Consider the following 254,052-nt stretch of genomic DNA (forward strand, 5'->3'; position numbering starts at 1 on the left):
CGAGCGGTAAATGATGTGGTAGAGGACTGGCCAGCGGTAGTCCCCAACCCAAACACGCTTTTGACTAATGTTCCGCCAGAAGCAAGTTACTTTTCAGTGATTGATTTGTGTTCGGCTTTCTTCAGCATTCCTCTGGCCGACTAGTGTCAGTATCTGTTTGCATTTACTTAGAGGTGCTCAGTATACCTATACCAGAATGCCGCAAGGGTTTAAACATTCACCACACGTTTTTAATCAGGTGTTGAAGGCAGACCTAGAGGGCATACCATTGGAAAGTACATTGTTACAGTATGTGGATGACCTGTTGATTTGCTCCCACAGTAAGGAACAGTGTGAGCAGGACACTATAACTCTGTTAGAGAAGCTGGCGCACGGAGGACATAAAGTATCCAAAAGGAAACTGCAATTTTGCACGCAGCAAGTGGAATACTTAGGCAAGGTAATATCCAAGGGAGTGAAGGCGATAGCACCAGATCAGATTGAGGCAATAACTAAGGCCCCAAAACCCCAGACTGTAGGGCAGATGATGACATCTTTGGGAATGGCAGGGTACAGCTCAGATTGGATAGGAGAATATGCTGAGATTGTGGCACCTTTGAGAAAGATAATGAAAGAAGCAGGACATACAAATTTGAAGAACGGCTTACAGTGGAATGAAGAGGCGGAGATAGCTTTCAATACTATTAAGCAGGAATTGCAGTCAGCACCAGCATTAGCTTTGCCTGACTACGAGAAGGTTTTTCATTTGTATGTATCCAACCGACAGGAGGGTTATGTCACAGCGGTTCTAACACAAGAGACAGGCACAGGAAAAGCAAAGCAGCTGATAGCATACTATAGTACGAGACTAGATGAGGTGGCTCAGGGGTATCCACCCTGTTATCAGGGATTGGCGGTGCTGTACTATGCATATGGAAAGGCATCATCTGTAACCCTGGGCTATCCTGTGACTCTGTACACACACCACAAAGTAGCAGAATTGCTGGAAAGAGGGAAATTTGTGCTGACGCCAGCCAGGATAGCAGCGTATCAGATACTATTGACATTTCCAGACATAACTATACAGAGATGCACTACCAATAATAGCCGATTTTGTCCCTTTGGGCTATGAAGGAGAACCCCATGATTGTGTAGGGAAGACAATGGCATTTGCCAAATTGAGAGCAGATTTACGGTCAGAACCACTAGAGGATGCAGATAAAAAGGTTCTGTTTGTAGATGGCTCTTGTTATAGGGATTATGATGGAAATCATGCAGGGTTCTCAGTAGTGCAGCAGGATCAGTCGAGCTATAAGATTATTAGGATGGAGTCCTGTCCCCAACCGTGTTCCGCCCAACTAGCAGAAATCAAAGCCCTGACAGCTGCGTGTGAAATGATGGAAGGTGAGAAAGTAGACATCTATACTGATTCAGCATATGCTCACAGTGTATGCCATTTGTTTGGGGCAGTGTGGAAGCAGAGAAGTTTTTAAAAAAGTAGTGGAGATCCCATACAACATTGTCAGCAAATTCTAGACTTAATAAAAGCCATGATGAAACCTAAAGCATTGGCTATAGTAAAATGCCAGGCACATAAAAAGGGAAATGATGTAATAACAAAGGGAAATCAAGCTGCGGACGAGGCAGCCAGAAAAGCGTCTGGGTGTACATCAGCTGTCATTGCCCCCCAGGTAAGCCTAACTCCAGAACCTGAAGTAGAGGCCCTAATTGAAATACAAGGTAAGGCAACTTTGGCAGAACAGACAATGTGGAGACGAAGGGGGGCCAAGCAGAACCCGGAAGGCTTGTGGAGCATGGAAGACGGTTTGTTGGTAGCACCCACCCCTCTACTGACGATTCTGATTTCAGAAGCGCATGGGATTGACCATTGTGCAAGGGGGGAAGTGATAAAGAAAATAAAGGAGGATGGTTTTTGGTCACCTTATTTACAGGCTTCAGTGGACTTTGTCTTGTCACAGTGCGAGGTATGCGCACAGAATAATGTTCGGAAGGGAATTACAACCCCAATAGGTCACATTCCTGTACCTGAAGGACCATTTAAACATCTAGTGATCGATTACATAGACATGATAAAGACAGTGAGAGGGAAAAGATACATGCTGGTAGTAATTGATCGATCTAGCAGATGGGTGGAGGCGGTACCTTCAAGAGATCAAGGGGCAAAGACAGTGGTAAAATTTCTGACAAATGAAGTGATCCCAAGGTTTGGAATACCTACAGAAGTTAGCTCAGACAATGGTTCAGCTTTTATCCAGAAAGTGGTCAAACTGGTACTACAGGCGTTGAGGATAAAGCAAAGATTTGGATGTGTATACCACCCTCAGTCGCAGGGCATGGTAGGGAGAATTAATGGGACCCTGAAAGCTAAACTAAACAAAATTTGTGCAGACACTAAACTTAATTGGGTCGATGCTTTACCGTTAGCATTGATGAGTTACCGCATGCAAACTAATCGAATGACATGCCTGACACCGCATGAGATGCTAACTGGGAGGCCCATGCCAGTGCCCCAGTGGAGAGGGCCGTATAAAGGACCTAGTTTGGAACAATTGGAAATAGAATTGAAACAATACATGCAGCAGCTAACTATGATACATAGGTCTATTTATGCACAGGAAAAACAGAAAGAGCTGGAGACCGTACAAGGGGAAGGACCGATTAAACCAGGAGACCAGGTTTACGTGCGAGTTTTTCGGAGAAAGTGGAACGAGCCAAGAAGGGAAGAACCCTTTACGGTGACCAAGGCATCACCCACCGCAGTTCAGGTAGAAGGACGCTCCATCTGGTACCATCTGAACCACTGCACGAGCGCAGTCCCGCAAGGACAATCAGGTGAGGTGTCCGAGGTAAGTGATGCGGAAGAGCAGTTAGCAGGAGACAGACAGGGGGAACAAGAAGCTGACACTGCACCTCAGGAGTTTGATCAATTGGTAAGGGAAATTTTCGATTCTGAGGATGGGGCTGAAGACCCTCCGGATGTGGTGGTGGATAGTAGGGCTTCTTCAGATAATGGGGATGAGCTGGGAACGACCAGTCGTGCCCCTGGGGACAAAACACCCACATACTCCAGTGCAGACTTGGGAACCATTAGTGTGGCAGATTTGGAATGGGACTGGTAAGTCCCCACAGAACCTACAGAAAAGAAGTAAGAGGAGCACAACACTTACCTCCTCACCATGGTTACAGACACGTACTAATCAGTGGTATCAATGGGCAGCTTACACGGCAGGAATGATGAAGAGACAGAATTGTTACCTGTGCTCAAGGGGAAGCCCCACTCAGCATGTAGTTCCCATGCCTTATAACTCCTCCACCTGCACACGGTGGCGAAGAGAGCACAGGGAACAATGCGAACGACGGTGTCCAGGTCCGGTTAGGGCTTGTGTCATGAGGATTTGCGTTAAAGCAGATCCCTGCTATCAAAACTGTATGAACAACGCACCAATGTGCCCCTATTGGTGTATGCTATATCAGGCGTCCTCGCAGTTTGATCAAAGCAAGCTTGCCTATCACTGTAATTACAGCAGACCCTGGGCTATAAACAAAAGAAGCCAGACACCTACACTGCAACAGCTTATAATGCAGGACCATCTGAATTATGAATGTTTCATGCAGGTGGGCACTCACCCAGTTGGCCACTTCTGAGGCAACTGCACTCAGACGTGGGATGTAACCCCAGGTAAAAGACACTTGACGGGTTCCCCTCCTCCTGAGGGTGCAATGGACTCTCAGACTATCCCATTAGCAGGCACTTGGTGGCTGTGTGGACAGGAAGGAGGTCTGAGATCTACGCTCCCCCTCAATTGGGCAGGAACATGTACGCGTGTCATGCTGCTTCAGGAAGTTATAATGTCCCCTGAAGTACAGTCCAACACTGACATCCCTGAGCAGCAGACGCTGCTACGGCGGAAGAGAAAATATGAACCTGACCCGACAATCCGGATTGATAGCATAGGACAGCCGAGAGGTATACCTAACGAATTCAAGGCACGGAATGAGATTGCTGCGGGCTGGGAAGCTATCATACCTATGATAGGCGTAAGCAAACATGTTGAATGGATAAACTATATATACTACAATCAACAGAGATTCATCAACTACACCAATGATGCACTGGATGCCTTAGGGCAACAGCTGGATGCAACTAGCAGGGTGGCGTAGCAAAACAGACAGGTACTGGATTGGCTTTTGGCAGAAAAAGGGGGTGTGTGTGTAATGTTTGGAGAACAATGCTGCACTTTCATACCGAACAATACTAGCCCAGAAGGGTCTTTCACCAGAGCAATGAATAAATTAAAGAATCTGCGGACGGAGGTCAAACAGAATGCAGGATTTGAACATCAGTTCTTTGACTGGTTAGAAAGTAGACTCGGAGGATGGGGAGCAGGGCTGACTAAAATGGCAATAACTGTCAGTATTGTATTGTTGAGCTATGCGCTTGTGCTGTGCTGTTTTCTTCCTTGTCTCAAGTCTCTTGTAGTGCATGCTGCAACCAAACAATTTCCGATGTTCGTGGCAATTACTGAAGCAAGCTTAGAAAGAAACACCGAAAATGTATCGTTACAGCCTACAACACCTGCAGGATGAACAAGAGCAAAACGACAGTGTGGGAGTAGATTGTAAGGGCTTCTGAGTTTTTTTTCCCTGTCTCAGGTACAAAGGGACAGGTTTTTGGCTCAGCGGCCCAGGGTAACAGGGAGAGAATACTTTGAGGTCTTGGCGCAGAAAATTATAGTTTAACCCGAGATTTGGGAATAAGTGCTTGAGTTTATTGGGGCTTTTGTGCGCGGACTCTTAGTCTTCTTTTTCGGTGTGAGGTCTCAAAGGGGGGATATATTGGAGTATAAAAGTTGCATTGTTTGCTGTGTAACCAAAACTATGTAGTCTGAGTTTGCTATTTGCTATGCATGTATCCAATTGAATGTAGAAGACAATGGTGTGTTAATGAGAGGTAGCTAAGAGATGTAGATTAGAACATGATTAAGTCAATGGGTAGAAACAATAGTGGCGGATGTACTTGTGATACGCAACTATAGACCGATTGGATATGCTAATACAACTAAACCAGGAGATTGCTATAAAAAATGCTATGTACAAGGATCGGTGGGCAATCAGCGACTAGCTCAATGACTGTCTCAGCTTTGATTTGCAAATTAAAGTTTAACCCTTCTTGAAGAATCTTCTGCATCTCCTGGTCGTTTGTGGGGCACGAGAAACCACGACAGTAGGTGACCCAAACTGGACACAATTCTTGAAATTAAGCCTCGCCAACATCTTATACAATTTCAACATAACATCCCAACTCCTGTACTCAATATATTAATTTATGAAGGCTAATGTGCCAAAAACTTTTTTTATAACCCCATCTATTCCCAGATTCCTCTGTCCAACTGCTCATTTTGTCAGATCTACCCTGGTTGGTCCTCACAAAGTGCAATACCTCACACTTCTCAGCATTAAGTTCCATCTGCCATTCTTCAGCCCATTTTACCATCTGGTCCAGATCTTGCTGCAAGCTTTGATAGTCTTCTTCGCTGTCCATGACACCCCCAATCTTGGTGTCATCTACAAATTTGCTGATCCAGTTCGCCGCATTATCATCCAGATCCTTGATATATTTGACAAACAACAATAGACCCAGCACTGATCCCTCTGGCACACCACTAGTCACAGGCCTCCTCCATTCATAGAGGCAACCATCCACTGCCACTCTCTGGCTTTTTCCGTGAAGCCAATGCCTAACTCTATTTACTACCTCATCTTGAATGACAAAGGACTCTACCTTCTTGACCAATCTCCCATGTTGGAATTTATCAAAAGCCTTTCTAAAGACCATGTAGACAACATCAATTGCCTTGCCTTCATCAACTTTCCTGGTAACTTCCTCGAAAAACTGTATAAGTTTGGTTAGACATAACTTACCGTGCACAACGCCATGCTGACTATCCCGAATCAGTCCCTGTCTATCCAATTACCTATATATCCGGTCTCTTAGAATACCTTCCAGTAGCTTTCCCACTACTGATGTCAGGTTCACTGGATTATAATTTCTTGTCCTATTCTGAGAGCCTTTCTCAAATAACGGAACAACATTAGCTATCCTCCTATCCTCTGGCATCTTACTCCTGGCTAACAATGTTTTAAATAACTCTGTTAAGGCCCTTGCAATTTCTACACTAGCCTCCCAGAGGGCCTGAGGGAATACCTCAGGATTTATCCACCCTAATTGCCTCAAGATAGCAAGAACCTTCTGCAACCTGTCTAGGGTCCATGACCCTGGTGCTGCAGTGCCTCACATCAATAGACTGTGTCCATTCCCTCAGTAAATACAAATCTCCCCCATCTCTTCTGGCTCCACGCATCGATTACCACTCTGATCTTCCAGATGACCAATTTTGTCTCTTGCTTTTTTTTGCTCTTAATACATCTGTGGAAGCCCTTAGGATCCTCCTTCACCTTGTCTGCAAGACCAACCTCGTGTCTTCTTTTAGCCCTCCTGATTTCTTTCTTTAGTATTCTCTTGCATTTCTTAAGTATGCAAGAGAACACCAAAGTATCTCATTTGCTCCTGCCTGCCTATACCTGCTATGCACCTCTTCTTTTTCTTAACCAGGGCCTTGATATCTCTCAAAAACCAAAGTTCTCTAAACCTGCTATCACTGCCTTTCATTCTGACAGGCACATACAAACTCTGTACTCTCAAAAGCTCACTTTTGAAGGCCTCCTGCTTACTAAGTACACATTTGTCAGAAAACAACCTGTCCCAATCCACACTTGTAAGATACTTTCTGATACCATTGAAATTGGCCTTTCCCCAATTAAGAATCTCACACAAGCACCGGATCTATCGATATTCATAATGGCATTAAGATCATAGATGTAAAGTGTTCCCCTACTCAAACTTCTGTCACTTGCCCTGACTCATTCCCTAAAAGGAGATCTAGTATCACACTCGCTTTAGTTGGATCTTCTATGTACTGATTAAGGGAACGTTACTGAACACACTTGACAAACACTTTTACAGTATGGGAAACCCAGTCAATATCTGGAAAGTTAAAATCACCTACTACGACAACCTTATGTTTTTCGCAACAGTCTGCGATATGACTGAGATTGAAAAAAAGGAGTGCTCGTGGGCTTTTGGCATTTTTCCAGCAGCCCAGTGGAATAAGGAGACACAGGAGAGGTAACTCATAGGACCTTGAGTGAGATTTTAAAAAAGAGCATTCACAGGCTTTCAGCATATTCCACTGGCTCAATCAAAGAGCAATTCATTAGCAAGGACCAATAAAAATAAGTCAGGGACAAGAAGAGCAGCCATTATGAGAATGGACTGGTGGGGCAGTTTTAGCTCATCGGGCTTGTAAACTTCTTCTTCATTCTTCATCTGTTAGTACAGTTAGGGAGGATGGCTCCATGGGCTGTGTTGTGTCCTTTGTGGGGAAATTCTGGGAGACTTTCAGCCTTCCGGATAACCACACCTGCACTAGGTGCACCGAGCTGCAGCTCCTCAGAGAACAGGTTAAGAAACTGGAGCTGCAGCTCATACGGGAAACTGAGGAGGTGACAGATAGGAGCTAAAGGGAGGTAGTCAGCCCTACATTATAGGAGGCAGGTACTGGGGTAGCCATCAGAAGAGAGAAAGGAAATGGGCAGCCAGTGTAGAGTATCCCTGTGGCCTTTCCTCTCAATAATAAGCATACGATTTTGGATACTGTTGGGAGAGTGCCCTACCAAGGGGAAGCTGCAGCAACCGTGTCTCTGGCACTATGGCCAGAAAGGTAAGGGGAAAGACGAGGACTACGGTAGTGATAGGGAATTCCATAATTAGAGGAGCACACACGAGATTCTGTGAACATGATAGAGACACACAGATTTTAACCACGCGAACCTTAAGTCAGCGCTCCCCAAATTCCATCAGTATGTGGACTTTGCAACGAGGGGGGAGAACGCATTGGACCTGGTTTACACAAACATTCCCGACGTGTACCGGGCAGAGCCCCGCCCCCACCTCGGTTACTCAGACCACATCTCTGTTATGCTAATCCCAGCATCCAGACCGCTCGTCAGGTGCTCCAGACCAGTTCAGAAGCAGGTGAAAACCTGGCCAGCAGGAGCCATCTCTGCTCTTCAAGACTGCTTTGAGCACACTGACTGGCACATGTTCAGGGAGGCTGCAACCGATGGTGACTCTACCAACTTAGAGGAGTACACAGCATCAGTGACCAGCTACATCAGCAAGTGCATTGATGATGTTACTCTGTCCAAGACCATCACTACACGTGCCAACCAGAAGCCATGGATTACCGCAGAGGTGCGTGCGCTGCTGAGGTCCCACGACTCCGCCTTCAGAGCAGGCGATAAGGCAGCTCTAACAACAGCAAGGGCCAAACTGTCCCGAGCCATCAGAGGGGCAAAGCGTGCACACGCCCAGCGAATCCACAGCCACTTCCAAGACAGCGGTGACATGCGGCGCATGTGGAAGGGCATCCAGGACATCACCAATTACAAGACAACATCACCTGACTGTGCAGGTGATGCCTCCCTCCCAAATGCGCTGAATAACTTCTACGCCCGGTTTGAGGCGGAACATGACGTGGCGGCGAGGAAGTCCACCCATCCTGCGAATGACCAGGTGCTGTGTCTCACCGTGGCCGATGTGAGAAGAACCCTGTGCAGGGTCAACCCACGGAAGGCTGCTGGACCAGACAACATCCTTGGTAGAGTGCTCAGAGGATGTGCAGACCAGCTAGCAGATGTTCTCACTGATATCTTAAACATCTCCCTGAGCAGCGCCACCATTCCAACGTGCTTCAAGGCCGCCACCATCATCCCCGTACCGAAGAAGTCTTCAGTGTCCTGCCTAAATGACTACCATTCCGTTGCACATCCATCATCATGAAGTGTTTCGAGAGGCTCGTCATGAGGCATATCAAGACCCTGCTGCCCCCCTCACTGGACCCCCTGCAGTTTGCGTACTGTCCCAACCGCTCAACAGATGACGCCATTGCCACCACCCTCCACCTGGCCCTAACCCACCTGGACAAAAAAGACACATATGTTCGGATGCTGTTCATAGACTTTAGTTCAGCATTCAACACAATCATCCCTCAGAAACTGCTTGGAAAGCTGAGCCTATTGGGCCTGAACACCTCCCTCTGCAACTGGATCCTAGACTTCCTGACTGGGAGATCTCAGTCAGTCCGGATCGGGAGCAGCATCTCCAACACCATCACACTGAGCACAAGGGCCCCCAGGGCTGTGTGCTCAGTCCACTGCTGTTCACTCTGCTGACCCATGACTGTGCTGCAACACACAGCTCGAACCACATCATCAAGTTCGTCAATGACACCACCGTGGTGGGTCTCATCAGCAAGAACGACGAGTCAGCTTACAGAGAGGAGGTGCAGCGGCTAACGGACTGGTGCAGAGCCAACAACCTGTCTCTTAATGTGAACAAAACAAAAGAGATGGTTGTTGACTTCAGGAGGGCACGGAGCAACGACTCTCCGCAAAACATTGACGGCTCCTCGGTAGAGCTCGTTAAGAGCACCAAATTTCTTGGTGTTCACCTACGGAGAATCTTGCCTGGTCCCTCAACACCAGCTCCATAGCAAAGAAAGCCCAGCAGCGTCTCTACTTTCTGCAAAGGCTGAGGAAAGTCCATCTCCCACCCCCCATCCTCATCACATTCTACAGGGGTTGTATTGAGAGCGTCCTGAGCAACTGCATCACTGCCTGGTTCGAAAATTGTATCACCTTGGATCACAAGACCCTGCAGCGGATAGTGAGGTCAGCTGAGAAGATCATCGGGGTCTCTCTTCCCGCCATCACGGACATTTACACTACCCGCTGCATCCGCAAAGGAAACAGCATTATGAAGGACCCCATGCACCCGTCATACAATCTCTTCTCCCTCCTGCTGTCTGGGAAAAGGCTCTGAAGCATTTGGGCTCTCATGACCAGACTATGTAACAGTTTCTTCCCCCAAGCCATCAGATTCCTCAATACCTGTCAGAAACGAGCCACGCTCCCGAATAATGGCTTCAAGACAAATTCAAGGAAACAAAGTTTATTAACAGTTCTGCAGAGCTGGGTGCCTTCAGAGAAGGGAACCCTGAACCTTACAGGGCAGCAGGTTTTATCCTTCTTCCTTACCCCTCCCCTCCCTGACTCGGGAGGTACATAGTCTTATCCCATTCCATATTTGGAGTTGTTTTTTTACACATTTCTATAAAACAATAGTCCATATCTCAGGACTTCAATGATTCCACAAACAGTTAATCTTGTCAGGGCTTCTGCATTCATAATTAAATCACATTTGTTTACTGACTTTAACCCAGACATAATTAAATCACATTTGTCCTCTGACTTTAACCCAGACATAATTAAATCACATTTGTTTTCTGACTTTAACCCCGACCTCTTTCAGAAACGCACATCTTAATTTACTTCGAATCTCATAATTCCACCCTTTTTCTTTTTAAGATGTGCGTAGCAGCTAGCATTTCTCCTCTTTCCAGGGGGCCCACCGTCCTTCCTCCCCCCCCCCGTGGAGGGTCAACTTTCTTCTTTAATAGCATTAGTTTTAGCTCGTTTGTCCCATGTTGGGATATCGCTACTGCCAGGAGCTGGAATATACTGCGCCTGATCAGTGTTCGTATACAAGGAATCAAACACGGCAAAAGTAAGAGAATCATTAGACCCCCGCCTGCTACTAGGAGAGCGGTGCACCACCAACTACCTCCCAGTAGCCCGTCTAGCCAACTCATGTTCCCCAGGGATCTCCAGGTTTGTACTGGCACGTGGGCCAGTTTCTGAATTTTGTCGGATATTTTTAACACGGCCTTTCCACTGTCGTCTATCTTAAGGCAACAGTTTGTAAGATTGAACTTCCCACATACCCCGCCTTCAGAGGCCAATAGGTAATCCACAGCCAGCCTGTTCTGGTATATTGCTGTTCGCATCTGGCTCTGCTGTTTTGCCAACAGCTCCAATGCCAGTGCCGTTTGATTGGTTATCACTTCCACCACCGCCTGCAGTCTAATAATTCGGTTTAACATATAGATCGGTGTACGATATCCCCATGACCCATCCTGGGCCCAGGTTGCTGGTCCATAGTATTTAATGATGCGAGCTGGTGGCCATTTATCACCCCACTCGCCCATCTTTATCTCCTTGAGTAGCCCTTATTATAGACTTGGTAATAAGGTTTACTATTCTCCCAACATTCTTCTCTCTTACTTAGATCATAGCATTGATCATTCACATGCGAGTGGGACACAAATGATCCTGGGAACACCCTCTGCCCCACTCGTACCACGGTTCTGCACTCGTCACATTTCCCTTCAATTTCCCCGACATATAGAATCAAATATGTTACAGTCCACATAGAGTTCATTTTTGCTGCCTTTTTAGCTTCACCACCAACGGTTCTTCACCGGGAACACAGGTCCACTCAGTGCGGCTTTCGGGCTTCACCGGTCCTTTTACCCTGGATGCGTGTGTCCACCCTTTTTCTTTTGTCCGTACAGCCGCCTCTGTTGTTAGCAGGACCTGGAAAGGGCCTTCCCACTGTGGCTGTAACTTCTCTGGCTTCCAGGTCCTTACCAGAACCCAATCTCCAGGCACGATCTGATGTAAAGCAAAGTCGAGCGGCGGAGTCTCGGCCAAGAGACCCTTTTTCCGCAGTTCTGCAAAGGAACGGGACAAGGCCAGTAAATTGTTCTTTACAAATAAATCACCCCCCTGTAGTGTGGGATACCCCTCTATTTTATTCCAATATGGCAGTCCAAAGAGCATCTCATAAGGAGATACTCCTATGTCCTTCCGGGACGCTGTACGTATTCTCAGGAGAACGATCGGCAAACACTTGGTCCATGTCAACTTGGTTAGCTGTGCCTTCAGGGTGCTGTTCATTCGCTCTACTCTTCCTGAACTCTGGGGATGCCACGGGGTATGGTACTTCCATTCGATATCAAGTGCATCGCAAATTAACTGGTGCGTCTTGGAGGCGAAGTGTGTCCCCCGGTCAGAGTCTATGGACCCCACGATTCCATATCTGGGGATTATGTTCTCAAGTAGTATTCGAGCTACTGTGGGCGCATCTTTCTTAGTAGTTGGGTATGCCTCCAACCAGCGTGTAAAGTGATCCACAATTACCAATAAGTATTTCCATCTCTGCACTTGGGGCAGCTCGGTGAAGTCGATTTGGATCCTATGGAAGGGTCTCATGGCCAGGGGTTGGCCGCCTCTTGGGATGGATCGCATCACTTTCTTGTTTATTCACTGACATACACTCTTCCAAAAGTCCATCTGCGACCAGTCCTTCTGTTACCGGTTGCAGGTCTTTCCTCCCTTCCATTGAAATAGGGTACTGTTTTCTCCGTACTGGCGAACTGTTAGGTAATAGCGAGATTTGCAAGGGGGGGGGACATTCAAACCCCCCCCCCCCCCCCCGGTTCCCTTCCTGGTACCATACCTCCGGGCTTATTTTCCTATCGTCTTCTTCCCTGAGGGCAAACAGCTGTACCATTATCTTCCCGTTCCTGGGCACAGTCCCGATGCCTAGCCTGACTTGCAGATCCCGCCCGAGCAGGTTGAATCTCGCAGAGGGTAACAAAAGTAGGTCCTGTCCCGTTACCCTATCCTCATGTTCAATTTTCACGTTTTCTATAACAGGTACTTGTATTATTTTGCCTCCAATACCGGATACTCCCATCAATTTTGCTCCAGTCTGGGTCCCTGATGGTATCTCTATTATACTCGATCTTTCAGCTCCTGAGTCGACCATGAAGGTTGTGTCACACCCTTGGGGACCTAATTTCAAGTTTACCAGGGGTTCCTGCCGATGATCTTTTTTCCCAAGGGTTAGAACCCCCGACCCCCCTAGTACTCTTCTTCCATCATGGCGAACGAGCGCACTTCCCGTCGGTATCTGGGGCACTCGCGGCTGAAGTGTCCCTCTCCATTGCAATGAAAACATCTTAAAGCCTTCCTTAGCCCTCCTCCTTGCTCCTGGCTACTACCTCGATCCAACCATGGTCCCCGTCTCTCTCTACTATCTGCGGTTACTTGTCGCACTGTCTGGACCATTATCCTGGCTGCTTTCTTCTGCTTCTCTTCATCCCTTCTTACAAACACTTTCTGTGCCTCCCTAAGTAGTTCACTCAAGGGTTTAGTATTCCAGTCTTCTAGTTTTTCCAGTTTTTTCCTAATGTCCGGCCAGGCTTTGGACACAAGCTCTACTCGAATTAGTTGTTGTCCCACCTCTGTCTCTGGGTCTACTCCTGCGTATTGTTGCATATTTTTCCGAATCCTATCCAGGAAATCTGACGGGGTTTCATCGGGGTTCTGGTGACTTCCAAAGGCCTTAGTGAAGTTGTATCCCTTTGGCACAGCCTGTCGTATCCCTTTTATCATGTATTCGCATACATATCGCATATTCCTCCTTCCGTCCTCCGATTGCTTATCCCATTGTGGGTCTACTAATGGGAATTTTTGTTCACCTGGTCCATCCTGGGGCTTCTCCCTTTCCCAGACTACTATCGCAGCTTGTCTTATCATTTGCCTTTCTTGTGCGGAGAATAGGGTCCCCATTATTGAGTACATTTCATCCCAGGTGTAGGTATTTGGTCCCAGGAATTGGTCCAATTGTTCCGCAAGGCCCATAGGATCTTCTAACAGATTTTTCATCTCTTTCTTAAAGGTCCGTACCTCTGTACTCATCAGGGGAACATTTACGTAACCTGTTCCCCCTTGTTCCCCTCCTATTGGGACTTCTCGGAGGAGACACATTTTTGTTTCTTCGCCCTCTTTCTTCATCTCTTGGTTTTCTTTCCTTTTCCTCTCCGCCCTAGTCTCTCTTTTGTTTTCTTGGTCAGATTTTTGCCCTACCTCCTCTACTTCGTCATCACCTTGCTCGGTGCCGACTCTCCTCCCTACTGCCGCCATATTATCTTCTCCCTCTGCTCCCATAACGGGTGCCGCTGGAGGCGCCGGAGGTATGCATGGAGGCGGTAAATTATCCAATACCTCCCACTTATTTCTTCTTTTATCTTCCTCTGCTCTGGTTTCCATCTTAAAGCTTTTCGTGGTCGCTCAGGGGCCGGGCATCCAGCAAAAAGCATAATCGATTTCTTCTTGTTTTATGTTAGGTTTTGAGTTTACATATATATTTAGAGCCTGTTCGACCCAATCTTCATTGGATCCAAGTCTCGGCCACCAAACGGCTGTCCCTTGGATTGGTTGGCGGGACCACAATTCACAGTACTGTATCATCCTTTCCTTTGATTTTCCTTTGAACCTCCCACTTCCCCAGTCGTCAAACATGCGACCTAAGGGACTATCAGGAGGGACCCCGGGGTATTTTTCAGCGCTTTCTCTAGGTGTTCCCTTTTGTTTTCTCCCCTTTGATCCTGCTCCCCCCATTTTCGAGGACTTGCCCGGTTCCAATCCACCCGTACTTAGACAACCTTTGCCTTGTCTATCCCATACAGGAATTTAATTTGGTCGCAGCCTAGCTTAGGGGCTGCTCCTTTCCAATTCCGGAAACCTTTTTCGAGGACTTAAGCGGTTCCCCTTCCACCCGTACTTAGACAACCTTTGCCTTGTCTATCCCATACAGGAATTTAATTTGGTCGCAGCCTACCTTAGGGCTGCTCCTTTCCAATTCCGGAACCTTTTGTCCCCGCGATCGCCCAGTAAGACCAAAGTCATCCTACCTGGGTCCTGTGCACAGAAATTACTCGATCGCTCACTGTCTCAACTGCCTCGACAACCCCTCTTTGTTTCCTTGAGTCCACCGGATATCACTCGCTCAAGCCGCGCGGGGCGACGAGCAAGGAATCAGGGACTGCCGAACTCGGCAGGGTGCACCTTCTCCGATGTCCTTCCTTGCCCCCCTCACGGCTGGAGTGTGGATCCCGGACGAGCACCCCAAGTTGTCAGAAACGAGCCACGCTCCCGAATAATGGCTTCAAGACAAATTCAAGGAAACAAAGTTTATTAACAGTTCTGCAGAGCTGGGTGCCTTCAGAGAAGGGAACCCTGAACCTTACAGGGCAGCAGGTTTTATCCTTCTTCCTTACCCCTCCCCTCCCTGACTCGGGAGGTACATAGTCTTATCCCATTCCATATTTGGAGTTGTTTTTTTACACATTTCTGTAAAACAATAGTCCATATCTCAGGACTTCAATGATTCCACAAACAGTTAATCTTGTCAGGGCTTCTGCATTCATAATTAAATCACATTTGTTTACTGACTTAACCCAGACATAATTAAATCACGTTTGTCCTCTGACTTTAACCCAGACATAATTAAATCACATTTGTTTTCTGACTTTAACCCCGACCTCTTTCAGAAACGCACATCTTAATTTACTTCGAATCTCACAATACCCGAAGCCTGGACTGACACCTTGCCCTATTGTCCTGTTTATTATTTATTGCAATGCCGGTACTTTTTTTTGTGCACTTTATGCAGTCCAGTGTAGGTCTGTAGTCTAGTGTAGCTTTCTCTGTGTTTTTTTTATTACGTAGTTCAGTCTAGTTTTTGTACTGTGTCATGTAACACCATGGTCCTGAAAAACGTTGTCTCATTTTTACTATGTACTGTACCAGCAGTTATGGTCGAAATGACAATAAAAGTTGACTTGAATTGACTTGAGATGGTATGTTGTCTCCCAGGTGCCTAGGTCAGGGATATATTGGATTGGGGTGACTGCGTTCTAAGGGGGGGGGGGGATGTGTGAGCAGCCAGAAGCCTTGGTACATATTGGCAAATTGGCACCAATGACATAGGTAGGGAAAGGGGGAACCCCCGAAAGAAGAATTTAGCGAGCGAGGTATTGAGGGTAAGATTAGGATGATTTGGCAGATGAATGCCTGGCTGAGGAACTGGTGCAGGGGACAGGGTTTCTGATTTCTGGACCTCTTATGGGGAAGGTATGACCTGCACAAAATGGGCGGATTATACCTGAACCCGAGGGGGACTAATACCCTTGTGGACAGGTTTTCTAGTGCTGTTGGGGAGGGTTTAAACCAATTTGGCAGGGGGATGGGAAACTGAGTGATAGAGCTGAGTGTGAGTGAATTGGTATACAAGCAGAAGCAATGTGCAGTGAGATTATCAGGAAGGACGGACAAAAGATAGGGCAAAACTGCTGTCCGTGGGATGAGTTGCACTGTAGCAGGGGATAAAATCGAACAGGGAGATGAAAACAGGGCTGAAGGTGTTATATTTGAATGCACACCCGTGCATGGAATAAGATATAGATGATCTTCGAGTGCAGTTAGAGATTGGCAGGTATGATGGGGTATCTAGGACCAGAGGGCACAACCTCATAGCAGAGGGGTGTCCATTTTGATTGGAGATGAGAAGGAATTTCTTTAGCCAGAGGGTTGAGAATCTGTGGAATTTGTTGCCACAGGTGGCTTTGGAGTTCAAGTCATTGAGTGTATTTAAGGCAGAGGTTGGCAATTCTTGATAATCAGGGTATAAAAGGTTATAGGGAGAAGGCAGGAGACTGGCATTGTGAGGGAAATGGATCAGCCATGATCAAATGGCAGAGCAGACTCGAAGGGGAAAATGGCCCATCTCTGCTCCTATTATCTTCTGGTCTTATATGACTCTATTGAAACTCACAACCCAATGCAGTGGTAGGAGGTCAGAATCTGCAGTGCTTCAGAGAAAACTCTCATATCACCTTCCAAGTTGAAGTGCATCTTTCTTTACTTAACTGCTATTTTATACCCAGTGTTACGAATGTGCCACAACTCTGAGGGGCCGAAGGGTACAAAGTAGCCCCCTCCTTTTTGAGAATCGCAAGATCGCTATTAATTCAGGTCAGAGGACCCAGGAAATGAGAGAGAGACGTTTGGAATGTGTCCTGGCCTCCGCGATACAAAGCCACGGATAACGGCCATTGTCTCTTGGAGACAGAATTGTGCATTGAGTACTGTACTATTCATTGAAGCCCCTCAGGGGACGACCAGAGTGGGCTGGTTGAGGGATTGCATCATCCCAACCTGATTGACATCTGAGACCCCGTGAGTAAGGATAAAAGAGGGTCTGGGGAACAACCCCTTCAGACGCACCAGGAGAAACGCTAGAAATCCCGTGACAGCGTTTAATAGCGACAGCCGGTGGGGCTCGCGTGCGTCCTTTCCCTTTGCCTGGGATTGGCGGCCTTACCATGGAAGGCAGTTTAGCTAAAGGAGGGACCACCACCAATGAAATTTCGAAGGATTGACATCATAAAAAGGAAAAACTGGCAAGTTTAAAAAAAAATCCCTCTCTTGACTGCAACCAAAAGCTGCAGCCTGAATGAACTAAAGTGACTTTTATATTTCCATCGGACAATACATTATCCCCTAGACAACGATAGAGCTTATTTCTTATTGATTAGTATTATACCCGCACTTTTAGAGTTAGTATTGACAACATATATTATCTGTATATTTGCATTGATATTATTTTTGTGTATTTTTACCAATAGATACTGTTAAAAATAGTACCATCAGACTTCAACGGACCTCCCTATCTTTGCTGGTAAGTGACCCAGCTACGGGGTTCATAACACCAGTACCTTAAATTCCCGATATGGTTTTTAAAAAGAAGGAAATCAGAAACAAATGACTTGCTTCTTGACCAGCTGAGTTTTCTCTGAACAGCTTTTTATTAGTTTCACTGATATTACCACATCAAAGTCTCTTCTGAATTAACTCACAGCAATTTGGCAAAGTTTCAAGTGTCTTTGTTTATTCTGAGCACATGCCAAATGCAGACTATCTTAATATGCGGAGTATCCATCAATAAAAGCTGAAGTCTAGATGGATGTGTCCACTCAGAAGATCTAAAGGGCCTTTGATCATATTTCTGTTGGTTTGTTCCTTCTGCCATTTAATGGAATTGCCCTTTTTGTATTCCTTCCTTTTATGTTCAAAATAAATATTAATGTTAAAACATAACTCAAATTCAAAATATTTTGAAATTGAGTATTTCTGCTAAATCATTTGGTAATCATTCAATAACTAAATTTTGAAACCAGGCTCAAGAACAGCTTTACCTCCCCAAGCAACCCTCCCCACCATTTTCAAAAGATGGTGCCTCACAAAGGCATTAAGAGCCTTAACCATCTGGAACGTGTCTTCTCGTTACTACTATCAGGGAGGAGGTACAGGGGCTTGAAGATCTGCACTCAACGTTTCAGGAATAACTTCTTCCTTTGTGTTATCAGATTTCTGAACACTACCTTTCTATTCCCCTTTTGCACTATGTATTTATTTTATGATAACATACAGTACATTTTGTGTTTTGCTCTGTACTGCTGTTATAAAACAACATTTCACACTATGCAGTATGTCAGTGATATTAAACTTGTTTCTTATTCTACCCAACTGTTACAAGATTATGGAATGGTTCCCTAATATAAAAAGGATGGACTCTTGACCTCACACCTACCATGTTATGATCCTGCATTTTATTGTCTACCTGCAGTGCACTTTCTCTATAACTGTTACACTTTATTCTGCTGTTACCTCTTCCTGCCTCAATGCACTGTGTAATGATTTGATCTGTATGAACAGTGTACACGGCAAGCTTTTCACCATACCTTGGTACATATGACAATAATAAACCGTTTCCAATTCCAAAATGAAATACTTTGTAATTCATGGGTGTCAGTCATTGCCTTTGGTCTCCGTGCCTGTACCCTCAATTACAAGGTCACGTCAGCACATCAAATAGGCTAATGCCCAATGCAACAAGGGCAGAATGCATATATAAATTAGGAGCAGGAATAGACCCCTCACATTATTAAGCCTGCTACATTACTTGTTAATGTCATGACTGATCCACAAGAGTGTAAGCTATAGGAACAGACTAGGCCATGGAAATGTCATGGAATAATTTCTGAATTCTCTCCCAATGTAATTAGCTACACTTCTCGCAGTCTCATTAAACTAGACAACATAATTAAAGACCCCACCCACCCCAGACATTTACGCTTCTCCCCTCCCATTTGGCAGAAGATACAGAAGCCTTAAAGCATGTACTTACTATGCTCAAGGACAGCTTCTATTGCACTATAAGACTATGGACAATACCCGAGTACAATAAGATGAACTCTTGACCTCTCAGTCTACCTTGTTACAGCCTTGCACCTTATTGTCTACCTGCACTGTGTTCTCTCTATTACTGTAATGCTTTATTCTGCATTCTGTTATTACATTTCCCTTGTACTACCATAATGCACTGATGTGATTAAAATAATCTGTATGTATGGCATTCAAAACAAAGTTTTTCACTGTATCTCAGTACATGTGACAATAATAAACCAATTCATTTAACCTCAACTTCACGTTTTCACCTTCTGAGGTAATCTTTTACACTTTGTCAAACGCTGGCTTAAAAGTATTCAAAGACTCTGCTTCTATCTCTCCTTAGGGAAGAAAGTTCTAAAGACTCAAAACTCTTGGGAGATGAAAGCCTACCTCATTTGTCGCACCAGATTCCAGCATCTGCAGTCTCTCATGTTTTCACCTCATCCCTGTCTTAATTGGTTTATCCTGTCTCTAGAATGTTCCATAGGAAGAAATTTTCTCTTCATATCACTTTGTCAAGATCCCATTTTTGATTGTAATTACCATGTTTTATGCTGGGAAGTCAAAATTGAACTATAAACTCAGTGATTGATCTACTTTTGTTTATGTAATACCCCTGGTTTAAGACCATGCTCTTATTGTATTAATACAGTAACATTTTACTTTCTGCAAATTTTCTCAAAATGCAATGTGTTCCTTTAATTACATTATACAAAAGAGTGATTCAATTGATTAATAAGTTAGGCTTGTTGAATTAGCCAATGGGATTTGTCTTGTTAACTTTGGCCAATAAGATGTCCTGAAACATTCTAGAATGAATGGGGGTAGTCATTTTCCAGAGGAAGAGGGAGAGAGATAGACAAATGGAGATGGACGGCATTCATGAGTGAAAAATATGGTGAAATGCTCTCAGAATCTATTTGGAAGGATAGATGCTGCTGTCAGAAAATCCTCATGTAGACAATTATCTCATGGAGACTATACAAATAACTTTTAATTATCTGGTTATCACATGACCTTCAATGCCTTGTTCTTGGATGTTTTGCTTGGACTGTGTCTTCAGGCAGAATTGTTTGGCACTGTGAGTTAACAAAGTGAAGTAAACCAGATTGACTACACGTCAATGAGCTCCAATGATGATGAGTACAATATAACTAATATATGTGTAATGGGCCCTTTTTCTTTATTTTGTTTGTTATAGTTTACAATATTATGTCAAAACAATTTCAATTTAAGTCTACACTAGTGTGAGTTAAAATATTGCTTCCTAGTGAGTGGTAAATTTGCATTGGTGTGTCAATATTCATTCAAGTGGTAGTTTCATTTTCCCTTAAAGGAAACTTCAGGCTGTTATGTTTTGTTTGCCTGAATCATATTTACCCTAGATGTGTTTATTTATTGGAGATGGCCTTTTCATTGTGATTCCCATGCATTCTCAAATTATACTGCTGTTGGCTTGTATAAGCTAACACATTAGGAGCCTGCAGTGAGAAAGCTGCATTCTGGGAGGCTTAGCTTTGATGGATGTTTCCATGATTTAAATGCTGAATTAATGCTGTATTATGGCTGTATAATGATTGGATAGCTTATTTATTTGTATTCAAGCTATTGTTATTAAGTGTGTCATAATTAAGGTATTGTACTGTGATATGGATGCTGCTGAAGGTGACAATTTTCAGTTAAAGCTCTCTGTTCTGAGGAATGAAGGAAAAACTGACTAATGTAATTTTAAAAATCTGCTAAGTCCTTTAGCTGTTAATCTAAATTCTGCGCTTGCTTCTGCTGTCACATCACCGGTTGATAAATGCCACAGCGTACCTACTGAGATCCAAGGTTATTGTAGGCTGAGAATGTTCTCTGGAGTCCAGCCCACGCCAAATGGAGTATGAGCCTTGGGCTAAGCAGACATCTCACTTACCAGATGAATGGCAATTTTCGGACAATATAAGGAAGCAGAGACTGGTAGATAGTTTAAAGGGTCCTGCCACTGACTGTGATTTTCCTAAAGGCAAAAATACCCTTTAGCTAAAGCAGGCTCTGTAAAATGCTTTGTGCACTACTTGAAGTTCAGCTGATCATATGGAAGGAGAGGAAGGAGAGAAGCTGTCGACCTACCTTTGCAGGTTAGGTAAACCACTGCTTTGTTTGTGCCACAAAGGGCCATTCAATTGTGAGAGAAACTGCTTGAAAGTGGAGCAAGTTGTAAAGGGTGCACGGTCACAAGATTGTTGTACGTATTCAAATGGCCCACAAAATGCGTGATCCACTACCTTTTACTGAGCCTCTTGGAAGCTGAAGAGGAGAAAAATGTGACTGACGAGTGAAATATTTCCAAAAGCAGAACAAAGTCTTCAGTTGTAGCCTCTGTTGCTAAAGTGACCCCTGATGCCACAGATATAGAGCTTTTGAGAAAGGAGGTGAAAAGCATGAGAGCTGAGAGGACTCAGCTGATGTCTGCTAACGTTGTAAGTAAAGGTGAAATGTCCACTTGAAAACCCAACCCACCTGTGAAAATCACAAAGCAGAGGAGTGTTGCTGTAAAGGGTTTCCTGACTGTGGATAAGGCTGGTATTTTCTGTTCCAAATGTGGAGAAGATGGACATTTTAAGCAAGATTGTGAAGGACCGGAAGACCTTTTGAAAAGTAAACCAGTGGTTAATTAAACAGAAAAGTAGATGAGAACCTACAGAGAGACCCAGTAAAGGAATGGCCCGGCATCCTGGAGAAGTATGTTCCAATCAGTGTATCAAGAGAAATACTAAAGTGTAAAACATTATTCCTGAAGGTTTAGTGGGGCCAAGTTCTGATGTTACCATACAGATTGAAGGCATTCATCTTAGATCCTTTCACAACAGATATTTGATGCATTTACCATTGAGTCCTATCAGTGCTCTTGAGATTTGAGGGCTTAGTACTGATGATTACCCATATGATGGCTATTTGTCATTGAAACTGAGTTTTTAGAAGCAGATATTGGAGTAGCTGAGAATATTGATACACTAGTGTCGGTCTGCCAAAATCCAGTTGTAAAAGGTAAAGCTTCCATTCTTGTGGGAACAAACACTTCCATTGTGAGAAGGCTCATGGGAGCATGTAACGTGTTCAGAGCCACTTTTGAGAATGTGCAAGTTGATGAGCATAAAGGAGGAACTGTGGGGTGTACTCAGTGTAACCCAGTCACTTTATGACCTGGCGGAGTAGCTAGAGTGATGGGAACACCCAATTTTCAGGAGTGCCCAGCACCCTGGCTATTCTTGTGAATGCTCCTGACGATCAGGAAGAAGAGTCACTCTTAGCAGCAGGAGCACTGGTGAGTCCTGAACTGCAGAAATCTTTGGCTGTCTCCTCTAACTGGATAACAGTGATTGTCAGGAACACATCAGGAAGAGATGTCACCCTCAATCGTGGCATGCAGATTGCACATCTCGTTCCTAAGGCAGTAATTTCTAGTATTCCAGTGAAGAAAAAGGAAGAGAAACTGTCTTCTGAATCAAAAATTTTACGTCAAAGTTATTCAACTTTGACTCAGCAATACCAGAAAAATTTTAAAAGAGACTAACTCGTAAGATGTTGGAAGGCGAAGGGGTCTCTTCCACTGATGAATCTGATGTTGGTTGATCCGTGAATACTTACCACACGATCAGAGTGGCAGAACATGCCTTTCCGAGAGTGGCCGTGCCGGTTAGCACCAGTGCAGGCCGAACGATGTTAGGCGGCAGCTGCTGAAACTGGAATTATCACTGAGTCAGAGTTCCTAAGCGTCGTCTGTAGTTGTTGTGAGGAGAAAAATAATGGGAAAATAAAGATGTGTGATAATGATAGAACACTGAACGGATGCACAATCCCAGACCAATATACAGTTCCATGGATCAAGGATGCTCTGGTCTGCTTAAGTGGAAGCAATGGTTCAGCATTGTGACACTCTGGGGAGGGGGGGGGGTTCGATGTGGTCAACAGCCCACCCCTACATTTCTAATGACCAGTACTGTTTATTGTTCTTGTGTTTAAAATGCTTTTGTGGGATTATGGTGGGAAGTTCCAGTTCATTTATTGTTACATTTTAGCAGGTTATACAGTTATTTGCTTGTGTATTTGTGGATCACCCCAACTGTAACCGGGGTGGGTGATGGTCACCTCCCACATCGCTGTGAGACCAGTTGGGTTCACTCTCCAGGTCATGCTGCCTGGTCTGTTTTGTGTTTATCACAATAAAACGGTTGTTGAGTTAAAAAGCTTCCTCGTCTGTCATTATGGACCAAATGCTTGCCACAGTATGTTGTATCTAAGAAGTGGGTAGTATTGGATACCAAGGAGTGAATCTGATAAAGATTCATATTCCTCTTGGATTATTTTTCAGTTTGAAAGGATGCCTCGGGGCCTAGCGGGAGACTGGCTCCTTTCCGGCATATCATGGAGCAGACTGTTGGAGATGTGAAGTACTTGTTGACTTGGATGATCTCATAGGTGTTTGGGTTAACACTGGAGGAGTCGGAGACGAGACTAATGAAGGTGTTGGACTGCCTGAAACCTGAAGGTTTAAAAATGTGTAAAGTGCCAGTTGTGTAAAATGTTGGTCAACTACTTAGGACACCAATTGGACTGGAGCCAATGTCCTAGGGGGAGCGTTTGCTACTGCTGTTCAGGAGGCAGGGGGATGGGAACAAGTGCAGAGAGACAGAGGGGTGTAAAATAAGGGTAGAAGCAAAAAGTAGTAAGCTGAAAAGTAAAAGTGGCAGGCAGGCAAATCCAGGGCAAAAAGCGAAAAGAGCCACTTTTCAACATTATTGTATAAGGGCTAAGAATGTTGTAAAAACAAGCCTGAAGGCTTTGTGTGTCAATGCGAGGAGCATTCGTAACAAGGTGGATGAATTGAATGTGCAGATAGTTATTAATATGATATAGTTGGGATCACAGAGACATGGCTCCAGGGTGACCAAGGATGGGAGCTCAACATCCAGGGATATTCAATTTTCAGGAGGGATAGACGAGCAAGAAAAGGAGGTGGGGTAGCATTGCTGGTTAGAGAGAAGATTAATGTAATAGAAAGGAAGGACATTAGTCTGGAGGATGTGGAATCGATATGGGTAGAGCTGTATAACACTAAGGAGCAGAAAACGCTGATGGGAGTTGTGTACAGGCCACCTAACAGTAGCAGTGAGGTTGGGGATGGCATTAAACTGGAAATTAGAAATGCGTGCAATAAAGGAACAGTAGTTATAATGGGTGACTTCAATCTACATATAGACTGGGTGAACCAAATTGGTAAGGGTGCTGAGGAAGAGGATTTCTTGGAATGTATGCGGGATGGTTTTCTGAACCAACATGTCGAGGAACCAACTAGAGAGCAGGCCATTCTAGATTGGGTATTGAGCAATGAGGAAGGGTTAGTTAGCAATCTTGTCGTGCGAGGCCCATTGGGTAAGAGTGACCATAATATTGTGGAATTCTTCATTAAGATGGAGAGTGACATAGTTAATTCAGAAACAAAGGTTCTGAACTTAAAGAAGGGTAACTTTGAAGGTATGAGACGTGAATTAGCTAAGATAGACTGGCAAATGATACTTAAAGGGTTGACGGTGGATATGCAATGGCGAGCATTGGATCGCATGGATGAACTACAACAATTGTTCATCCCAGTTTGGCAAAAGAATCAACCAGGGAAGGTAGTGCACCCGTGGCTGACAAGGGAAATTAGGGATAGTATCAAGTCCAAAGAAGAAACATATAAATTAACCAGAAAAAGTGGCACACCTGAGGACTGGGAGAAATTCACAGTCCAGCAGAGGAGGACAAAGGGCTTAATTAGGAAAGGGAAAAAAGATTGAGAGAAAGCTGGCAGGGAACATAAAAACTGACTGTAAAAGCTTTTATAGATATGTGAAAAGAAAAAGATTGGTCAAGACAAATGTAGGTCCTTTACAGTCAGAAACAGGTGAATTGATCATAGGGAACAAAGACATGGCAGACCAATTGAATAACTACTTTGGTTCTGTCTTCACTAAGGAGGACATAAATAATCTTCTGGAAATAGTAGGGGACCGAGGGTGTAGTGAGATGGAAGAACTGAGGGAAATACATGTTAGTAGGGAAGTGGTGTTAGGCAAATTGAAGGGATTAAAGGCAGATAAATCCCCAGGGCCAGATGGTCTGCATTCCAGAGTGCTTAAGGAAGTAGCCCAAGAAATAGTGGATGCATTAGTGATAATTTTTCAAAACTCCTTAGATTCTGGATTAGTTCCTGAGGATTGGAGGGTGGCTAATGTAGCCCCACTTTTTAAAAAAGAAGGGAGAGAAAAACTGGAGAATTATAGACCGGTTAGTCTGACATCGGCGGTGGGGAAAATGCTAGAGTCGGTTATCAAAGATGTGATAACAGCACATTTGGAAAGAGGTGAAATCATCGGACAAAGTCAGCATGGATTTGTGAAAGGAAAATCATGTCTGACAAATCTTATAGAATTTTTTGAAGATGTAACTAGTAGAGTGGATAGGGGAGAGCCAGTGGATGTGGTATATTTAGATTTTCAAAAGGCTTTTGACAAGGTCCCACACAGGAGATTAGTGTGCAAATTTAAAGCACATGGTATTGGGGTTATGGTATTGATGTGGATAGAGAATTGGTTGGCAGACAGGAAGCAAAGAGTGGGAGTAAACGGGACCTTTTTAGAATGGTAGGCAGTGACTAGTGGGATACCGCAAGGCTCCGTGCTGGGACCCCAGTTGTTTACAATATATATTAATGATTTAGACAAGGGAATTAAATGCAGCATCTCCAAGTTTGCGGATGACACGAAGCTGGGCGGTGGTGTTAGCTGTGAGGAGGATGCAGGGTGACTTGGATAGGTCAGCTGAGTGGGCAAATTCATAGCAGTTGCAATTTAATGTGGATAAATGTGAGGTTATCCACTTTGGTGGCAAGAATAGGAAAACAGATTATTATCTGAACGGTGGCCGATTAGGAAAAGGGGAGATGCAACGAGACCTGGGTGTCATTGTACACCAGTCATTGAAGGTGGGCATGCAGGTACAGCAGGCGGTGAAAAAGGCAAATGGTATGTTGGCATTTATAGCAAAAGGATTTGAGTACAGGAGCAGGGAATTTCTACTGCAGTTGTACAAGGCCTTGGTGAGACCGCACCTAGAGTATCGTGTGCAGTTTTGATCCCCTAATCTGAGGAAAGACATTCTTACCATAGAGGGAGTACAGAGAAGGTTCACCAGATTGATTGCTGGGATGGCAGGACTTTCATATGAAGAAAGACTGGATCGACTAGGCTTATACTCACTGGAATTTAGAAGATTGAGGGGGGGATCTTATCGAAACGTATAAAATTCTAAAGGGATTGGACAGGCTAGATGCAGGAAGATTGTTTCTGATGTTGGGGAAGTCCAGAACGAGGGGTCACAGTTTAAGGATAAAGGGGAAGCCTTTTAGGACTGAGATGAGGAAAAACTTCTTCACACAGAGAGTAGTGAATCTGTGGAATTCTCTGCCACAGGAAACAGTTGAGGCCGGTTCATTGGCTATATTTAAGAGGACGTTAGATATGGCCCTTGTGGGTAAAGGGATCAGGGGGTATGGAGAGAAAACGGGTACAGGGTTCTGAATTGAATGATCAGCCATGATCATACTGAATAGCGGTGCAGGCTCGAAGGGCCGAATGGCCTACTCCTGCACCTATTTTCTATGTTTCTATGACACGTAGTCTCTCAGAATAGAGTGGATAGAGATCTGTCTAAGATAGTCAAGTAACTACTTGGCCAAGACCCAGGACTGTGAGTGCTCTACACTCATTCCTCAGATTCTGGATACTACAGAAGATTTGTGAAGAACTACTCCGGTGTGAGACACCCTTTGAATCAACTGTTGTGTGGTTATCTTCCCTTGAAGAAGAAAGCGAAAGCCAAAGGGAGAAGAAGCCAAGACTTATCTTAACCTGTCTTTCTCTCAGAGAAAAATGGGATGCAAAGTGTGAAGAGATATTTCAAACACTTAGAGATGCTAACTAAAGCATCCATGCTTGCCTTTGCAAACTCCCATTTGCTGGATGTCTTGCACACAGACACGAACCGCAAAAGGTTAGGCAGTGTTTTATATCAAGACCAAGGTAAAGGTCTGAGACCTCTTGCTTTCACTCGCTGTTGTTTCAGCTTAAAATTAAAATATTAAAGAATAACTCTTAAAACAGGAGAAGGTCTGCAGATGCTGGAAATCCAAAACAACATGCACACAGTTCTGGCGGAACTCAGCAGGTCAGGAAATGAATAAGCAGTCGATGTTTCAAGCTGAAACCCTTCTTCAGGACTGGAAAGTAAGGGGGAAGATGCCAGAATAACTCTGATACCTCCATCAATATTTTATTTGCCTGTTTTTGGGTTTATTAAAGATGGTTTTTAAAAAAAGGTCATTCAACTTGGCATTAGTACAGGTGGTCAGTATATACTGTGTCTATCAGCTTGACTGAAGTAGGTAGAGAGAATAAAATCAGAGTGATGGAAGGGATAATAAATATTTCGAGTGAGTCTTAGGGACAGGTTCAGCTTTCTGCCAAAGATTGCCATGGACTGAATTCCTGCCAGGAAAAAGGCTCTCAAAGAGGGATATCAAATAGCGATAGTGTTTGCATATAATTCGAGAAGTGATATTAACAATCAACCTTTAATGTGTTGGAGTTAATCACTGGCAGCAATCCAGAAAGTTTCTATTCAGAATGCTACAATGTCCAATAGAGAAAGGAAAAATTAATCAGGAGGGAATAGGAGTATAAATCATTCATTTTCACTTCAGTGGCACCTGCATCTACAAAAGCCAAAATAAGGATTTGTCGAAACAGTAAGTCAGAACGTATAACATTGGACAGTACAGCACAGGAACAAACCTTCAGACCACAATATTGTGCTGAACCAATTCAATTAGGAACCAAATGGCCAACTAAAATAATCCGTTCTGCCTACACAAGGTCCACATCCTTTCAATTTCTTCACATTTATGTGCCTGCCTAACATTTCTGAATATCCCTAATATATTTGCCTCTACCATTGAATTGACTTTATTACTTATATCCTTCACATACATGAGGAATAAAAATCTTTGTTAAGTTTCTGTTTCAATGTGTAATTTGTAGTAACTTGTTATAAATAGTATGTACAACAGGATCATGGGCACCACATCCTTGCATCTCTTTTGAACCTACCCCCTCTCAACTTAAATGCATGCCACCTGGTATTAGACTTTTCAACCCTGGGGAAAAGATTCTGCCCATCGATGCTATAATCTCATGAACACTAGTCAGATCTCCCCTCAACTCCCAACACTCCAGAAAAAACAACCCAAGTTTGTCCAACAACTTGTTATAGCACATATCCTATAATCCAGGTGGCATACTGGTGTAACTCTCGCTTCGGCAAGTGGCTTAATATAGGGGGCGATAGCTCCCGGCCTGGCCAAACTTGAGAAATCCCATTTGGGTGGATGCTGTGCGATATGTCCCCTGTTACAATTCAGTACCCTGAAATAACAAACAGTGCACGATATGCAATTAAACGATTAAGTTTTATAATTCTTACTTTGACTATATGGTTAGTAAAGAAAATGAGATAAAAGAAAAAGGGCCCAATGTTATGACACAGTCTATTGCGCCATGTTGGAGCTCACTGATAAGTCAATCATCTACCATCAACCTCTGATCGTCGCTGCCCTTCAAACCCTCACTCCAAGTCCACTATGTCCGGTGATCTACCAACTCTCTCCATTTGTTTCTTCTCTCCTCATCCATCCCCGGCAAAAGAACACAAAAATCTTTCTTTCAGACTCCCAAGAAAGAACAGCAGCATTCCACACCCCATTATCTCTAGTCGTAACCCAAACATTGCTGCAACAGAGAAACCATTACGTTATCAGTGAAACCTTACAACATGTTACACTGGTAAACCTCTAATGCACCCTCTCCAAAGCCGTGACATCATTCCTATAATGGGGCAACTAGAACTGTATGCAATACTCCAGATACAGCCTACCCAGAGTTTTATAAAGCTGCAACATAACTTCCTTTTGAACTCGATGTCTCAACTAATAAAAGCAAACATGCCATGCCTTCTTAACCACTCTGTCAATTTGTATAGGCGCTTGCAGGGAACCATGAACTTGGACCTTAAGATCCCTCTTCTTATCAACACTGTTAAGTTTCTTGCCCTTAACAGTGTACAGTCTCTTCAAGCATACCATGTGTCTTCTAAACCTCCCTGTCAACCTGTGTAGACACAAGGAGCTATGAACCCTGGACGCCAAGATCGCTCTGCTCCTCAACACTGTTAAGGGTCATGTGCTTAACAGTGTACTGTCTCTTTACGTTTGACTAGGTTAAACTCCATCTGCCATTTCTCTGCCTGTACTATATAGATCTATTTATTTTTCGAGCAATGACTACACTTAGCACTATGTATGGACTGATAACTTACCTATGCGCATTGATCTGTTGTCTATGCATGCATGCTGATCTGCCCTCTCACTGTAATGTGAATGCACCAGTTAAAGCCATCTTCTGCATGTGTGCTTTTATTTAATTGATATGTTGTTGCACAGACACAACAAATTGGCATCGAGTATGAATCTGAATGTTAAAGAATATCACCAACTGCAAGTTGTGGGATGTCACAGTGAGAGGAAAGAGTTAAACAGTATGAAGAAGGCTGTCATGGACGGACACGTGAGTAACTGCACGTTACACAGTGAAAGATATACAACTAGCAAAGTTAAAGTGAAAATAACATGGCGATGGCCTTGGTCGGGAAAGTCCTCATTAACACTGAGGACTGGAATCGTATATCAAGTCAGTTGAACTGTATTGATTCACAAACTACATGGACGAGGAAAAGAAAGTATCCACTTAATGGGTGCTAAAAAGTACAGTCTTATACACGATTTAGTAACATCTGAAAAACCAGCAAGCAAGACATTCAATGAAATTGTTACCTTTTTTACAAAATCACTTGAGTCCTGAACCATTGATGATAGCTGAGAGATCTAGATTTTTTTAAAAGGAACTGGTCAAAGGTTGAAAGTATTTCTGAAGAACTGTGCAAACTTTACAAGTACTGTGACTTCAGAGATAGACTTCCTGATGCATTACTGGACAGGCTTGTATGTAGTATGCATTGTCAAAGCACTCAAAAGAGGTCAGAAAGAGACCTCGCCTTAGAACAGGCATTGACCATTGCAATTTTAGAGACTGCAGACCTACAGAAAGTTTAGAATGTGAAATGCACAAATATCCCTGAAAGGTAAAAAGAATCTAAAAATGTTATTAATGTGGCAAATCCTCCCATGATGCTAATGACTGTAGATTCAAACAAAGTTTGCAGGAAGAGTTACAGACAAGATAACAAGACAAGGCAGCCAAAAAGCACAACCAAAGAGAAAAACCACACCGAGTGAAAAGTTTCAAACACGAAACTAAGCAAATGTATAAAGTAGCTGAATATGAAACAGAATCAGACAACAGAGTCTAGCAAAAGATGAGTTGTCGTGCCTGGAACTGCATAGTATTACTGAAGCAGATAAAAAAAAATCACATGGATCACAATGGACATCTGGTGTAAAACTGAAAATGGAGCTGGATACAGGGTCAGCTTTGTCAGACTATTTTCTAAGCTATCATTACAGAAGACTTTAGTGATGCTAAAGACCTACATGGGTGGAAAAACTGTTTCCTAAAGGCATATTGAAAGTAATTGTGACATATGGAGGCCAAACACAGCAGTTAGAGCTTTATGTTGAAAACTGGAGGGCCAGAAATTTTTGGATGTGAATAGTTAAGAAAAATCCAACTAGACTGGCACGCTGTCAAAACTTTCAATGTGTTGTCAACAGATAACTGCAGCCCAAATGGTAGCACTAACCAGACTGTCACAGCTGCTTAAAGCTAATGAGAAGCTGTTTGAGAAGGGTATTGCTAAACTCATGAAGGCCTGAATTGAACTGGATGAAGCAGAAACATTAAGATTCCATAAAGTGCAGTGGATGCTGAACCACAGTGCTTGGAGGCATCTGGCATTCTCTCCAAGGTTGTGGAGTGATTGAGCCATGCCCATTGTCCCAGTGATCAAGAAAGGGAAGCCCAGAGCCATTGGCATATGCGGGGATTTCAAAGAGAGCATCAGCCCAGAGCTGTGTATTGTGCAGTATTCCCTGCCATGGATAGAAGTCAATTTTGCTTCTTTTGCAGGTGAGGAGAGGTTTTCATAGATTGACTTGTCACAAGCCTGTCTGCATGTGGAGATTGAGGAGTCAAACAGAAAGTTCTTCATGATCAACATCCACAAGGGACTGTTCCAGTATAATCATCTCGTCTTTAACATTGCATCAGCTCCAGCATTTTAGCAAAGGACATGGACCAAGTGCTCCATGGTGTTACCTTGATGACATCATCATGACAGGCAAGAATGATGAAGAACACCTCCAGAACCTTGGTAAAGTACTTACCAGGTTGAGTGACTATGGTCTGCATACAAAGAGAGAAATGTAAGTTTTTATTTTTTTTTCTTTTTTTTGTAATTTATTTTTTTATTGAAGTTCATCAAACAAACATTTCCATAAGATGTATTTCAGACATTGTACATATATATCATAAAATCTCCACAAAGTATTTATCTGGGGTATACACTTATAGAAAAGAGTGGAAAGAAAAAAACAAGCAAAAGGAAAGAACTATGTACAAGTAGGGAGTGATCTTTTTTTTTTACAACAGATTCATTGATTTGTGAGAATAAAATCAGGCCTATGAGGCATTATGTAGTTAAACTATTTTTCCCAGTATGAATCAAATTGTTCCAGCTTATGGTTAACAGATGCTGTTATCTTCTCCATTTTGTAAATGTCCATTGTAATTTCCATCCATGTATATCAAGTTGGGCTCTCCTGTGATAACCATTTCCTAGTAAGAGTTTTTACCAGCCACCAACAGTATATTCATTAAATATTTATCTCTTTTCAACCATTCTTGAGGTATATATCCAAAATATATGGTCTTACTCTCCAAGGGTATTTCACATTTAAAGATGTCTTGTAGGGCATTGTGTATCCCCCTCCAATAGGTTTTGATAACAGGACAGTCCCAAAAAATATGATAATGATTTGCATTTTGATTTCCACAATTTCTCCAGCAAACAGGGAGGTTACTATCATAATGGGATTTCTGAGAGGGTGTAATAAAATATCTTTTCAGGTTTTTCCATCCAAACTCCCTCCATTTCTGTGAATTGGTACACTTCCATTGATATTTCCATATTGTTGTTCATTCTTCCTCAGATATAATTATCCCTCCTTCCTCCTCCCATTTTGTTTTAACGTATGAAGTCGAATTTGTCTTAAGATTTGACAACCCTTAATACATGCTTGAAATGATTCTACTACCATTATCTGAATTATATGCTTTTCTAAAGAGCTCTATCAAGCATGTATTTCCCTTGGTTACATTTTTAAGCATTTTATTAACATATTGTTGCATTTGTAAATACCGATAAAAATCTTGTTTTCCTAATAAGTGTTTTTCTTTAAGCATTTCAAAACTGAACAGTGTTCCTTCTTTCATTATGTTGCAAAGAACTGTTATTCCTTTAGCTGTCCAGTTCTTAAACCTAGCATCCAATTTATTTGGTGTAAAATCCGAGTCATATGTACACCATTTAAGAATTGCAATATCTCTCTCTAGATTATATTCTTTTATAGTAGTTTTCCATATTTTAAGAGTCAATTTCACCCATGGGTTATCAATAGTATTTATGTACCTTTGCAGGTTGTTATCAGCCAAAATTGCTTGTATGGGGATGGGAAGTACCCGCTCCTCAATGTTTTTCCATTGAGCGTCATATGATGGGTTGCAACAACATATCACAGCTCTCAGCTGTGCTGCAAAATAATAATCTCTAAGAGAAGGCAAGCCCCATCCCCCCTTATCCTTTGCTAATTGCAAAGTTTTGAGACGAACTCTAGGCCTTTTACCCTGCCAAATATACCTTGATAGCATCTTGTTCCATTCATTGAATTGATTTTGATTAATCTCTATTGGTAGGGTCTGAAAGAGATATAACAGTCTGGGCAGTATATTCATTTTAATAGACTCAATCCTTGAACTGAGACTGAAAAAAGGAATCAGGCTCCATCTTGCCACATCTTCCTTAATTTTTTTATATAAAGGCTGATAATTACATTCTGATAATTTTGCCAAATCTTTTGGCATAATGATGCCCAAATATTTGAAAGACTCTGTGTGCCATGCCCAGGGGTATCAACTTTCAATTTCTCTTGGTGGGCTATAGTAATATGAAAGTAATTGGGCTTTAGCTATGTTGATCTTCTATCCTGATAATTGACCATATTGTTCAAAGGATTGCATCAATTTAGGTAAAGAGTATGTTGGTTGCCCTGGATAGATCAAAATATCATCCGCATAACAAGCCAATTTATGCTCTGTCCCTTTAATAGTAATTCCCCTGATATCTTCATTTTGTCTGATGTATTGAGCTAATGGTTCCAGATATAAAGCGAAGAGTAGTGGTGACCATGCAGAACCCTGTCTTGTGCCCCTTTCTAGGGTAAGACTATTTGATAAATCTCCATTGATTTTAATCCTAGCAGTAGGATTGTCATATAGTGTCTGTATAGTTTTAATAATTGTGTCTTGGAAACCAAATCTATGTAAAACTCTGTAAAGAAAATTCCAATTAACCAAATCAAATGCTTTTTCAGCATCCACGCTTATCACTATTGCTTCGATTTTATTTTTTTGTATATGATCCATAATGTGAAGTGTCCTTCGTATATTGTCTTGAGTCTGGCGTTGCTGTATAAAACTTGTCTGATCACTACACATCAGTATGGGTAAAAACTCCTCTAATTGTTTGGCCATGATGGAGGTAAGTAACCTATAATCTACATTAAGAACGGATATTGGTCTAAATGACCCGCATTCCATTTTATCCTTGCCTTCTTTCGGTATAGCTGAGATTATTGCTTCCTTCCAACTGGGTGGCATTTGTGCCTTTTTTTAGAGCCCAGTTCACTGTGGGGAGTAAAACAGGAATTAATTCATTTTAAAATTCTTTGTACCACTCTGCCGTATACCCATCTGATCCTGGTGACTTGCTTAATTTAAGCCTACTAATTGCAGCTTTTAATTCAACTTCAGTTATGTCAGCAGTCATCCTTCTATTTTGTTCTTCGCTTAAAGTGGGTAACTCTAGAGAATTCAAGAAGGTGTCAATTTGTGTTATGCTTTCCCCTGGAACTTTGGAATATAGCGTTTTGTAAAACACTTCAAAAGCTTCTTGAATTTCACTTAACTTATTTTTTATCACTTTCGTCCCTAATTCTATGAATTGCATTTTCTGCTATCTTTTTTTTTTCAATTTCCATGCCAGTATTTTCATAGATTTCGATCCACTTTCATAATGTCTCTGTTTCAGAAACATTAAATTTTTCCTGATTTCTTGCATAGCCAAATTATTTATTTCATTCCTAATTCTTTTAATTTCCCTTACTGTATCCTGTGCCAAATTCAATTTGTGTTTATTCTCTAGTTCCTTCAGCCTATTTTGTAATTCCTCTAATGTTTTATTCCTTATTTTTTTCTTATATGAAGATATCGCTATAATTTTCCGTCTTAAGACCGCCTTCAGAGTATCCCATAAAATGGGAGGTGAAACCTCTCCATTATCATTAAATTCTAAGTAGAGACCAATTTCTTTTTAAATTTGTTCCTTAAAGTACAGATCATTGAGTAGACTTGAATTTAGTTTCCAAATAGTATTCCTTGGTTGTAGGTCAAAATCAACAGATAAATATATAGGTGCATGGTCATTTACATCTATTGTCCCAATTCCACAGGTGTTTATTTTGTCTTTGTCTTTTCCAAATGTTATGAAATAGTCTATTCTTGTATATACAGAATGTGGAGCGGAATAATGAGTGTAATCCCTTCTGTCAGGGAAAAGGTCCCTCCATATATCAATTAAATCAACATCCTCAAAAAGTGTATTAACTTTCTTATGTAAAGATTTTGTTTCATAGGTTTTTCTATTGGAAGAGTCTAAATTTGGTTGTAATTGTAAATTTAAGTCTCCCCCACATATCAGGAGACCTTCTGTTTCCGTTACCATAATATCAGTAATTTTCTGAAAGAAACCAATATCACTTCCCGGAGGTGCTTATATATTCAATAGAGTAACTGAATTTCCATCTATATTCCCCCTTACCAGAATATATCTGCCCTCTTTATCTTCTATTTTGAATACTTTTTCAAACGCTAGCTTACTTGAGATAAGAATAGCAACTCCTCTCCTATGTCCTGATTTATATGAGGAGAAAAACAGATTAGTGAAGCCCATTCTCTTTAGTTTTTTATGCTCATTATCACTTAAATGAGTTTCCTGTAAATATACTACATGGGCTTGTTCTTTTTTCATTCTGGATAAAATTCTCTTTATGTTTGATTGGATTTAATAGCCCATTGACATTAAAAGAAATGAATTTTACCTTGTCCTTAGCCATCTGTATTTATCCGTCAATGTATCATTGAAATTAGAATAAAACTTAATCGATCTACTCCCTGAACAAATAAGAACCAAGAAACTCAAATAATAACAAAAATGGCAACGAATGTGTGATTCCAAGGCTGAGGTCTCTAGTAAATGACCCTGCGTTGAGCTAGAGGAAATGTCTAGCTGTGGGGGATAACCCCTCCTATTTGTGAGTTGAGGGCCCCCATTGCAGTATTCATAAAAGTCAGTGAACAAATCCATTACACAGAAAAGATTTCCCTGTATACTGTGTGTGTATATATATATATATATATATATATATATATATATATATTTATATATATACACACACACACATATATGCATATGTATATATATATATATATATATATATATATTCTCATTTTGGTGGGGAAAAAGGAGTAAGTGAGCAAATAAAGAATAACAACTAAGTAATATAAAATCCACATTATAATAAGTATTTCTCAAGATAGGTATATCACCGTGTACTTTTGCTTCTGTTTAGCTTCTCAACATTTTTAAAGTTAGCCAAACCTTATGGCTCTTCTGAAGGGGGTGAGGACTGTCTTTGGGAAACTCCCGGTCTCTTCCTGATATATTTCTCTCGGCCTCCTCCCATCTCCTGCCTTCTCGTTTCTCGCACTATTTCCCAAGCGGAGCGGGACAATTCCTCAGCCAGGCTTTCTTTCGTTTTGGTCATGCTGACGGACAATCCTCTGGCCTTCATGTCTGTAGTCGCCTCTTCCACTGTCTGGTACAACTGCGTCCCGTTGTCATAAAACACTCGAAGTTTAGCAGGGTATGGGGTTTGAAATCTAATCTTATTTTGCTTTAATACTCGCTTTACTTCGGAGTATTCTTTGCGTTTTTGGAGGACCATGGGGGGGGGGTAATCTTGGATGAAATATATTAATTTATCCTCTAAAAACACTCTCTTCTTACCCCAGGCCCTTCGTAGAATCTCCACCTTGGTGCTGTACTGAAGGAATTTAATTATAATTGAGCGTGGCTTTCTATCCTGGGTAAGTTTTGGGACTAACGCGCGGTGCACTCTTTTGACTTCCAGCTCCATAGCCGGGGGAAGATCCAGAGCGTCCCGCAGTAACTTTCCAACAAACTCCGTCATAGACGGGCCCTCCGCTCCTTCGGGAACGTTGTAGATTCTGATATTTTTCCGCTGTGATCTTCCCTCCAGTTCAAGTAGTTTACCTTCTTGGTGATGTATCATTTTTATTGTCTTGCTCAGTATCCGTTCCACGTTTTGAACGCGATCTTCCACCTTCTCAATACGAGTCTCTGCAACCGCTATTTTTTGATTAACGCTGGCGAGTTCTGCCTTAATATCACGGAGCTGCTGCTTTATATCTTTCTGAACCTCCATTATTTCTTTCAGGATTTCGAAGACATTCGCCACTTTGACTGAACGAGGCCCAGCAGCCGCCTTGCTAGCACGCGGTCGGGTCAGAGAGCCACTCGCTACACTCCTCTCGGACGCAGGCTCCACAGTGTCGCTTTTTTTATTTCCATTTCTTCTCCCCATTCTTGCCCCTCTTTTCAGTTCAAATATTTTTCGAAAAATATTATATTTGACAGGTTAATGGGGCTTAATACGCGTTTTTCCGGAGGAGCTAGTGACTTAGGCTGCCATTCTTGATGATGACGTCACCAGAAACTGAAATGTAAGTTTTTCAAGAATAAAATCTCATATTGTGGACATGTCGTGCTTGACAATGACTTGCGTAAGTTGCGAGAAGACTGAGGCAGTGCTACAGGCACTCGAACCAGAAAATGTGTCACAACTCAGGTCATACTTGTGCCTGGTAAACTACTACCACCAGTTTCTCCCAAACATTACCACAGTGTTGCATGCATTGCTGCAGACAGGAGCAAAGAGGGAGTGGTCAGAAAGATATGAAAGAGCATTCAAGGAAACAAAGAGACTAATAACATCAGATGACCTGCTCACCTATTATAACCCACCTCTGACCATCAGAGTGGCATGCGACGCTCCCCCTTATGGCATTGGAGCATTTTGTCACACATTATGAAAGATGGATCTGAATGTCCAATAGCATTTGCTTCAAGGTCGCTGACAAGCACAGAACACAACTACACGCAGATCAATGGAGCTGCCCTTAGTGTAGTATGGGGAGTTCCAGCCCTACCTCTATAGACAACATTTATGCCAGTGACAGATCACCAGCCCCTTGTGGCCATTTTCAATCCCAGGAAGGGAATCCCAGTGATGTCTGCTACCTGGTTACCACATTGGGCAATGCCGTCAGTTTGTCATGTCTTCCATGGTTGGCAACTGAAGAAGAAAGTCTTCATACTGTGACCCAGCAGAAGTGCTTCACACAGCATTGGTGGAACAGTCGCCGGTAACAAATTCAGAAATACAAGGGGGAACAAGGAATGACCTAACATTGTCAAAAGTGTATGAAATCACCACATAAGGATGGCCAGCTCATGGTAATCCTGTGGTTCCAGAGTTCTCAGTGACGTGAGACCAACTGTCGGTATGTCAAAGAACACTGTGTGGTTCTTGTGTTGTGGTTCCCTCTAAACGGCATACCAGAGTGTTAGAGAATCTGCATGAAGAACACTTGGGTACAGTTAAGATGAAGTGTCTTGCCCACAGCTTTGCATGGTGGCTGGGAATAGATGGGCAGGTTGAAGACTTGACCAAAAGCTGTTCGGGATGCCAAAAAGTTCAATATGCGCCCCCACAAGCACCATTACACCTGCAGGAATGGCCATCGTCACCAAGGGAAAGGGTACATTATATTGACTTTGCTGGGCCATTTGTGGACTCCATGTTTCTGATTGCTGTGGATGCTCATTCGAAGTGGCCTGAGGTTATACCAATGAAGTCAACTACTTCAGAAAAGACTGTCTCCGCTCTGAGGACTATCTTCACCAGAAACAGCTTACCTGAACAAATTGTGAGTGACAATGGAGCCCAATGTATGTCAGAAGAGTTCGGACTACTCCTGAAGAAAAATGGTATCAGATGTTTAAAATCGGCTCCTCACCACCCAGCAATGAATGGGTTAGCTGAAAGGTTTATCCAAATATTCAATGTCCATCAAAGCAATGGGTAAGGAGGACATTTCTCTTCAGCATGAAGTGGACAACTTCCTTGTGTGTATCGGAACTCTGTTCATGGGATGACAAATCAAACACCTGCAGTGCTGTTCATGAGCGGGAATAAACAGTTCAACTAGTTGCCAAGTGAATCAGCATGGAGCTCTGAGGTTGTCGTAGTATATGATTACAGAGAAGACGAGTAGATACCCAGTAGGATTTCTACAATAAATAGACAACTGATGTACACAGCGGATGTTGGACATCTTACAGGGAGATGTCATGTGGACCAGATACTGAATGCTCAACTGAAGAACACACCTGAGTCAACTGCGTCCAACAAGACAAACACACTACAGCCACAGGACTTGCCTCTCAGTGATGGTCATGTCACTGACAGCAACGTGCCACCAGCAACTGAGAGTGTTGTCCTTGACAAGACACCTGCTAAACATGATTCCACTCCACAGGTCTAGAGGCTCTATCCTGAAAGAAACAGAGTGCCACCCAAAGGAATGATTCTTTAGTATAGTGAAGTTAGTTGTGGACTTGAAAGAATGTTTATTTGAATATGGTTTATGAAAGAGAAATTGAATGTTGTTGTACTTGTTCAGTTTTATGTTGCATTAATCTAAAGGGGGAGGAAGTGTAATGTGTGGATCTATTTCTTCTAGAGCAATGACTCCCCTTAGCAATACGTATGGACTGATAACCTGCCTGTGCACATTGATCAATTGTCTACATATGCGTATTGAACCACCCTCCCTCACTGCAACGTGAATACACCAGTTAATGCCATCTGCCACATGCATGTTTTTACTTAATTGATATGTAGTTGCACAGAAACAACACCCATATCTGCAAATGATATATATCCTGCTGTATTTTTGCCGGTCTTCTACGCCAACAACACCACCACCACCAATCTTCATATCAATTGCAAACTTACATGTCATAGAGGTCCCAGTACAGGTCTGTGTGGAACACCACTAATTACATACCTGGGCTAGAGTAAGTCCCTTGGGCAAATTGCAGCCAAAAAGCCACAGACATTCCTTCTAATTGAAAATACTGTCATATCTAGATTCTACAGTACAGTATATACTGTAAGGATTAGCATATCAGAATCAGTCTTACTATTACAGACATGTTTTACAGAAGTAGTAAAATGCAAAGTCACAATTATTATAAACTACAAAATAAACCAATAGGTTAAAGAAAAGGAATAACAAGATGGTGTTCATGGACCATCTATGATGGTGGAGGGGAAGAAGCTGTTCCTGAGTCATTGAGTTTGGGCCTTCAGGCTCCTGTACCTCCTCCCTGATGGGAATGAGCTGAGGGCATGTCTCAGATGGTGAGGGTCTTTAGTGTAGGTGGATGCTTGTTGGCCATTGTGGATCCAGGCGATGGAATGACCATCCATGTTTCTGTGCTGTATGACCCTCTGACTCCATACCTATTTAAGCATCGGGGAGCCTGGCGATTTCCGTGTGATAGAGTGAATCCCAAGCTTCCTAACAGATATACATTGCATTTTTGCTTGCTACAACTGTTACATATTTGTTGCTCTTCCACAGTACCAATGAAACATGGAACAGTACCAGTAGAACAGTACCATACAGGCACAGACCCTTTGGCTCGTAATGTCTGTTGTAAAGCAGTTGAAATGGTTCATCTGCCTGCACATGGTCTATATTCCCTGCCTGTTCTTCAGTCTGTCAAAATGCCTCTTTCTTCTCTGTTTCCACCACTTACCCTGGCACTTGCCACTCTGGTTTAAAAAAAAAACTTGCCACATAAATTCTTTTTGAACTTTCCTCTTTTCACCTTAATGCTATGCTTTTATATTTTCAGCCTGGGGTGGGGGGGAAGATTTTGATTATCTATCTACAATGCTCATTTTTATATACTTCAATTGGAATCAGAATCAGAATTATTTTCACTGGTATATGTTATGAAATTTGTTAACTTAGCATCAGCAGTTTAATGCAATACATAATATACAAGAATAAAAATAATAATAAGTAAATCAATTACAGTGTAGGCCTCCGTTAATCTCGATAGACCATGGATTTGCACCTTGGAAAGTTTCCAGAGCGCAAGCCTGGGCAGGGTTTTTTTTAATGGAAGTCAGGCAGTTGCCCAAGATGCAAGTCTCCCCTCTCCACGCCACCAATGTTGTCCAAGGGAAGGGCACTAGGACCCATGCAGCTTTGCACCGGTGACGTCGCAGAGCAATGTGTGGTTAAGTGCTTTGCTCAAGGACACACACGCAGCCTCAGTCAAGGCTCAAACTAGCAACCTTCAGATCACTAGATGAACGTCTTAACTACTTGGCCATGTATATTGAATTGATTAAAAATCATGCAAAAACAGAAATAATATATACGGTATTTAAAAAGGTGAGGTCGTGTTCAAGGGTTCAAAGTCCAATTAGGAATCAGATGGCAAAGGGGAGGAAGCTGTTCCTGAATCACTGAGTGTGTGCCTTCAGGTTTCTGTACCTCCTACCTGATGGTAACAGTGAGAAAAGGGCATTTTCTAGGTGCTGAATTTGTTGACATACCAAATCTCTTCAAGCTCCTAATGAAGTATAGTCGCTGTCTTGCCTTCTTTCTAACTGCATTGATTTGTTGGGACAAGGTTAAATCCACACAGATCTTGACACCCAGGAACTTGAAACTGATCACTCTCTCTACTTCTGATTTCTCTATGAGGATTGGTATGTGTTCCTTCGTCTTGCCCTTCCTGAAGTCCACAATCAGCTCTTTCATCTTACTAATGTTGAGTTCCAGGTTGTTGCTGCGACACCACTCCACTAGTTGGCATATCTCGCTCCTGTATGCCCTCTTATCTGCATCTGAGATTCTACCAACAATGTCATTGGCAAATTTATAGATGGTATTTGAGCTTTGCCTAGCCACACAGATATGGGTATAGAGAGAGTAGAGCAGTGGGCTAAGCACACACCCCTGAGGTGCACCAGTGTTGTCAGCGAGGAGAACGTGCTATCACCAACCTGCACAGATTGTGGTCTTCTAGACAAGATCCAAATGCAGAGGGAGGTACAGAGGCTCAGGTTCTGTAACTGCTCTATCAGGATTGTGGGAATGATGGTATTAAGTGCTGAGCTATAGTTGATGAACATCATCCAGACATGGGTGTTTGTGTTGTCCAGGTGGTCTAATGCCGTGTGGCGAGCCATTGAGATTGCATCTGCCATTCACCTATTGCAATGGATCCAGGTCCTTACTGAGGCAGGAGTTCAGTCTAGTCATAACCAACCTCTCAAAGCATTTCATCACTGTCGATGTGAGTGCGATGGTCAATAAGGCAGCTCAAGTTATTCTTCTTGGGCACTGGTGTAATTGTTGCCTTTTTGAAGCAAGTGGGAGTTTCTCCTCAGCCTTCACCACTCTAGAGAAAATGACGCAAAGTTGTCCAGCCAATGCCAAGCATCATCCTGGTGAATGCATTCTGCACCCTCTCCGAAGTATTTATATCCTAACTGTAATGCAGTTACCAGCACTGCACCCCATACTCCAAATATGATCTGCCACATTAAAAACTGTTATCCAGCTGCCATTTTACCCACTGAGTCTATGCACAATTGAGTTCAAAGTAACTATATTATTAAGTACATGTATGTCACCATATACAACCCTGAAATTCATTTTCTTGTGGGCATATTCAATAAATCCATAATAAAATAGAAACCATAATAGAATCAATGAAAGACCACACCAATGTGGACATTCAATCAGTGTGCAAAAGACAACAAACTGTGCTAGTACATAAATAAAGTAAATAAATATCAAGATCATTAGATGAAGAGTCCCTGAGTCCATAGGTTGTGGGATCATCTCAGTGATGGGCAAGCGAAGTTGAGTGAGGTTATCCCTTTTGGTTCAGGAACCTGATGATTGATGGGTAATAACTGTTTCTCAATCTGGTGAAGTGAGTCCAGAGCCTTCTTCCTGATAGCAGCAGTGAGAAGAGAGCATGACCCGGGAAGTGGGGGTCACTGGTGATGGATGCTGCTTTCCTGCAACTGTGTAGATGTGCTCAATGGTGGGGAGAGCTTTACTCATGATGGACTGGGCCCTATCCTCCACTTTTTGTATGAATTTTCTGTTCAAGTGCATTGGTGTTTCCATACCAGGCTGTGATGCAACCAGTCAATATACTCTCCACTGCACATCTATAGAGGTTTGTCAGAAGTTTGTCATGCTAAATCTACACAAACTACTGAAGAAGGAGAGGCACTTCCTTTCTTTTTCCATAATTGCACCTACGGGCCGAGACCAATACAGGTTCTTCAAAATAATAGCACTGAGTAATTTAAACTTGTTTACCTTCTCCACCTCTGATCCTCAGATGAGTACTGACTTATTGACCTCTGGTTTCCTCCTCCTGAAATCAATAATCAGCTCCTTGGTCTTGCTGACAGTGAGTAAGAGGTTGTTATGGCACTTCTCAGTCTAAATTTCCATCTCCCTCTAATATGCTGATTCATTACCACTTTTGTTTCGGCCTACGATGGCAAACTTGAATATGGCATTGGGGCTGTGAAGTCAAAAGTGTAAAGTGCATAGAACAGGGGACTAAGCACAGTCTTATGGTTCACCTGTGCTGATGGACATTGTGGAGGTGACATTTTTGTCAACGCAGGTGACTGGGATTTGCAAGTGAGGAAATCGAGGATCCAAATGCACACAGGGAACTGAGGCCAAGGTCTTGAAGCTTATTGATTAGTTTTGAGGGGATGATGGTATTGAATGCTGAGCTGTAGTCGATAAAGGGGATCCTGATGTATACACCTTTGTTATCCAACTGTTCCAGGGTTGAGTGAAGAGCCAATGAATGGTAATTGCTGTGGATCTGTTGTCCAGGAACAACAAGTTCAATGGAGAAAAGTGGCTGATAGAAACTCAACTAAATGGGTAGTTTGCAATCTTTTTAAAACATTGAGTTAACTTAAATGGTTGTAAATGTTTTTAAGTGCTTTCATTTTTAACTTGTTCCATGCTTTTTCATGGTTTTTAAAATAATTTAACCTGTGTAGCCTACCAAGTTTTTTGATGTCAGGAAGCAGTGCAAGTAGTCACCAAAGAAAGACAGAAATGCTGCCCCAGGTTCTCCTACTTTAGTCTCGATACACTCACAAATGAGTGTCCAGCTTTTGCTCCGACTCCATCTGCAAGGTTGCAGATGATATCACCGATGGTGGGCATCATCTCAAATTATGATATCAGAGTACAGGGAGGAGATGGAGAGCTTAATAGCATGGTGTTATGACAACAATCTTTCTCTGAATGTCAACTAAACAGAAGAGCAGGTCATTCACTTCAGAAAGATGCTGGGGCGGGGGGGATGGGAAGTTGTGCACAGTAGCTGAGGTTTTAAGCAGATAGAGAACATAGAACAGTACAGCACAGTACAGATACTTCCGCCCAGTATGTTGTGCTGACCTTTTAATCCACCCCACGGTCAATCTAACCCTTCTCAGATGCACAGCTCTCCATTCTTCTTTCATCTTTATTTTGTCTAAGACTCTTAAATGCCCCTAATGTACCTGCCTCTACAACCAGCCCTGACAGTGTGTTCCGCACACCACCAATCTCTGCCTCTGACATTCCCGCCTGTACTTACACACCTCTATCCGTCACCTTTCATCTTCCTTTGCTCCAATGAACAATGAAATAACCATGGTGGGTTTTTATAATTACGATTATAATCAAGTCATGGAGAAACACAGGCCCTTTGGCCCACAAGTCTGTGCTGACCATCAGCACTCTAATCCCATTTTATCCTCCCATCATCTCTCTCCAGATTCTACCTCTCATACACACGCTGGGAATCATTTATACTGGCTAATTAACCAAACAACCCTCAAATCTTTGGGATATGGAAGAAAGCTAAAGATATCTATGCGGTTACAGGGAGAACATGAAAAATCCACAGAACCTGCGCTGGAGTGTAGGATTGGATTCTGGTCTTGGGCATTGTGAGTCACGAGCTGTGCCACAGCTGCCTGAATTCTCCATGGAAGGTATCTCTTGTCCTTTTCTTGTTTGGGCCACATGTGACTTCAGACCCAGTAATATTGTTCATGTTTAGCTTCCTCTTCAGCTCAGGGACAATGAGGGATGGACAATAAATGTAGGCATTCTCCAGGACATCCACAACCTGTGAGTGAATAAGTCTTTTAAAAAAATTCTCAATTTTCCTTCAATCCTTTTACGATTGCTAACGTCTCTAAAAGAGAGAGTAGGAGACAATCCCAGGATTCTGAAACCATAAGACTCCACCCTGAATTTGGTATTCAGCAGGGTGAGATGGCCCAGCTTTTACCCTGTTCAAAAACCCCTTAGATGCTGTGGTGAGCTAAACCTGGATGGATCTTTCACTCACTCTCTCCACACATGGCTGTACATTTTTCCTCCTGTTGTTTTTAACTGCTGACTTTAAAATGATTATTATTCTGATAACTTTGGTCTGAAGTCGGGTTTATTGTCATGTACAAAAGTACGGTGAGGTACAGGTACAATGGAAACTTCCTTGCAGCAGTATCACAGGCACATAGGGACTGACAGCACAGAACATAAATTATACCATACTCTGAAATAAAGATGAAAGCAAGACATTAGCAAAACAAACTCACAGTTAAAGACAAGTCCATGGTAGTGCAAGAGGCAGTCGCTAGTGTTCCATTGCTGAGGTAGGACTAGGGTTAGGCAGGTCAGTTCAAGAATCAGAATTGGGTTTATTATCACTGACTTGTATGACATAAAGTTTATTGTTTTGCAGCAGCAGTACAGTGCTAAGATATAAACTTACTATAAATTTCAAAGCAATGGAATATAGAACATTAAAACAAAGTACAGACCCTTCAGCCCACAATGTTGTGCCTACTCTAAGATCAATCTAACCCTCCCCTCCCAAATAGCCCTACATTTTTCTATCTACCATGTGCCTAAGGGTTTCTTAATTGCCTCTAATGTATGTGCCTTTACCACCACTCATGCCATGCACCCTCACAGTGTTTAAAAAAAACTTGCCTTTGACCACCTTGGCCCCATACTTTCTTCCAATAGCCTTAAAATTACGCCCTCTTGAATTAGCTATTTTGTTCCTGGGTAAAAAGGCACTGGCTGTCCATTCAATTAATGCTTCTTATCATCTCATTCACCTTTATCAAGTTACTTCTCATCCTGCTTCAGTCCAAAGAGAAAAGCCCTCAATCACTCTATCCTGATAAGACATCCTATCTAACCCAAGCAGCATCCTTCTAAATCGACCCAAACCGTCCCTGAACCTTCCACATCCTTCCTATAATGAGTTGACTAGAACTGAACATACAATTCCAAGTGTGGTCTAATCAGGTTTACAGAGCTGCAACATTACCTTGCGGCTTTCAAACTCAATGCTCCAACTAATGAAGGCCAAAATAAACCTCCTTAAGCACTCTGTCCACTTGCATGGCAACTTTGAGGGATCTATGGACGTGGACTCCAATATCCCTCTATTCTTTTCAGGCGCCTTGGGCTGAAACACCAAGCACAAGCAATATTCTGACCCCGTGAATGTCACTCAACACGCTGAGTACTTCCAGTGTTTGCAACACCTGGAGATTTTTACTACTGCAGTCCTGGCAAAGGACTGGTGACCATGAGAGTGGCGAAGATATAGGGCACAAAGGGAAAGTCAAACTACCCTGTTGTAAAATAATTCTGCATTTATTTAATGTGACCACTTTTCATTAAAAACATATTTAGCTGATTTTAGAGACTGTTTAAAATGATTTTACAAGAACAGTTCAAGGAATGAGAAGCATTTGATGAATTTAAGCCTGTACTCACTGGAGTTTAGAAGATTGAGGGGTGGATCTCATTGAAACCTTTTTGAAAGCCCTAGATCAGGGGTTCCCAACCTGAGGTTCATGGATCCCTTGTTTAATGGTATTGGTCCTTGAAAGAATGGTTGGGAACACCTGGATAGAGTGGATTTTGAGAGGATGTTACCCATAGTGGGAGAGTTTAGAACCAGAGGGCACAGGCTCAGAATAGAAGGACATCTCTTTAGAGATAAGAAGAAATTTCTTTAGCCAAAGGGTGATTAATCTGAGGCCCACTGAGTCCCCGAGGAGAGCCACCGAAGTGACCCGCACCTTGGTCATCTCTGAAGGTGAAACACAAGTGTTTCCAAAGAGTGGACAGTCGCAAGGCTGCAGAACCAGATGGCATCTCAGGGCGGGTACTCAGAGTGTGCACAGCACAACTGGCAGCTGTGTTTACAGACTTTTTTAATCTCTCCCTCTCCCAGTGTAGAGCACCCTCCTGCTTCAAAACATCCACCATTGTTCCGGTACCTAAAAAGACCAAGGAAACATGTCTGAACGACTGGTGTCCTGTCACACTCACCTCAATAAGCATATGCTTTGACAGGCTGGTCAAAGACTATATCTGCAGCATGTTGCCACCCACACTGAACCCCCTACAATTTGCCTACTGACACAACCGATCGACAGATGACGCAATAGCCACAGCTCTACACATTGTCCTTAGACATCTGGAGAAGAAGGATTCTTATGTGAGAATGCTGTTCTTGGACTACAGTTCAGCATTCAACACCATAATTCCCTCCAAGCTCGACAAGAACCTCAGAAACCTCGGCCTTCAGCCTGCCTTGTGTAGCTGGATCCTGGACTTCCTGTCAGAACACCAGCAGGTGGTAAGAGTGGGCTCCCTCACCTCTGCCCCTCTGACCCTCAACACAGGTACCCCTCAGGGCTGTGTCCTAAGCCCCCTCCTTTACTCTTTGTATTCCCATGACTGTGTCTCCACCCACAGCTCCAATCTGCTAATTAAATTTGCTGATGACACTACACTGATTGGCCTAATCTCAAATAACAATGAGTCAGCCTAGAGAAATCACAGTGGTGTCAAGGAAACAACCTCTCCCTCAATGTCGCAAAAACAAAGGAGCTGGTTTTGAACTACAGGGGAATGGAGACAGGCTAACCACTATTGACATCAATGGATCTGGGGCTGAGAGAGTGAACAGCTTTAAGTTCCTCAGCATAAACATCCCCGAGGATTTCATGTGGTTTGTACATCCTGGCTGTGTGGTGAAAAAGACACAACAGTGCCTCTTCCACCTCAGACGGTTGAAGAAGTTTGGTATAAGCCCCCAAATCCTAAGAACTTTCTACAGAGGCACAATTGAGAGCATCCTGACTGGCTGCATCACTGCCTGGTATGGGAACTGTACTTCGCTCAATCGCAGGACTCTGCAGAGAGTGGTGCGGACAGCCCAACACATCTGTAGATGCGAACTTCCCACTATTCAGGACATTTAACAAAAACTGGTGTGTTGTTGTTCGTCTTTCGGAGTCGAAGACGACCACGACTTCTATCAGGTGGAGGGTTTGAGACTGTGGGTCTGGAGGGGTGACTGGTGAGGCCAATCCGGGCCCTGAAAGCTCGCCCACATGTGGGACACATGAGGATAGGTGCTGCAGCGGAAGTGGAGGTAGTTCGAGCCTTGCGCACGGCGCGTTTCCTCTGAGCCTCTGCGGTGCGTCTGATTTCTGCTGCATACGCTCCTTTAGTGGTCCTGCACCACCAGCTTGGGCGGTCCAGAGCAAACGATTCTCAGCTACTGGGATTGATGTTGAGGTCTTTGAGGGACACTTTGAGGCAGTCTTTGAAACATTCCTTCTGTCCTCCAACTGAGCGCTAGCCCTGGCTCAGCTCTCCATACAGCAGCTGTTTTGGTAGTCGACTGTCAGACATCCTGACGACATGGCCAGCCCATCTGGCTTGGGCTTTCTGTAGGAGGGTGTAGACGCTGTGGGTGCTAGCCCACTCCAGGACTTCTGTGTCTGGGACTTTGTCCTGCCATCGTACATGGAGAAGTCTGCGGGGGCAGCTCAAGTGGAAGTGGTTGAGCTGTTTAGTGTGTCTGCTGTAGACAGTCCAGGTCTCGCTGGCATTGAGGAGGGTGGTGAGAACCACTGCTCGGTAGACCTTCAGCTTGGTGGTAAGGCTGAGTCCTCTCCGCTCCCATACATTCTCACGGAGTCTCCCAAAGGCGGCACTGGCTTTGGCAAATCTCTTGGTGATCTCTGCATCTATGTTCACCGATTGTGATAGAGTACTGCCCAGATAAGTAAAGCTGTTGACTGCCAGTAGCTTCTGCCCCTTTACTGTGATGTGTGGTTCCTGGTAGGGCTTTCTGGGTGCAGGCTGGTACATAACTTCGGTCTTTTTGGTGCTGATTATAATTCCAAAGTTGTCACAGGCTCGTGAGAAGCAGTCCATTTTTCGCTGCATCTTCTGCTGTGCTGGTATTGAGGGCACAATCATTAGCGAATAAGAGGTCTCTGACGACAGTCTCCTTTACCTTTGTAACAGCCTGTAGATGCCGGAGGTTGAATAGCCCACCGCCAGTCCTGTATCTGACGTGTATACCATCCTGACAATCGTCAATCTGACCAAGGCATTTGATACGGTCAGCAGAGATGGCTTATGGAAGATAATGGAGAAGTTTGGCTGCCCTAGCAGGTTCATCACGATTGTTCGGCAGTTCCACGATGGCATGATGGTGAAAGTTTTGGATGATGGTGACGAGTCAGAAGCTTTCCCAGTGACGAACGGTGTGAAGCAAGGATGTGTTCTCGCCCCTACACTGTTTAGCATGGTCTTCTCTGCTACGCTGAATGATGCCTTCCGTGACAGATGTGTAAAAAGGAACTAAAGGATCATTGGGGACCCGAGTCACCCCAACCACAAACCGTTCCAGCTGTTACCATACAGGAAAGAGTACTGCAGCATAAAAGCCAGGACAACAGGCTCTAGGACAGCTTTTTCCACCAGGCCATCAGACTGAATACTTTAGCTTCTTCTCAAATTTCAGGGCAATTTGGATCATATAATGATCAGTTACCCCCAGGGGTTCCTTTACATTAAGTTCTCTAATCAATTCCAGTTCTTTGCACCACACCCCTATCCTGAATAGCTGGTTCCTCGAGCGGGCTCAAAAATGAACTGCTCTAAGAAGTCATCTCATCGGGATTCCAGAAAATCCCCTACTAGTACCAACCTGATTTTCTACCTGCATATTGAAGTCACCCGTTCCTGTTGTAGCATTGCCTGTTTGGCATGCATTTTCTAACACATTATAATTTGTAGCCCACATCGTTACTGTCATTTGGTAGGGGGGGGGTCCGTATACAGCTCCCTTCAGGGTCTTTCTACCCTTGCAGTTCCTTAGCTCTATCCACAATTCAAAGCTTTCTGACCCTATGTCACCTCTTTCTAATGATTTGGTTGCATTTTTATCAACAGAGACATGCCACCTCCTTTGCCCACCTGTCTGTCCTTTTGATACAATGTGTATCCTTGGACAGTAAGCTCCCAGCTATACTCTTCTTTGAGCCATGATACAGCAATGCCTACAACATGCCAATCTGTAACTGCGCTACAAGTTCATCTGCTTTATTCCGTATACTATGCACATTCAGAAAAAAACGCCTTCAGTCTTGTATTCACCCTTTTCAATTTTTGGCCCCTATTACATTGAAACTCGTCTTTTTGTCTGCAATTTTGTCATCATTAGCCTCTCCTTGTTAGGAGTCTCATTACAGATTGTATTTGTTTGTAAACCAACTACCTCATCCTCAGCACTATCATTTTAGTTTCCATGCCTGTCAAATTAGTTTAAACCCTCCCGAAAAACCCCAGTAAACCTGTCTGCAAGGATATTGGAACCCCTAGGGTTCAGGTGTAACCCACCCTTTTTGTACTGGTCATAGCTTCCCCAGAAGAGATCTCAAAGATCCATAAATCTGAGCCGCTGCCTGCGCATTCACCTGCCAAATCAACCCATTTTTACCCTCACTGGCACATGGCACAGGCAGAGTTTACTACCCTGGAGGCCCTGTTTTTCAGCTTTCTACCTAGCTCCCTAAAATCTCTCTTCAGGATCTCCTCACCTTGTCTACCTATGTCACTGGTGCCAATATACGCCGAGAATTCTGGCTTATCACCCACCCCACTGAAATGCCACGGACCCGATCTGAGACATTCCTGACCCAGGCACCAGAGAGGAAACATACTGTTATGTCTGTGCACAACTACACGTCAATTAAATAAAAGCACACACATGGTAGATGGCTTTAACTGGCGTATTCACATTGCAGTGAGAGAGAGCAAGTCGCATATATAGACAACATCGCACACGCAGACAACAGATCAACATGTAGTGCCAAGAGGGATCATTGCTCTGAAAGAAATAGATCCATACATTACACTTCCTCCCTTTAAGATTAATACAACATAAAACTGTATATATAGAAAAAATTCAATTTCCCTTTCATAAACCCATATTCCAAACAAACATGCTTTCACAATAACAGTCCATAACAAATTTCACGGTTCTAAAGGTTCAGTCTTTTGGGTGGCAGTCTGTTTCTTTCAGGATAGCACCGCTGTACTTCTGGAGTGGCATCAGGTTTTGGCATCAGAATGTTATCATTAACATTCTCGACGTGCCTCTGGACCTGTAGAGAAATGCCCTCCTTGTCCATCACTTTAATGGACTTCTTGAAGGTCTGGATAAACCTTTCAGCTAACCTATTCGTTGCTGGGTGGTGAGGAACTGACTTGAAATGTCTGATGCCATTTTTCTTCATGAACAGTTGGGATTCTTCTGACATGTATTGTGGTCCGTTGTCACTCACAATTTTTCCTGGTAAGCTGTTTCTGGCAAAAATCGTCTTTAGAGCAGAGACAGTCTTTGCTGAGGTGGTTGACGTCTTTGGTATAACCTCCAGCCACTACGAATGAGCATCCACAGCAATCAGGAACATTGAGTCCATGTAACAGTGCCTGTGGGGGTGCAATTTGAACATTTTGGCATTCTAAAGAGCTTTGGGCCAAGTCTTCAATCTGTTTATCTATTCCCAACAACCACGTAACTCCAGGCGAGACTCTTCATCTTAACTGTATCCAGATGTCCTTCATGCAGATTTTCTAACTCTGGTGCACACCTGAGAGGGAGCCACAACACAAGATCCACACATTAGCATTCTTTGACACACCAGTCTTGTCTCACTGAGAATGTTGGAAATATAGGGTACCATGAGCTGGCCATCCTTGCATGGTGATGTCATAGACAATGTCGGGTCATTCCTTGCTTCTTTTTGTATTTTAGAATTTGTTACTGGCAACTGCACCACCAAGGCAATGTGGAACACTTCTACTGGGTCACAGTATGAAGACTTCTCTTCTTCAGTTGCCAATAGTGGAACACATGTCAAGCCATCAGCATTGCTGTGTTGTTTGGTACCCTTGAACTCTATGCCGTAAGCGTTGGTTCCTAGGAATAGTGCCAAGTATGACCTGAGTTGTGACACATTTTCTGGTTTGGGTGCCTGTATCACTGCTTTAGTCTTCTCCAGTAACTAACGTAAGCAATGCTTGTCAATGACATGTCCACAATGCGAGATGTCTTTCTTGGAAAAACTCATATTTTTCTCTCTTTATGCACAGACCATACAAACTCAGCCTGGTAAGTACTTTATCAAGGCTCTGAAGTACTCTTCATCATTCTTGCTAGTCACAATGATGTCAGCATGGTTACATTATGTTCCTGCAGCACTTGGTCCATTGCTCTTTGCCAAACTGCTGGGGCTGATGTGATGCCAAAGACGAAATGATTATAGAACCACAGAACATTACAGCACAGAAACAGTCCCTTGTGAGTGTTGATTGTGAAGGACCTCCTGCTTGACTCTTCAATCTCCATTTGCAGATAGGCATGTGACAAGTCAGTCTATGAAAACCTCTGTCAAAGATGCAAAAATGTCTTCTATTCATAGCAGGGGAAACTGTACAGTGCGCAGCAGAGCGTTGATGTTCACTTTGAAGTCTCCGCATATATGAACAGCTCTGGCCTTCTCTTTCTTGATCACCGGGACAGTGGGCATTGCCCCATCACTCCACTCAACCTTGGAGAGAATTCCAGACGCCTCCAAGCTCTGCAGTTCAGCATCCACTTAAGGCCGTAGTGCATAAGGCTCTGGATGCACTTTATGGAATCTTGGTGTTGCTGCTTCATCCAGTTCAATTCTAGTCTTCATGCCTTTGAGTTTACCAATACCCTTCTCAATAGCATTATGCAGCTGTGACAGTCTCTGGTTAGTGCAGTTGCCTGTGGATGAGCATTGAGAGCTTTGATTGTGTGTCAGTTTAGTTGGATTTTTCTGAACTATTCATGTCCACAAAGTGCTGGCCCTCCAATTTTCAACACATAAAGTTTTAACTGCTGTGTTTGACCTCCATACATCACACTTACTTTCAGTTTGCCTTTGGGAGACAGTTTTCCACCTGTGTAGGTCTTCAGCATCACTGAGGGAGAGAGAGAGAACAGTGTGCATGCGCAGACAACAGATCAATATGTAGTGCTGAGGTGGGTGGGAGGGAAGGTAGACATTGCTCTAAGAGAAATAAATCCATACATAACACATACCATCTGGGTGTCTCTGCTCCTCTAACTATGTGATGTCCTATCAACACTGCAGCCATCTTCACTTCACTGTCCTTCTGAGCCACAGCACCAGACTCAGTGACAAAAACCGGTCACCGTGGCTTCCCCCACCCCGCCCAGTAGTCGTCACTCTCAACAGTATCTATTTATTATTGAGGGCAATAGCAACAAGTCTACTCTGTACTAGCTATGCATTTCCCTTCCTTCTCCTGGCAGTCACCCAGTTACCTGTCTTCTGCAATCTAGGGGTAACTACCTTCCTGTAACTCCTGTCTATCATCTCCTGATTCTCTCATATGAGTCAAAGGTCATCAACCTGCAGCTCCAGTTCCTTAATATGTTCTCTCAGGAACTGCAGCTCACAGCACTTGCTACAAATATGTTTATCTGGTGGACCTCCAGTCTCCCAGACTTTCCACATACTGGTTCTCATTCCCCTGCCAACTCTTCCCAACAGCTCTAGCAAACCTGCCTGCAAGGACATAGCTCCTTCTTGGGTTCAGGTGCACCGATCCTTTTTGTGCTGTTCATACCTTCCCCAGAAGAATTCCCAATTATCTAGAAATCTGAAACCCTGCCCCTGTACCACTTCCTCAGCCACTCATTCATCTGCATCATCATTCTATTCTTGCCCTGACTAGCACATGGCACTAGGATTAATCCAGGGATTACTACCTTGGAGATCCTGTTCTTCAGCATTTTTCCCTAACTCCCTATACTCACTGCACAGGATTCTTCCCCCTTTCTGCCCTTGAGAAAATGGTGTGAATTGCATTCCTGAACCACTGCCGTCCTTGGGGAGGGAGTTCCAGGATCCTGTCCCAGGAGCAGTGATATATTCCAAGTCAGGGTGGTATGTTGCTTGGCAGGCAGCTTCCATCTTGTGCTTCTGCTGTCCTTGTCCTTCCAGCTTGTAGAGGTGGTGGATTTGGAAGCTGCTGTCTTAGATGTTTTGGTGAGTTGCTGCAACGCTGTCTGGAGCTAGTATAAACTGCTGCTCCCATGTGTCATTGGTGGAGTGATGAATGGGAGGCTGGTGTTCCCTGGATGTTGTTGAGCTTCTTGTGTTGAAGCTGTGCTCATCCAGACGGGTGGAGAGTGTCACATCACACTCATTTGTTGAACTTTCCACTGTTCAATCTAAATGTATTGATGTAATTAAATGATCTCTATGGATGGAGTGCAAAACCCTCTTCACTGTACCTTGGTACATGTGACAATAATAAACCAATCAAACAATTTAGCTGATGGACAGGCTGTGGGGAGTTAGGAGGTGAGTGATTCGCTACAAGATTCCATAAGACATGGAAGCAGAATAAGGCCATTTGACCCATCAAGTCTGCTCCAACATTTGATCACAGCTGACTTATTTTCCCTCTCAATCCTGCTCTCCAGCCTCTGGCTAAAGTAATTCCTCCTTACCTCTGCTCCAATGGAACAGCTTTGTATTCTGGGGCTGTGGCCTTTCTCCCATTATTGGAAATATCTTCTCCATATTCACCCAATCTAAGCCTTCCAATATTTGAAAGGTTTCTATGAGATCCTCACTCATTCTTCTAAACTCCAATGAGTACAGGCTCAAAGCCATTAAATGCTCATGTTAACCCTTTCACTTCTAGGTGAAAGGGGTCTGGACGTAAAAGGGGAGAGTGAGGTAGGTGGGACATCCTGCATTTCATCAGTCATTACAATTATAATTAGCTCTCCAGCCAGTCAAGGTATAGTTTTTCCTATGTTTCATCATTATTTTTGTTTTCAATGATGTTTTCAGGATTACGAGGAAAAAATACAGTTAACTCGTTGGTCACTGCAGTTACTAAAAAGGACGTGATCATGGTTTGAAACAGAAGAGGTGCAAGTGAAGGTCAAGCAATATTAGTAGTCAAACCTGCGCTCAGTGAAGCAGACGTTGACTAAATGGAAATCCACTGGAGCAGCCAGTTAATTATGGATCTTCCTGTTCTCATTACTGTGGAACCTCAAAAAATTATTAGCTTTACTGTATTTGTTACTAGTACATCAAAACAGTAAAATGTGTCATTTGCTGTGAGAATGTGCTGGGAGAATACAGTCACAAATTCAGTTTAGTCTCACACCACTAAAACAAACCCTTTGGCCCAACTAGCTCCACCAGAGCTAGTCCCTATTGCCTCACTCCTCTGTTTCATGCAAAATCACCCCTTAACTGCAGAGTCCATGACAAGGCTCTTTACCTTCAGCACATTCATGGTATGAACAATAATTGACTCGATTACTGGGGATGTTTTCTACAGAGAACTAACCCAGGAGAAAATGCCATTTCCTAGATATTAACATATTAAATGAGTTGTCCTGAACTCAACACATATATGCAATCACAAAGAAGGCACATCAGCATCAATACTTTCTTAGGAGGCTCGGCATGTCACCAAACACTCTACCAAACTTCTGCAGATATATCATTGAAAGTATCCTGATTTGTTGCATCATTGTCTGGAATGGCAATCCGAATGAGGAGGAATGGAAGAAGCTGCAGAGAGTAGTGTACTATGCTCAATACATCAAATGCACATCCTTCTCCACTGAAGTATCGACCTGAGCACTGCTTCAAGGTGGTAACATCCATCAAAAACCAGGTCATGCCAACTTTTTGCAGCTACCAACTGGTAGGAAGTTACAGGAGTCTGAAGTCCCACACTACTGAGTTCAAAACAGCTATTTCCGTTCAACCATTTTGTTCTTGTACCAACCAACACAACTCTAATCAGAACCCAGAACTTCAGCAAATTGCTTAATTTTGATCATTAAAAATCGGTTGGCATTAGATTTGTGGAATTTATTGGTAAGTTGTAAAAACAATGGTATGGGATTATTACTGTCACATGTGCCATGATACAGTGAAAAGCTTGTCTTGCACACTGCTTATACAGATCTATTCCTTACACAGTATATTGAGTTAGAATAAGATAAAACAGTAACAATGCAGAGTAAAAGTATAGAAGCTATCAAAAAAGGAGTGCAGGAAAATGATAAAATGAAAGATAATAACGAGGTAGATTGTGAGGCCAAGAGTCCATCTTATCATACAAGAGGTCCATTCAAGAGTTTGGTAAGTGAGATTTGAGCTGTCCTTGATTCATGTGAGACTTTTGAATTTTACAGCAATTTTCAAAATCCAAAGGACTTCATAGCCAATTAAATACTTGGATCTCTTTTGTAAATGTAGCCGCAGCAAGATTTCACAAGTGACTGTTATTAACAAGATGAGTGTGGGTTCAGGTATAAATTATTGCCCAGCACACCAAAGAGGATATCAAAGTAGAATCATGGAATCTATTACATCCACAATAGTGCCATGGATTTATCCAAACATTAAATTCACAAGGCAATGGGAAAAGTGGTAAAGAATGGAATCTGCTGTAACAACTCCTGTGAAGCAGCAACCGTGGAGGCAGAGGATAGTCAGGTTAAAGCCCTGCATCAGGACTGAGAGCATAGAGGGAAGAGAGCTAGTATACAACGTTGCCACAGGCAGCTTTGGAGGACAAGTTTATATGTGCATTTAAGGCAGAGGTTGATAGATTCTTCATTAGTCAGGGCAGGAAGAGACACAGGGCACAAGCAGGAGATTGGAGCTGAGAGAAAAAATTGGATTGGCTATGATGAAATAGTGGAGCAGACTTGATGAACCAAATGGTCTAAATCTGCTCCTATATCTTATGGTTTTATAAAGAGATGAGACAGAGGAGTGAGGGAAGGGCTGGTTGGTGATAGGCAGATTCAGATGGGGGGGGTGGTGGTAAAGGAAAGGTATGGAGTTGGGAGACAAGCTGATGGTGATAGGTAAGAGAAATAAGAGACACTTGGAGGGAGGTGAAAGCAGGCTGGAAGGTGATGTGAAAATACAAGAGGCTGTGGGTGCTAATTCAGGCTTAAAAAGTCAAAGTAAAATTATCAATGTACACTCTTTGACCACTTTATTAGGTACTTCCTGTACCTAATGAACTGGCCACTGAGAAAATGTTCATGCTCCTCTGTTGCTGGAGCACATCCACATCAAGGTTCAGCTTAAGTAGCACTTACATTCACGGTGATGAAGTGCCTTCCGAGGTTGGTGATGAAATATGAACCCTTGTCTGAGAAGCGACTTGGAGCCACTCCAATGTGCTTACCATCACAGCATGTCAACAGTTAATGCCATTTCATTGGCTCGTCACTCAACCCTGGAACATCTGGACAGCGAAGATCTATACATCAAGATGCTCTTCGTTGACTACAGCTCGGCATTCAATGCTATCATCTCTTCAAAGCTAACTTTCAACTACTTGGCCTCAATGCCTCCTTCTGTAACTAGATCCTTGCATTCCTCACTTGCAGACCTGAGTCTGTTCACATTGGCAACATCTCCTCGATGATTTCCATCAGGACAGGTGCCTTGCAAAGCTGTGTGCTTAGTCCCCCTCCTCTACTCACTTTACACATATGACAATGAGGCTAAATATAGCTCCAATGCAATATACAGGTTTGCAGACAACATCGCTGTCATTGGCTGAATCAAAGGTGGTGATGAATCTGGTGGAGGGAGGTTAAAATAAATCCAACTGCATGATGCCACAACAACCTCTCGTTCAAAGTCAGCAAGACAAGGAGCTGATTATTTTCTTCAGGAGGAAACCAGAGGTCCATGAGCCAGTCCTTATTGGGATCAGAAGGTGGTCAGTAACTTTAAATTCCTCTTGGTTTTCATTTCAGAGATTCTGTCCCGGGTCCAACACATAAATGCCACTACAAAGAAAGCACAAGAGCACCTCTACTTCCTTAGAAATTTGCAAAGATTTGGCATGACATCTGAAACTTTGACAAGCATCTATAGATGTGTGGTGGAGAGTTACACATCTATATGACTGGTTGCATCATGGCCTGGTACAGTAAAGTCTACAAAAAGTAGTGGATATGGCCCAATCCTTCACAGGTGATGCACTCCCCACTACTGAGCACATCTATGTCATAGGAAAAACAGAAAACCTACAGCACAATATAGGAATTTCAGCCAACAATGCTGTGCTGAACATGTACTTACTTTAAAAATTGCCTAGGGTTACCCATAGCCCTCTATTTTTCTAACTCCATGTACCTGTCTAAGAGTCCCTTAAAAGACCCTATTGTATCCACCTCCATCACTGTCACCAGCAGTCCATTCCACGCATTCACACTCTGCGTAAAAAACTTACCCCTGACGTCTCCTCTGTACCTCCTTCCAAGCACCTTAAAATTGTGTCCTCTCATATTAGCCATTTCAGCCCTGGGAAAAAGCCTCTGACTATCCACACAATCTTATACACCTCTTTCAGGCCACTTCTCATCCTCTATCGCTCCAAGGAGAAAAGGCCAAATTCACGCAAACTATTCTCATAAGGCATGCTCCCCAATCCAGGCAACATCCTTGTAAATCTCCTCTGCACCCTTTCTATAGTTTCCACATCCTTCCTGTAGTGAGGTGACCAGAACCGAGCACAGTACTCCAAGTGGGGTCAAACCAGGGTTCTAAAGAGCTGTAACATTACCTCTCAGCTTGAACTCAATCCCATGATTGATGAAGGCCAACTCACCATTTGCCTTCTTAACCACACAGTCCACCTGCGCAGCAGCTTTGAGTGACCAATGGAGATGGAGTTGGACCCCAAGATCCCTTTGATCCTCCACACTGCCAAGAGTCTTACCATTAATACTATATTCTGCCATCATATATGACCTACCAAAATGAACCATCTCACACTTCTCAGCCTAGTTTTGCATCCTATCAATGTCCTGAATATAGCCCGGCAGCCCTCCACACTATCCACAACACCCCCAACCTTTGTATCATCAGCAAATTTACTAACCCATCCCTCCACTTCCTCAGCCAGGTCACTTATAAAAATCACAAAGAGAAGGGGTCCTAGAACAGATCCCTGAGGCACACCATTGGTCACCAACTTCCATGCAAAAAATGACACATCTACAACTGCTCTTTGCCTTCTGTGGGCAAGCCAATTCTGGATCCACAAAGCAAGGTCCCCTTGGATCCCATGCGTCCTTACTTTCTCAATAAGCCTTGCATGGGGTACCTTATCAAATGCCTTGCTGAAATCCACATACACTACAACTACGGCTCTACCTTCAATGTGTTTAGTCACATCCTCAAACAATTCAATCAGGCTCATAAAACACAACCTGTCTTTCACAAAGTTATGCTGACTACTCCTAATCATATTATGCCTCTCCAAATGTTCATAAATCCTGCCTCTCAGGATCTTCTCCATCAATTTACCAACCATTGAAGTAAGACTCACTGGTCTATAATTCCCTGGGCTATCTCTACTCCTTTTCTTGAATAAGGGAACATCTACAATCCTCCGGAACCTCTCCTGTTCCCATTGATGATCATTGCCAGAGGCTCAGTGATCTCTTTCCCTAGTTTGCCACAGTAGCCTGGGGTACATCTCGTCCAGTTCTGGTGACTTATTCAATGACGCTTTCCAAAAGCTCCTGCACATCCTCTTTCTTAATGTCTACATGCTTAAGCTTTTCAGTCCAGTGTAAGTCATCCCTACAATTGCCAAGGTCCATTTCTGTAGTGAATACTGAAGCAAAGTATTCATTAAGTACCTCTGCTACCTCCTCCAGTTCCATACACACTTTTCCACTGTCACACTTGATTGGTCCTATTCTTTCACATCTTATCCTCTTGCTCTTCATACTTGTAGAATGCTTTGGGGTATTCCTTAATCCTGTGCGCCAAGGCCTTCTCATGGCCCCTTCTCACTCTCCTAATTTCTTTCTTAAGCTCCTACCTGCTCACCTTGTAATTTTCCAGGTCTCTATCATACTTAAGTTTTTTTGAACCTTCCATCAGCTTTTCTCTCTTCTTGACTAGATTTGCAACAGCCTTTGTACACCATAGTTCCTGTACCCTACCATCCTTTCCGTCTCATTGGAACATACCTTTGCAGAACACCATGCAAATATCCCCTGAACATTTCCCTGAGAACATCTGCTTCCAATTTATACTTCCAAGTTCCTGCCTGATAGCTTCATATTTCCCCTTAGTCCAATTAAACGTTTTCCTAACTTGTCTGCTCCTACCCCTCTCCAATGCTATGGTAGAGGAGATAGAATTGTGATCACTATCTCCAAAATGCTCTCCCACTGAGAGACCTGACACCTGGCCAGGTTCATTTCCCCAATACCAGATCAAGTACAGTCTCTTCTCTTGTAGGCTTATCTACATATTGTGTCAGAAAACCTTCCTGAACATACCTAACAAACTCCACTCCATCTAAACCCCTTGCTCAAAGGAGATGCCATTCAATATTTGGGAAATTAAAATCTCCCATCACAACAACCCTGTTCTTATTGCACCGTTCCAGAATCTGTCTCCCTATCTGCTCCTCGATGTCTCTGTTACTATTGGATGGCCTATAAAAAGAACACCCAGTAGAGTTATTAACCCCTTCCTGCTACTTCCACCTACAAAGAATCAGTAGACAATCCCTCCATGACTTCCTCCTTTTCTGCAGCTGTGACACTATCTCTGATCAGCAGTGCCACACCCCCATCTCTTTTGCCCACCTCCCTGTCCATTCTGAAACATCTAAAGCCTGGCACTCTAAGTAGCCATTCCTTCTCCTGTGCCATCCAAGTCTCTGTGTTGGCCACGTCATAGATCCAAGGAAAGTAGCATCCATCAAGGACCCCTACCATCCAGGCTATGCTCTTCTCACTGTTGCCTTCAAGAAGGTGGTACAGAAGCCTCAGAACCCACACCACCAGGTTCAGGACCAGTTATTAGCCCACAAACATCAGGTTTTGAACCAGAGAGGATAACTTCACTCGCCCCATCACTGAACAGTTCCCACAACCCATTGGCTCACTTTCAAGGACTCTTCATCTCATGTTCTTGACATTTATTGCTTATATATTTGTAATTTCATTTTTTCCTTTGTATTTGCAGTTTTTTTTGCACATTGTTTGTTGTCCATCCTGTTGGGTGCAGTTGTTCCTTGATTCTATTGTTTCTCATTTATTGTGGTTGTCCACGAGAAAATGAATCTGTGTTGCATATGGTGACACATTTATACTTCGATAATGAATTTACTTGAACTCAAGTATTGTGCATTGAGAAATGCTCTTGTGCAAAATGCTATTGTGTTATGTAATTGAGTTACTGTTGCCTTCCCAGTAGCTTGAATCAATCTGACCATTCTTCTCTGACCTATCTCATTAATGAGATATTTTTGCCCACAGAACTGCCACTCAGTGGACATCTTTTGGGTGTTTTCCCCCCCATTATTCTCTGTAGAGACTATTGCATGTGAAAAATGCAGGCGATTAGCAGTTTCTGAGATACTCATACCGCTCATCTGGTTCCAACAATCATTCCACGGTCAAAGTCACTTAAATCACATTTCTTCCCCATTCTGTTTGGTCTGAATAACTGAACCTCTTGACCGTATCTGCAAACTGACACGATTAGTTGATTAGAGACATATTTGCATTAATATGCAGGTGTACCTAATAAAATGGCCATTGAGTGTATGTTACTATATCTTACCGTGAAGATTCATTCTCTTTCAGGCATTTACAAAATAAAGAAATACAATAGAATTTATTAAAAACTATAAATGAACAAAGGCTGACAAACAACCAATTAGCAAAATACATACAATTATACAAACAAAACAGTACTGAGAACACAAGTTGCAAAGAGTCCTTGGAAGTGAGTCTGTAGGATTCAGTTCAGTTGTGGTGGGTGAAAGTATACATGCTATTCAGGAACCTGATGTTTATAGGGAAATAACTGTTCCTGAACCTGGTGGTGTGGGACCTAAGGCTTCTGGATCGTAGTAGCGAGAAGAGAGCATGGCATGAATGGGGGGGATTCCCTGTTGACGGACACTGCTTTCATTTGACAGTGTTATATCTGAATGTGCTGAATGGTGGGGAGGCTTTGTCTGCAATGTTTTAGTCTATACCCACCACTTTCTGTAGACTTGCCTGTTCCTGGGCATTGCTGTTTCCATACCAGATTGTGATGCTACCAGTTAGGATACTCTCCCATGTGCTGTCAAAGATTTTGCTGACATGCTGAATCTACACAAACTGAAAATAGAGGTGCTGCTGTGTCTTCTCTGTGATGGCATTTACATGCTGGTCCAATGATTCTCTGATATGATAACGTCAAAGAACTTAAAGCTACTGATGCTCTTCACCTCCATTCTCCTGATGAGGATGGAAAGATGTTGTTTATGAGTTAAAGTTATCAGAATACAAAACAGCCAGAAGCAAACATTTTTGTATGGGTTATGTTTTATTCTATTTACAGACATTACCTATAAATATAATACATCATTTCTTGAAAAGACATTTGTTTTCATTTAAGTTTGTTACACATTAAATAACACATTGAATTTGAAAAGTTCCATTATAATGTAGCTAGCTGGATCCACTTCACGTAACACCCTGTGGCTGTGGAAAAAGACAAACTTTCAATTGAATTAAACCAACTGAGAGAAAAATCAAAGTAGATACTTGCTCCATTATTCAGCTTGTTGTAAACCTGAGATAGTGAGAATCGCGTCAGGAGGTAAAAAGGGGGCAAAAATCCAAGACATCAAGCAATATTTAATTTTATACTTCAAAAGATTGAACACAAAACAATTGATTTGGAAATTTGTTGTAGCAGTGAATTGTTAGTTCGTGCAATTAATGCATACCCACCCCCCACCACAAACGATACCCGAGTGATCAACACCTTTTGGTTCAGTCACCAAGGACATGAGGCTGACAAATTAAGCCAAAGATGCAAATGCCCCCACCTTTCAGATGTGCTGGAATAGGTGACAGCGTTTTTAAACAAAGCATTTACTAACAGATGCCCCACCTTGTACCCAATGCTCACATTTAAAAAAAATAGGTCCAACTATAAGCAGAGGTGAATGATAAATATATTCAAACCCATATTACATACAGAGAATACAGAGTGCCTTTTATTGTGAAAGACTTAAAAAATAATTTTGAGTCTGTTTTAAGCTCTGTTCCCCTTCCCAATTACCCCTCATCCAATCCCTCATCTGTACTGTACAATTTCTCAATATTAGTTCTGAATTTAAGGTGCAAAGTAGAACTGCAGGATATCTCAAACATAGCTACAAAAGAGAATGACCATTATGATTCCATCTGAGATTCATGACTATCAGACATTGTTGATGATGATCAGGGCTGGAGTGGTGTTCTGCTGGCTGGTTTCACACTGCACACTCTGATCAGCCAGTTTGGCAAAGACCCGGGGAGTGCCGAGGTTGTAGACCCCGGCGTGGATGAAACAAGCCTTCAGTGGAACTGTGTGGACCTCCTGCCCTTTCAGCTGAAATTTGTACTGAGTCTGCCCAAGCCACGTGAAAGAACCGTGAACCTCCAGCATTTCCGGGCTGCAAGAAAGGAGAAAAATATACTGATAAAAGACAGGCCTTCTCTTCTCCTTTAGGGTAAGTCTTTCTGACACAGATTAGAATAGCAGCACTGTGTCAGAAATGAAGGAAAGCACTAGAGAATAAAGAACTAGAGGGCACAGGTTTAAGTTGAGAGAGGAGAAATTTAAAAGGAACCTGAGGGGCAACTTTTTGGCCAGAGAGTGGTCAATATATGGAATGTACCGACACGTGGTAGAGGCAGGTACATTAATATTACTAGACAGCTACAGGATTTGAGTCAAACATGAGTAAATGGGACCAGCTTAGATGGGAATCTTGGGTGGCATGGACCAGTTGGGCAGAAGGGCCCATTTCTGTGTTGTATGACCATGATACTGATTGTTGACTGATGACAGCTGCTCCAATGATTCTATTGGCAGTGGTGCTAATTTTCCCCTTCCCAATGCGACCAGATCTGGCAGGGGTCTGAAAACAGCACACACTGAGCAGTCAAACAAATTGAACACAGTCTGTTACTCAGCACCAGCGACCTGGGCTCGGTCTTGACCTCCGATGTTATTAGGTGAAGTTTTCACATTCTCTCAGCCATCATCTGGTGCTCTGATTCTCACATCTCAGTAACGTGTGAGCTGCTGTCAAAATTTGTCACTGCAAACTGACCCTACTGTAAATGTCAACATCTGGGAGCAGTAGATAGAAATAGGAGAGGATAAAGTGGAATTTGTATAGGATTAGTGCAAATGGGTGCCTAATGGCCAGCATGTGCTTAGTGAGCCAAATGGCCCACTGAGCCCAACCTGTAATAGGCTGCAGAGCCAGAGATTGGTCAGCTGTAATTGAGAACCTACCACAGAAATACAGGTATACCTATTCAACAAGGGTAAAATGTCTTTAGTAAATGAGGGGAAAGTTTAAAAGGGTATGTGAGACAAGTTTTCTTTAAAAAAAAAAGTAGCCTGGAATGCGTTGCCAAAGATGGTGGTGGACGCCAATACAATATAGGCATTTAAGAGGCTCTTCGATAGACAGATATGCAGAGGATGGAGGAATGTGGCCACTATATAGGCAGAAGGTATTAGTTTGCTCAGATTTAGATTTATCACGTGTACATTGAAACATACAATGTAATGTCATGTGTTAACAACTAAGGATGTGCCCATAAGTTCTGCCATATATTCCTGCGCCAACATAGCATGCTCACAATGCTCAGTATTGAAAGTGGAGCATTTAATTTTCAGCATAAGTGACTGAAGGACCTGCTCCTCTATTGCACTGTTCTATGTTCAACACGAGGTTGTACTTCACATCAAAATGTCTGATTGTTACCGTGCATGTGAAGAGTGCAACAGCACAGACCATAGATGACCAAGATATTGCTTACAGCAACTCCTGGATTCCCATGTGAAACAGTGGATGGGAAGAACCCAGGACTGGGTCTTTTGACAATGACAGTGTGCACTGCAAGCATACCATCATGACACTGATCAGTTCCAGGAAGCTGCGTCTTAAGCTTTACCCTTACTGTGGGGTACATGCATGGTCCCCCAGTAGAAAATGAACTTCAGAGGTAGTTAATAATTATCAACAATTAAGACTAAAAAGAAATGAAAGTTGATTAGCAGTGGTGATATCCACTGAGGATAAAGTACAATGAAGCTGGGCAAAGGGTAGAACAAAATCTGAATTTATGCACCAGCTCTAGAGTCTTGAATGGTCAATGAACTGAATTCAAGCTGTCAAATTGAAGAGGTTTTGTAGTTAGTCAGCCATTGACAACGTCATGCATTAAAGGGCTTGAAGAACAAACCTAGGAAAATAGGAAAATTTCACCTGCTGTTAGATGAGTGCAGAGAATAACAGTGTTTAAGTTATTTATATTAAAATATTTGAAATATTTAGGAACACAAGTTCAACATTGAAAGAGGGAGAACAACTGAGTGAGAAGGAAGCAGGGGAGAACCAAAAACAAGAGGGAAGCCAGACAAAAAGCAGGGAGGCAGGCTCAAAGAACTTGAAAGTGGGTAGTAGGAAAGGACGATGGTCCCAAGTATCAGTGAAATCTTCGGGTGTGGGCCAGTGGTGCCAAGGTAAAAGATTAAACAAGATCTCACTAAATAGCAGTAATAAATAGCCATTACACCTCCCTATTTATATTCTGATTCAAGGAAGGTGTGTTTAGTAGCCACAGGGTGGGTGGAGGAAAGGAACCACTAGTAATGGGAGAGTGGGGGCAATAGCAGGTAAGGCAGAAGACAAAGGTGATATTTATATTGTGTTCAATCTTGAAACAGTCCTAAAGGCAACAAAGTAATTTTGAAGTGCCATCAGTGCTGTACTATCATGGGTATGGTACTTATGCTCATGAACTGGAAGCCCTCACAAGTAGTTTGTGACCAAACAATTACCTATAAATATTGATTGGAGTGAAAATATTGGTCAGAGTACCAAGGATAACAGTCTTGTCTTTGAAATGGTGCACTTACCCTCACGAATGGACAAGGGGCTTGACTAAACATCTCCTTTCAGTCACAGCCAGTGCAGCATTCTCGCAGTTTGCTCAAGCTAATGGTGTGGCACTGGAATGCATGACCTGGCTTGAAAAGTGCCTGCCCACTTAGCCATGTGATAAATTTAGTAAACTGGATGGAAAAGTAGATTCAGACCAGTGTATCCTACTAACCCTGAGAATAAGCAGGAAAAACTAGCAAAATATAAATTTAAAAAGTTGAGAAGCTTCATACAAGTTCTTCACGTTATGAATGGGCTCCTAGATAGAAACCTTGGGATAATAGAACTTAGAACAGTACAGGCTCTTCAGCCCACAATGTTTTGCCAACCTTTTAACTTACTCCAAGATCAATCTACCTCTTCTGATAGCCCTCTATTTTTCTTTTCTTAAATGTCTCTAATGTGTCTGCATCACCACCACTCCTGGCAGCATGTGCCATGTACTCACTGCTCTAAAGCAAAACCTACTTCTGATGTCCCCCTATACTTCCCTCCAATCACCTTAAAATTATGCTCTCTTGTATTAGCCATGTCCACCCTGGGATTATAATTATAATTATATCAATATGAATATAATTACAAAGTGGACAACAATGCAGGGCACATTTCCAAACTGTTATTAGTGAACTGAGTTTACAAACAAAATTCTGGATATGTTATTGCTCCAGCCTTACTTTCAAATTCCTGCTGTCAAAGTCTGAATTATATTCACATGCTTTGAATCATTAGTCCTAAATATCTCCAATGTGGCATCTAACTAGATATCAACGTGGAAAAACGTCAAGCCTCTCTTGGCCAAATAAATGTGTTTGTAGAGTGTGACCTTACCTTGTGGCCTTGTGCCGTAGATCAACGATAATGTCCACTTCAATCTGACAGCAGTTGAAAAGAACAAGGGTAACTGGTACTAAACACAAACTGTGGAACAGGGAGAAAAAAACATTCTTAACAAGAGTTAGGCAAATCCCTGTGCACAAATAATTGAATTTAAATATGCACAAATATTAAGCTAAAAGTTGTGTAAGTACAAAAACTATTTCCACCTGAGCATCAAAAACACAGGGAAGAAAATGAACAGAATATTTCTTTTAACATCTAATAATACAATTTTTTTGCATTATCGTTCAGTTCATGAATGATCACATAAACCAACAAAAACTCTTGTGGTTTTACCTTTAATATTTTATTTTCTTTATGGTCCATTCCAATATTATTTTCCTTCACAAACTTGCTTTTCAGCTCAAACTGTTACCCCATTTTGATAAATTTGACTTAGCTCATAACCTGGAAAAAGATACCGACAATCTACTCTGATGTCCTTCTTATGGAAAAAAGCTTGCAAGCATACACCATATCGATTCCCCTCAATTTTGTATACTCCGAAAAGACCTCAATCTCATTCTCCTGTGCTTTAGGGAATAAAGTCCTGACCTATTGAACCTCTCCATGTAACTTAGGTCCTCAAGTCTTGTCAACATCAATGGAAGTTTTCTGTATTGTCAAGTTATTGTTCCTGTAGGGAGATGACCAGAACTGCATACAACATTGTACAACTTCAACATAACATCCCAACCCCTGTGCTCAATGCCCTGATTTATGAAGGAATTGTCAAGGAGTTATGGATCTTATTCCCAGGTCCTTTTATTCTACTGCACTCCATAATACCATACCATTAACAGTGCAAGTCTTATCCCTGGTTTGCTCTCCCAAGGGAGAATACTCACACTTGTCTCCATTAAATTCTATCTGCCATTTTTCAGCCCATTTACCCAGTTGGTCCAAATCACTTTGCAAGCTTTGATAGCCTTACCTACTGTGCACTACACCCCCAGAATCTTGTGATGTTATCAACAAGTTTGCTGATCCAGTTTGTCATTTTACCCAAATCATTAATATAGGTGACGAACAACACTGATCTGCAGCACAGCACAGGCCTCTAATCAATGACAACCATTTGCTTTCATTTTCTGGCTTCTCCTGCTAAGCAAACATTGAATCCAATTACTACTTCACTCTGAGATCAAGATATCCTCACCTTGCCCTCACTAACCTTCCTCAGAAACGCCATAAAAACTAAGATTAGTTACATATGACCTGCCACACACAAAGCCAGGTTGGCTATCCCTATTCAGGCCATCTATCCAAATACTTAAATATGCTGTCCTTTATAATACCTTCCAATAATTTACCCTATAATCTCTCAGCTTTTCATTAGAGCCTTTCTTAAACAACAGAACAATGGAACTTTATAAACTTGCTTCTGGAATAAAGGTTAAAGTTTGGATGTTTTTTACCCACATAACTTTGAATTAAGTCTCAATGATTTACAAACCTCTTTCGATGGAATGAATGGTCATAGCATTCAGGGTAGTGAAGGCTGATCTTAATGAGATGTGAAAGCTGTTCCAGGCTTGGTCGTGCAGGCAACTGTGGCTGCTCTGGCCGTATGAATTTCAACAGAACCATTTCCTGTGCTTCCTGGAACATACAAGATAAAAATACACATTCCATACAGCCTCTACACCATAAAAGTGGAAGAATACTTCACTCATATTCACACTTTTAAGGTGCTTCAGTCTGCACCTATTCCACTTTAATAAAAAGTATCATACAAAAAGTGAATATGCTTTTTTGCCCTCCTGATTTGCTTCTTCAGTGTCTTCTTGTATATCTTATACTCAAGTACCTCATTTGCTCCGTTCTGTTTACAGCTCTGTACCTCCTCCTTTTTCTTAACCAGGGCCTCAATCTCTCTTGAAATTCAAGGTTCTCTAAACCATTATTCTTGCATTTTATTCTGACAGGATCATACAAAATTTCACTTTGAAGGCTTCCCACTTACCAAGTATACCATTGGCAGAAAACAACCTTTCCCAATCCACACCTGCCAGATCCTTTCTGACACCGTCAAAATTGGTCTTTCTCTAATTTAGAATATCAACTGAGGACTAGGCGCATCCTTTTCCATAATTATCCTGAAAATAATAGCATTATGATCACTAGATGCAAAGCATTCCCCTACACGAACTTCTGTCACCTGCCCTATCGCATTCCCTAATACGGGATGTAGGATTATACATCCTCTGCAGTTGGGATGTGTAACTATTAAGGAAACTTTCCGGAACATATTTGATAAACTCAATCCCATCCAGCCTTTTTACAGTAAGGGAGTCCCAGTCAATATGAGTAAAGTTAAAATCACCTATCACAACCTTGCGTTTCTTGCAACAGATGTCTCAACAAATTTACTCCTCCGGCATTGGGTATTCAATAACAATCAGTTTATTGTGGTCATCCCTTCCTTATTTCTTAGTTCCACCCATATAGCCTCAGTTGATGAGCTCTCCAGTCTGTCCTGAGCACTGCCATGATAAAGCTGGCAGGGAATATAAAAACTGACTGTAAAAGCTTTTATAGATACGTGAAAAGAAAAAGATTGGTCAAGACAAATGTAGGTCCTTTACAGTCAGAAACAGGTGAATTGATCATAGGGAACAAAGACATGGCAGACCAATTGAATAACTACTTTGGTTCTGTCTTCACTAAGGAGGACACAAATAATCTTCCGGAAATAGTAGGGGACCGAGGGTCTAGTGAGATGGAGGAACTGAGGGAAATACATGTTAGTAGAGAAGTGGTGTTGGGTAAATTGAAGGGATTAAAGGCAGATAAATCCCCAGGGCCAGATGGTCTGCATTCCAGAGTGCTTAAGGAAGTAGCCCAAGAAATAGTGGATGCATTAGTGATAATTTTTCAGAACTCCTTAGATTCTGGATTAGTTCCTGAGGATTGGAGGGTGGTAATGTAACCCCACTTTTTTTTTTAAAAAAAAGGAGGGAGAGAGAAACCGGGGAATTATAGACTGGTTAGTCTGACATCGGTGGTGGGGAAAATGCTAGAGTCAGTTATCAAAGATGTGATAACAGCACATTTGGAAAGAGGTGAAATCATCGGACAAAGTCAGCATGGATTTGTGAAAGGAAAATCATGTCTGACGAATCTTATAGAATTTTTTGAAGATGTAACTAGTAGAGTGGAATGGGGAGAGCCAGTGGATGTGGTATATTTAGATTTTCAAAAAGCTTTTGACAAGGTCCCACACAGGAGATTAGTGTGAAAACTTAAAGCACACGGTATTGGGGGTATGGTATTGATGTGGATAGAGAATTGGTTGGCAGACAGGAAGCAAACAGTGGAAGTAAACGGGACCTTTTCAGAATGGCAGGCAGTGACTAGTGGGGTACCGCAAGGCTCAGTGCTGGGACCCCAGTTGTTATACAATATATATTAATGATTTAGACGAGGGAATTAAATGCAGCATCTTCAAGTTTGCGGATGACACGAAGCTGGGCGGCGGTGTTAGCTGTGAGGAGGATGCTAAGAGGATGCAGGGTGAACTGGATAGGTTAGGTGAGTGGGCAAATTCATGGCAGATGCAATTTAATGTGGATAAATGTGAGGTTATCCACTTTGGTTGCAAGAACAGAAAAACAGATTATTATCTGAACGGTGGCCGATTAGGAAAAGGGGAGATGCAACGAGACCTGGGTGTCATTGTACATCAGTCATTGAAGGTGGGCATGCAGGTACAGCAGGCGGTGAAAAAGGCAAATGGTATGTTGGCATTCATAGCAAAAGGATTTGAGTATAGGAGCAGGGAGGTTTTACTGCAGTTGTACAAGGCCTTGGTGAGACCACACCTAGAATATTGTGTGCAGTTTTGGTCCCCTAATCTGAGGAAAGACATTCTTGCCATGGAGGGAGTAGAGGAGATTCACCAGAATGATTCCTGGGATGGCAGGACTTTCATATGAAGAAAGACTGGATCGACTAGGGTTATACTCACTGGAATTTAGAAGATTGAGGGGGGATCTTATTGAAACGTATAAAATTCTAAAGGGATTGGACAGGCTAGATGCAGGAAGATTGTTTCTGATGTTGGGGAAGTCCAGAACGAGGGGTCACAGTTTAAGGATAAAAGGGAAGCCTTTTAGGACAGAGATGAGGAAAAACTTCTTTACACAGAGAGTGGTGAATCTGTGGAATTCTCTGCCACAGGGAACAGTTGAGGCCGGTTCATTGGCTATATTTAAGAGGAAGTCAGATATGGCCCTTGTGGCTAAAGGGATCGGGGGTATGGAGAGAAAGCAGGTACAGGGTTCTGAGTTGGATGATCAGCCATGATCATACTGAATGGCGGTGCAGGCTCGAAGGGCCGAATGGCCTACTCCTGCACCTATTTTCTATGTTTCTATAATTTCCCTTCACTAGTGATACCAACCTCTCCCCCACCCCCCCTTGATCCTTCCCCCTCTATCAAGTCTAAAACAATGGAACCCAGGAACATTGAGCTGCCAGTCCTGCCCCTCCTGTAACCATGTCTCACTTATGGCTTCAATGTCATAATTCCACATGCTGATGTACGCCTCAAGCTCTCTACCTTTCCTACGATACTCCTTGCATTGAAATAAACACAGCTCAGAATATTAGTCCCACCATGCTCAGCCTTTTGTTTCCTGACTGTATGTAGGCTTAACATTTTCCCCCACAGACACTGTAGTATCTGCTCCGGTGCTCTGGTTTCCATCCCCTACAACTTCTATTTCAAACACCCCTCTGCCCCCAGTGCAGCACCAGCAAACATTCCCCAAGGACACGAGTCCCCCTCCAGTTCAGGTGAAAAATGCCCTGCCTGTACAACAGGTTCCACCTTCCCTGGAAGAGAGCCTAATGATCCAAAAATCTGAAGCCCTCCCTCCTGCACCATCTCCTTTGCCACATGGTAAACTGCATTATTTTCCTGTTCTTGGCCTCACTAGCACATGGCATGGATCTCAATCCTGAGATCATAACCCTGGAGGTCCTGTCCTCTAACTTAGCACCTAACTCCCTGAACTCACTTTGCAGAACCTCATCACACACGTCATTGGTACTGATGTGAACCTGATCTCTGGTTGCTCACCCACCCATTCAAGAAAGCTGTGGACTCAATCAGAGATATCCCTGACTCTGGCATCCAGGAGTAACAAACTATCTTGGAATCTTGATCCCATCCACAGAACCTCCTTTCTAGTCCCCATCACAACAGCTTGCCTATTCTCCCCCCTTCTTTTATAAGCCACAGAAACAGACTCAGTGCCAGAGACTTAACTGCAGTAACTTTCTTCTACCAGGTCATGCCTCCCTGTAGCACCTACTATTGAGGGGAATGGCCACAGCAGTACTACACTGGCTGACCATCTCTTTTCCCCCTCTTGACAATCACCCAGTTACTTGTCATGTACCTTGGGCATAACGACTTCCCTGTACATCCTGTTGATCAGCCCCTCAGCCACCTGAATGATTCAGAGTTCATCCAGGTTCAGCTTCAATTCCTTAACACAGGCTGAAAAAAAATGGCAGATGGATGCACTTCTTGCAGGTGTCGTCATCTGGGACACTGGAGGTCTTCTTGACATCCCACATCCTACAAAAGGAGCATTCCACTATCCTATCTGACATCCCCACTGCTCTACTGTGCAATAACAAAGAGAAATTAAACAAAGCCTCTATAAGCCAAAGGCTCAACGCTCCACTCTAACAATGCAATGGCCACTTAAACCTAACATTTTTATTGACACTTAAGTGCCATATTATGCACAATCCAACATCTCCAAGGGAACTGTGGTGTGCAAAATATTCAGACTGTTCCCGCTCACTTCTTTTGAAATCTCTCCTCTTACAAATGCAATTTGCTAATCTGCTGGGATCATTCCGGAATCCAAGGACATGGTTAAAAAAAAATCACAGCCAATGCACCCTCAATCTCTGCAGCCACTTCTTTAACAACTTCATGATGAGATCATCCTGTCCAGAGGACTTGTTAGCCTTCAGTTTGCCTGGAATCTTTTCATTTTCACCTATCATTAAAAGCATAATCTTCTATCAAGATGAAAAACTTCTCCAAAATCTCTTCCTGTTCATTTGTTCATATTAATACTTAAGTTTCATCTTCCAAGGGACCAAATTTAGCTACTCTCTTCCTTTTTGTACCCTTGAAGGGTTCTAAGTAAATTAGCAAGAAGTACAAAAACTATTTTCTATACTTTATTAATAATTTGATGGATTTTAAACATGTTTGCCAATATTTTGCTTTACCACTGATCTTCATAAGTCTCTCAATGATACAGTCATAACTTAGTCATCCAGTACAGAAATATGCACTTCAACCCAACTGGTGCATGCTGACCAAGACATCCCATTCCAGGTGGTTCCACTTACAGTTTTGGCTTCATAACCTTCCAAACCTTTGCTAGCCACATACCTGTCCAAGTATCTTTTAGAAGTTGTTATTGTACCTACTTATCCAGTTCCTCTCACAGTTCACACCATCTTTCGTTTAAAGTTACTATTAAATATTGCACTCAAGAGTATAATCCACAAGCTCAGGCTTAAGCTCATAACCTTAAACACATGCTCTATAGTTACTGATTCTCAAAACCTGGGAAGAAGACTGAGCATTCATCCTATCAACATCCCACATGATTTCATATATCTCTCTCTCAGTCTCCTGTCCTCATCTAGTTAAACATGAAGGGTCTTGTTTGTTAGTTATCATCTACCGTCTCTCACACACTTGTCACAGTCTCACACCCTTTACACGCTCTCATTCTTTGAAGACCTGGTAATCTTCCATTTGTTAAACTCAGACAATGGGAATATCCCAACCAATTTGTACACCAATTCTTAATTACCTCATTGCCCCTTAATTGCCAGTGAACCCCATCATTACCACAGGAATTGCAGTAATTCGAGGAGTCACCTTGCACCACTTTGGGATGAGCAAAGGCAGCTCATTCAATAGACAGTAGGAGCAGGAGTAGGCCATTCGGCCCTTCTAGCCAGCACCACCATTCACTGTGATCATGGCTGATCATACACAATTAGTACCCCGTTCCTGCCCTCTCCCCATATCCCTTGACCCCGCTATCTATAAGAGCTCTATCTAACTCTCTCTTGAATGCATCTAGAGACTTGGCCTCCACTGCCTTCTGGGGCAGAGCATTCCATATATCCACCACTCTATGGGTGAAAAAGTTTTTCTGCATTTCTGTTCTAAATGGCCTACCCCTTATTCTTAAACTGTGGCCTCTAGTTCTGGACTCACCCATCAGCGGGAACATGCTTCCTGCCTCCAGCATGTCCAATCCCTTAATAATCTTATATGTTTCAATCAGATCCCCTCTCATCCTTCTAAATTCCAGTGTATACAAGCCCAGTCGCTCCAATCTTTCAACATATGACAGTCCCGCCATTCCAGGAATTAACCTTGTGAACCTACACTGCACTCCCTCAATAGCAAGAATGTCCTTCCTCAGATTTGGAGACCAAAACTGCACACAATACTCCAGGTGGGGTCTCACCAGGGCCCTGTACAGCTGCAGAAGGACATCTTTACTCCTATACTCAATTCCTCTTGTTATAAAGGCCAGCATGCCATTAGTTTTCTTCACTGCCTGCTGTATCTGCATGCTTGCTTTCATTGACTGATGTACAAGAACACCTAGATCTCATTGTATTTCCCCTTTTCCTAACTCACATTTATCCACATTAAACTGCATCTGCCATACATTTGCCCACTCACCCAACCTGTCCAAGTCACTCTGCATTCTCATAACATCCTCCTGACATTTCACACTGCCACCCAGCTTTGTGTCATCAGCAAATTTGCTAATGTTACTTTTAATTCCTTCATCTAAATCATTAATGTATATTGTAAACAGCTGCGGTCCCAGCACCGAACCTTGCGGTACCCCACTGGTCACAGCCTGCCATTCCGAAAGGGACCCGTTAATCACTACTCTGTTTCCTGTCAGCCAGCCAATTTTCAATCCATGTCAGTACTCTGCCCCCAATACCATGTGTCCTAATTTTGCCCACTAATCTCCTATGTGGGACTTTATCAAAAGCTTTCTGGAAGACCAGGTACACTACATCCACTGGCTCTCCCTTGTCCATTTTCATAGTTACATCCTCAAAAAACTCCAGAAGATTAGTCAAGCATGATTTTCCCTTCATAAATCCATGCTGACTTGGACTGATCCTTCTACTGCTATCCAAATGTGTCATAATTTCATCTTTTATAATTGACTCCAGCATCTTTCCCACCTCTGACGTCAGGCTAACCGGTCTATAATTCCCTGTTTTCTCTCACCCTCCTTTCTTGAAAAGTGGGACAACATTAGCCACTCTCCAGTCAGCAGGAACTGTTCCTGAATCTATAGAACATTGGAAAATGATTACCAATGCATCCACGATTTCTAGAGCCACCTCTTTAAGTACCCTGGGATGCAGACCATCAGGTCCCGGGGACTTATCAGCCTTCAGACTCAACAGTCTATCCAACACCGTTTCTTGCCTAATATAAATTTCCTTCAGTTCATCCTTTACCCTAGTTCCTTTGGCCACTATTACATCAGGGAGATTGTTTGTGTCTTCCCTAGCGAAGACAGATCCAACTTGTTCAACTCGTCTGCCATTTCCTTGTTCCCCATAATAAATACACCCGTTTCTGTCTTCAATGGCCCAATTTTGGTCTTAACTATTTTTTTGCTATTCACATACCTAAAGAAGCTTTTACTATCCTCCTTTATATTCTTGGCTAGGTTACCTTCGTACCTCATTTTTTCTTGGCGTATTGCCATTTTTGTTATCTTCTGTTGCTCTTTAAAAGCTTCCCAGTCCTCCGGTTTCCCGCTCAACTTTGCTATGTTATACTTCTCTGTTATTTTTATACTGCCCTTTACTTCCCTCGTCAGCCACTGCCGCCCCTTACTCCCCTTAGGATCTTTCTTCCTCTTTGGAATGAACCGATGCTGCATCTTCTGCATTATTCCCAGAAATTCATTTTAAATTGTTTGAGCAACACTCAAACAATTTAAAATATAAAATTAGAAAATATTGACACTAGCGTTTAAGTTGAAATACATTTACGGTAAATTAGACCCCCCCCCCCATACCATGGAGATGTTCCTTATTTTGGCGCCATTGGCAAGAACTGATCCAACTTACAGCCTGTAATAAACTGATACAGTTTTCAAAAACTCTCAAAACAGAGCAGTGGGTCTACCTGTACTTGAGGTAAAGAACAGGCTTCTTTCCCAATTGACTGGAGAGCAACATGAAGCTGGCCTTCCAAAATAAGTTGTTTATTATCCTCCACAACATAAGCCTGTAACGAAAAATTTAAAAAAAATTTACACAATGGCATTAGAATCTTACTCCCTCCCTGCAATTATACAGTGCCAGAGGACATTATACCATTAAACACTAATGTCAACTGAGAATGGGTCAGGAATACATCACCTGAATCAAACCTTTGCTTTCTATTATATACCATTTGTCCAACAGTAAAGACCCAGTCATTGCCACAGGAAACTGACTGCTTTGCAGTTAAGATTTTTTAAGTCTAGTCACTGTTGCAGTGCAGTGTTTCTAGAAGCCTAACTGAACACGACAATCTGCCACAAAAATACAATATTGACCAGATATTTTATGTTAATGTTTTAGTGAAACAAAATGGTACGCTAACTTCCCTGGTATTCTTCAAGAATTAAGAAATCTTTTATATCCACTTCAGGAGGAAGATTGCCTTTTATTTAACATCTAATCCAAAAGAGAGCAGTTGAGTGCTTAGAGTTTCCCCTCACTGCTGCACTTCAATGCTGACCCAAAATTTTGTGCTCACCTCTGGGATTTGAACTCACAACTTACCGACTCAGGAGTGAACCCTCGCTTGTCAAGTTATCAATTAATCACAATCACCACAAACACCCCTTGGGCTTGAAAGAATGAAGAAAATTTCATGTTTAAAATAATTATCAAGCAAAATATAACACGGCTATGTAAGGAGATATCAAGGAAGCTGAACTCAAGCTTGTTTAAAGTATTACATTAAAGAATCTAAGAAATGCTGCAAATACTGGAAATCTTGCGCAATACACAAAATGCTGGAGGAACTCAGCAAGTCAGGCAGCTTCTATGAAGGGGAGTAAACAGCTGACATTTCAGCTAAAATCCTTCTTCAGGACAGAAATCAGAACGCTGATGAAAGGTCTTGGCCCAAGGTGTCGTCTGTTTACTCTTTTCCATAGATGCTGCCTGGCCTGCTGAGTTCCTCCAGCATTTTGTGTATGTTGCTTTGGATTTCCAGCATCTGCAGATTTTCGCATGACAGGAATCATAGATGCCACCTGATTTGCCAGGTGAAAGTGAAATAGAGCTCAACCAGGGTTGAGGGAAGAAATTCCAAAGAGACAAAGTTGGACAGAATAACAGAATATCAGGGTACAAGGAACTAGGATTTGGGAGAAAATGGGTATAGCTTAGAATAGACTTCAGAGAGGAGGGACAGGCTGAACTTTGGAAGGATTTAAAAAAAAACCCGGGATGAGAACTTTAAAAAAAAATACATGGCTGCTTAATGCAAGGTTGAACACAAGGTTTGCCAATGACCTGCCCATTTCAAGCAAGAGCCTAGAACATATTGGTTGCAAGGTATACTGTTGGAAGGACAAATTACCTGTGTGGGATAAAGGTCACATGAGGAACCATCGTACCATTGGCCTAAGAGGTAATATTATGATAACATACAAGAATCGGAGAGCTTGATAGTATGGATGCAGAGAAGATGTTTGACATCAAAAGGGCCTCAAACTTTGAATCAGTTCTGCTGAAAGGTCATTGAACCTGAAATGTTGGTTACATTTTTCTCTAAACTGGCTGCACAATTCCTACACTTTATTTTTCTTTCAGATTTCCAACATCTGTGGATATTTGCTTTTCATTCCAGAGTAGCATCTACTATGAGCAACAGATCAAGGTTAACCAACTTCGTGCAACACACACAAAATATTGGAGGAATTGTGCAGATCAGGCAGTATCAATGGAGGGGAATAAACAGTGTGTTCGGGCCAAAACTCCATCAGGAATTGATCAGTCCCAATGAAGGATCTCAGCCTGAAAAGTCAACTGTTCGCTCCCCTCCAGATGCCACTCAATTTGCTGAGAATCCCCCACCATTTGTTGTATGTTGCTCAAAATTTTCAGCATCTGCAGAATCTTGTGTTTGTAACAGCGTTGTTACTGTTTTTTTAAATTAATGTCATGAACCTAACGGGTAGTTATTACATTAGCCTGCATCAGGGTTGACCACTGAAGTAGGATACTTCTACAGCCTGAGCTTCTATCCAGTTCTGCATGATACTTGATATATTACAATACAAGCAGTTTTTGATAAGCAGACAGGCAAGATTGCTAGCTTCCACACCTCTATCCATCTGCCAAAACATTATGCACACTTCTGTATCTATTTCAACGCTCTCAAGCTTAACATCACATACCTATAAGATTTCAGCTTAACTATAGCTCCAACACTGATATTTTAACTCCAATACCAACCCTCATTCCTTCTTTATTCATTACTATGAACATCAAAAACATCTGACTCATGTAATTGTACCAATTCAAATTCTGATTCTAATATTCAAATTTTTCCATCTATTCCAATCTCCACCTACTGCCAACCAGCTCTTTCCAATTCTGCATTTCTCATATTCTCACCTGGTATTCCCACTTGCCTTTCATCCAACAGACGTCAAACATCTTAGCCGTATCATCAGTTATCTTTCAAAACTCAACTTGAATTATAAATCTTCTTTAGTTTGTTTCTAATCAACTGCCTCAATATCCATTTATCTTATTTTGGAATATTTTTCTACACTGGAGTTGCTGCTGTAATGGTAAATAATTGCAGAGAATTTAACTATGATAATGGGACAGAAGAATGAAAATTCCAATGTGGGAAGGCTGAGGTAATGGGAGACACAAGAAATGATGAATTATTGGGATATCAGGAAGGTAAGTGTCAGCTGCAACAAAACAATCCATATAGAATCTTCTATAGTAAAATATCAATCACCAGGTTCTCAACGAAGGTCTTGGCTGGAAACATATGCTTGTAGCTCACATGCACTACCTGACTTAAAGCATTTCCAGCAGTTTACTTTTAATGAAAGCAGTAATCAAGCCATTGAGTTCCCCAAATTGAATGGATCTTCAGATCAATGGGAAGATGATGTTGTATTAAGGAACCGCTCACATATCAGCAGGAATTACTAAACCTCTGAAGTCATTCTCTCAATTTTCGTCATTGTTTTGTATCTTATTGTGGCATGCTTGTGGCATAATTGAAGGTTGAAGAAAAACATCATAAAGTCACTGTAATTTAGAAAGCGAACTAAGTATATTAAGTTTCCTCTAAGTTATAATCATCAATATTTGCAAATGTACAACTCTTCAGCACAAATGTTAATTATACCAACCTTCCATAATATTATAATGTTCAGGTCTACTTCATTACACTTTTGCACTAATTTCATAACGTTGCCAGATTTTGGTCTCCCAGCTCCCATTGTTGCCTGCAATGCAGTCTTTCGAGACTGTCCAGTGCTGCAACTTTGAAAGAAGAAGTCAGCACAGGGAGTGGTGGAACTGATTATCTTTAAAAAAAACACAAAATGGAAATAACTCAGTGATGCAATCCAAACAAAAGTGTTATCACAAACTCACAAGCATCATAACACCCAAAAATAAAACTACAGAAGTTTATAACATCCCATGAGAGGCACAAAATGAAGTAAAATCTCTTGCTAAATATAAATGAAAATATAAACAGCGCTGGAATAACTAAAAAATAGACATGTGCAGAAGTGTGCATCACTGAAGAAGCCAGATTAAAACTAACAGCCTCTTTATTCCCAGGTCCACAGTAACAGATGCACAGAGGTCAGCTGATAAGGAGCTAACAATTTAATGAACTTGAAAATACACCTTTGAAATGAAAATTGTTTTATTTAGGAAGAGCTACATTTATCTTCATAGTATACTACTCAATTATATGAAAAATGCCACACCTTGTGAATAATTGATCAAATCAGCAACAAATGATGGTATTTTATGAGTTGCTGAGCTTCTAAGAGTTCAAGGTCAACATGTTCCTGTAAGGGCAAAAGTTAGGGGTAATAATTACAGAGAAACTCTTGATTTTGATGGATATTGAGGGATGTATAGAGTGAAAATGGATAGGGAACTAATGATGAGAGGCCCATCAATTGTAGGGGCATAAAAATGAAATTAGGAAGGTTAGATAGATCACACACAAAAAAACCACTAGCAGACAATGTTCAGATAAATCTGAAATCATCTCTTAGTATGTTAAGGGCAAAATGTGGAGCTCATTAGGGACATCATAGGTATTCTGTACCTGGAGCCAGAAAGTATAGGTGAGGTTGAATACATTTCACTGCTGTTCACAGAGCAAACTGTGCTTGTAGCTGGAGACCTCAGTTAACAAGTGTGGGTAGGTGCCTTGTGTGGGCCTCCTAGTTCAATGGCTAGGTGGGCTTGAAGGTGGATGAATTCCCAGGATCAGATGATATCTGCTATGGGAGGCAGGGGAAGAGATTGCTGGAGTACAGGGCAGAGATTTTTAAATCTTTGCTGAACATAAGCAAGGTTCCAGGTGACTGGAGGATGGCAAATGTGGTCTCTCTTTTCAAGAAAGGCAGCAGGGGAAAAAGCCTGTAACTACAGACCAGTGATAGGGAATGTAATTGGAAAAAACAGGGAGAAGCTTGTTCACTTGGAAAGGCAGGGTGACAAACAAAAGGAGCTGGAAGAATTCAATTAGTCAGGCAGCATCTATGGAAGGAAATGGATCAATGATGTTTCAGGTTGAGAGACTTCAGCTGGACAACCAAAGGTCTTGATGCAAAACATTCACTATCCATTTCCTTTCACAGATGCTGCCTTAACCACTGAGTTCTTGCAGCTCCTTTGAGTGTTGCTCAAACCGTCCAGCATCTGCAATTTTTTTTCATTAACCAGAGAAGGCCAATATGCCTTTGTCAAGGGCAGACTCAATCACAATTTGAATGAATATTTTTGAACTGGTAACAAATTGCATTGCAGCAACACAATAAATATGGTTTATGGTTTATACAAGTTTTAGAGTGACTTGACAAAATCCCACATGGTTCACTGTATCTAAAACTGGATATTAGTAGCAAGATCAAGCTTAGTATGTGGGACGCTTTTTAAAAGTGAAATTTTGAGAGTACAGAGTTTGCATGTTCCAGTCAAAATAAAAGGCCGGGATAACAGGTTTAGGGAATCTTGATTTTCAAAAGACAGAGGCCCTGTTTAAGAAAAATGGAGGTACACAGACAAGAAAGAGCAAATGAAGTACTCTAAGTATAAGAAATTAAAAAGAACAGAAAAGGAGAGTGAAGTGCAGTGAAAACATGGATTTGAAAGCAAGTTTGAGAGATTCAAAATTGCTAAAATTGATGTGTTGATCAGCAAGATGGAAAGAAGAGCGTGCATTTATCGGAATATGCTGAAGGAACTCAGCAAGTTGAGCAGGAAGAAACTTGATGACTGTTTGAAACCCTGCAGGGTTTCAAGATTGACAAGTTGCAGAAAATGAGATTCTATCAAACGTTAACAATCATTTCCCTCCCACAGACAAGCAGAACTCGTCCTGTAGATCGTTGCACTTGAAAAGTGAGGATGGGAAGATTAAAGAGATAGGCGAGAACATTGTGTCGAAATTGCAATCAGAAGAGAGCCAAGTTGCTGCTTGAGTCATGAATAGAAAATTAAAGATGATCATGGTCCATCTGACATGGCCTGAAAAATCAACCTATTTTGTCTTAAAATGTTAGCCATTCAATATAAACAAACCCTGTAGCTATATCAAGACCTATCAGAATGGCCAAATAATGTTCAATTGCTGCTTAACATCCCAAGATTCGTTGAAAGTAACACTCATGAACTGACAGAGCTAAAGCTACTCACCTGCTCATTTCCCAAAACGATATCTGCAAATATATACCTTCCTTCTGTACATGAGGTAGCTATGGAAGCAAAAACATTGTCATGATTGCCTTTCATTTTGTGATTACAAATGCAGTCACATCAAGACATGAGAAAAATCACTGTAATGAGCTCACCTTCTGAATGCTGACATCTTGTTGCCCTAAAACATAGTTTTGCCCTCTCCCGATTGCTGAGCTTTGCACCTGTAATTTAATAATCAATGCTATTTACATTGTTTGACTAGCCACGCTTTGTCACAGTGCTCATTTTACTCTGTAGTTTATTCTAACTGAATAAAGACACACAACGGAAAAATGCATATTTTTAAAACAGTATTAGAGAAGTTACAAGGTCTAATTTACCCAACACAGTAAGCTGACCTCACCCATGTGCTTACCATGGAAGGTTAGCAGAAAAACTTTTTATGAAATGGGTGTTACCTCAGTGGCTATTTAACTTTCCAACCCCGACGACTTTGTGTTGTGGGAATAGAGTGCAGCAGTCGGGGAAAACCATGCAGTCATAAGGAGAACATGAAAACTCTGCAAAGCCAGCACCTCAGGTTAGGATTCAAGTCGTCACTGGAGCTGTGAGACAGCAACTCTACGAGCCACACCACCTTCCTGCTCATCTACCACCTTATGCCACTCAATCGTGAATACTACCAACAGGATTCTGCTCAGCCTCCTCTGCTTAAAAAAAAAACCCAGCCTGTCTCTCAGTTAAAACCCTCAAACTCCATACACCATCCTGGTGAAGTTCCCCGCACCCTTTCCAGTGAGATGTCATCCTTCCTAGAGGGTGACTACCAAAAGTGTACACAGCTCTGGCCTCACTGTTGTTCCACCATAACCTCCCTGTTCTCATATTCTGTGCCATGACTATCGGAGGCAAGTATTTCATTATGCCTTAGAACACAGAACAGTACAGCACAGGAACAGGTCCTTCAGCCCACAAATGTTCAATTCAACTAATCTCTTTGCCTACACAGTGTCATATCCTTCCATCTACTGCACATTCATGTGCCTGTCTAAGGGCCTCCAAAACACTCCTAGCATAATTGCCTCCACCACCACATCAGACAGCGCATTCCAGGCCTCCACCAACTGATCTGTGCTGTCACCTTCAGAATGCTGGAACAAACTCAGAGGTCCTTCTACTGGTGGGGTGAACATTTTTCAGTGTGTCCCCAAAATTGGCAATAAGCTTCTAAAAGATTATCTCACATGCCATGGTAATTTTGAGCAGAAATTATTGATTAATGAATTTGTAACAATAATTATGGACTTTAAGGAAAAAGGATGAGTTATAGGGTATTCATTGTTTTAACATTAAAAGTATAAGTGATTGAAATAAATGAAGCATTTTAGAAAACCTTTTTGAAAATTATTAATATGAAGTTTTAAAAATTAAAAATAATCATTTCTAAATAGTATTGCTCACAGTCATAAACACAAAGTCATACCCACTACAGTCATAAACACAAAGTCTTCAGCTGCTGGAAATCCAAAGAAACAGAAGGCTAGGCAACATCTACAGAAAAGAGTAAGCAGTCGACATTTCGGGCTAAGACAATTCATCAGACTGCATTCATATCCAGGTTGTTAATGAATGTAGCAAAGAGCAAGCTTCCCAACAGTAGTCCCTTTCCTACACTACAGACCACAAGCCACCAGTCACAAAAATAACTCTCCACCATCATCATGCCTCTCATCAGCAAGCTAATTTTAAATCCACTTTCGCAGATCCAAATGGGCCCTAACCTTTCAGGCCAGTTTTCCATGTAGGACCTGGGTGAAGCCCATTGCACAAAGCCACGTGAATAAATTTTGTTATCTTTAAATCTTTAATCCAATTGGTCAGGCAGGATCCTCCATTAAGCTAACTGATTATTCCTTGTTCTTTCAGCTGCAGTTGATCCAGACTAGAACTTTCTCCAATAGCTTCACTTCCTCTGACATTAGACTTACAGGTCTGTCATATCCTGAAACTTTTACTTCAATAAGGTACCATTTTTTCTATCCTCCAATCATTTGCACTTTGTCTTTGGCCAGAGAGGCTGAGAAAATAGGAGCAGGAGTGGGCCGTGGGTCCTTCGAGTTTGCTCCAGTTTACCCCCACGTTGCAAAGATGACCAGATTAGGGTTATTTAGTTGTAGGCATGCTATGATGGTGCCAGAAGTGTGGCAATACTTGTGAGTTGTCCCCAGCACAATCCTTCCTGATCTGACTTGACACAAACATCACTATGTTTGATGTACATATGACAAGGCTAATCTTCCTTCCAATATGATGGCTGATTTGTCTTGGCCTTAACATGTCTCCTGTGTCACTATCTCCACATTCCTTGATCTATCAAATACATATCCACCTCCACTTAAAATGATTCCGCCTCCACCACCTGATTTACCACCCTATGTGAGAAGAAATTTCTCCATATCAGCCTTAAATAACTAGTTATTTTAAAAAAGATTTTTTTTAAAAAGCAGGACCAAAACTGGACACAATGGCCTCAATAGCAATGTGTCCAATTGTAACAAACCCACCCTGTTTTTAAACTTCAAATTTGCAACAATGGCCAAAATGCCATTCACCTTAACTTCTTGTATAGCCTGTCTGACCATTAGCCATGGGAGCAGAACTAGGTGACTTGGCTCATCAAGTCGGCTCTACCATTCCATCATGGCTGATTTATTATCTCTCTCAACCCAATTCGCCTGCCTTCTCACAGTAACCTTTGATATCCTGATTAATCAAGAACCAATCAACATCCGTCTTAAATATACCCAATGATGTGGCCTGCACAGCTGCCCATGGCAATGAATTCCACCATATTCACCATGGTCTGGTTTTAGAAAATTTCCCTCTTCTCTAAGTTCTAAATGGACGTATCTCAATTCTGAATCTGTGCCCTTTGGTCCTGGACTCTCCCAATATAGGAAACATCCTCTCCACATCTACTTTATCTAGGTCTTTCAATATTCAATGGGTTTCAATGAGATCCCACTTCATACTTCTAAACACCAGCAAGTATAGGCCCAGTGCCATCAAACAGTTCACATACATTAACCCTTTCATTCCTCTGATCATCCTTGTGAACCTCCACTAGACCCTCTACAATACCAGTACATTGTTTCTTAGATAAGGGGCCCAAAACTGCTCATGATACTCCGTGTGGTCTGAGCTAAGCCTTACAAGGCCTCAACATTAAAACCTGTCTGCTAGCCTTGTGATTCATACACTAGAACACCAAGATCCCTCAAGTACTTCACTCACTTGCAGTCTTTCCCATTTAGATAATAATCTGCCTTTTGGGTTTCTCTTACCAAAGTGCACAACCTCACATGTCACCCATGTTAAACATCATTTGCCAGTCTTTTGACCACTCAGACAATCTGAATACCAATACAGAATCACAACAGCTTTACCACAAAATATTTTTACTTCCACCAACTGTTATGTAATCAGCAAATCTGGATGTTGCATATCTTTTTTTTGCCACAATATGTTTATTTGCATTTTAATACCATGAAATACAGTTTTTACCTTCCTATACTTTCTTATATTATTCAGAAAATACATAAGTTGCTGTATTAACACAACAAACAACACACACAAAAAAACACGAAAAAGTGCTTCTCCTATTTCAACAAGTGGTAATCTATATATTAAAAATGCGTAAAATTTAACAGGTATTTATAATTCAATAAATTTTCTACAAATTTTGGAAGCTGCATTGTTTACAGAAGGTAATACTCTTTTAATCTTCTGTTAAGTCCAAATCCTTGACATAGTTAATGAAAGGTCTCCATATATTCTCAAATATCTGCTGTTTAGACCTTAACATATAGGTTATCCTTTCCAATGGGAGACTTGATAACATCTGCCTTATCCATTGAGTAGTGCTTGGTCTATGAGTACTTTTCCATAATAGTGCAATACATTTTTTAGCATGAAGTAAGCTGAGATCTACAAATGTTGGTTCATTTTTACTGTAATTATGTTTCTGTAGGTACAAACCCAACAGAAAGAGCTCAGGGTCCAGTGAAACTTGTTTTGAAATAATTTTCTCAATTGTAGCTCGTACCTCTTCCCAAAATGCTCCAATCTCTCTACATTGCCATATACAATGAAACAATGTACCTCTAGCTTCTGTACATTTTGTGCATATGTCTGATATGTTTTTGTTGCATCGGTTTAATTCCACTGGTGTGACATATGTCAACATTAACCATTTGTACTGTATCAATTTAAGGCAAGTGTTAATATGTTGACTTGGTACGAGCATTGGTACAAGCTGTTTTCCACTCTTCATCCGAAATTTTAAGCTGCAAATTTTCCTCCCAAGTTTTCAATTTGTATTGTGAATTTTCAGACGAGCAAGATACCAGCAAATTATAAAATTCCGAAATGATACCCTTTCTCAAACTGTCCTTTATCATAATTTTTTCCAAGTGTAAATGTAGGGGTCTGATAAGTGTGTTGTTTTGGTTTACCTAACAAAACCTCTTAGCTGGAGGTATTTGTAGAAATGTTTACTACTGAGGTTAAAGGTACACCTCAGCTCCTCAAAAGACATCATAATGTCTGAGTCTGCTAAATAAAGGTTTTGAATCATTTGAAGTCCCTTGGATTTCCATTCTTTAAATGTCGCATCTGCTCTTCCTGGTACAAAGAACTGATTGCCCCATATTGGACTATATTGTGATAATACATATGGTTCCTTTAATTTTTTTTTACATCATACCATACCTTTATCATGTGCTTTACAATTGGATTTTTAGTTTGCTTCTGTAATTTTTTTAACTGTATCTGAGTATATATATATATATATATGTATAAAGGAAGAGGTAATTTTAGACCGTGAGATTCCGTTTCTAACCAATGAGGAGAATCATTTGTTGAAAAATAGAACATAATGGTTCTCAGCTGTACAGCCCAATAATACCACATGACGTTTGGACATTTTAGACCCCCTCGATCAAATGGCAAATACAATAAAGATAAACAAAGTCTTGCTCTCCTATTGTTCCATATAAATCTCAAAAATATCCTTTTGATTTTTGAGAACAGGTCTAAAGGTGGTGGCAAAGGAATATTTTGGAATAAATAGAGTAGCTTTGGTAGTATATTCATTTTTAGAATGTTGATTCTCCCAATTGTAGATATTGGTAGAGCCACCCATCTTTCAATTGACTTATTAATATCTATCATTAAGGGGTCATAATTAGCATTAACAATATGTTCTAACCTAGGCAGAATCTCTGCTCCCAAATACTTAAACTGTTGTACAACATTAAATTGGATTACCTCTGAAATTGGATCCCTTCTTTCATTAGCGTTGAGCAGTAATATAGAGGATTTAGTATTATTCACTTTGTATCCTGAAATCCCACCAAATGATTTAATTAGCTGTAGCAAGGTTGGGATCGATTTATTTAAATTGGATATAAATAAAATTATATCATCAGTATACAAGGCAATTTTGTGTTCTATCTGTCCTGTTGTTATTCCACAGAACTGTGGGTGTATTGCTATTGCTAGAGGTTCAATTGCCATTGTAAATAAGGGCGAGAGTGGACAACCTTGTCGGCAACCTTTACTGATTGTTATTGGTTTTGAAATGTTTCTATTTGTTAAGATTTCTGCTGTAGAATTTTTGTATATTACCTGAACCCATTTTATGAAGTTACTTCCACATCCAAATCTTTCTAAGACATTGAAAAGATAAGGCCATTCAACCCTATCAAAGGCCTTTTCCGCATCCAATGATAGGAAGTGCTGTATCTGATGCTTCTTTGTTATTGTGAATAATATTCAATACCCTTCTTACATTATGGAAACCTTGCCTTCCCATTATAAATCCATTTTGATCTCTACTTATGATATTAGGCAGTAAGTTTTGTAGACATTTTGCTAAAAGTTTACAGATTATCTTAAGATCACAATTTAACAAACTGATGGGTCTCATGTTCTCACACCTGTTTGGAGGTTTACCTGGTTTTGGCAGTAAGGTAATCAAAGCATTATTCATAGAGGGTAGAATGCCTCTAGAAACATTTCCAAAAGTGGAATTAGCAATTTATTCTTGAATTTTTTTTTATACAGATCAATTGGAAGGCCATCTGGTCCTGCCCTTTCTCCTGATTTCAAATGATCAATGGCGTGCCAACTTCTTTGTTGATGTCTAATCCCAGATCTTCTTTATATTCCTTTGAGATATGTGGTATAGGTAGCTCTTCCAAAAACCTATTTAGGGTTTGCAAACTGATTTCATTTTTTGTATTATATAATTCTTCATAGTAGCCTCTAAAAACATCATTAATTTCTGTGGGATCCACAACTTCGTGCCCCTTGAATATGATGGTTGTAATTGATGTTTTTATTTCTAATTGTTTGATCTGCCATGCTAATAATTTGCCTCATTTGTTCATAAAATGATAGCTTTAGTCTAAGAAGACTAGAAGCAGTCCTAAATGCAGACATCTTCTCATATTCAGCTTTCAAAACTAGTTATTCTTTTTCCAATTGTGGGTTTCTGTTTTCAAAGACTTTTTCCTGGAGAGTCTTTATTTTGTATTCCAAATGTACTCTCTCCTCATGCACCTTTTTTGATTTTGAGCCTGTATAACTGATAATATGCCTTCTAAGAAAAGCTTTAAATGCCTCCCACTTTGTACATGCAGATGTTTGTGTAGTATTAATTTCAAAGAACTCATCTGTTTCCCCAAATATTTTACAAATTCTTCATCTTTTAACCATTTGTGTTGAAAGTGCCATCTAGAAGAATCTTTTGACAGCTTTTTATTCTTGGCAACAGGGTGCATGATCTGAGATCACAATATTGTTATAGTAGCAGTTCTGAATTTTGGTCCGTAATCCTGAGGAAATTAAGAAATAATCTATTCGAGAATACGTCTGTAATATACTAGAGTAACAAGAGCAGGTTTTGATATTTTATTTCAATTCTCTCTATAATTTAATTCTTTGATAAAGTGATGAATAACTGTTCTACACCCGTTATGTGTTTGATCTATCCCTGTGGCCCTATCCATACTGGGGTTCAATGTGCAGTTAAAATCTCCTGCTATTATGTATTGCACTGCAAATGTTGATAAATTAAGAAACAGGTCTCCAAAAAAACTAGGGTTATCTATATTGGGGCCATACAAGTTTACTAAGTTTAAGTTTTCAGTTAGTAGAGAACCTTGGATTATTAAATATATTCCCTTTCTATTTTTAATTACATTTTTCACTTAGAATGGGACTGTTTTATGAATAAGAATCATAACTCCTCTAGCCCTAGATGACAGTGATGCTGTGTATACACTACCCTGCCACCTCCTTTTAATTTTTATACTGTCCTCATCTAAGAGATGAGTTTCTTGTAGAAATACAATTTTGGAAATCATATCGTTTAACTTGTTCATGACTTGTTTAACTTTTGTAAGCTGCTGCAGACCTCTGCAGTTCCAAGAAACAAAATTAAGATTTACACCTTGAGACATTTCCAACAAAAAAGAATAGATTACCTTGCAATATAAGAATACATATAAAGAGAAGCCTAACAAACCTAAATGATTGAACCCACACCCAATACAACGAACATTAACATATCTTTAATACAGTGAGCAATTATGGACCTAAAACTGATCTCTGTGGTACTCCATCAGTTATGGCCTTCCAACTATTTTATGAGACTATCCAGTTTTTAATCCATGCTAACACACCTCCAATATCTTGAGCTCTTAACTGATAGACGAGTCTCTTATGAGATACTTTGACAAATGTCTTTTGGAAATCTAAATACACAACATCATCATGTTTCTTTCTACCAATTCTCTCAATTACTTCCTCAAATAAGGACATTTACCAAACATGATAAACTTCTAGAAAATGCTGTTGACAAGGTTTAAATATAAAGGTGATTCGCACATTATGGACAGTGGTACTTTCCAAGAAAACTATCCTCGAAGTTCTGCACATTGAAGCTTGTCATCTGCGCATGAGTTATTTGAAAATATAAATGTTTACTTCTGTTTACAGTTTTATTCTCCTAAATTCTGAAATCAAATTTTACTTCCGAAGGATTTTTTTCTCAAATTCTCATCTATTCTACCAAATGAAGAATCTCCACCTGAAATGCAGAACTGGCCATTTCACTCCATGGACACTGCCTGCCCACTGAGTACCTCAAGCAGTTTATTTTTACTTTAGATTCGTCCACCTACAGTCTGTGTCTCAAATCTACTGCCCACCTACACCAAGGGCAATTCACAGCGGCAAGCCACCGACCTGAATATCTACAGCATGTGGGAGAAAACCAGGGAACCTCAGGGAATCCCACACTGTCACTTCAAATATGCAAACCCTACACAAGAGATCAGAACTTAAACTCTCACACTATGGCATCACAGCTCTGCAAACTTCACTACTAGAATAATACAAAAACATCAAAAATAAAACAATTATACAAATAGGTAAAAATTACAAACCTTTATCTTCAGCTGGATTTATACATTTCTGTAGTTTCCAATGCTTGCTACAGCTCGACACCTGAATTATGTGGAATTCCCTTACACCTGCTTCACTCTGAAAGATTAAGCACCAATGTTAACATGATACTTACACTGTTTTTAAAATAAATGCCTATTGTTCACACCAGAAAATATGTAGATTTTTAGAACGGGGGTATATTTTCCACTTGCTTACTTTTCTCCCTTCAGGGACTATGTCTCAGAATTTCTCCCATTCCAGTATTTGGCCCATAAACCATTCTCGATTTAAATGCTCTTGTAAACTGATCAGTTTGAAATTACATGTTAATATTTTCACAGTGTGTAGATCAAGTTCTAAACCATTGTACCCAAAAACCACCGAAATTTTCAGTCCAGCTTGACATTTGTTCCCTCTCAAAAATTAAAACACAAACATGTAATCACAATTTTCTTTAAACTGCATTCGATGAGAAGACCAAACTCATCAGTTTACAGGAGAAATATTCAGCTTCTCTCCTTCCACTTGTTAATCTGCTTAAAGGTCACTTTTCTGGTGTGCTAAGACTGAACCCATTTTTTTTGCAGAGACTTTCCATAGCACTTTGGGCAAGGGGAATGCTTTCTGTCTGCTCTGTTTCCTTTGTGGTATGTTACAAAGGATGATTAACAATTTTAAACTATGGACAAATCTGACTAATTTTTCTGTGTCTGGATTCCCAACTCTATGCGTTAATGCATCCTTTATTCCTCAAGTTAATCAAATTGTAATATAAAGACAAAAGCACAATTTTAAGTTTTTAATATGTGAATACAGCTCCATGTCAGTGGATTCCAATTAATTGGACCGATACATTTTGGTCCAGTTAAGCGGCTGTCCTAATTAGTTGAAGTTTCGTAGAAATGGTTAAAAGTTATAAAAAGGATAAACTACCTTTTTACTGAGTAACAAATTATGTACTTAATGAAATACAGAGTAAATTAGAACACTATCAAAACAGCACTATAAAACTGAATATCAGTTCCTAATAGTTTTTGACTAAGGAATTCATTCAGTGCACGTTTATATGCTCTTTTGAATGAATAAGATGTAAATGAACAAAATTAGCACAGATACCTGGTGCAGATAGTGTTTCGCATAACACAGATTTTATAATTTTTAGACAGAATTTAGGATTTGATTTTCAATGAGTGAGTGAGTGGGCCAGTGAAGGAGTGGAGATTTGATGCTTTGACTCGAGAGGCTTCGACGAGAAGAGGCGGAGGACAAGCTTGTTCTCAGTTAGTCTTTACAATGCCTCCTGAGATGGTGATGTGCCTCTCCTGTGAGATGTGGCAGTCTTGGGGGAACTCCCCTCTCCTGCAGAGTCACATCTGCCAGAAGTGCTTGCGGCTGGAGAATCTGGAAGACCGTGTGAGGAATCTGGAGCAGCAGCTGGATGACCTTCAACTCATAAGGGAGAATGAGGCGGTCATAGACGAGAGCTACAGGGAGGTAGTCACACCTAGGCTGCCGGAAGCAGGTCGTTGGGTGACAGTCTGAGGGGGGAAAGCGAAGGAGAGTAGACAGGTAGTGCAGAGCACCCCTGTAGCCATTCCCCTGAATAATAAGTTTACCATCCTGGATACTGTTGGTGAAGACGACCGACCAGGTGTGAGCCACGGTGGCAGAGCCTCTGGCACTGAGTTTGACCCTGTGGTGCAGAAGGATGGGACGGAGAAGAGGAGAGCTGTCATCATTGGAGACTCTATAGTCAGGGGAGCAGACAGAAAATTTTGTGGACATGAGAAGGAAACCCACATGGTTTGTTGCCTCCCGGGTGCCAGGGTCCGGGATGTCTCTGACCGGATGCATGACATCCTGGTACGAGAGGGAAAGCAACCAGAAGTCGTGATGCATGTTGGGACCAACAACATCGGCAGGAAGAGGGATGAGGTCCTGAAGTGTGAGTTTCGGGAACTAGGCAGAAGGCTAAAGAACAGGACCTCAAGGGTGGCATTCTCAGGATTGCTGCCAGTACTACATGAAAGTGGTGGTAAGAATTGGAGGAGATGGCAGTTAAATGCGTGGCTGAGGAGTTGGTGCAGGGGACAGGGTTTTAGATTTTTGGACCATTGGGATCTCTTCTGTTGAAGGTGGGACCTGTACAGATTGGATGGGTTGCACCTGAACTCGAGGGGGAGCAATATCCTTGCTGGTAGGTTTGCTATCATGGGACCGGAGCGATAGAGCAGTGAAAGAAGTGCATGGAGTAAAGCCAGATCTAACATATAGAGAGGCTTTGAGGAAAGAGAAGCAGAATAAAGGGTGTAAAGGTAGTAAGGTAGAAGGGCTAAAGTGTGTGTAATTCAATGCAAGAAGCATCAGGAACAAAGGTGATGAACTGACAGCTTGGATACATACATGGAATTATGATGTAGTGGCCATTACTGAGACTTGGCTGGCACCAGGGCAGGAATGGGTTCTCAATATTCCTGGATTTCAGTGCTTTAAAAGGGATAGAGAGGGGGGGAAGGGGAGGAGGGGTGGCATTACTGGTCAGGGATACTATTACAGCTGCAGAAAGGGTGGGTAATGTAGCAGGATCCTCTTTTGAGTCAGTATCGGTGGAAGTCAGGAACAGGAAGGGAGCAGTTACTCTACTGGGGATATTCTATAGGCCCCCTGGTAGCAGCAGAGATACTGAGGAGCAGATTGGGAGGCAGATTTTGGAAAGGTGCAAAAAATAACAGGGTTGTTATCATGGTTGACTTTAACTTCCCTAATATTGATTGGCACTTGATTAGTTCCAAGGGTTTAGATGGGGCAGAATTTGTTAAGTGTGTCCAGGATGGATTCCTGTCACAGTATGTTGACAGGCCAAATGGGGGAATGCCATACTAAATCTAGTATTAGGTAATGAACCGGGTCAGGTCACAGATCTGTCAGTGGGTGAGCATCTGGAGGACAGTGATCACCACTCCCTGACCTTTAGCATTATCATGGAAAAGGATTGAATCAGAGAGAACAGGAAAATTTGTAATTGGGGAAGGGCAAATTATGAGGCCATAAAGCTAGAACTTGCGGGTGTGAATTGGGATGATGTTTTTGCAGGGAAATGTACTATGGACATGTGGTGGATGTTTAGGGATATCTTGCAGGATGTTAGGGATAAATTCGTCCCGGTGAGGAAGATAAAGAATGGTAGGGTGAAGGAACCATGGGTGACTAGTGAAGTGGAAAATCTAGTCAGGTGGAAGAAGGCAGCATACACGAAGTTTAGGAAGCAAGGATCAGATGGGTCTATTGAGGAATATAGGGTAGCAAGAAAGGAGCTTAAGAAGGGGCTGAGAAGAGCAAGAAGGGGGCATGAGAAGGCCTTGGTGAGAATGGTAAAGGAAAACCCCAAAGCATTCTTCAATTAAGTGAAGAACAAAAGGATGACAGGAATGAAGGTAGGACCAATTAGAGATAAAATTGGAAAGATGTGCCTGGAGGCTGTGGAAGTGAGCGAGGTCCTCAATGAATACTTCTCTTCGGTATTCACCACTGAGAGGGAATTTGATGATGGTGAGGACAATATGAGTAAGGTTAATGTTCTGGAGCATGTTGATATTAAGACAGAGGAGATGTTGGAGTTGTTAAAATACATTAGGACGGAATATTTCCCAGGCTGCTCCACGAGGCAAGGGAAGAGATTGCTGAGCCTCTGGCTAGGATCTTTATGTCCTCATTGTCCACGGGAATGGTACCGGAAGATTGGAGGGAGGCAAATATTGTCCCCTTGTTCAAAAAAGGTAGTAGGGATAGTCCAGGCAATTATAGACCAGTGAGCCTTACGTCTGTGGTGGGAAAGCTGTTGGAAAAGATTCTTAGAGATAGGATCTATGGGCATTTAGAGAATCATGGTCTGATCAGGGACAGTCAGCATGGCTTTGTGAAGGGCAGATCGTACCTAACAAGCCTGATAGAGTTCTTTGAGGTGGTGACCAGGCATATAGATGAGGGTAGTGCAGCGGATGTGATCTACATGGATTTTAGTAAGGCATTTGACAAGGTTCCACACGGTAGGCTTATTCAGAAAGTCAGAAGGCATGGGATCCAGGGAAGTTTGGCCAGGTGGATTCAGAATTGGCTGCCTACAGAAGGCAGAGGATTGTGGTGGAGGGAGTACATTCAGATTGGAGGGTTGTGACTAGTGGTTTCCCATAATGATCTGTTCTGGGACCTCTACTTTTCGTGATTTTTATTAACAACCTGGATGTGGGGGTAGAAGGGTGAGTTGGCAGGTTTGCAGATGACACAAAGGTGTTGTAAATAGTGTAGAGGATTGTCGAAGATTGCAGAGAGACGTTGATAGGATGCAGAAGTGGGTTGAGAAGTGGCAGATGGAGTTCAACCTGGAGAAGTGTAAGGTGGTACACTTTGGAAGAACAAACTCCAAGGCAGAGTACAAAGTAAATGGCAGGATACTTGGTAGTGTGGAGGAGCAGAGGGATCTGGGGGTACATGTCCACAGATCCCTGAAAGTTGCCTCACAGGTAGATAGGGTAGTTAAGAAAGCTTATGGGGTGTTAGCTTTCATAAGTCGAGCGATAGAGTTTAAGAGACACGATGTAATGATGCAGCTCTATAAAACTCTAGTTAGGCCACACTTGGAGTACTGTGTCCAGTTCTGGTCGCCTCACTATAGGAAGGATGTGGAAGCATTGGAAAAGGGTACAGAGGAGATTTACCAGGATGCTGCCTGGTTTAGAGAGTATGGATTATGATCAGAGATTAAGGGAGCTAGGGCTTTACTCTTTGGAGAGGAGGAGGATAAGAGGAGTCATGATAGAGGTGTACAAGATATTAAGAGGAATAGACAGAGTGGACAGCCAGCGCCTCTTCCCCAGGGCACCACTGCTCAGCACAAGAGGACATGGCTTTAAGGTAAGGGGAGGGAAGTTCAAGGGGGATATTAGAGGAAGGTTTTTCCACTCAGAGAGTGGTTGGTGCGTGGAATGCACTGCCTGAGTCAGTGGTGGAGGCAGATACACTAGTGAAGTTTAAGAGACTACTAGACAGGTATATGGAGGAATTTAAGGTGGGGGGGGTTATATGGGAGGCAGGGATTGAGGGTCGGCACAACATTGTGGGCCGAAGGGCCTGTAATGTGCTGTACTGTTCTATGTTCTATGTAATACACCACTGGCAGTAGGAAAACAATGTTAAGGTTTTCTGAAGCAAAGTTCATTCAACTTGTCAAATTATCATTGAAATAATTGCTATAAATCCTGACAACCACAATGGAAGTTAAGTCTGAGCTAAGTTGATTGGGATGTTAAACATAAAACAGCACGATATTTATTTTGTGTTTTACACACTTGAAACAGAGCTTCAATTCTTTCTTTGGAAGGCAGCTTATTTTGATATTGATTTTTTCCGGTATCCATGAAAACTGCAAGTAATAAATTAACCAAATTTCTTCATCCATTGACAGTTATGTTCAAAATCTCAGTGCATATTTAATGAAAACTCACTGTATTAATATTGGCAACATCCAGAAACACTAGGAGATTATCAATGTCGCTCTTTGCTTCAGCATCAAGGGCATTACTTCTGCATGCCATAGCTCTCACACTTAGAGAACGGCTTGTGCATATTATCGCTGTGTGTCTCAGCACTCGGTGGCTGTGGGCAGAAAGGCAGAAGTTTCACAATGAAATTTCATTTGAAGATGCATTGTACACAATACTTTTACCTTTTGGTCAGTGTGTGGCATACTGCACAGAAACAGCCCACACAGTACAAATCATCTGTACTATTATTTAGTTCTGCATCTTTCACTTCTCAATATCCCTAAAGATTTATCTGAAAAGTTTTGCTTAAGAGTAATCAGCTCTATTCCTCAATGAAGTAGAGAAATCAAAGTGCCAATTCTACATTCACTCATCCAGCAATCCTTAAATTTATTCTGCAATTACTTCCAACTGCATAGATTCTGCTACTCAAAGTTAGAAATTTTGATTCAGGACATCTTGTTTTTAATTCCCTTCACAGCTTCACCACCCCCCACCATCTCGTATGTACAATCAGCCAGCTCTAACCCTCAACACCTATAAAGCATTTCCCAAATCTTGCCTAATCTCTTGCTTTCCCGCCCATCTGTCTTTATGAGTCTAGAGGCCGAAGCCTTTTGATCATGGTTTTTAATCTGCCTGGAACACTTACTATGACAACAAGTCTTGCTTTGGTGCTTTGCACTTTTTACTTGTACACAAAGATACTGCCACATTCAAGGACCTGAGGGGAATGAGAGCTTGAAGGCAAAGTGACATTTTACAAAGCTGGCAGTTTTGATCATAATTTGCAATGCAGAAAAATGTGGTCAGTCAGCATTCTGTTACAAATAAGGATGAGGAAGCAGCTGACTGATTCAAGCCTGTGTTAGGTAGAAGCTAGGGTTTCTTGGTTTCAGAGCGGCAGTGTAAAAATCACAAACACCTAATACGTATAATTAAACTTTTTCAATTACATATTCTCAGTCTGGCTCATTTCCCACTCTGTTGCAGTTCACTTGCCCTCAACCTGCACCCCAACTACCGCATACTTCTCTCCATAAACAAGAATATCAAAAAAAACAGCAAGTGAGTTAAATAAAAGTGAGTTATGTATTTCACAGCATGTTCTGTCTTTGCACTGTACTGTTGCCACAAAACAACAATTTTTTTTACGTTATACGAGTGTGATAATAATCCTAATTCTAACAATCTATCTCTTGGCCTTACACCTCACTGTCTGTAGCAGAATGCAATACATCCTACATTCTGTAATTGCTTTTCCCTTGTACTACCCCTGTGTACTGATGTGATAAAATTATGTGTGGATGGCATACAAGTTTTTAAACTGTACTGCTTGTACAGCAATTTTGAAATTCTTAAATTTGCTTTCAGATCCATGTTTTCACTGCTGCCTTCATCTAATCATTTCGAGCTCTATAGTTACTCCTCCAGTACATCTTACCCTCTCTCCTCCTCATTGACTTCTGACTCCTCGCTTTCTAATGCTGATGAAGGGCCTCAGTCTGACTATTCATTCCCCTTCATGGATGAGGCATAACTTGGTGAGTTCCTTCAGCATTTTATGAGTTACTGAAAATGCAATTGCCTCTCCAAACCCACTTACTCTCAAAACAATTTAAAACCCAAGCTCTTCAAGTTATCTGTCTCAATTTCTTTACATGGCTCAGGGTCAATCTTTTGCTGCTTGTTCTTCTGCAATTTTAAAAGGTGCTATGGTGGGTGCTAAATGTGGTGGAGAATGGAGAATCAATGAATTATTTCTGCTGGACAGAGACCAGCATCAAGGACATCCAGTACATGTAGAAAAGCACAGCCACAAAAACAGTTACTTTCCCCAACCAGAAAAGCTGATCAACACCTCCACCCACTAACCCGCCACCTTATCATTTCCTGTCAAAGTCACTTATGTACAGACACATCATTTTGTGGACATACAGTGGTGCCAGAAAGTCTGTGAACCCTTTAGAATTTTCTCTATTTCTGCATAAATATGACCTACAATGTGATCAGTTCTTCACACAAGACCTAAAACTAGATAAAGAGAATCCAATTAAATAAGCAATACAAAAAGCATTATACTTGTTCATTTATTGAGAAAAATGATCCAATATTACATGCATTTGTTGGAAAAAATTATGAGCCTTTGCTTTCAGTTACTGGTGTAACCTTGTACAGCATTAACTTCAACCAAACTTTTCTGGTAACTGTTCATCAGTCCTGCACGAGGTTGGAGGAATATTAGGCCATTCCTTCCTACAAAACTGCTTCAACTCTGGGATGCTGGTAGGTTTCCTCACATGAACTGCTTGCTTCAGGTTCTTCCACATTTCGATAGGATTAAGATCAGGACTTTGACTCGGCCATTCCAAAGTGTGCAATTTCTTCTGCTTTAACTATTCTTTGGTAGACTGACTTGTATGCTTAGTGTTGTTGTCTTGGTGTACAACCCACTTTCCCGAGCTTCAGACCATAGATACCCTGACATTTTCCTGTACAATTTGCTGGTACAATTCAGAACTCAGTTTCATCAATGATGGCAAGCTGTCCTAGTCCATCAGCCCCAACCTATCCTCTCTCTCCTCCCTTACTCTGCAGTTTAGCGGGCAAGTTACCCAACTCCCCTTTCATTAAGAAATAAAGGCACAGACATTGCCTAAACGGGGAGAAAATTTAAAAAAAGAGGTTTCAGAGGACTTGAAGCCCTCATGCAGGATTCCCTAAAGATTAACTTGCAGGTTGAGTTGTTGGTAAGGAAGGTAATTGCAATGTTAACATTAATTTCAAGAGTATTAGAATGTAAGAGTAGGGATGAAGATGCCAGACGATAGTGAATCTGGAATTCTGCTCCTGTCTTACACACACTCATTTATCATTTACCTCTGACAAGCAGTAATTCACGGAACAACAACACACACAAAATACTGGTGGAACACAGCAGGCCAGTTTCGGCTTGAAACGTCGACAGCGCTTCTCCCTATAGATGCTGCCTGGCCTGCTGTGTTCCACCAGCATTTTGTGTGTGTTGTTGTTTGAATTTCCAGCATCTGCAGATTTCCTCGTATTTGCTCTAGTAATTCAGAGTCCAGTTACCCTCCCAGCATGTCCTTTGCATTCTCTTACCTAGACAAGACTGCATATCAGACTATTTTAATTAGTTCCTGGACAATATTCAAGCCTCAGCCAGTATTTCCCACATTCTGCATACTCATAAGACTCTGACCAAGGGGCAAAGAAAAGAAATGCCAACAGAAAAGAATGTTCATCAATAATTTCTAATAGCCAACCTCTGCAATTTGTTCGAATTGGCCTGTTGTAATCCATCTGCAATGATGACTCATATTTTCCTCTGTCCAGATGCCAAACTCTTCCAATATTGTTTCACTTCAGGTCTCTAGCAACTGCTGTGTTCTGTATCTTAATTGTCACATTTTCCTTCTCCAAACTTCTCTCAATTTATTCCTTCACACAGACCAGCTTTGATACACAGGTATTCATCACGCTCTCTGGAACCATTAGTTCCCACTCTTCTAATAGGAACTAGTGATTATTTGTGTCGTACAAGTAATGCAAATCTACATTAATTTGTTGATGTAATTTCTATTTACCATGCTTGAAATCTACTGCTGTTGCAAAAGGTTAATTTTCATTCCATTCATAACCTGAATATGTATGCCTCTGGCAATAAACTTTAACTGCCTGTATAGTCCAGTCACAGCATAAAAAATTTCCATTATAGGTCATGGAGCCTGTCAGAACCAAGAATAAATTGGACCATGTTTCATTTATATTATGAACATAACTAATCTGTGTCACCAAGGAATTTGGCAAAGCCACTGAATTTTGAAGTTTGATGTACAGATCACAGATACCTTAGGTGTTTTATTAATGAAAAGCAATTGCTCCAGAATGCTAATTTCACAAGTGATGAAACTATGGAATGATGGTATCAAGAGCAGTGCTCATTCAGAACAAGAACAAAAACTAATGCAGTTCTCAACCAAATATGTTGACCATCCCTTTGCCCAATACTGTCAGCTCATTCAGCAGTTTTTGTTTTCTAGATTACAGTGCTTGAAATCTTGTGTCACTAGGACAGAAATTATTTGATAATCTGACACATCTGTTGGAATTATTTGAGGCTAGATTAATGAGTTGGTGGATGTTAATTGATTTGGATTTTCAGGTCTTTGACAAGATGCCACACACAAGGTTGCTAAACAAGGTAAGAGCCCATGGCATTGGAAGCAAGACAGTGGCATGGACAGAAGCCTGGCTGACTGGCAGAAAGGGGAGAGTGGGGATAAAGGGGTCTTGTTAAATAAAGCTAGATTCTACAAGGATCTGTGTTGGGACAACTTTTCACTTTATACACTCAGATGAAGGAAATGATAGCACTGTGGCCAATAAAAACACAAAATGCTGGCAGAACTCAGCAGGCCAGACAGCATCTATGGAAGGAGGTAGTGATAACGTTTCGGGCCGAAACCCTTCATCAGGAGTGAAGTAACATGGGATGGTCGAGGGGGGATAAGAAGTGGGGGGAGGGATAAAGTAGAGAGCTAGGAAGTGATAGGCTGGAGGGAAATGGGCTAGGGGGAAGGTGGAGAATTATGGGAAATAAAAGAGAAAGAAGGCTAGGGCTGGGGGGGGATTATAGTGAGGGGGGAAAAAAGAGAGAGAAAGAGAACCAGACTAAAATAATAGATAGGGATGGGGGAAAAGGGTGTCAACGGAGGTCTGTGAGTTGGATGTTCATGCCGGCAGGTAGGAGGCTGCCTAGGCTCTAAGCACTGTGGCCAAGTTTGCAGACAATACCAAGATAGGCAATGGAACAGGTAGAGTCACAAAGGTAGGGTGCCTGCAGAAGCATATGACAGGTTGGTAGAATGAGCAGAGGAATGGCAGATGGAATACAGCATAGGGAAGGGTGGTATTATGCACTTTGGTAGAAAGAGTATAGGGATAGACTATTGTCTAACTGAGGAGAATTTAGAAATATGAGGTGCAAAGAGACCTGGGAGTCCTAGCTTAGGATTCCCTCAACACTAGCTTGCAGGTTGAGTCAGCATTAAAGGCGGTAAAGACAGCAAAAGCAGCAAATGTAATGTTACCATTATTTTGATGGGACTAAAGTCAGAACGACAACACAGAAACAGACCCTATTGTCCATCTAGACCATGCCGAACTACAGTTCTGTTTAGTCCCTTCAAATTTTACATGGAGCATAGCCCTCCATACCCCTCCCATCTATGTACTTATCCAAATATCACTTAAATGTTGAAATCAAACCTGCATTCACCAGTTCTGCTTGCCTTTTATTCTAAAAGGAACATACACACTCTGACCTTAAATTTTACTTCTGAAGGTCTCCAGAGTTCTCGGTATGCCTTTGCCTGCCCCAACCCATAATTAGAATCTTAATCCGAAGACCAGACCTATGCTTCTTCAAATCATCTTGAAACCAATAAAAGGATGTACTGTTGATGCTTCATTAGGCACGGATCAGATTCCATTTGGAATACCGTGGGCTTTGTATTAAGATATGCTGACCTGGAGACGATCCTGATGAGGTTCACAAGAATGATTGTAGGAGTGAAAGAACTAATGTATGAAGAGAATTTGATGACTTTTGGGCTTGTACTTGTTCATGATGTGGTGGGGGGGGGGGAAGAGAAGGTAGTGGAACACTTACAAGACTGCTTTGAGTCGGTGGATTAGTTGATATTCAGTGATTCATCTTTGGATCTGAATGAATACACTACAGTTGCCACTGAATGAAAATTGGAAGTATAAATAGAGTGGACAAGAGGATATTTCCATATTGAATATCTAAGATAGCACTGAAAAGTGGCAACTTTTTGTGTTCATCTCCGTTTAGGACTAACACAGCTGAAATTCACAGTCACAGTCAGTAAGCAACATTGTTTTAAGACATTTTAAAAATCTATCAATCCTGAAAAAAAAAATCGACAGACTCCAGAAAACAGACTCAGGTCACAAGTGCAGTTCTACTTTAAGAAAACATAAGTGGGGAAGGCGTACTGGTCTAAAGACACGACTGAAACGCAGAAGCCTTGGACCCCAAGGCCACTACGCCTGACTATCCTGTTGGCTAGTTGCTGGAAAATACAACTGAAGAACTCAGAGCAAAATCGCAGTACCAGAGGGACATTAGGGATTGCTGTACACTTTGCTTGCCTCTGCTATTTTGCACATAGCATGGCAGCCTGAGGGCTTCACCATTCTCTACAAAGACAGCTCAGTTGAGTCTTCTGAAGGTAGAGGAAAAGTAGCATGCTTCATGATTAACTCATTGTGGTGCACAAATGTGATGGTTGTGTCATTTTGCTCACTCAACCTGGAATACTGAGCAGTCAAGTGTCATCCATTTTATCTACTGAGGAAGTTTTCTGCCATCATCCTGGTAGCGATGTACAATACACCTCAGGCCAACATCCAGCAGCACTGGAGGAGCTGAGGACCATGATCAGAGTAATGAAACAGCACACCATGATGTGCTGTCTCTCTACCACTGCGAGAGATTTCAACCAGCTCAGCTTCAAGAAGTCTCTGAATAATTACCACCAATATATCACCAGTAGAACCAGAGGAGCCAACACACCTGATCATTGTTATCCCACCATCAAGAAACTTTGGTAAGTCCAATCATTTGCTGTACTCCTACTCCCAGCAAAAAGGCAGAAACTAAAGACCACAGCACCAGTGGTGAGGACCAAGGTATGGTGAAGGGAGGCAAGAGGAGCACTTACAGGACTGCTTTGAGTCAATGGACTGGTTAATATTCAGGAATTTATCTTCGGAAAAGGACAGGCCACAGTTGTCACCAACTTCATCAAGACCTGAGTGGATGAGCACTCAGTACCTTTGAGAACATACTGGATAAACCCCAACCAAAAACTGTGGATGAACTAGAAGATTTGGAGTCTGCTGAGGGCTAGAACTGTGACCTTCAAACTCAGTGATTCATAACTATAGAAGTAGTAGGTTACGACATACAGAAGACTATTTTAAGAGCAAAAAAAACCCCAGTTCTGATTGAAGTTAGAGATGGAATCAGATGCTAGTCAGCTCTGGCAGGGTTTGCAGGCCATTACTTCCTACAAAGTGAAACCTAACATCATGAATGACTGTGATGCTTCATTCCTAGATGAGCTAAGCGCCTTTTATACACGTTTTGAAAGAGAATAAAAAAGCTACCATGTGCATAACCCTCCAACACCTGGTGACCTGATAATCTGTCATGGAGGCCAATGTCAGAACAGCTTTCATGAGAATGAACCATTGCAAGGCTTCAGATAGTGTACCTGGTAGAGCACCGTAAACCTGCAAAAACCAACTGGCTAGACTCTTTAATCTTTCACTGGTGCCATGCCGGAAATTTCCACCTGCTTCAAAAGGATGACAATCACACCAGTGCCCAAGAAGAAGAGTGTGATCTGCCTCATTAACTACTAGTTACACTCACATCTACTATGAAGTGCTTTGAGAGGTTGGTCATGGTTAGAATTAACTTCTGCCTAAGCAAGGATCTGAGCCCAATGCAATTTGCCTATTGCCACAAAAGGTCTACAGCAAATAAAATCTCACTGGCTCTCCACCTGATCTTGGATCACTTGGACAAAAGCAATACCTGTGACAGGTTGCTGTTCATTGATTACAGCTCAGTGTCAACACCATCACACCCTCAGTACTTATCAATGAGCTCCAAAACGTGGGCCTCTATACCTCCCTCTGCTACTGGATTCTTTACTTCATCACCAGGAGACCGAAGTCAGTGCAGATCAGAAATAACATCTCCTTGCTGACAATCCACAATGGTATACCCAAGGATGTGTGCTTAGCCCTCGGCTCTACTGTCTACACCCACAACTGTATGGCTAGACACAGCTTAAAGGCGTCTTTAAATTTGTACGACGACACAACTATTGTTGGCAGAATTTCAGAAGGTGATGAGAAGGTATCCAGGAGTGAGACATATCAGCTGGTTGAGTGGTGTCACAACAACAATCTTGCACTCAACATCATTAAGACCAAGGAACTGATTGAAGGGGAAGTTGAGGGGGAAAAGACAAAGAAGCACAAGATGCTGCAAAACGCAAGGCTATGGGATGTATCGCTCATGTTAAATAGCCTTTACACATTAATGAAAGGCACACAGATAAAAAAGATATAACCTGTAGGAAAGCACACATCTACAGGATCACATGAAAAACAGAAGAAATGAAACATTAGTTTCTGGTTAATCAATTAGAAGTTTATCTTTAAAACTGGAAAAGAACTTTGAAATAAGTTTAAAATATACTTATATGATACTTAACATTGTAAATATAAACTTTTTAAACTACCAGTTCCAACAGATTTATGTGAAATATGTTTCACTGGTAGAAAAAAAGACGGAAACTCACCTCAGTTTTGAATGTGGTTTTGTACTTTCATAGTAAAATAAAAAGTTTATTTCATGTACTCCTTCATCATCGGGTCCACGCAACCACATGGGCAGCTGCACAGAAGCCCCCGGTAACAGTACAGTGTCAGGAAGAGGCACATCAATTACCCACTGTGGATTTCCAGAGTCTACTCCAAAGTCTACTGGGGAAACTGAAGACGTGATGGCTGAGGATATGCCCGCACAGTCAGTTATAACAGTCTTGTAAGCGCTACAGTTTTCCGAACCAGTTGGACTTGATGGCGTTAATGCTGCAGTTTTACACCCAAAGGAAAAGAAGTCTGGGTCTTTGCATACAACTTTCAATCCAGTAAGTGGGCACTGGCTTACATTCACAAACTCCACGTAAGTTTTTCTCAATTCACCACAAAGCAATCCAGTGGGAAAGTTAATGAAAAATACCTGCCAGCACAAAAAAGGTAATATAAATCAATGATATACATTCCAAGATGCACAAATATCACAGCACTTATCAGCTTAAATCAAAGATAAGGGCATTCTCTCTTTTCCCACACCTAACAGACAGACTATACAGAAGTCTGAAAGTACCATCAGGCTCAAAGGCACTATCTATCCTGCTGTTAGAAGACTTTTGAACAGTTCCCTCATACAGTAATGTGGACTCTTGACCGCTCAGTCTACATCAGCATGACCTTGAACCTTACTGTCAACACTTCACTTATAACACCTTAATTCTGAATTTATTGCTTTTCCCTGTACTGTTGTAATGAAATTATCAATATAGATGGCATTCAAAAAAGATCTTCACTGCACCTTAGTACATATGATAATATTAAATCAATTTACAAAGAAACTTCAAAGCTCGTTAGATGAAGGAAATCAAAAAGTAGAGTCAACAACCCCACAGAGAAGCAGCCAGCACATCTGAACTGCTCAGAACTTCTATTTTGTTTTTACAAGGCATTAGATCTTTCTCACCTTCATCTAAGTCTGTCAGATGTAATGCTGTAGTTGCCCCATAATGTGTGTTATTACAGGTAAGAACGACATTGATAATCCCATATTTGCTGAGCTACAGATTTTAAAAATACTCTGCTGCAGTATTTCATAGATGCATGCTTTAAAGTTTAACGTCCTTTCTTCTGCAGTTTATGGCAACAATAAACTGCAACACATCACACTGAAAGCTCCAATTGCCATTTTTCAATTCAAAGTGTATCATATTGTGGCAGCGGAGATTTGGAGGACACAGCACAAATTAACTTCAGTCTTTTGAATCTGTCTTTTCTTTCTCTCAATACTGGCAAGTAAAACAAATGTCAAAATGTATAGTTCAATTTTCAAAATCATAAAAGAACTGGATGAAAATAATTGCAATTATTCAGCAACTCAAAATATTTGTTTGACAATGTCTTTGAAAGGTTGGACAATCCATTTTTTTTACTGCTTCATGGGGTCAGCAGTAACAGGCATTTTCCTGACTTTTCATGGTTAGTCAAATCAGATGTTAATAGACTAGAGTTCATCCTTTTGAAGACAAGCCCCATGTTTTTCCATTTAGCTGTTCCAGCTAATTTATTAAATCTTCCTGATGTACAGTATTCCAAGCCCACTTTATAGCAGCACTTAACTAACAACTCTGTAACATGTCTTCAGAGAAAGCACTGAGCTGGAGTGATCTGTGAGCAACAGGCAGCAGAAGGCCTAGATTCCCCAATGGCCTCTGGTCACCAAAGAGCTAAAGTTCAAAGGAATTATACAGAAAGAATTATTTCAGAACAATGAGAGGGGATCTTATAGAAACATACAAAATTTTGAAAGAGATAGATAAGATAGAAGTAGGGAAGTTGTTTCCATTGGTAGGTGAAACTAGAACTAGGGGACACTGCCTCAAGATTCAGGGGATAAGATTTAGGACAGAGATGAGGAGAAACAGTTTTTCCTAGGGAGTGGTGAATCTGTGGAATTTTCTGCCTAGGGAAGCTATTGAGGCTTCTTCACTAAATATATTTAAGATACAGTTAGATGGGTTTTTACATAGTAGGGGAACTAAGGGTTATGGGGAAAAGATGGAGCTGAGTTTATGGACAGATCAGCCATGATCTTGTTGAGTGACGGGGCAAGCTCGATGGGCCGGATGGCCTACTCCCGCTCCTATTTCTTAAGTTCTTATTAAGGAAACTAAAATTTAATTTTACTTGATATATACACTGAAATAAAGCCATTTACCTTTTCAGTTCAGGATGGTGATTCCAACTGAATGAATGGCAGCGTATTATATATGCCAACTATAGTTGAAATGCAGCCAGGTCCATCCTGTCTGCCAATCAGGGTATTTGTCCTAGCACTGATGTACACACCTCTTCCAATCAAGACAATTTGATAATTTTAACTCCTCAAATCCATAGAGCAGATTCTACCTCAACAGGATATTTGTATTTTATAATATTAGCTCAACACCCAGTCAATCAACACATTACTCACTTCCTGTTTACATTCAACTCTCTACGAGCTCCTCCAAATGTCAATTTCCTCTCCATATAATCTAGTGCAAGTTGTTTTTATTTTACCTTTCTACTTTATCATTGACAACCACTACATTTTTAATGTTCTATATCAACAGTTGTAACACCACAGCATTGAAACTTGAACTACCATATTATAAATAAAATATAGTTTTAAAAATGAAATTAGCCATACTCAGAAGTACCGCAAATCATAAACATTTGTCCTGACAAAGAGTTTCAGCCCGAAACGTTCACTGTTTATTCTACTCTACAGGTGCTGCTTGGCTTGCTGAGTTCCTCCAACAGTTTCTGTGTTGCTTAGAAGTGCAGCAGCCTATCCAGAACTTTAGCATTTAAATTCAAATTTGAATGCTTAAAAACATAAACAAGAGCTGAAGAGGACCAATAAGGTCACTCAAGCCTGCCCTACAATTTTTGAATATCATTGCTGATCCAATCGTAGCTTCATTAGTACTTTTTTGCTCTCTCTACACCAATCCATTTCCTTGCTGTTTATATACGTGCCAAATTCCATCCATTAATGCACCACTTTTGTAAAAATGTCTAATATTTTCCACTTGGAGCTGATCAATATCGCATTAAATTCAGAAATCATGTAAAGTATATAATTTTAAGATGATAATAAAAGGAACAAACTAAAATTCTGAAAGTTGACTCCTGGTTCAAGCTTTCATTCCCTTCACACATTGTGCCACCATGTAGCAGCTCCATGAGAACTGATTTCAAAGGAGCAAATACCATTCAAACACACTACAGACTTATCAGATAGACCATTGCCACTGCTGTATACAGAATAAAGTGGCATGAACCTTGTCCCAGATCCTTAATTAATGGAAAACTAAAAATGTTTTAAGATTACAAATTTTCCACTTCAAGGCAGATTATAATTCCACATTCAAGTTGCAAACACAAATATGAAGAAAAGTCTTTCAATTCTGGAGAGTGCAAAGTTGATAATCAGTGTTAAAATTATACATAGACCTGTACCTCTAACAAAGGCATTGCCTCCGTGATGATGGGATCTAACCGCTGATCTGATCCATACTTCACAGAAGTTTTCTCTTCTTTAGTGTTATTGAGTCTCGGTCCCTGGATTTCCAGATTTTGGCGACCTCTTACTGATAACCCATGAGGAACTTTACCTGAAACATTTTTATAAGGAAAATGAGTTTGGATGCTTAGAAAAAAAAGGCCACATCAACATTCCGTAAAATAGGAATTATTTCTATACGAATGGTAAATATTTTAGAACAGTATAACATAGTTGGTGACTATTGGGACCATTGCATCTTTAACGAAGTCCAATGAGTGCGACATTCTGCTTTTGTGCTACAGCCTTGCAGCTATTTGTTTTTCTTTCAACTATTTTCAGGAGCAGGACAGTGGAGCCAATTGGAGAGTTATTTCAAATAGCTGCTATAACGATAACTAGCCTTTCTGCATGACAATGTACATTTCTTAAATTACTCATTAAAAATTAGTAATTTTACATAGTTACACTGTAAATTTCACATTTTACATCATATAAGAGTGATTAACAAACTTGATTCTAAGTGCACAGATGGAAGCTGTGAAATTGTATATCGATTTGTACAGATATAGAGAAAGCAGGGCAATGGGGCAGTTTGTATAACTTCAGAGAGTTGAATAGAGTGGTACTTTTCCGAGGCATAACTTAAGATCACATTGTGGCAAGATTTTAAATGGTGCTTCTGGAAACATTATAAACTGAGTGCAAGTATTTCCCCAAAGCTATGAGAAAACTGTATTTACTGGAAAAAGTTATTTATTTTCTCTCCTTCCCAGTTCTGACAATGGACTTTTAGCATGACATTATAACTCTTCCACCGTATATATTGCCTGACCTGAGTGCTTCTTGGATTTACAACATAGGCAGTTTATAATTGACTTTCACTTCAAGCTGGTTATGGTTAAATCAATTGAAAATGACAAAGATCTTGGTACATTTAACCTTTAGAAAACAAAGCAGGAGTTCAGTGGGGCAGGGGGATTATTCATCTGGAAAGTTCTTTCCAAGCATGGACACAATGACCATTTCAGTTCTAAATGGCTCCAGAGGGCTAAAATAAATTGGTTGAGAAATTAAACTGACAAACTAGCACACTACTGATTAAGGGCCAGTTTTTGTGAAAGCAAAAGTCAGCCTTAAAATAGCACGGGGGGGGGGGGGCCTGGGGAGAGATGGTCAGTTAATGGTTTGGGACTGGAAATGTCTGATCTCCATTTCCCTCCTGAGATGTTTAACCCACTAAGTTCCTCCAGCAGTTTGGTGTTGCTCTATATATTTCAGCATCTGCAGTCTCTTGGTTCTTTAATATAACCATTACTTATTTGGAAATTTGGATCCATAATTATAGTTGACTTTCTGCAATCGTCTTCAACGTGTTGAAGAATAAATCTTATTTCTAGCAACCAAATAGCACAACAGCCCCCACTGTCCCCCCATATATTACAAGGACATCATTCAGTGACTTAGCTGCTAATATTAGAAAAATATTGGGTGAGGCTAAAATAGCAGTCAATTTTCACACATGTAAATTGAGCAAAACTGCATCACAAAAACATAACCGATCCCTGCATAGCACAATCTGCTTGCTTTCCGCATGCACTCCCCAACTGACCTTCAGTCCAGCTTAGCCCATGGTAATACTCCAGTTGATCTGTTGAACTGGATTGTTGGAGGTTATGAGTTGTTTGCGACTTGATTCCAGATTTTGACAAGTAAGGGCTGCTGACATTGAGGCAATTGGCTGCAGGAACAGGTTAAACAGGGGGAATTGGCACAGTCTTCACTAAAGCAAAATTGAAATAAAATGCTCAAAACATTGAACAACTCAGGAATTAAAAAGAAAAGGGGACTAATATTTCCAAAATCTTCAAAGTTCTCCCCCAACCCAATCTGGCAGAAATTGCCCAGCAATTTCTCCAATTTACATGACCAGCATCTGCAGAATCTTGTTTTACAAGTCTAAGTATTCAAATTATTGTCCTTGGTTTTATCATGTTTGTCATTGACCTTGTCTATTCTACTTTGCATACATTATTTGATTCTTTAAATAATATTTTGCAATGTATTTCTAATATTCATTGCAAATACAGAAACAGACAAATAGGTCATCTCACCTGCTGCCTGCGGTCCAGGACCAGAGTCCATTCCATCGTGTTTAGCAGCTGGCAGCACTGTGCTGAGATTGTAAACAATTCCGAGAATGTGCAGCTCTCCTGTCTGGCAAGGAAGTAGCTTTAGTCTTGCCTAAAGAAAAGGCAGAAATTACTTCAATACTAATGATATGTAGTGTTAAATTCCATTCAGTAACAATCATAAAATTCCTTGGATTGTTTTTGTTACTTTCAGGAAGTACAAGCTATGGATGTTTCAATCAGAAGACCCTGTGGCATTGTTCCCTGAGGAAAGGGAAACTGTCAGCCTCTTAACCAAATACCATCCCATAAGTTATCACACTAGATCACTCATTCAACCGATTGCTTTGTGCAACCTGATGACAATGCCTTCTTTGTTAACAAGTTAATTGTGCCAAAGTTACTTGTATCACAAGAACTGGGAGTGTGTGGACTCAGAATTTCCCCCATTGGTGGAAGTAATCCCCATACCTAAAGCAAGTGCCCAAAACATTATCACTGAAACCCAAAATTTTCAGAGACTTCAATTAGTATCAGCAATACCCACTAAATATAATGTCAAGTAATAGATGTTGAATCAAAGCTCAGGAAACATTTCATTACACAGGATTATTTCAAAGTGCACCTGAGCCAAAGAGCATCACAGAAGTCACCTGATAACCATTCATCTAGTTAAATGAGGTAACAGAATGTGGAGAATATGCACTTCAAGATCTGCTCTCAAAGTGCAGCACTCAACAGTGATGCAGCTAATGGAGCTTCAGCCTCACAATGCTAGAGACCAAGGTCCAAACACGATTTCCAGTACTGCGTGGAGTTTGCATGTTCTCTTTGTGACTGTGCATGTCTTCTCCAGGTGTTCTGGTTTCTTCCCACATTGCAAAGGCTCAGAGCCTGGCTGGTTAATTGGCCACTATAAATTTAGCCAGTGTGCAGGCGAGAGGAATAACTTGGAAAGAGATGATGAAAATGTGGGAATAATAAAACAAAATATGATTAATGTAGGCTAATAGTACAAACTCAGTGGGCAACATAGCACATAGTAAAAAAATTCAACCATGCTCTCAATATCCACTTTGGTTGCAAGAACAGGAAAACAGATTATCTGAACGGTGCCGATTAGGAAATGCAACGAGACCTGGGTGTCATTGTACACCAGTCATTGAAGGTGGGCATGTAGGTACAACAGGCAGTGAAAAAGGCAAATGGTATGTTGGCATTCATAGCAAAAGGATTTGAGTACAGGAGCAGGGAGGTTCTACTGCAGTTGTACAAGGCCTTGGTGAGACCGCACCTAGAGTATCGTGTGCAGTTTTGGTCCCCTAATCTGAGGAAAGACATTCTTGCCATAGAGGGAGTACAGAGAAGGTTCACCAGATTGATTCCTGGGATGGCAGGACTTTCATATGAAGAAAGACTGGATCGACTAGGCTTATACTCACTGGAATTTAGAAGATTGAAGGGGGATCTTATTGAAACGTATAAAATTCTAAAGCGATTGGACAGGCTAGATGCAGGAAGTTTGTTTCCGATGTTGGGGAAGTCCAGAACGAGGGGTCACAGTTTAAGGATAAAAGGGAAGCCTTTTAGGACAGAGATGAGGAAAAACTTCTTTACACAGAGAGTGGTGAATCTGTGGAATTCTCTGCTACAGGGAACAGTTGAGGCCGGTTCATTGGCTATATTTAAGAGGAAGTCAGATATGGCCCTTGTGGCTAAAGGGTTCGGGGGTATGGAGCGAAAGCAGGTACAGGGTTCTGAGTTGGATGATCAGCCATGATCATACTGAATGGCGGTGCAGGCTCGAAGGGCCGAATGGCCTACTCCTGCACCTATTTTCTATGTTTCTATTTGAATGTGTTCTTTTGTTGTTGTTTCATATGGCAAGTGTTTTTTTCCTCTTCACATTAATTGTTTTTTGTCAAACCACTCCTTCAGCTTCTGGTCTCATCGACGGATCACGGCAAAGCAGTCTTCAGCATTTTGACTTCTGATTCTATTTGCAGCTGTCCAGTTTTTTCTGATACTGTGGTAAAACCTGGGAGGAGCGAGGTGGGGGCATGTTGGTGTGCTAGTACTGGCGCCATTCAGTGTGTCCGTCATAAGAGTTGAGGTTTTTCAATTTGTAGAAATGTTTTCGGGATTTGAGTCAGATAGTTGGAGGAGTACTTTCGATGAGCTTACAAAACTGGAAAGTTGTTGGGTATATTTTGGACACGCTTGTAGAATTTTGCTGAAGCTACTGTTCCACAGATCTCAGGGGGCACTATTCTGCTCATTAAGACGTACAAAAATGCTTTTTGTATGTCTTGATTTGACCACAGCATCTGCAGTGTACTTTGTGTTTACTATTGTTGGGAGCCATTGGCCAGCTGTGATTTTAGGGCTCCTGAGATTATTCTCATGGAAGTATGGAGCTGTGTATTGATGATGTTTGTGTGAGCACTTCTAACTAGCTCCCATTTCTTTCAAACATTATTTTCACAAACCTTAAATAATGGTGCAAAAGTTCTGGCAGAACCAAGCCAAAACTAAATTGATTTCATCTTGAACAATGAACAATAGTATTTGTTAACCTGAAAGTGAATTTTGTTCATTACTACCCCAACTACTGAATTGTGTTTCATTGTCCAATACAAATTCAAAATTGGCTCCAAATGATTGGACACAGCTTAATACATCGCAGGCACACCTTCACGTACAGTACTGTACAGAAATCATAGGCATATGTAAAATAATCTGTAATGCGAAAATGATTTCAAAAATAATGAAAAGTTTCTAAATATCAAAATTTACTATAAAGAGCAGTAAACAGTAAAACAAATTAAATCAAATCAATATTTGATGTGAGCACCCTTTGCCTTTAAAACTGCAACAATTTCTCTTTTCAGAAAATTGGCTGGCAGGTTGTTTCAAGCACCTTTGAGAACTTGTCACAGTTCTTGTGGAGATTTTAACCACCTCACTTGCTTCTGTCTCTTCAGGTAGTCCAAGACTGCCTCAATGATGTTGAGATCACAGTTTTGTGGAGGCCAGACCATCTAAACCCATATAAAATATCTAGGGTGTCTAAATATTGGCATAGTACTGTATGTACATGAGGCACTGCCTCAAGACAGCAAAATCTAACTCTACCAATCATTCTGTCTTCTAACAGCTACCATCAGGCAGGAGGTATAGTAACTTAAAGTCCCACACCATCAGGTTCAAGAACAACTACTTGCCTTCAATCACTTGTTTTTTGAACTAACCCTCATCACTAACTGTCAAGCAACAGGCCAACCTCCTTCAAGTACAATGGACTGTTTCTTTAGCTCTAATTGTGTCCTCTCATTTTATTTGTCAATAATTATGTTACTTGCATGTAATTGTGTCCTCTCATTTTATTTGTCAATAATTATGTTACTTGCATGATGGAATTGATTGCTTTGTGGCCAAGTTTGCCGACAATATGAAGATGGAGGGGCAGGAAGTGTTGAAGAAGCAGGGAATCTGCAGGACTTAGATTAGGAAAATGGGCAAAGAAGTGGCAGAAAGAATACAGTGTAGGGAAGTATATGGTCATGCACTTTGGTAGATCAAATAAAGGTGTAGACTATTTTCTAAACAGGGAGAAAAATTCAGAAATCTAAGGCACAAAGTGATGTGGGAGTCTTTGTGCAGGATTCGCTAAAGGTTAACTTGCAGGTGCAGTCTGTGGTAAGGAAGGCAAAGACAATGTTATCAATCATTTTGGAGATTAGAATATAAAAGGATGTAATGTTGAGGCTCTTTAAGGCAGTACAAACTTGGAAAATTGAACAGTTTTGGGTCCCATACCCAAGCAAAGATGTACTGGCATTATAGAGGGTCCAGAGGAGGGTCATGAGAAAGATCCAGGGAATAAAGGGGTTAACACACAAGGACCATTTGATAGCTCTGGGTCTGTACTCACCGGAGTTTAGAAGAATCTCATTGAAACCTATTGAAAATTGAAAGGCCTAGATAGAATGGATGTGGAGAGAATGTTTCCTATAGTGGGGGAGTCTAGGACCAGAGGGCACAGCCTCAGAATCAAGGGACTTCCATTTAGAACAGAGATAAGGCAGAATTTCTTCAGAGGGTAGTGAATTGTGGAATTGTCGCGGACAAGTCACAAAAGTGGAGTTTCCTAAGTTCTTGATTAATCAAAGGTTATGGGGGAAAAGCAGGAGAATGGGCTTGAGAAGGATAATAGATCAACCCTGACAGAATGGCAGAGCAAACTCAATAGGCTGAATGGCCTAATTCAACTCCTGTCTTATCATCTTTATGCTTAACAACCTATGCTTTTCTCATTAAGGCCGTCTCTGATGCTATGTGCCTGTAATGCTGATGCAGGCAAGTTTTTCCACTGACTCGTGCATACATGTACTTATGCATATAACAATAAACATGACTTGATCATTTTGAAATCCAGTTCTGTACAGATGCCTGAAATATGTGAAGGTGATAAATATTGTGTAACCGTGACTAGTAACTTCAGTGTCAAGCTCAGATTCTCTTCCTGGCTTATGTTGAGTGAGTCAATCTCAGCCTATTTCTTCCCCCCCCAATTCAATTATTGGGATGTAGGCATCCTGGGACATTTCAGAGGGCACTGTGGAGTCAACCATATGGGTGGTCAAAGATGTTTTTTTTCTTCTAGAAGAGCACTGTTTTATTTTTACAACAACCAAAGATTACTAGTGAATATTTTGAATAAGAGTATGGGATCAGAGTCCACAGCTGCCATTGTGAGATTCAATCTCAAGCCTCTGGAGTGTTACAGCCCGGGTCTCTAGGTTAGTGATCAAGTCATTTAATTGTTGAACCACCATTGTTCCCTTTAACAGCAGCAGATATACCACAATCAATTTGTGTGTGTGAGAGATCAGGACATGGGTTTCATTATGCATTCTCTTCCCTTAATGGAGCCGCCTCTAAGGGAAGAGGAGGAAAAAGAAAGGGGATTATTTTTGCCAGGATAAATTTATTGCAGAGAAAGTATAAATACTCACCACTTTGGTTTCTTCACCACTTATTTGAAATTCATTTATTACTTCCGTGACAATGCTCTGAGATGCCTGAAATCATGAAAACCACGTTTTATTTAAATGGTATGTTATTTTCCAACTAATGCTCCGAAGGGTGAATTAGTTGATTTATACAGTTATGAAGAGTTAGCTCTATGTAAAATTACTTTCCATTTCTTGTATTCAACAGCTGGAGCTACCTAGGTCAAGCACTAGCTGTAGTGATAAATATTTCAAGTCAATGCCCTTTGATCAGAACAGTTCAGCATTTTTAATACTAACTGTATTTCAGGTCAGAATCAGATTTGACATCACTAATGTACACGTAGAGGTCACTTTATTAGGTAAGTCTTGTACCTATTAAAGGGGCAACTGAGTATACGTTCATGGTTTTCTGCTGCATAGGCCAACTACTATATGGTTTGACGTGCAGTGCGTTCTTTTGCACACCACTGTTGTAATACATTTGAGTTAGTTGCCTTTCTGCCAGCACGAACTATCTGGTCATTCTCCTCTGACCTCTATCATTAACAAGGTATTCCTCCTCTCTTCTCCCCCCCCCCCCCCCCCCCACAGAACTGTTACTCACAGGACTTTTTTTGTTTGTTTTTCAGACCATTCTCTGCAAACTCCAGAGATTTGTGTGTGAAAATCAGCAGCTTCTGAGATACTCAAAAGACCTATCTGGCACCAAGAAACATTCTATGGTGAAAGTACCTCAGTGCAAATTTTTTCCTATTCTAATTGTTTGGGCCGAACAACAACTGAACTTCTGCATGCTTTTATGTATTGAGATGCTGCCACATGATTGGCTGATTAGACATAACTAATAAAGGTGTAATTAGATGTACCTAATAAAGTGGCCACTGAGTGTACACAGTTGGTCTCCTTATCCGCAAGGGATTGGTTCCAGGACCCCTCGCAGAAACCAAAATTCACGGATGCTCAAGTCCCTTATTCAACCTGTCTCAATGCAGTGGATCTTAGGACCCAGCGGAACCCAAGATCTTATTTAACCTGTCTCAGTGCGGTGGACATTAGGACCCAGCAGCAGAGAACTGAATCCGCAGTGTTTCTGTTCACAAAAATAATCACGATGACGACTGAAAATAAAGTGGAAATAATAAAGCGATCGGAAAGAGGTGAAACGCCATTGGTCATTAGAAAAGTGTTAGGTCACGTCGGTCAACAATCGGAACAATTTTAAAGGATAAAGTGAGAAAGGCTCTGCCCCGATGAAAGCTACAATTATTACTAAGAAACACAGAGGTTTAATTATTGGGTTTTGGGGGGGGGGGGGTGGGGTTGGGCTTTTGATCCTCCACATCAACCAGCCATGGTGGAGAGAGTATTCGATAGCGATCTATCACTAGATCGAACTCGGGAACATCCCGAGCCCAGCGCTGAAACATGCGTTAAGTGTTTTATATGCATAGAAAGTTAAAATATATACTATAAACGAATGCAAATGTTTGACTGACACTAAATAATACCGGATGTACCTGTTCCAACTTACTTAGTAAGAGAACTTGCGATTTTTTCCGATCCTGATCCACGATAACCCACGCACGTCCTCCCGTATACTTTAAATCATCTCTAGATTACTTATAATACCTAATACAATGTAAATGCTATGTAAAATAGTTGTTACACTGTATTGTTTAGGGAATAATGACAAGAAAAAAAGTCTGTCCATGCTCGAACAGCAAGTGCTGGAATAGCACTTCCGGGTTTTCACGATTCGCGGTTGGTTGAATTCGTGGATAAGGAGGGCCAACTGTATACCATGAAATGTGTTATTTTGTGGTTGCAGTATAATGCAAAAAATAAAATTGCTGTAAATTACAAAAATAGTGCAAAATATAATGAGGGGGACAGAGGGGGAAGAAGCTATTTCTGAATGGTTGAGTTTGGGTTGCATGAGTGAAGTTTAGAGCATCTGTGGTGACTTGCATTTGGTTATTTTTATTCTGACTTAGTTGCTACTTATCTGTAATCCCAGACCCAAAATGTTTCGCTTCTACAGATCCTACCAGACCTGCTGAATTTTGAGTATTTCCTGGATTTATAGCAGATTTGTTTCTATTTATAATTTCTCTTATGCCGTTAAACCATGTCAATAGTGAAGAATGTGCAGAATATATTTCCATAGAATAGAAGGAAACTTTGGCAGTTCAAGCTGTGGCAAAAGAGATGAAATAAATTGGCTGAAACACATTAAACCTGTCACTTTGGTATGTAGACAATGAATTAAACAATTAAAGAGTGGAATAGTCATTGAAAGTTGGCAATGAAAATCGTTAGTTTTCAAGCTCGTCCAATAATTACAGAACATTGTATCAATTAGCTCAAAAACAGAATTATTTCAAAAACACATCATTACCTTTGGATGCAAATCTTTCTCATTGCTGATCGACTCTCTTGTATCTTCCTCTGAATCTTTAGTAAAGTCTCTAAAGTTAAATTTCCACAACAACGACAGATCACTCAACAACAGAGGGACCTTCAAAGGATTTTTGAACACTACTTCAACTGTAACTGGTTCTAGAAACAATAACAGAAAGATAGTAAGAATGACAAAACACTACAGTGTGTCACACTGGACTAACCTCCAAAATCACTTCAGCAGGATGCAAAAAACAGGCTATTTTAAAGGGAAATAATAAATTCTAAGTAACATTACACAAAAGTAGCAACAAAAGTTTACAGTAATTTAAGAAAGCAATAAAAGTTTAAAACCTTAACCCAAAGTTAGCATATAAGTAGATAAGGTGATGAATGAGGCATAATTGGAGCACAACTATAAAAACTTAAGACAAGATTAAAACTATTGATTGAAAGACAGTAGTAAGCAGCAAATCAGAGAGATTAATAATTTAAAGCTTACATTAATTGGCTAAGAGTTTTACAGTCAGTATACTAGCAGTTTCCTTCGAGGACTAATTATGTGAACAGACTTACCTTCTACCACAGCCACAGGAAGACGCAAGTTGTCAGTCTGGCTGTTGAGACAATACTGAGTGTGCTGAAAATTCTGAGGGATTATTCCTTTGTTCACCACAGTTACAACCCGCTCCTCAAGCTCTTTCCATTGCTGGGAAGCTTCACGTTCATATTCCTGGTCCAAGCTGACATGGGTGGCTGCTTGCTTTTCTCCTAACGGGAAGTGAAACAAAATGTTATATATAATTATCAGCACCTGTTAAATAGACTTGTTGGCCTAAGTCATCCATACCAACCATGATGCCTACTTGAGCTAGTCCCATTTGCCTCGAAAAACCTCTTAACCTTTCCTATCCATGAACTAGTCCATATGCCTGCCTCTAATTATTCCTCTGGCAGCTCAATGCACAAATCCATCACACTGTATGGAAAACATGTCACAATATTCTGAAGTGTGTTGTCACCAACAACTTGTATAGCTATAACATAACATTTCAGCTTTTGTACTCAAGAATTAGGACATCCAACAAAGGCAAGTGTGTCATACGCCTTCTTCACCACCTTATCTACCTGTATCACCATTTTCATGGGAAAAAGTACAGCACTCCCCATACTAGATTCTTTTGCCTGCAGATCCTGGCTTGTCCTTCATGACTTTCTTAAATAAAGGTACAACATAATACACCCTCTGGTCCTCCAGCACTTCACCCGGCTAAGGAAAATACAAACATCTGTCAGGGCCCCAGCAATTTCTTCCTTCGCTTCTCACTATCTTGGAGTACAGTTAGTCAGGTTTCAGTGATTTAGTCACCTTTATGCATCTCAAAATCACCTCTTTTGTAATGTTGATCTGTTTCTGGACATCTGCTCTGAGTTCCAGTTTCTATAACTTTCTCCATGGCAAATATAGGTGAGGCATTTAAAACGTTGTCCTTATCCCAAGGCCTACATTCAAGCAAGTACATTGTCTCTCAAAAGACCTATTCACTCCCTAGTTACCATCTAGCCTATCTCCACTATTCTTTTTGAACACTGGGGCAAAATTAGCTGTGTACTTTTACAGCCTTAGCCAAAATGCTGAGTATGCACAGAAATGAAATATAACCCACTGATTCTCACAGCTACCTGGACTATACCTCTTCCCACCCTGTCACTTGCAAAAATATAACTTCCTTCTCTCAGTTTCTTTATCTTCACCACATCCACTCTCAGGATGAGGGTTTTCATTCCAGAACTAATGAGATGTCCTCCTCCAAAGAAAGGGACTTTCCTTCCTCCACCATCAACTCTGCCCTCCCCCACATCTCTTCCATTTCTCACACGTCTGCCCTCACCCCATCCTCCCAACAGCCCACCAGGAACAGGGTTCCTCTCGTCCTGATCTACCACCCCAGTAGCCTCCGCGGCCAACACATAATTCTCTGCAAATTCTGCCATTAACAAAGGGATCCCACCACCGAGCATACATTTCCCAAACTCCCCCAACTTTCCACAGGAATCACTCCCCACGCAACTCCCTTGCCTTTTCATCAATCCCCACTGATCTCCCTCCTGGTACTTATCCTTGCAAGCGGAACAAGTGCCACACCTGCCCATACACCTCCTCCCTATCATTCAGTCCCAAACAGTCCTTCCAGGTGAGGCAACACTTCACCAGAGTCTGTTGGCGTCATCTACAGTATCCAGCGCTCCCAGTATGGCCTCCTGTATATTGGGGAGACCCAAAATAGATTTGGAGATCACTTTGCCAAGCACCTACGCTCCATCCACCAGAAAAGGTGCGATCTCCCATTGGCCACCCACTTCAATTCTACTTCCCATTCTGACATGTCAGTTCATGGCCGCCCCTACTGCTGCAATGAGGCCACACTCAGGTTGGAGGAGCAATACCTTATATTCCATGTGGGTAGCCTCAAACTTGACAGCATGAACACAGATTTCTCAAACTTCCTGAAATTGCCCCCACCATTCTCCATTCCCATTTCCCTCTCTCAGCCTATCTCCTCACCTGCCCATCACCTCCGTGTGGTGGTCCTCCCCCTTTTCTTCCATGGGTTTCTATCCTCACCTTTCAGAATCCCCCTTCTCCTGCCCCTTATCTCTTTCACCCATCAGCTTCCCAGCTCTCACTTTACCCCTCTCCCAGTTTCACCCATTACCTACCATCTTCCTCCCCCCCACTCTAACTTCTCATCTTTCTGCCCCAGTCCTGATGAAGGGTCTTAAGCTCTAAATGTTAACTGTTTACTCTTTTCCATAGATGAACTCTGGCCTGGTGAGTCCCTCCAGCATTTGTGTGCAGCTTGGATTTCCAGCATCTGCAGATTTTCACATAATTGAAATATTATCTGGTCTCTCACTTTATCTATCCTGGTGATTTAATAGGACTTGATATTTCAATCTAATAGTTTTGGAAGATATAAGCAGAATATATGCAAAAGATCTACAAAGTAAAAAAAAATCAATCTAGATTTCATATTAATAGCCACTTCATGAACAGGCATGTTAAACCCAGATAGATGAATTGATTTTAAGCACAAATTGAGCAATATCTGCTCTCCACAAAAATGGAATTACATTTAAAACCTTTGATTCTCTCATTGTTAAGCTTACTACCCAAAAATTGCAAAGACCTTGCGATTTAATACATTAAACAGGTAGAACAGCAATTTGAAAATTTTCAAAAGATAAACTTCATAATCGTTAAATTGTCTTAAAAAGCCTGACTGGTACACTTCTTTCAGAGAAGGAACCCATCTCTTCTTCCTCAGCCTGGCTTACATACCGCCAATCTTACTTCAAACTTACTTACAATCAAACTTAAGGCAACAACAGATGTGCAAAAATACCTTCATTGCCCACATCCAACCAGTAAACTAAAACTCTGCTGGAATGCTCTTTTTAAATATAATCAGCAGACTTCAAAACAAAAACAACCAACCTTCTGAAGGGCGCCTGTCGTGTCCAAAAAACACCCGTGTTGCTGAGCTCTTAATGTAGGGCAAGGGAAGTTGGGGTAATGGTCCTTCTGGTGAGAACTGACTCACATTCTAAAATAGGAAAAGATTGATTTCTTTAGTTACTAATATTTTAAATTATTACAATTTCAGCAATATTCAAATAGATCTTCACTCCTTGATCCCAACCCTAGGTTATCAATTTTATCCTTTGTTTCTTAATTTGCAACAGTGGCTAATTTTATTGGGAGTTGAAGAGCTCTGCATTGATCTAACCTATTTTACCCTACACTGATTCACAAATGAATAAACAAAAAGAATTCTGGATCAATAGTTCTTAAACATTCAAAATTAGGAATCGTGTGTGCTCATTGTCCATGGGGGAGGGGAGAAAGGATGAGGACAAAGGGACATAGAGGCACGTCCATAGATTCTTGAAAGTTAGTAAGAAAGTGCACATGGCACTCTCGGCTTCACTGATTGCTGAATAGCATTTTTTTTTAAAAAAAGAGCTGCAACATCATGTTCCAACTTTATGAAACATTGCTTACACCATCCCTGGACTACTGCGTGCAGTTCGAGTGACCACATTATAGAAAAGACGTATTAGCACTGGAGGCAGTGCAGATGAGACTTAATAGCATGTTGCCTGAATTGGAACATAATAAAGAGACTGGACAGGCTGAGTCCTGGAGTGGAGGTGGCTCATCTGACAGAGGTACAAAATTCTGAGAGGGACTAAGAGGACAGATAGTTTAAAAAAATCTTTTTACCATGGTATTATTGTCCAAAATGAGAAAGCATTGGTTTAAGGTTGGATGTAGGGATTTTAGAGGGGATCCGTGGGGGAAATTTCTCCACACAATAACACGTGGAAGTTAAGAGGTGGAGGAGGCAGCAGTACATTTAAGAAACATCTATACAATTAACTGAACCACCAAAGCATAAAAGGCTGTGGACCTTGTGTAGACAGATACAACAGGCAGCAGAGAATAGATAATCATAGCATTTTTCTCAGCATGGAAATGCAAAACACTACACAGCACAGGTTTAGGGTGAGGAATGGGAGCATTTCAAGATTTGTTGTAAGGCAAGCTTTGTTACACAGTGATAGTTTCTGGAGTGGACTGCTAAGAGAGGTGGTTGACTTTGCTGACATTAGCATGACCAATGTTTAAGAGGCATGTTGACAAATACAGGAACAGACAGAACAGTAGGATACAACCATGTGCAGGCAGATCCAATGAGTTTACATTGGAATCATAGTCAGCACAGACACAGTGAGCTGAAGGGCCTGTTCCTGTGCTCTACTATTCTACTGTAAGAAGGGAATTCATTGAAACATTTAAGATTCTGAGGGGCCCCCACCAAATGGATCCAAGTTTCTATCCTTTTGTGGATGTATCTAGAATTAGGGGAGGTCACGGTTTAAAAACAAGGGTTCCCCATCTGAGACAGAGATAGGGCAAAAGAGCTTTCTGAGGGCTGAAATCCTTTAAAATGCAGTGGAAGTCTGAATATTTTTAAGAGAAAAGTAATCAGATTGTTGATGAGAAAGGGTTTGAGAGGTTACTGAAGTTAAGTGGAAATAGGTAATTTAGATTGCAGTCAAATCAGTCAGGATCCAGTTGAGGAGTGGAGCAGGCTTGTGCACTAGAGGCTTGCTTCTGCTGCCTAGTGTTCAAGTGCTCTAGTGTTCAACCCAAATGAAAGGATTAAGCACTCCTTGTGATTTCACTTCACATTTGAATTAGAAATATGCTTGGAACAGCAAGAGTTTTAATACAACTATAAACATATTTCCATTTCAGCAACGTCGACACTGAACTAACAAACTTGGATGTCAGAGAGATTGATAACTTTGGAAATGAACACTCCTTGAACACACATGGAGGGTCCACCCTGCTGCTCATCGCCACTCCAAATTCTTTCCTTCCAAAACTCTGTTCACTTTCCAACTAAACAATTCACCTATTCAGAAGACTCAGTCACCTAGTCAGTGATTCAGGAAAAATCCTCCATTAGAAAATGTAAAAATAAGTTCAGTTCCTGAAAGATAACTGTTGACTTAAGTTACGAACTTCAGCCTCACCTTTCTTGACATGAACTGCACCTTGTATGCCACTGTACAAGCTTATCATAAACCTTAATGAGGAACATGGCTGTGCAAATAACCCAGCTGGGTCTTTCTTTTTCCATGCTAAACACTGCAAGGAGTTCCATCAAGATTTAACAATTTGCTGGAAGAACTCAGCAAGTCAATCAGCATCTGTGCAAGGGAAGGAACTGTCAATCTTTCAGATCAAAACTCTGCATCTGAGCCCTACAGTCCTGATGTAGGGTTTCCAACTTGAAGACTCAACAATTCCTTTTCTCACTGATGCTGACTGATTCACTGAGTTCTTCCAGAAGATTGATTGTTATTCCAGATCCAAGCATCTGAAGTCAGGTCTGCATCAAGACGTAGCTTGGATGGAGGCCAAGATGTATCCAATTTGAAAAAAATCTATACCCATATCCATCTTATTTGAAAGTAAAATGTCACAGAAACAAAAGAATCCATACAGTGGAACAGAAGTTAAAATGAACCAAAACTGCAATCTCTAAACGTGTACAGGGGATAAAAGCAGTTGTTATTTTACAGAACTAGACACATAGAACAGTATGACACAGCCACAATACAGTGCTGACCTTGTTAACTGATGCCAAACTAATATCTTGTGCCTGCACACGAACCATATTTCATCATTTTCTGTATATTCATGAGCCTATCTAAGAACTTCTTAAATGCTATTGTATCTGTCTCCACCACTAATAGTGGCAGTTGATCCCAGGCACCCCCTACTGTGTACAAAATAAATTGTTCCACACACCTCTTTTGAACCTCACCCCTCTCACCTTAAATGCACATCCTTTAATATGAATCATTTCAACCCTGGGAAAAGGATTCCAGCTGTCTATGCCTTTGATATTCTTAAAAAAATTCTATTAGGTTACCAATAAACTACTGCTGTTCCAGAGAAAAGAACACTTCCTCTAACCCAGGCAACATTGAGGGAAATTTCTTCTGCACCCTCTCCCTCTAATGGGTTAACCAAAACCACATACAATACTAACCAGAGATCCATAAAGCAGCAGCACAACTTCCTGACTAATCTTAGAGTCAGAGAGTGACACTGCATGAATGCAGTCATTTCATCTGAATGAGTCCCAATGACCCTGCTGCCTAACCAGCTAGTCCCAATTTCCTGTATTCAGCCCATATTCCTTTAAGTCCCACCCCAACATAAACTTATCCAAATACTTCTTCAGTGATATTATCGTACCTGCTTCAACCACTTTGTCTGGAGGCTCATTCCATATACTCACCACCCTGATGGAAAAAGCTGCCCCTAAGATCCATTTAAATACTTCCCCTCCCATCCTCAACTGTCACTCCCTAGCTTTGGACTACCCTACTCTGAGAAAAAACCATTACCATCTGCCTTGATCTCAATACATAAAGTAATGTCAAATAACTTGCTTCGCATATTGCAGGAAGACCTAATTCACAAACAGTGATATTTGTGCATTTAGTCTTTGTTTCAGTGCAGTGAAGGAGCAGGGAGAATGGAAGACTAGTGGTGCACAGAGAACCAGGGATGAAAATTCAGTGAGGCAGGAATCAAAACAGACAAGATACTGGAAAAAGAGGCCCACGGCTATATACTACATTCAGGTTTATGTATTTCTTCTTATCACTGGCAACTACAATTAAAACTAAGGAAAGGCAGAGGAAAAGTTCCAAATACAGAATAAGCCAACGACTCGATTTGCTTTATTAAAAAAAATATATTGATGAATACTTTCTTGGGGTTTACAATTTGTGAATCAAAATACAAAGTACAGGTACCTGTAAAGTTGCTTCCCTTTAAGGTTAATGTACAGAGCAAAAACAGTTATTGCAGCCTCAGTAATTACTATGATAGCAGTAGAATTACTTCCATTAACATTTGAAGTAATCCTCATCTTCAACATCAAACACTGCTTTAGAATTTTAAAAGGATTACATCTGTTATTTTCTGCCACTGAAGTTAACCAACACTAGGATTCATTACTTCCTGATTTCTCTTACCTTATAAACATAAAGGTACTCCCGAAGGAAAGCCTCCTGCTGAGCTGCTGTCTGCTTGCTGTCATTGATCAGAATATGCCTAAAGGCTGACACTGCATTGTCCAGCTGCCTCAGAGTGAAAGACTGACGACCAATCGTGAAGTTGATATGATCCTCTGCCAGACTCCATCCTTTTCCTTTGTAAACTTGCATAGCTTGACTGTAGCACCGCAAGGCATGCTTTCGCTGTAATGAAAACAATCCAGAGATTTGTAGGACTGAGAAAGCAGTGACAATCAAAGACTTCAGATTTCATTACAGCAAGGATTTTAGTTAATCATTTAAAAGAACCCATACTGACTGAGGAAGGCGCATGGGTCCTATACTTTTTATGCTGAATGCACTGATGAGCCCTTTAGTCCAACTCATTCATGCTGACCAAGATGTCTATCTAACCTCATCCAATATCCCTCTAAGCTTTTCCTATCCATGTCCCTGTCCAAATCCCTTTTACAGGTTTTCATTAGACCCTCAAACACTTCCTCTGGCAGCTCATTCCATATATCCATCTGCCTTTGCATTAAGTTGCCATTCAGATCTCTTTTAAATCATTTCTCTTTCGCCTTATAAACTGCTTTGCATATTTTAATTCTTTTCCCTGGGAAAAGACTGTGCATCCACATTATACCCCTCATACTCAGTCACTTTTTTCACTCTAAGGCTTGCCCAGCCTCTCCTCTCTTCTACAGCAATTTCCTGGTTACCCAAGTACATTTAAAAAGTTAACGTCTGTCCCAAGCCTTATAGGCGTATCAGGCCAGTGCTTATGCCAGTTTCCGTGGAGTGAAGTGACTGAGATTCCTCCCCGGATAGGACGCCAGCCTATTACGAGGTTAACCCCCAGCATTTTGCTGGTACTCATTTTCAGCTGGGTGGACTGGAGCAATGTGTGATTAAGTGCCTTGCTCAAGAACACAACACACTGCCTTGGCTGGGGCTCGGACTCATGACCTTCAGATCACTAGCTCAATGCCTTAACCACTTGGCCATACAACCAAGTACAAATAGATTGTTAGATGGATGGGAGGGATCACTGACAATTCTAAAGCCACTAAGTATGCAGCATTCATGATAAATATCTCTGATAGGTGGAAGAGAGACCCTGACGATCTTCTCAGCAGCCCTCACAATCCTTTGTAGGATCTTTTGGTCAGATGCCCAGCAGTTCCGACAGCAGATGGTGATATTGCTGATCAGGGTACTCGCAATGTTATGTCTGTAAAAATAGGTTACAATGGATGCAGGGTGGGGGTTGCAGAAGGTGAGGGAGCCTCTTTTACCTCAATCTCCTCAGGAAGCCTCTGCTGTGCTTTCTTGAATAAAGAAGTGGTGTGAGGGACTGGGGAGATCGTCCATTAGGCATACTCCCGGAAACTTAGTGCTCCCAACTCTGTTCATGGAGGAAGCGTTTATGTGCAGTGAGAAGTGGTCACCCTGCACCTTCCTGAAGTCCACAATCATCTCTTTAATTTTGTCCATATTGTGACTCAAGTTGCTGTGCTCACACCATTCTACCAGCTGTTATACCTCCACTCTGTACATCATCTTGTCATCATTGTTGATGAGGCCAACCACTGCTGTCATCTGCGAACTCGATGACTTGGTCGGCACTGGATCCAGCAGTGCTGTCATGTGTCAGCTGCATGATGAAAATAGAGATGTTGCTGCCAAAACTGACTAACTGTAGTCTTTCTGTTAAGAAGACCAAGATCCAATTACAGAGAGAGGTGTTGAGACCCAACAGAGACAGCTTACGCACCAGCTTTTGAGGGATGATTGTATTACGACACTTAGCTGAAGCTGATCAATCATATCCTGGTGGATGAGGCATCATTTTCCAGTTGGGACAGGACAGAGTGGAAGGTAGAGGGGGCTATGGCACCAGTGGAACAATTTGACTGATAAGCAAACTGGAAAAGGTCCAATGTAGCAGGAAGATAGGATTTAATGTGAGCCATAACCAGCCTTTCAAAGTACTTTATTATTGATTAGGTCACTACTACTGAACAATAGTCATTAAAGCTATTGTTGCATCCTGGGGCACTGAAATGATGGTGGCTGCCTTGAATAGTCTGGGGACCCTTCCAGATAGATATTGAAGATGTCTGGACCATGCAGTCCCTCAGCACCTGACCAGGTGGAGGGGGTCCTTCCTTGCTGGCACACTGCTCTGTGCGTGAAAGAAATTCAGCCCATCGGGAAAGAGGCTTCACTGTCGTTGATACTGTTATGCTCTGAATGCCCTGCTACATGTGTCTCGTGTCTCTGGTGTCACAAAGACGGCTATATATTCTCTCTTAATAATCCTGTTTTGCCTTTCTGATGGTGCGGGAAAGCATATCTCTTACTGACCCAAGAGCAGTTTTATTTCTTGACTCTGAATGCAGCATCCTGATGTCTCAGCAGTGCCCAGACCTCTACTGTCAACCGCAGCTTTTGATTTGCTCTCACAGAGATGTACTTAATAATAATGATGCCCTCAATGCACTTCTCTATATAGAGAATCACAGATGCCACATATTCATTGATGTTAATGTGATTGTCAAAAGTAGCTGGCTCCTTCAGCGTGTTAAGTGGAGGAAACTGGACCTACTGGAGATTGTGCACGCAGTCACAGCAAGAACTTACAAACTCCTTAAGGGCAGGAGCAGGAATTGAACCACTAAGCACTATGCTACTGTGACATAGTACAGTGACACTTGTGCAGATGGATCACAGTGACTACAAACCCAGCTTCACTGGTAGTTCCTCCTTGGATCCATTCCAGAGGGAGCCGTAAATTTACTTTGTCCCTCTCTGACTCTGTTCTCCTTATTATAAAGATGGGGGGAAAAAACTTGTGTTATACTTGTATGTTTCAGACTTCATCAAGCACCTCCAAAGTGGGTTTCCACTTGCAGTTTAGAAACCTGTGGTTTAATTCCCTGCAGTGAGCAGATTGTTCAAAGAGAAAAGTGCTATAACCTACTCTGGATCCAGAGTAACCTGCTCTGCCATTTACTGTGGATGTGCTGCTACATTTTCCCTTTATAACCCTAATTCCTTTGGTGCCTGAAAAGTTCTACCGAACCACAATAACTGAACATCAAAAGCTCTATTGAAACAGAACTCCAAAATTCAGACCCCTCCCTCAATAAAAGAAATGTCTATTTTAAACACCAACAATCCCATTCTGGGATTAATCTAACAATTTGAAAGAACCAGCCCCAAGAGTTATGTGAACAATCTGAACAGAACAAAATTTTATACTCGAAATTTAGATAAGTAATATCAAATTTATAATGGTCAAAGGCTTCTCTACAAACTACATTCATCCTTAATTTGTATCTTGTAAGCAATCAGGAAAATGGTAAAGAAAATAAGTCTGAGACCTATACTCCAACAATTCACCTGGATCATAATTTAAACAGTCTACCAAAAATTCAACCAACTCAAAACCTGAAAACTGAAGAACTTGAGCAAGACAAAGGGCTGACAGAGCATAGACAAAGCAGATTTAACTTAATGCATTGACATATTAGTTTTCTCAAAAGGTCTGTTAATTGCACATTTCAATGGCATGTTTACCTGATCTGCTTTTCCAAACCGATGTCCAGCCAGAATCATATGAAAAGCAAACTTCCGCACCATCGGAGATCGCATGTTGATAAAACAGTGAGCAGCTTGTTCTAGTAATATCGCACTTCGAAGGTCAGAATCCTATATTTACAAAAGACATTGGAGCCCCATATCACTGCAAAAATTTAATACCACTGCTCAAAGTCAAATTAATATATTCAAGAACTGTCCTCAATATCATCTAGATAGGCAGTCCAGAATATGACAGGGGCAATTCAGGCTATGACAGGACTCATTTTCTGAGAAGTACTGGTAACCTAAACTGTTTTGAAGATGGAAATGTGTGGGGGAGAATTGCAAAAACATCCATGATGAGAGAAGAAGCGTGTGTGGGAAAAGTGGGTGCCAGCCAGACTCACTGACTGAGTGAGCGGGTCAATCCACTCAGTATCCTCAGCTATCTAAAATAGGATTGCAAAAATTTCTTTGTGCTGAATCAAAATCCAAACCCTTAAGTTGACAATATGGCTTTGACCCCCGTGAATTCAAGCAACTACTGGGTCAGTTAAATACAAATATTTAAATATAATAAAGATGATACAATGACAGATGTTAAAATTAGGGCTAAAATAATACGGACAGCCTTCGTGGACACCCAATTATTGAGTCAAAGGAATTCCTGTGAAAGCCGGAAAAATGGGAGGTTGATAATCGACACAGTTTACCAAATCAGGGCTGTATTTCTCCATGACTCCAACAAAAAGAAAGCACTTGGGCACAGTTTATACTTCTGCAGCCAATTGAAGTTTGAATCTTAATTACCCTTGCAAAGTTGTACTCTAAAACACTTAGTGGTCATTAGTTGGAAAGGCCCAAGATTACTGAACACACTAGTGATATGAACTTCTTGTGTTGCTTCAGATACTAGCAGGAACACAATCCCCACCTGTGAAGGTACAGTGTTCAATTAGTTTTCCTAAGAAATAAAACATTAGATATTTTCATGTGAACATCAGATAAAAATCTTCAATCACTGCAATTGCTTCATTGCTTATGTTAGAATTCAAGTGCATGATTCTGAAGCAGTACCAATTAAGTTCAAAGTACATTTTAAATATCAAAGAATGCATATTATATACAACTTTGATATTCGTCTCCTCAGAGGCAGACACAAAATAAAGAAACCCAATAAAACCCATTAAAAAAGACTGTCAAACCAATGTGCAGGAAAAAAAAACAAATCATGCAAATAACTGAAATTCACGAAAGTGAGACCACAGCCATGAAGCCAGTCATCACTGCAGCCGGTCCAAGAGCTTATTAGTTGCAGGCCATGCAGAGTGAGTAAACCCTGCAGAAAAGCAAGTTGAACACCAGCACGTTCCTTGCCGGTGGCCCAGACACCCTGACCTTTTCAATCTGACCCATGCTTAAATCATAGGCTTTACGTCATTACTCACTCTCAGACCTGGGCTCAGCTACATCGATACTCTCTCAGACCCAGGCCCCGCCACCTCGATTTGGCGCATACCTGGCCTTTCCAATTTGGCTTGGTGCTTAAATTAAACTTTGGGTCTTTCCTCACCCTTGGGCCCAGGCCCTGCGACCTCAACTCTGCCTCGCCTCAGTTCTGCCACATAGAGACCCCTCTAGCAATGGCTAAACATAGGCTCATTCCATGTTCTTGGGCCCGGGTCCCACCGCTTCCACTGGGTCCATACAAGCCACGCTGCAACCATCCTGCACATCTTCAAGACTTCTGTTCACATCACAAAAATGCCAGGTCGTACAGGCAGTTCAAAAGCTCAACTCTGAAAGGGAAATTACTGGCTATTGATTGCAGTGAATGTTTACCAGAAAAGGTGTGATTAATAAAATTGTTAGTAGTTGTATTTGTTATGGACAAGTAGTCACTGTGCTTCACCAGTGCCATCTGTTGTCTATTATGATATACTGGAATATACAACTACATCATTCTCCATTCATTGTACATCCTGCCCTGGTTTAACTTCTCAAAATGCATTGTTCAACACTTGAATTGAAACTCCATCTGCCATGTTTGCCCACTTTCACAGTTGATATATCCTGTTTAATCTTATACCTCACTATCCATACCAGTAACTGTCATCTGCTAACTCCCAGCATATCCCTTAAGCAGTGCCATGTTCTCCATGATCAAAAATGCAACTCCTCCTCCTCTCTTACCTCCACCTCTATCACCAGTGCCCCACAACATTGAGCCTCTCCACCCGTCCGCTCTCTTTGTGTAACAGCTATAATACCTTCCCACGCCCTGAGTTCAGCTCCTTCACCTGTCAGGCTTCATGCATCAAAATTAATGCATTTAGCCTATCAGGCCTTCCTCACTCTCTGTCCTGCCTGCTGGACTTACTTTCTCATCTTGGGTCCCATTTCCCTGCCAGACTAGTTGAAACCCACCCAAAGAGCACTAGCAAAACTTCCCACCAGGACATTAGGTACCCTCCAGTTCAAACACAATTCTTTCGTGCAGGTAATCTGCCCCAGAAGTAAAATAAACCAAATGAAATAAAACAATACCATTTTGAGATTTTAGATGACCTTGAACTTCCAAACTAAGTTATTACACAATGGTTGAATGAAGAATAAAATTTACTCATCCAATAACCCAAGTACTTATTACACATTTTATTTGTTGAAATCAAGGCAACTTTGACAAGTGTTAAATACAATGGAAAAAGTGTGCTCACTTTCATAATTCTAATAGAAATCTCAAGCGAATTTTTAGCAAGTATGTCACCAGCATGGTGCCCATGACCTAATATTCAAAGAACAATTTTGTATCAGATCTGAGAAAAATTCATATTATGACAAAATTGGAAACTGTCGGAAGGAATTTGACATTTCCTACCTCACTAGTCATCCGAATAAGAAGTGTTGCAGCTTCTGAATATTTGGCTTGGCTTTTTAAGATTTCAGCACTCAATAATGTACATCGCTCAGCAAGTACCAAGTTCCTATGAAAAATTTAAGTACCAAGTTAGATTTGATCAATTCAGTCACTGCATTTATACTGACTCCAACACAAGCAATTCCATCCATCCCATTTTTACACTTATTTTATCTGCAGTCTGACAAATTGCACTCTCTCACCTGCCCACCAACCCCCAATGATTATTTTCCAACCTCCAATAAGGGGAATTTACAGCAGTCAATAAACTTAGCAGGTCTCTGGGGTGAGAGGAAACCACCACAGAAACAAAACCCCACAGTCACAGAAATGCTGTGAAAGTTTCATATAAAGACCCATAAGAAAAATTAACTCTTCCTCCTCCACACATACTGCACCACCTTTCTAACCATTCCCAGCATTCTGTGTTCTATTTCAACAGATATTCCACTTCTCTGAATGTCATTGCTCTTGTGTTTTGCAATTCTGTTCCAAAAAATCTTTGTATGACTATTTGAGACTAGAAATAGGGGTATAGCATCTAGATTGAGGAGAATAAAGTTAGGACAGAGATGAGAAACTTCATTTGCCCCATAGAGTAGCCAATCTGTGGAATTCTCTGCCCAAAGCAGCAGTAGGGACTACCTCATTAAATATATTTAAGACACAGATTCTCGAATGGCAGAGGGAGAATCTACGGGGAAAAACAGGCAGGTGGAACTGAGTCTATAGTTGTATAGATCTACTATGATCTTATTGAATGGCAGAGCAGGCTCAATGGGCCAGATGAACTACTCCTGCTCCTAGTTCTTATGTTCTTAAGTACTTAGATGAGTAGACACCAATACTGACTTCTAATCTGGTATTAGTTTGTATAATTTCAGAACATCTAATGCAAGATACTGAAATTGATTAGAAAATCGCAGTAATCTCACTTCATTACATGTCAATTCCCAATTGCGTTGAAGAATGACATACTTGCACAGGTCCTTGTATGTTTGAATTGCTGTTTCCATATAATGGGTGGGATATTGCCGCTGTGCTCCAGGTTGAAGAAAAACCGAGGCTGCTGCCATTTCCTTTCACGTTAAGATTTTAAAAAGAAATGTTACTTTCACATTACAACAACATTCAACACTTCAAATTCAAAATACTTATATGTTCGGATTTAAAAGAAAACAAATATGCACCAAAGTGCCAAAAAAACTTAAAAATTTTAAGTAACCCATGCATCAATGTTAAATTAATCATTCTGACTCACAGTACTAAGATGAAAATCTCATTTAAATATGGACTTGTGCAGCAATTAACATTAATCACTAATCAATATTTAAACACTATTCAGTTTTTTCTCAGAGGCAAAGTTAAAGATGATCAGATACCAGTTCAATGCAGTATAGTTTTTTAAAGAATATTAATTTGAATAAAATGAACCACATCATGGAAGATGTGGATGCTTTATTTCCATCTTGAAACCAACTTCCAAAGAACCAATGAATTAACACTGCATGTCACTTAGATCTTCACAGCTTCCACTCTTCAAAATGTCCTTCAATTTCTCCCAATTTCCCTTCAAATATCTCTCATTCCCACTGCTGTCACACCACAATCTTTTTTAGGCTAACCAGATCATTATCCACTGTTCTGAAGGTGTAATGATCTTAAACATTAACTTTTTCACCACAAACGCTGCTTGGCTTTTTAACACCATCTGTTTTTAACTGCACTGGGCCAAATCTTGCTGGCTGAAACATAGCCATTCCAGAACCTCAAAACACAGAGTCCAATATGTGCTAGAGGCCAAGTGCTCCATTGCTGGACCGGGGACTTAGTACCAGACAGGCCAGATACGCCACTTTTAGGACCTTAATATTTTTAATTACTGTAATGCTTTAAGTTAAAAATTTTAATCTTTTTTTCAGTATCTCTGACAATCAAGAGATATCTCACAACTTAAAAGTCCCCTGACAGCTAGCATCTTTCAAAGACTCACGGTGTACCACCTTAAGAGCCACAGTAATACAGCATGGAAATAGATGCTTTTGCCTTGTCTATGTGGATCTAAATGCCTTCTAGGTTCCTTATGAGGTGGTGGGGGAATCTCAGGATTTCAAACCCAAGAACTGCTCAATCCTAGGAGCCAATTAGGTCAGAAAAACTAGGCTGGAAGAGATAATAGACACCCTAAAAAACGAAGTCAGGCTCATCCAAACATTGATTGTGTGGATAGTCAGAGGCTTTTTCCCTAGGGATGAAATAGCTAACACAAGAGGGCACAGTTTTAAGGTGCTTGGAAGTAGGTACAGAGGAGATGTCAGAGATAAGTTTTAAAAAAAAACACACACACACAAGTGGGGAGTTTCTGGAATAGACTGCCGGAAACTATGGTGGAGACAGATATGATAGGGTCTTTTAGTATCTGGATAGGTACATGGAGCTAAAAAAAAAAAAAGAGGGCTCTGGGTAGCGCTAGGTAATTTCTAAAGTACGTATGTGTTTGGCACAGCATTGTGGGCCGAAGGGCCTGCATTGTACTGTAAGTTTTCTATGTTTCTACTTACTATCAATATTCACAAATAATGGACAAAGTAAAATACCAGAAACTCTTTAGATCTATACTAAAAAACCCCAAGTACACATTGACAATGGGAACTAGATTGACATACATGAAGTACTTTCAGTTAACAAATCACAGAGCAAATTGGATTAAGAATTTTACCTTGACAGATGGCTCACAAAAACAACTTTAAAGGGCTAGGTGGAAAAGACTTTTCAGTTGATCAGAACTCATGAACATACATTAATTCTGCACCATCAATAGATTCACTCTGTTCAGAATACCAAACAGGTTTTATAATTAAAACAGTTTTAGAACAATCAGAAAGTCTGTGTAGATTGAGTTAACATTGCTTCAAGATGAAGATGTTAATTCTGTTTTTATTTCAGACTTCCAGCATTTGTAGTTTTCTTTTGCTGTGCTACTATATGCACATTGTTTTCCTCACCAAAAATTTTCTTGTTCATCTAGTAGTAAATCTATAGCTCCATTGTAAAATAACGCACTCTCTTTACTCTGGAGCAAAGGCCCACCATCCTTCCTATGGTCACTAACACATGGCTTCATTGGCTGAATAGAAGATTTTTGCAGGCCCAGATGTTAATTCTAGCTGGACAGATAAAAGCAGATTAATGACAGATTGCAAAGAGGAACTCGATAGGCACCAGGAGGTAAAATGGCGGGGACATGAAACAAAAAGTAATTGTGAATAATCTAATTGCTTACTAAGAGCACTAACCCAAATGGACAGAATAACCCACCTCCTCGACTCCTTTCAAAATGTCATTTGAAGCAAATTTGAATGAAATGCAAAATATTTAAATGAGGAAGTGGCAAATCATCATATCCAAATTTCTATCCAAACAAGTTTTATAATACTGATTCTGACAGTCTTTTTGCAGTCTCTTCAAGGAAACTTTCATTTGACTGAAATTCAAACTGAAGCAGACACTAACAATATACTGTCCCTGCCATCACATCAGTAACTAATGGAACATTTTACCTCATTATCAAGCTTCATGAGCAATAATGTCTTAAAAGGTGGAATTTAACCCATGTTGACCAAAGCATTAAAGTGAACCATTGTTCACAATCGTATTTAGGTATAGTAGTTTTTTCTTGACTTATGGTGCAAGCAGGGAAATGATGACAAATGAGAAAATATGACATTTTAAAAATAACACACACAAAATGCTGGTGGAACGCAGCAGGCCAAGCAGCATCTACAGGAAGAAGTACAGTTGACGTTTCAGGACGAGACCCTTACGTCGACTGTACTTCTTCCTATAGATGCTGCCTGGCCTGCTGCGTTCCACCAGCATTTTCTGTGTGTTGCTTTAATTTCCAGCATCTGCAGATTTCCTCATCTTTGCATCTTAAAAATATAGACTAGTAATTAAAATGAATGTAAAAAATTATTGTTAAAGATATTCTGGTAATATGAGTTTTAAAAGGATAAAATAAAAGCACACGGTATTGGGGGTATGGCATTGATGTGGATAGAGAATTGGTTGGCAGACAGGAAGCAAAGAGTGGGAGTAAATGGGACCTTTTCAGAATGGCAGACAGTGACTAGTGGGGTACCGCAAGGCTCAGTGCTGGGACCCCAGTTGCTTACAATATATATTAATGATTTAGACAAGGAAATTAAATGCAGCATCTCCAAGTTTGTGGATGACACGAAGCTGGGCGGCAGTGTTAGCTATGAGGAGGATGCTATGAGGAGGATGCTAAGAGGATGCAGGGTGACCTGGATAGGTTAGGTGAGTGGGCAAATTCATGGCAGATGCAATTTAATGTGGATAAATGTGAGGTTATCCACTTTGGTTGCAAGAACAGGAAAATAGATTATTATCTGAACGGTGGCCAATTAGGAAAAGGGGAGGTGCAACGAGACTTGTGTGTCATTGTACACCAGTCATTGAAGGTGGGCATGCAGGTACAGCAGGCGGTGAAAAAGGCAAATGGTATGTCGGCATTCATAGCACAAAGATTTGAGTACAGGAGCAGGGAGGTTCTAATGCAGTTGTACAAGGCCTTGGTGAGACCGCATCTAGAGTATTGTGTGCAGTTTTGGTCCCCTAATCTGAGGAAAGACATTCTTGCCATAGAGGGAGTACAGAGAAGGTTCACCAGATTGATTCCTGGGATGGCAGGACTTTCATATGAAGAAAGACTGGATCAACTAGGCTTATACTCACAGGAATTTAGAAGATTGAGGGGGGATCTTATTGAAACATATAAAATTCTAAAGGGATTGGACAGGCTAGATGCAGGACGATTGTTTCCGATGTTGCGGAAGTCCAGAACCAGGGGTCACAGTTTAAGGATAAAGGGGAAGCCTTTTAGGACCGAGATGAGGTAAAACTTCTTCACACAGAGAGTGGTGAATCTGTGGAATTCTCTGCCACAGGAAACAGTTGAGGCCGGTTCATTGGCTATATTTAAGAGGAAGTCAGATATGGCCCTTGTGGCTAAAGGGATCAGGGGGTATGGAGAGAAAGCAGGTACAGGGTTCTGAGTTGGATGATCAGCCATGATCATACTGAATGGCAGTGCAGGCTCTAAGGGCCGAATGGCCTACTCCTGCACCTTTTTTCTATGTTTCTATGCAGAAAATTTTGGAACCCTTTTATATTATCACTTGCAACTCATTTTGTAATTAGAATAAGCACTAACCAATGCCCCTGCTGCATAAAGCATTGCCTGGTCATTCAGAAAATCTTTCTTTGCGGTGTGGTAACAGTTGTAGGCCAGGTCATAATGTTGAACCAAGAAACAGAGATCTGCCATTTTTCTTATTTGCAGCTCTGGAGCTTCTGGTGGATACCTGAAAAATGTCAAAGCAGAGAAAAACATCAGACCAAAGTAACGCACGCAGAAATCTAAAACTCACTCCCCTTATTCTAAGTTACCCAATATTCAGGCACACACCAATTTACATTGATCTGCAAAATCAGGTTTATTATCATTGACATATTCCATTAAATTTACTGTCTTGCAGCAGCAGTACAGCACAACATATAAATTACTGCAACTTCAAAAATAAATGAATGCAAAAAAATACATTTACAAATTGAAAGGATTCCTTACACAGCTGTTGAAAATATGAGCTCATTTCCCTTTTAGTTAATCCACATCCTTTGATCTGCAGATTCTTATACCTCACCGGCAGCTTTGTATTTCAGTATTCAGGTGCACTTAAAACACTTAAGGATTGTAATAAATTATTTTGTCCTCAAAAGCAAGATTATGTTTAAATTAATGGTTTCCCATGTTTAACCTGACCTAGGTTAGTGGAAAACCTTTTTACTTAGAAGTTACCTCTAACTTGCTATACCCAGTTTATCTTTTAAAGATGTTTATTCCCTCTTACACCTCAGTGCAGTTTCCCCAAAACTTAAAGCTAAAATTACAACCCTTGTATTTATTCTTGTTTTGAAAGCTCTTACCATTGAATATTTTCTCCTCCCATATGCCAGATGTATTTCAACAACACTCTTTTATCTATTATTAATTATTGCTAACTATTGTTATTATTGCATAGCCTTAAGGATTTGCATTCTTTTTCAAAGCAAATCAAGAGAACTTTACCAAAAGTACAGAAAAATCGACTTACAACAGACTGGAAGCATTTTTTAATTCATTTAGAGTTTTCTCTGGCACTTTACTGCCACTGAACCATTTCTTAGTTGCGGTGAACAAAGAACGACTGAGCCCTTTTCTAGACACCAGCTGCAGGAATAAAAGTATGTGTAATATTAGCTAAGTTTGTAACTTCAAAACAACTATTGCAAGTGTCTAAAAAAAAGTTACAACAAAGGTATTACATAACAAATGGAAGTAAACATACACTTTAAATATGCTCCTGAGCTAATTATTAAAACAAATTTGCAGCTCTCAACTGCTACTTGAAGCTACTCAAGACTGATTTAGCAGGGACTCAAGTCACAAGACCAATAAGATAGAGGAACAGAATTAGGCCATTTGACCCATCCAGCCTGTTCTGCCATTCAATTATAGTCCATTCTCCCACCTCTCCCCATAACCCTCAACTCCCTTATCAATCAAGAACCTTCAATTACTACCCGAAATACACTTCATTATTTTCCCTCCACAACTCAGTGGCAATGGATTCCACAGATTCACCACCCTCTGCTTAAAGGGATCTCCATTTTAAAGGGATGCCCCCTTAATGTCAAATCAATACCCTGAGATCTCTTTGCTTAATGGAATCCTCTCTCCACATACACTCTATCCAAGCCTTTCAGCCCTTAATTCTTCACCAGCACAGGTCTTAAATAAGTTTTAGATAAATGATAAGCCAATAATGACAAAATTTATTAATTAAACTATTATATTGATTTAAAAATGGTGATCCATTGGAATGAGACAAAAGCTTTGCAAAGATAAATATTCATCTTGCATTGGCCTCTACTGAGATTTACATTATTCTCCTGAATACATTCAATTTCAGCTTGTTCTAGCAGAATTCTAGACAAAAAATATTTAAGATTAAGCTTCAAATGAGTTTAAAGGTACAGAAACAGGTTCAAATCTTTTATTCCCCCCCTCCAAAGATGAAACTGTTCAAAAAAAGTTTATTTACTATATTCAATCCCCCCCCCCCCCACCACCACTCCAACCTCACTGGCTTCCTTTCACTTATTTAACGAGACCAGTGATTTCCAAAGGGCGCCATTACATGTTCCAAGGGGGGAGTTAGGGGAAAAAATCGTCGGGGGAGGGGGTAGGCGTTACAAGATTCTTGGGGGTGGGGGAGGTGGTGAGTGGCACCCTAACTTGAGGCACCAGACTTGACAACTGTGTCATCTCGCTGTCGTCATCAACATCCAATAGGCATTCCCAGCTTGTGTTTTTTTTTGTTTTAATTTAGTCCCATTAATGATGGATAAATACATACAAAGTGACCTCTAAGTCTGAAGGCGGTGAAGCCTTGAATTCGCATCCTGACAAGAACAGAAACTACAGAAAGTGTTGCTCATTTGTAATACTGTGCTGTCCAATGAAGCCATCAAGATTGCAGGAACACTTTGGTAAAAGACACCCTGAAACAGCTACTTATGGGTACTATTCAGTTCCAGAAGATGAAAGGAGCATTTGAAAAGTGTTGCATTTGAGTAATTTGCCAAAACTAAAAATGACCTTGATAGTCGTCTCATTCTTACAACATTGTCAAAATGATAGTCAAGTGTGGAGAATCTCATACAGTTGGTGAAAAATTAACGTCTATTGTATCACAATTGTTCACCACTGTTCTCAAAATGGATACCAGTATTTTAAAATCAATTCCTCTGAGTAGTAACTCTGTGGCTCCTCACACTGATGAAATGTGAAGACTGAGTATCAACTGTGCAGAGCTACAAAAAACAGAAGTTGAGAAACAATTGGATGAGTTGTCTGCACGAGACAATGAGACATTGCTAATGGCATATACACGGTTTATCAAAAATGGAAAAGTTTATGAAGAGATTCTCTTTTGCAAAAAGAGAAAAATAAATATCAGAGAATCAATCTATGATGAGATCAAAATATGAGGACTAAAGTATTCCAATTAGAAACATGATTCCTTGTGGAATGCAGGATGCCATGATGGTTTAGTGGCATTTATGAAAAAAGAAATTCCAAGTCTGTTTGCAATCCATTCTGTAATTCATCATCAACATCTCACAGCTAAAATCCTCAGCCAGTAACTTTTTTCAAGCATGACTCTTGTAATATCTGCTGTCAACAAAATTAAAACTCATTCATTAAATTGCAGAATATTTCACCAGTTATGCCAAGGTAACGATGAAGAGCTTGAACTTTTGCTTCTTCGTACCAAATGTGTTGGCTGCTTAAAGCGTTTCTTCGATCTTTTTGACACACAGTGGTTGAATTTTTGCTCAAAGTCGACAAGAGCTTGGGAAACAAGATTGAACTGTATAACAATCAGCCTATCTATGTGACAAAATGAAAATTCTAAATATGAAACTGCAGGATGAGAACTTTAATCCAGGCAAAAAGTGCAGTATCCACTTTTATTGGAAATATATAAACAAAAAATTGGGAGAATTTTTCTCAGTTTCCCTGCACTCTTTCACAGACAGTGATTTGCAGAATACTGTTTAAACCTACAGTCACCATAGAAGGGTTTTCAAAATCAATTCAAGGATTTGTATGATCTGGAAATTCCGGATTGGGTAACTAATCCATTTTTTTCAAGGTGGCAGAACAGGAAGCGAGCTTGCAAGAAGAAATTATTGAAATTCACAGAATGATGAGGAAGCAAAAATGCTTTTCAAAAATGTTGGCTTTTGTGGTATGTGACTACACTGCCATACAATCCTTCCTGGTCTTTGGAGAAGAGCCAGCTGTCTTCATTGCAATTCCATCCTCCTACCTTTTAAAAGAGGCTTCAGTGCAGTGAACCACATACTCACAAATAAACAGAAACCGCTTGGACGTTGTTATGTTTGGGGACTTAAGGCTTTTGCTGTCACAACTTGAAGCAGGTATTTCAACTCTTGCTAAAAACAATCAAGCTCAAGGATCACATTGATACTGAAGCTGCTGTACAGTGCACAGGTATCATGTAAGCTAGGTTTAAAGACAAATAAAAATTTAAGGCAGAATCATTTTTCTCATGTTAGCATAAAGAAGAGAGGTTTTTACATTATGGGGATACAGGGAAGTATACTGCGCCTTGGAGAAGCATTGGCAGGTACGAAGGTGCTCTGAGGGGGTGATGGCAAGTATGACAAGTATGAACATACTTAATGGGTATGGGGGGGGGTAAAAAAGGTTGAGAAACACTGAACGGGACCTTTAAATGTATTTATAGTTACTGCAATACAGTGGCATGTCACATGAGAATTGTTAATTTTTTTTAACGCATTTTTTCAGAGTACAGACATCTTTGGCAAAGGGAGCATGTTTTGGCCATCACTAATTATTAAAGGTGATGGTGAGTCACCTTCCTGTCCTTACAGGGTTTGGATTTCCTTGATGCTTTGGGGTAGGGTCTAACAAGATAAACAAGAGTCTATCAGTCAGAACCCAATCTGCTAAATAACAAATATCTCATTCAGGGATAGCTCTTTTCTGCTTGCTACAAGTAACAGAGGTTAAAGGTTATCCAAAATTTTCAACCCATAAAAAAAGTGATCTAAGAATAAACTGAAAATGAACTATACAAACCCATTCATGATAACGGGATGTTGTCAAATGATTTTACAGTTGGTAAATTAGTCTTTTGTTGTCTTGTTGTCACGTGTATTGAGGTACAGTGAGAAGCTTGTTGTCGGGCATATTGTCCATGCAGATTAATTAATTTCAACAGTGCATTGAGGTAGTACAAGATGAGACAGTATCAGAATGTAGGATAAACTGCTATAGTTACAAAGAAAGTGCAGTGCAGACAATAATGTTCAAGGTCAAAACAAGGTGGATTGTGAGGGCATGTACATCTATCGTACCATTCAATAGTCATAGGAAAGAAGCTGCCCTTGAGCTCGGTAGAATGTGCTTTCAGTTTTTATATTTTCTACCAAATGGGAGGGGGAAGAGAAGAATATCTAGACTGGGTGGGATCTTATTATATTGGCTGCAATACCAAGGCAGCAAGAAGTGTAGGCAGAGTTCATGGAGGGGAAGCTAGTTTCCATGATGTGCTGAGCTGTGCCCACAACTCTCTTGCAGTTACAGACAGAGCCACTGTCTTATCAAGCCATGCAAAATCAGAATCACATTTATTATCAGTCTTACATGAAGTGAAATTTGTTGTTTTGCAGCAGCAGTTCAGCACAAAGACACGATACAGGAGCAGAAGTAGGCCATTCAGCCCAGAGTCTGCTCCGCCATTCAATCATGGACCAATCCAAATCTTCCAGTCATCCCCACTCCCCTGCCTTCTCCCCATAACCTTTGACGTGCTGGCTAATCAAGAATCTATCTCTGCCTTAAATGCACCAAATGACTTGGCCTCCATAGCTGCTCGTGGCAACAAATTCCACAGATCAACCACCCTCTGACTAAAGTAATGCCTCTGCATTTCTGTTCTAAATGGACATCCTTCAATACTGAAGTCATGCCCTCTTGTCCTAGACTCCCCTACCATGGGAAATAACTTTGCCATATCTAACTGTTCAAGCCTTTTAACATTCGGAATGTTTCTATGAGATCTCCCCTCATTCTCCTGAACTCCAGAGAATACAGCCCAAGAGCTGTCAGACGTCCCTCATACGGTATCCCTTTCATTCCTGGAATCACTCTCGTAAATCTTCTCTGAACCGTCTCCAATTTCAGTACACTACATCTACTGCATCTCCTTGTCCACCCTGCTTGTAATTTCCTCAAAAAAAAAGAAAAAAATTGCAGTAGCTTTGTCAGACAGGATTTTCTTTTCAGGAAACCATGCTGGCTTTTACCTATAAATTACTAGATAAATAAACAGTGCAAAAGAAAAATAATGAGGTGGCATTCATGGACATTTTGAAATCTGATGGCGGAGGGGAAAAGCAACTTCTGAAACACTGAATGTGGGCCTTTATGCTCCAGTATCTCCTACCCGATGGTAGTAATGAATAGGGGGCACATCACAGATTTTGAGGGTCCTCTGTGACGGATGACGTGACTTCTTAAAGATGCTCTCAATGATTGGGTAGGTTGAGCCTGTGATGGTGCTGGCCAAGTCTAAAACCTAAAAATTAGAGCTGGTGATGGGCTTGCATCAATCTATTGGGCCTAGGACAGATCCTCTAAGATGATGACACTCAAGAACTTGAAGCTGCCCACCTTTTCCACAGTTGACCACTTAGAAGAATGATATGTGTCTTGAAATTCCCTTCTTTACGTCCACAATGATGTTGCTGAAACTGACTGCAAGCTCGTTCTTGCAACATCACTCAATCAGCTGATCCATCTCACCCCTGTATACCAACTCATTGCCATCTAAGATTTTGCCAATAATGGTGTTTTGAGGATTTTCAATTGTGTTTGATGTGTGCTTAGCCAAAAAGAGTGCAGAGAGTGTACAGCAGTGGGTTAATCTTGGATCTTTGAGATGAGCCTAAGTTGATTGTCAACAAAAGGGTGTTATCACCAATCCATGCTGACTGTGGTCTCCTGACGAGGAAGTCCTGATCGGATGCTTTCTGAGGATCATATGTAAAAACTGGTGAGGGTCAAAGGGGCTATGCCACATTTCTTTAGTCCCCAAAGAAAATTGAGGCACTAGTGAAATTTTTTTGCTGTGGCATTGACATAGTCATGGAACACTCCAGCACAGAAACAGGCCCTTCAGTCCATCTAGTACATGCCAAACTTGGTTGGACCAGAATGGACTACTGATGTTCACTTCTGGGAAACTGATATTGTTGGGGTTGAGAGTTTCAAGTTTGTTGTGCATTTGTTAGTAAGAAATTGACTGCCAACATCTGCACAGAAAGTTCCCAATAAACATCTCACCAGAAACAACTACATCCCTGCCAGTGGAGAACTCTTCCCTTATTCTCAAGAGTGCTAGCCTAGATTGTCTACTTGTGTGACGTGGGACTTGAAACTAAATACTTCTAATGTTGAACCACATATTGTTTTGTTACTGGTCAGAGAAAGCCAACAGTACTTAATGTGAAAACCGGTAACAGGAAATCATACCTTTTTCTGAAAAACAAAATAGACAAACATTTAGAAAAAAGTACACATTATTAGATTAGAGATTTAGAGCTGAATTGACAAAATAGTAATACTGATCAACCATAGATATTACAAAAGTAGCTACAAAAAAATAACAGAAGCAGATGTCAAAATTTTCCCTCACCAACAGAGCTTCAAAATCAGGCACCACAGATATCCTAGAAAATTTAGGAGAACCTGAGGGGCAAGGGAAGTGTGAAGTTGTACAGAAATGACTGAAGTATTTGTAAGGAGGAAACTTCTCAATAGTTCATAAACCTTAGTAGTAGAGTTTCAGCAAACACTTAAATTGAGGGGATAGTGCCAAACATTCTCATAGAACTGTGGCTGCATCTTGTAACTGAACACTTCTCAAGCTGATATTGTTAACTTCTTCACTGTCACTAACCTTCCTAGATGTGGCGAGGATTCTTATTCCGGGATGGTTTTAGAGGTTTGTCCAGAGAAAGAATAATCATTTTCCAATACCAATGAAACAGTGAGCATATCAGGGCAGAAACACATTTAAATAAGCTTACAACACATTTCACAGAAAAGCTGTAAGATCAGACCGCTCCACAATGATGAACTAGATCATGTTTTCTTTGGGCTCAACAAGCTTTTAAAACATTAGTAGAAGCAACAATTAGCTGTGAATTAGACAAATACCTTTGGTTTGAATATCAGTGGGCAATTCACAAAATATTTACCAGGGAGGCAAATAACATCAACAGAAACAGAAAATTATGAAAAGAATTCACAACTCACTTTTGTCCGTACTTTCTGTTTTTGTTTCCAATTTTTAGCATCTAGTTTTTTTATTTTCTTTAAATGAAGGTGCAGGTCAGCCATAAGCTTACTGAATAGCAGGAGAGACAAGGGCCTGAATGCTGTAGATTCCGATTCAGGTCAACCATGTTTAAATTTCACCATCCCTTCAAACAAATTCCTTGAATTGGATCTTATTATTTCTGGCTTGTCTCAAAGACGTGAGTATGAGGAAATAGCTCATCTTGGGAACCTAGTGTTTTTTGCTCCACCAAGTGAGCAAAGAACACCACTGCAAGACCTTTAATAGTGGATTTACAGCATTAAAACAAAAGGGACTCTTGACATGTGTACAATTACTAATTAAAAAGCAAACAGCTAAAAAGTGTTTTATTTTCTTCTCAGACATTATATCACTACTCATAAGTGAGGAATTGCAGTTTTAAGCAAACCAGTCATAAGCCCAAAAGGCAGACTCAAATCAATTCATTACCCAGACATTCAACTTATTCTGGTCACAGAGCAAACTGTAAATATTGGAATCTGGAGCAAAACAGCTTTTTTGTTGCTCCTGTGATATATTCAATGTTTCATTGGTATTGAAAATTGTTTCTCTAGACAAACCTCTAAAACCAATCAGGAATAAGAACTCTTGTCAGACCAAGGAAGTTCTGAGTAACTCAATGGGTCAAGCAGTTTCTGTAAGGGAGAATGGAACTGTCTATGCATTGTCTTGTTCTTCCTACTTTGTTACACTCAGTTAAAAATTCTGGGCTGGATTATGAACTAGATTCCAAACATTAAAAGGAGACTGCTATAAATTCAGTGCATTATAATTTGATGGTATCAGCAAATTAGTCAACCACATCCAAAAGTACAGATCTCTCAGCCATATGTACAATAAAGTCAGAGATTTCTTGTGAATTGTGTTTATATAATATGGCAGCTTCACTGGCACATATCAAGTTTTAATGACAAAGCAACAAACAAACTCGGATCCATTTTGAGCGAGATTTAAATAATATAATGCAAATATTACTAACGCAAATCAAAAATATTCTATAACCACAAAGGCAGATCTGATAGATAACTGCCTGCTCCATTTTATGAAATATGTCATGCTTTTCAGAAGTGATCTTATGCACATTCAAGTAAAAGACTTGCATTTTTCGTCCTACCATAAGAAAGAGGAATAAGTTCTTGCTCTAAGCAAGAACAAAAAAAACCCACCAGGGATGGTATATGTGGATTACCAAGGGAAACACACTTTTCTTTGTCCCAATTTCCATTGTTAGGTTTTCAAATCAATACTTGTCTCAAAAATTAGCAAGCAATGAAATCAGTAAAAATTTATAGCATTTAGGAAGCAATTTACATTACTATCATAAACACAAGATTCCACAGATGCTGGAAATCTACATGTGTGGCCACACATTTTAATTCCACGTCCCATTCCCATTCTGATGTCTATCTACTGTCAAGATGAAGCCACAATTAGGTTGGAGGAACAACACCTTATATTCCGTCTAGGTAGCCTCCAATTTGATGGCATGAACATTGATTTCTCTAACTTCCGTTAATGCTCCCCTCCTCTTCTTACCCCATTCCTTATTTATTATTTTCCCTCTTTTTTTCTTTCCTCTCTTTTTTCTCTCTGTCCCTTTTACAATCACTCCTTGCCTGCTGTCCATCCTGGTGCTCCCCTCCCCCTTTCTTTCTCCCAAGGCCTCCCGTCCCATGATCCTTTCCCTTCTCCAGCTGTGTATCCCTTTTGCCAATCAACTTTCCAGCTCTTGGCTTCATCCCTCCCTCTCCTGTCTTCTCCCATCATTTCGGATCTCTCCTCCCCCTCCCACTTTCAAATCTCTTACTATCGCTCCTTTCAGTTAGTCCTGACGAAGGGTCTCGGCCCGAAACGTTGACAGTGCTTCATCCTATAGATGCTGCCTGGCCTGCTGCGTTCCACCAGCATTTTGCGCATGTTGCTTGAATTTCCAGTTTCTGCAGATTTCCTCATGTAAAGGTATAATAAAGATAGCCACAGGAATCAGTAGGTTTATAAAAACTGTTGGTCGACTGTCTGTCTCCAGCGATGGAGACAAAAATCAAGAAAGGGGAGAGAAATATCAGAAATGGATCAAGTAAATTAAAGGACAGGGTGAAAGCTGGAGGCAAAATTGATTAAATTGAAAAGCTCATCATGGGTACATGAAGCAGTACCAATACAGTCTTCAAAGTAGCAGAAAGAGTTGGGGAGCATTATCAAGGACAGCTTGGAACATGGACTGATTCGTCTAGCCAATGAAAAGCTGGGCATATTACTGGAAGGGGATACACAATGCCCTACAAGACATCTTTAAATGTGAAATACCCTTGGAGAGTAAGACCATATATTTTGGATATATACCTCAAGAATGGTTGAAAAGAGATAAGTATTTAATGAATATACTGTTGGTGGCTGGTAAAAAGACTCTTACTGGGAAATGGTTATCACAGGAGAGCCCAACTTTAAATACATGGATGGAAATTACAATGGACATTTACAAAATGGAGAAGTTAACAGCATCTGTTAATCATCAGCTGGAACAATTTGATTCATACTGGGAAAAATGGTTTAACTACATAATGCCTCATAGGCCTGATTTTATTCTCACAAATCAATGAATCTGTTGTAAAAAAAAAATCACTCCCTACTTGTACATAGTTCTTTCCTTTTGCTTGTTTTTTCTTTCCACTCTTTTCTATAAGTGTATACCCCAGATAAATACTTTGTGGAGATTTTGTGATATATATGATTATATGATATATATGTACAATGTCTGAAATACATCTTATGGAAATGTTTGTTTGATGAACTTCAATAAAAAAAATTACAAGAGAAAAAAAAGCTGGGCAGAGCTGGGTCCCATGGCAACACCTTGAGTTTGGAAAAAGTGGGATGGCCCAAAAGATAATCTGTTGAGTGTGAGGACCAGTTCCACCAGATGGAGGTGGTGGAGGAACTAGTTGAGTGTTGTCAGGAAAGAAGTGGAGAGCTTCAAGACCTTCTCGATGGGGAATGGGGGGATGGGAAAGCATAGGAACTGAACATCCATAGTGAAAATAACGAGATCAGGGCCAGGGAATTGAAAGTTGTTGAGGAGATCGAGAGCATGTGATGTGCCATGGATATAGATGGGAAGGGATTGAGTTAAAGAGGATAAAATAAAATTGAGGTATGTGGACCTGAGTTTGTTCAGTGGGACAGGAGCAGGCAAAAAACAATGGGGCTATGCAGACAGTCAGGTTTGTGGATCTTGGGGAGGAAGTAGAAACGAGAAGTGCAGGGTAAGGGAACATTGAGATTAGTGGCTATGGACAGGAGGATCTCCAGAACTGAGGAGATTACTGACGGCATTGGAGACAACTGCATTAGATGGGCCTGAGTGGGATCCCTCCGAAGGTCAAGTAAAAGGAGGCATCAGAGTTACTACCTGACCTCAGCAAGATAGAGCATCAGACTGAACTCTACAAGAGCACCTGCTTTGTCTGCGTATTTGAGGGTGAGGTTGGGATTGGTACAGAGAGAATGAAGTGTAGTGCCCCACGATAAAAAGTGGAGAGACAAGTGCTGAAACTGAGCTGGTTGCCTTGTTGGCAACTAAAGAAAAGATCCAGAACCAGCAGAAATCTAGAGTGGTGTGTCCAAGAAGAGGACAAGGTTTGGAGATGGAAGGAGGGATTATTGGTGTGGGGTGGGAAATTTTTGCCAAAGAAGTGTGCTTGAAGACAGAGCCAATGGCTGAACTGCTCAGTGTTGGGGCAAGCATGGAACTCACTGAGGAGTGTGCAAAGGAGGACAAAGGCAAGGTCCTCGCTGAGAACAACACTCCACCTCAGAGAGGGGAAGGTCAAAGCAAATGGGCTTGGGTAGTTGTAGTGAAGCCCAGCAGCTCAGTGGCAGTGACAAAGGTGTCAAACTGGAGGTGGAAACAGCCAAGGTTGGGGCTGCAGCCAGAGCGAGGCACCACATACTTTACTGTCTGCAGGCATCCAGGGTCATTGGAACTGGAGTTTGCCTTCGTGATATCTGCAGAGGATTCCACTCAAATAAAGGTCCAAGTGAGAGGTTGCAGGGGCTGTAGTCCCAGGGCTGTCAAAACAAGAGTTGGAGACTGCAGGATCCACAACTGAATCATCCAATTGAGTTGATGTCCGAATGGGAGGCAATAGGGGCTGTAGTCTGGAGCTGGACAATTGTCGATTCCTCCTGGATGGGAGGAAGAACCACCGTTGTTGAAGGAGTACATCCAGTGAAGGATGAAATGTTGAAGAGATCCATGACAGTGAAGAGTGAGGTTCAGGGCAGCGGCAGAGACTGAGACAAGGCCTGCAGGTATCGCTGCATGGCAGAGCAGGTGGCATGTAGAATAGAGGGAGAAGAGGCGAGAGAAGCTGTTGATTAGACTCACCCTCGGTAAGTCCAAACTGGGAGACCTGAAAACTGAGCTGGAAGCCATGTTGAACAAGATGATGATAAACACGTTTCCAGGAAGGATATGTGGTAGCCTGACTGGGTGAGCACATGATCGAAAAGTCGATAGGCAGCAGAGATCACAGAGGGGGAGCAGTGAGGGAGGGTCTCACTGAGCTCCTGAAGAGAAGATTTAAACTTCTTCAGGGTAGGCACACCTCAAAGAGACTTTGCAGTGGAGCAGCAAATCATAAACAAGATTATTTTAACATCATTGTGAACAGACATCTATGTTGCACGAATTCAAGTGACTTCATTGAGTAAATGATTGAGAGCAACTAAGTTGTTCCTCCATAAAAAGATTTGTTCAAAGCTGAAGTTAGAAGTGACTAAACAAGTGATATCAAATTGATAACTTCTTAAAAGTAATAGTAACAAGTCCATAATCACACAAAGATGGGTGAAAGAAAATACTGACCATTGTTAACCCTTGAAAAAGGCAGACCAGGCAATGAAAGAGGATTTTTTTTTTGACACTACCATTCAACAGAATTGATATTACACTGCAGAATGATACAACACTGAAATACGTCCTTTAGCCCAACTGGTCCATGCTGGCCAAGATGCTATTCCAAGCTCATCCCATTTTCAGTGTTTGGCTCAATCTTCAAAACTTTTCCTATTAATGTATCTGCCCAAGTACCTTTTACAAATTGTTATTGTACTTACCTTAATCACTTCCTCTGACAGTTTATTCCATATACAGTTTTCCTGATCTAAGTTTAATTATATTTATACTTCTACTGGCAGAGACAAACAATGAGCTTTGTTAATTATTCATTCACAAAATGTGGGAGCTGCAGGTGAGGCTTGCAGTTTTTGCCTACTCCCAGTTGTCCTTGTACAGGGGCTGCAGCTGAAAATTAATCACAGTGTGTGGAGTGGCAAAAAGGGCAGACTGGGTAAGGACAGCTGATTTCCCTCTACAAGGGTCATTAATGAAACAAGCAGGATTTAATGACTATCCACTAATGTTTGATGTTATCAACATCAGTTTTATGTATGCTAAATTTACCTACATGAATTCAAACTCCTCAACTCCCACAGTTGAATTCAATTTAAGGTGACTGCTGGATTTTATTCGTTTAAGATTGGGGCACCACAGTAGCTTAACAGCTAGTGCAATGGTGTTACAGCTCAGGGCACTCTGGAGTTCAGAGTTCAATTCTGCACCGTTCCATATGGAGTCTCTGTATGTCTTCCCGATGGACTGCGTGGGTTTTCCCTGGGTGCTCTGGTTTCCTCCCACAGACTAAAGATGTACCAGGTAAGTTAACCGGTCATTGTAAATTGTCCCCTGATTAGATTTGGGTTAATTGGGTTCTCCCGGGTTGCTGGTATGGCTCAAAAGGCCAGAAGGGCCTCCTCCACGCTGTAACACAAAATAAATAAAATTCAGATATATACTATTTCCATATGAACCTTTATCTACTTTTCTTTCTTGTGCACCTTGACTGTGTAATCACAGCATTTTTATTTTCCTTTATATATTACCTCTCAAATGCACAAAGTCATCTAATACTTCTGAAGCATGGTCAGAATGGTGATGTTATAATCTTCGAAATGCAAATACTTAGTTTCTTATACAGTAGCAGCACGAGTTTTATGTACAAAATATATAAAACAATAGCCACACCTGATCATTCAGTTGTCGGATAGTCTTTTCGATGTGTGGCAGTAATCCACGGAATGTAAACTCCTGAATGAACTGTCGAATTCGATCATGGTCAGTCAGTGTTAAACTTAATCCACGAGCATTAGAGCTGTTTTGTTTCACTGTGGAATTGACTGCATCCACAGATTTTGCTTGATTGGAACCAAGTTCCCTCAACTTCATACTTCCCTGAAGTGAGTGAGATTTGAAATTGTTTGGCATTCCAGCTGTTAAAATGGGCACAGAGGGAGAAAGAAAATCAGTCCAGTGCTGAAATATTTCCTCTTAATCTTCACAAAGAATTTTACACAAAACAACAAAAATTGAGGGACTGGAGGGGTGTCATACTATTACAACTCTATACCATTATCAAATCAGAAACAGCCCAAGGCTCTTCACAGAAGCACTACAAAAAAAGATAATTACTCCATGATCAAGGCTCAATAAGAAAGAAAGGCTTTCGAGGACTATCTTGGGGGGAGGGGGGCAGGAGCAGAAGATGATGCAAAATACTTAAATCAAGGGCACCCATGGGGAGAGAACTAGGCTAAACTTTTCAGGTAAATTACTTTTCATTTGAAATGGATTGAGATAAAAAGATCATACAAATGAAATGTTAATTCCATTTTTGAGATCCACTTGAACAGTTAACCGTTTCTCCTTTCAAAGGCTCATTAAGTTGATGGGAGCTTCTGGTATTTTCTGTACTTCAGATGAAAGATCATGATCTGAAACAAACCGCTTCTTTCCAAAGATGCTGTCTAACCTGCTGAATATTCCCAACAACGACAGCATTTTGCATTTGGCTGCTCTCATTAACACAAAGGTTAAAAGATAACACATTGAACTAGAGAACCACACAACAAAGCACAAAGCAAACCCCACTGAAACAAATGATGGATATCTCCTTCTTGAAGCTGGGTTGCAGACACAGCCAGAGGCATAACACTCCCCACCATCGAGGACATCTTCAAAAGCTGATAGCTCAAGAAGGTGGCATCCATCATTAATGACAATCATCATCACCACCCAGGACATGCCTTCATTACCAGCACTGGGAAAGAAATACAGAAGCCTAACAGCACACACTCAATGATTCAGAAATTGCTTCATCTCCTCTGCCATTAGATTTCAAAACAGCCCATGAACATTACCCAGTTACTGGCTTGTCTTTTGCACTATTTCATAATTTATAATATTTGTCTTACATTGTACTATTGCCACAAAACAACAAATTTCACATTGAAAATAATAAACCTGAATGTGATGCCCTAAATTTTTTTACATTTTTTCAACTTGAGTTCAGTGACACCCATTCTCACTGCTCTCCTCTGATCTCTGCTGCTCTTCACCCCTTCACCATTTTTACAAGCTTTCTCACCTCTCTCCAGTATTGACTCAAAATAATGATTGTCCATTTCCCTCCAAACATTATGCCTGACTTGATGAGCTTCTCTAGCAGCATTGTGCTGCTCTAGATTTCCAGCATATGCACTTTCTTCTCTCTCGCTCTTTATCTTAACTCAAGTTGCTGTAATTGTTCACTGAAGCAGTTATTTATAGCATACTGTAAAGTGCTATATAATTGTGGATGAGACCAAGGCGAGTGATGACAGTATTAGTCTGGAGTTACTTATGGGGCAAAATCTTTTGTCATCAACTGTATAAAGCGCTTTGAATGTAAGGTACTCCTGAATGTCTCCAATGATTTTTTTTGATCATACACAATTACTGCAATCCAGTTATTAGTTATCCTGTGCAATGAAATGATTAAACTATTCAGGTTATTGTTTGGAAAGTAGCTATTCCCACCTTCAGTCCCAATATTTTGTTGCTTCCTTGATCTTTTAAATCAAGAAACATCACTAGGACAGGTGGAGAAACAGCAGATAGAATTCAATCCAAGCAAGTATGAGGCGCTAAACTCTGGAAGGTCTAAAATAAGCAGAAAGTATACAAGTTAGTGGCAAGACCTTCAGAAGCATTGATATACAGAGTGGTCTTTGAATCCAAGTCCATAGCTTCCTTAAAATGGCCATGCAAATAAAAGTGTTAAAAGTGGCATATGGCATGTTTGCCTTCAGTGATGAGGGTATTGAGTATAAAAATCAGGAAATCATATTGCAGCAATTTAATACTTTGGTTAGGCCACACTCAGCATATTGTATGCAATTTTGTTTGCCTATTACAGGAAGGATGTGAAGGTTTTGCAAACGGTGCAAATTCTCTTTATATATAAAATTAAAAACACTACTGGGGGTTAGAGGAAACAGATACAATAGTAAAGTTCAAGAGGCTTTTACATGGACACATGAATATGCAGGAAATAGGGAAGGTGGAGGCAGAGGCGGCGAGAGCATGGATCGTGTGCAGAAGAAAGGAATTAGTTTAATCCAGCATCACACTTGGCCCAGATGTTGTGGGCAAAAAGCATGTTGCTGTGCCGTACTGATCTGTGTCCACTCAGGAAATACAAGCCATTGCCTACCCCACAACAGGTCTCAATAAAACTATTGATAATCCTGAATGCATAAATTGTACCTGTTTACTGCTACCTCAAGGTAGTTTCTTCAACTTCCCCTCACCAATTTTGATTTAGTAAATTTTGTACATATTCCAGTCCTGAAATACATTCCAAAAACATATTCAAACACTAATATTGCAAATCCATACCCAATTTGATTGAAAATAGTTGCAGTATGGTGTTGCACTTCAAAATGCCAAGATCTGTTGGTAGTATCCCAAACGGTTTTGGTTTAAACTGTCAATCGGAAGGATAACCTCACTGCCTTCTGTACAAGACAGGCAAACTTCCTGTATTGTACTGCACTCTTCAGCTCATACCTTGTGTATCTGCATGCTTCCACTTCCCCATATTTCTCCCACATGGTTGTCCCAAGATCTTCAGCCTCCTCTCTATGGCAAGATTTCTACCAATCTGCTAACTGAAACTCCAAATAATATAAAAGCCACACTAGCATACTATCACCTCCTTCTGACAGGAACATCTGCCTCGCTGTCTACTCTACCATCTAGTTTGGCAAACTTGAAACGTTTGTGGGTTTCAGTCAGACCAGAAACTCTTTCACACTAAACACAGTAGTCTTAATCAATCAATAAACCAATCCCACTACTTATATTCTGGGCTTTTGGTTAGATCTGCTCCAAATACAATTAATGTTGTAAAACAGAATTTTGTTACAACTTAAAATTTGGAGTTTTTTATGGTTGCTTGTAAATTTCATTGTGCTAATCAAATGTTATTCTTGTCAAACAGTAGCTTCAAAGTTAATAATAAACACAAGATATTTTATAGTAGGGAAATGTTGAGCAGCACACAAAATACTGGAGGAATTCAGCAAATCAAACAAAATCTATGGAGGGGATTACACAGTCAACAATTGGGGTCAAGACCCTTCATCATGAGTCCTGATGAGGGGGTCTCAGCACGAAAAATTGACTGCTTATTTCCCTCCATTGATGCTTGCTGAGTTCTTATGGTATTTTGTGTATAACTTCTCTGGTATAACTTACCATCAATCGAATTGTCCATCCCATCTAGGTCCACTCCAGTCATGCTTTCCTTACTCTTGCTGGCAAGCGGAACAAAACCATCACAGATTTCCTTCAATAAAGACCAATTCAAATATTAAATAAAACTATTGGCTATCATTTTAAAACCTGGGTGTAATCTAAATACAACAATATATCAAAAGACTATCCAATTGTTTAGAAATCTCAACAATTCACATTTAACACACTTCAATTCTTAAACCAAGCACAAGACCATTCCTTACTACTTGGTCAAAAGCACAAATGATTAGTCATTTACTATACTTAATTTCTCTTGCTTAAAAAGATATAAATATGCCATAAGCACTTAATTAATAGTAAAATATTTAGGATAGTTAGAATTCAAAAGGAATGCGCACCTGGTTTTGCAAGTTGCTTCGATTCAAATACTGACTCCAAGGGTCAGGGATTTGTTCATCTGCTCCACTTGATGGCATTCGAGAGTTAAACTTCAGCAAATAGCATCCTTGTGTTCCATATCTCTGCTTCATTTCTTCATAAACCGATTCAGCTCTGAAGGATCAGTTAGAAATGAGAAATAATAAACTTCAACCTCTACAGTGGATTTTAATTGTTATTTTTCAAATATGTATCCAATAGCTTGCTCTAACTGCACTTAGTCACCAAGGAAAAATCTAATATACAATGACAAAAACTAGTTATAACTTAAATATCTATTTTCAATTAGATATTATAAGGGAAATGCAAATGAACTAGTAAGCCGTTGGCATAATTTTCCTCTCAATATTTTACATCAGTGACTTCAATTCCGCTGGTCATAAATACTCAAATATTCAATTTTACAGGTTCTAGGATACTCACATGCTGAAGGTAATAAATCACAATGTTTTGTATGTTGACAGTGAGAGCACAGAATGATACAAGTTGGTTCCCAAAAAGTTCTCTTTTGAGGCTAGCTGTTTCCAATAAGTACTTGCATTTTCTACAACGTTCATACAAGTTAGTCAGAGTTACAGAGCACAGAAAAAGGCCCTTCAGCCTAACTCATTTATTCCGATTGAAGTGCCACATAAGCTGAACCCATTTGTCTGCATTTGGCCCAATCAGTCTAAGCACTTCTTATCCACATATCCGTAAATGCCACATTAACACGCAAGGGTCTTTCCACTACCAGTATCTGTGGAGCAGACATGATAGGCTGAATGGCTAAATTCTACTTCTGTGTCTTATGGTCTTTACATTCAATCTCTCAAACTGTAACACTTCACACTTTGGTTAAACTCACATGTGATTTTTCTGCTCATATCTGCTATATCTATTCCTTTTTTAAATTCTTATCACTAATTTTTATTGCAACACCAACAAATTACATTCAGTACAACCAGTTGCCGATTACATTTTGACTGTTTAACCCAGCCACCCCTCAACCCTCATCCCCACCCGTCTCCCCTCCACCAACCAACTGAATAGTAGTGCATACACAGACAGAGCATTCCTATTTTAACAGAAGATCTTTTAAGTTAGATATCAAATTTGTCCACACTAAGATTGTGTTTGGTCGGGCATCATTTACTCTTACTGATGATAATTCCAGGTAAGAAATGTCCAAAAAGCTCTGAAGCCAGTGAGTACTTGAAATATCATGAGGAGGTTTCCAACGCTGGACTACAATCTTCTTAGTTGCAGTCAGGCCTGCCAACCAGATTTTGCGTGTTTTTTTTCCATAACGGGAAGGTGGGAATCATCATTTAGAAGATGTACAGCGGGATCCATTGGTAATTGTACCCCCTTTAGTTCTTTAAGAGTGCTGATAACCTTCCCCCACAAACCAAAAACCGCTGGACATTCCCATACAACATGTATAAAAGAGCCATCAGTTCCGTGGGGGCAAAAACTGAACAATATGGGTCAGGAATCAGTCCCATTTGATGTCTAATCCTCAGTGTTAGATATACTCTATGACAAAATTTCAAGTGTATATACCGATGATTTAGGTTTTTTGAAGCACCGGCAGCATTATCCCAAATCGCATCCCAGTCTAAGTCTTGTCCCAATTCAGATATGTCCCTATCCCAGGCTTTCCTTCCTGATGTGGGCATATATTTTTGGGAGTTTAATTTATCATAGATATATGACACTATCTGTCTTGAAGTACTCTGTATCCAACTTAAGATGGGATGGTCCATAAATATGACCCTCAGGGAACTCCGTAGGCTTTACAAGCTGATCTTACTCTAAACTATAAGAGAGTGCTTATCAATATTAAATCGTGATACCAGTTCTTGGAGGGTGGTACTTGTCCCATTAATATCTTGAAGAGATACTCTTAATATCTTGAAGAGTAATATCTTTATCCTCCCAAGTTCTGTTAGTGAATGGTTCCCCCCAGATAGAAAATGATTATTGTTCCATAATGGAGATGATTTGCACCATATGCTTTTAAATTTTAGCAATTTTGCTATATCTATTTCTATATATCTATATCTATTGATATCTAATTCTATATATGTATCTGCACAAGTTCAATTGACCACTGCCCTGCTTATTGTGAATTCAAACAGCCAAGTCACCATGGATATACTCATCTGCTGAATGAGCCTTCCATGTAGATATCGTCAAATACCTTAGTAAAATCAACACAGACAACATCCACAACTATCTTCAATCACTTTCATAGACACATCGAAAAACTCATCGAGTTAGTAAGACGTGACTGGCATCACACAAGGTCATGGTGACTGCCATCTAATTTACGAAACTGGAAAAAAGACCAAGCACCCTCCTTTTCTACACTCCTCATGATTTTATATATTATAAGGTTTCCAACAGTCTGGGGAAAACAACCCTTGGCTATTCATTCTCTCCTTATAACTCAAGCTGCCCAGTTCTGACAAAATCTCAATGAATCTTTTCTGCACCTTTTCCAGGTTAATCACATGCCTACTCCAGCTAGGCAATCAGAAACACAAGTATGGTTTTAACATCAGAATCAGGTTTATAAATCACCGTTTTATTTGACATGAAATTTGTTGCGTATGGCAGAAGAGTGCAAAGACAAAATGACTATAAATGACATAATAAATAATAGCACAAGGAATAATGAGGTACGCTGATACAGCTGTAACATGATGTCCAATTTTGTAATCAATGTCCTGACCAATGAAGCCAAGCATGCTAAATGCTTTCTTCACCTCTTTGTTCAGAAAATGGAAGGGAATTTAGTTGGGGATTTGATTACTAATTTAGTTAGCTCAGCACAATCCTGTGGGCCAAAAGGCCAGTGCTCTACCACTCTATATATTTGTACATATTCTGTCACTTTCAGGGATCTATATAATTATACCCCAAGTCTCTAAATTGTCAGAACTTAATAGCACAGTGCAAAATTAATCATAATCTTAAATACCTTAATTAGATAAGAAAATGCATTGTTCATAAAATGTTTGATTAAAGCACTGACGCTGTTTAAACTAGGCAGAGCTGGTCATGTAATAGAAATATATGTCTTAATATAATTGATTTAATGTATATAAAGTGTTCAAATTAGGCTACCATTTATTGATTTAGTCATTACTCAAATTTTTCTACCATGTATTGAGAAAGTAAAGAGGTATGGGATCCAAGGGGACATTGCTTTACGGATCCAGAACTGGCTTGCCCACAGAAGGCAAAGAGTGGTTGTAGACGAGTCACCAGTGGGGTGCCTCAGGGATCTGTTCTGGGACGCTTACTCTTCCTAATTTTTATAAATGACCTGGATGAGGAAGTGGAGAGATGGGTTAGTAAGTTTGCTGATGACGCAAAGGTTGGAGATATTGTAGATAGTGTGGAGGGCTGTCTGAGGTTACAGTTGGACATTGATTGGATGTAAAACTGAGCTGAGAAGTGGTAGATGGAGTTCAACCCAGGTAAGTGTGAAGTGGTTCATTTTGGTAGGTCAAATATAATGGCAGAATATAGTATTAATGGTAAGACTCTTGGCAGTGTGGAGGATCAGAGGGATCTTGGGCTCCGAGTCCATAGGACGCTCAAAGCAGCTGCACAGGATGACTCTGTGGTTAAGAAGGCATATGGTGCATTGGCCTTCATCAATCATGGAATTGAATTTAGGAGCTGAGAGGTAATATTGCAGCTATATAGCACCCTGGTCAGACCCCACTTGGAGTACCGTGCTCAGTTCTGGTCGCCTCACTACATGAAGAATGTGGAAGCCACAGAAAGGGTGCAGAGGAGATTTACAAGGATATTGCCTGGATTAGGGAGCATGCCTTATGAGAATAGGTTGAGTGAATACAGCCTTTTCTCCTTGGAGCAACGGAGGATGAGAGGTGACCTGATAGAGGTGTGTAAGATGATGAGAGGCACTGATTGTGTGGATAGTCAGAGGCATTTTCCCAGGCCACAAGAGGACACAGGTTTAAGGTGCTGGGGAGTAGGTACAGAGGAGATGTCAGGGGTAGGTTTTTTTACTCAGAGTGGTGAGTGCACGGAATGGGCTGCCAGCAATGGTGGTGGAGGCGGATACGATAGGGTCTTTTAAGAAGCTTTTAGATAGGTACATGGAGCTTAGTAAAATAGTGGGCTATAGGTAAGCCTAGTAATTTCTAAGATAGAGACATATTCGGCACAACTTTGTGGGCCGAAGGGCCTGTATTACGCTGTAGGTTTTCTATGCTTCTATGTAATGGAAACAGCTGATCCCATCCACTGCCACCAAAATTACAGTTTCAAGCACTGCTTGTTTCTACCTCTTATCAAAGATCCACAAACCTGGATGAACAGGTAGGCCATTGTCTCTGCCTGGACCTGCCCCAATAAACTTGTGTCTGCATACCTCAAATCCATTCTATCCCCCTTGGTTCAGCCCCTTCCCACCCACATCCGTGGCACTTCACATGCTCTCGATCTCAATCCCTTTTAATTCCCTGGCCCTGACTGCCACATTTTCACCATGGATGTCTAGTCCCTATAAACTTCTATCCCCCCTCCCCCATCAAGGCGGCATTAAAGCTCACTGCTTCTTTCCCAATCAATCCATCTCCACCACCACCCTTCATCTGACAGAACTGGTCCTCTTTCAGCTCCTCCCACCTTCTCAAAAACCAAGAGGTAGCCATGGGCACCCACGGGCATACATATGGGACCCAGCTCCTCTTGCCTTTTCGTTGGCCATGCAGAACATTCCATGTTCGAAGCCTTTCCTGGTAAAGCTCACCAAATCTTCCTGCACTGCACTAACCAACACATTGGTACTGCTTCATGCACCCAGGCTGAGCTCAAATTCATCAACTTTGCCTCCTGCCCTTAAATTCACATGACCAATTCTGACACCTTTCTCCTCTTTCTCAATCTTTGCTTCCATCTCTGTGACAAACTGTGTACCATCATCTTTTATAAACCTACCAATTCCCACAGATATCTTGACTAAACTTCCTTTGTCTCTGTTGCATCTGTACCCAAGATGAGGCTTTCCTTTCCAAAACATCAGAAATGTCCACCTTCTTCAAGAATGTAGATTCTCTTCCTTTACCAGTGACGCTGCTGTCACCTGAATCTCCTCAACTTCCTCGACATCCCAGCTAACCCTACCTTCCCACTGCCTTAAAAGGAATTAATTCTACTTTTCCACACCTACCACCCATGAGCCACTGCATGCTACACATCTCTGCAACAAGTCACCTTTAACTAAATCCTACCACCAAATACATCTTTACCCCTCCCTCCTCCACTCTCCATTTTCCACAAGGAATACTCCATGATTCCTTTGTTTATTCATTCCTCCCCACTAATCTCCTTCTAAGTACAGACACATACAAGCGATGGAAATGCTACACCTGCCCATTCACTTCCTTCACCTCCATTCAGGGCCAATAATCCTTCCAGGTGTGGTAACACTTCACTTGTCAATCTGTTGGGGTCATCTGCTGTATCTGGTACTCCCCATGTAGCCTTCTCTACATCGGTAAGACCAGACATAAATTGGGGGAAAATGCTTTGTTGAGCACCCCTCTCTATTCATCAAAAGAAAATTTTCTGGTGCCCAACCATTTTAGTTCTTATCCCCATTCCATCATGTGGGTCCACATCCTCCTTTTTTACCATAATGAGGCCACTTTCAGAGTGGAGGAGCAATATCTCATTCCTTCTGTAGCCTCCAAACTGATGACATGAAGTACTCATCCAGATAATTTCCTTCCCCTCTTCTTCTATTCCCCATTCTGGCCTCTTACCTCTTCTCATCTATCACCTCCCTGCAGTGCCCCTTCTCCTTCCCTTCCTCCCGTGGTCCACTCTCCACTTTCTGTAATACAGAAAGGATGTGGAAACTTTGGAAAGAGTGAAGAGATTCACCAAGATGCTGCTTAGATTAGAAGATATAGATAGATAGATAGATACTTTATTCATCCCCATGGGGAAATTCAACTTTTTTTCCAATGTCCCATACACTTGTTGTAGCAAAACTAATTACATACAATACTTAACTCAGTAAAAAAAAATATGATATGCATCTAAATCACTATCTCAAAAAGCATTAATAATAGCTTTTAAAAAGTTCTTAAGTCCTGGCGGTAGAATTGTAAAGCCTAATGGCATTGGGGAGTATTGACCTCTTCATCCTGTCTGAGGAGCATTGCATCGATAGTAACCTGTCGCTGAAACTGCTTCTCTATGAAAACTTGGGTTATTTCCTCTGGATCATCAGAGGCTAAGGGAAGAACTGATAGACAGGCATCCCTTTAGAACAGAGATGAGAAGGAATTTCTTTAGCCAGAGGGTAGTGAATAGGTGGAATTCATTGCCTCAGGTGGCTGTGGAGGCCAAGTCATTGGATTATAAATTAGCCATGATAGAAAGGCAAAGCAGGCTCAATGGGTCAAATGACCTAATTCTGCTCCTTTGTCTTATGGTCTTATTTGTTGTGTAAGTAATACCTCAGTAATATTTTATGTGTACAGTTTGATTAGGCATTCTTTGTTGCTCACATAATTCATTATGGGTTATATGCACAAACAGCACATGTGATTATGCCACCACATCAAATACATGCACCTCACTAAAAGAAAAATTAAACTAAGACAGGTTATCCCCAGCTCTCCTGTGGTTATCTAACAATTAATTTCTGGAGTTACAAAATATAACAATAAGTTTATAAAATAAGGCATTGATAGACTTTGACTGTCAACCCTTTCTCCCAGGGTAGAAGTACAAAACAACTTGCATCCAAGGTGAGAAAGAGAAAGCCAGAATAAAAAGGTGGGGAAGAAATGGAGTACAAGCTGATAGGTGATTGGTGAGCTGAGGTGAAGTAGGAGGGAAAAGGCAGATAGAAAGGGGAGTGAAGAATGGGAACAAGATGAGAGGCTGGGAGGTGATAGGTAGAAAAGGCAAAGGGTTGAATTCTTTATTCTGGCTTATGCCCTCAGTTTCCAGTCCTGATGGAAAGTCTTGACGTGAAGCTTCAACTGTTCATTTACTCTCCATAGACAATGCCTGACCTGTTAAGTTCCTCAAACATTTTGTGTTGTTCCAGATCAAGGATGGTCAGTCTTTGGAATCCTTTATGTGAAGATTTAGATAAGGACAAGCTTCTATCAGCATTATCCTCCTATTATCTTCTTCACATGCTTGTCCAGTCTCCCCTTATTTGCATGGAGTTTGTTGCCTCCTATTCTTCCAACCAAAATGTGCTGTGTTAGTAAACTCCATATTCCTGTCATTTTTCCTTTTCACTTTTCTACCTAATCTCTTGGAGATTTCATTTTGCACTCATTATTGGCAATATCAACTTATCAAATCTTTCCTTGTTCTAAGAAAAAAACAGCTCCCTCTTTTTTTGTGCAGTTGATGCATTTTTTGTATCATACTGAACTCTTCACTACATCCTCTCCAATGATTCCATATCCTTTTTATAATATGGTGACCAAATGTGTGGTCTACAGAGTCAATGCAAACTTTAATGCAAGTTACTTTTCAAATTCCAATCTTCAAAATAATCTCAAGGATTTGCTTTGCTTTTCATTGTGCCTTACTTGTGTGATTTGTTATTTCTTCTCCAGGATCTTTGTTCCCCTAGATCTATTTTTTAAATAAGTTACCCCCTTATTGTTTCAATCAAAATATACAATTTCATGTGTTGGAACACCAGGTGCAATTAATTCCCAATTCAATATTTATTGAAATCTGCCTCCAGGACTCAGTCTTATTATCACTAATTTAGAAACTGTGTTTGAATGCAGAGGGTAAAGTACTTATGTAAATTATAGTTACAGCATCTTTATAAGCGCAAAGATTTTCCGTTTTTCTGTAATATTAGAAATGTAGAAATAGGCATACGTGGTGCAATGTCTCTTTCTTCATTTGATCAGAAAATTGAAAAAAATTTAAGTCAGCATCCTTCTCATCACTCACAATATAAAACGTGAAGAAAAAGATTTTAATGCAGAAACACAGCAAGGCACCTGGGTTTTTAAGTATGGCACACTTTTTAACATTCTGCTAGTACTACGCAGTATTTCTCTTCTTCTGCTTTCACATCCCCCTTCGCCCCATCATTACCACCAATGAAGGGCAATGACTGTCATTATAGAAACCTTATTCAATGTGCAAAACCATTCTGCATTTGCTGAAGTTAACTGGCTGAGGTCAGTAATGCGAAACACCTATCTATTCTGGTGAGAAACACTGTTCAAAATTCTTTGACTACAAAAATGGGGAAGGACAGAGCCAGACACCATCTTGCAAGTGCATTGGGCCTTTTATAAAGGAGACATAACACACCGGAGCTGCTGGAATGTGGAGCAACAAACATAACCCACTGGAGGAACTCAGTGGGTCAGGCTGCATCTATGAAGGGAAACAGTCAAAGTTAATGGAAAACCTATTAAAGTTCTTTTAGATTCCGGCAGCTCACTGTCATTTATTATAAAAAGTCATGTCCCTGCCTTTGATGTTGACTACAGTCACCAAAAACCTGTCCAATGTATCCATGGTGACTGGAAGTGCAGGCCACAGGTGGAACTCACAATTGAGCTGGATGACAAGTATCTGATGAAAGTAGGGGCGCTGGAGAAACTAAAAGTTGACATGATTCTGGGGAGAGATTGAGTTAGAGGAAAGGAAATAGCCAATCACATTCATCCATTAATCCAGGAGTAGATAGTGCTGTTTCATATGTTGCCATGACGCATGCTAAAACTAAAAACCAAAACCAAAAGGCGTTTGCTGACTTTCCTCAGCTGTTCCAGCAGACACCAGGGCTTATAAAGGTCCTGAAATATTCCATCAGGATCAGACCTGACCAGGGTTGAGTGTGCCAACACTGCTACAGAGCACCAGAATAACTTGTGGGGGCCCTGAAAGATGAGATTCTGACCATGCTGGAGCTGGGTGTCAGCCGTTAAATAGTGAGTGAGTGGAGCATTACTATCATTATTGTCCCCAAGGAGCAGTGGACAAGCAAACTATATTACTACACTGGACCTTTGTAAAGGCTACTGGCAGGTTCCCCTGGATGACCAATCAAAACCCTTCACTGCCTTCCACATGGCCGAGTCTAGTTCAGTTCACTGTGACAGCCTTTGGTTTTCACGGTGCACCAGCAACCTTCCAGCGGTTGAAGGACTGAGTACACCAGGGCCCTGCGGACTGCAGTGCAGTATAGCTAGGTGATGTGGTTGCCTACAGCCAGACGTGGTCAGAGCACTTGGACCATCTGTAGAGGATCCTTGGGAATATTCATACCGCCAGTCTCACCCTCAATCTACAAAAATATGAGTGGGCAAAAAGGGAGACCAGATACTTTTGACTACCAGCTGGGACACAGAGGTTTGAGCACAAATGGACAAAGTGGAAGCGATCCAGAGTCTTCAACCTCACACCAAGGAGGAAGTGAAGTTATTTCTGGGTCTGGTAGGGTGGTATCACAGGTTCATTCTCCAATTCACCACTCTGGCAACACCTCTCTAATCTTAATGGGAAAGCCTGTAAGCAACTCAAGGGTGTGTCAAAATGCTTTAAACCCTTAAAGACATGTTCTTCACCCATCCTTCAGAGTCCAAACTTTGGCAAACAGTTCCTTGTCCAGGTGGATGAACAGTGATGGCACAAGGAGAACCGGGAGAAAAAACTCTGTCCTTTACCTGACCCAAAAATCCCTCCTAAGGGAATTCAGGCTTTCCATCATTGGAAAGGAGTGTCTGGCCATTAAGTGGGCCCTTGACAGCATCTAGTACTAACTCCTTAGCAAGGAGTTTGATCTCTACACAGACCACTGACTAGATTCAAACAATGAAGAACCATAATGCCAGAGTGACACAGTGTCTTTTATAAAGCACTTTATTATAAAGCAGGAAAGGAAACCTGTCTTGGCTGCTGAGCATCATCACCAAAGGAGAGGAGGGTAGTAATGTGATGGACAGCACTCGTACACACACACAAACATTGCCTTGTCATTCTACTGTTGCTGCAATGAGTGTCAGCACTTTAATGTCTTCCCCGATGTATTCTCATAATGGATCCTAAACCAGGCTGATGCACTGAGGGTGGCTTTATGGTGCCTTTTCCTCCATACACAGTGGAATATTCCATTTCTTTAGTAATGGAGATGTGTAATTGTGTATATGCTGTTTGCATACTGTAATTAAGCTCTTAGGTTAACTGTGGATAATTAAAGATGGTATGTCCTGGTGCCTAATAAATGGGACTCTGCTCTCAGTAAGAGAGAGAGACAGACAGACTGCCAGGAGGTCACACTGGACAAAAATAGAATGGAGGTGTTATTGTGTTATCTGGTAGATACCTTTGTAAATCTTGGCAATTTTCTTTTCACTATTTTTGCAAGTTTGAGTTTTGATGCAACTGATAACCCTTACAATAAAGTGGAAAGTGACTCCACCCATTTTTTTCTTTAATCAAAACCAACATATCTAACACCAAAATTTTCTAATTCCCTCTATAGGTGCTGCCAGATCGGCTGCTCAATAGCCTCAGCCCAAATATCTGATAGATTAACTTCATCTGTACATTGCATGTCCAGTACAGCCAATTACACACGCACCAAGCTCTAAATAAAGTACCGGTAGTTGAATTCAAACTGATTGAGCATTTCCTCTGAATTTGAGCACATAATCTTTGATTTGAAGTCTGCAGACAATGTTCACCATTTCTGCGAAGCTCTATCTAAGATCAAGTAATTAAAAAGCTTACCGTTCTTCTTCTCCTTCACTGAGATCATGCAGTAAAACGTAGTATTTCAATGTATTTGGAATAAACCACTTTGGATACGAGTAATCACTGCTGTGCTGAATACGATGTTGCTCTTGTGATAACTTCAAAAACTGTTCTACCGGATCAGAATCCCTTGATGAGACCACTAACATACCTGAAGGTACACTTAAGGAAAATACAATTCAAACCCAATTTCTAATTTAAATTTCAAAAGTGCCTTTGGTGGACATCTCAGACCAAAATACAAAAATAGTATTGGATAATACTGATCTGATAATTCAATAATAGACTTTTTTCTTTAGTAAACACATCTTCGGTTTACTAAGAAGTGAAGTTCACAATAAAGTTCAAATTCAGGGTTAATTCATAGCAGACATGGGACAGTCCCGTTCTCTCCACAGTTTGAGAGTCCTGCTGATAGGGAGTAAATACACAATTCAACCAAGACAAAGAAGCCACTTAATATGGCAATCAGTGAATACTGGGGTCATACAGAAAAGTGGTGCTGAGATAAATTATCAAGGTTGATCTTACTCCATGGTAGAAATGGCATAAAAGAGCAAATGGTTTACTCCTGCTTTTTCAAAAAGAAAAAACAAAGGCAGTATTAATCTGATTCACAGCAGAGATCCCATTACCAAAGGGGTTTGGTGTCAAATATGATTTCACAGTATTTTCTATCAAATGCAAAAGATCCATTCTGGATTATACTTCATACCAAACCTCCAAGCATCCCCTCAGGTGGGTACAAAACATTCTTTGATAATGTTTCTCAGAAGTAAGGGAGTTCACAATATCGTCCTCTCCAATATTTATCCATAAACTAATATCCCCAATTAGAGCATATTATCTATAATTCCATCACCATTTGTACAAGCTTCTTAAAGATTAGCTTTCATTTGTCACGAGCACTGAAACATTGAAACAGAGTGAAATGCATCATTTGCATCAATGACCAGTCTTGTCGATCAAGCTTTTCTTTTATGGAAAACAAAGGGAATAACATGTTTTCATGATTTATTCATGGATGATTGTTTTATGTCTTTTGAACAGTTGTCTAATAAATATAATTTGCCTAGATCACACTTTTTCAGATTTTACAGATTAGAAACTTTCTGAATGCTACTTTAGTTACCTTTCCAATATCGCATCAAATTGAAGTTACAGAAAAAAAATTAAGTTTAAATCCATATCAGAGTTTAATAGCATTTATTTATGATTTAATTATGAAAATACGCTTAGGTATTTCTTTTTTTTTAAACTTTTTTATTGAGTTTTCAAATAATTACAAAAAGAAGACAAAAAATATACCCTTCCCCCCCTCCCCCCTAACATCCCTATAGAAAAAAAAAAGAAAGAAAGAGTGGCTGGATATCAGAAGATCCCCACATGCTCCACGGAGTTCGTAATAACTTTAGTATATATATTTATTTCTTTCCCTAAATAACCAATTATTTTATCTTCAGAGCACCTATATATTTAATCCTGTCTTTTGTAAATAAGGGCGCCAAATTTACAAAAATGTTTCATATTTATCTCTTAAATTATAAGTGATTTTTTCAAGTGGAATACAGCTGGAAATTTCATTCTTCCAACGATCTATACTTAAGTATGCATCCGATTTCCAAGTAACTGCAAGAGCCTTTTTGGCTACTGCCAGTGCAATTTTTATGAATTCTTTCTGATATTTAATTAATTTGGGTTTCGATTTTATCCCTTCAATATCGCCTAATAAAAATAATATTGGATTATGTGGAAGTTGTGTTCCAATAATTTGTTCCAATAAAACTCTTAAATTTATCCAAAAAGGTTGAACTTTAGAACAAGACCAAGTAGAATGTAAAAAAGTACCGATTTCTTGGTTACATCGGAAACACTGATCAGATAAATTTGGATTTAATTTATTTATTTTTTGTGGTGTAATATATAATTGATGTAAAAAATTATATTGCACTAATCTTAACCGGACATTTATTGTATTTGTCATACTATCAAGACATAGTCTTCACCAATTTGTTTCTTCAATTTTAATATTCAAGTCACTTCCCCATTTTTGTCTTGACTTATGGACTCCTTGTTTAATTGCCTGTTTTTTTGAATCAAGCTATACATACAAGAAATAAATTTTTTAGTTTTTCCTTTTTGAATTAAAGTTTCTATTTCATTAGATTTCGGCAATAACATTGTTTGACCTAATTTTTCTCTTAAATAAGCCCTTAATTGGAAGTAACAAAAAAGTGTTGTTTGATACTTCATATTTATTCTTTAATTGATCAAATGACATTAATATACCTCCTTCAAAACAATCTCCTATATATCTAATCCCTTTTTGAAACCAATTATATAATAGTTGATTATCCATTGTAAAAGGCATAAGTCTATTTTGAATTAAAGATCTCTTTGCTAATAAAGATTTCTTTCTCTCATCATCAACATTTATCTTATTCCATAAGTCAATCAAATGTTTTAATATAGGAGATTCTTTCTTTTCCCGTGTCCATTTAGATTCCCATTTATATATAAAATCTTCTGGTGTATTTTCTCCTATTTTATCTAGTTCTATTCTAATCCATGCCGGTCTATCTTTCTCAAAAAAAGATGCAATAAATCTAAGTTGATTTGCTTTATAATAATTCTTAAAATTTGGAAGTTGTAACCCTCCTAGATCAAATTTCCATGTCAATTTTTCCAACGATATTCTTGACATCTTACCTTTCCAAAGAAACTTCCTCACATATTTATTTAACTCTTGAAAAAACTTCTGGGGTAATTGTATTGGTAGTAATTGAAATAAGTATTGTAGTCTAGGGAATATATTCATTTTTACGGTATTTACCTACTAATGTTATTGGTAATATCATCCATTTATCAAGATCTTCTTGAATTTTTTTCAATAATGGTAAGTAATTTAATTTATATAAGTTCTTTATATCATTATCAACTCTTATACCTAAATATTTTATACCGTTTGTCGGCCATCTAAATTGAGTTATTAATCGACATTGACTATAATCTCCTTTAGTAAGAGGTAAAATTTCACTTTTATCCCAATTTATTTTGTAACCTGATATTTTCCCATATTCTTCTAATCTATAGGATAATTTACGCAACGAGTGCAATGGGTTTGTTAAATAAAGCAGAACATCATCAGCAAATAAGTTAATCTTGTATTCTTCCTGATTAACTCTGAAACCCTTAATATCTGGGTCCATTCTAATTAATTCAGCTAATGGTTCTATCGCCAACACAAATAAAGCAGGTGATAATGGACAACCTTGCCTAGTTGACCTTGTTAACTGAAATGGTGTTGAAATTTGACCATTTGTCACTACTTTAGCTTTGGGATTAATATTTAAGGTTTTAATCCATTTTATAAAAGATACCCCTAATCCATATTTTTCCAATACCTTAAATAAAAAATCCCATTCCAATCTATCAAATGCTTTTTCTGCATCTAAAGCAACTGCCACACTCATTTCCTCCCTTTTTTGAGCCAAATGAATTATACTAAATAACCGAGTTACATTATCTGCAGATTGTCTATTTTTAATAAATCCTGTTTGATGCATATGTATTAACTTTGGTAAGCATTTAGATAGTCTATTAGATAAGATTTTTGCTATTATTTTATAATCAGTGTTTAACAAAGAAATAGGTCTATATGATGTTGGCTTTAAAAGATCTCTATCTTTTTTTGGCAATACTATTAAAATAGCTGTCAAAAAAGATTCTGGAAGTTTATGCGTTCTTTCCGCTTGATGTATTAACTCCATAAAAGGAGGAATTAATAAATCTTTAAACTTTTTATAAAATTCAGGCAGAAAACCATCTTCTCCTGGAGATTTATTACTTTGAAATGATCCTAGAGCTTCTTCAACCTCTTTTAATGTAAAATGCATATCTAATCCCTTCTGTTCTTCCGTATTTAATTTTGGAAGAGTTATTTGTGATAAAAACCTTTCTATCTTGACATTATCATTTTGTGATTCTGATTTATACAATTCAGAATAAAAACTCTTGAAAGTTTCATTAATTTCTAAAGGTTTATAAGTAATTTTATTTACTCTTGTTCGAATTGCATTTATCATTTTAGAAGTCTGGTCTGTTTTTAACTGCCATGCAAGGACCTTATGTGATCTTTCACCTAGTTCATAATATCTCTGTTTAGTTCTCATAACTGCTTTTTCTGTTCGATATGTCTGAAGTGTATTATATTGTAACTTCTTATTAATAAGTTGTCTTCGTTTTTCTTCTGTCATATATCTTTGAGATTCTTTTCTAATTTTGTAATCTCTTTTTCCAATTGATCTATTTCTATCATATATTCCTTCTTAATTTTAGAAGTATAATTTATTATCTGACCTCTCAAATATGCCTTCATTGCTTCCCACAATATAAATTTATCATCAACTGAATGTGAATTTGTATCTAAAAAAACTGAATCTGCTTTTTCATAAAATCACAAAAATCTTGACGTTTTAGTAATATTGAATTAATTCTCCATCTATAAATTGATTCCTCTTTATCATTATCATTGTCATTATCAAAGGAGAATGATCTGACAATATTCTCGCTTCATATTCCATATTTTTCACTATCTTGCATATTCGTTGATAATAGGAAAAAATCTATCCTTGAATATGTTTTATGTCTATTTGAATAAAATGAATAATCTCTTTCTTTTGGGTTAATTCTTCTCCATATATCAATCAAATTTAAGTCTTTCATCAATGATAGAGTTAATTTTGCTACTTTTGATTTTGTGACAACCTTTGTTGATCTATCTGAAACTGGATCTAGACAAAAGTTAAAATCTCCACCTATTAATATTTTGTCATGTGCGTTAGCCAAATTCAAAAAGACCTCTTGTATAAATTTTACATCATTTTCATTTGGTGCATAAATATTCATAAGAGTCCATAGTTCTGAAAAGATTTGACAATGTATCATTACATATCTCCCCGCCAAATCAATTAATACATTTTGTATTTTAATTGGTAAATTTTTATTAACCAAAATTGCAACTCCTCTCGCCTTTGAATTAAATGAAGCTGCAATAACATTTCCAACCCAGTCTCTTTTTAAATTTCTAATGTTCTATCTCTGTTAAATGTGTTTCTTGTAAAAAAGCTATATCTATTTTCATTTTTTAATGCATGTTAAGATTCTTTTTCTTTTCACCAGTCCATTAAGCCCATTAACATTAAAACTTTAAAAATTCAGTAAATTAGTCATTATTTTCAATTATATTACTCCAATCTATAATAATACCTAATCTTTCAACTTTCGTGGTATCTTGGGAAATCTTTCTAAAATTCTCCATGTTGCTATGTGTGTCCCCACCGATCATCCAGGCAGAAAGATAGAAGAAAAACAGAGTATAAAGAAAAAAAACAAAATACCCCCCTACTAATGTTGTGAAAAAAAAAGAACACAACATTACCCCCCTCTGTTGTACGGGTCATGGCAATCGCCATGATTACACACGTGAATCCCGCAGTAATCGATCCAAAGCTTCCCAGCCCCCCCGCAACATAAAAAAGTATATATATAAGAAAAAAATACTATTCTCAATTAGTATTTCTAAAATTTTGCTTTTCTCCCCTATGTCATCCTTAAATGTCCATCACTTCCATTCACGGTCTCTGTCTTCATCTTTAATCCATTACACTTGGAAATCTCTATGTGTAATTAGTAAGTAGTTGGGAGTTTTTGTGCGAACTCCTCTGCTTCTCGATAATTGGTAAAAAAAAAAATTTTCCCCTCCTCCAAAAAAATATCAGTGTTACTGGGTGACGCATTATAAATTTATAACCCTTTTCCCATAAAACTTTTTTCACTGGGTTAAATTCCTTCTTTCTCTTCAAAAGGTTATAACTTATATCAGGATAGAAAAGAACTGCCTTCCCTGCTATCATCAATGGCCCGTTTCTCTTTTTGGCACATTGGGCAGCTGCCTTCAGGATCTTTTCTTTATCTTGGTATCTTAAGCATTTTATCAAAATTGATCATGGATTTTGATCAGCTTGAGGTCTTGACCTTAAGGCTCTATGAGCCCTTTCAAATTCAATTAGAGCTTCTCCTTCCATTTCCAATTTTTCGGGGATCCATTTTTGAAAAAAATTTATTGGATCTTCTCCTTCTATATCTTCTTTAAGTCCAACAATTTTAATATTGTTTTGTCTACTAAAATTTTCAAGCTTATCAATTTTTTCCAACATTTGTTTTCTTTCTGATGTCCAGGCAGTAATATCATCTTCCATTTTATTCATTCTTTCAACCATGTCTTCCATTGTAGTTTCCAAATTTATAATTCTCTTTTCCATTTTTTCCTGTCTTTTTGTCATTTTCTCAAACATAATCTCCATATTTATCATTTTTTTGGATTACTTTTAATGCATTTAATTTTTCTAATTTACACATTATTTGCATCAAAGTCTTTTCTATATTTCCAGAAAAACTTTTACCTCCATCTCCGTCTGATTTTTCCAGAGAATCTGAATCTACATCAGATTCACTTTCACTTTCGGTTTCAATCGTAACTGGGATTTGTAATTCAGGTAGGTTGCTCTTGTTTGCGCATGCTCCTTCCTTCACGTTTGCGCAGTTCTCGTTGGTCTTTTTCTTTAGAAATGGTCGATGTTGCCGCAGTTTCCTGTTCTGTATCGCCGGAGGTATAATGTACCTGAGCCCGCAGTTCTTTGGCAGAAGTGGGCCTTGATTCTGTTCCAACTTGTGTTGTCTTCACAGTAGTAGTTTTCTTCATCTTCTGTTTATGAGGCATAACTTGAAACAATCCAGAGTAGTTTATGAGTAACTTTTAGAAAGTATTGACTAATTTTTCTTCACTTAAACATTAATTTACTGATTTTTTACAGGAGTGCTGGGTTCCTACGTCATCACGTGATGTCCCCACGCTTAGGTATTTCTGATAAAATTAAGAATGAGTGGGAAAGAGAACTTCAAATATCTTTTTCTACAGAGAAATGGGAGAAAATTCTTCAACTAGTTAATACTTCTTCAATGTGTGCCAGACACGCTTTGATACAATTTAAGGTGGTTCATAGGGTTCATATGTCCAAGGATAAGTTAGCTCATTTTTACTGCCATATAAATCCTGTCTGTGACAGATGTAATTCTGAAGTAACTTCCTTTTTTTTTAAAAAAAACTTTTTTTTATTGTGTTTTCAAATAGTTACAGAATAAAAGTGTATGAAAAAGAAAATATGTGTTACCCATCCCCCCAGAAAGAAAGAAAGAAAGAAAGAAAGAAAGAAAGAAAGAAAGAAAGAAAAAGGAATGCCTGGATATTGGAAGATCCCCACATGCTCCATGGAGTTCGTAATAACTTTAGTATATATATTTATTTCTTTCCCCAAGTAACCAATTATTTCATCTTCGGAGCACCAGAAGTAACTTCCTTGACACATATGTTCTGGTCTTGTCCGCTCCTAAGAAAATGTTAGAAACATATTTTTGACATTATTTCAGTAGTTCTGCGTGTTGATTTACAACCGCATCCTATTACTGCAATTTTTATACTACCAGTGATAGACTCCAGTCATTCATCCTCATCAGCTTGTCTTCTGATTGCATTTGTTACATTAATAACCAGAAGATCCATTTTATTTAAATGGAAAGATTCCAATCCCCCTACCACATTTCAATGGTTTTCCCAAACATTAGCATGTTTAAACTTGGAAAAAATTAGGAGCGGTACTATGGATCCTTCGCTTAAATTTGAAGAAACTTGGAGGTCATTTATTCAATATTTTCATATGATGCAGGCTGAACCCTTCTGAATCCTTTAATAATTTTTGCTCAGGTATAGAGCAGCGGAGTTAAGGACACATTATAATTTTAGCCGATGAAATATGGCAGCCCAATCTCTGTTTTTTTTTAAAAAAAGTTTAGTTTTTTTTAAGTTTAGGGGTTTTTTTTTCTCTCTCTTTATAAAATATCTTTTTCATGGTTAGTTACTAAGAGATTGGGAGGGTAAACTACATTTGTCACTTGGAATCTGTGTCTGTACATGTTAACCATTATTGATGTAATCTCAATCTCTTTGTATCATTATTATTATGTTTACTAAATTGAAACAATAAAAATATTGAAAAAGAAAAAAGACCAGTCTTAAGGCTGATATATACTTTTGCGTAGTAACCTACGCCATAGCCAGCATAAGTGGCCTGTGCTGTTCTGAGCATTTATACCTGTGCGTTGGTGTGTCTGCATCGCTCTGTAATTCACTGCAAAAACTCTAGTTGGCAGTGGGGTTTCTAATGGCGACTGAGCACTTCATGTTGGAGTTGGAGCTAATAAATGTTGAACAAGGGTTACTTTTATTGAAATTACTGCAACACAGAAAAGACAGAAGGTGTCGGAGGAGATGGTACGTACGACCATTGAATGGATTGAGGCAGGAGGGTGAATTTTCTGTGCTTGTTCAGCCACTGAGACGATATAGATGAGGAAATGTATTTCAAAGATTTTCAGATGTTGGCAGGTAGATTTGACGATTTGGTTCATCATCTCCAACCATTTATTTTGCATCAGTGTACGCACAGTATGCCTATAGACAGGAGGAAATGCGATGCTACCAAGCAGACCAATCACAGTTGTTGCTGTCTGCATCGCCACGATGTGCAGTTACATTTTTGGAGAAGTGCGTGTCAGGCTATGGCGTAGGGTAGAGTGTAGATTACATGACTACAGCATTCATTTGATGCAGAAGTATAAATCTGCCTTCAGGATGTGCTGGGGGCAACGCACAAGTGTGGCCATGCTTCCAGTGCCAACACAGTATGCCTGCAATTTGCTAACACGCAAGCCTTTGGAACATGGGAGGAAACTGAAGCACTTGGATGAAACCCTCATGGTCTTGGGAAGAACATACAATCTCCTTACAGACAGCAACAGAAACTGATCCCAAGTTGCTGCCACTGTAAAGTGTTATATGTTAACCATTATGTTATTATGCTGCCACAATTGTCACACAAACTGAATGTTTCATTTCCTATATTACAAAAGTGATTGTACTTCAGAACATTCCTTTTAACTGTCAAGCATTTTGGTACAGCTAATCACAAGATCCCTTACAAATCAAAGACTTTACTTAAGGAACCTTGAGAAAATTCAAGGCTTAAATTATAAAGTCCATGACAATCAAGTATTATACAAAATGCTGATTCTGGGGTCAAGCACCTCAAGGTGACATTCTCTATAGAAAGATGGTGCCATTCCCACCCCCTCCATATCCGAACCTCGAAATCACTCACTCAGATCCCCATTTTCCAAGTCAAATGCTGACTGATTCAATTTCAGTCATAATTTCAATACCTATTGATTGCATATCAAGATTAAGATCCAAGTCTTGGGAGCAATCCTTTAATCCAAATGACTCATATTAATAAATAGCATGACCAATTATTTCAGTCATAATGAAAAATGTCTGAAACTTCATTAATTCATGCCAGGAATCTGGTTTTAAAAAAACACTTCATGTGGCATCAGAGTGGTTTTCTGCTAAGGATAATGCTCTCAAGTGCAACAAGATTGATGCCTATTTAAGAAAATAGGGGTAGTGGAGAATGTTGGGAACTCCACTTCACAGTGAAATACACTTACATACCATTTTCAGAGATGCTTTCAAGCTGAATACAAATCAGACTCAAATCTGCAAAAGGGATATGTTTGTGAAGTTATATTATTTGCATTCATTCTGCTATCTGAATTTCCGCCACAGTTAAGCCACATGTGGCTCTCAAGTGAAGCTGGTCATTCTGCCATGGCCCAACTTGAAGACACCAACCTCCATTTAAGCCAGTTAAATAGCTGAATTTCATAACCCCGCTGTCTTATTTAATCACCTTTACTCATCTTGATCAGATGGCAATTTCCTCACTACTTACACATCTGTATTATTGCCCCATTTACTCCCTGTCTCTGCTTAGTAGCTGCTGAAACTCACATCCATCATACAATTGTCTCTGAACTGGTTTCACTCCTTTTAAACAAGCCATCCAAAACTCTCTGGCCACTAACATCCCCATTCACTTGTCCCTCCAGTGTTTGCTGACCTAGAGGTTCATAATCTAATAACAATCCAATTTTTAAAAAAAATTATACATCTCAAGTGCCACCTATGGCCTTGCCTTTCCCCATTTCTACAATATCACTATAACCATCTAAAAACCTATTTCCCCATTTCTGGCCGCTTATAGGTCCTCTTATTTTCAATCGCTCCACCATGAGTCAATGTCTTAATTTGCCTGAAGCGTCTCCATATACTTCTTCATCCTATCCCTCTAATTTAACATGTTCCTTAAAACATTACTCTTTAAATAATTGTTTATCTCCATTCAATTGTTCTTTTTCTTTGTATTACCTTAATGCACTTAATCATGAAATGATCTGTATGAATAGCAAATAAAACATTTTTTAACTGTACCTCAGTTATCAATAAGACAATTACCAACCCCATTATCCTCTTGCTTCTTGACATCAATTTTTATTGTTAACTATTCTGTGAAGACTTGAGAGGTTATATCAGACTTAAGGTTCTATATGGTCCTAATTTGTTGTTTAACCCACAGCCCCTTTGATTAACCACAGCATTTACATGCCAACTGACGTATATACAGAAGGGTCAAAAGTTTGAAAACCCATTCGATCATTTCAGAACATGAGACTGAGGATCAGACTCTGGGCCTGCTCCAGGCTTCATGTCCGCAAACTGCACTGTGCAGCTGAGGCTGTGGGCCTGCTCCAGCTGCTCCGGGCTTCGTATTTATGGACTCACTTTCATTCTGAATGTTGTTGCTTGCTTTTATTGATTGCACAATTTGTTTCCACCCACCACCCCCCACCCCCATCTCTGCACATTTGGTGTTTATTGGTCTTTTTTTAAAAAAAAATGAATTCTTTCAGGTTTCTTCGTTCAACATACACAAAATGCTGATGGAACACAGTAGGCCAGGCAGCATCTATAAGGAGAAGCACTGTCGACGTTTCGGGCCGCGGCTGCCTGTAAGGAGACAGATCTCAGGGTTGTATAATTCATATGTACTTTGATAATAAGTGTACTTTAAACTTTGATTTTACCTTGTCAGAATAAGCATATTCAGTCCATACCACATTCATACAATTCAGAAAAAGGATACAAGCCAGATAGTGGTGTAGAAACTCATGGTCTGATGGAGGCATGGATTGGAAGAAGCATTCTCTGTAGGCTTCAAACCAGGGAGTGGTAGCTAAAAAGAATAGAATTTAGAAACACCATTAAATATTGATGAACTATTAGAAAAATATTGCCAGCTGGATATCTCCTGAAGGTGTTATTTATGGTTTACCTTACACATTCACACTGGCCTGTCGGTTTAATCATACTGATACTGCAACCATTGGCCATTGAGTACCTCTGCAGTATTGACAGGAAGTGATTAACTAGTCTAGGAGGAGTTCAGCACATGCATAACTTCATACAGACAGGCTTAAAACAACATTATCACCAGTATTTAAGCATTTAGTCAATAGTTTTCAGTATTTCAGTTACGTGCTGCCTGGAATTTTAAACTTTAAACTTATGATACTCTGCTCTTGAGATGTAGGGCAATCCTTCATATCACTTCCATGACACTGTTTTTACATCTTTACCACCAATTATTTAGCACAAAAGTGAATAGAAAATGGAACACCTGAGCAACACTACTGAATAACTTCCCATATGAAATCAAATGTTCTATTGAACAGAAAATGTAGCAAATCCTCAGATCAAGCATCTATACAGAGGGGAAAAAAACGTAGCTTACATTTTAAGATTGATCTTTTATTATAACTTGGAAAATTAGTGTGTGAAGTTGGAAAATGACCCTCAGTCCTGATGAAAGATCACTGACCTGAACAATTAACTGCTTAGCATAGAATCACACGTGTGCAACATGCCAACTATACCCACAACTACAGCCTTCATTGCCATAGTTATTCAAAAGTCTGCACTGATGCCTTTTAAATGTAATTTTATCTACCTCTTCCACCTACCATGGCAGCACAGTCAGCATCTTTCCATTCTGAATATCTTCCCTCACTATTAATCAATGCCCCTCATTTTAGATTACCCTCTACAATGGGGGAAGTTTCTTCATATCTATTGCATACATGCCTCAATTTTCCTTTGCTCTGGGGAAACTAACCCAGCCTACACTGGTTAGACTGCACATGAAGGAATGTGTGCAGTTCTGACTGGTGCACCGCAGGACGGACATGATTGCATTAGAGAGGAGAGAATCACCAGGATGGTGTCCAGATTAGAGAACGTAATTAGGGAGATTGTAGGCTGGACCTTTTTCCCTATAACTACAGGAAGCATTTCACAGCTATTCTGCTCTTAAGGTCTGTCCCGAGCCTTAGCGGTTTATCAGGCCAGACAGTTATCAGGCGGTTTATGCCGGTTAACGCCCAGCATTTTGCCAGTATCTATTTTCAGCTGGGTGAACTGGAGCAATGTGTGGTTAAGTGCCTTGCTCAAGGACACAACACGCTGCCTCGGCTGGGGCTCGAACTATCGACCTTCAGATCGCTAGTCCAACGCCTTAACCACTTGGCCACGCGCCACACTATTCTGCTCTCAGATGCACATTAAAAGTGTTTAAACTTGAGAAAGTAGTCTCAGAATTGCATAAAATATAGCACGTGGGCTACTTAAGCAATTCACTCCATGCCTACATACTTGGTGAAATACATACTATTCCACCTCTCTCTAAATGCATCAATAGTATTCACCTCAATCTCTCTATGGTTTGAAGTGCCTCAATTTATTTATGTTTTTGTTACATTTAACAGCTACCCTGCAATTCACCATTGTGCCTATAAAAAGTATTCACATCACCGCCCCATCAGAGTTTTCATGTTTTACAACAGTGAATCAGAGCATTTAATTTGGCTTTTTTGACACTGATCAACAGAAGACTCTTGTGTCAAAGTTAAAACAAATTTCTATAAATTGATATGAATTTATTACAATGATCAAACACACAAGTGATTGCATAATTACCTCCTTCAAGTCAGTATTTAGTAGATGCACCTTTAGCAGCAATTACAGCCTTGAGTCTGTGTGGATCAGTCTTTATCAGCTTTGCAAATCTGGACACTGCAATTTCTCCCCATTAAATACATTGTGATTCAATATTGTAAAACAATAAAACATGAAAATTTCCAGAGGGGAACAGAGTGAGTACTTTTTATAGTCACTGTAACTCACATATCAGGTTTAAAGTTTAGTACAGCAAAATAAGCATGCTTGCCCCCAGATGATGCTGATGCCTTTCATGAAAACCATTAGTTGAGCTGCACTAGCATAGCACAAGAATTTGTAATACAAGAACATATTAGTAAGGATTAGACTGCTTAGCCCTTGATCTTGCTCTGACATTTAAAAAGGATGACATGCACCTGAACTTCACATTCTTGCCTATTTCCAGTAAACTTTCATAGGACCACAAGACATCGGACCATTCAGCCCACTGAATCTGCTCCACCATTCTATCGTGGCTGATTTATTATCTCCTCAATCCCATTCTCCTTCCTTTTCTCCATAGCTTTCAAAGTCCAAGGGACTCAAATTACATGGGGGGAAAATGCAAATTATCCAAACAATAGAAGCAAGCTTACCAAAATAAATTGAGTCCACCCATCCAAAACATTGGAACAGCCAGTGTAGGGCCAAAGCCTCAGCCTTAATTCATATTAGCAGGGCAAATCGCCACAAAGCTCACAGACATGAAGTATAGCAACCAGAGCAGTCTCAGAACTTTAGCATCGAGTATGCGGGAGTGAATATCGTGAGGAGAGTGAGCAAAATCGCCCGGACCCTAGCTTCCAGACCTAACAATATACCTTAGCAGTCCATCTGGGCGGGCATTTAAATTGTCCAAAGTATGCAGGTGTTTCCAACGAATGGACAGTCGCAAGGCTGCGGGACCGGATGGCATCCCAGGGCGGGTACTTAAGAGTGTGCACAGCACAACTGGTAGGTGTGTTTACAGACATTTTTAACCTCTCCCTCTCCCAGTGTAGAGTGCACTCCTCCTTCAAAACATCCACCATTGTTCCTGTACCTAAAAAGACCAAGGTAACATGTCTGAACGACTGGTGTCCTGTCACACATTAAGCAAATATTAAGCAAATGCTTTGAGAGGTTGCTTAATGACTACATCTGCAGCATGCTGCCACCCACACTGGACCCCTACAATTCGCCCACCGACACAACCAATCAACAGATGACGCAATAGCCACAACTATACACACTGTCCTTACACATTTGGAGAAGGATGCTTATGTGAGAATGCTGTTCTTGGACTGCAGTTCAGCATTCAACACCATAATTCCATCTAGGCTTGACAAGAAGCTCAGAGACCTTGGCCTTCACCCTGCTCATGTAGCTGGATCCTGGACTTCCTGTCAGATCACCGGCAGGTGGCAAGAGTGGGCTCCCTCACCTCTGCCCTAAGCCCCCTCCTTTACTCTCTGTATTCCCATTGCTGACGACACTACACTGATTGACCTAATCTCAAATAATAATGAGACAGCTTACAGAGATGAAGTCATCACCCTGACATAGTGGTGTCAAGAAAACAACCTCTCCCTCAATGTCGCAAAAACAAAGGAGCTGGTTGTGGACTACAGGAGGAATAGAGACAGGCTAACCCCTATTGATATCAATGGATCTGGGGTTGAGAGAGCGAACAGCTTTAAATTCTTTGGCATAATCACCGAGGACCTCACGTGGTCTGTACATACTGGCTGTGTGGTGAAAAAGGCAGCACAGCGCCTCTTTCACCCAAGACAGTCAAAGTTTGTGTGGGCCCCCAAATTCTAAGAACTTTCTACAGGGGCACAATTGAGAGCATCCTGACTGGCTACATCACTGCCTGGTATGGGAACTGTAACTCCCTCAATCGCAGGACCCTGCAGAGAGTGGTGCGGATAGCCCTGCGTATCTGTAGATGTGAACTTCCCACTATTCAGGACATTTACAAAGACAGGTGTGTAAAAAAGGGCCCAAAGGATCATTGGGGACCAGAGTCACCCCAACCACAAACTGTTCTAGCTGCTACCAACCGGGAAACGGTACCACAGCACAAAAGCCAGGACCAACAGGCTCTGAGACAGTTGCGGCTATTATATCATCTGTCGATTGGTTGTGTCAGTAGGCAAATTGTAGGGGGTCCAGTGTGGGTGGTGGCATGCTGCAGATGAGGCCCTTAACCAACCTCTCTAAGCATTTGCTTATTATTGAGGTGAATGTGACAGGACACCAGTCGTTCAGTCATGTTACCTTAGTCTTTTCAGGTACTGGAACAATGGTGGATATTTTGAAGCAGGAGAGCACTCTACACTGGGAGAGGAAGCAATTAAAAGTGTCTGTAAATACACCTGCCAGTTGTGCCTCGCACATCCAGAGTACCCACCCTGGGATGATGTCCTTACGACTGTCCAACTCAGTGGAAATGCCTGCGTACTTCAGCCTCAGAGATGACCAAGCTGCCGGTCGCATCATCTGCAGGTCTCCTTAGGGGCTCAGTATTAGTGACATTGAATACAGTGCAAAAAAGATTTAGCTCTTCTGGGAGAGAGGTAGCAATGTTGGAAATGCCACTGCATTTAGCTTTGAAGTCTGCGATGGTGTGCAGACCTTGCCATAAACTGCGTGTGTTGTTGGTAGAGAGTTGTGTATAGATCTTGTCCCTGTATTATTGCTTCACCGCCTTGATGACTGCATAGATTGTTGCTGCATTTCTTGAGCTCCTGCTGATTACCAGCAACATTAGCTCTGTGTAGCACAGTAAGTGCTACCTGCACGGAACTGTTGATCCAGGATTTCTGGTTTGGATAGACCCTGACCAATTTCTGGGGGACAACATCCTAGATGCACTTCTGGATGAAACTTGTGACCCCATTTGTGAACTCAGACATCCTCGTCATGGAAGACATTCCAGTCAAAGTCAAAGCTGTATTTGTATGCATTCCTTTAATGAATTATGCAAGCATACAGAGAATCTCAGAGCTCAGCTAACTACTTTGTACATTTTCATTTTTCCTGTTAAAACAATTTCACATTTCCCAAAACTGTACTCCATTTGCCAGATCTTTGCTTCATCACTTCACCTATGGTTTTGGTCTCTTTTCGCCCTCTTCACATCATACCGTAGATTCCGGATTTTAAGCCGCTACTTTTTTCCCACATTTTAAACAGCTTTGAACTTTGCGGCCAATAATCCGAAGCGGCTAATGCATGGTTTTTTTCATGCCGCCTCGTAAACATTTTGCCTGGTAACAGTAGACCAATAAAATTGATGAGTAGTTCACAGAGGTCCAATGAAATTGTACGATAAATCAAGCGCACTTTCACAATTAAATTATTGTAAATCAGTCATTTGTACTCACCCTCATCAACATGGAAAACACTCGAAGAAAAGCATTGTGCTACCTACCCTACTTAGTTTAAACTATATTTGTTTTCTGTACTACATCGCGGGATGCTATGACGTCACACCCGGTTTCGCGGTGTCTTGTAGGAAAATGCCGTTTGCGATGAAACGGGACGGAGGGGGGGGAGCGCATTACGCGAGCGGCTTTGGATCCGAGCGAACTCTGTTTTTAAATGCCGTTTGCGATGAAACGGGACGGAGGGGGGGAGCGCATTACGCGAGCGGCTTTGGATCTGAGCGAACTCTGCTTTTAAATGCCGTTTGCGATGAAACGGAAAGGAGGGGGGGAGCGCATTACGCGAGCGGCTTTGGATCTGAGCGAACTCTGCTTTTAAGTTAAAGGTATCAATAACTTTTCCTGGTAGGCTGCAGTATATATATCTTTTACCAGTCGTTAGGAGATATTGGAATGTTGTTCAGTAAAGAAGTATACGCAACGTATATTTAAAAGTAGCCGCGTACGGGCACGGTTCGAAAAAAAGCATTTGCAATATGTATTTGTTTTTGTTACCATATGGATTTAATTAAAAGTTAAAAAAATCCTCACGTGTAATATCTTTCTGTGTAAATATCTCATATTACAACGTGGGACACCTGCGGCCGAAAATCCGGTGCGGCCTAAAATCCGATGCGGCCTGTACAATTAAAAAAATGATTTTATTTCTAAAATTAGAGCCAGCGGCTTAAAATCAGGTGCGCTCTGTAGTCCGGAATCTACGGTAATTTCATGCCATTTGAGTCATCAGCATATTTAGCAACCATGCCTTCAGCCTAATCATTTATACAAATTATAAAAAGTTGAGGCCCCAGCTCAAGAGTACTCAGTACATTTCGCCAACTAGATAAAAAGGTCATTATGTATTCTGATACTTAATGGCCAGCAAATACCATTACTTTTGTGTCATGAGCTTACATTTTCTGCATTAACCCTTGATCTGACATCAGAGGAAACATCTTGAATTCCCACAATTTCTCTTCTGTAACACTTTAAAAAGAATAAATTTATCAAGCATTTCCTTTCACAAAACCATGTTGACTTTGCCTCACCGATTTTTTTTCTCCCCCAAAAGTGAAATGCTGTTCCATCTTTGTATTAACTTCTAATGTTTTCCCATGATAAATGAGGACCTTGCTTCATGCGGTTTCTCCTGGACACCCTATGCCATAACAGCTACTTACTAGTGCAAAACACCAAGTTGCTTAAAGATCTTTGTTGGGGAGCACAGCACTTCATCTGTGGCCATTATCTACCCTGGCATTAGGAAACTTCAATTTCAAAGCTCAAAGTAAATTTTATTATCAAAGTATACATATGTCATTATATACAACCCTGAGCTTCAATTTTCCTGCAGGCAGACTGAGCAACTCTATAGAACAGTAACTATAACAGGATCAATGGAAGATCAACCAGAGTGTAGAAGACAACAAACTGTGCATGTGCAAATATGAATAAATAGCAATAAAAAAAACAAGAACATCAGATAATGAGATAGAGTCCTGAAGTGAAATCATTGGTTGAAGGAACATTTCAATGATGGGGCAAGTGAGTATAGGTATCCCCTTTTATTCAAGAACCTGATAGTCGAGTGATAGTAACTGTTCTTGACCTAGTGGTGCAAGTCCTGATGGGAGCAGCAAAAAAAAAGAGCGTAACCTAGTCAGTGGGGATCTCTGATGATGGATCTTGCTTTCCTTACTACAGAGTTTCAATTTTAGAACTGCAGTTTTAATCTCAGTCTTATCCTAGATTGCCAATTTCATGAATAGATCAAAGTACAACACAATAAATTCCCAAGTGGGATGGAACTTTTACCTGGCTACAACTGCTTCTTTTGCAGAATAACTATCCACTTTTCACTTCCAAAAACCTATTACAGATCATAAATTCACTTATGATACTAGCCTCAATGGTTTTCTTACACTTCCAACTAATGCAATCTTTTTTTTTAAAAATCTGTTGGTAAATTTGAGCACATTTCATCCAGCCAGCTGATGCGTTATCATCAGTATTCCTCAAAAATTGACCCAATTAAATTTCGGGTGGTTCTTTGCAACAAAAAATTGGTTTGAAACACTGACAATAAACTGAAAAAACATAGCTGATACACAAATCTAATGTTTGTCTGCTTTGGCAGAATTAGTTTCCTGATTTGTTGTATTCGAGGCAATGTAACCCTTCCTATTTGGATTTATATTTACTGTTGATTAAACAGTTTATCCCATGAGAATTCATCAATATTTACTCAAAATTAAATTCTGCACATCAATCTGAAGGTAGCAATTCAACATTAAAAATGTCAGTCAAGTTATGTGTATTACAATTTATGATTAGCCAACAGATTTATCAAAGACCTTAGAATTTACCCCAACTCAAGAGTGTTTTCACAGATGATAGCAAAACCCTGGAGACAATGCATCTTAAGTGGTTATATATTATAAACTGGGTATAACCCAACTTTTGATTTCCAAATTTATCAACTCATCCAGAAAATGTTTCCCAGATGATAAACAGTTCACATTAAATTTGATATGTATCTCAAGTGATGAAAAAACAAATTATTAATTTTACATTACACCTTTAAAAACTGCTTTTTATTTTCAAAAAGGAGAATAGACTAGAGTGAGTGTAAAATGGAAAAGCAGTGCATTACACTGTTTATCCAATTGCAATCAGAATACCAACGACAATAATGCCTCCTGAATTATCCTCTCTTGACCTGCTTTTCATACCTACCATCTCTTGGTGGATTCATCCGTAATACACCCTATCCTCGTTATATACGTCTTCAGACTATGTGGATTCACAGTTGTGCGGATTCACAGTTATGCGAGGTACCTATTTCTACCAACGTCTCCTTATATGCTCCAAAACTCAGTTATGCGAGGAGCACTGTTTTCCTGCCAATACAAGTCAGGTGCACGCGCCTCACAGTCCCACTCCCACCAGTCTCGCATTGGTTTTGGCAAGGTGCGATCTTGTGCTCTTAAACTATTGTTGTTTTTACCTACAGTGCAGTGATTTTGTGCTTGAAATATTTAACTATGCATCCTAAACGTCCGATGTCATGTCCTGGGCCATCAGCCAAGTGGCAGAGAACCACTTTAACACTTGAAAAAGTGTTGGAAATTATAAACAGTGCGGCATCAGGTGAAGGTAACACAGCTCTGGGACGCTACTACCGGGAACAGGATCTTGCCTTTAAAGTTCTTCTGTTGCTTGACAATGTGCCAGCCCATCCTAAACACTTGGACAGCATTCATCCTAACATAGTGCATTTCCTGCCGCCTAACACCCCATCGCTGATTGAACCACTCGACCAAGGTGTGATCCACTCTTCAAGGCGTTTTTTTTTACGGCAAGCTATCTCTCAGATGCAGCAAGCAACAGACGATTTTGAAAATCCTGGGAGTTTACCAACAGTGAGGGATTGGTGGAAGTCGGAACACTTGGCACAAATGGCGATGGACATGGACCCAAGTTTAGAACAGAGTCAGCATTTCAGACGTTTCCTGTTGTCAACCCTTTTTCCTTACAAGCAAATTTATGCTGAAAAACAAAATGCTGCCAAGCAAACAACCCTCACCACTTTCTTCAAACCGGTGCCGATAGTTCTAAGAGTTCTGTGAGTCTTCCTTCACCCCTTGCTGTGCTCGATATGATCCTGATGAACACAACCATCCATGCACCTTATCCACGTAAAGCTGCCCGACACCACAACAACCACTCATCTCCCGAAGCGAACACACCTGCCACTGTTGGTGAGTACTGTACACTCTAGTATGTTAACTTTCTATGATTTATTACATTGAATATGACCTTAAATTGATGAAGTATAATACGAATGTGCCTTGTGGTACTGCTTTTGTGTCGCATTGGTATGAAAATGTGAATAAATTACAGATAAAACATATTTAGGAAGCCCTCTGGAACGCATCCCTATTTTCTCCATTTAAATAATTATTCACATTATGCGACCGTATCCCCACATATAATGAGGATAGGGTGTATCGTACATTTTTCATGCATACTGATAACATTAAGTTTTACTTAACCACTGTCTCTGACCTTCAACTGCCTATAAAATATCACCTGTCCAAAATCCAGTGCAGGCAAGAGATTTCTTCTTGCTAAATATCAGAAAGACCATGCATTAACCATATTTCCCAGTCAAAAACCACCATTTCTCTTCTCTGCAACTCCAACACAATTAGAAATTTTGATGCCACACTTAATCCCTGTCATGTGCCTTGGACTTCACATACACACCAAATGCCAATTCTGACAACCACATGTCAACTCATCTTAAACAATTCTGAAGGGATTGAAACTTTACTTTCAGCCCCTCCAGAATTGATTATTCCAGTATACTTTGCAAGGTAGTCACCAAACCTCTGTCATTAATACCTTAACCCACACCAAGCATCTTTCAACTCGCATTCACTTCTAGATAAGTAACACTTCAATGCTCATCCTGGTTTTCAAGGTTCCACTAACTGACCCTCAATAGCTCTCATCTTGTCCAGTACTATAACACAACTCTGGTCCTCAAATTCCAGTGTCCAGATTGAATCATTTCTCAGATGATCACATCAGCCTTGGAAGCTGAAAATAAACTCTGAAAGTCCTTGTCTAAATCTTAGTTGTGTTTTTTTTAAAGCATCTCCCTTATCTGCTAAGGCACTTCTCAAAACAATTCTTTGATCAAACTTTTGAACATCTCCAAGTATCACCCTGTGCATCACAATGTCAACTTTTTGTTTGATATTATCTTCTAAGATACCCTGGTGGTTGAATGGACATTCATAAATTATATAATTACAATATTCAAATAAATGATCAAACTTTAACATTCTACTCAAAAGTAAACTGAAACCATTAAATACAATGGTCATGAAGATTTCCTCCGTGTGCAACACCAGCATTTACATCATCTTCTGCATTCAACTACATCTACATTTACTGTGACGTTGACACAGAAGTGTCTCGACATGCTTTATAGGCACTTTAAATGAGTCACTGAAATGTCCTCAGGCACTGTAGAAACTAAAACATGACAATTGACTGCTTGATAGAATTATTTTCTATTTGAGGAAACTAAGGACTAGATCACAGGATTTATCATATTTGTCTTTGGAACAATCTGAAGCACATTAGGAAATTCCAGTATGCCTGGAAGCTAATATTATTAATAAGTAGCCCATATAGCCCTCATTCTCCTCTACCATTCAGCAACATCTTGACTTAACCCCAATTTCCTGCCTGATCACCATAAACCAGTGTTCAAAAATTTGACCTTAGGTTTAAATGAACTATGACTTGAGCACCTATAGACCTTTTTGCCAATGAATTTCAATAATTTACAAACTCCAAAATCAAAGTATTTCCTCTATTCAGTCCCAAACACCAACTACCCATTCTCAAGCAATTTCCAGACACCCCAGCAAGCGGACATCAAAACTGCACATTGCCTTTCACAGCATTATCTCAATGCTCCGGGCAATTTCTACACAACTTACTTTCCAATCCATCCCTCCAGTCTGCAGTAACTACACATGTACTACATCCATCTGAGTGCATGCTCCTTTTTAACCTACTGTGGTTATCAGGAAAGGCATGTCTATATAGAAGAATATTATGAAGAGTTTAAAAGTTCAAGTGGGATTGACAATACAGAAAAAGACTTCAGCACAGTTGGTCGATATAAACGTTTATCATCCATGCTAGCCTCTCCCTCTCCCCTTCACTTCAAGTATCTCCCCTCTCTCCCCCCATTCATTTTATTTATTTAGAGATACAGTGCAGAACAGATCCTTCAGGCCCAGTGAGTCACATTACCCAGCAATACACCTATTTTAACCCTAGCCTAATCATAAGACAGTTTACAATGGCCAATTAACCTACTAACTGGTACATTTTTGGACTGTGGAAAGAAACTGGAGCACCCGAAGGAATCCCACATGCTCACGGAGAGGGCATATAAACTTCTTACAAACTGTGCCAGAGTTGAACTCCAACACCCCGAGCTACAACAGCACTGTGCTACCTGCTATGCTACCATGGCACTCCTAGAAACACAGAAAACCTACAGCATTATACAGGCCCTTTGGCCCACAAAGCTGTGCCAAACATGTCCTTACCTTAGAAATTACCTAGGGTTACCCACAGCCCTCTATTTTTCTAAGCTCCATATACCTATCCATGAGTCTCTTAAAAGACCTTATTGTTTCCATCTCCGCCACCATCGCCGGCAGCCCATTCCACACTCTCATCACCCTCTGCGTAAAAAAAACTTACCCCCGACATCTCTGCTGTACCTACTTACAAGCACCTACTGTGCCCTCTCGTGCTAACCACTTCAGCCCTGGGAAAAACCCTCTGACTATCCACACAATCAATGCCTCTCATCATCTTGTACACCTCTATCAAGTTACCTCTCATCGTCCGTCACTTCTGTGTCACTTAAATTCATCAATGCCATTTCCTTAACTATATCATATAGTGGCACAGTCACAGCTCTTAGAAGTCTCAAGTTCTCCAACACATTAGTAACAATCTTTAAACAAACTTTATTGGAAAGCCAATCAACTATTCACAGCCCATAAATTAGCAAAATCTATTATCAATCTTCTATCTCTTAAATTAGCTGTACTCACACAATGAGAACATTGCCAGAAAAAAGATAACAATTACTGAATTGATTGCAAACACAGACAGCAGTTTATTCTGGAGCCTAGCTGTCAAAAATCAAAGAACAAATAGTGAGTTGAAGGTGAAAAACAATCTTATCCTTATAATGAAAAGACAGTGTGAACATGTATTGAAGAAATTAAGAAATACTCAACTTGGTAATTCCAATACAAGGTATTGTATGCACAATTAAATCTGAAATTAACAGTCCCAGATCTTAATATTAGCTTGTAATGCAGGATGGAGAATATTTTTAGTTAGACTCTTGGGGGTTCAGGGCAGGAAAATACAAGGAAAGAAACCCAATTCAAAAGCTTTCAAGACAAGTATCCATTTTCTGGGTAGGTTCAAAAAGAATGAAAAAAAACTCTTCTGAACATGTCAAAATGATCAAATAGTCATTCTTTGCACATGGGATTCACAGTGCAATTGCACTTAATATACAGTGCCCTTTAAAAAATGTATTCACCCTCTTGGAAGTTTTCATGTTTTATTGTCTTACAATATTGAATCACAGTGGATTTAATTTGGCTTTATTGGCACTGGTCAACAGAAAAAAGACTTTTGTGTCGAAGTGAAAACAGATCTCTGCAAAGTGATCTAAATTAATTACAAATATAAAACACAAAACAATAGATTGCCTTAGTATTCACCCTGCTTTAATATGACACACCAAATCATCACTGGAGCAGTCAATTGGTTTTAGAAGTGAGATAATTAGTTAAATGGAGATCACCTGTGTGCAGTCAAGGAGTTTCAATTGATTTCAGTAACAATACACCTGTAGCTGGAAGGTCCAACTGCTGGTGAGTCAGTATCCTGGCAAACTATACAAAATAAAGACAAAGAACACTCCAAGCAACTCTGAAGAGGTTATTGAAATGCCATCAGGAGCTGGATACAAGAAAATTTCCCTAGGGTCATCAGACTAAATGCTGTTTGGTGTAAGCCAAAACCGCACATCAAAGACACCATCCATACTGTGAAGCATAGTGGTGGCTGCATCATGCTGTGGGGATGCTTCACTGCAGCAGGCCCTGGAAGGCTGGTGAAAGTAGAAGGTAAATTTAACGCATCAAAATACAGGGAAATCTTAGAGGAAAACCTGATGCAGTCTGCAAGAGAACTGTGAGCAGGGAGAAGATTTGTTTTCCAACAAGACAATGCCCCCAAGCATAAAGCCAAAGTTACACAGGAATGGCTTAAAAACAAACTGGAGTGGCCAGGTCAGAGTCTGGACCTCAAACCAATTGAGAATTTGTGGATGAACTGTAAAAGGGCTCTTCACTCATGATCCCCATGCCATCTAACAGACTTGAGCAGTTTTGTAAAGAATAATGGGGAAAAATTGCAGTGTCCAGATGTGCAAAGCTGATAGAGATTTATCCACACAGACAAGGATTTAATTTCTGCCAAAGGTGCATCTATTAAATACTGACTTGAAGGGGGTGAATACATATGCAATCAATTATTTTGTGTTTTATATTTGAAATTAATTTAGATCACCTTGTAGAGATGTTTTCACTCTGACATGAAGAGTCTTTTTCTGTTAATCAGTGTCAAAAAGAAACAAATTAAATCCACTGATATTGTAAAACAATAAAAAAATGAAAACTTCCGGGGGGGGGGGGGGGGGGGAATGAATACTTTTTTATAGACACTGTACATTAATCATGACACATTACAAATAGCTGCAAACTAAAAATAGAAGGAAGAACTTAATGTTAGCAGTCCAATTTTTTTTGGACTTGCAGGTTCCAATGATCATGCTACATCAGTAAATGGAGGTAGCTTCTTAAAAAAAAACAAGGTAACAAAGGGTGGTTAATCTCTAATTTTCATGCTTTTTCTTGTAAAATTAAATAGTAGGGAGTGAAGATAGCAAATTGCTTTCCAATGTATGTAGTTATGTTGCAAAGAAGCACTGAAATGTAATAATGCACAGAAATTAAAATTTCCAAAAACGGTACAACCCAAGCTATTTTCTGCAGAATCTAACTCTGTACATTTTAAGGTTAGCACTGAGGAACTTGCGTTCTGCTGCAAGGATTTACACCAATTCCCTCGCTCTATTTTATATACAAAGTAAAAATACATTGAAATGTCTCCAACAATTTCAGAGATAATGAAAATAAGGATCTTTCTTCAAATGAGACATCCCAGAGCTGTCAATAGAAATTGAAAAGAGTTCAAAGTAATCTTATTATGAAAGTACATATGTAAATCAAAGACTAAGATTGAAATAATACATTCAAAAGGGATAAGACCTTAAGATTCTGTGCTATGTCAAAAATTAAATGAAACTCAGTCACAGACATTATAGCCCAGCTTAAATCTAAAAGCACACACTAAACATTGAAAATTAATCGATGTAGTCAAAAGATATTTGGTCCACTGCAAACATAAAGCAGGAAATACCTTCAATGTAAGAGCAACAGTGAAAGCTGCAATTCCAATGAAATAATTAAGATTATGAACATTTTGACACAAAGCACAATCTAATATGATGCATCAGTGTTGGCCTTGAGTTTTGCATTATCGAAGGAGCTGTCTTCCAGGTGAGATATTAAGCCAAGGTCTCACTGGCCCTTGTTAATGGATACAGACAATTGCATGGTTCTTTCTGAAGGACAAACAAATGCTGTCTGGTATCCTGGCAATATTTATCCTTTAATCAACATCATGAGAACAAATTAAGATATTAACAGATTCCTGGTTGTGATAGCCTGGTGTGAGCAAATTGTTGTTACATCATACACATTAGAAGTAACAAATGCTTTTGACATAAACTACTACAACAGAAACACATGTTTTCCAAAGTAATGTTAAGCTGTTTGTCATCAAGGCCAATATCCAATACAAAAACTGGAACCCAAAAAGCCTCATCAAAATATAAGATTCAAGAACAGCCTTCAAAAAGATACACAACACAAGCCATAAGAAGTGTTGAAGGGTAGGAAGACAGGCGAGGTGACAGAGAGTGGAGGGTTAAAGTGAAAGGAGGTCCAAGCTGGAGAGAGAAAGTGGATCCAGGAGAAGAGGGGGCTAAACATAAAGAGTACAAGAGGAAGGTACAATGGATGAGAAACACAAAGGACATTAACGGCAGGATTGAAGAGAGAAGGGTAAAACAGTTTGAGAGAAGTCAATTCAGTACTTTGCCAGAACCAAATAGGGGAAATAGAGAGTTAAACCTTCAACTGCTACAAGCAACTGAACCAGGAACAAACTAATGAATCCACTTAATCAAAATAAAAGTACAAGTTACATTTGCATGGATTTAGTCCTATTTTCCATCCACTCTTAACTATTCTAATCTTTGCAACCAATACCATATAAATATAGCTGACCCTTTTGATTCTCTTTAGCCATTGACCACCACAGCTATTCAGCAATTTGCCTACATTATCAAGACCAACAAAAATATCAATCATAGAAAAGATAGACTGTTTCAGATAGCCTTAAACTATGAAGTAGTTTTAATGAAAGGAAATGGAAAGGGGAGAAATTAGTAACTACAAAGCCCACACCAACTTAAAAAAAATACCTGCATGGAACTTGGACGAACTCAGCTGCGTCAAAGTGTCTTTCCAATTATTGTACCATGGAACACTAGCTTTTACTGAGCGATCTGATGGAAAACAGAACATTGTATTAATGACCCATCAGTGAGTTAAGAACTTAATGTTTTTAAATAGACCAAAATCAGGCTTTTGATAGCAACTTAGAGCTTCTAACAAAAATACGATTCTAAAATAACAAAATTTCAACTTCTAAATACATTAACAAAATACAGTGTCCCACTCTTAGAACGTAATCCAACAATCCTGAGGAGGCATCCAGCTCATACCACTGCCAATACTACTAAACACAAAAAAGCTGCGTCAACTAATAAGCAGTGCTTATTCTGTTGTGTTCAACAAGTGATTGGTGTTAAAAGATTATTACAGCAACACCATCCTGATGAACGGTCTCCGCCTGAAACGTCAACTGTATATTCAATTCTAAAGATGATTCCTGACCTGCTAAGTTCCTCCAGCATTTGGGAGTGCTGATTTGGATTTCCAGCATCTGCAGAATCTCGTTTGCAAAATTTAAAATCTGTTTTTAAGTAATCAGTGGATGTGAAAGAAAAAGCTAAGAAGAAATCTTTTATGAATTAAGAATGCTTCAGTGCAGACAGACTCCATTGAACTTATTCTTCTGGTGGTAAGGATCATGGCTCAATAAATATATATTGAAATGTATTCAAATGTATTTGAATAACATTTTATAAAAAGTTCCAGTTAATGTGATATTTGTATAACTTTTTCCACACATCTATTAGCATTCTTCATGCCATGAACAGTTCCCATTATACAATATATTAATCAGGGACGAAACTTACCACATTTCACCAGCCATCATATTAAGGGTAAACCACAGAAGATAAACACTTTTGAAGGCTCTACTGTACTAGCTAAATTATGTAAAAGATCAACCTATCAACCTTGAATGAAGCCAAAGACACTTCACCAAATCTAAAAATGGTGCCTTCAAATGTTGAAGTAAATTAGAGATTGCAAAAGGACATTTTGCTTACATTTTTAGCCACTCCCAACATGGAGACAGCACAGAGGCTCTGTGGGTAACTGCCACACAACTCCTGCAAAACCACACTGAGTCCTGCTCGTGGGCCCTGCTCATCTGTGCAGTTTGCACACTGTGATCGTACATTTTCATCCCCACATGCTGATTTCTTCACACAATTCAAAGGTGTGCTGGTCGGTTAACTCCAATTTAGTTCTAGGCAACATAAGTGGCAAGAGACTGTGCAAGTGTGGGTTGATTGGCATGCAAAGGAATCAGTTACAGCAGGAGTTCCCAACCTTTATGCCATGGATGCTTACCATTAACTGACAAGTCTGTGGACCCCACTTTGGGAACCCCTGAGTTACAGAATAGGCTTGATGGGATTATTCTGCTGAAATAGACTTGAAAGATAACATCACCTCCTATGTCGTAACAAAGCATGAAAACCGGGAAACATGCAAAACAAATCAGCCACAGATGCAAAATGCAGAACATGAGGGATCCAGTTGGGCAAGAGAATTCTAAAAGCAGAAGAATGCAGAAAAAGAACATCTGAAACAGAAAATGCATTGATGCTGTCCAACTTGTATCTCCAGGAATTTCTTTTACTTAAACAAAGACATTGTTGCAATAAACAAATTGAAGAAACTGGGCAGATTAAGTAGCATCCATAGAGTCATTTGAGGTGAGACCCTGTAATTGAGAGTATGAAGGGAAGATGGTCAATATATAGAGGTGAGAGGGAAAGGAGAGGCAGGAGCTGTCAAGCTACAGGGGGGTCCAGGTGAGGGGGAGTTGGGAGTCTCAGAGCCTGGGTGGTGACAGGTCGAATCAAAGGACTACAGACTATGGCATTTGGTAAGAAGGGAAGGTGCTGAGTGGAACCAGGTTAAGGGAGGGATGCTAAGCACAAGGAGAACAGTGATGGGGTAAGGGTAGGGGAAAGGGGAAAATGAGAGTTTGAGTGGGTTGAATGCATGGGTGATAGGAGATGGAACCAGGTGGGTAAAATAAAATAAAACTGGGAAATAGGGGGCTTAGAGATGCGAGTAGGATTTGGAGTAAAATGGTGTGTGCAAAAGGGCCATAGTGGATCAGGAAGAGAGAAAGGAACAGAGGAGGTATATGTTACCTGAAATTGGAGAATTCGATGTTTGTGCCATCTGTTGTAGATTACTCAGGTAGAGATGCTGTGCCTCTAATTTGCATTTAACCTCATCCTGGCAGTGATGGCCGAAGTAAACAGGTCAGTCTTGAAATTGTTAGGGGAGATGAAATAGCTTGCAACACAAGGAACTCAAGATGACCATCACAGGTGCTCAGCAGTTGCCCAGTCTGTGTTTGGTCTTACCAATATAGAAAAGGCCACATCAAGACCACTAAATGGAGAGGTACATACAAATCTCTACCTCACATGGAAGTGTGTTTCGGTCCTTGGATGTTAGTGAGGTTGATGTAGGAACACGTATAGTATATCTTACAGTTGCAGCAGTGCCTGGGGACAGGGAGTGATGAATCAGAGAGTCAGTGTTCCCTGCAGCTATCAGGTGGAGAGGTGGTGGGATTGCATTGCAACTTGAGGATTCTCCCAACTTCAGGAAGCTATACCAGAGCTGTGAATGTAAACAAAAGTCCTGCAAAATAGAATTCTCTAAAGGCATATCACAGGCATGAATGATATCGGGGTGAGACCTGTCATATGCTAGAACTTTACACTTTTGTGTGGCAGGTGGAGAGGGGATGACCTTACAGGGGTACAGTATGAAATCATGCGTAGCACGGATAGAGTACACAGTTTCTCTTCTCTTCCCTTCCCTTCCCCCTCCCCCCCACCCACCAGCATCAGTGAATCAAAAACTAAAGGGAATAGATTTAAGGTGAGAGATGTGACTTAAAAAGGAAACAGAAGGTTTATGCTATAAACTGCAAGTGGTAGAGGCAGGTACAAAAACATCTTGAAGTCTTTTGAACAAGTACATGGATAGAAAAGGTTTAGGGGGATGTGGATCAAACATGAATAACTTAGATCAGCATCTTGGTTAACTCGGCTGAGTTGGATGAAACGGCCTGTTTCCACTCTCTGACTCCAAGGTTAGGATTCTGTTCATAAAGAAGTGGCAACACTCAAATGCTAGAGGATTTGAAACTCGGAAAATTACGAAAAGGAAGTGGAATGAAAACATGCATCAGAATGAGGAAGCTTCCTGGTATTAATGTAAAATCAGTTTGCATTGTGCTTACATTATTACATTTACTTTCATTATAGTTCTTCCACTTCCTCACCCTGCTGTTCATGAAAGTAACTTCACATTCTTTACCTCCAAGACAAAAACGGTCAAAGTTCCCCTGTGAGAAATCTGATCTGACAAAATGCTAACTTTGCACAAAACTACTCCCCCTTGCTGAACTTTGAAACTCGTGACCCTTTCAGTTCTGTTCAATGTATGATATCTACTCTTCACATCTTGATGCAGAAACCTCAGTTGAGTCATTCCTGAACAGATTCCCAGTAAGCCTGCCCTCAATCCAGTTTGGTGAACAACCCATTTCCATTTTTCTCAAATTCCCAAAAGTACAGAAGGACCATGTTACAGAATCAAACAGTACATTTTCCCTGATATAAAGGGTATGTAAGATTCATGCAATTTTACTTGATCACAACCAACCAGCACAACTCCCTAACTTCCTCCATTAACAAAACATACAAAAATGTTACTGATCAAGTTAGTGAAACAGATCTTTGAAGAAATTGAGTCCATACTGGGCCTGCAGTTTGATATTGTCTGTGTCATACACAGAAAATTACTGGATTCCCTTGATTCAAGAGATGTCTAACATGAATGAGATTAGGAAATTGTAGCAATGTCTGCCTGGGCTAACAGCTGACAAATACAAGAAAGTGACAGAAACCAATGAATGCTGCAAATCTACAATAACTACAGAAGCCACTCAGCATGCAGGCAGTATCTGTGGAAAGAGAAACAGAGCTGATGTTTCAGGCAGAACACCCTTTTGTCAGAACTGGGAAAGAAAGAAAACGTTTTAAATTGCTGAGTACAAGGGAGAAACAGTTAAGACAAAAAAATCTCTAGGGGACACAAAGGACTCCAGATGCTGGAAATTCTGAGCATTGTGGCGACCCAGTTACTAGCACACTCGAACCGGCTGACAATTAGCCAGAGTGCAGGGACAAAGGAAGAAAGCCTGAGGGGGTTTCAGTAGGGCCTCTCAAGGTATCTGGTGGGAGAGACAGGCTTTAAAGCAAGACTGTGGAGTTGAAATAAACTTATTCTTTGGCTGCAGTTTATCGACTCCGTGTCGTTATTTCAGCGCTGCGTGAGGCACACCGCTACAATTGGTGACCCCGACGGTCCAAACGTTTTTGGACCGGAGATGACAGACGCTGCATTTGTTAATGCGGTTTCCTTGAAGCTGCCAAGCTTCTGGACGCTACAACCTCACCTATGGTTTCAGCAAGCAGAAGCCCAATTCCATGTTTGGCAAATAACCTCAGACGACACCCGTTACTACTACATGGTGAGCTCCCTCGACCAGGACACAGCGGCCCAGGTCGCGGAGTTCGTACAGTCTCCCCCGGCGGACGGCAAGTACACGGCATTCAAAGCCCTGCTCACAGGGACTTTCGGGCTCTCCCGCCGCGAGCGAGCTGCCCGTTTACTGCACCTGGATGGCTTGGGAGACAGGCCCCCATCAGCTTTAATGAATGAGATGTTGTCTCTGGCCGATGGACACACACCCTGCCTCATGTTTGAGCAGGCATTCCTGGAGCAGCTGCCCGAGGACATACGCCTGCTGCTGTCCGACGCGGATTTCAGCGACCCCCGGAAGGTGGCAACCCGGGCGGACGTGCTGTGGAACGCCAAGAAGGTGAGTGGGGCGTCCATCGCACAGATCACCCGGTCACGCTCCCAGCAGCAAACCAGTCCAGGCCCGGCCGCAGAGCCCGCTAAACCCAGAGGCCGGGGTGTGGAGCCCAACGAGCAATGGTGTTTCTACCACCAGCGGTGGGGCGCAGAAGCCCGCCGTTGTCGCCCGCCCTGCCAGTTCCCGGGAAACGCCAGGGCCAGCCGTCGCTGATGGCTACGACGGCTGGCCATCGGGATAGCCTCCTGTATGTCTGGGACAAGCAGTCAGGACGCCGGTTTTTGGTTGACACCGGTGCCGAGATCAGCGTCTTAACTCCGACGAGTTACGACACCCGCAGCAGGGCGCCGGGTCCCCCCCTGCGGGCCGCGAATGGCAGCACTATAAGGACATATGGCACCCGTCTGGTGCAGCTACAGTTCGACTCCAGCCAGTTTACGTGGGACTTCACACTGGCCAACGTAGCCCAACCGCTTCTGGGTGCGGATTTCTTGCGGGCTCACAGCCTACTGGTCGACCTGCCCAGGAAGAGACTGGTTCACGCCGAGACCTTTCAGACGTTCTCCCTGGGTGCAGCCCAGTTGCCAGCCCCTCACCTCAGCTCCATCACGCTGTCCGACAACGACTTCACCAGGGTCCTGGCGGATTTCCCATCGGTTCTGGCACCGCAGTTCGCGGCAGCCATGCCCCGACACGGCGTACAGCACCACATCCTGACCCAGGGACCACCCCTCCATGCCCGCGCTCGGCAGCTTCCCCCGGACAAGCTCCGACTGGCGAAAGAGGAGTTCAAGAGGATGGAGGAATTGGGGATCATTCGGCGGTCCAACAGCTCATGGGCCTCCCCCCTGCACATGGTGCCCAAAGCGACAGGGGGCTGGAGACCGTGCGGCGACTACTGCAGGCTGAACGAGGCTACAACACCGGACCGCTACCCTGTGCCGCACATTCAGGACTTTGCAGCAAACCTGCACAGCGCACGGATCTTCTCCAAGGTAGGCCTCATCCGCGGATACCATCAAATCCCGATGCATCCGGACGACGTCCCCAAAACGGCTCTCATCACCCCGTTCGGTCTTTTTGAGTTCCTCCGCATGCCGTTCGGCCTGAAGAATGCCGCACAGACTTTCCAGCGGTTGATGGACGCGGTGGGACGCGACCTGGACTTCGCATTCATCTATTTGGACGACATCCTCATAGCCAGCAGCAGTTGTCAGGAGCATCTGTCCCACCTCCGACAACTCTATGCCCGGCTGAGTGACTACGGTCTAACGATCAACCTGGCCAAATGCCAGTTCGGGCTCAACACCATTGACTTCCTGGGCCACAGGATTACCACAGACAGGGCAACCCCTCTGCCCGCTAAGGTAGATGCGGTCCGCCATTTCCCCCGACCCACCACGATCAAAGGCCTCCAGGAATTCGTAGGAATGGTCAATTTCTACCACCGCTTCCTCCCTTCAGGTGCCCGGATCATGCACCCCCTGTTCGCTTTGCTGTCCGGTCCGGGAAAGGACATTACCTGGGACGAGGTGTCCGCCGTCGCTTTCATTCAAACGAAGGATGCCTTGGTGAACGCCACGATGCTAGTGCACCCCAGAATGGACGTCCCTACCGCCCTCACAGTGGACACATCTAATATGGCAGTCGGTGGGGTACTGGAGCAGCTCATCGTGGGCCGCTGGCAACCCCTGGCGTTTTTCAGCAAACACCTGCAGCCACCCGAGCTCAAATACAGTGCTTTCGACCGGGAGCTGTTGGCGCTATACCTGGCAATCCGGCATTTCAGGTACTTCTTAGAAGGTAGGCCCTTCACCGCGTTCACGGACCACAAACCGCTTACCTTTACATTCACAAAGGTGTCCGATCCCTGGTCGTCCCGCCAGCAGCGCCATCTGTCCTACATCTCTGAATACACGACGGATGTCCGGCACGTCTCGGGTAAGGACAATGTCATGGCAGACGCGCTCTCTCACCCTAACATTCACGCCCTTTCCCAAGGGGTAGACTTTGAGGCACTGGCTGAGGCACAGTTGGCAGATGAGGAGATCCCGTGTTACAGGTCCGCAGTCTCCGGTTTGCAGCTCCAGGACCTCCCCGTAGGCCCAGCTGAGAGGACCCTACTCTGTGACGTCACCACCAGCCAGCCCCGTCCCATCGTCCCGGCACCTTGGCGACGACGTGTTTTCGACTCCATTCATAACTTGGCGCACCCCTCCATCCGCACTACCGTCCGGATGGTCTCCAGCAGGTTCATTTGGCACAGACTCCGCATGCAGGTCCGTGACTGGGCCAGAACGTGCATGCACTGCCAGACGGCCAAGGTGCAGCGACACACCAAGGCCCCGCCGCAGCAGTTCCACCCCACCCACTGGCGTTTCGACCACATTCATGTGGATATCGTGGGCCCCCTGCCAGTGTCGCACGGGGCGCGGCACCTCCTGACTATCGTGGACCGGTTCACAAGATGGCCAGAGGCGGTCCCACTCACCGACACCACCTCTGAATCTTGTGCCCGGGCACTGATCGCCACCTGGGTGTCCCGCTTTGGTGTACCGGCCCACATTACCTCCGACAGAGGCGCCCAGTTCACCTCCAGCCTGTGGTCAGCGATGGCCAGCCTGTTGGGGACTCAGCTGCACCACACCACTGCCTACCACCCACAGTCGAACGGACTGGTGGAGCGTTTCCACCGTCACCTGAAGTCGGCTCTCATGGCCCGCCTGCGCGGAGCTAACTGGGCGGACGAGCTTCCCTGGGTCCTACTCGGCATCCGCACGGGGCCCAAGGACGATCTGCACGCTTCGTCGGCCGAGTTGGTGTACGGCGCACCCCTGGTCGTTCCCGGGGAGTTCATACCAGCCCCAAGGGGGCGAGAAGACGAACCCGCAGCAGTCCTGGGCAGACTACGCGAGAGGCTCGGTGCCCTGGCCCCCGTACCCACTTCGCAGCATGGGCAGCACCCGACCTGCGTACCCAAAGACCTGCAGAACTGTAAGTTTGTGTTTGTACGACGGGGCGGGCATCGGCCACCGCTGCAACTGCCCTACGAGGGGCCATTTACGGTGCTCAGGAACAACGGGTCCACGTTCGTGCTGGACGTTGGGGGGAGAGAGGAGGTTTTCACGGTGGACCAACTCAAACCGGCCCATGTGGACTTGGCACAACCGGTCGAGTTTCCAGCACCGCGGCGCAGAGGCCGACCTCCCAAACAGGGTCCGGCCCAGACTGTGGACATTGGGGGGTGTATCGCCGGTTCTGGGGGGGGGGGGGGTGGGTTATGTGGCGACCCAATTACTAGCACACTCGAACCGGCTGACAATTAGCCAGAGTGCAGGGACAAAGGAAGAAAGCCTGAGGGGGTTTCAGTAGGGCCTCTCAAGGTATCTGGTGGGAGAGACAGGCTTTAAAGCAAGACTGTGGAGTTGAAATAAACTTATTCTTTGGCTGCAGTTTATCGACTCCGTGTCGTTATTTCAGCGCTGCGTGTAGCACACCGCTACAGCATTAAAAAAAAATGCTATAGGAACTCAACAGGTCAGTCAGCATCTATGGAGGGAAATAAAACAATTTTGAACAGGGATCCTTGATCTGGATTCATGAACTCTTCAACAAATTCATAGGGTGAAAAGCATCTGTAGGAGGAAATAAACTGGACAATGTGAATTGCCAAACAACTGATTTGGCTTGTGGCTTTGGCTTCTTCAAAATACAAATATTAAAAACAGCCAAGTAAGTCTTTATCAGTAGAAAACATCCTTCCTAATGTGTAATGGGTAAAACTGAATTATTGTTCAGCTAGGTCTCATCAAGTAATGAAATTCATCTTTAGCAAAAGCTTGCTTGTTTTTACATTACACTTCTCTCATAATCCAAGACAAAATCCTATGCCTTTCTTATATATTTTTTTAAATTGTACACACATTCTTCCAAGTATTTGCTCCTAAACCACATTTAAAATCTATAATGCCCCATCATTGTGACAAAATGCACTAATTAGCTGATGCAAATTTGATGTGTTTTGTAACTACCATTCTATTAATGTGCTCAAAGTCTATTATCTCCTTCACCATTCGTTGATTCAGGAAAGAATAATAGCTTAGACTTCACCCAGCATCTAGTGGAAGCTAAATTGCACTACTGATACCAAAGAATTGAGAATATAATTGAATACCATGGATTCTTTATTGTAATTACTTTTGAATTTCCTGCACCCAACATATAAATTTGAAACTCGCATCCCTTCGGCTCTGTTAAATGTATAATTCCCACTCTCTGCACCAATGCAGAATCCAGTTGAGCCGCTCTTGAACAGATTCCTAAGCCTGTGCCTCCAGTTTGTTGAACAATCTATTTCTCTTTGATTTAAACTCCCAGAAATAAAAGATAGTAATTCTCTCCAGCTTCAATTTCAAATCCAAAATCCAGAGAAAAAGGATTTCTACAAATATGTTTTTAATCCTGTCCTCGTTGGCATAATTTAATTAATCCACCACTAACAAGAATATTTTCAGCTGCTAAGGCTGCAAGGTCTGAGGTTTATTTATTTTATTTAGCAATACAGCATGGAGTAGGACCATCCGGCCCTTTGAATCATGCCACCCCAGCAAAATCTGACAAACCTGATTAACCCTAACCAAATCACGGAACAATTTACAATGACCAACTGGCCTAACCAGTAGGTCTTTGGACTCTGGGGGGAAACCAGAGGACCTGGAGAAAACCCACATATTCCACAGGGAGGACTTAGAGTCACTTTGTAGAATAGCACTGGAATTGAACTCCAAACTCAGGAATGTCACAAGCTGTAATAGCATTGCACTAAACACTACACTACTGTGGCGGATTCCCATTCTAAATTTTGCCATCCCTTCATCCTCTGACACTTAAAACTCATCGAAATCTTGGTAATTTACTCATGTATTTTAACGTGAAACTGTGCATGACATTATGCCAATGAAGTGCCTGGTGAAGTTTGACTTCATGTAAAATATTCTACGATCAATACCTTGCAAATGCAGGTATGCATGATTCAAAACCTATCCTTTCATTCTCCCTTCTCATTGTCAAGGAACCTGGTGAAGCACTTGCATTTGGGTTAACCTAAGCTAATACAGCTGATCAGCACAATTTTTGCTCTCCTCCACATCACAACATAGCACTATCACTTAATCCACAGCGCAACCATGAGTTCCTTTGCTTCATACTATTTTAATTCATTCAACTCCAACCTAAATTGATAAATTAGTGTATTATTGCCATAAGTACTAAAGGAAAACTTTGATTTGCCATCCGTACAGATTTCATTACATCAGTGCATTGAGGTGTTAGAGAAAATGCATTGCAGGCAAACAATAAGGTGCAAGGCCATGATGACAGTTTGAGAGGTCAAAACTCCATCTTATATTAGGAAACAGTTAATAGTTTTAACAGCATGATAGAAGCTGTCAAGTCTGCTTTGATATCTTTTGTCTTATGGAAGGAGTGAGAAACAAAGACGGAGTCCATAAAGGGGTGGATGGTTTCCACGAGAGCAATGTCTACAACTCAGCAATCAAGAACCTCCCACACTAATAGAACAAGGCCAAATGCAAACATGAGGAACAATATGGGCACAATACAGCCTTTTAAACTTAATACCGAATTCTCTATCTGGAGGTAATCTGCTCTTTCAATCTGCTTTATACTGGCCATTTTTGCCAGTTATAATTACTGTAATTTTCATTCAGTGTTTTTCTCTCTCCATTAATATCATTCAGGCCAGTGGGCACATCCTACAGCCTCACTAAGAGCAACACGTATGGTCACATTAACACATTTGGTTTCACTTAGAGAGATTTCTTTTTTTTTTAAATTCACCCTTCCCAGGAGACTGCAAGATTTTAAGACAGAGCAGCAGAACAAGGTCATTGGTCCATTGAGTCTGCTCTGCCATTCGATTCTGGCTGATTTACTTTTCCTTTATCTCCATTTGCCTGCCTTGTCCCCGGAACCTCTGACGCCCTTACTAAACAAGAACCTATCAACTTCCGCTTTAAATATACCCAAGGACTTGGTCACCAAAGTGGCCCGTGTAAATGAATTCCACAGATTTACCAGCCTCTCGCAAAAGAAATTCCTCATTTGTTCTAAAGGGGTGTCTTTTTATTCTGAAGCTACGCCCTCTGGTGCTAGACTCTTCCACAACTGGAAACATCTTCTTCACATCCACTTAGGCCTTTAAATATTAAGTAGACTTCAATGAGATGACCCACCACTCTGCTAATAAACACCAAATTGTTTTCTCTTTCCAGTTCTGCTTTTAGACCTGAAATGTTAACTGTTTCACTCACAGATGCTGCTGACCTTCTGTGCTTCCATTAACTTTTTATTTCACACTTCCAGCATCAGTCTTTTAATTTTTTTTCAGTACTCAATGAATGATGGAAAGTCTACATCCATAACCCCCAGGTAGCTTCTTAATTATTGCTGTATTTATTTTGTCTGTTTTTCTATGCTGCATTTGCGCTTGAGAGTGACCAGATTCATCCATAAAGCAATACGCTGATCTCTCTCTCTCCATTTGAACAATATTGGGCTTTTTTATCCTTCCTATCAAAGTGCCAAGCTTCTCCTTTGCCTTCATTATAGACAAGTGAAATCTAGTGTCATATGCACAAGTATGGCAAAATACAGATACAGGAGGCCCCCTTTTTTTGAACATTCACTTTACGACAGCTCGCTGTTACGAAAGACCTACATTAGTACCTGTTTTCACTAACCAAAGAGGATTTTCGCTTTTACGTAAAAAAGACACCCGCTTTATACGTGTGTTTACCCCGAGAAACTACAATGACCGTGAAGCCTTGTGCAGGCAGTTGTTTGAGCATTCTGTACGTGCGTACGCATGTGCGTATGTATGCGTGTACGTGCCGATTTTTTCCCTCCAAATCGATTTTGGCTCGCTGTCTTCCCGAGTTTGATAAGTGAAACTACATCGTACATACAATATTTCTACTTTATATAGGGTGTATATTTATCATATCATTCCTGCTTTTACTATATGTTAGTGTTATTTTAGGTTTTGTGTGTTATTTGGTTTGATTTGGTAGATTATTTTTTGGGTCTGGAAACACTCAAAAATTTTTCCCATATAAATGAATGGTAATTGCTTCTTCAATTTACGACATTTCGGCTTACAGTTTCACAGGAACACTCTACCTTCGGATAGCCGGGGAAACCTGTACAATGGAAAAATTTTTTTGCAGCAGCCATCATGGGCAAATAGATTTAGGCTACACATGAATTGTAAATTACACAAGACAGTGAAGAGAAAGGATGTGCAAAACTCGACAGAGCAAAAACATTTCCCACTATCATTGTGCTATTAAGGGATTGGCAAAACAGATGGAACAAGGATTAGATTTTTTTTTAACCTATGAACTGGAAAGCAATGAGGCAGCAGATACAACACAAGTTATAACTGGATAAGCACGCGAAAGAAAAACATTTATGAGAGTCTTTGAGGAAATTGCAAAGCGGTAGAATAGGGCAGCACTACGAAAGAGCCAGCCAAGGCATGACTAGCCATAAACTGAAGCAAAACTTAGGGTTTTACATGTAACAAAACTATTCTTAGTTCAGTCAGAATTCAAATATTTAAATAATCTAGATATACATCTTCTCAAACAAGAGATAATCGGCTGATACTGAAATCTAAGAAACAGGTAGTGAAGCGTCTCAGCCTGAAATGTCAACTGTTTACTCTTTTCCATATTGCTGCCTGAGTTCCTCTAGCATCTTATGTGTTGCTTACATCATCTTCTAATTGGTGTCCTTACATAGAATGGATAGATTTGTTTACTATTCTGCTGAAACTAAATGCAAGTATAATTTAGAATCACTGAATCATAAAATTAACCAAGTTTGTTTCCACACAGACCAATTATTTTCTAATGGAAACATTTGCTGTATACAACCACAAAAGCTTGCAGGCTTTGACAAATCACTTAAGTGGTCTACTCTTTACCACGAGGCAGTGTACTTTCAAAGCCCCATCTTGTGAAATTATTTTTCAGCTTCACATGGTCAGTAAGGCATTACAAAGAATTGACTGAAGCAACCACAGAGTTTGGCTAACAATTATAACTAATCTAAATGTTTTAAATTACTCAATATTGGGCAAGCTCAAAATACACAGGATACAAAATCAACTGAGAATATACTTAGAATAATTATCCCCCTGGCAAAGTTTCAACAACTACTCTGTGCTGCTGAAAAGTCAATAGCATCACCATTCCTCTTTTCACAGAAAGATACTACTATAAAAGGGAAACAAAATGCTATATGCTATCAGCCAGTTGAGCAGCATCTGTGGAGAAAATGAAGGTCATTGGTTTAAAATATGAACTGCCATTAGAGTTGGAAAATATAATTCATAGACAGGCCAAACACTCAAAATGAACATTACAAATAAGGGGGTTGGACATAGACCACACACAGGCAGCACAATACAAACTCCAAAAGCACCAATGTCCTCCGCTAAAGCCAATTTTTAAAGATTTACAGATATAGTGTGGATATGACCCTTCTAGCCCTACAAGCTGCGCTGCAGCTACCCACCAATTTAACCCTAATCTAATCACAGGACAATTTACAATGACCAATTAACCTAATTAGTAAGTCTTTGGACAGTGGGAGGAAACCAGAGCACCTGGAGGAAACACACAGATTCCACAGGGAGGATGTACAAACTCCCTATAGAAAACACCAGGATTGAACTGCGATGCCCCGAGCTGTGATAGCATCAAACTAACCGCTATGCTACCATGGTTAACTGATGTTTTCGCTACAGATATTTCTTGACCTGATGAACATTTTCAGTTTAATTTAGATCACAGATTATTTCAGATTACAGTTATTCTTCCAATTTACTCCCATATTGCATTAAGATTCCCATTATTGGGATGAGTTTCAACTTCACTACTAATGATCAGAAGAAACATAAAACAATGAAATTTAACCAGTTTTGCCACTGAAAAACAGGTAATTATAATCACCAAGACATCAGTACTTCAAAGTTTGCATTTCAATTTACAGCTTATTTTTTTCTTAAACAGAATTCTCCACCTGTTGATAATTCCATGAAGCTATTAATAAGTGCTACTGAAAAACTACACGATCGTATCTACTGTTTGCAATGTTCAGAGCCTGATATCAACTCTGGCCATCACCAAAAATTTGTTGTGAAAGACCGCATGACTTCACTTACCATTTAGATGGCATAACCTTGCCACTCAGAATGAAAATTATACTGTTACTATTTCAAACCAAAATAGGGAAAAAGGAAATGTGAACAAATATAAATTTGCCAAATATTAACTTCAAAGACTTGGAAAAGGAAAGTACTTTTATTCATTTTACTTAACATTGTTCACAAAAAAATGAATACTTTTTGCTCTATCTACTGCCATTAGTTTTAAATTGAAAGTTGTTTCACTAAGCCGATTCTGTAACTAGACCAGGAAATCCCACAATGTTCAAAAAATGCCATTTACTTGAGTGAATAATATTCCAGACGTGTATTATCTCACAGCAGGTCATACAATTATGCCTGTTCCAAATAAACCGTCTAAAATCAAACTCACTTCAACCATGGCCAATACAAGCCTCAGGATATATTTTTTTAAATTCCCAACCCTGACATGCTCAGGTCTTTTGGGTAGAACACATACTTAACTGACCATGGGTCAAAAGCAGACTTGCACCATTAGAGCAAGGATGTGACGTCTATTAGTACAAATTGAATGTTCTTCCATCTAACAATGAAACCATGCAACAGAATATGTATTTGCATGTACAAACAAGTAACTCATTTATATACAAGCATTTCAAACCCTATAAGTTGTGCAAGCACGAGACTTTCTAATAGCATATCTTTTAAAAAATCACTCCATAATTCAACTCAATAAGTATCAATCTGATTGTATAAGCATGAAGAGCTCACGTTTAAAGTAATGCTAAAAATTGCATTGCAGTTCAGTATTTTCCAGTGATTTACTTTGTAAATAGAAAGAATACCCAAGCTTCATCCGAAAATAAACCAAATAAAAATGCTTTGTAACTAACAAAGGAAAATAAACTACCACAAACTCTGACTCTTAATTTAATCTTTTTAAAACAAATATGGTCTTGGTCCAATATGGCAAGATACTGATTAAGAAAAATTACATAGAACCAGGTTGTAATTCCCCAAGGTCACTTTGCTAAGACAAAAAAAAAGAAAATTTTCGACTTATTGTCCTGTGCAAAGTGAGAGATTTAAAGGATTCAGCAATGTTAAACTCAATCAAGTAGTGAAGGATAGATCACAAAAGTCAATCATTTTCATTTCTGAGACAATAAATGACAAACCACTGATGTAAATCTGATAGTCAGAAGTAACAAAGTGAACAAAGTGAAATTTGCTGATGATACAACCATTGTTGGTAGAATTTTAGGTGGTGACGAGAGGGCGTACAGGAGTGAGATATGCCAACTAGTGGAGTGGTGACACAGCAACAACCTGGAACTCAACGTCAGTAAGACGGAAGAGCTGATTGTGGACGTCAGGAAGGGTAAGACAAAGGAACACATACCAATACTCGTAGAGGGATCAGAAGTGGAGAGAGTGAGCAGCTTCAAGTTCCTGGGTGTCAAGATTTCTGAGGATCTGACCTGGTCCCAACATATTGATGTAGTTATAAAGAAGGCAAGACAGCGGCTATACTTTATTTGGAGTTTGAAGAGATTTAGCATGTCAGCAAATACACAAAAACTTCTTTTGTTGTACAGTGGAGAGCATTCTGACAAGCTGCATCACTGTCTGGTATGGAGGGGCTACTGCACAGGATCAAAAGAAGCTGCAGAAGGTTGTAAACCTAGTCAACTCCATCTTGGCCTACAAAGTACCTAGGCTATCTTTAGGGAGCAGTGTTTCAGAAAGGCAGCGTCTATTATAAAGGATCTCCAGCACCCAGGGCATGCCCTTTTCACACTGTTACCATCAGGTTGGAGGTACAGAAGCCTGAAAGCATACACTCAGCGATTCAAGAACAGCTTCTTCCCCTCTGCCATCAGATTCCTAAATGGACATTGAAGCTTTGGACTCTACCTCACTTAAAAAAAAATACAGTATTTCTGTTTTTGCATGTTTTTAAAAATCTGTTCAATATATGTAGTCGGCCCTCCTTATCCGCAGGGGACTGGTTCCAGGACCCCTTGCAGATACCAAAACACAGAGATGCTCAAGTCCCTTATATAAAATGGCGTAGTATTTGCATAGTACCTATGTACATCCTCCCGTATACTTTAAATCATCTCTAGATTACTTACAATACCTAATACAATGTAATTGCTATGTAAGTAGTTGCTATACTGTATTGTTTAGGGAATAATGACAAGAAAAAAGTCTGTACATGTTCAGTACAGACACAATCATCGTAGTTCTTCTGGGAATGCTGATGCCACCTCAGTATCAGCCGATCCCGATTCTCCCATGATCTTTAAGTTCTTGAGGCTGTAGCACTTTACATAGCTAGCTAGCCAGCCATCCCCAGCCATCCCTTACTAGCCTTAAACTCCTTCCTCTCACTCACAACACAAGTAGCGAACAAGACGCGAGGTGAACAATGCTCAAACAAGTAATACTTTTAATCAGAGATTACAGTACTTATAATACCTAATACAATGGAAATGCTATGTAAATAGTTGTTACACTGTATTGTTTAGGGAATAAGGACGCTTTGGAGGAGGCTCAATAATATTGAAGTCAGGATCTCTGGAGGTTGAGGGCTGAGGACCACCGGCAAGCAACATGCCACTTTTCAAAAAATCTAAGATTTCTACTTTCTTGGCAAGAGATAGCACTTTATGCCCCTCTTAGCCTTTGAGGAATTGCTTTGGCCACTTAATTGCTTTTTAGGAGCCATTTTTTCACATACAAAGTAGCGAACGAGCGAGATGCGAAGCGAACAATGCTCAAACGATGAGTGCTGGAGAGAGAACTTCCGGGTTTTCCCGATCCACAGTTGGTTGAATCCAGATAATCTGCAAGATTTATGTGGACTGTAATTGATTTACTTGTTTATTTATTATGTTTTATTTTATTTATTATTTTTCTCTCTCTGCTGGATTATGTATTACATTGAACTGCTGCTAAGTTAACAAATTTCACGTCACATGCCAGTGATAATAAACCTGATTCTGATACTGTACTCAATAGCTTAATGGAAAACATAATTCTTCATGGTGCAGTCAAATCACAAGTGGTCAGAGACAGATTAGGTGGTCTACGGGACAATCTTGGGTGTGAACAAAATGGGGAGTGAGGGAGGCGGAAGGGGAGGTTTGGCATGTTTCCTACAATAGTTCTAATTCCCTCAGAATAGCAAGGATCGTGTAACTTTTAAGTACAGCAAATGACAGTCCACATAAATCTTACAGATTATCTGAATCCATCTATCACCTGCCAACTCTTGCTCTATCCCTTACCCCACCTTCTTATACTATATCTACTTTCTTTCCAGTCCTCATGAACTGGCCTCAACACAAAGTATCAACTGTCCATATCCCTCCATAGATTATGCCTGAGCCGCTGAGTTCCTCCAGTACTTTGTGGTGTTGTCTGATACATTTTGTAACATGCCATACAACTTCCAAGACATGATCTGATAGTTTGTAGTTTGGGGCTGAATTTCTCTCGCTACAAAATATGAGCGTAGGACATTGGAGCAGAATTTGACCCATCGAGTCTGTTCTGTCATTTAATTATGACTGATTTAGTATCCCTCTCAACCCACAGGAAAGTGTCCAGGCTGGTTGCAACATTATGTGGATCATCTGGGTTTCCCTCCCCTGTATTTGTGACATTTACCTGGAGCACTGTGGAGCAAGGGTCCAAAGCATTGCTAAGGATCCCACAATCTCCTTGACTAAGACTGGGTAACAGCTTCTTCCCTCAAACTGTGAGAATACTCTGCCACCACCAGGATCTCATCATGAAGACAGTAAGCTGTTTACTGTACTGCTTATCTGTGCTGTTCACGACTTGCATTTTAAATTATATTTTATTAACTTATTTTGGTAATATTTTGGCTTATGTGCTGTGTGTGTTATATGTTTTGTGGGTGCAAAGTGGGTCCAGAGGAATGGCGATTTGTTTGGTTGCATATTTAGTCAGATGATAATAAACTTGAACTTGACAGCAAGAGATGCACTAGTCATTCATTGGAGGCTTGGCAACAATATAGGACAAGGCCTGAGGTGCAAGCAGCCAACACTCCACCAGCACAAGTCACACACTGCTTTTTTGCTCAACTCCAGGGTTCAGCTTGGATTAAAAAAAATCAAAAGCACAATTGAAAAGTGAAATTGGTTAAAGTAAGAGGACAAAAAAGTCAGCATAGGAGCGATGGGTAGAAGGGCTCATTTCAGTGCTGTACAACTATGACACTAATATCATAGTAGAAGTGGGAATCTTCAGTCTTTGTTGTGCTTACCCTTCAGAAAAAGGCTTCTGTCTCATTGCAAAGCATTCACTCCATTGTGACCTATGCATGGCAAAGACTCCAAAAGTGAGGTGGTAGCCAAAGTGACAACCATTTGAAGGTTGCAATCAATCTGAATCTATGTATGCCTTCACTGGCCTAACCTACCAAAGATCAGGAGTGATGGACTGATGCAAGACCACAAACTAAGAATACATTTATGTTGCAATGTTTTTTCTTTTGTCTCCAAAACACTACAAGATGAATTCTTAACTTGACAAAATGTGCAGCATCAGTTTAGTAGGATACATGCACTAGGAATTGTCTGGGATGACAAGAGAAATTTTAGTTTTGAACCTCAAAACATATTTGGATCTGGAATCATTCTGTGCCCACAGTGCACTTGTTATAGTACTCATCAGTAAAAATATGTTACGTGGTTGTTTCTACTTCCTCCCCAAGTTGGCTCTGGATAGAACAAGATATGTTCTGGATTCAAAATATATCTCTTGGGCTTCTTTTATATAAAAAAAAGGGTCAACAATGCATAAAAAAGTTGCAAGGTGTGTTGAGGTTATCACAGAAGAATTGTGTGAACTGCTGAGGAAGCAAAAAGTTTGAGCAAGAAAACACAAGAGAAACCAAAAAGGGATGGACAGAGAAAACATTTCAAACGGGGAAGAGAACAGAACCTCAAATTAATTGCAAAGCTCTGAAATAATCTGGCCCAAAAAAAGTACTCAAACTATCCAAGCAGAAATGCATATAAACCAAGTATACAAAAGCATGGGAGGCAATGCTTGGCAAATGGTACTTCAAGACTACACTGGCATCCTGATTTTTGTCAAATCACTCTGGCTTCTTTTGCAACATAATTGAACTGTTAAGATATCTTAAAAGTTACTTTAAAAACATAGATAGGATGCAAAACATATTTAATACTGAATCACCCACAGTGTTATTTCAAAAAATATGCAAGTAGGGGAAATAGTAGCAGCTCAAATATAATTTAGTCAATATTATCTCTAAAACATACAACAGATCCATGGAAAACTACATACCAGCTTTTAATTACTGCACAGATAGATCACAAAAATAATTCTCAATCCACAGAACACCAGGTTTTCCATGTCTTAAGACTACTGTATAACATTTAATTCAAACTGCCAGTGAAACATGCAAATATAGTGGTCAGGAAAAGTGATTAAGAAATACCACTGTATTGACTTAATTTTGAATACCCAAAATGAAGTGAAATCTTGAACCAGTTTTCATAAGCTACCGCTAATGTGCAGAATAATTAAAAAACATGAAACTGAAAGCTTACCACTGATGTTAAGATCATAATCTCCTGCTGTAATCACATTAGCAACCAATCCTTCTGCAGGCTGACAAGCAGAAACCACCTCACTTAAAAGCTTCCGAATCGTAGCCTGTTGCGGCGGTTGAGTGACAATGCTGGTGACATTGATCCTCAGGTTTTTAATAACATGACTCTGGTTGTTAGGATCTCGCATATGAACTAGATGAAGAAAAATAGGCAAAGAAAGAAAAATTATCATCCAGACTTACCCAAGTCTCATTGCCAGCACAACAGTGAAGACTTCTTTCTATTCAATACCAATTATAAAGCTATATAGTTAACTGAAATACATTACTCGCCCTATAAGAGATCGCCACATTTGTGAACAGCATTCAACTCAATTCTTGAAAGCACTATCCAATTAATTGGGCTCTCACCCTCATGCCTTGCAACTTTTATTCAAGCAGCTCTTAAGTTGGACATGTAGCCACTAGGAGTTCAGGGCAAAAGATGCCCACAATCCTGCACCAGCTGGCAAATTAATAATACCGGTCTCCGAAATGCTCTATATATGGGGTGCACACAAATCAGGTATTCATAACCTGGAGAAGACTTGTATGCTATTGCTCGTCGAATACTAAGCAGGATTTAATTTCAGCACCTTTTCAGGTAGCACATTTGAATCACAACTCAGTCTCAAGAAAAGGTCTCACCTCTCTCAAGGTATTCTATTCTAAGAATGGATCTTCTGCTAACCAAAATCTTATCAACATAAAGTTCATCGCCCCTATCAAAAACTTGAATACTTTCATTCTAATTGCCCTGAATTTCCAGACCTTCTGCTAAACCAATGCCCTGGTCCTACTGATTCTGCTCCATATTTCCTAATGTATGACACAGAATCAGCAACACTTCTTTCACCACTATTCTGAATTTGTTCCCCTTGTTTTCAAGGACTCTTTACAACTCCACTCTCAGGATTATTTTTCTTTCACATTGTCAAGTCTTCATTTACATATGTTTTTATCAAACTCTAACATATTTCCTTTTCTCCAGATAAATACAGGCAGAAAATGAATCTCAAAACTACATAATAAATTTACATTGAACACGAACTTTGAAATATAACCTGCCTTGAATTTGTTATAAAACAGAAGCTCTCATGCCTTTTTGAATAGAATCATGCTCACATAACTAATGAAATTCAATACAAATTACAAAGTAATAAATTTTAAACAGGAAAATCAAAAAACCTACAAATATGGAAAGAAAAAATGCTGAAAACATAAAGCAAATCAGAATGCATCTGCCAAAAGAGAAAAAGGTATGTGTTGGAAAACCGTCCACAAATGCTATCTGACCTGTCGAGTGTTTCAAAAATTTTATTTGAATAAAATTGAGAAAGGACTAATCAAGCTTGCATTTAAAATATAACAGAGAGACAGGAACAGGCTGCTTGGCTCATGATGTTGTACAGAACTAATTAAGCAGTTGGCCAACATTGTTCATGATTTCAAGAGACCAAAATATTCTACCAGTGTTCATTATTAAAAATACAGCATCCAGTATGGATGGACCCAGAAATATCACAAATAGTTGAGTTATACTTTTGGTGAATTGTCTGAACAGAACATTTCCTGTTTCCTGACAAAATATTGTCATGGACTTTTTTTTTGCACCCATTTTCCCCAGAAAGGCAACAAAAAGCCTTGGTTGATTGAATCGTCTAAAATCTGCTCAGTCCTATTCTGCGTATTTGTGTTCATTTTAAGTAGGATCTGAACTGACAAACTCCCAATTGGGAAGGAATGCTACCAACTGAACCACAGCTCAACTATATTCAAGTATTAGAAAATATTTGCATACATGTACTTCAAGGATGCTGCAGTTAGAACCATTGATAAAGCCTCAGTATTCTGCGCTATATTTGTAAACATACCCATAAGATTATGGCAAACCTTAATTAAACTTGAAAACATGCATCCTGTGTAACACACTTTGGATAAGGTGTGAAAAGTCCAAACGAACTACTGAATTGGAGTATGATTCAAGAGATACAGATTTATGGGTGAATTTGGGGGTTACAATTTTTAAAAAGACAGCTGATAGCAGATTTAATATCGGTGTTTAATATAAAAAGGATAAACTGAAATAAACGGAAAATGTTTCCTACAGATGAAAATACAATAATTTAAGATTAATGAAATAATCTACAGTGAATAGAAGACATTTACTTTATAAAAGTGACCAGGATTAGAAAAGGTGCCTGATTAAAAAAAAATGGGAACAGACAGTAGGAAAAAATATATGTAGTGACCAAATAAAAACATTAAAGGTTACAGATTCTGAAACTGTATCTCTTTTTTCCAGATTCAGAATAAAATTTCATGGAAATGGGAATTTTTCCCCCTTAAGTTGGCACCGAGCTGCAAACTCAATCAAGACTTTTGGTTTTTTTTTTAAGTTCATTAGGATGGTTTCAGGAACAGAGAGGAGAGTTATACATCAGAGTTTAGGTACAAGGATACGGAAGACTTCATGGTCTTTGCTCCATGCTCCACAGTAAAAGTCCAACAACGTGGATGAGTGACAAAAAATATCTACAGTCCAGGTCTCCTCTCCATGCCAAAGCCAGGGCCATAGTAAGTCCAGGCATTGGCTGTGGGCTCAAAAGCTGTGCAAGCAGGAGGCATGAGGGCCAGTCAGTGGGTGCACACAAGTTCAAGGTCCCATCATCGGCTAGTCTGCGGATCAGTACTGAAGATTGGAGCTTGAAGGTCAATTGAAGTTCAGAAGCCCAATGGTTGAAATCTGGAGGCCTGTCGTGGAGTTGAAGACCTGTTCATTTGTGTGGATGGGTGGGAGGGAGGAAAGAAGCTCGTTTTGCTATTGTTGATTTGTTTCTTGTTCAGTATTCAGTATTTGTGTTCAGTATTGTTCTGACGAACATAGTGGGTATGTCATTGTTGCCAGAATAGGTAACAACATTTAAGTGCTGCTCCCAAACAACCTGTAGGTTAGATTAGTTAGAACTTTGTCATTGCTGAGTACAATGTAGATTGCAGTGGTACAGCATTCAAGGCAAAAACAGCATATTGGCAAGTGTAATAATACACTTTATTATTTTAAAGTGTAATAAAGTACACTTTATTACTTACATCCTTCACATACATGAGTAACGTAAAGATTTTTATGTCTCCGTCAAAATGTGCAATGTACAGTAATTTATAATAAGTAGTATGTAGAACAGGACAGTCAATATAATGTAGAAATACAATTGTATAGGCACAAATTAATCAGTCTGATGGTTTGGTGGAAGAAGCTGGCCTGGAGCCCATTGGTACTGGCTTTTATGTTGCAGTACTGTTTCCCGGATTGTAGTAGCTGGAATAGATTGCAGTTGGGGTGACTCAGGTCTCCAGTGATCCTTCAGGCCCTTTTTAAACACTTGTCTTTGTAAATGTCCAAAAGAGTGGGAAGTACAGTTCCCATACCAGGCAGTGATGCAGCCAGTCAGGATGCTCTCAGTTGTGCCCCTGTAGAAAGTTCTTTAAGATCTGGGGGCCCACACCAAACTTCCTTCAATGATCTGAGGTGAAAGAGGTGCTGTTGTGACTTTTTCGCCACATAGCCGGTATGTACAGACCATACGTGGATGCCAAGGAACTTAAAGCTGTTCCTCCTCTCAACCCCAGATCCATTGATGTCAATAGGGGTTAGCCTGTCTCCATTCCTCATGTAGTCCACAACCAGCTCCATTGTTTTTGCGACATTGAGGGAGAGGTTGTTTTCTTGACACCACTGTGTCAGGGTGAAGACTTCTCTGTAGGCTGCCTCATTATTATTTGAGATTAGGCCAATCAATGTAGTATCTTCAGCAAATTTAATTAGCAGATTGGAGCTGTGGGTGGCAACAGTCATGGGTATACAGGGTAAAGGAGGGGGCTTAGGACACTGCCCTGAGGGGCACCCTTTGTTAAGGGTCAGGGGGCAGAGGTGCATCAAGAACTATGCTGATAGATTGTCCATGGAACCCACGGATGATGGGAGGGTGAGAAGGCATTGCTTAGTTGCATGACAGCCTTGGGGATAGTTGTTTTTCAGACTGGATGGCCGTGCAGATGTCCTGTAAATCCGCCAGGTGGTAGGAGGTTGAACAGGTGATTATTGCAGTGGGATGACTCCATCACGAGTTGGCAAGCCCACCAAAGACATTGAGAGTTGTAGGTAGTTCCCAATGATGTTCTGTGCAGTCCTGATAACTTGCTATAGTCCTTTCTGATCGATCTTGCTGCAAAAATTGTACAATACTGTCATGCCGTAGGTCAGTATGCTCTCAATTACACATCGGTAAGTTTACCAGCAGCTTTTGGGGCAGATTTGCTCTCTCTGAATATAATACAGGCACTGCTCAGCCTTCCCCACTATTAACGTGGTGACAGATGTCACCGCACAGTCGCAGCAGCTTCAAGGTCCCCAAGGCAACAGGAACTTCTGACTATCAAGTGCCCTGAGAGTATTTAGAGCTCTCAGCTCACTTTCACAGAAGTTCAGAGTAAATTTTATTACCAAAGTGTATATGTCACCAGACACAACAGATTAATCTTTTTTGCAGCCACACTCAAAAAATCTATAGAATAACCATAACCAAATTAATGAAAGACAGCCCAACTAGGGCATTCAACCAGAGTGCAGAAGACAACAAAATGTGCAAATAATAAAAGAAAAAAATAATATAAATAAATAGAGAACATGAGATTAAGAGTCCTTGAAAGTTGAGTCCATTGCTATGGGAACATTTCAGTGATGGGGCAAGTGAAGTTGCATGCAGTTACCCCCTTTGGCTCATGAGCCTGATGACTGAGGGCTAATAACTGTTCTTGACCCTGGTGGTATGGGCCCTGAGACTCTTGTACCTCTTCTAATGGCAGCAGCTAGAAGAGAGCATGTCCTGGGTGATGGGGATCCTGATGATGGATGCCGTTTTCATGCGGCAGCATTTCTTGTAGATGTGCTCAATGGTTGGGAGGGCTATACCCATGATAGACTGGGCCATACTTAGTCGGATTTTCCATTCAAGGGCATTAGTGTTTCCATACCAGGTGGTGATGCAGACAGCCAATATAACATCCACTACACATCTATAGAAGTTTATCGAAGTTTTAGATGGCATGTTGAAACTTCGCAAATACCTGAGAAAGTAGAGACGCTGCTGTACTTTCTTTGTAATTGTACTTGCGTGTTGGGACAAGGGCAGGTCCTCCAAAATAATTCCTCCGAATTTACAGTTTCTAACCATCTCCATCTCTGATCCTCCAATGAGGGGTGGCTCATGAACTCCGGCTTCCTTCTGAAGTCTACAATCAGCTTCTTGGTCTCGCTGATTATACTTTCAGAGATCACCATAACCAGCCCCAGCTGGGAGATGCTGCAGATGAAGCAGAACCATGGTAATCAAATCGGGATCTTCACTAGGCCAAAACTTACTCCTTGCAAATATCCAACTGAATCAGGCGAATGGTCTACAATAGAACCAACAAGAACTCCTGAATATCAATATCCAGTGTATTAAGAACTCTCTGGTCACTCTTGCAGAACACACTGTCAGGAATAACACTGGGACAAAACCACACACAAGCCCCAACCAGGAGGCATGCAATGAGGGGAAGCAGAAACACGGTAAGCAAGCCTGGATCCTCGCAAGGCTAAGAGCTACTCCTTTGAAGCCCCCCCACTTCTGAGCGTATTCTTTGCAAACACCCAATCAATTGCTAATAAAATGAATGAAATCAGACTGAGACTTATCACGCAAAAGAATTTCCTCAACTGCTGTGTATGATATTCACTGTAACCTGGTTGGATCATAATGTACCCAGTGCAGTTAGAAGCCGCATGACCAACCAGGCTAACACAACGCAATATTCCAGCAGTGGCTTATGCATTCATGTCAGCAATGCTTGATGCACAAACTGCCATGCTGCTGTCCCAGCTTAGAATATCTCATGAAGTGCAGGCCTTTCCATCTGCTGAGAATTCAGTTGTTTATGTCACAGTGATCCACACTATGTTAACAATAGCACGACTGCATAATGTTATTAATAAGCAACCATCTGTCCACCCTGACAGTGCCTTCATTATAGTTGGTGAGTTCAATCAAACCAACCTTAAGACAGTATTCCCTAAATTTTGCCAGAATGTGAAACATATAGACGTCCATTATGTCATATTTCAAACTTCTCAGGAGAAAAGAGATCCAGTCTACTCAACCTTTCCTGATATAAATGCCCTTGCATTACTGACTTCATCCTTGCAAAACATTTTCTGAACCCACATAAGCACCTTTATCTTTTGCGTAATATACCAACCATAATAGAAACAATCCACAAATGTGCTTTAAGCCACATTGATTAGAGAATTACCATACTTTATCTCATTCCCTGGAAATAAACCCTAATTCTTCCTTTGCATCAGAGGGTGGTTTTGTTAAAGTGTGCCTCAACTTTGAGCAATTAGAGTTCTGATATTACAGAATCCTTTCTTCCTCTTCCCCACTTAGGCTGTACCATGAAGAGCAGTCTGACCAGTTTCATCACCAACTGATAAAGAGGCTCCAATGCACAGGATGGAAGGAGGCTGCAGACACAGCCAGTTCCATCAAAAGCACAATCCTCTCCACCTTCAAGGACATCTTCAAAATTCTGGAAACTAATTCAAGTGTGGCTTTTAAAAAGAAAAGCTGGATAATTCACAAGGAAAAATTGTTGTTTAGTACTGAGAATATGATGGCATTGAATGATGAGTTATAAAAAGTAGGCTGACGTAGATATTGTTGTTGTCCAGTGGTCCAAAACCAAATGGAGAATCAGTGAGATTGCATCTGCTGTAGCCCATGATCAACCTCTCCAAACACACCACAGATGATATCACAGAGTTCATGCTGAAACCACAAATTGCCTACACCCATGAGCTGCACCATGACTATAACCCTCCATACCCCTGCCATCCATATACCGATCCAAACTTCTCAAACAATGGAATTGATTTCACAACTTGTGATAGCAACTCATTCCACTCTCTCACGACCCACAGCAAAAAATTTCTTATGTTCCTCTTACACTTTTAACCCAAGACATCTGGTTGTAGTCCCACCCAACCTGTGAAAAAAATCCTGCTTGCATTTACCCTGTCTACATCTCTCACAATTTTGTACGTCTCTATCACATCTCCTCTCAATCTTCTACGTTCCAAGGAATAAGATCCTAACCTATTCAATCTTTCCTTACAACTCAGGTCCTCCAGACCTGACAACATTGTTGTAAATTTTCTCTGTACTCTTTCAACCTTATTTACATCTTTCCCGTAGGTAGGTGACCAAAACAGACAGTTCTCCAAATCAGCCCTCACCAATGTCTTATACAACTAAAACATCCATCTCCCGTAGTCAATATGTTGATTTATGAAAGTCTACATGCCAAAAGCTTTCTTTAGGACCTCATCTACCTTTGACGCCACTTTCAATAAATCATGGACCTATATTCCCAGTTCATTTTGTTCTACCACATTCCTCAGTGCCCTACCGTACACTGTGTAAGACCTACCCTTGTTGGTCCTACCAAAGTGCAATACCTCACATTTGTCTGCATTAAATTCCATCTGCCATAAATCCTACAAGTTACAATAGCCTTCCTTGCTGTCCACTACACCCCCAAACCTGGAGTCACCTGCAAACTTGCTGATCCAGTTAACTTCATCATCATCATCCAGTTCATTGATATAGATTTCAAACAACGAGCCCTGTGGCACTCCACTAGTCAGAGGCAACCATCAACTACCACTCTCTGGCTTCTCCCACAAAGACAATGTCTAACACAATTTACTACCTCATCCTAAATGCCAAGCAACTGAATCTTCCTGACCAACCTCCCATGTTGGACCTTGTTAAGCCCCTTGCTAAAGCCGATGTAGTCAACATCCATTGCCTTGCCTTCATCCACTTTCCTGGTAACTTCCTTTAAGAATGCTACGTGGTGATCACTGAGGCACCTCATCCTGCTCTTCTTGGCACTGATATGATTATTATCCTTTTGATTCAGGTGGGAACCTCTGACTGCAGCAGTAAGAGATTGAAGATGTCCTGAACACCGCTGCCAGTTGGTTGGCACAATTTTCAGTGATGCCTCAAGGGTTCATCCTCCTGAAGGATGTTCTGACGTAGGCCTCTAAAATTGATATCAGAGGAGGGTCAACAGCTGTTGCATGAACTTGCACATCTAGTTTCATTCCCTTTTAAAATGCACATAAAAGTTCAGTCAATGTTAGAGTTCATCTTATAGAATGTATTTGCATGCAAACCATATCACAGCTGACACACATCTGATTGAGTCTCCAACTTCACTCTGAATTGCTTTTTCGTTCTGTGTGCCGCCACTAAACAAATTTAATCACAAATGTCAGAGTTTATAAACCTGATTCTGATATTGTGCAGTTATGGAAGAGCTAGAAAAGTTTCTAACCTGGGCACTATTATAGGAAGCCTGCATCAGCTTAATAAGCTGAATCAGTCCCTTCTGTCTTGTAATAAGTCCACAATCCTAAAAGACATAACTTGACAATATCTTACACTGGAATTTAATAACTCTGAAAAATCTGAACACTGATTTCAAACCATGTGCATCACATGAATAAAATATAGAGCTAAAACAAGTCATTCAAAACTGATCATTGTAAATTGTTGTGACTCAGTGGGAAGCAGTTATCTCCATTAAACAGAAATTGGTGGTTTCAACTCTTACTTGAGAAAATCAAGCACAAAATCCCCAGTGAAAACAAACAGGAATACTGTCTTAAGCAGGAGGTGAATGCTTTCCCTGGCCCCTTGACTGCATGCAAAAGATCCCACTGCACCATTTCAAGTAGCAGAAGAGTTCTCACTGATAGCCTGGTTAAAACCAATCATTCAACCAACATAATTTAATAGATGAGTCTTTGCACCTCTACTGTTGTGGAAACATGTCACATCTGAGCTACTGATAATACAAAACTGATCACAATTCACCAGCTACCAAGTATTTTCAGAAATCCTGAAAGAAATTAGTTACACAAATACAACCCCTTCAGATACAAAACTATATCTTCTCACAAAACAGACACTGAAACTTGCCCAATGCCCCTTTCTCTTCACCTTCACAATCTTATTTATTCCTGAAGTGTTCTCACTGTTGGTACAAACTTGGCAGCCAAGGTACACAAAGTAAGCAGTCTTTGCTTACAAGTATGTTGTACTAAAAAGGGGTGACAGTCCCACTCAGCAGAGAAGGGGCGGAGGTACCAACAGCCGCCACCAGACCCATGGGAAGATTAGAGCCAATAGGGAAAGGAGGCGCATTAAGGCAACAGCCACAACACAGCCCCGAGGTGAAGGGGGATTCAGAACGACGGCTCAATTCTAGCCCCACAGAAAAGATAAATGTTGGGGCAACAGTTACCCCCGGTCAGTCCCGAAGGATCGAGGAGGGGGAAACAACACGGCCAATCCGATGCATAGGCGATTGGGTGGAGGCCCAAGAGACAGCGAGGGGGTAGGGGTGACACTACAGCCAGCATCGCCCTCACCTCCCAACACCCACCTTCGGACGTCAGGCGGCAGAAAGGCCTGACCAACTCGGCGAACGTCAGGTTGTTTTTCCGCGTAGACCTCTCGGCCGCCTCGCTGCACAGTACAGCCACCATGGGCACAAAGGTGTCCTGAATGAACTCCTGGACGCTCTGCACGCACTGAGCCATCACCGCTGCGTATTCGTGGGGTTGTGCCCCTGACGACGACACCGACCCCCCTGCGCTTCCCTCAAGACCGGCCCCAACCGAACAGCGCCATGTTGAGCCCCCCTTTCCCTTGTCCTTCCCGTCAGACCCCGCTGTAGCACATGATCGGCAGTTGAGGTCCCGCCCCTTCTCCCTCCCGATGAACGGTCGCGGCACCAATGCGCAGGCGCAGCACCTTGCGACATTTGGAGCTAAGGAGACGTCACGATTTCGTCGAAGCGTCACCGCAACCCCACCAACGTCCCGCCCCAAACAGTGCGCCTGCTCGCTGCGGTGTCAACGTTTGGTCCGCAACCCCTCGATTGACAACCAAACCCCGCCCATCGGCCTTGCGTGTGCGCACTATCTCCACATCGACGTTAGGTGATAGGCCATTCAGCCCACAATTCTTTCGGTTCTGGCTAGCATTAATATACGACCGTACATGCTAACAGCTCCTGGTCTGCAGTTTTCTATGCCTTGTGATTAAATTGGAATTTTATTATTGTCGTTTGCATGTCGTCCAGACAGAAAATTCCACACATAAGTTTATCAGTGTGGTACAAAAGGAAATCAGAATTCAGAATGTAGTGTTTCTGGCATATCCCCTTAACCATTCGGTTCTGGCTTCTAACTTCTGCCTCACTCAACTCAAGTCAAGTTAAGTCAAGTTTATTGTTATTTCACCATATAGTCATTTAACCATGTATATAATGTATATAACCATATAATGTAGTTAGAAACAAGCAATACACACAAAATGGTGGAGAAACCTTCCTGAAGTCTATAATGATTTCCTTTGTCTTCTCCACGTTCAGGCTAAGATTTTTCTTCCAATCCTGATGAACATTCTCAGTCTGAAAGATCAATGCTGACTTCCCCTCCATAGATGATGTACAACTTGCTGAGTTCCTTTTTTTGTGTGCTGCTCAAGATTTCCAGCATCTGCAGAATCTCTTGTGTTCAGAATGTAGTGTGACAGCTACAGATGTCAAATAGTTCTTTCAAGCTCCTGGGTGTTGGCATTTCTGAAGACCTATCCTGGGCCCGACGTATTGATGAAATTACAAGGAAGGCATGTCAGTATCTACATTTCATTAGGAGTTTAAGAGGATTTGGTCTGTCACCAAAGACTCTTGTGAATTTCTACAGATGTACACACACAAATTGTTGGAGAAATTCAGCAGCATTGATGTAATTGACGTTTTGGACTAAGGCCCTTCATCAGGGCTGGAAAGGAAGGAGAATAAAGCCAGAACGCCGTTTTCCAGATTCTGCAGAATCTCTTGTGTTTGCCAGTTAATTGTCAGAATGTAGAACAGTGGAGCACAGTGCATGCCCTTTGGCCCATCATGTTGTGTTGACAGATATAAATCTACTCCTTGATCAATCTAACCCTTCCCTCCCACACAACCCATGACCTTTGATTTTTATTGCATCCACAAACTTAATAGTCTCTTAAATATCCCCAGCCTATCAGAAGCAGTGAAGAACATATCTGCAGCACGCACATTGCATCACATGCATAACATTCACAAGAAAAACCCAAGTCAAACATAAATTATACAAAATTATACCAGATAGAACATGATTAGAATAAATTAAACAAACTCTATTGCAGTGTGAGGTAATCAAAGTGGTCATGGTGTTGCTCTGCTGAGGTAGTGATTAGGGTTGTGCAGACTGGTTTAGGAACCAAATGATTCAAGGGAAATAGCTGCTCTTGAATCTGGTGGTGTGGGACTTCAGGTCACTTCTATGTGAGGTCAGTTCAAGACATCTGGCACAGTGGAGTAGGAGCTGTATAGTGGTCCATGCTTTCAGGCATTTGTGTCATCTGCCTGATGGGAAGGAAGAGAAGAGAGTATGTCCAGGGTGACTGGTATCTTTGATTCTGTTGGCTACTTTACCAAGCCAGCGAGAAGTATAGACAGAGTCCTTTGAGGGGAGACTGCTTTCTGTGATGTCCTCAGCTGTGTTTACAACTCTCTACAGTTTCTTGCAGGAGTTATTTGTTCTTATCAGGGTAGTATTCCATTTGCCAATGCTCTACCCATCTCACCAACTGATAGTATGGGCTCCATACTACCCTCCTCCCTATCAACAATACCATTTTTATGTCTTATAGAGCCATCAAAGTATTGGCAAGGCAGGGAGAAGAGTCACAAAATTGGGAAATAAGGCTGGAGGTGGAAGTTAGAACTGTAATTATCAATATAATTAGGTAGTGAAAATAAAGGCATGCGGCAAACAGAACCAGAGTATGGGGAAGTGTTTAAAGATTAAACCTAAAGTGCCTAAAGTTAGCATAACTAAATGCATGCTGCATCTGCAACAAGGTGGGCAATCAATGACAGAAACAGTGGGAAATTCAGGATGAGTTCATTGCCATTACAGAAACACGGCAGCCTTCATTGGTTAGGAAACTGAGTATAAAATTTGTGAAGTCATATTGAAGCTAGATAAAATATTAATTCAGTCACATTAGGAGAATTATCTGTACTTCTGGATGCCCATTTACAGAAGGCTGTGGAGTCCTCAGTGAGGTTGGAGGCAAGGATCAACAGGATGCTGCTGAGATTAGAGAGCCTTGTCTACAAGGGTTATTTGGACAAACCTGGATTGTGTTCTCTGGAATGGTGGCAGTGAAGGGTGACCTGATGAATTTTATAAAATTATGAGAAGCATAGATAGGATGGATAAAATCTTAACCCGTGGAGGTAATGTCAAATCGGTTTATTAATGTCACATGCACCAAGGTACAGTGAAAAAACTTTATTTTGCATGCCATCCATCCAGATCATTCCATCACATCAGTGTATTGGAGTGGAACAAGGCAAAAGCTGTAAGAGAATACAGTAAAAAAAAGTGTTTTCAGTTACAGAGAAAGTGCAGTGCAGACAGACAATAACGTGCAAGGCCGTAACAAGGTAGACTGTGAGGTCAAGTCTATTTCATCATAAAATAACTCAGTTCAATAAGCTTATAACAGTAGGGCAGAAGCTGTTCTTGGGCCTTGTGGTTTGTGCTTTCAGGCTGTTATATCTTCTGCCCTCTGAGGGGGAGGAGGGTAGAAGAGAGAATGTCTGGGATGGATCGTGTATTTATGTTGGTCGCTTTTCCAGGGCAGCATAATCAAATACAGCAAGTTGAGAGAGAGATAGTTCTGGTCACCACACTGTGGGAGGCTGTCATTAAGATAGAGAAGGTGCAGAAACAATTCTCAGGAGTGTTGTTTGGACTGGAGGTGTAGAAAGACACTATCCAAGCCAAGTCTACACACTGCATTCAAGTCACAGCAAAGTAAAGGATTAACACTTGAAGTAGAGGGTGTTGGATCCAACTGTTTAATTGTCATTTACTTTGTAGTACAACAAATAACTACCTGCTAGTATTTTGTATAATTTCTTTTATACAAGTAACTGCTTACTATGATTCCCAGTGACTATAGTATGCATAACAGTTTAATATGCCTCTAGTGGTTATCATGGTTATATCATTCTGGAAGCTTTGTTCTGTATTAAGTGAATAAATGTTTTCTCACTGGTTAATTTGGTTCTGCAGTGTTGATTAAGTACAGTATTTTCTAACTGGTTAATTTTATCTATCGATTTTTTCTTACCTCTGGGTATAAAACAGCAGTTTTGCGCTAAGTGCCATATTCTTGAATCTTAAGCTTTCCCTGCCACTATCTGCCCCTGTTTCTCTTGTTTTATCAACTCTTAACAAAACGATCATGAAGCAATGAGTTTTATGCCTCATTCCTGACTTCTAAAAGAACCTTGGATTAAAACACCAAAATCCATCAAGGGGGAGCAATGCTGGAGGCCCAATCAGGAATAAAAGCTGGTGACAATATTAAGTCACAAGAGGCAAAGTTAGGATGGATACCCTATGGCTGGTCGAAAATCAAAGGGTAAAGAGATCTGAGAGGTACATGATATCCCAACTCTTATTGTCACTGCTTCAAACAATGAAGGCAAGCATGCCAAACACACTCCTCGCCTCCTTCTTTATCTGTCTTCCCATTTCCAGGAAACTATGTACTTGTATCCCAAGGTCTCTCTGTAAAACAACACACCCCAGAACCCTGTCATTCTCTGTGTAATTCCTGCCCTGGCCCATACCTTTTGAAGTTCTTTACCCACTCTCTCTTCCGAGATACCTCTAAACACTCCCTGAAATATGTTTCTGACCAAGGTCGTTTGTCCTAAAATCTGCCTTTTATGAGTTAGCATCATTTTTTGTTCAATGAGGCACTGATGAAACATCATAGTGTTTTACTATGTTAAAAGAAAATACAAGCTGTTGTTTATGTTGATTGCACAGATTGCGTTTAGTACTTTCAACTAGCAACTGCCTGTTCGGAATGTTAGTGTGAAGGAGCAAAACTCATGCTCGCAATCATAAGGGAGAGTGCTGGCATTCTGCAAGTAACAGACTGTGCAAATGGCTAAGCCACATCATAGACAAACTAAACAAAGCAAGAGGTGATCAACAAGTTTGGCAGTTACAGGATTGGAAGTTGATCGTCAACTCATGATTATTGTCAAGCTGATACGCTGGGAGATTATCTTTTGCTTTCAGTAACCAATCATTCCAGTCACCTGCTGATTCTGCTCCCAACTCTGTACTCGTTTTCCCAATTTAAATCAGACTGTCACATGAGACAGCGTTGCAAGCCGAATTCAGTTCATTCGGGAGCAAAGATATCGTAGTCTTTCCTTCTTCATTTTCTCTGTTTAGTGAATATGTTAAAAGGGATGTGTGTGGCCAATGCTTCTCTAAAATGTATCCCTCTCTTACACTCAGTTTTCCCAAATTAACTCTGCAATTATGTTTTAAAATGAGAAGCTCATTTTGTCCCTCTCCCAGGAGACACAAGCAGCCCATTCCATCTTCAGAAGGACCTTGCTTTCGTTCATTGCCCAGCATGTCTGCTAAACGTCTGCATTCCAGCTGGGCGAGGAAGAACTCAAATGCAAGCTTCCTCAAATGTTGCAATTGCTGGGGACCCTTGTAGCAGTATGTCTCTGCTTCCTGCTCCTGGCAAAAGCCGATGGTTGCCAACAACTTTAGAGCATCTAGTCTGCACATTGCTGTCCAAACATAGTGCACAAAGGCAGGTGTGAAGGTCTGGAAAAGAAAGACAAGTACTTAATTCCAACAATTCACAGTGAATTTTGTACAATATCTCAATTAGAGCATAAGACATTGGAGAAAATTAGGCCATTCAGCCCATTGAGACTGTTCTGCCATTCCTTCATGGCTGATCCCGGACCCCACTCAACCCCATACACTTTATAGAACATTGAACATTACAGCACAGTACAGGAACTTTGGACCCCAATGTTGTGCCAGCCTTCTAGCCTACTCTAAGATCAATCTAACACTTCTTTCCTACATAGCAATCCATTTTTCTTTCATCTATGAGGATAGCGAAGAGCTTCATAAATGTCTCTAATGTGTCTGCCTCTACCACCATCCCTGGCAGGGTGTTCCATGCACCAACCACTCTCTGTAAGAAACTTATCTCAGACAATCCACCTGCCCAAGTACTTTGCTCCAGTCACTTTAAAGTTATGCCCCCACAGATTAGCCCTTTCCACAGCGAGGAAAAAGCCTATGGTTCTCCACATGATCTATGCCTCTTATCATCTTGTACACCTCTGTCAAGTAAGCTCTCATTCTCCTTTGCTGTAAAGAGAAAACCCTAGCTCACTCAATATAATCTCAAAAACTTGCACTCTAATCCTGGCAATATTCTGGTAAATCTCCTCTGCACCCCCCCCCCCCCACCCTATGTCTTTTCTATAATGAAGCAACCAGAACTGAACACAATGTTCAAAGTGCGGTCTAACTAGGATTTTACAGAGCTGCAGCATTAACTTGCGGTACTTGAGCTAATTTGTCCAACTAATGAAGGCCAATGCACCATATGCCATCTCAACAACCCTATCAACTTGTATGTCAAATGCAATTCTGCATTCTGTTATTGTTATTCCTTGTACTACCTCGATCTAGTGATCTAATGAAATGATCTGTAAGAATGGCATGTAAAACAATTTTTTTACTGTACCTCAGCACATGTGACAATAATAAACCAACTTTCCTGCACCAACCCAATATCCCTTGATTGCCTTAATGACAAATATCCCACTCTGAAAGGCAAAACTCACTTTAATCCTTTTAAATTCTTTTCTCCATGGGTATATCAGAAGATTGATGCAAAGACTCTCAAAGACTTCAAAAGCTTTTCGAAGCAAATCAAAACTGGATGAATTTTCTCTACTAAATGCATTACTAATAACCTGGTAGAAATGTATGTTAAATCGCTGAGTGGGATCTTGACCTGTCAGCAGCTCAGTGCCGAGAACACACATTGTTGTTTCCTCAAGTGTGGCCTCACTGCCAGCATTTGATTTCAATTCCTGGAAATGTATGTATCTTTGACATAGACTTCCTTTTTGAGTTTCCATATATTATCCAGAGGTATTCAGAGACTGTCGATGCTGTTAATAGGCTCTTGTCCAACTGGAAATAAGTAGAAAAGATACAGTAGTTATGGAAATCCAAAGTAAAACTTCTTTCCTCCTTTCAAGTCAAATGGTAACCTAGTATTTCAATACTCAAAATTTCAATGCTCAAAATAATAAAACTAGAAGCTTCTCATCATTCTTCATCCAATTCCACTCCTTGCCTGTAAATGGTTTATGGTGAATGGTTTATTATTGTCACATGTACCAAGGTACAATGAAAATCGTGTATTGCATACTGTTCATACCAACCAATTCATTACACTGTACATCAGAGTAGTACAAGGAAAAATACTAGAATACAAAACAGTGTGTTACAGTTACAGGGAAAGTGCAATGTAGCTAGACAATAGAGTATAAAGTCTTAATGAGGTAGATCGTGAGGTCAAGAGTCTATCTTATACTACAGAACCATTCAATAATCTTATAACAGCAAAGTTTATCAGACAGTGAGGGACATAAGAAGAAACTTTTTTCCAGAGTTGAAATGCCTCACACTAGGAGACATGCATTTAAAATGAGAGCAAATAAGTTCGAAGGAGATGCATGGGCAAGTTTTTACACAGAATATGATGGATGCCTGAAATGCACTGCTAGGGGTTGTAATGGAAATAAATATGATAGAAGCATTTAAGTGGCTCTTAAATTGGCACATAAACATGCAGAGAAAGGAAGGATATGGCTTTGTGAAGGTAGAAAGGACTCACTAAGTAGGCTTTTAATTACTTCAATTAATTTGGCACAATATTGAGGGCCAAAGGAACTTCCTGTGCTGTACTGTCCTATGTTGTAAAAGGCATTTGTACAGGTCCTTGGATAAGAAAGGAGTGAAGAGAAATGGGCGTAAGGCAGGCAAATGGGTTTAGTGTAGATAGACACCATGGTCAGCATGGAGGAGATGGGTCAAAGGACCCATTTCTGTGTTGTATAGGTCTAGAGCTTGACTGTATGATGTTGTGTCAAAAACAAGAAGATGGAGATATAAAATAATTCAGAAAAGGATTACTGGGCAGATGAGGAGGGATTTTTTAGTGAGAAGGTGATGTAAATCCAAACCTCATAGACTCTGCTTTCAGAGAACCAGATACTTGTACCCCTAGGCCCATCTAGGAACACTCAGATACATAATTTGCTACATGTTCCAAAGTGTGGAGTGCTGCCACAAGAAAGCAGCATCCATTATCAAAGACCCGCACCATCCAGGCCATGCCTTCTCTCATGCTGGCATCAGGTAAGAGGTACAGAGGCCTTAGGTCTCATACTACAGTTTGAGAGAGAGAAGCATAAATCACAAATGTATCAGTATCACAATGGAATAAAGGGAACTGCAGAGGCATGAGAGAGGAGCTTGCCCAGATGGACTGGAGGAGGACACAGGCAGGGATGACAGCGGAGCAGAGATGGCTGAAGATTCTGGGAATAGTTCAGAAGGCGCAGGATAGATATGTCCCTCAGAAGAAGAAATTCTCAAATGGCAGGGGTAGGCAACCGTGGTTGACAAAGGAAGTTAAAGACTGCATAAAAGCCAAGGAAAGGGCATATAAGGTAGCAAAAGCGAGTGGGAAGTTGGATGATTAGGAAGCTTTCAAAATCCCACAAAAGGCAACAAAAAAAAGCTAAATGAAGGAAAAAGATGAAATATGAGGGGAAACTAGTCAATAATATAAAGGAGGATTCCAAAAGATTTTTCAGTTATATAAAGAGTAAAAGGGAGGTGAGAGTTGATACTGGACCACTGAAAAATGATGCTGCTAAGGTAGTAATGAGGAAACAAAAGAATGGCAGATGAACTTAATAAGTACTTTGCATCAGTCTTCACTCTAGAAGACACTTGCAGTGTGTCAGGGGTCTGTGAGTGTCAAGGAGCAGGAGTGTCATGCTATTACTAAGTAATAAGTGCTAGGCAGACTCAACAGTCTTAAGGTGGATAAGTCACCTGAGCCAGATGGACTGCATCCCAGAGTCCTGAGAGAGGTTGCTGAAGAGATAATGGGTGTCTTGATCATGATCTTTCGAGAATCACTTGATTCTGGCATGGTCCCAGAGGACTGGAAGATTTCAAATGTCCCTTCACTCTTTAAGAAGGGAGGAAGGCAAAAGAAAGGAAATTATATGCTAATTAGCCTAACCTCAGTGATGGGAAATATTGGAGTCCCTTATTAAGGATGAAGTTTCAAGGTACTTGGAGCCTATTGATAAAATAAGTCAAAGTCAGCATGGTTTCTGTCAATGGAAATCTTCCCTGACAAATCTGTTAGAGTTCTTTGAGGAAGTAACAAGCAGGGTGGACAAATATGTCACTTACTTGGACTTTCAGAAGGCATTTGATAAGGTGACACACATCAGGCTGCCTAACAAGATAAAATCCTAAGATACTGGCATGGATAGAGGAATGGCTGATAGGCAGGAGGCAGCGAGTGGAGTAAAGGGGGCCTTTTCTGGTTGGCTGCCAGTGACCAGTGGTGTTCCTCAGGGATCAGTATTGGGACCACTATTTTTCACATTGTTTGTTAATGATTTGGATAATGGAATTGATGACTTTGTGGCAAAGTTTGTGGATGATACAATGATAGTGTAGTGGGGTACCACAAGGCTCAGTGCTGGGACCCCAGTTGTTTACAATATATATTAATGATTTAGACGAGGGAATTAAATGCAGCATCTCCAAGTTTGCGGATGACACAAAGCTGGGCGGCGGTGTTAGCTGTGAGGAGGATGCTAAGAGGATGCAGGATGACTTGGATAGGTTAGGTGAGTGGGCAAATTCATGGCAGATGCAATTTAATGTGGATAAATGTGAGGTTATCCACTTTGGTTGCAAGAACAGGAAAACAGATTATTATCTGAATGGTGGCCGATTAGGAAAAGGGGAGATGCAACGAGACCTGGGTGTCATTGTACACCGGTCATTGAAGGTGGGCATGCAGGTACAGCAGGTGGTGAAAAAGGCAAATGGTATGTTGGCATTCATAGCAAAAGGATTTGAGTACAGGAGCAGGGAGGTTCTACTGCAGTTGGACAAGGCCTTGGTGAGACCGCACCTAGAATATTGTGTGCAGTTTTGGTCCCCTAATCTGAGGAACAACACTCTTGCCATAGAGGGAGTACAAAGAAGGTTCACCAGATTGATTGCTGGGATGGCAGGACTTTCATATGAAGAAAGACTGGATCGACTAGGCTTATACTCATTGGAATTTAGAAGATTGAGGGGGGATCTTATTGAAACGTATAAAATTCTAAAGGGATTGGACAGGCTAGATGCAGGAAGATTGTTTCCGATGTTGGGGAAGTCCAGAACGAGGGGTCACAGTTTAAGGATAAAGGGGAAGCCTTTTAGGACCGAGATGAGGAAAAACTTCTTCACACAGAGAGTGATGAATCTGTGGAATTCTCTGCCACAGGAAACAGTTGAGGCCAGTTCATTGGCTATATTTAAGAGGAAGTTAGATATGGCCCTTGTGGCTAAAGGGATCAGGGGGTATGGAGAGAAAGCAGGTACAGGGTTCTGAGTTGGATGATCAGCCATGATCATACTGAATGGCGGTGCAGGCTCGAAGGGCCGAAAAGCCTGCTCCTGCACCTATTTTCTATGTTTCTACAGATGGAGGGGTTGGTAGTGCTGAGGAAGCAATGCAATTGCAGCAGGACTTAGACAAATTGGAAGAATGGGCTAAAAAGTGGCAGATGGAATTCAGTGTTGGGAAATGTACAATAATGCATTTTGGTAAAAGGAACAATAGTGCGGACTATTATCTAAGTGGGGAGAAGGTTCAAATATCAGAAGTGCAGAGGGACTTAGGAGTCCTCATGCAAGACTCCCAGTAGGTTAATTTATAGGTTGAGTCTGTGGTAAAGAAGGCAAATGCAATGTTAGCATTTAGTTCAAGCAGATTAGAATATAAAAGCAAGGAGATGATGCTGAAGCTTTATAAAAGACTAGTCAGGCCATACCTGGAGTATTGTCAACTGTTTTGGGCCCCATATCTCAGAAAGGATATGTTGTCATTGGAGAGAGTCCAGAGGAGGTTCACAAGGATGATTCTGGGAATGAAGGGGTTAATGTATGTGGAGTGTTTAGCAGCTTTGGGCCTGTACTCACTGGAATTTAGAAGAATGCATGGGGATCTCATTGAAACCTACCAAATGTTGAAAGGACTAGATAGGGTGGATGTGGAGAGGATGTTTCCTATGGTGAGGATATCTAGAACTAGAGGGCACAACATCAAAATTGAGGGTTTAGAACAGAGGTAAGGAGGATGTTTTGTTTAGCCAGAGAGTAGTGAATCTGTGGAATGCTCTGCCAGAGACCAAGTCCGTGGGTATACTTAGGGCGGCAATTGATAGCTTCCTGATCAGTCAGGACATCAAAGGATATGGCAAGAAGGCAGGTACATGGGGTTGAGTGGGATCTGTGATCAACTATGATGGAATGATGGAGCAGACTCAATGGGCTGAATGGCCTAATTCTGCTCCTATGTCTTATGGTCCCACACAACCAGGGTCAGATATAATTATGACTCTCCAAACATCAGCCTCCTGAACCAACATGGATAACTTCAATCACCACTGCTCTGAACTGATTCGATAATGTACAGACTCTCAAGGACTCATTACAACCATGTTGTCGTGCAAATTTCCATTTGCAGTTTGTATTTTTTCACATCATTTGTTTGTCAGTCTTTGTTTATGTATAGATTTTCATAAAAATCTTGTATTTCTTTTTATTGTAAATGTCTGCAAGGAAATAATTCTCAAGGTAGTTACGGTAACATGTAGTACTCTGATAATCAATTTACTTTGAACTTGTGGCAGTAGCACTGGTTGGTTGGTATTGCTTCCCGAACCCATCTTAAAGACCCCTCATGCATCCCTCTAAGCAGTCCTCTCCTAGTCACAACACGCAAATATTTCTTGCATAAGGCGTGTTTACAATAAATCATAAGACTCTCTCAGCCGACAAATCGAAAGTATTTTTTGCTCAGTTTTAGTTTCTGTTTCTTATCATTGAAGATTTTCAGAGAATTGACTTCACTGCAAACAGACGGAGACAGGGAGATTCCGTCCAACACCGGGAATGGAGCCGGCGGGTGTTTGGGCGCTCCCGACGTTGGCTATTCCCCGTCGAGAGATCGAACTGTAGGGTATCCTTCCACCGGACATCTCAATCAATAGAGTAGTTCAAATGCACCCGGCAAACGGTGAAACATAGCGGCGGCAGATGTGGGGGAGGGGGGAGCAAAGACGAAGCGATTTAAAAGCCTGATTACTCACAGAATACCAGTGTTGATTCCGGCCGTTAGGGTGAATGCGTTAGAGAACGCCAACATCGTCCCTGGAGAGCCGGGCATTGGAATCAAGCAGATAGCTCAGCAAACTGGGTAATTCCCCGGGGATTGAAAATCGGACATCGGTTTCTGGGAGGGATTGGAATTAGGGATAAATGTCCAGTAAGTGTGAGAAATTAGAGCAAGTGTAATATCCCCAACCCCCTGAAGAAATACACTTGGAGAATGGAACGTGGGACGAATGGATTTGGAATTAGACTATAAAACATAGGAGCCGATTTGAACCATTCCATTATAGCCCGTTTATCCCTTCCTGTCTTCTCCCAGTAACCTTTCAGGTCCTGACTAATCAAGTACCTATCAACCTTTGCTTTAAATATCCTCCATGACTTCGCCTCCGGGCCATCAGTGCCAATGAATTCCATAGATTCGCTACCCTCTGGCTAAAGAAATTCCTCCTCATCTCTGTTCTAAATGGGTGTCCCTCTACTTCTAGTCTGTCCCCTCTGGTCCAAGATTCGGCCACGATAGGAAGCATTCACTCCACCACCACTCTATCAAGGTCTTTCTATATTCAATAAATTTCAATGAGATCCCCCCCCCCCCCCCCACCCCACCATACCGTTCTTCTAAACTCCAGTGAGTACAGGTCCAGAGCCTTAAAACGTTCCTATATGTTAACCCTTTCATTTCCAGAATCATTTTTGTGAATCTCCTCCAGACCCACACCAATAACAGCACATTTTTTCTTAGATAGGGGCACACAACTGTTCCCAATATGCCAAGTGTGGTCTGACCAATTTATAAAGTCTCAACATTACATCCTTGCTCTTGTATTTTAGCCCTCCCAAAATGAATGCTAATATTGCCATCACCTTCCTCACCACAGATTCAACCTGCAAGTTAACCTTTAGGGACTTCTGCACATGGACTCCCAAGTTCCTTTGTATGTCTGATTTTTAAATTTTCCCCCCATGTAGAAAGTAATCTATGCCTTTATTCCTTCTACCAAAGTACATTACTATACACTTCCCTACACTATATTTCATCTGCTACTTCTTTGCCCATTTCCCCAATCTGTCCAAGTCTTTCTGCAGACTCTCTGCTTCCTGAACACTACCTGCCCTTCCACTGTGCTTCATATTGTCTGCAAACCTGGCCACAAAGCCATCAATTATGTCATCGAAACCATAGACATATAATGTGAAAAGAAGCTGTCCCAATACTAACCCCTGTGGAATACTACTAGTCACTGGCAGCCAACCAGAAAAGGTCCCCTTTATTTCCAATCTTTGCCTCCTGACTTCAGTCAGTCAGCCAATCTTCTATCCATGCTGGTACCATTCCTGTAATTCCATGGGCTCTTATCTTGTTAAGCAGTCGTGCAACACCTTGTCAAAGTCCACTGAACAGCATCCACTTTGTCTGGCCTGCCTGTTATTTCTTCAAGAAATTTTCAGGCAAGATTTCGCCTTAACAAAACCATGCTGACTTTGGCCTACTTTATTATGTGTCTATAAGTACCCCGAAACCTTATCCTTAACAATTGACTCCAGCATCTTCCCAACCACTGAAGTCAGGCTAGCTGGCTTATAATTTCCTTTCTTCTGCCTCCCTCTTTTCTTAAGTAGTGGAATGACATTTAGAATTTTTCAGTCCTCCAGAACCATTCCAGAACTTAGTGAATCTTGAAAGATCATTACTAATGTTTCCACAAATCTCTTCAGCTACCTCTTTCAGAACACTGGGGTGTATTCCCTTAAATTGCAGTGACTTATCTGCCTTCAGGTCTTTCAGGTTCCCAAGCATCTTTTTCTGTAGTAATACTAACTACACTCACTTCTGCTCCCTGACACTCTTGAATTTCTGACCTACTGCTGGTGTCTTCTGCAGTGAAGACTGATGCAAAATACTCATTAAATTCATCTGACATTTCTTTGTCCCCATTACTACCTCTCCAGAATAATTTTCCAGAGGTCAAATATCCACTTTCATCTCTCTTTTACTCCTTATTCAGTATATCATAAAACTTTCTAGTATCCTCTTTTTTAACAATCAACCTTGGCCAGCTCCTCTCACATTCCTTTGGCATACTGATACATCTGACTTAATCTTCTCATTCTCAAACTGCAGGGTGAATTCTATAATATTATGATCATTGTTTCCTAAGAGTTTCTTTACCTTAAGCTCTCTAATCAAAACTGGTTCAAAAAAGAGCTGTGACCAGCAACCAGTTGGCACTTGTGATTGATTAGCAAGAGCAAATTAAAGGAAGGCAGGGGCAAATGCAGCTGTCATCATCACAGTGGCTGCCATCTCAGTAGACAGAGTTAGAGTGGTGATCTTGAGGTTTCAGCTCTTCAAGGCTTCCACAAAAACAGGCTTCAGTCAGAGAAAGTGAAAGAAAAGCAAAGCTCTAGGTTAAGAATTTTTTTCCCTTCCCTGTCTGCTCAGCTAGGATAATAGAGATGCCAGACAGGATAGTTGAGTGCTCCTCATGGGAAGGCACATGAAGACTACAACTTACAAGAAGTGCATCCAGCTTCAGCTTTAAACAATCCATGTTAAAGAGTTGGAGCTGGATCTGAATGAACTCCAGATCATTTGGAGGCTGAAGAGTATAGGACATAGAGAGAGGTAGTTACAGCTAAGCTGCAGGACAAAGGAAACTGGGTGACAGACAGGAAGGGGAAAGGGGTTAAGGAGCCAGTGCAGAGTACCCTTGTGGCCCTCCCCCTCAACAACAGGTAGATCACTTTGGATACTGTCGGGGAGATAACATAGCAGGAAAGTCACAGTGGTTGGGTCTTTGGCACTGAGTCTGCCTCTGTGACTCAGAAGAGAAGGGAGGAGAAAAGGCATACTGTGGTGATAGAGGATTCGTTAATTAGGGGAACAAACAGGAGGTTCTGTGGGTGAGAACAAGATTCTCGGACGGTATGTTGCCTCCCAGGTGCCAGGGTCCTGGATATCTTGGATTGAGTCCTCAGCATTCTCAAATAGGAGCATCAACAGCCAGAAGTTGTGGTCCATGTAGATACCAATAACATGGACAGGACAAGTAACACGGTTCTGCATAGGGATTTCAGTGAGTTAGGTGCTAAGTTAAAAGGGCAGGATCTCCAGGGTTGTGATCTCAGGATTGCTACCCATGCCATGTGCTAGTGAGGCCAGAACTAGGAAGATTATACAATTTAATATGTGGCTAAGTTGGTGTAGGAGGCGGGGCATAAGATTTTGGGATCATTGGACTCTCTTCGAGGGCAGGTGGGACCTGTATGGAAGGGACAGTTTGAACCTGACTGAACTGGAGGGGAACTAGTATTCCAGTGAGAAGGTTTGTTAATGCTGCACAGTGGGGTTTAAACTAGAGTTGCAGGAGGATGGGAACCAGAGTGCCAGGACAGTTACTGGAGAGGCTGTGGAGGCAGATGCCGGTAAGAGCTCAGACAAATTTAGAAATCTAAAGGTTAAGCATGATGCAGCTAGTATCCTGAGCTGCCTATATTTCAATGCAAGAAGTATCATAGGAAAGGAAGATAATAATACTGAAGATGAGGTAGCTAGTTTACAAACAGAGGCAATCTGTAGTGAGGAGAGGCTGTTGATAGGGCAAAATTGCGGTCAACAGGATCAGTTGCAATGTAAAAGATGGACAAAATTGAAAAGAGTGAATACAGGACTGAAGGTGTTATATTTGAATACACACAGTATATGAAATAAGGGAGAAGAACTTGCAGCACTGTTGCAAAGTGGCAGGAATTATGCTGTAGGAATCACTGAATCATGGATGAAAGAAGATTATGGCTGGGAGCTTAATATCCAAGGATACATATTACATCAAAAGGACAGACAGGAAGGCAGAGGGTGCAGTTTTGCTCTGCAGGTAAAAAATGAAATCAAATCATTAGAAAGAGGTGACAGGGTCAGAAGTTGATGAATCATTGTGGGATAGAGCTAAGGAAATGCTGATGGGAGTTGTATACAGACCACCACCCAAACAGTAGTAGGAATGTAATCTACAAATTACAATATGAGATAGAAAATGTATGGCAAAAGGGCAATGTTAAAATAGACGTGGAGGACTTCAATATGCAAGTAAATAGGGAAAATCCGGTTGGTGCTGGATTCCAGGAATGGGATTTTTGAGAGTGCTTAACTTTTAGAGCAGCTTGTGATTGAGCTCACTAGGGAATTAACTATTCTAGATTGGGAGATGTGCAAGGAACCAGAATTGATGACAGAGCTGAAGGTAAACGAACCCTTGGGGCAAGTGATCATAATATGATCAAATTCACCCTGAAATTTGAGATGGGGAAGCTAAAGTCAGGTGTAACGGTATAACAGTGGAGTAAATGGAATTATAGAGGCATGAGAGAGGAGTTGGCCAGAATTGATTGGAAAAGAACACTGGCAGGGATGATGGCAGAGCAGCAATGGCTGAAATTTCTGGAAGCAATTCAAAAGGCACAGGATATATATATCCCCAAGAGGAAGAAGTATTCTAAAGGAAAGATGACACAACCGTGGGCTAACAAGAGAAGTCAAAAGCCTCATAAAAGCCAAAGAGAAGGTATATATGAAGCAAAAATTAGTGGGAAGTTAGAGGATTGGGAAACTTTTAAAAAGGCAACTAAAAAGTCATTAAGAAGATAAAGATGGAATATGAAAGTAAGCTGGCCAATAATATTAAAGAGGATACCAAAGATTTCTTCAGATATATTAAGTGTAAAAGAGAGGTGACAGGAGATATCAAAATGCCGGAGAGGCAGTAATAGGGGACAAGGAAATGGCGGATGAACTTAATTATTATTTTGTACCAGTCTTCACTGTGAAAGATACTAGCAGTATGGTGGAAGTTCCAGGTACCAGGGTCATGAAGTGTGTGCAGTTGCCGTACTGTAGAGAAGGTTCTTGTGAAACTGAAAAGTCTGAAGGTAGGTAAGTCACCAACCAGATGCTCTACACCCCAGGGTTCTGAAAGAGGTAGCTGAAGAAATTATGGAGGCATTAGTAATGATCTTTCAAGAATCAATAGATTCTGGAATGGTTCTGGAGAATGGTAAATTGCAAATGTCTCACTGCTCTTTAAGAAGGGAGAGAGGCAGAAGAAAGGAAACTATAGGCCAGTTAGTCTGACCTCGGTGGTTGGGAAGATATAGGCCAGTTAGTCTGACCTCAGTGGTTTTTGAAGATGTAACTAGTAGAGTGGAATGGGGAGAGCAAGTGGATATGGTATATTTGGATTTTCAAAAGGCTTTTGACAAGGTCCCACACAGGAGATTAGTGTGCAAACTTAAAGCACATGGTATTGGGGGTATGGTATTGATGTGGATAGAGAATTGATTGGCAGACAGGAAGCAAAGAGTGGGCGTAAAGGGGACCTTTTCAGAATGGCAGGCAGTGACTAGTGGGGTTCCGCAAGGCTCAGTGGTGGGACCCCCAGTTGTTTACAATATATATTAATGATTTAGACGAGGGAATTAAATGCAGCATCTCCATGTTTGCGGATGACACGAAGCTGGGCGGCAGTGTTAGCTGTGAGGAGGATAGGTTAGGTGAGTGGGCAAATTCATGGCAGATGCAATTTAATGTGGATAAATGTGAGGTTATCCAATTTGGTTGCAAGAACAGGAAAACAGATTATTATCTGAATGGTGGCCGATTAGGAAAAGGTGAGGTGCAACGAGACCTGGGTGTCATTGTACACCAGTCATTGAAAGTGGGCATGCAGGTACAGCAGGCGGTGAAAAAGGCAAATGGTATGTTGGCATTCATAGCAAAAGGATTCTACTGCAGTTGTACAAGGCCTTGGTGAGACCACATCTGGAGTACTATGTGTGGTTTTGGTCCCCTAATCTGAGGAACGACACTCTTGCCATAGAGGGAGTACAAAGAAGGTTCACCAGATTGATTCCTGGGATGGCAGGACTTTCATATGAAGAAAGACTGGATTGACTAGGCTTATACTCATTGGAATTTAGAAGATTGAGGGGGGATCTTATTGAAACATATAAAATTCTAAAGGGATTGGACAGGCTAGATGCAGGAAGATTGTTTCCGATGTTGGGGAAGTCCAGAACGAGGGGTCACAGTTTAAGGATAAAGGGGAAGCCTTTTAGGACCGAGATGAGGAAAAACTTCTTCACACAGAGAGTGGTGAATCTGTGGAATTCTCTGCCACAGGAAACAGTTGAGGCCAGTTCATTGGCTATATTTAAGAGGAAGTTAGATATGGCCCTTGTGGGTAAAGGGATCAGGGGGTATGGAGAGAAAGCAGGTACAGGGTTCTGAGTTGGATGATCAGACATGATCATGCTGAATGGCAGTGCAGGTTCAAAGGGCCGAATGGCCTACTCCTGCACCTATTTTCTATGTTTCTATGTTAAAATCTGTTATTAAGGATGAGGTCTCAGGGTACTTGGAGGCACATGGTAAAATAGGCTGCAGTCAGCATGGTTTCCTCAAGGGAAAATCTTGCCTGACAAATCTGTTGGAATTCTTTGAAGGAATAACAAGCAGGATAGACATAGGGGAATTGGTTGATGTGTATTTGGATTTTTAGAAGGCCTTTGACAAGGTGCCACACATGAGGCTGCTTAACAAGCTATGAGCCCATGGCATTACAGGAAAGATTCTAACATGGATAAGCAGTGGCTGATTGACAGGAGGCAAAGAGTGGGAATAAACAGAGCCCTTTCTGGTTAGCTGCCAGTGACTAGTGGCGTTCCACAGGGGTCTGTGTTGGGTCCGGTTATTTCTACGTTATATATCAATGATTTGGATGATGTGGTTGAAGGCTTTTTTGCAAAGTTTGCAGATGAAATTAAGATAGGTGGGAGGGACTGGTAGTTTTGGTAATATAGTGAGGCTACAGAAGGACTTAGACAGATTAGGAGAATGGGCAAAGGAGTGGCAGATGGAATACTGTGTCGGGAAGTGAATGGTCATGCACTTTGGTAGTAGAAATGAAAGGGTTGACTATTTTCTAAATTGAGAGAAAAATACAAAATCTGAGGCACAAAGGGATTTGGAAATCCTTGTACAGGATTCCCTAAAGATTAATTTGCAGGTTGTGTCTGTGGTGGAGAACACAAATGCAATGTTAATATTCATTTCCAGAGCACTAGAATATGAAAGCAAGGATGTAATGTTGAGACTTTATAAAGCACTGGTGAGGCAGTATTTGGAGTATTATGAGCGGTTTTGGGCCCTTCATTTTAGAAAGGATGTGCCGAAACTGGAGATGATTCAAAGAAGATTCTCGAAAATAATTCCACGTTGGAATGGCTTGTCAAATGCAGAGTGTTTGATGGCTCTGGGCCTTTAATCACTCAAATTCAAAAGAATAAGGGGGGGATCTCATTGAAACATATTGAGCAGTGAAAGGCCTTGATAGAGTGAAAAGGATGTTTCCCATGATGGGAGAGTCTAAGACCAGAGGAAACAGCCTCAGAATAGAGGGGGTGTCCTTTTAGAACGGAGAGGAAGAAAAATTCCTTTAACCAGAGAGTGGTGGATCTGTGGAATTCTTTGCCACAGGCAGCCACAGAGGCCGAGTCTTTATATATATTTAAGGCAGACGTTGATTAGTTAATTCTTGATTAGTCTGAGCATGAAGGGATACAGGAAGAAGGCAGGAGATTGGGGCTGAGAGGAAAATTGGATCAGCCATGATGAAATAACAGAGCAGATTTGATAGGCCAAATGGCCTAATTCTGCTCCTATATCTGATGATCTTATGGTCTTATTACACAACACCCAATCCAGAATTGCTTTTTCCCTAGTGGGTTCAACCACATGCATTCTAAAAACCTATCTTGTAGGCATTCTACAAATTCCCTCATGGGATCCGGCACCAACCTGATTTTCCCAATATACTTGCATATCGAAATCCCTCATTACTGTCAATACTTTGCTCTTATTATGTCATTTCCATCTTCCATTGTAATTTCTATCCCACATCCTGGCTACTGTTTGAAGGATTGAATTTAACTCTCATCAGGGTCTTTTTACCCTTGCAGTTTCTTAACTCTATCCACAAGGATTCTACATCTTCTGATTCTATGTCACCTCCTTCTACAGATATAACTTTTTAACCAACAGAGCCACCCTACCCCTTCTGCCTACCTACCTGTCCTATTGATACAATATGTATTCTTGGATGTTAATCTCCCAACTATGAACTTCTTTCAGCCACGACTCACTGTGCACACATGTCATACCTGTCAACCTCTTACTGCGCTTTAAGTGTAATGAATTATTTGGGCCTGTGCAAAGCACCAGAGAGCATTGAGCTCTGAGGTTTTCAGACCACCTGATTTAGTTGAGAGTCATTAATCATTTGGAGTTCCTTGTGTTTTTCTTGAACAACTTGCTCTTAGGTGCTTTCTGATGAAGCTTGTTTAGTTTATTTTGATAGGTTTGGGGATTCCATGTTACTTGTATTATTTAAGTGAATACAAGTTGATTAGCACCCTGATTAGTGCTAATCACAGGGTCCTAGTTTTGAGAATGTTTCTTTATTGCAGTGTCACTTGATCAAGCCACCGATGTCCATTTGGAATTACCGTGAATAAACTCTCATCACTGTCTCTGGATCAGAGTCTGTCTTTCCTCTGCACTTGGGTTCTGATATTGCCAGTGCACGTCATGACAAGATCATCTACCCTATTCTGTATACTGCGTATATTCAAATATAATGCCTTCAGTCCTGCATTTGTCACTGTTGTTGATTTTGCCCCCATGTTACACTTCAAATCATCCCACTGATTACAATTTTGCCCTATCATCTGTCTGTCCTTCCTCACCATCTCACAACACACTGCATTGACTTGTACACTAACTGCCCCATCCTCAGCCCTGTCACTCCAGTTCCCATACTCCTGCCAAACTGGTTTAAACCCTCCCCAACAGCTCTTACAAATTTGCCTACAAGGATATTGGACACCCTTGGGTTCAGGTGTAACCCTATCCTTTTTATACAGACCATGCAGTACCTTCCCCAGAAGAGATCCAATAATCCAGACATCTGAAGCCTGGATGATCCAGACATCACTGCCCACTTCCTCAGCCACTCATTCACCTGTACAATCTTCCTACTCATGCCCTGACTATGCTGTTTTCGTCTTATGTGCACCATGACCTCTGGCTGCTCACCCTCCCTTTTGAGAATCTTCTGCAGCCGCTCTGAGACATCCTGGACCCTAGCACCTGGGAGGCAACATACCATCCTGCCATCTTTTTCATGGCCACAGAACCCGTTGTCCATCTCCCTCACTATCGAGTCTCCTACCTCTGTCACTCTGCCTGTCCCCACTGAGCCTCAGACACAGCCACAGTGCCACTGGCCTGACTGCTGCTGCTGTGTTCTGATAGGTCATCCCCACCTGCAGTATCCAAATGGATATACCTATTACTGAGAGGAATGGCCACAGAGGAACCCTGCACTAACTGCTTACTTCCCTGATTTCTCCTGGTGGTCACACACCTACCATCTGAAGCCTGCGCTCTGGGTGTGATAACCTCAGTAAAAGTCAAATCACTGATTTTTTTCAGCCTTCTGTATAGTTCTAAGTATATCCAGATCCAGCTCCGGCACCAATTCCTTGACCTTGACAGTTAGGAGCTGCAGTTGGATGTACTTCTTGCAGATGTGGTCATCAAGGAGACTGTCAGATACCCTGAAATCCCACATCTCACAGGAGAAGCATTCCATTGCATGAACAACCATCCTGACTATACTTAATAAGCTTAAGTTATAGCCTGCACCTGGTTTTGTCAAAGTTTGTTGAGCCAAAGCCTGACCCACTCCAACAATGACTGCTCCCACAATGCCAGTTCACTTGCATTGTACTTCTATCTCTTGGCCCTTGCTAAGTTACGAATAATCCAAGCAATCTCCTGTTCTGCAGAGAAGTCCTAACAGGCCCTGATTGCCTTTTAAACCTGGCATGTAAATTCTACAAGACACGTTCTCCAACCTACCTGTGATCTCCCATTCTGCAGATAAGTCCCAATAAGCCCCAGTCTCTTTTTAAACCTGGCGCATAAAGTCCACAATGAACTGTCTCCAACTCACTCCACAATCTCCTGCTTTACAGGGGTCCATTCCTGGAGGATTTAGGGAATTGGAGAAGAGGATGACTCTGGCAGAGTCTGCATTGCTGGTACTAGGGATCAGAAATTGGATGATGTTCATATCCTAAAAATGAGAATGTAGGGAATGGGAACATGGGTGAAATGGGTTTGCGATTGTGTTGATCTCTAAGAGAATCTGAGTAACAGTGTAGATTCCCAAAAGAGACCAGAGTTTTGGATGATGGATCACTTCCTTTAAGAAAAAGGTAATGGCATCAGGAATAGATCTCTGAGTGAGGCATGTTTGGGATTGGGTGGATCACCAAGGGAATTTGGGGTTTGCAATGACTAGTAAATCCCTAAAACTAATAAAAACTAACCGCATACTGTGAAAAATTAGAAAACAATAGCACTTCATGTTTTGAGCACATTTTCTAAACTTTTGGTGAACCAGAGTTGACAAGGAATCAATTGAAACCCTAGCAATATATGTGTAAGCATTTGATTGACATAGTAGAAATTAATTCTATGATATTTCAGACAGAAATGAATTAAAAAAACTAACATATTAGTTTGTCCCAAGTAATTATGCAGTGCAAAAGATTAGCATGGGTCAAGTTTTGTTGTTTTCAACTTTTAAAAGGGTTTCATATTTTTGCTTGCCCTCATCAATCAGCATTTTTGCCGATTTCTTGCTATTCTTTTAAACATAGCTGTTTAGTTCATCATAGAGGTTGCTTGAGAAATTCTTGTGTTTCATGTTTTACCGAGACATGACTTACTCAGAGCATGCCAGATACGGTGATCAGACCTGAAGGCTTCTCAGCACACAGGATAGACTGAACGGCTGACTCATAAAGGCAAAAGTAGGGGGTATGTGTTTCACGATAAACTCTCTGTGGTTCTCTGATGTTGCGGTTTTGTTGTAGTTTGGTTCTCATGACTTTGAACACTGAACAATAAAATGTCAAACACTCTATTTACCAAGGGAGATCTCCTCTGTGATCTGGACCATAGTTTACATACCACCATCTGCCAACTGTAATCGGGCACTTGAAATACAGCATGCTGCCATCACCAAACAAGAAACAGCTTACCCTTACGCATTTCAAATCATAGTCGGGGATTTCAACCGGGCTTTTTTAAACAAATTCCTGTCCAACTACCATCAGCATATAACCTGTAGCACCAGAGGTCCCAACATGCCTGATCACTGCTCACTAAGATAAGGCATGCCTACCATTCCATGCCCAGACTGCACTTTGGGAAATCTGATCAGCTGGCTATCCTTCTCCTATCTGCATACAGGCAGAAGCTAAAGAGCAAGGCTCAAGAAATTAGGAATTCAAAGAGGTAGTCACAGGGGGCACAGGAGCAGCTACAGGATAGCTTGGAGTCAGTTTGAGCCATGTTCAAGGACTTATCTATGGATCTGAACGGACTTCATAAAAACAGGCTTAGACAAGTATGTCCCCATAACATAATTTAGAGTCTTCCCAAACAGAAGCCCTGGATGAACCATGAAATCCACAATTTACTGAGGGCCAGATCAAAGGCATTCTAGTCTAGTGACCAAGAAATTTACAAGAGGTCCAGGTACAATCTCTGGAAAGCCATCTCACAATTTGACTAACAGCACAACAGGTCCACAGTAGATGCCATCTCACTGACTCTTCAGTAAACTCTGGAACATCTGCACAGCAAAGCTGCATACATCAGGATGCTCCTTGTTGCCTACAGCTCAGCATTCAATTACATTATCCCCTCAAAACTAATTGACAAGCTTCAAGACGGCTTCAAAACCTCCTTGTGCAATTAAGTACTGGATTTCCTCACCTGTAGACTCCAGTCAGTTCATATTGGTGGCAACCTGGATGAGGAAGTGGTGGGGTGGGTTAGTAAGTTCGCTGATGACACAAAGGTTGGAGGTGTTGTGGATAGTGTGGAGGGCTGTCAGAGTTTACAGCGGGACAGTGAAAGGATGCAAAACTGAGCTGAGAAGTGGCAGTTGGAGTTCAACCCAGGTAAGTGTGAAGTGGTTCATTTTGGTAGGTCAAGTATGATGGCAGAATATAGTATTAATGGTAAGACTCTTGGCAGTGTGGAGGATCAGAGGGATCTTGGGGTCCGAGTCCATATGACGCTCAAAACTGCTGCACAGGTTGATTCTGTGGTTAAGAAGGCATACAGTGCTTTGGCCTTCATCAATCGTGGGATTGAGTTTAGGAGCCGAGAGGTAATGCTGCAGCTACATAGGACCCTGGTCAGACCCCACTTGGAGTACTGTGCTCAGTTCTGGTCGCCTCACTACAGGAAGGATGTGGAAGCCATAGAAAGGGTGCAGAGGAGATTTACAAGGATGTTGCCTGGATTGGGGAGCATATCCTTACGAAAATAGGTTGAGTAAACTCGGCCTTTTCTCCTTGGAGTGACAGAGGATGAGAGGTGACCTGATAGAGGATAAGATGATGAGAGGCATTGATCGTGTGGACAGTCAGAGGCTTTATTCCAGGGATGAAATGGTTACCGCAAGAGGACACAGATTTAAGGTGCTGGGGAGTAGGTACAGAGGAGATGTCAGGGATAAGTATTTTACTCAGAGAGTGGTGAGTGCATGGAATGGGCTGCTGGCAATGGTGATGGAGGCAAATACGATAGGGTCTTTTAAGAGACTTTTAGATAGGTACATGGAGCTTAGTAAAACAGAGGGCTATGGGTAAGCTTAATAATTCCTAAGGTAGGGACATGTTCGGCACAACTTTGAGGGCCAAAGGGCCTGTATTGTGCTATAGGTTTGATGCACCATCAATAACTCACGCTGAGACGTAGGAAGCGAGGTATCGGCTTTTATTGACTGGAAGAATGAACAACACTACATCCTGGGGAATGAGGCAGGGCAACAGGTCACAGTCGCCTTTATACAGGGATCTGTGGGAGGAGCCACAGGAGCAGCCCAGACAGGTATATCTAGTTCACCACAAGGTTTTCTATGTTTTCTATGTTAACATCTCCTCCAGAATTTCCATCAGCACAGGTCCACCACAAAGCTGTATGCTTAGACCCTGCTCTACTCACTTTACGCTTTCGACTGTGTGGCTAAGCACAGCTCCAATGCCATATTTAAGTTTGCTGATGACACCACTTTCATAGGCTGAATCTAAGGTAGTGAAAAATAAGCATTTAGGAGGGAGATTGAAATTCTGGCTGAGTGCTGCCACAACAGCAACCTCTTACTCAATTTCAGCAAGACCAAGGAGCTGGTTATTGACTTCAGGAGGAGAAAACCAGAGATCCATGAGCCAGTCTTCATTGGAGGATCAGAGGTGAAGAGGATCAGTAACTATAAATTCCTCGGTGTTATAATTTCAGAGGAATGTCCTGGGAACAGCGCATAAGTGCGATAATGAAGAAGCACAGCGTGCCTCTATTTTGTAGAGTTTGCAGGATTTGGCATGACATTTTAACTTTGTCTAACTTCAATACATATATGGTGGAGAGTATATTAACTGGCTGCATCACAGACTGGAATGGAAACACCAATGCCCTTGAATGGAAAATCCTGCAAGAAGTAGTGGATACGGCCCAGACCATCATGGGTAAAGCCCTCCCCTCCATTGAGTACATCTAAACAAAGTGTTGCCACAGGAAAGCAGCATCCATCATCAGGGATCCCCATCATGCAGGTCATGCTCCCTTCTCACTGCTGCTCTAAAAAGGTACAAGAGCCTCAGGTTCACACCACCAGGTTCAGGAACAGTTATTACCCCTCAACTATCAGGATCTTGAACCAGAGGGGATAACTTCACTTGCCCCACCACTGTTTCCACAACCTGTGGACTCACTTTCAAGGACTCTTCATCTCATGTTCTTGATAATTATTACCTTTTTTATAATTATTACTATATCTTTTTTCTTTCTTTTTGTATTTGCACAGTTTGTTGTCTTTTGCACACTGGTTGTATGCTCTATAGGTGCAGTCTTACATTGATTCTATTATGGTTATTGTATTTACTGTGATTTCTCTCAAAAATACATATATGATAATAAATTTACTTTGAACTTTGAACTTTGCTCAGTTACCTGCAGAGGGCGTTTCCAGACTTGCAATGTTTACTGTTTTCACGTGATCACATGGAAAGTCAGAGAGTGTAATAATCAAAAGAATATCAGAATCAGACTGATTGATATAACGTGAAACTTGTTTTGCGGCAGCAGTACAGTGCAAAGACTTAAAAAATATAAATTTCAAAACTAAATCAAAAGTACACAACAAAATGAATAATGAGATTGTGTTTATAGGTTGCTGATCCATGTAGCAATCTGATGATGGAGGGGATGATGTTCTTGAATCATTGCGTGTAGGCCTTCAGGTATTTCCTCTCCGAAGACAGGAATGAGAGGAGGAATTGTTCCAGATAGTATGGGTCCTTAGTGATGGATATTGTTTTCCTGAGGCACGTGTCTTGAATATGCCCTCAATGGTGGGGAGGATTGTGTCCATGATAGAGCTGGCTGAGTTTACAACCCTCAGCAGCTTTTTGTGATCCTGTGCAATGGAGCCTCTATTCCAGGCTGTGATGCAATCACAAGAGTTTGTGTAGGACTGAGTAAGGCAGCCAAACATCAACTATAAAGTGCAATTAGAGGATAACATCTGTTCCTTTTTTTATCTTTTTCTCCATCAAAATAGAAGCACCTTCATATTTTCTTCTATCGCAGGTTGAAACTCTTTCATCCAGCATTCTGTTGTCCAGCAAGATCTAACTGTTCTTAGTTAAATTTAAGATTTTAAATAAACTAAGATTGGTACTAATCTGTAGCTAATTAACCTACCAAATAGTGCAAATTAACCTACCCACTATTAACCAAATAGTGCAATATCAGCCAAGAGCATTTCCAATTTACAGAAACTGGGTTGTGACAGTTCTCTAAATCCTTGCATAATCTTGAGAATGTCTGTACCTAAAAAGAACAGCTTTCCTGCTCAGAGAAATATGATCAAGGATTAATTTCTGTGATCCAACACTAATCAGGTCACAAATATGCTGGATTAGTGCAGTCCTTTTGCTAGATACTTACCCATTCACCTAGTCACATATTGGAACTGGTACTGGCTTGTTATTGTCATGTGTACCGCGGTACACTGAAAAGGTTGTCTTGCAGCTGTCTGAACTCATCAGGTCATTACACAGTGTGACAAGGTAAAGCGATAGCAGAATGCAGAATAATGTGTTACAGTGACAGACAAAGTGCAGTGCAGGCAGACAATAAGGTGTGAGTCCATACTGAGGTAGACTGTGAGGTTAAAAATCTATTTTATCATATGAGGGAATCATTCATCAGTCTTATAACAGTGAGGCAGAAGCTGTGCTTGAATCCAGTGTATGTCCTTTCAGGATATTGAACCCGTGGAAGATAATATCTTGCCACACCATTAAGATCAATCAAATCCTTGTCTCTAACTAAGTCATTAGTATATTTTAGCTTGCCTGACCTGGTCAGGTCATTCAACTTTTATCCTGATTTTTGATGATTTTTTTCCCTTGGAAGGGTACAAGTGTAAGAAACACTGAATGCTGAGGGATATTGAGGGCTGCCTAAAGAGGAAAACAGCAGCATACAATAGATGTGGGGAACTAATGATAGCGGGGGGACATCAAGAAGTATAATAAGTGTACAGAAGCACTTAACAAGGAAAGCAAGAAGGTAAAGAGAAAACACTGTCAGTCAGAATGGAGGTTAGTTGAAAGGCATTAAGTAAATCTATCAAGACCAAAGGAATAACCAGGGATAAAGTAGAGCCTAGTAGTGATAAGGCAGGCAATCTGTACATGGAGCCATAGGTTTAGTTAGTATGAAATGAATACCTCTTCAAAATTTCATATGATATTGAAGCAGAATTAAGCCATTTGATCCATTAAGCTTGCCCCGTCATTCAATCATGGTTGAGTTTTTTTTTTATCAACCTCCCCCCCACCGTTATCCTGCCTTCTCCCTGTAAGCCTTAAACCCCACCCCCACTCTTACTAATCAGGATTGCTCTCTGCCTTAAGTACACCTGATGACTTGACCTTCACAGCTGTCCGTGGAACAAATTTCACAGCTCACCATCCTTTGGCTGAAGCAATTCCTCCTCATCTTGGTGTTAAAGGGATGTCCCTTTATTCTGAGGCTTTTCATTGCTATTCACAAAAGAAACAGGCTTTGTAGTTGGAGGAAAAAGGAAGATGAAATTCCAGTGCATGCCTCCATAATAAAGAGGAGGGGCTTTATATCTCAGTGATGTTAAAGGTGGAAAATCCCCTGGCAGGACCAGTTTGGGTTGGTGCTGGTAGATGAGACTAACACAGAAAGGCATCCGCTGATCAGCCTGGGCAAGTTGGGCCGAATAGCCTGTTCCCCTGAAATTCTATGAATCAATGAGCCAAGCACCAAACCATCAGGATTTGCAAACACTCTGATACAATATCGTTGGAGTTGCATTGTAAAATGAAAGCTCCCTCTGGGAATTTGTCCATGATGCTCACTGATAGGTTTGGCAGCTTCCTGCAGGTATTATTAGAGACTCACTGTGGAATTTCCCAACCACTCTGGTTGACGTCGTTGTTCTAAGATCTTGGCACTTGTGGCACTTTTGTCAATGTCAAATAGATCAGGCGTCAACTGTTTATCCAGTGGTTTTTCTGAGTGTTTCAGTGAACCAGGTTGGTGTAGCTGGGGACCTGTGGTGTCAATGACTCACACAAACCACTAACCAGCTAACAGTGTGTGTTGGTGGGAATAATAAGAAAATTTAAAGATCTAGGTTAGCTTCTCACTTGTAAATATTGTTTATTTAGAAGTGTTGGAACATTCCCCAAGGGAATTTCCAATAGATTGTTGATAATGTGCAATTCAACACCTAAATTCTTGGGGATGTTAACAGGGTGAGTGTTTGAGAAGCACACAAGGTGCTGGAGGCACTCAGCAGGAGTGGCAGCACTATGGAGAGGGCTGAGACCTTTCATCAGGACTGGAAAAGAAGGAGAGGGAAGCCAGAATAAGAAGGTTAGAGGAGGGAAAGGAGTACAAGCTGACAGATGATAGGTGAGATCAGGTGATGGGAAGGTGAGTAGAGGGGATGATGATGTGAGAAACTTGGAGGGAATAGTTGGAAGAGGTAAAGGGCCGAAAATGAAAAAAAGACATTATTCTTGGAAGAACAGATTGCAGGAGGGGAACCAGAGAGATGTAATGCGATGTGATGGGCAGGTGAGAAGAGAAGGGGTGCAATGGCGACCAGAATGGGGAATGGAAAAAGATACAAGAGGGGAGGGGAGAGTAATTTCCAGAAGTTAGAAAAATGGATGTTCATGCTATCGGGTTGGAGACTATCCAGGGGGAATATGAGGAGCTTCTCCCCCAACCTGAGTTTGGTCTCATCATGACAGTGGAGGAGGCCATGGACAGACATGTCGGAATGGGAATGGGAATGGGAAGTGGAAATGAAATGGGTGGCCACCGTGAGCTCCTGCCTTCTGCAGCGGACAGAGCAAAAGGTGCTCAAAATGTGGGCCCACAATCTACGTCAGGTCTCACCGATGTGTAGGAGGTAGCACTGGCAGCATTGGATACGATAGATGACCCTGACAGACTCACAGATGAAGGGTCACGTCAAAGTTCAAAGTTCATTTATTATTACGATACGTATGCAATATCCAACCCTGAGATTTGTCTTCCCACAGACAGCCATGAAACAAAGAAACACTGCAGAACCTGTTCAAAGAAAACATCAAACACCCATCACACACAAAAAAGAACAAATCACAGAAATGGTAAAAAACGAGCAAATAACACAGAATATTAAACATCAAACCAGAGACTTCTTGAAACAGTCTAGGAATGTTCAGTTAAGATTAGTTCAGTTCAAATTAGCACTGTGTTGTTCATTGACTGCAGTATGCCCCTATCAACATTGTGCAAAATAGCAATAAAAAAGGAGGGGAGGGGAGAGTAATTACCACAAGTAAGAGAAATCAATGTTGATATCATCAGGTTGGAGGCTATCCGGAGGGAATATGAGGTGCTGCTCTCCCAACCTGAAAGGACTGTTTGGAGCCCTGAGTAGTGGCAAGGGAGGAGGTGCAGGGGCAGGTGTAGCACTTGGCACACTTGTACGGACAAGTGGTGGGCGGAGATCAGTGGGAGGGACAAGTGGACAAAGGAGTTACAAAGAGAGTGACCCCTGCAGAAAGTGGTGGAGGAGTGGGGAAAATTATAGGAAGGTGAAAGATATGCCTGGTAGTGAGACCCTGTTGACGATAATGGAAAATGATGTATTGGATGGGGATCACATTTCCTCACAACTAATGACCTGCCCATCATCTCCTTCTGTTTCCCTTTATTCCATGGTCCTCTGTCCTCTCCTATCAGAGTCCTTCTTCAGACCTTCACCTCTTCCACCTTTCCACCTGAGAGGGCACAGTTTTAAGGTGCTTGGAAGTAGGTACAGAGGAGATGTCAGGGTAAGTTTTTTACACAGAGAGTGGTGAGTTCATGGAATGGATTGCCAGCAATGGTGATGGAGGTGGATATAATAGGGTCCTTAAAGAGACTCTGGGATAGGTACATGGAGCTTAGAAAAATAGAGGGCTATGGGTAACCCTAGGTCATTTCTAAAGTAAGTACATGTTCAGCACAGCATTATGGGCAGAAGGGCCTGTATTGCGGTGTAGTTTTTCTATGTTTCTATCACCTAGTTTCTCACATCATTCCTTTTCAAACCCCCTCCCACCTACCTACTCACCTTACCCATCACCTGGACTCACATATCACCTTCCCTTTTATTCTGATTTCTGTCCTCTTCCATACCAGCAGGGAGGATATGCTCAGTGGTCGAATCCCATTGGAGAAGTTGTTACCCAGGGTTGCATTATCCAGAAGCAGAACTTGGGCATGGCCAGGGTGTACTGAAAGGATCGTTTCTGTGCTGGATAATTTCATGACTTCATCAGCTTTGACCAGAGTCTCAGAGAAGCAGCTGCTCTGACCAGACCGACCCTGTTATAATCCAGTTTGTTCATTATTGTCCTATGTACCAAGACACAGTGAAAATCTTCCATACAGATCATGCCATACATAAGTACACTGAGACACTGAGACAGCAAGAAAAACAGAATGCAGTTTTGCAGTGCAACAATAGTATTTCACCTGTGGAGTAAAGGAGCAGTTCACATAGACAGATAAAGTACATGGGCATGAGGAGATTAGTTGGGAGATCACAAGTTCACTTTTTAACTACAAGAGGTCCATTCCACAGCAGTATAGAAACTGAGTCTGTGCTTTCAAGTCTTTCTATCTTCTGCATGATGGCAGAAAGTGTAGAAAGAGTCCATAGAGGGGAAATTGGTTTCAGTGATGGACTGTGCTGTGGTCACAGTTTGGACAGAGCAGTTGCCATAACAAGCTGTGTTGTATCCAGATTTCTTATTCTGGTTTAAACATTTGAATTTTCTTTTAAAAAAAATGCCAGAAAGATAAGTAACCCACAGAGATCTCCAGCAGTTGTTTTCTCCCAGTGATACTGTGCCTGGTTATCTCGCTGTGGGATCAAGGTGAAGCTCCCAGCTTGGAAAACCCATTCTTGTTTGTGGTGATGTCTGCGGTCAAGGGGAACATTTGGCTAAGTGGTGTAATATAACAACTTCTCACTCAATACCATTAATAACAAGGAACTGATTGTGTACTTCAGGAGAGGGAATCCAGGGGTCCATGATCCAGTAATCATCGGAGAATCAGAAGTAGAGAGGGTCGGTAACTTTAAACTCCTGGGTGTTACTATCTCAGAGGCCCTGTCCTGGACTCATCTTATGAATATAATTGCAAAGAAAGCACGACAACACCTCTACTTCCTCAGGAGTCTGTGGAGATTCGACATGTCATCAAACCATTGGCAAATTTTTATAGATGTATGGTAGAAAATGTAGTGACTGGCTGCATTTTACCCTTGTATGGGAACGCCAATGCCTTTGAGTGGAAAACCCTACAAAAGGTAGTGGCTCAGTATATCAGGGGTAAAACCCTCCCAACCATT

At 41.1% G+C, this 254,052-nt stretch overlaps 1 protein-coding gene across 3 annotated transcripts; it reads right to left on the bottom strand.

The window, feature by feature from the left end:
• Positions 1 to 62,608: 62,608 nt before the first annotated feature.
• trappc8 (trafficking protein particle complex subunit 8) lies at positions 62,609 to 222,201 on the bottom strand. Of its 3 annotated transcripts, XM_073045986.1 has the most exons (31): positions 221,905 to 222,201; positions 212,303 to 212,497; positions 192,561 to 192,644; positions 177,001 to 177,090; positions 165,818 to 165,992; positions 155,011 to 155,164; positions 154,613 to 154,703; positions 151,061 to 151,305; positions 138,088 to 138,203; positions 137,148 to 137,298; positions 132,890 to 132,990; positions 131,873 to 131,978; positions 128,992 to 129,123; positions 125,386 to 125,610; positions 121,256 to 121,364; positions 118,333 to 118,527; positions 117,755 to 117,915; positions 115,357 to 115,422; positions 110,321 to 110,450; positions 109,819 to 109,947; positions 108,164 to 108,318; positions 104,647 to 105,089; positions 96,179 to 96,329; positions 90,677 to 90,773; positions 82,316 to 82,384; positions 82,161 to 82,219; positions 79,625 to 79,801; positions 76,372 to 76,473; positions 68,596 to 68,741; positions 67,092 to 67,181; positions 62,609 to 63,752 (listed from the first exon to the last, which is right to left on the bottom strand). In XM_073045986.1, the coding sequence occupies exons 1-31, from the start codon at positions 222,059 to 222,061 to the stop codon at positions 63,518 to 63,520; spliced, it is 4,536 nt and encodes a 1,511-aa protein (XP_072902087.1). In that variant the 5' UTR covers positions 222,062 to 222,201; the 3' UTR covers positions 62,609 to 63,517. The 3 variants fall into 3 exon arrangements, with proteins under 3 accessions (XP_072902087.1, XP_072902094.1, XP_072902104.1); XM_073045993.1 differs by lacking the exon at positions 192,561 to 192,644; XM_073046003.1 differs by lacking the exon at positions 109,819 to 109,947.
• Positions 222,202 to 254,052: the final 31,851 nt, after the last annotated feature.

The sequence above is a fragment of the Hemitrygon akajei genome, chromosome 1 (assembly GCF_048418815.1).
Source record: "Hemitrygon akajei chromosome 1, sHemAka1.3, whole genome shotgun sequence".
Classification (NCBI taxonomy): domain Eukaryota; kingdom Metazoa; phylum Chordata; class Chondrichthyes; order Myliobatiformes; family Dasyatidae; genus Hemitrygon; species Hemitrygon akajei.

Coding starts and splice junctions, on each gene's coding strand:
- trappc8 (XM_073045986.1), bottom strand. CDS start 222,061: ATGGCTCAGTGCGTGCAGAGCGTCCAGGAGTTCATTCAGGACACCTTT. Junction 165,993..177,000: donor TCTACACCACTATCTGGCTT/GTATCCTTTTTC, acceptor GTGTACCTTCAG/GTATGTTAGTGGTCTCATCA. Junction 118,528..121,255: donor CGACAGGCGCCCTTCAGAAG/GTTGGTTGTTTT, acceptor ACTTCCCGTTAG/GAGAAAAGCAAGCAGCCACC.